The following is a 272,019-nucleotide window of genomic DNA, read 5'->3' on the forward strand; positions in this document are numbered from 1 at the left end:
GTAATTTAAGCTACTGGGTAAAGCCTGGCCATCAGAAGACCCGTGCTCCTTTTCTCTCTTAGCCAGAAGGCCTTTTAGGCGACGGAAGCGGTAGAAGGTCGATTCGGCGGTTTTGGAGTCGTGCTCGTGCGGTGCGGTGTGCACTCTACCGTAGTTTGTCTTGGCCCGGTGTGTCGCGTATGTCAGAGGTGCATCTTGCAGGAGCGGTCAGAGCCTGTGCATCGCTGAGATGTGCTACTATGTATGTATGCGTGCGTGATGCATGCTGCAAGATGCAGTTTGACTCCATCTGATAGATAACAACTGGACTGGCTGTAGGCAAGTCAGGATCCATGCAACTACGAGTATCCTCTACTCGATGCACGCCCCGTCCACCAAGAGATATGGGCGTCAAGCGAGATGCCGAGCCCACTCTATGCACGGCCAGCATGGCAGACTGGGGAGGGGAAAATTTTTCCTTCTCTTGTAAAGGGACTTGGGTAAATCATGAGAAAGGAGGAGATTTTGTTAATATTTTTTTCATTTGCATTTTCACCTTGTTCCCAAGCGGTGGTGACAAGCGGGTTCCGTGCCCTAGCCATCCTCGGCTCTGGAAATGCCCCGGCGACGATGTTGAGCAAGAAGCTTGGCAAGGGATCTACACGCCTTTCGGGTAAAATTGGAATCAACTAGAAGTGCGTATTCAAATAGGCAAGTATAGTATTAGAAATCTTACTAAGGGCTATGATTTGCCTTCGCTTTCGCCGTTGCGTGATAATTTCACATGTTATTTGCAATCCGGCGGTCGGAGCGAGATTTGTCGTCTGTGTTGCGACTCCAAAACAGGATATCAGCCTTGGTTGGTGTGGCTGCGACTGACGTCAGAGAAGCTCTTTGGAATCCTCGAGACTCGACGGGCTGGATGTGCCCGACGGCAGCTACGGAATAAGATTGCATGAGTACGTGCATTCGCTGACCAAGTGGATGGTGCGGCAACAATACAGTAATTACAGCAATTACAGTAATTACAGTAGCAGTAGGTGGCAGCCAAAGTGCCATCCATAGTCGGTATTTCGTACTCCAGACACAGGGTAGCACGTGTAACAGGTAAGGTTAGTAGGGTATGGGTATGAGCCCTCGTATGTAAGAGTACGGGACTGCATCCCGATAACGCTGATAGATAATGCAGCATGCTACGTAGCACAGGGTCCGCCATGCCGGGATGCCAGATTAATGAATCTGACTGTAAATCTGTGTGCCGAGCGGAGGCATTCCAGCCCGAGAGATAATGTACTGTTGCACTCGTAACCAGTAGGATCACGACAGCCTTGCGAACACGATGCGAGTATGTAAGCCGCCCCCGGAATCGCCCAGTGTAATAATAGAATGGATGCTTGTCCGGGCAGGAGGCCGATGTTAGGCTCTCGGGGGGGCGTCTGACTGCGAAGCTCGGTGCTGTCATCGCACAGCCATAGCATGGTATGGCTGGCATGGCTGGCATGGCTGGCATGGCTGGCATGGCGAGATGGGTTCCCCTCCAGAAATAGCAGTGGCCGTTTCGACTTTCCCCGGCATGACTATGACTGCCTGTCTGCCTGCCTCACGTCACGTCAATGATGAGGGGGAAATGGCGGTGCACGAAAAAAACACCATGGACTGACTGACTCATGAGGGGAAACGGCCAGCTGGCGGTTTTCCCCTCGCAGCACGGTGAGCTGTCCAGGCGCCAGCAGCCAGAAATCCAATGTCGTGGACACGCATACAGCAGCCCACTGCCTTAGCAGGCACACGTCCCCCAGCACTACCGGGGACGATGGAGGTGTCGCCCAGGTAGCACTACAGTATCGAGTGCCTTATCATGTATGGGTGCGATCAGAGGACCCCGATCAGGCTGCGACACAGTCCTGACCGCCTGGCTGTCGGCCCAATGGCAGGGCGCAGACGCAGCTGGTGGGCGGGCGGCCACTGCAAAGGGCGGCATGACTGGCGACAAACTGTCGAGCTGGCGACGTTAGCGACCTGCCGGTTGGAGGTGGCGGCAGGATTCGACTCCGTATCGCCGTCATGGTACATGGACGAACTGCCTCTGTGCGTGCTGCGTTTACGAAGTACGAAGTACATACGAGTTGGGACGAGCTGTCTTGGCTGCGAGAGCACGCAGTTGCAGTTGTTGGGCTACCCAGCAGTACGCTTGAGGGGAGTGTCGGCCCGCTACGAGCCCACGCACGTACTCGTACCCCCAAGCGCTGTTCTGGTCGTGGCACTCAGTCAGCGCTTCTTGCCCAACCAGTGCCTGGTGCTTGAGCACGGGTTGTGCTGCCTCCGTTAGTCCACGACGGCCTTTCTCCGCCTGGGGTGATGCCATCCAGTACATAGTATTACTCCGTAATGTTTATTGTGCTCACGGTTATTCTCCGTCGCGGCCCGTTTTCTAATTCATCTCACCTCCCTTGCCCTGATGGTAATCATCGCATCCTCCTTCTGTAACGAGGGCTTGTCTGTCCGTTTTGGGAATCTGCCTCTGGGTTTTGCTTCTTACATCGAGTCTCCTGTCATGGTTGCTTTTCGGTTGGTTGCTTGGCTAAGCGCTACTTGTATTAAGGCCTTCAAATCTTTTTCTGTCTTGCTTTTTTTGCCTGCCGGCACCGTTACGAGATGCCGGTTGTCTGAGCCCACAAGCAGGAGGTGGATTAGCATCAAGAGAGCATACAGTAGTGGCCGGCGGAAGAGCCATCCGCCGACGGTGGCGGCTCAAATGAGCCGCCCTCGCGCCCTCTTTGCGATCTATCAGATAGCTGGCATCCCTTCTCAAGGGACGAAAAGCAAAAAAAAAAAACAAGCTCGCGACCAGAGACACCAGCGATGCTCGATTCCGATTCCCCCGGACTGAGACAGGCCTCGCAGGATGTGGCAGATCCAGCAAAACGGAATGCCGGGGAAGGCCATCCGTCGGCAAAACTGGCGTTGGCTTGTTGTCGCAGACGCTCCAGGGCTCCCTGCTGGCTGACCGACCGGAAAGCTGGGGCGGTGTGCCCCGGTGCCCAACGGCGGGTTTGGCGGCCAGGGAGACACGAAGGCACTTTGCATGGGTGAAGGGAGTATGAATTTTGGAAAAGCTGGGGCCTGAACATGGGGGGAAATTGGCGATACCAGTAGGGCATGAGATGCGCCGGTTGACAGTGACAGCACCAGCACCAGCCAGATGCAACCTACCCAGTTGGTTGGCCGGTACGTACCGCAGCGAGAGCCAGAGAGTTGAGCCTACCGCTAGAGCACGCCCTGGCCGAGCGAGCCCCGAGAGTACGGGTTTCTTTTTGCGAGGGGGCTTTTTGTTGCGACTCAGACTGCGCTCGGCCCTCCTGCTAGCAAGATGAGCACGGCGTTTCCCCGGACCGCCTAATAGCAGCGTGTCATCTCTGGGTGTCTGGGTGTCTGGGTGTCTGTCTGGGCGGTTTGTCGGGCGGATTGGGCGAGACGAGTTCCGTGACGCTGACTGAGGATGAGGATGCGATGGATGCAAGATGATACGGGATCCCTCCGCGCTGATACCTGGGTGACACAAGCGTGTGGTGCTGATACACTACAGCACACGACGCGAGCATCACGGTACGGCCAGCGCAGCACGCATCACAGCACTCAACAGCCGCTCGCACGCAAGGGCCCAATCAGACCGCCCGGCGTGGCGGTCAAAAACCGAGGCGCGACAACACCGCCATTTGCGTGCGACAGTCCAGCTCGTGTGTGCAACGGTACGGGTACGGCTCTCCGTTAGTACGAGTAGGCAATAGGAATAGGGCTGGCAGTTTTCCGAGGCCGTGTCTGTCTGTCTGTCTTCCAGCCCAGCGGCGTGGCGTCGGGGCGTGTCAAATCTCCCCAAAGGCTCAAAGGTTGCAACAGCAGGGGAGGGGGGTGAGCGGAACCGGCTTGCTGCAACCTCTTTGCTTCTGATAACCCCCAGCCCGGCAAAGCAATGACAATGGCTCCCTTGCGCCACGCCCCCCCCTTCAGACGGCGCCCCCATTCCCCCATTCCCCCCCTTCTGCCCCAGCGCCGAGCGGCTCTCCCAGATGATTCACACATGTGCCGCCCGTGATGAGTCCTTATAAGTGCCTCTGCTCCCTCCAGGCTCCAGAGCTCGGTCTGCATTGTCCGCCATCACAAACATCACTTGTTTACCAATACAAACACCATTGCTCTCCATCAACCTACTCTACTGCTCAAGCAAACAACAACACAACACAAGCTTATCTATCTGAATCCTCCATCCACCCTTCGGCATCCACACCACCACACGGTTCCGCCCGAAGCACACACACAAAAGATCAACAAACAGAAGCCGAGCAAACTCCACCAAGCGGTTTTATCAATACATAAAACCCATCTCAACCCCAGATTTCTGGAACAATATCCCATCACATCAACACTCTCACACACACACAAACACATTCACAATGTTCGGTTCATACAGCTCATACAGCTCCATGAGCGCCAAGTCCATCGCCATCGATATCAGCCCCTCCAACCTTCGAACCCGAGATGCCTCATGCGCCTTTCCCTCCTGGCCCAGGCGCGAGTCTCTCTCCGAGTTCGACCGCGAGGAGCGAGCCACCTCTTTCCTCTCCGACGACGACCTTCTCCTGTCTGACCCCTTCGACGATGACAGCCACAGCATCGCCAGCTCCAGCGCCTCGTCCTCTCCCATCATGATGCAGTCGCCTCCCCGCCTGACTGACGCCGAGGTCCTGGAGATGCAGCGAGAGAAGCTTGCTCTGCAGCGCGAGTGCATGCGCCAGATCATGCTTGAGAAGGAGCGCCGCAAGCAGGCCTCCAAGAAGAAGAGCCGCTCTGCCACCAGCTCCAAGAAGAGCCCCAAGTCCAAGCTTGCCTCCATGACTCCCATTTCCGAGTAAACAAGTTACTCTTTGGGTCATGCGCTGGCGCAACAAGGCTCTCTCTTACCTCTTCCGGCTTTTTACGAAAAGCCTCTAATAGACCAACACACACCAATAAAGGTGTATTACACGACGATTACGACTTGTTTTCTTGCTGCTATTACGACCCAGACCCGGCTGTGGTCTAAGCACAGCCACCCACACCACAGCGCTATCAATAGGATTGATTTGCAGCGCTTTCATGGGCAAAATCGGGATGCCGACGGGAGGGCCACGGTCCGACTTATCTGACTCATCCTCCCGCCCCCCACCGAGGCATTGCCCTCTTCCACTTCTTCTTCTTCTACCGCGGCCAGATCGGCTAAACTGGGTCAGCCTACCACGGCTTTTCTTTTCACAAGCCTTTACAATTTGGACCTTCACTTGATACCCGGAGCATTTCATCGCATCCAACCCCCTCTTGGTTAGGGGTCATCGTCACCACGACAAGCCTTGTTTCCTTTATCGTTTTACTACTATTTAATTCTTATGACGGCATTCTTGGAGTTCATTTGTTTTTCGGCTTTTGGGTTTAGCGATCAATCATAGCGGGCATTGGCCATTGGGAATTTTTGGATACCCTCTTCCACAAGGAAGAGCGACAGGCTTGGGAACATATTTAGATACATACTTTTGGCGTTGGGAAGCCCTCCGCTATGACGGACTGGCATGGCATATCATTAGCATAGCAACTGTTTAGATAGCTTCTTTCTTACAAGATACCCCCTTATTACCAATACTAGTTTCTTCCAAACAATACCTGCTTCTCCGCTTGAATCCATTCATTCATTGTATTGCCATGTGTTTTGTCCGCCACAAATGAGCGCCACTGTTTAACTTGGGGTTAGTTGTTGCTTTTTCCGATTGACCGCATTTAGATGCCCATTTCGATGACCGCGGCAATAGAGAGAGCTTGCTGCCACCGCTCAGCCAGCCGCTCCGGCTCAGCTCTGACACGCTTTCTCAGCGCCGCCCTTTGCGCGCACGCCAACGCAGGCTGGACAGAAAGTCGGTGACCGTCTGGCACACACACACACACACACACACCAGACGGTCCTTTCACAGGCGCCACGAGCATGGTGAGGCTTGCGGGCGGAACGGGGGGTTCGCTCACCGACCCAATGCAGTGCGACTCGGTGGCGCTGGGCCCCGGGTTGGCTTTCGCATTTACGTGCCCTATTCGCTGCGCGTTGTTGTTATTGTCACATGGAGAGGGGGGGTGTCTCGGGTCTGATTCGATGCGGCATTGTGATTTGAGGTTTGTTTGCAGCACGGGTTCGCGAATAAAAAAGTATAATAAGACAAGCAACAGGATTTGTCGACTTGGCGGCGCGCGCGTTTTCCCTCGGAGCGTGACTGGGGGGGTTTTACTACTAACTATCTGCGCGCGAGAAGTTTACTTGCGAATTACCTGTTTTTTTCTTTTCCTTTCTTTTTTGTAAGTGCGGAGTAAAATTGATAATTCGATTGTCGCGGGCAGAGCGAAATGTAACGAGCGGCGTTGGTTGGACCGCTACTAGGTATGCTTTTTGGGCGGGCTGAAAAAAGGGCAAACTAGTGGTTTTGATGGTTTTTGCTTGGGTGCTATCTATGCAGGGCGCTGGCTAGAAACCTCAGTTTTCATATCTCATTTATTTGCTTTTGCTTTTTTTGCTTTTTTGGTTTTATTGGGCTTATTGGATATATGATGTGGCAGAAAAAAAAAAGATAGGGAAAATTAGATTAACTGCCCAACATACTTTTCTCTTTTTGTATGTTATGTAGGGCGGCCAGTAAATGAAAAAAAGGGCTGCCTGATGTGTGATAACAAGCACCGGACGTGCAGATGGGTTGCATGTCTAATGTACGATGTACATGTAGGCACGATTTCGCACGATCGATCGGAGGGAGGGGGGGGGAAGGGCAGCGACAAGTGCCCGGCTGTGAATGGACAGCACGGCAAATTGCGTGCGCCGCACTCTTTGCTGTGATTTGCCGCGGGCGTGTTCTCTCAGTGCCTTTGCATTATCTTTTTCTTTCCCTTGCATGCAGTTCTGCTGTAGGAGGCATTAATTCATCCTTGTCGGCATGTTCACCGAGTGCATGAGCCAAGCTGGCATACATACATACATACATACATACATACATAGTATGTGCGTTTGCAGCTGATAATCTAAGAAGTCGGTGTAAAACGGGCCCCGAGTCTACGAACGGTAACTTGCACGACACCAAGAAACGCTTATCTCTCGCGCCCTGCCTTCTCATTGCTGCGCTCTTTATTTCTCCGGCGACCGCGAGAAAATGCGTGATAAGCTGGGTTTATAGTGACCTGGTAGTAAGCCCCCTCGACGCGCTTACTCATTCGTGCAACCAACTTTTCTCACGCCGACTAAGAAAAAGCAGCGCAGCGAACACGAACATCGGGATGTGCCACACCCGTTGATTGGGAGGTACTTGTGGGCTTGCAAAAGCTTGCATAATCCTCCTGCTGGTGGGTGTCTGGGCTGCATATGCAGGGTTGATGAGAATCCTGAGCTCTCGTTTGCAATTTTTTTTCTCCTTCTTTTTCGTGCTTCCGGATTCGAGAGGGGTGTCGCTACTTGGCACAACGCTTTTTTTCTTTTTGCTTCCCTTGCCGGATCTTTCTCTCCTTCTCCCCGAGAGTTGACTTCATTTTACTTCATGTCAACCAGCATTGTCTTGGCCGCCTTCCAAGCATGGTTACGGCCTCACTGTGGGCCAGATAATCCGTCCTTGGTAGGGCCGGCTGACCCCGACATGGTGTCTTCTTCTTTGTTTTCTGTCCTGTCTTTTGATGGCAACGTTGTACCTCTCCATCGGGGAGGAATTTTTGTTAGTTTAGTCTGAGGTGTCCTTTGTTTCCTTTGCTGTGCCACCTTCGCTCTCGGGGAATCCTTCTGTCCACACAGTCACAGCACGTGAAAAAGTCCAATCCGTCAGCAACTTCTTCCTGAGCGTTTTTCGCCCCCTCCCTTCTGTCCCCCCCCCCCCCCGCCCTATCACAAACTGATTCTCTTGGCTGGAGAGGGAGTGTCAAAGAAGAATCCCTGCTTGGGATCTGCTGCGGGTTTGGCCAATGAAGTCGTCGAGATGATGTGCTGCCACCTTATTCGTCGCGGGTATGCCGTCCAATTGCATGCATGCTGCATGCCCATTGGCTATAAATACTGAACCACGTGAACGCTGAGTCAATGGATTTTCGGCGTATCAGTCATGTTCAAAGGCCATCTTCTTTTTTTATCGACGCAAGTTCGAAATCTCATTGCCAATACCATTGCTCATTGCTCATTGCGGCGTCGTAGTCTGTGACGCAGAATGGATTCAAAAACGCCGCGTTAAGCGGAGGGAACAGCCACCCTTCCCCATATCATCTGATGCTTGAGGCGCTTTCGAGGACAGGCCCATCTCCATTCTAATTATACGCCCTGTGTGATGCGCGTGTGAATGGATGTGATCGGAACTCAGCGGCGCCAACCATTTCCTCCTCAATAGGAAGGCCATGCCATCCCCCCAGGTGTCGTGATCTCGACTTCATGTCCTTTGACAGCCTATGCTGCAGATTGGTTGCATCTGTCATCTTGGCGACCTCCTTCAGACAGAGCTGAGACCAGGCTGTAACCTATCGCACGGTGCTTTCTGATATCGCTCCCATGTGGCTGAATACGATCGATACTGCAAACTAGCGCACACAGCTTTATGTCGGGAGGGTGAGTGTGAAATGGGGGATCGTCCTATGCAAGCGCCATGTCAACAAAAGCCTTCACAGGGACAGGCAAAACCGATGTGATTGATCGAGGCTATGTTGATAGACCCGGGCTACCGAGATTGATCACATGTTAGGTAGATTGTTCGAAATCACCTCAAAAATGCCATTCTGACCAATTGATGGTGAGTGTTTACGCCTGTGGCCTGACATTGCAGTGACTGGTTGGCATTTTCTCTCATTAATACCGCAAATCTGGGGGAATCTGGCCACTCATGCTGGTACTCCGGAAGGATGGCTTTGCTTGTTTACGTTTACTTGATGGTATCTGATATGGGTTTGATACCGTAACGTCCTTTGTCTCAAAACATTCATGTGTTTATCCCTGCCATTCCAGCACAAGTGTCCAGATCGATCTAGATCTTCGGTAAGTGGGCGTGATGAAGAAAATTCAACGTATATCAACGTATAACCGAAATGAGAAACGAAATTGTCCATGAGGGCAGATTATCCCTCACTTGTTACTCTCAGAACCAAGCGGGCTAATTTCATGGACCGTCTGAGGAAAAGACATCTCATAGCTTACCACTTGATATCGCTAAAATACGCAATTCATCCATGAAGCATTACACTATGGCTTTGATATAGCCTTTCATCGAGCCAACTCTCACAGTTTGCTAAGCTTAGATTCCCCTTGAAAATGAAAACTGTAGAAATCCTTGGACGCTGTTGTAGGAACATAAGCTTCCACCTGATATCACAAAAGCGATTATACTTCTATCATTGCCGGAAGTTAGGAAGATGGACAGTTGAAAGCAAACTGCTGGACTTGCTCAATAGAACTATATAAAGAGCCACCTTCTCTCTCTTCAATGAACAGATTTGGATATTGATATAGACTTATTGTATACTTTGCTGCCAGTTTTGCTTTAGATAGTAGCATGAGCATCTTTTTCACATCTATTTCAGATGTCCACCAACTATGAGAAATGTCCTTTGAACAGTGTTACTTGTCTTATTCTCATTATTTTATAGCTTTCACAGGTCGTTTCACATCAGCATTTTTGCCGATCCACTACTCTCCTCTTTCACAATCCCTTAACTACATCAAACAATTTCTTCTGCTTCTGAGATGTTGAAAAAAAAAAAAAGGTTGTTTGTAGATGGTGGTAGCTAAACACAAAAATCACCTTGACTAACCTTTTGACTTTACATGTTCAGTTGGGCAGTTGATCTCAGATGTTACAATTGTCGGGACACGACACGTCAATAATTCGTCGAATCATTGCTAAAAGAAGTATGCATTCACAAGGCTTCTTTAGCTACTGAGTACGGGTCTATACAAGCTATCTGAACATGGAGCTCTCAACTCGTAGAGATTAGTTGAGGTGCTACAAGTTTCTCTTGCACAAACACAGATGGAATAATGCCTAGATAGAATTAATACTGCACAAGTAAAATAACCATCACAAGCGTGCTATGACATCATGACAAGAGCCAAGATTTGATTCCGTTCTTGGTGGAAATGTTTCGAGCCACAAGGCCAGGAGGTGAGAGAAGCGAGAGATTCTTCCTCGTGCTTCATCACGACCGAAGCGAAACCGGACATGCCAGTAACCGGCTGGGCAGGAACAAGCTGTCACCTAAGGCATGTGGGATGGCAAGGGTGGCTCGGACTCTTACTTCACGTCATGGATACCATGGCTCTTGATCTCGTTTGCTTCACCGCACTTCAACACTCTCCGCTCTGGTGTGACACGAACGATAACGACTGCCCCTCAGCCTTCGTCCCAACCCTTGTTCAAGAAGACGTCGGGAGACATCTTGGCATCCGAAAGTATTCCGAGATATTGCAGACTGATTTTGATGAATTGGGGTTGGAACAGCAGGGGAAACTAATATTGGCGTATTGTGCATGTATAAAGGGCGTCATTTCATCACGCCGGCATCTTGTGCATTTAAATGATTATCCAGAAGCTTTGGCCGCTTTGTCTTGTCTCGGAGTATAAAACGTGGCCGTGCCATGCTCGACAACCTTTGATGAATGCATCCCGCGAGTGGCGTTCCGGGCTTGATAGTTTTAGATATTGAGTATGACAAAGAGGAAACCAAGTATAGTAAGCCAAGCAAAAGACTGCGTCACAAGGTCACAGTCCGACAGGGTGCGGAAAGAAAAGCGAGACTAGAGTCATATAAGCTGGCGAGTTTGTTGTTGTTGGGCCTCAAGAAATTCCCAATAGAGTAAACTTGGTGTTGGTCGCCCAAGGAACCAGCGTCGCCGGCGCCTATGTCTCAAGTGGCTATCACCACTCCGAGCCAGGATATATTGTCTGCCTAGTAGTGTGATATATACGCCTGTCTTGAATCCTTCGTGCAGTGGCCTCGGATGAGGTGGATAAAGTGGTACAATGGCAGCTCTGTCTACCAGTAGTATTGATTCGGAAGAATGGACTTGCATGTGGAGAGAGGAGCCTGGGATGGATGCCAGCTTGATAAGACTCCAAGACATTCTCAAGCATGTCGCACGTGTGTCAAGTGTTTCGTCACTGTGTACGGGGTAAGGTACAAACAGACGAGCTTTCAATGTCCATCTGGACATGCCATTTCGCTAAGATGATGCTGTAACGGAAGAGTCCACACCAGGGGCTGCTTTGCAAACAAGATATACCTACCCCGTAGATACAAACCAGCTGGATAGATGTGATTGCGGAGCCGATTGCTGGGAAGCTTGTTAGCGCGCCGATTTGAGAGGAGACTAGCAGTTGAAACGGAGTTTGGGCGAAATTGCGATACTTGTACTCTGGGTTTTGGTAGGTTGAAATCTGTCTCACGAATCATCTGATGCTGCTGTGACGGCGGAGTCATGCCACGGACGGCGGCTGGGCCGTGTCTTGTCTTTGTGACGGAAGCACTTGCTTGCACAGCGCTGGCGATTTGATTAATTAAATTGAGCACGCCTAGCGAGACGAGACGAGACGAGACGAGCCCCAGCCCCAGCCCCAGCCCCAGCCCCAGCCGGAGGTCCGTTGGGTTGAGTCGAGTCAAGTCAAGTCCGTTTTGTTCTTCTTTTTGTGTCTGTCTAGCTGTCTGGCTGTCTCGGCGCGATTTTGAACTGAAAGACTCGATGAGTGAGGTCTGCATCCCTGATCCTGGCTGGCGACCTTAGCGGCCGGGACTGAGCGATTAGACCCCTGCAGGCAGGCGTGATCGAGCCGCCGATTGGCCAGGCTGCGGCGCGCACCTGCATTTGGCGCGCCCAATCAGCAGGCGCGACACAGCTCGGCGCTTCGACAGCTCTTGCCATTGAGCGTCTGGGCTCGCCGCCCCACTCTGGACCGCAGCCCCAAATCGCCAAAAGCTCCAGCCATGCATTTGGGCGCCCCCCCTCTGGTTCGAACGTCTCCAAGGCCGAGCGAAGATGCTGATGACTTGTGGCGATGGAATAAGGCAAGGCACTCAATGAAATGGACGGCAGCGACTGCACGAACCATGGCCAGAGCTCAGAAGCGCTCGCTCGTCCTCGCTGCGGCGGGCGCGAACCGGTATCACAGCACAGGCGCAGCTGCAAGGTACCGTGCAGTCACCCAGGCCCAGCACTCGCACAGAGGCCAGATCGCCAGCGTGGAACCACCGATGCAACGGTGAAAGGCGCCGCAAGTCGGGGTAAGAGCCCCGGTTGCTAGGCGTAGTACGAGGACTAATGCGCAGGCATACGATACAGCATCGGCTGGTGCTGTTACTGCTCACTTAACGAGTGCAAATGTTGCTCCGGACAAGACATGGGATACGGAGTCGACGCTGTTCAAGTCCAAAGCCCTTCGACACCTCAATGCCTCTGGAAGCTTTGATAGGCCCATATCCAATGTCTGGCAAGGGTACGCGGGCAGCCTGAGAGGCTAAGCAGGGGCTTTCAACAAGGGATTCTGCTCCAGCAGCGGTACATGGCCCGCTAGCGCGTGTACATCACCTGTCTTCAATTCGTCCGTCTCGAGGATCTGAGCAGTTGACTCTCAGGCGACTAGGAATCGCCATTGCCTCGCCCGCCCTTTTCGCCTCACTGCTTAGCTGGGCCCACCGGGCGCACGCGCGTAGCAGACGCAGAGCCTAACCCATGGCGGCTCGTTGGGACGTAACGGAGAAGAAAAAAAAAGAAGAAACGAAAAAGCTGCCTGACCGATCCAAGCGATGGCAGCGTTGCAGCGACGTTTGCACCTGTGCGCTCTGCTCGGTACACGCGGTCGGTAGCGAGAGAGGGAGGTACCACTTCTGCACATGGTCAATGTGTTGTTTTGCCAGCCGTTGATGCTGCAGATAGCATAGTCGCAACATGGAAGCCCAGGTATCTTGTCGGCATGCGCATGTACCTGGGCTGCGTCGACGCGCATTGGCCGGTCTTTAGCTGCCGGACCGCATCCGCTCCATCCCAAAGACGGCCGTTAGCGACTTTTGCACTCTAATTTTATATGGCAGCCAACCCCATCCATTGACAGGCCTCAACCACGGCCGCATAGGCGCCATGCTCGCCTGGCTCCTCTCCATCGGACCCATCACACCCCAGCCTGCTCTTATTACCTACCTATCCAGCCCTCCTCTCCAACCTGTCCATGTCCATCTAATACTGCTAGCAGCGACCTTTCACCGTGCGTGAGTGACCGCATGTACAGGTATTGCGACGTTTACAAGTAGCCGTCTTGCACTTGGGCCGCTCCGATATTTCTTTTTACCTACTCCTCCTTCTCTCTCGCCATCCCATCCATCTGTTTTGTCTCACAGAGCTAGCCGAGGGCCATCAGAGGGGGATAGACACGGCCTGGACCGACGGAGAGAGACCAGACGGAAGATTCGTAACATCTTTCTTTGTTTCCCATCTGCGTGACCACCATTCCGCATCCAGCCCAAAACCTCTCCTGCACCCGCCTGCATCACCTACTACTCCTAATCCTCCAAACAGGAGCATCCCTTGGGCGGCACGAACAAGCGCCGAGCTAATCAGATCAGCCCCTCCCCTAACGCTGTCCGGCACATCACAGAGAACCGTCATTCTTCTTGCCTACAAGTTTGTTCTTATATGCAAAACCGTGACGCTGCCCTCTTCCGCTAGGCTGCTAGCCTTCTTCTTTCCAACCTCACTTCGTAGCCTCCTACGGCTAAGCCTTGCATCGTCAAACCTCCTCGACGACACATCAGAGCTCACATCTCGCCCGCCATCGACCAATTCGACGCTCCTCCTTCCTGAGCACAATAATCTTCCACCATCCTGTCGACGGCCCAAAGAAAACCAGGCCCCCAGTGAATTGCAGTGCTGAGGCTTGTGTCCGGGAGTGGGCAGTAGTTGGGTTTCATGTGATGATCGATACCTAAAGAACGCCGCAGCTTGCCGCCACTTTGTGGGCTCACTCCAGAGAACGCTCCCAGAGAATCGGACCTTGGCCTGTTGATAGGACTGTGACACCGAAGCTGTCTCACGAGCTTGGAGTGCTTCGCATCTTGTTGGGAGGGAACTGCCTCTGCGCTGGCAGAGGTGTAGGCCGACTAAACGGGCCAATATAATCTCGGGCCTGGCATAATTGGCCATCGTGGAAGCATCAATAGCGAGGCCGCAGCCATGTCTTCCGCATCACATATCCATTCCGCGTCCAACCGGTCCGGCAAATCGTCGACCGCACGAGGCCGTCCAGCGCCGCCGGAATTCGGACAAATGCCGAGCGTCAAGGACCTCAAATACTTTATCCCATCAGCCGCCACGGCATCCATCTACCTCTATGCTCAAGGGCCAACAATAGTATGCTGCCATCATGATACTCTTACCATCGACCGGAGATTCTCACGGCACGTCGACGATATCCAGCTTCTTGCTGTGGACAACCAGAGCGAAATGGGCGCTGGCCGTTTTGTCGTGAGCTATGATGCCGGCCAGACAGCCATTGTCTGGGATCTGATGACGGGCGATGAGATATCCCGCTTTGTTTCGTACGAGACGCTCACAGTTGCCTCGTGGATGCGTAACGGAAATGTTGCATTTGGTGAGAGAAAATCGTGCGATCCCAAGGTGGCTTGAACGGCCTAGCTAACAACTTGGCTCCTAGGCAACACGCAGGGAAACATCATCCTTTTTGAACCGACAACATCCGAGCACATCTCAGCTCGGACGATTGATCAGATTGCAGTGACAGCATTGGCTCCTTCGTCCGACTGCCGGACCTTTGCTATCGGGTAAGTCGTCATCATCATAGGCCGCAATCCACCGTCATATACTGAACCATCCAACCTTAGCTATCAAAACGGATCGCTGTTAGTCGCAACTCTACAGCCTCGATTCACCATCTTACACAACTTGACGACTTCGAGAGGCCCATCACCTATTGTCACCCTTTCCTGGCATGCGTCGTCCTCGAGGCAGAAGTCAGACATGCTGGCTGTACAAACACACGACGGCGATCTGCGGGTCTGGAGTGTGGCCAAGTCGTACAACGCTGAAGACCCCGCCAAAGTGGTCAGAGTGCTCCGGAGGAACGAGAACTTCCTGCCTGGCCCTAATTGGATGGGGTGGTCCAAGAACGGCCGCATCATCCAGTACTCAGACTCGTATGTCCCTCCCAACCGGCCACAACCTAAGCGCGCGGCGGCCTGCTTTCGTTGGCGGTTTTTGTGCTAACCTACTAAACAGGGAAACGTTTTCGTGGGACGTAAGGACCAAGCATGTTACCAAGGACTCTATTCCGACCCTTGAGCATGTAAAAGGCCTGGCCGTCTATGGTCCTGGGGCCAGTCTTTTTACTATTGGGCCAAACAATACTGTGCAGCAGTTTGATCTCAACTCTCCGGCCATCATGGTAGCAAACGTACAACACCCTGCTGGCGTTCTTCCGCCATCTCCTCCCACCTCCGAAGAGACGGGGGGCCGGTCGGTGCACTCTGCAACGACCATCCATACCTCAGAATCCGAGTCGAGCTCTGTCCCTCTTGAGATGGGCATATCCGAGAGCGATGACGACCACCTGTCCCCTTTCCAGCGGCTGGCAAAGCGCAACCCCCCTGAAGTGAGAAACGAAGTATATGACACAGGCAGCCCGGCCTCCAGCCAGAGCGGCATGTCATCTTTGTCAAAGTCCTCGACAGGCTCTCGCACACCCGGTAGACAAGCTGGCTCGCTAAGATCGCGAGGGATGACAGAGGGGACATATATCTCCGCTGGCTCTTCCTTGAAAACGTCAACAGTTGGGCGGCGGGAGGCGGATAATTATTCGATGGGGTACACGCTTCCCAGCACAAGTGGTCCATCTTTGGCCTCATCCAAGTCCAAACATCGGCCATCTCGTTTGAGACACGAGGTGCCAAGGAGCCCCGACGATGCCAAGGTGCAAGACCTGTTCAAATATACTCGCTCACGCCTGAGTGATCTTCCATATAAACATCCGATTCCCACAGGTCAAGCCAACCCTACCAATGACGATTTGCGTCGACAGATGCTCAGCACCATCTTTGGATGGAACAAGGAGGTGGACGACCTAATTCGCGATGAGATGAGCCGCTATCCCGCCGGATCAGCTAACCGCATCTTGCTCGCAAAGTGGTTGGGCGATATCGATCAAGATATTATGGCCGCTGGCTCTCAGAATATGACTTCTCAAGACTGGATGCTGCTGGCCTTGAGCGGAATCGGCGGCCAGGCATCCCAGCACAAACTCGGTCGCGTCTACGTCCAGCGCCTCTTGGAGAACGGCGATGTCCATGTCGCAGTGACGATTATGCTTGGCATGGGCGACTATAACGATGCCATTGAAGTCTACATCTCGCACAAGAGATATATGGAAGCTCTCATCCTCACTTGCGTGGCGTTCCCAAGCGTCTGGGAGCGACAGGCTGCCATCGTGCGTAAATGGGGCGAATGGGCTGTTAAGCACGGCCAGCAACAGCTGGCGATTCGCTGTTTTGCCTGCACCGACCAAGAATCCTCAGAGCCTTGGACCTCGCCATCAGCTGCTCAGCTCAACTTCCAAAACATCACGCCCAGTATCCCTGAGATGTTGAGCCCTCCACTGTCCCCTCCAGGAGTTCAAAGGGGCCCCCAACGCAGTGTCGCCAAAGCATCGGCGCTGAAGCTAATCACGTCGTTTGGAGACCCAAACCAAAAGGCCAAGTTCTACTCGCAGGCTGATGGCGGCCAAACGCCTATTGCGGCCGGAGTAACGCCTATTGCTGAATCGGCTATATCTCCAGGAGGTGCCTTTGATCCTACGACTGCGTTCCTTCGGCCGTCTGGCAATAGTAGGTTCAACACGCCGACATCAGCTCGCCCCGGTCAAGGCTTCAATCGTGGCCGATTGCCCTCGATCGGAGAGGCCACCTTTGATAGAAATACCCTAAAGCCCATTGACAACATCGCAAAGATTGTTGACGCACCCCCGCAACGAGCGAGCCATTCTCGCAAGTCGTCCGCCACTCAGGACAACTTGACGACGGGTCTTGCGATGCAGCGCGCTGCTACAGCCAGCCCGATGATGATGAGAGACCAATACCAGCGGGTCGTCCAAGGGTACTCGGGAGAGCGGCCACCGTCCCCCGATCAGACCATCATGAGCAGATTACAGGAAGTTCACGCAGCGCAGCGAAACGGCTCCCGTGATCGGATTCCCGCACATCTGCATCTGCAATTGCAGACACAGCCGCCTATGGCGGACGCCATGTCCCCTGACCAATCTGCCGCCTCGTCCTCTCGCTATCACTGGCCATCTCGTCGTCGCGGCACTGGCCCAGGTGCCGCATCTGTGGCTGGCTCCATTACATCCACCTCGAGCGCTGGCCGGAGTCACAAATCGAACCCCCGGCATAGAGATGATTATATCCATAGCCTGGAGGCGGCTCAGAGTTACACAAAGAGAGCTGGAAGTAGAACGAGAAGCAATGAAAGGACCAGAGATGTGTCCACCGGTCGCCATGGCAGCCGGGAGCGACGAGCCAAGTCGCGCGATCCTTCGGAAGAGCGTGGTAGAGCTTCTGCCAGAACTTGGACAAAGGCGAAACGATCTCCCACGTCCCCTGTTCCAATGTCACCCGAAGACTTGGCCATTCTTAGTACGCAAAACTTTAGCAATAACGTTGAGCCCCTCACGATACGGAAAGCAAGCGTGGCAAAGGGAAAGACGAGCGGACGAGCGTCTAGCCATGGAAGGAGCCGATCGGCTCCGCGGTCGCCACCATCGCCAGTGCCACTATCGGCGACTGCCCTGCATTATCAGGGGTCAGAGGATGAGGAAGATTTTAGAGCGGCCATGCAGGCCCAAATAGAATTCAGGGCCAAGCATAGCCGGAGCGTTGGCCACAACGTTAATTCTCCCGCCGTAAGTCGCCGTGAACACACAGAAAGCCGACGAAGAGAGGCGACAGAGTCTCGAGAAGCTGTCCCAGCAGTGTTGAGCCATACAGTCCACATTCGAGCCGCATCTACCGAGCACGCCGGTGACTTGAAGAAAATGAAGGATGAGAGACAGCGAAAGAAGGAGCAGGCCGCGCGAGAGCTAGAAGAGCGTCGAAAATCTCTTGCAAAGCGACAGCTGGGTCCTCAAATCCCCCACCCAAGCGAGATATCCCCTCGAAGGCCTCCAATTTTGGTAGAGGCCGAGGACGAGATACTGCCGGATGACCTCCCTCCTCGCTCTGCGACAGAACCTCCGAGGAGCATGTATGCGCGAAACGGACCCCAAATCGGCCTACCTGCTACTCCCAAGGCGATGAGACTCATTCTCCGGTCGGATGATAGCCAGTATGAAGAGCTTCCTCCTCCACCGGTTCCCACAACATTCTCCCAAAAGTATTCCCCGCAGAGCTCACCACAATACTCTCCGCAATACTACATGGAGAAGAAGAAGGTGGTGCAGAGGGAAGAAGAGCAGCAACAGCAGCAGCAACACTATCAACTACCACCGCCGCCACCGCCGCCACCAGCGCCTCAGCAGCAGCAGCAGCAGCAGCAGCAACAGGAGGAGGAGCAGCCGCTGACATTGCTGCCGTCCACTGTTTACCAACTGCCGTCAACAGTTTATCAACCCCCATCCCGACCTATGATTCCGCGAAGCATGTCGGCACCAATCCCCGAGGAACCTGCTCATCAAACTCGTTTCGGGAGAAAGGGGAGTGCCAATGAGGGCAGGGGCCTCGATGACATTGTAGAGACGGAATGGCGCCGACAAGTGAACAACCTGGTGCCACCACCACCACCGCCTCCTCCTTCGGCACCTGCTACTTTCTTGAAGGAGCTGCAGCATCTAGCCGTCCCCCCTCCTCCCCCTCCAGCCCCGCTGCCACATGTACGACACCAGCCGCCGGTTGCTGGATCGTTGGCCTCGGGTATGATTGAGATTGTCATGGATGACGAGGAGGAGGAGGAACCCATGATGGCTGCCCCAAACGACGGCATGGTGCAGATGAATGCTCTTCCCGAGCCACCTGTCAGGGGCCACAATCGCGGCCGCAGTCTGGGAGAGGGCAGCCTTTCTGGCCGCATGACCAAGGCCACCGAACGGCTGCGTTCAGGTAGCCGTAGCCGCAAGGAGGGATCTATCAGCATCAAGTCACCCCCATTCGAGATGTATGGCGACGGCAATTCCTTCAACCAGCTCAGATCGCCCGTGGCTGGCATCCCCCCCCCTGTTCTCTACGATCGAGACGCCGTCCGATCGCCAATCGAGGGTCATGGAAGAAAACTGTCGACTGGCCTGCATGATAGCGGAATGTTTTAACTTCTGACGACGACAACTACGCTCTAGATTTTCTGTTGCGTAGCGTGAGATCTTGCGCATGATGATTTGGCGTTTTTGCCATGCTTTCTTTGCTTCCAGTTTGGTTTTGGTTTTTAATTATTCCCCAAGATGCGAATGTTGTGTTCGTATCATCTTGTGAGTTCAAAATATGGGGCTGAGTGTTTTTGAAGGGGGGTTTCTCTGGAGAAATTTATCTTCTGGCAGAGATATGTCATGACTATGTTTGGTTTCTTTTTTTCAATTCTGCATTTTTTTTTCGGCACCAAAAAAATTATATTCTTTCTGGTGTCTTTATATTGCATACGTGCAATTTTAGAGGAGAGAATTCTTTTTCTTTAAACATGTTTTATTTTGTGATATATGCATTAGGGGGTTATTCTTTTTGGATAGACGGCCTGTGGATTCCGCCTGAATCACATGCACACGCATATGGGCAATGTATATCCTGGATTGGAGATGTTCTTTTTTTTTTTTTTTTTTCATCTTGGCACTTGCCCCTTTTTCGATTCTCTTCTCTTCTTTACGATTGATGACGGACTTGGGCAAAAAACAAACAAGCAAGTGAAGCTGGAAGACGGCGACGTCTCATGGCAGCAGGATTGGGGGAAAACACGCACATGCGGTGCAGACAGAGACCGGAGTGCCGGGCAGACTTAGCTTTTTATACAATGCTGCCTCACGGCAAATTTTGGCTTGAGGTAGCTGATGAAAAATTGATGTCTTCTATCATGCGCCTTTTTTTTTGTCTTTGTGGAGCTTGTGTGCAAATACAAATAGGTGGTGTGAGGCATATGTTGGTATATACATCTTAGTGGCTGGTTGGTTGGTGATGGCTTCACCCCCGCTGTGAATATGGCGGATGATGCAAAAGGGAGGGGTTCAACTGCTGCGATATAACCACATTGCAGCGATTCTTACACCAAGCCATGTATATCAGTCGATACCTGAATGACTTGCGAGTCTTTTGCTATTTTTTGCATCGCGTAGAATAATACCAAGAAAAGAAAAAAAGGACAAAAAAGCAAAAAATAGTGTTGGCATTCTCCGTCTCGCCATTCCATCCCACACCCTCCGCGATCGTAATCCAGCCCGCCACGCGACGGGGGAGAGTCCTCTGCAGAGTGAAACCTCCCTCAAGTGTCATCTCCATTGCTTAGGGCCAAACCGACGGTCGCAAGTTTCCTATGCGAGCGGCTGGCCACCGCGGCGTTCGGGCTGGGCGTCGAACGGAGGGGATCTGACGGGGGTGAGATTGGAAAAGGCGAGTTGAGCGAGAGCCTTCACCGTTTGACCATTACAGCCGGTAACAAGGGTGGTTCTTTTAGTTTATAAAGGGTTGTTGCTGGACGGAAGACGGGGAATAGTTGGGCCGGGGGAGAGCTCCAGGGCTGACTACCTGTTCTACAGTGGGTTGGAGGTGCTGTAGCTGTCCAAGTTATAGCGGCCAAGAGCATGTGCTAGAGACCCGCTAGAGACCCATAGAGTGCTGCTGGCTGTATCTGCATGAGCTTCAACCGTCCTCCAACTCCAAACACGAAACATGGCTTCGACACAGCATTCACAGCCTCTGCCGCCCAATTGATGCGCAGGCTCGCCTCTCGTTAAGTCTCACGGCCCCTCACACTCGGGCCCTTCACCTCGGCTGTCCCGTAGAATGGCCTGCGCCACTTGAATTGCGCAAATCTCCGTCCGCCTTCCCTCTTCATTCCGGCCTGCCAAACAGCTTCACTCCCGAGATAGACGGACGGACGAGACGACCAATCATTCTATACCCTGCTGCTGTGCGAAAGCGAGATACATCCAGCGAGTCTTTTAATCTTCGCCAAAAGAATATATATACATATATATATAAAAGAAGAACAAAAAAAACAATACCATCACAATGCTCACCACGGCCCCTCGCCTGCGCATCCGCCGCCCCTCTCCCACGACGGCAGAGTTCACCGTCACGACGCTGCCGCCAGAAACGCTGCCTCTGCGCCTCCTCTGGCTGCTCCTCCTCTTCCTGCGCATCTCCCTCTCCATCACAATGCTGCTCATCCTCTACGCGCGCTGGGTCCAAGAGCGCAGCAGCGGCTGCTTCGGCGGCCAAGCAGCCCCGTCCTCGTCCTCGTCCTCGTCCTCGCCCGCACCACCGCCGCTCCTCTCGCTGGACCGCATAGTCTTCGCCCTCGACGCCTTCCAGGGCACGCCCACCGGCGCGTTCCTCGCTAGCATTGCGGCTACGGTGTCGCTCCCGCTGCTGCTGCCCGTTGCCGTAGCGGTCTTCTATGCGCTCAACTTGCGTGTGCACAAGCAGGAGAGCTTGCTGGTTCTGCGCGGATTGGGCGTGCAGACGAGCGAGAGCCCGGGGACGTACCTGGCCGGGGCGGCGACGCGGTTCATCCCGACGGAGAAGATTCAGGATATTCTGGTCAACGAGGCGTTCCGCGGCTTTGAAGTCAGGTATTATCTTGTGGTGGTGGTGGAGGGCGAGGAGGATGTCGTGGTTGTGTTTCCGGGCTTGCTGCCCAAGAGGAAGATTGTCGAGACGGTGTGGAGAGGGGTGAGGGAGTGTTTGTACGAGGGGAGGGGGGAGGATAGGGGGTTGGCGAATGACAAGTGAAGTGGGAGTAGAGATGGATATCATAATGTGCTCATGAGATGTGCAGTTCTTGTTAGCATGTTAGCACTTATAGAGAGCAGTCAGCGCCTTGTTTCCAAGAGATATGTATTCCAGAACCAAAAATCTATATACCCCTTTTAATTTTATTTATTTGTTTACTTATTCATTTCATCGTTTGCTTGTATTCACTCATCAGCCATGGTGGTATCGCCCTCCTCCGGCTTATTGGACCTGAACCCCTTTTTCGCTCTCATGTCCTCGGCATCCGCATATCCCTTCCGCTTCGCATACTTGTCGTTCTGCTCGTCTGCAGACTCCAGGAGCTTCATCTTCATGACGCCTGGATACTTGCCGCTCAGCCTTCCACCGTTACCCCCCTCAAAGACCTTTGTGCTGATTGCGCTGCCAGCTGCTGCCGCCTTGACCGTCGTGCTGCCGCCGTTGCCCTGGGACGAGACGTGCTGCAGCAACTGGCCTGCGAGGACTTCGTCCATCTTTCTTTCGCGCCACATCTGCCACGCATCGTCCATGATGCCAAACTGGCCGAACCGCCCGCTCGGCCCATCGTCGCCGACGTACACCCACTGCAGCGCATCGTCCTTGCGGTGAGACGCCGTGGACACGCTCAGATCGGACGGGAAGATGCAGTCCCAGAGCACCAGGGGAACCTCATCGGCCATGACGTAGTTTGGGCGGCGCGGGTTCTTTTCCACGTCGAGCAACTCGCTGACAAGCGACGGCTGCTCAAGGCCCTGGCCGACGAGGAAGAGCACGGCGACCATGTGGCGGATCTGGTGCCAGAGGAAGGCAGATCCGCGGACGTGGAAGTAGTAGACCTTTGGGTATACGCCGCCAGAGGGGGAATCGTCCAGGGCCACATCTTCAGGGGCGAAGCCGGCGGCTTTGAGGTACGGCAGGGCCGAGGCGGCATCCTTGACCTCGACAATGTCTGATTCGAACATGCGGCGCTTGAAGTTTGTGATTTGCTTGGCCGGGTCGATCTTGCAGAGATTGCGGAAGTCGTGCTCGCCCTCGTACCGCTTCGCGGCGTCGCGCATGGCCTCAATGTCCAGCCAGCCGGGCTTCATGATCTTCCTGGTCCTTTGCTTCATCGGGACGCCTTCGATGTGAGACGGCGTCGGGGCGAAGGCGGGCTGAGTGAAGAAGTACCGGTACTGACGCTCCCGACACGAGAAGCGGGCGGAGAAGTCGGGAGGCGGCGACGGACACCAGGCGAGGATGCGGATCTCCTTGGGGAGCAGGCGGTTGAGAACATGAGGATAGGGGATCTCATCGCGGATGTCGTCAAAGGGCTTTGTTTGCACTTCGGGTTTCTTATTTTCCTCCTGCTGTTGGCCCTGATCTGCCCCGGATGCTTCTTGTTCTTGGTTTTCTGATACCTCGTCGTCTTGGGGCTGCTTCTTGGGCAGTGGCCTGTTGCTGCGCACCCTCAAGCCAATGACCTGGCCAAATGCGCTGACGCCGCGATCTGTGCGGCCGCACTTGGAGTACTCGCAGCAGTCAAAGTCGACGAGCTTCTCGTCCTCGGGGAAGATGAGGCACGCCTTGGTGAGGGCGTTCCACAGCTCCTCCTCGATGGACGGCTGGTTGCCCATGGCCTGGAACTCGAAGCCGCCGTAGTTTTTGCCCAGGTACGCCAGCTTCAGGGCAATGTACCGGGTGGAATACTTGGACGGGTCCATCTTCTTCTTGCCCTTTGGCTTCTTGACTGGCTGGGCTGCTCCATCTCCCCCTTGTTGTTGCGGCTGTTTATGTTGCTGTTCCTGCAGAGCGGCCTCTCCCACGCCTTGAGATTCTTGATCCTGCGTTGAGACGGGCACCGAAGATGTGGCCGTCTTCAGCTGATTCTCCAGCTCCTTGACCCGCTGGATGAGGCCGGCTTTGGTCCAGTTATTATATTTCCCGTGGTCCGACATCTTCAACCTCCTCTCACGAACCAGATCCAAATTGTTGACGGTTGATAAACGGCAGTGAAATCCTTCTCTAGCCCTACTAGGCCAGCTCGTTATGGCACCCCCACAAATCTTGCGGCCTAGATTCCCCTGGTGGAAAGGTCGCATGTAATGAGTTTGTGTAGAGTATTTGATATTTCCATAGCCAATTGGATTTTTTGAGTTACTTTGGCGATTTTTTATTTCCTCTGTTAATGGGCTTTGATGGGTTGTTTTTCGAGTTGATGGGTGTGGCTTGATGGCCCTGTGAAGTGTGGCTGGTGAGATAAGTAGTGCCACTCAAGTTGTCAATGCTATTACGAGGGCGGATTCAATCCAATGCCATCTCTCTTCTTCTTCTCATTCTCTCTCCAACCCAATGCGCGAGATCTTCTTCAGGAAGAATGGAGGATGAAGTCGTCAAGCTGCTTCTCGTAGGAGATGAAAAATGCGGCAAAACAACATTTCTCTCGTTAGTAGAGACCGAATCGTGTAGGATAGTATACTGTAGACATCTACTGACCGGCGGGCTTTTATGACAGGAGAGTCAGGGCTGGCGAGGACATCAACCCGATCCCGCTGCTTCGTGACATTGACCAGCCGTATATATTCTCGGTCAATATATCGTCGAAAAGCTTTCGGTTCGAGTTCTACGACACCTCCAGTCCCGAAAACTGGCGCCTGCTGGACCCCGACGTCATTGTCATCTGCTACGACATCAGCCAGCGCTTGAGCCTTATTAACATGAAGAGATATGTCAGTATTTATGTGCTTATTTTCTTTATGTTGCCCTCAATTTCCTATCTATCTGTCTCTCTGCTCTCCTTGATATATACAATTCATAGTAATGGTTATTAGTGGATCAATGAGGTCAAACAATCCTTTTCTCGCATGGATTCCCTGCCGGTGGTAGTGATGGGGCTGAAGAGAGACCTGCGGTCTGAGAATGACCCGAATGGCATCATATACCCACAAGATGCCTATCAAATGGCTCAAGAGATGAGAGCAGATCGTTATGTCGAATGCTCAGCGGTGACGGGAGAGTTGGTGAGGCCTGCATTTGAAGACATCTGCAAGACGGCTGTCAAGACGACCACGGAGAAGGGAGGACAGAGCGAGGGTGGTTGCACAATCATGTGAGCCGTTTCGATTCATGGGTGATTCCCATATGGAATATTAGATGGAGGTGTCCAAGTGTTGTTTTTCGTAGCTCATTCAACCGAAATAAAAGAGAGGTCCATGCCTTTCGTCTGACCTGATGTTTGGTGGCTGTAGCCAAAGAGGCTTTCATGAAACATTTCCAGTCTCCGCGGCGTCGTCTGCGTTGCCGTTCGCATCAGGCCCCGCTGCCTCGAACTGGCCCAAAACTTCCAGAATAATGGTTACCATTTCCTCTTGCTGCTCGTCGCTGAAGCGCTCTCCCATCTCCTCGATGACGGTGTTAAGAGCTGCTACCGAAGCTGGTCGAAGGTTGAGAATCATGACAACCTCTCCCTTGGAGAGCTCATAAGGACTCAGACGTTCAAGCAGCTGAGAGATGGAGTTGGGGGTGTATGTGCTGGGCTTCTGGCTCAATGGATTGGGATGTGACTGCAGATATTGGATGAGCTAAGATAGAACAGTTAGTGATCAAGGCTCTGTGGACTACTCTCATCTTGTCTCAAGTGGCAACCAACCTCCCTGACGACCGTCTCCAGGTTAGGAGGGCCGCGTCGTTTCCTCTGTTTATATCGGTCCTTTTGCTGGGTCAGATGTTGCAGCACTTCATAGTTACTGAGCACAGCAGCCTGAGCCTCGACGACCTTCATGGTGGTGGTATATGCTTGCTTTCCCCGGCTTAGCAGAGCAAGATGAGCGACTGTAGCTGCAATATTCTGGCTAGTGCAAACGTCTTGGATAATATGATGCCCCTTGCGTTGTTAAGCAGGACAAACAAGGCTCTTATTGAGCAGTCGCATCCAAATCGCTGCTACACGCCTCGATCTAAGAAAAGATTGGAGGACGCAAGCATTTTCTCGCGACCATCCGGCGGTCCAATCAGAGCAGCGCCAATTGCCCCTCCGAATAGCTGGTGCAGACCGCCAAAGACAAGGCCGCTAAAAATTTCCTCGCGTGGCTTGTGCTACTGCTAAAGTAACATTACCCTGTACAGTGTCGAGGAGTGTATTCGCACCAAGTAGCATCCAGCATGCAGCCTTTATTATTAGTACCTGCCCACTAGAACCAATATCACATGCAGGCAGCAGAGGTATTTGATGAGAATGAAGATGGGCGTCAGAGAGCATCGTCACCGCATGTTTGGTTGCGCCAAGCGATATTCTACCTAGCATGAAGCTGTATACCAGCAATAGAGGCAGTAAAGAAGATGCTTTCAATGCAAAATTTGCCATTGATGAATGCCGAACTTGCGCCAACGTCAAGTAGTAGGTACTTGCACTAAGCTGCACTAGCCGTGTTGAAACATGGCAGCCCTGCATCCAAGTCTCGAGACCCTGCAAAGATATCCATGGATGGCAAATGCCTCACGAACTGGCCTCGTCAGAGCAAAGTAATAATACGACACGCTCCATGTCGCTTGTGCTAGCTGCTTCTCGTCACTGCCTCTGTGTTGTGAATGGCGGTAACAGGGTATATACATACGTACCTAGTATGGGCTTGTATGGACTGCCACCGCTTGTTTTGTTTGTCGTCGGTTCAAGCACGTCATGTTCCTTGTTGGATTAATCCCCTTGGATCCGGCCAACTGCAAACAAACAGCTCTTGCATCGTAAATTAGGAGCAATTGCGCAATCCCCAGCTCTCGACCCGAACAGCTCACTAGGCTCATCCTTTAGAAATAGTCGTCACCCTCCAGTGAGCGCTATTCATTCGAGTCCGTGGCTCAGCCAGTGGCGCCCACAATGTTCTCGCACATCCAGCGTCTTTGGGGCATCTGATCTCGTCTGCGGAAAACGCCTCGCCCGTTATTGAGCACATACTCCATCCATCACGGGCACATGCATGCAAAAAGTACCAATTACCTACTGTATGTACTTACCTACCTTGAACTGGGCTCCCTCCCTCTCCAAGAGCTGTATGAGTAGGTACTGTACAGTAGTAGGTACTAAGCATTTCTCACAATACAGTGTCCGACACAGTGTCTCATCATCTCCCTCCCCCGCCTAGCACCAAGTGGAGGGGCGGCAGCGGGGGAAGGGGCCCTGTCCAGGTGCAGTTACAGCACGTCTAGCCCTGTACCGGCCTCTGCAGTTGGCCTGAAGGGAACCGCATCTCGCTGAAGCCTGCCCCGACCCCACTCATGCACGTCTCGGCAACAGACGCAGGCCGGTATGCGGTAGGTCAATTTTTTTTTCCCAATGCGCATCAGATTTTTTTTTTTTGAGTTCCGCCTTCCTGCTAGCCGTCGAATCGGCGTCCTGACTCAGAGCCTCTACTCTCCTCCTCCTCTATTTTTTTCTCCTTCTCCTTCTCTCCCTCTTCTATCTCCTTCTCCTTTCATTTGGTCATGATGCTGCTATAGCAACATCTCGCGCTGTTCTGCTGCCGCTTCCGCTGCTTCGAGGCTCTGCCATCGCCGCCTTGGTCTTTGCTCCTTGATTCCGTCGCCTCCCGCATCTCCAGCTTCGGCCGCAATCGGCAAAGATCTCTGGACCACGGCTTTGCATCTGACGTCGGCCTGTAACTCTGCTCCCCACTTGACGGACGGCGGGTCTGGCTGAAAAAAAGAGCATCGCTCAAGCCCTCACGCGACCCCTCCATATCTCTGGAATTGCTCAATTGGAGACCTCGTCTCATCTCCAAGGCTGTTGTCTTAGTTGCTGCTTCTTGACGCCGTCGCCATGGTTCGAAACATTGTTGTCCTGGGAGGCAACTCCCACCCCCAGATGACAGAAAACGTCTGCAACTTCCTTGGCATCCCGGCCTGTGACCGCATTCTGTCAAAGTTCTCTGGTGGCGAGAGTCGCTGCGAGATCAAGGACTCTGTCCGTGGCAAGGATGTCTACATCATCCAGTCCGGCTCTGGCCATGTCAACGACAACCTCATCGACCTCTGCATCATGATCTCGGCGTGCAAAATTGGCTCCGCCAAGCGCGTCACCGCCGTTGTGCCTCTCTTCCCTTACTCAAGACAACCTGACTGGCCCTACAACAAAGCCGGCGCTCCTCTGTCAAAGCCATCCGAGTCTTCTAAGAAGGACTACACCTTCGAGAGTGTTCCTCCCACACCGCGGCCTGGCGGACCGCGAAGCGCCGGCCTCACCAATGGGGTTAATGGCCTCACCGAAAAGCTCTCCAAGAACTCGGAGAATGGCGCTCGAGAAGTTAATGGCGACTCGCTGCCGAAGCGATCAGATACCATCTCCAGCGTTGGCTCTAACGGAGTCTACCCCGATCTCTCACAACGAAGCTTTACGACTCACGATTACGAGAACCAGACCAATATCAAAGGCTTCCAACCCAAGCCTGGTTATAAGCAATGGGTTGCCCAGGCCGGCACCCTTGTTGCTGATCTTCTTACTTGCGCTGGCGCCGATCACATCATCACCATGGACCTTCACGACCCTCAATACCAAGGCTTTTTCGACATTCCCGTCGACAACCTATACGGTAAATTTCTTCTCCAAAACTATATTCAAACCCACATCCCCGATTACAAGGAGGCTGTCATCGTCTCACCCGACGCCGGTGGTGCAAAGCGAGCTACCGCTATTGCGGACAGTCTCAACATGGACTTTGCACTCATTCACAAGGTAATATGACCCCATGATCTTCTTGTTCGAGACTCATGTTTTACCCCCCATAGGAACGTCGCCCCATCAAGTTTACCGACCACCGCAATGCCAGCATGATGCTGGTTGGTGACATTGCCAATCGGGTCTGTATCTTGGTCGACGACCTTGCCGATACGGCCAACACCATCACTCGCGCTGCCAAGCTGCTGAAGCGAGAGGGCGCCACTAGAGTTTACGCCCTCATCACCCACGGCGTCTTCAGTGGAGATTCCATTGCCCGCGTCAATGCCTCCGCCATTGACAAGGTCATTGTGACCAACTCGGTCCCGCAGGAGGAGCATCGTCGTCTGTGCCCGAAATTGGAAGTGCTTGATATTTCGCCAGTCTTTGCTGAGGCCATCCGCCGCGTCCACCACGGCGAGTCTATTAGCGTACTCTTCCAACTTGCCTAAGTTGGGCTGGACGGAGAGAGATGCTAATTTTGTGTTGATGGATCAGCCATGGATCTCGCGATGTTATCATTGCAGCTGATGAGGGAGCAAACGGAAACGGGCTAATCTGCTGGGGCGGTTGAGATTTCTGAGAGTCACTTGGTCTGGGCTGTCTTTTTTTTTTTTTAACCCCTTTTCTTCCTTTTTTCCTCTTCCCTCCTCCACCGCCCCCCCTTGTTTTGTGGGCACACCACAGTGGCTCTTGAACTCGGTTTTAAAAACACATTATTTCACCTTGAGCCTTACTGCCATCTGGGGATATTTATGGGAGGTGTGGCCATTCTCTTGTTTTATACCGCCAAAAAGCGTTCAGCTCTCCATGCATCCACTCGATTGGCCATCCTGAGCGAAACCCCTTGGAACGCCTGATTGGCCTCAGACAATATCTCTGAAAAGATCCAAGTAGAAGAAGCAAGGGGCCTTTATCAGCGGCATGAGCTTTATTTGGTTGTTTCTACAGGGCTACGTAGCTAGGCACGTAGACCCTGTCACCTACCATTCCACTATGGTATTTTCTTCTGTTTTTTTTTTTTTTTTTTTTGCTATACACAACATCGACATTACTGTCATCGAAGGAGCTGATAGAGTGCTGTATGTACCTATAGCTCTCTTCGAAACACCAGGGAGGCTGCTTTTATTTCTTCCCGCGCAACATATTGAGAAAATCATATAGAAAGTAAAATGGCATCGTAGACTTTGGGATTTCCGGGAAAACAAAAAAAAAACCTGTGTGCTTGCGCGCCGCATGTGCTAGTTTCATGTCTCGGCGTCAAGGAGGGAACACATTGTGTAATTATTTTTGCATCAAAGGGCCGTAGGGAGTAAAAAATGCCACTTTGAGAAAAAAGAAACAAGAGCATTTATGAAGAAATAAATTGAACATATTGAAGAAAAAGCCGTCTCAAGTATCCATTCCATTTGTATGTGTCTGTGTATGTGAAGCTGATTTCGACGTGCTTCTATGTGATCTACACTCCAAGTTGGAGGAAATAAGAGGGAGAGACTTGCTTATTCACAGCATCTTTAGCTTCTCCCAAGATGTAGAGCTGGTTTCGGAATGCTTCTATATGATCTACACTCCATGTAGGAGGAAATAAGAGGGATATTTCACAGCATTTTTAGCCTCTCCCGAGAACTTGATTTTGGCCGTAGGATTGATTACTACTCTATACCAAGTACATGCTTACAAAGATTGGCTGAGAACAGGATAAGACAAGAGTTAGAAAAGAAGAAAACAAACGGAAGAAGAAGGGGGGGGGGGGAAAAAAGGGGGGGGGGGGGACGCCGTCTATGCTGTATTCATCTATCTCAGTGCAATCTATGTGTCTTTGCCCCATGATTCATTATTCTCAGTACGTCATGTCCATTCATACAAAGTTACTTCTTTCGCTTCTCCGTCCAATCAATCGTAGTTTAAAGCGAGAGAGCGAATGCAAGACTCTCATTTGCCCCCATTCAAGTTGCCCCAGCTGTCCAGGCTTTCCCAATCGCCGTGAGGTCTTCTGGAATCGCCCAGCCATGTGATCTCGCGGCTCGTTGGTAGGCATCAACAGCCTCGCCGATGCCGTAGTCGCGGATATTGTTCATTCCACCAGCCGGATCTAATCTCGCTGGAGGTTCGCGTTCTTCTAGTCCCAAGCGTATCTGTAAAAGGACCTTTTCCATCGTCATCACTGCCGACCAGCCTGAATTGGTGAGCATCTCGGAACAAATTGCTCCTCCAGCCGTAACATGGCCCCCGCCTCCCCTGGCGTATGGTAGGAATCTTGGCCGTATAACGCGAACAAAGGGAGGGGAGAAGGGAAAATTGGCTCCAAAGCGAAATTCGAGTACGACACTGGTGCAGCCCCTTTTTTTCATGTCTTGTGCCAGAGGAAGCTCAAGTTCGAAACTATGCAGCTCAACAGTCCAGTGAAAGATATTGCTTATCTTCTCAAAGTCAATGTACCATCCAAGGGATGTGAGGTTCTCGCGGAGTTGAATCTCATGCAGCTCTTTGATGGCGCGGTTCAGGCTTTTGAGTGCAGTTGGAGCAGTTGATGCCCAGCTCGGATCCGGGAGCTTTGGGAGAGATCCCAGATCCAGACTTCCAGGCACAAATTCAGTCGTGAGTCGCACAACCGCATCCTCACTGGGCATTTTTTGAGCATATGCTGCAGAGCTGAGTTTATGGCTTCTCTTATCCATAGAGTCCATTGATGAGCTTCGACGCTTAGTTGAGGAGCGCGTTGTATCGTCGTCGGCGTCATCCTCCTCGGAATCTAGAAGGAGTTCGTGATCCGTTTCGCCATGGTCGCTGTCAAACGATATCTCTGGCGGGTTTAATGCTTTAGATGGCTCAAGGCCATCAACTGTATTGCTACTTTGGCCGAGTTGCCGACGGTTCGATGGTAGTGCCGACAGGGGAATATTCACCTTTACGCCACTGGTAGAAGTGAGCGATCTTGAAGGCTGTTGGGGCACGTGTCCCGTGCATGTCTCTCTGGGCTTGGTGGGAAATGGCTGCCGTGTAGCTTCTGGTGTTGGATCTACAGAGACGAATAGATACCTACACTGGATCCATTCGATTTGATTGACTACATAATGAGGCGCTACTTTCACGAACTGATCGCATCGATTAACGACCTCACAGATGCTGATGGCGGCAGAAGGCTTGAGCATAGAATTCTGCCAGCGGACTTCCTATTACACAGAAAAAGTCAGCAAAGTAGTTTATCAAACGAAGATGGGGGGGGGGGGGGGGGGGACTTGTAAGGGGAGCCATAGATGCTTTGCTGATATGACCGCCAAAGTGTAGACATGGACTTACTACCGCGAGTGGATTTTTTCGGCAATAACCCAAACTGACTAGGAAATCATTGCTCATGTACACCCCGTCTCCATAAGCGCGCCCGTTCTGAACTGTATTAAAATCGAGGCCTGTTCGTATGATGCTATGCCAGTTCTGAAGACTGCTACCATGCCAGGCAAAGATGGTAGGGAACTTTGATTGCTCCCCTTTAGACTGGGATACGGCAGTAACCTCTTTCATAAAGAGGTTTTCTCGTTCCGGAGTTCCTTGTAAAAAGCGGAACTGCATCCACTGGGGCGGTAATCCTTTTACTCTGTTGGGATTTGACGGTTCTTTATCCTCAAGCTGCTGTGTTGGTTGGACTAAATTCGGTACTGCATCGGCTTGAAGGATGAGAGATCTATTCGAAGATATGATCCACTGTAGAAGAGTGAGTGAATTCTTGTCAAGGCGACCCCAGGAGGAGAGTCGCTGGTTCGGATGGTTCAAAAGATATTCCCTCATGTCTAAAACAGATGGGATTCCGCGTAGTACCATGGACAGAGCAGCAGAGCGGTTAGTCTCGTTGAGATTATCGATATCGTAAGAATACTGAAATATTATGACCTTTTTCCATTCTCTTTTAGCATTCGAAATCTCCGTAGGCCGTTCATCTTCCCGTAAAGGCAGCACGTCCAGGGGGGTTGTAAAGGTTGTAAGGACGTCAAATTTGTAGAGATTAGCTACAATGTCTGTCACTTTACAATTATGTCTCTCAGAATCTAAATAGGAAAGTTAGAATTGAAATTTTGGATCAGAATAAACATGGATTGTAGAGGACAGTAAAAAGTAGTAGAATTACTCACCTCCTTGGAGTAGTGATGCCACTGGAATGTCATCCGAGCCCCCGACGACTACCATGAGCGAATCGCCCACCCTGATCTTCGGGTTCATCATTCCATAGGCATCTGGACCAAAGCGAATTGTCCTGTCGTAAAAGCAAGCTTCGGCAGCGATACGCACTGCCGCTTTATCTTCAACTCCAGTGTAAATGCACTTCATGCCTAGGCCAACAGGGAAATTCCGTAAGCTCTTAGGGCTGCCAAGAGCTGCAGCAAAGAAGCTAACCAGGATGTCAACGACGTATGGGTTGCTGACAATCTCATGCTCGATGCTTGCGCCTAAGCCAAGGGTCGTAAACTGGTAAGCACACAGAGGACCATAGCAGATATAGGGCTTGAGAGCCTCAAATTCATCTTCTAGCCTTTGGTGACAGACCATACAATACTTTGTACAGCGGGCAAAGCGACGTAGTGCGAGCTGCATAGCGACCATAGCAAGGCTGAAATCCTCGTCCTGATCTAAGGCATAGTCATGGCTTAATGATGGTATCGCGTGTTTGGAAACTGGAGGGTCGGATGTGTCATTGTCTAAAATGTTGGCATCCGCCATGTTTGCATCCGCCGGAGAGCCACCCATGGTGCGCACTTTGAAGCGATTTAGAGCTCCATCCCAAGAGCAACTTTCACCCCGTCTTATCTTTAGTAATGCTAGGAACTCATGATTCATAAGCATGTTGATTGAGTTGGATATGTAAAGAGGCATAAAGCTTCCGCTAGCATCTTTGGCCTTGTCGTCCATTGCGCCAGATGAAGTCGACAATGCGAAACGAGCCGTACTAATAGACGGCTTGGGCGTTGAGCACTTCCCAAAACGAAACTGCGGTTTCCATTTGTTGTCACTTAAAAGCTTCGAAATAGGCGGATAAGGCGACGGAAATCGGCATAAGAGAACGACATAATCGTGAGGTTCAAGGCCCCACGCTTCCAGAGCATGTTCGGGGATACCAAGCTTGCTTGCTCGGAGGGATAGGGAAAAGAACTCGGCTTCTCGAAGAGGCCTCCTAGGGAAAATTCCCACTGAGATACCGGCTGATTGAGCCGTTCGTAAGTCTTTCTTTAGACGGATGGATGAAAGTGAACTCTCGCCAAGTTGGTTCGCAGGTGGCCGAGAGGAGGCTGACTGAAAAGTGTAGTCGTCATCCATGTCATCCTCGTACTCTGATTCTAGCTCTTCCTCATCAAAAGAACCTAACGCATCGTCCGAGTCGGCATCCCATGCATCATTTCCATCCGCTTCAGCGCTGGTCTCTACCTTGATAAAAAGCTTGTCCGCAACGGCCTTTATGACGGTCTGGATATTCTTGTTTGCAAGAGAAGCCGACAAACGTTCAAGGAGGGAGGGGACATCGACAGCCGAATGCTCCGAATCTGTGAAAATCATTACGCTCGAGCCTTTTGGATAGGAGTCGACGTCTGACTAGCTTTAGTATTCGAGCTTCAGGGTGGCAGTCAGGCATATTGACACTTACCAAGGACCAAGACTCGAATATCGAGGGACAATGTGGTATCACTGGAAGACCAGGTAAAGACAACCTCGCCATCAGAGTCTCCTCGTTGAATGTTGGATACTCCATTGATATCTGTTGTTTTAGACGCGGCTATATCTTGGTTGAACTGCTTTAGGCCCATGATCGACGAGCTTCTCAAGGGCTTGACGTCTGACAGCACGCAGCCATCTAGCGATTGATTAGTCGTTGATGCGATATTGCGGCGGAAGCGAGCCTGCGCTGGTGACGCCGATGCAAAGATGGACCAAACGTGGATAGAGAAACGCAGAAATGGAGAAGTGGAGAGGGAGAGGGAGAAGAAGAAATAGAGAAGAAGAGGAAAAGATTGAATGTTCGTCTATATTTGGGTGCAGTAAGTTTTGCAGAGAGTTTGTCGGACTGGCGGCAGGTGGCGGCAGAAAAAAAAAGGCACCTTTTATCTTCCGACGGATGGAGAACAGAGGAGAAAGAAAGGGAGAGAGAGTCGAAGTGAGCGTCAGAGAATCACCAAAGTTGGAGTAGCCAGTCACTGGTCTGAGCCGCTGCGTCTATCCTTACACGGACGATATTATCTGAGCCCAATGAGAGGTGGAAGCTCGACGAGGCGAAACGACGTGCTCTAGGTCAATGAATTAGTACCAGCATCCATACCATGCAGCGAAAAGCAATGGCCACATGCAGTCAATCAAATACTAAGTAGGTAAGGCAGCACCATTCCATTACATGCAAAGACAGCCAGGGCCCCTTGACCTATAAATGTCCTTGTCTGCAGCAGAGCAGATGTGTCCACTGGACAGCCTCGCACATGGGCCTAGATGCTGTCCAACTGCATGCAGAATCCTTGCGTTTGTTTAATCTATCTGGAGGCCGACGAGGAAATGAAAGCTGGTTGCAGAGTCGCAGAGCGGCCGCAGGAGAAATGGGCGAGCCGTAGGTGAGTCACGCACAGACGAGTTGACGGGCGTTTGACCTCGGAACATTAATGCAGAAGCAAAGTATTGCTGGAACGAAGAATCAATGATCCTTACCCCGTTCAACCAACAAGTAAGTTAAGCAAGTTACCTGTGGAGGGGAAGATTAAAAGAGATGGACAGAACCTGGGACTCAGCCTTGGTGGGGTGTCTGGGGCTGTTGCCTGCAATGCGGTCATGATCTCTCCACGGCAGCCTCTGATTCGGAGCTGCTCTGCTACTTGAGAGCTACATAGATAGTACCTACCACCTACCACCTACCATTGGCAGCAGGTGCTGTAAGTGTTGGGCAACGTAGGTGTCTGGTGACAGGGGGTCGGCATTAGCGCATGACTTGTCCAAAATCGACGCTCGCCTTGTCCAACCCGACGATTCTACAGCACAGCATCTTGGGGTTCTAGGCTCGATACGCTTTCTGTGGCTTCGGAACCTGCAACGACCAGTACCTGTTTGTCTCTGTCCATCGGCGACCCGCGATGCTGTCACTGATACTAGAGCGGGAGGTACACCGCAGTACCCCACTGGGCGGTGGGGGCGCAGCGGAATTTATTTTAGTACGTGCCTTATTAACTTTAGGTCCGTAAGTGATACGCGCCACTTTGATTTGATTTCCAGATTCGCGCAAACAACATCGAGGGAAGATCAACCGCAGCTCCAAACAATGGCCGCCACGAGCCATCCATATCCGCAGTAAAGCGGCGATACTATGCCGTCCAAGCAAGACATTCTCGAATTCCTTCCAGCACTGCGCCACCCACGGCCTAGCCACGTTTGCCACAGCTTGCCGGTCTTGCAGCACTGCACCTCTGACTGCATGGGCTAAGTCGAATGCACGGGTCTGATTTGTGCAAGCCACCACCAGTATGCTCAAGCCGTCTATGCTTTGGGGCTGGCCGCTCTCTCGGCTTTCCCCTCGTCGCCTCCCCGCGCTACTGATCTTGCTGTCTCTCTTTGCTCTCCTCCTGATTGGCAGCCTATCATGGGCGGTTCCAGCCTCACCGGGCCTCTCTGCATCTGAGCACAAGATATCTCGTCCTCACGCAAGTGGCGCGCCTCCCAAGGAATTACCCCGTCCATCTCAATCGCCACAGTCACCCTCGCGCCAAAAGAGCCGCGAATACAATGGCTCGTCATGGTTAGCCGACGGGAGATGGCTCTCGACTCCCTATTCTAGCTCTGTTACCCTCGACAATGAGCGGATGCTGCTTCCTCCGCTAAATGCTCGACAGCCCATCTATTGCTATTATGATAGAACCACAAAGAGAACAAAAGATGAAAAGGATGCCGAAAAAGAGCTGCTGCTGACTTGGCGCCGTGCTTGGTGGGCAAAAGGGTTCCGTCCGGTTATCCTCAGTGCTGCCGAGGCCACAAGCAATCCTAGCTACGAACAAGTACAGAAAATGACAGCATCGTCTGAGCTGAGAGACGATCTCATGAGATGGCTTGCCTGGGACACTGTGAATGGGGGTATCTTAGCGGAATTCACAGTCCTCCCGGCCGTTCCTCGACAAGATCCACTGTTACTGCTGCTACAGCAAGGAGAATACGCCAACTTGACAAAATGGGCGGATTTGGATGACGCATTCCTCATTGGACAAAAAAATGATGTTCGATCAGCAATCCAATCCGTTCTACAGAGAGAGGGTATGGACGAAGTGAAACGTGTCACGGCGGCTCTTTCAGATGATACCATCGCAGTGAACAACACAAAAATGCCGCTTGCTTACTACAGCTCCAAGGTCATCGAAAACAAGTACGCCCAAATCATCAGAAAAGGGAGCAAGGCAGAAACCCTCCGCAGTCTAAACAAACTCATCAACTATCATCTTTTGGTTGCCTGGCAGAATAGATTTCCCGAGGGCATCGAAGTTGTCAAGCCACACCCGCAGCATGCCACGGCCATGTTGGCTGGCGCTTTGAAGCTTGCCAAGTCTCTGTCCTCTTGTCCTGCATCGCCAATGCCATCAACATGCCCTCCTAATCTACCCCATTGTTTTCCATGTGTAGCGTCGCCAATGACTGTTTCTACGCCTTCTCGCCTCCGTAATTCACCTCAAATCTATACAATCGGCGTTGTCCCGCATCCATGGTCCTTTGCATTGGTAGATAACCTTCGAGAGTCTATCAACGTCACATGGATCCTGGATTCACCTCGAGACACGTGGCTAAGTGCTGTCACTCTGGCATATCTTGGCTCCGGGGTATCTTCGAATCGCAGGGTGATGCGTTTCAAAGAGCTTGTGGCTGGCGAGGCTGATAGTATCGATTCCCTGTGGCTTTCAGCAGAGGATGAAGTGCCCAGTGACATGGACTGGTACTTTGGATTTACATTGCCTGAAAAGTCTATGGATGATGGGAAATCTCGGAGCCCCGTTCCCGCTGATCGCTTGCCTAAAGAAGACGAGGAGCCAGACAGGGTCAACGGACCTGTTGCTTCGGAAGAAGAAGTTGCTCGTGAGCGAGCTCTGCTTGACAGAGCCAAGCAAGTTGTCATATTGAACAAGTTCGCGACTAACGGGACTAAAACGCGAACCTCGCTCGAGGCCTGGAACATGGCTGATACAGAGGCCTGGCGCTTTACAAGGGCCTTTAACGCACGACGCTTCTTGGAGCGCGCAGAATGGCAAATGGAAGCATTGTCAAAGTCCGGAATCAAAAGCAGTCTCAGTGCTCATAGCCAGTAGTAGGAGCATTGGCTGTGTGAAGGAAACATGTGTTAAGATGTTGAATTTCTTATGCTTAATCTTCTTGTACAAACAACCCTTTTCCTCCCTGTCTGCTTTGCAATACGTGCAATCAGTTTCATGTACCTATATAATTTTTTAAATCATTTTCTAAATATTTGGTGAGCAATCCCAATCTTTTTTTTTTCTCTCTTTTTTTTCCCGTTTTCTCTTCCCCATATATTCGGTAGCCTTTTGGATGTTGAATCCTTATGAGCTACCAGACCTCTTTTTCAATGACGCAATCACCATTGAATACAGAGGCCGCTAGCATCATGCCTTGGCGATAGTATCGCCGCCCATCTCTCCACTCAGTTCTCGTGACGTTATTCCACGGCGCAGCAATCCAAGGCCGCCATTCTCAGCCAAGGAGCCATGGTGCTGAAGCAGCTCCTGCTCGTCCAGAAGCTCGTGGATGTGGTCATTGAGCCAGAGACCATCAAGTAGCTGGGAGGGCATGTCCTTGGCACCAGTGATGATCTTCTTGCAAGTTGGCTTACCGCAAAAGCATTCAAACGGCTGGGCCATGCTCCATTCGGTGGAGGGGTAAAAAAACTGTGACAAGAATGAATTATATCAGCTACATGTTTGCCCAAGACTGGCAAGGGGTTCCACTGACGGTGAGTTCATCTCCAGGCTTAAGACCCTTGGGTCCTGCCACAATCTTCATGTTTCGCATATCAAAATGCTGATGACATTCATTAGCTGCGTAAATTGCCAGGAATATCAGGCCTATTTGGTTGACTTACAAGAGAAGGCTCACACGAGTGATTGATGTAGAGCAAGTCACTGTTGAGGTTCAGATGCTCGTCTTTGCCCATCTGCACGGTAGCATAGGTGGGTTCGTTGGCCAAGGTGCAAGGGGGGAACTCCAATTTGACGAACAGGCCAAAAGGCGGCACCGTCACTTTGGACAAGCTCTTGGTCATGAAGTCGGCACCGCTGACGACGACTTGTTGGACGTCGGGGTGGGAGGGCTGCTTCCAGGATGGCTTGAGGGGGGCCATTTTGAGGGCGTATGGATACAGATGCAATGAGAGCGGACAAGAGCGTTTGATGATGAATTCAGCCAGACGAAATGACTGTTTATAAAGAGAAGTCTGACGTGAGAGAATTTATTGCTTGAGTGATACAAGGCATGAACTACTAAGCTATCAAGCAGCACAGAGTGTGGTAGTCAAACTCAATTTGCGTCACGAATCCCGGGCCATCCAGCTATTTATAAACCACCTTCTCTCCGCCATTTCCAGCCCCAAGCCATCTCCGGCCCTTAGCAACACGTCAGTCAAACACCACCTGCCGCGGGCCGTAGACGGTCGTCTGTTCCCTCTGTCGGATTACCGAGGACATGTCAGCGGGCTCCACGCGGAAGTCCCGCTTGTTTGGCCGCTACATCTTGATAGTTGACAGCCCATTGGATATCTCTACTAGGGCAAATAGCTCGTGACAGGCGGCGGGGTAGGATTTGGACGGGGTTCCGCGATCCATTTGTCCTTTGCTTCCGTGATCGACTAGAGCCTATCAGATGCTAGTCCGTAACCTAAACTGGTAAAGCAAAAGGCGTGTCGAGGTGAAGCTGCCAATGTGTGGCCTGTTCCTTTGGACCGGCTGGCAGCATGTTGGGAGCGGAGATGACGGCATTTGCAGATGCTGGACGTAACGTTTACGTGAAATACAGAGAATGGACGACGAGGTGAGGCTGAAGTACTAAGTTAGCAGGCACTAGCGGGTGTCAGGTTGTCTTGGGGCCCTTGTCAAACCGTTATTTAAGCCCTGTGAGTTCTTTACTGGGCTGTACAGTGAAACCCACAATTGCATTTTCCGTCGTGAAGCAAATTAGCGCATATACCTGTTCTTGACATGTGAAATCTTCCAATGACAGCGCAAGTAATTACTATTTGGATGGGTCGAGATTCGTTATACTCGTATGTTGGGCTCTAGGGTATGTGCGGATCCACCGGCACGAGATGTCTCGACATGTTGTTAAACGACCTCGGTCATTGAGGGAACTGAGGCCTTTATGTGGAATGAACTGTTGTCGTCAATTTTGCTAGTGGAATCTGCCATGCGTAATAGAAGTAGAGTGCTTGATGGCGTAAATATTGACTGGCGAGTCATATTCTTCTAGGTGAAGCTCTCTGAGGTTAACATCTTGAGTAGGTTCTACTAGTGGTCAGAGGCCTTTGTTTAAAGGGACAAAAAATAGAATCATAATAAAACAACAGAGTTCTTGTCCTATGTGTGATGCCTGTACACATAGCTTAGGATGTCGACTTGACGTTGACTTGTCCCTTGAGTGTTTCCTTTGCGTACGGCTTCACATAAAGCTCACAATTCGAATCGTTCCCCTTCTTTTGGACGACTTTTTATCAGCCTCGACAATAGCAGTATAATTATTCGGTAGCCATTCTTCGATCCGATTCTTGGACATGGTTGCATAGCTGGGATGCTAAATGCATGGCAGCCGAAGCTGGCATATTGTTTGAGCCAGCTGTCAGCCAGTTCGCTAAAGAATGCTGCAACTGGCGCACAATCTCGCATCAATAAGGGCTTATATCTTGTAGTACTTAAGTATAAGCACCTATGAATTTATTTTCACTTCTCTTGTTCCTTTTAAATCCTCTACTTCTACCTCCTCCTCCTCCTCCTCCTCCTCCTCTTCCCCTCAACTTTCTTCTCTCTGCATCCTACACCACAACCACCACAACACGCCTATTATTTGCTCAACACCATCACCATGCCACTCCAAGCCCTTACAACATGGAAGCACATGCTACAAGGGCGAAGTAATTACCGCTCTGTCTGTTGACAGGGTATGAAAGGTAGCAGCTTGGTGCATCGTACCATTGGCTTATTTGCATTAAGCTTGATAGACTTGGATGATTTCCTGAGAGCCTGTCGTCTATCAGAAATTAGACCACATGGAAGGTTCGTGCGCAGTATGGCCCATCTGGCCTCCTTGGTTGAACTAGGGTTGATGTCGGATGAGCCGAGTTTTTGAAATAATCCGTCGACTCATCCTCTGCGGCTTTGGCTCATGTCAAGATACACGGTGTCGAGCTGTCCCTAGGTGTACCATTTACTCTAGTTTTGATCATGATCAACCAGTATCTTCCCAAGAATACCTGAGCCATATATCTAGTTCACTGCTAACAAAATATCACGCAATTTTCCAGAGTTATTGAATCATCCAATAATGGATTCAAATACCGTCGTTTCTGCCAGTAATTGACCAGTAATGATCATACAATGGGATTCATGGCGGCGCGTTACATGGGAATAATCATCACAGCAGAGTGAGCTCTCACTGAGCCACTGGCTCTTCTGCTATCCTCCGTATTCTTAGTTTGCTATGCATTCTGAATTCAGGCGCAGTAGGATGTGCTATCGCGAAGTTAACTCTGATCGATGCCAAGCCCATATGCTGTAGCGGCCTTCTGGAGTGTGAATGCCTTCACCTTGGCAATTACTGCTATAGCGAAAGAAGAATAGATGGCGGTATATCTATTCATATCTTCAAAAGGAACCTCTACTTGACTTTCAGCTGCTAACATGCTCATCTAGACGTAACCTCTACCAGAAGAGCATGATATTCCATCTCACTTTACGAAGCTGCTTAATTTGCTCACCCACAGCCGACTAAAGACAATAGAGTCTTGGCACTTGTATCGCTTGTCTGTCAGATTGAACGGATGTTGGCATAGCCATCTGTGTACATCTTTTGGACTATGCAGCCAGTAATCAGTCAGTATCTGTGCTGGCAGTGCTTGGAATCACACTCCCCTAATACCAGCAAAAGAGGTATACCCAGACCAGGCTGAATAGGACTAACACGGAGGCAACGAGCTCACTTCACAAAGCAGAACCAAGTCCGCCAGACTCAATTGTCCTGATCCATAGCAATCAATGTTCATTATCCCTCTGCAGCCCTCTCTACGCACTGAATTCACGCTGTTATTATGTTGTCGGGGGTTACGGGTCCGCCGAGCCGGCACACGTCCGGCAGCCTCTCGACACGCCTCTTCACGAAGTAGGCCGGCTTTGCTTGTAATATGAAACGAACAACCCCGTCTTTCAATCTCTAGAACGCGCAGCACCGCAGCAACGGCGAGATCCACGTCTCTTGGTGTTTTTTTTTTTTCCCTTTGGCGAGCCAATTGGCCACAGAAGCTGCGTTCCTTCTGACTACAAAAGGGCTCCTCGAGTGCACCTTCCACCCACAACTTTTCACCACCGCAACCCATCACTTTCCAACTCTCTACAACCTTCGATCGAAAACCATCGCCCGTATTTGCACACTGAGATCCTCGGTATTCAGTCGAGGCCCCAAGCCTTACTCGATACAATCCTTCTTGATTCGCAAATACTTTCTTGGTGTTCGACATCATCCTCCTCCTTCCTTGCCGGCTCTTGCCTGCTACTGCAACTCCCCTCCTGGAGGGCACTGCTTCAGTATCAAATTGCCGAGAATCGAGCAAGGACCCCAATCGTTTCGTCATTCTGGGAGAAGCAGAGTCTTCTTGCTCTCCCCATCAAAAGCTGACAAGTTTCAGGCGACGACGTCACCTGCATTTCGTTACGAAGCCCGTCCGTCTCTCTCGCGGCTTCCAAGACGAGCCCCCGCTGCTTCCCATTCTGAAGCCCACTGGTAAGTGTCCTCTCCTCTAGCCTCAGACGCGCATGTGCTAACGAATTCTACAGAAGGTACTCACTGCTACCCAAGGTAAGCAGCTCATCGGTGCTCCTTGTGCTCGATTTGCTTCTTCACAGGCTCTTCACTTTTGTCCACCTTCAACCGCACTCTTTCAACCACCAGTCAACCTCAACACCGCCCTATCTGCTTCCTTTTGCGTCTGCTGTCTTCAATAGTTCCCTGTTGGAAGCCTGATCAAGGCTTTGTATGCATACAGACCCCTTGTTGCTCTCCTAGCAGCTGTCTGGTAAGTTTGGTTTCATATCTCTTGGTGTCAAGTTTGAGTTACTCCCACTCCCTCTATTCTTCCAAGATTCCAAGGAGTAGCTGAACATCAACTGCAATCCCCTTCGACCAGTTGCTTGTCCCCCCCCACACCATTTCGAACAATCATTTATCCATCCTGATTATTTTGCTGTGCCGCTTGGTAGCAAAACGGGCAATGATTTAGCCTGCCATCCCATCCCAAATCTCTTCCGTTGATGAGAGTATTTCTTCATACTCAGTTTCTGCAAAATTTCAATATGCTCTGCCCGCCATTGGCCTTCAAATTGTGCTGATAGAAGTCAGATCTCGTCACAATCGCGTTTGTCTCAACGCTCATCCAGACACAACTGCCTTCGTCCAGTGATTTACACTGCTCTTCGACTCTTTTCCCCTCTTCGTTTAGGAAGATACAACCATTGGCATTCATTGCTGCTGCCAACGAGTTCGCAATGGCCGGGAAAATCTACACACCCGGCGAGCTTCTCCGACTCAAGAATACCCCTGTCAACAGAGAGCTTTACAATCAGCTCCAAGAAAAGCTTCGCAAAGACCAAGAGCTAGGTAAGAGTGAACCTCTGTTAGTCTGTTATGTGATTGCTGACAAACTGCTGCAGGCGAGGTCCTTCGCATGCCTGTTGAGAGCTCACTTGCCCGCATCACGGAGGAACCTGCCAACATGGCTGCAGGCTCGGAGAGCACTTCTCCCCGCCGTGTCGATGCGGCTAGACAGTTGGATGGTACTGAATCTGAATGGAGATATCGTGGCCGCAACGATTCGGAAGCTATTGGGGCTCAGCCCATCTCTGCTCCGACTGGCCTAGCTGCCCAAAAGGATGAAGGCTTTCAACGATTCTATCGAGCAGTCGTGTCACCAACTCATGTTCGAGTGACTGCTGGCGGCCGCATCGTCCCCAACACACGTGGTTCTCCATCGCCCACAACTAGGTGGTCCAAGGACAAATCCGCGGTGGAAGCAACTGACAACAACTCTGGCCGCCCGCCAAACCGAGACCTTCAGCAAGGCCAGTTTCTTATGCCGCAACACCACTTCGGATTCTTTCCGCACCACGCCATGATCCCCGGCTTTGCGCCCGGAATGGTACCTGCAATGCCTAGAATGCCCGTAGTACCTGGCATGGCTGCAATTTCTACAATGCCTGCAATTCCGGCAATGCCACCGATGCCTGCGATGCCTGCAATGCCTGCGATGCCTCCGATATCTCCAATGCATGCAATGCCTTCGACGTCAGGAACACCAGGGGCGCCAGGGGCGCCAGCAGGAGCAAGCCCATATCCCATTATGCCGTGGCCAATGGGGTTCGGTATCGGAGGACCAGGGGGAGCACCTCAGCCTTCTCTCATGAGCCACGCCTCAGGTCTTCTGACGATACCGCCAAACTCAGCGACTAATGAAAGGCAGGATGAAATAGGAGCCTCAGAGAATGCAACCCCAACTCGTTCTTCCCCTCCTGAGAATGGCGATGCGACCCGGCCATACGTTCAAAATGGCCAATGGGTGTTTCCACCTGCTGCTCACTTTGCCATGGGAACCCATCCCGCGTTTATAGCCCCTTCAATTATGCCCATGGTTGCTGGCCACAGACTCATTCCCAACCATGTCATGGCTCCTATGGCTCAGAGTAACGTGCAAGTGCCGCATATCCCACCACACGCAATGGCCCTGTCAACTCCTCTTCAATACCCCTCGGTACCAACCCCTACCCCCTCCACTGGACAGCACCAGTCCTCCATCCGAGCAAGCCAGATAACCAAGAAACAGCTTTCAGTTCTTCGTTCATCCCTCAAGTGGGCAGAGGATCAGCTCCAGTACAACAAGCACCAAATTGACGAACGAACAATGGAGCTTCATGCAGAGTCGTTGCGCTATTCCATTGGACACTTCGAGAAGGTTCAAGATGAGCAGGCAGCCAATGAGAAACGGAGCCTCCCAAAAGACCAAGCCAAGGAAGACATGAGTGACTCCGCCTCCGCAGATGAAGGGCGATCAAAGTCTCCAGTGACTAGCAGTGTGAAGCCTGAAAACAGCGCTGAAAGTTTCTCTAGTCTGCCAGATGAGTCCTCCATTGAGCGAGCTGAAAAGGAGATGCCGACTACTCAGCGGAGGGCTTTCACTTCAAGCCATGAGGACACCGCAGTTCAGGTTGCCCCGGCCCCGCAGATTATAGGAGTCTCTGATAATATTGGCGCCAACAAGAGATCGCTTACTTTGCCTGTCACAGCAGCACTGGCTCCTCCATTCCAGCCTCGCGCTGTAGGAGGCCAGGCTACTAGGGATGTGTTACTTGGCTCTGGTCTTCCTGAACCCATGTACGAACAGGATGCTTCTACCAAGCCTTATCTCGTCGGACAACTTCCTCCCGGCATGAGCGTTGAGCATGCTCGGGATACTGATTACGTTTACCCTCGACAGCTTACTGAAGATGAACTCCGAGCTCGTCATATGTATTGGGGTAAAACTCCTCACCATCTTCAGAGTGGGCTTCCCAAGTTTGATGGCAAGAATTTCTATCCTCCTTCGCCACAGAGAAGCCATTGTGCTGAGAATGACTCGGAACTCAATAACCATGGACACGATTCCCTTCATGTTAAGGCGTCCCAGGTTGAAAGTGGTGAGAAGAATGCTGGCATTGAGGTCGACCCCTTTCAAACATCTCGACATGATCCACGTCAATACGGGCGAGGCGGAGTGGGAATTGCCATTGAGTCGGACTCATCTCAGCAATCTGGCATGTCCACCAACGATAGTGATGCCTTTGGTATTCATCATTCTCGCCAAGATACTGGAAAAAAAGGTCATAGGGGAAGTCGTCACCATGTGACTACGACTGATAATCCCAATGCTCGCTCAGAAAGCGACAGCCCCGACGAAAATGACGAGAAGAGTATCGTGTTCAAAGGGCGCAACTCTTTGCGCCAAACTCGGTAGGTTAATCCTTTCATCTATAATGACTTGTAGCTAACGCAAAGTCTTTATAGACCAAGGCCTAGCAGCGGCATATGGCACGATATGATGAAACGCGGTACATCGAGCAGCAACGCAGTTCCAGGGACAGTATCCTCTACAACAGCCCAGGGTGTTCTACCTCACTACAGCGGCCATGCGACTGCGTCTCTCACTCCCACTGCAACCAATATCAACTCTTCTCCTCGGGAGCAAGCAACCAAGTCGGGAAATGCCAACGAAGGTGGATCAGCCAACTCCACTGTAGAGAGACAAATCGAAAACAGGCCTCCAGGAGACGGCAAGCACCATGCTTATCCAGGTGTTCAAGGTTCGAAGAAGCGAACCTCGGTGCTTTGAAACTGAGGCAACACGGGCTATGCTTCTGCAACAAGAGAAGCCCGATCCAAGGTTCAACCGAATCATCTCTTATTGCAGGCACATTTATGGATTGTATGAGTACCCATTACAACTGTTACTTGATTTCGTCATCATTTTCTTTCAACTCTGCTATCACTTTTTTCTGCGACGAAGTATCTGAGAATAGCATCATGTCAACCTCACCATTTGCCCGTGGTGTCAAAGGGCGGCCAATCAGTTCTTTCTAACAGACTCAGGGCGCGTCACTTATTGTTAGAGTTCAATTGTATCATGTAACGCATCTGCAAAATTTTCAGAAAAACAAAAACGACCAAAAAAAAAGAGGGTGTGAGAAGAGGTTGATCATTGTGGGAGTATTTTGTACGGATTGGAATCACTTGCTTCAGCTAGAAATGGCGCTTCCTATAAAGCACGCCGCCGCTGCCTAGCGGAGAGCCCTGTCTTTAGAGGAAAATCACTTTGCTAACCAATGAATATATTGCTTTGCTTTTTTGCTAACTCTTCTGCTCCATTGGTTCAACTGATAATGGTGAAAGAATACAGGCTCTTCGTAGAAGAGTCTTCTGTGCTAGCGAAATTTGACATTGACACCACGTTGGCGCCAAATCAATCGCACGTACAATAGGTAGTGGTTGTTACGTAGATATCCATGGATAGAGCTTGATTGGCAACCAAGAGTCTTTGGGTAGGTGTTATGTTCCTCACCATCAAATTTCCAGCTTCGTTACAGAAAAGGCAAGATGAAAATCTTCGGGCGAGCGGCAGAGTTTCGTGGTATGAATCTCAGTCGGGGTTTGTTCTTCGCCAGTCGTATACCTCGAAAACCATGAATTTTGTTGGTTGACGCGGAGATTATCTAGCGGGGGGTTCACAGACTACGAAGAATAAAGAGATAACCTACCTGCCTGTGCCCGTCTTGTTTAGAACCAAGAGTTGAGGCAGTCTACGAAGGCTGCGCAACGGCAGCCCCTCGACAAATGAATCGAGTATGACAAGTCTCACTGAGACGGCAAAATGGAACAAGAGCCAAAAAGCTTCGGGAAACACCTCCCATGGAGCATTTCACACAACAAGTTGGTGAAACGGCCATTGAGAATTGTAAAATTCTCGATTCATCTACCCTGCTGAGAAAACCGGACCTGCAGGGTCTCGGGTATCGCTAAAACGCCGGAGTATATATGCCCATTCCTTGCCCATCATTGTGCCATGGATGCATCACATGGAAAAACTGTTAAATGAAAAAAAAATTCATCTCCTCATCTCACCCAATTTTTGGTTTGCTTTGAGATTAAGCAGAGACCTTGTTGGGGACACGGAGCTCACGGCCAACCTTGGAGCGGGCCAGGATGCTCTCACGGTCCTTGTCAAGCTTGAGCTTGGTAATGACGACGTTGGAGGGGTGGATGCCCAGAGGGACGCTCTGGCCGCTGGCCTTGTCGCGGGTGACACGCTCGACGTGGATCACGTACTTGAGACGGTAGACGGAGGTGACCTTGCCCTCACGGCCCTTGTTGGAGCCACGGACAATGGTGACCTCGTCGTCCTTGCGGATGGGGATGCTGCGGACCTATTTGCGCAGAAAATGTTAGTATTTTCATGATGAAAAAGCAAGTGAAGAGACTGTTTGAAGGGATTACGAACGTTGTACTTCTCGCGCAGCTCCTTGCTAAGGGGGGCGCTCATGATGACACGGCGCTGGCCAGAGCCGGCCTTGAAGTGAGCGGCACGGCTCTTGCTGCGGGAGGAGGAAACATCTATTCCAACATGTTAACACAAACGTGCTCAATTGGGGGGTATTAAAACCGTTTGAGAAAAAACTCACTCTTGTTAACCTTGACCATCTTGACGGTTGAGATATGGGCGACGAGGAAATCCTGTTGTCTGTTGGGCGTTGAGGGTGATGAGGAGAGAAAGGAGAGGGAAAAAAAAAGTAGACCAGCTTTCAGCACGAGAAAATTGTCGTCGACTGCGCTGTGGGCGAAATTTTGGCGAGCGGTGGGTTACCACGTGACTTTGCTGCCCTACTCTTTGCTTCCGTTTCTGGAAAGAGGGCTGCGAGCTTAATTGATTAGTCATTCCAGCGTCTGCTTTATGATTAGGTAAGCAGTGCTTTTTCATGATCATCACCGAGGAGTAAGTTAAAGACGACTGAGAGATATCAAGGAAGGTGGGGAAATTAGACAAATATGTTGAAGAGCTGAATTCTTATTTTGCACTCCAATATCAGCTTTTGTGAGCGGAATGCGTCTTTTATAGTGTTCAAACTATTTATACAAATCTCCCTTCCACAGGACGAAAGAGCTCCATTGGTCGTAATGTACAGAGGCCATCCAAGAACTCATGGTCGTCTATCTATCATATATCGTACAGAGATTGCAGCACCATTTTTAGGAGCAGTATATAGGCTGCTTAAATCTTCAATGCCGATTATTTTGAAGCAGGAGGCATAAATCTGCCATTGTTATCGTATCTCGCTTCTACTTTCAGTCAGTAATTGATCAGGGAAATAGACGTCAAGCCGTCGTCAATGGTTATAATCTTACTGAAGAATGTATAATTGAGCGTTACGGTCTCAACACCCTTCATGTTGAAATCGTTCAACAGATCAGGGTCCAAGTAAAAGAACACAGGCATGTCCACCGTCTCGCCAGCGTTTAACCTCTGCTCCTCAAAACAGAAGCACTGGATTTTGCTAAAGTATGGCGCGCACTGAGCAGGCGTCACGCTATACGTCGCCACGCCGATAATGTCCTGGTCGCCCAGATTCGTCGCCTTGTAGAATGCCAGAGCGGTCTCTCCGGGGAGCACTCGGACCTCTCGCTGCTGGGGGACAAACTTCCAAGGGAGGATGTCAGACACGGCCGCATTAAACGTGACTTTAATTCGGTTCGCAGAGGTGACGGGGACGAGGCGACTGGAGAGGTCTTGGTTCTCTTCACCGGATGCGCCGTGGGCTCGGACAGGCTGGCCACCCCAACCAGTAGTTTGGCAAATCTGTAGCCTGTTTAGTCCATTGATCAGTGCCTCCATGGAGAGTGTTGCGAACCATCTTGTAGAAAGGCACTGAGCCGTATGCCAGAGCAAGCGTGCCCATGATCACGCTGAGGGTATAGAAGCTGCAGAAAGACATGAGCCCAGTGTTCCACGAATTGCTGCCTAGAAGTCGTCTCCATACGCTATCGTCTTGTTCCTCTGGCTATACTGCTCCCGCACCTTTTCCATAGACGGCGCATAGGTTGCATTCAGCCGCGGCTGGTGTTGTGTCTGCTGCTCTCGTCGAGGCCGTGAGTTTGAGAATTTGCGCCGGAAGTCTGCAAAGTTAGGACGGCCACTCTGCGGCCGTGCATGCTGGCAGAAGAAACAAGCCCATTGCGAGGAAGAACTTGCCGGCCGTGAAGGGCCGTTGCGCGCCAGGCGCAGTGCGTTGTTCATCTTTGCTGCTGTCGCGATATTTGCTCTGCGGAAGGCTGAAGGAAGCAAGCTTCGATTTGGACCTAGCGCCAGCATCTGTAATCCAATGCTCAGTGGCATGACATCTCGAATTGGTGGGGCAGCGGTTCGGGGCGAATTGACTTTGGCTGCCCGTGTCAATTCAAGAGGTACTATGTACCCCACTGCCTCTACCTAGTAGGTATTTATGACAATTTACACAAGGCGAAATATCTACTAGGTGTGGTAAATACGTCCTGATAGATTCTCAGTCATTCAAAGAAGAAATCATAGTCGCCGCGAATTAAGCTCATAAGAATAATATTTAATATCTCTGCCCTGTACTGGCCGTGGCCTTGGTACTTGTACTCTAATTGTCAGTCTTGTATTGCAGCATCCTCCAAATCATGTCGTCATGCATACTCAAGTTGCTCCATACGCTGTGGTAATACTCCCATAACAATAATAAAAGAATAAAAAAGAATAAAACAAAAGCATTTCGAATAACTCCTGAGAATCCTTATGCCAATTTTTTGCGAGGTTGCTTCTTCTGGAAGCCATTGAGAAGCGGCTTCACCACCCGCTGCCTTCCAGACTGCGCCAATCTCTCCAGGACCTGGATGATAAACACCTGAATTGCCAGAATGATAAGCCGGAATAGGTGATCCAACAGACCCAGCCTTGGAACTCTTCCTCTGCTATAGGTGGAGTCTCGGAACTCAAAGGGGAGCTTAGCGCCTAGGTGGTCCTGAGCCACTTGCAATCCACTGGTGAAGCCGTCTTCGTGGAATCCATATCCGGTCCATGCCCCAATATAGCTGATTCCTCTCCTGTTCTGTATATAACGCAGCATCCTTTGAGCACGCACAGATGAGGGAGTATGTAGAGGATGAGTGTAGTAATACTTCCCCTGGATCTTGGATGGGCTGGGGCGATGGATTGGATTCAGAGTGACCAAAACATCGCCAAATGGATTTCTTGGAATGCCTTGCATGATGTTCATGTTGTAAGTTATGCTGACTTTGTCCATATTGGCTTTTTTCGTTGAAGGAGAAGACAGCGTGAGGAAGTTCCAGCTTGACCATGCCCGTTTATTCCGCGGCATCAATGACAGGTCTGAATGCAAAACTGCTTCGTTCTGGGACGTCTGAAAGCAGGACAATATCGAACGCTCCTGTTCTGTGGCGGATGATCCTAGGATGGATAGCGCCTGATCGCCATGAGTTGCAAGGATAACATGGTCGTACGCCTCCGTCTTGCCATTTTCAAGATGTAGCAAAACCCGGCCATTATGGTCGTTGGAGACGTTTCTAACAGGAGTGTTGAGGAACAAGTGATTGGGGGGGAAGCCCTTCATGACAGTATCGATATATGAGCGAGCACCATTCTTTAGCGTCAACCACTGTGGGCGTAAGGCGAGGGTCGATAGCAGGTGATGATTCCATCTAATTCGATTGTCAGCATAAGGGTTGAGGAGATGTGGCAGCATTCTCGACTTACAGGAAGCGGACGAGCATTGTGGCAGGAAACTCTAGCGCGCATTTATCAGGGCTTGTGCTCCAGATAGCAGCCGCCAGAGGAATCAAATAATCGTCCCGGAAGCCATCCGAGTACCCTTCGCGCTGCAGGTACTCTCCAATGGTCAGAGTCCTGTGAACGTGGTTCATCATGTGCTCTCCTCCATAGCGAGGCTCATACTCCTCATCATCTATAAGCAGGTCCAGAGCGAACTGACTGAAGCGAATAATGTCAAAAAGCGTCCTCCACATCCTCGGAGAGAAGACGTTTCTCTTTTGGCAGAATATCGTGCTCAAGTTTGTGCTCGCCCATTCGAACAGACCCTGGTCTCGCGACACGCTCAACGTCATCTCAGTGGGCTCAGTCGGGACTCCGATTCTGCTGAGGAAATTCAAGAAATTCGCTAGCCATGGGATCAGTACTCGGTAGACGACGATCAAGGGTCCCAGGTCGACTCACGGTATGTCGCTGTATTCATGACAATGAATCCGGCGTCAACGGCCGTTGTGTACTTGCCGGCCTTCCATTGCACAGTGTTGGTGTGGCCGCCCAAGCGGTCTGCGGCCTCGTAAAGATAGACATCGTGATAGGTTCTATTCAGAGCCCAAAGCGCAGCAATGCCCGAGCAGCCACTGCCGACAATGGCCACTTTCTTCCTGGCAAACCTGTCAACAGAGTGGTTCATAGGCGCGACGGTATCTTGCTTGGGGGCGACGGATGGTGAAGGGCATGAGAAGGGACTTGGGAGTTGGGAACGGCTTCAGCTGCCCAAAAAATACACGGGAGACGACTTGCACATGTCAGAGGCTCGCCATCAAGCAGCGGCCGGGACAAGGGGGGCAAAGATGCCGGCGCCACCCATGGAACTCTGCATAAGTGTCGCGGCCCTGATTCGATGACAGGCAAGAGATAACATGCAGGAGAATCAAACAACTCACACATGCGGTTCTGCTCGCAGGGGCATAGTCACTTGTACATGCAGCGATCTCTAGCAGGTACCTGCGCCTTATGTATATGTACGTCTGTTGCGTCTGTGCTGATGTGCGGAAAGCAGAAGCAAGGGATCGGATCACCACAGGAACAGCTCGGGGATTTAGCAGGAGAGGGCCTTTGGTTTATGTACTCCTAATTGCTGCCAGGGTCTTGTATGAGTACCTGGCTACCTTGGGCTTGCTTGGGTAGGTGTATTTCAAGGCCCGATGAAAGCGGCTGAGCTAGCGCCACAGGTGGCTGTGACGGGTTGACGGTTTCAATCAACGTCGATTTGCTTTCATCGAGCATTGCGTTGCTACAAAAGGCCTCGCTTCATTCCACGAAATGCCGCGTTCTGCACGGAGCACTCCGTACCTGTACATTGGTAATTGATGCATTAGTTCCTGCATCGAGCGACGTAAGCCAACGGATTCGGCATATCATATCCTGCCAAGGGAAATAAAGACGTGGCTGGTAGAAAAACGGCAGAAAGACGGCAGCTGAAAATAAGCTACTGGGCTTTACGGAGTTGTCTTAGCATGGTTGGCGGTTAACAACACAGCGAGGCAATGCTACGAAAAGGTACTCTGTACGGAGTACCGCTGCGCTGGCCAGGATTTGAGGCGATAACGCAGCCGCCCAGCACCAAACTCGGCCTAGGACTGCATGGCCTGATGCAATTCATGCCTCGACGTGGAGATATCCCAGTGGAGCATGAATTTTTTTTCCATCTCGCCTCCATTATCACATGCTTTGCAGCCGGTGCAAATCATCAGACTAATGCCAGTCGTGTCATCGTCATTGATCCCTCACCGCCTTGCTGGCCGAGTTTTTTTTCGAGCAGTTGGTACGAGTAATGCCTGGTAGCAGTACTTCGCACCTCGTGCTAGAGACGGAGACCCAGGGCTGGGCCATCAGGTGGCATGTCGAGCACTCAACGGGATCGGGAAACGTGGGAAACGAGTCTCCAATTCTTGAAAGCGCCGTGTAGGAAAACCTTCATCAATCTACCCGGCATCTCAACTGTGCGCCATCGACAAGTCTAGACGCTTAGCCTTTATATTCTTCGTAGCCGGGGTGAATCAACTTATTGAGAAAAGAGAAAAAAATTCAAATTCTGCACGCTGTTGAGAGATAATATTGACCAAAACGCACGGACCACTAACAGCTTAGTCACTTGCCATATTTTAGCCGTGGCCTCACGCTGCACGTGTTGTGCTGCCCTGGGCTGCAGAAAATGCAGGTAGTACTTGCCAACAGGCTGAGACAAGGTACCATGTCGTACCCATTATGCAGGTGAAGTACATAGCTGCCCGCAGCAAAACAGTACCCCCTCGCATTGCCCAACCAGCCTGGCAGCCTGTCTTAGCCTTGGATGCGTACGTACGATGACGGCGCTTCAATTCTCAGGCGGCCATTTTCAACATCACCAGAGAAACACAAGTTGAGCGCGCATCGCAAGCCTAGAGACCTTCATCAGGCTCCCTTTTCTGGACACCTACAGCGAGTTGATTTCTTCACAACAGCTTATTGCATCGTATACCTTTTTTTCTCCGCTTTCTCCTGAACCCAACAAGCAAGATGGCGAACCCTCTCGATACGGATGCTGGCTCCGAACTTTTCAGCTCGTATGAAGCGGAGCTCAAGCTCGTACAGGCCGATCTGGCGCAAAAGCTGGACCAGATTCCCGAACTGACTGGCGAACCGCGCAAGGCTGCCGTCAGTCAGGCTGAGCGCGCCTTGGAAGAGGCAGATGAACTGGTACTGTCACCGTTGCATACACATGGAGACAAGTCTAACATTGAATCGTACTCATAGCTTGGCCAAATGCGCCTTGAAAAGCAAAACATCCCGACATCTGCACGAGCCAAAGTCAACCAGCGCTTCCGCAACTACGAAGCCGACATCGATACAAACCGCCGAAAGCTAACGAGCCTCTCCTCTAACCGTGCTGCCCTGTTCGGCTCACGCTACACTGACGAACCATCCGGATCAACGGATATCAACTTGGAACAGCGACAACAGTTGCTGTCAGGAACGGAGAGACTCGACCGAAGCACACAACGACTTCTCAACAGCCAGCGGCTTGCCAACGAGACAGAGGCTATCGGAGCTGAAACGTTGGCCGATTTGCATAGGCAGGGCGAGGTTATTCGCCACACGCACGACACTCTTTTGGACAGCGAAGGTTATGTCGATCGCAGTGTCAAGACCTTGAGGGGGATGGCTCGGAGGTAATGTAATCCAACGCCGGCAGTGTCAAAGCACAGAATATTGATGGTGAACAGCATGGCTACGAACCGAGTGATTACAATTTCCATCATCACTATCCTGGTGCTTTTGATCATTGCTGTGATTTTCAGCAAGTTTCGATGAAAGCAGGGGCCTTGTTTGGAGTTATATCGGCGATTCGGAGTTAATTCAACTGGACTTATTGCGTGCTTCTTTTCTTCTTCTTTCTCTCGCAACATACAGACTCGCACATATAAATCAACCTTGGTACGGACAGCAGGGCGATAATAGCAGCAACTCGATTAGAGAAGGCAACAGTGTTGAAGGCCCTTTTGAAAGCATGCACTGCTAGAGTGCATTGTTTATCGCTATTGTGTTTGCCTTTTACCTTTTCTTTATCTCAGACAAGCAACATAGAGATGTATTCAACAGCCAAGACAAAGAAAGCCAGTAGTACCAAATAGAAGCCTCGGGAATGAAGTGACATTAATCCATAGGTACCCAGTAGGTACAAATTGATGGGTGGTTGGGCAACTGCGTGTGGGGTAATTTAGTGTCAAGCTCGATAGCCGAGTTTATTCCGATATAAACCCGAAGTTGACGCTTGCGCTTACGCGAGGGTTCCTCACGAGAGCTCAGACTTTGTCCAACCGTTTTTATTAGCCTCACAAAACTTTCTTCCTCGCACAAACCACATCAACTCTCCGCATCCTCCACCCTCTCCATCCCCCAACACTCTCTTCCCTTTCTTCTTCTATTCTTAATTTTTCTCTTCTCTATTTCTAGTGCGTAGACGCACTTACCCTCCCTACTTCGAAACCCTCTCGTTACAGCTCGCTACGTGGTCGACGTGGCCTCACGGCCCACCATGTCTGAATTCCTTGGGTATGCGCGAATGGCCTCAACTCACGCTCTGTTTCACTCGGACTGACAAGCGAGACTCTAGATCCCGTATTTCCCTCATCTCCAAGAGCGATATTCGGTGAGAATCTATGCTCCTCGTTCACCAAGACGGTCACTGACCTCTAGTGGAGCTACGTGGGGACTCTGCACGAGATCAATTCGGACGAGTCGACAGTGTCTCTGGAGAATGTCCGCTCATTCGGCACAGAGGGTCGCAGGGGCAGGCCTGAAGAGGAGATAGCGCCATCAGACCAAGTCTACGAATACATCGTTTTCCGCGGAAGCGATGTCAAGGATTTGCGGATTGAAGAGCACCCCGCTATCAAGGAGAATAAGCCTCCTGCCATGCCTGACGACCCTGCCATTGTCGGCGTAAGTGCTATCCATTTTCTTTACCGCCAAGATCTTTATACCCTTTCATGATGAAATATTGCGGATGTAAACTTTTTGTCACGTCGGAAAGCGCAAAACCATGTCGAGATTTCCGTTGCCTTCCTTCTGATTGCAAAGGACCATATTCACTATTTTCTTGAGAATTGTATTTTGAGACCATTGTTCTAACAAAACGATGCAAAGGCCCGAGCTCGTCCTGGAGCACAAGGACCAAACCAGAACGCTCCTGCTGGAGCTCCCCCCGGAGCCCCAGGCTTCCCACAACACCAATATCCTCCCAACCAGTTCTATGGTGGCCCTCCGCCTCCAGGCTCTTGGGGACGAGGTGGACCCGGCCCTATGGCTGGACCAGGTTTTGGCAATGCGCCATTTCCTCCGGGACCTCCACCCCCAGGCTGGTACCCTCCTCCAGGCCAAGGCTTCCCACCTGGACCTGGTGGCCCAGGTCCATGGGGCAACGCACCATTTCCTCCGGGACCCGGTGGTCCCCCGGGCTCCGAAGTTCCCCAAGGCCAGCGTGCACCTGAGCTCCCCTCGACCCAAGAGTCAAAGGTTCCTCCTATTGGACCTGGTGCAGACAAGCCCAAGGGAGCTCCCCCAACAGAGCCCAAAGCCCATGCTCAAGCAGCGAGACAGCCCTCCAACGCGCCAGCTCCTCCAGTCGAGTCCAAGCCGTCCGCGGAAGAAGTTAAGGCAGTTGCTACAACGTTGGCGTCGAATGGAGCCGCAAAGGCAAACGATGCGCCCAAGGCTATCCCTACTGGTCCCAAAGCCAACCGTGTCCAGCCAGTTTTACCCCTCACCGGACCTGCATCTAAGCCTTTCCAGCCTCCCTTTGCGGCGGAGAAAGCATCCCAATCCGTTCCTCAGTCTGCAGCTGCCGGACCAAGCAGTGTACAGGATGCTACTAGTGCAGCCAGGGCAGCTGTGGCGCTGGCGATGGCACAATTGAGCAACACTGGCGGGAATGCTATGGACAATCTGACTAACAAGGTCCAAGAGATGCGCGTCAATGCTAGCAGAGGTGGCAACGTAAACCGTGGCCGTGGACGCGGTGGCCGCCCAACTAAGGTTGAGGTTCCCGATGCGGACTTTGATTTTGCCCAGTCAAACGCAAAGTTCAACAAGGAAGACGTTGTTAAGGAAGCTATTGCTGGTTCACCGTCGGCCGAGGCTCCTGCCGTACCTGTCACCGAAGGCTCAGAGCCCCAGGATGGCACCACTCCCGTGGCATACAACAAGTCAAGGTCGTTTTTCGACAACATTTCCAGTGAAGCAAAGGAGAGAGCCGAAAACAATGGCCAAAAACCTGGCGGACGCGAGTGGCGCGGCGAGGAGCAGCGCAGAAACATTGAGACGTTTGGCCAAGGAAGCGTCGATGGTGGATATCGAAACTACCGTGGACGTGGTCGCGGACGCGGAACCCGAGGAGGCGGTCGCGGCTATAGCCGTGGTGGACGAGGAGGTCCTCGTCCGCAGTATCAGCCAACAGCTGCTGGTCAGTAAGATACATCTGGTATGATAACTGTCATTTCGAATGGATTACGGGCTGCAATCTCAAGAACAATTCCCCATGCAAGTCTCTGAAATGAGACTGATATAACGACAACAACCACCTTTGCGAGCTCGTAGCGCGACTACGAGCTCGTGTTCCATCAATATTCCTCTTAATTTACTTCCACCAATGTACCAAAATCCTTCAATGTTTGCCTCTTCTAAGCTACTCAAGAGCAGCTACGAAGACTTATATTATTCATGTTTGATTTGCTTTCAGCTCAGGATAGGAGCTATGGTTTTCACTGGTCACGGAACTCGACGACGATGCCGGAGTTCGGTTTGCGTTTCAGGGGGGGCACAGGCACTGCATTCCATGAATCATGAGGAGACATGATGAATGAAAAAAAAATCTTTTCCGCTAGGAGTAGGGGGGCGCTTAGGAATAAGCTGGATTCTTTCACTGAACAATGAAGCTGGGGACAAGCATGCGAATATATAATGAACCTGTACCTTCTACATGAAGCACCAGGGGCTGGTTAGGAACAACCAGACAAATGAAGTTTAATGAGTTGGTACCTCGTAGTGGGTGGGCAGCTTTGCGGCTTGCTATCTAGAAAAGAAAGAGGATTGATTCCCCATGTTCAAGTGCCAAAATGAGAAGTATTCAGTAGATCCAGTGATGCAGAGAGGTTGGTACCTATGAGAGTGCAATAAAGTGTATTCGAGTTTACTTCCAACCCACTTCAGCCATTCAGAGCCATCCGTGTGGGGATGAGAATTAAGGTACCAATGACTCAAGATACTTTTTTTTCTAAAGCCTGCTACGATCCATTTTAATCAACAAGGCTCCAACTCCAACAAGCTGGAAATTGTGGCAATGATGGGCGCAACTTGTCAGACCGAAAATTGGAGTTTGTGAAAGGCGCAAAACAGCTGGCCAAACGGAGCAGGTGGGTTCTGCCGCTCAGCCCCGCTAGGTTCAAGGCGGCGTGACGCATATCAAGGCGAACCCTACGGCCAGGTGCCTGCGCAACTAACCTGAACCATTTCAACACCTCTCCTTTGGCCTTTTGTCGAGTGATACGGAAGCCATTGCAGCATTTGGAAAAGTATAAAATTGCTGGAGTCTTTGCTGATTTTTGTATTATACAACCCTCCTTTTTTTTTTTCCCCTTTATATTTTGATATCCCCATCTCCCTACTCTCTTTCCTTCAGATATACCCCATCTCTCTGTTCTCCCTGGGGCACAAATTCAGAGATGTCGACAAGACAGCTTAGGAAGCTACAGAAGCAGAGGGAATTGGAAGCAAAGACTCTCCATGAATCCGAAGGCAGTGATGGCGATGCAGAGGATGACGATATCGCTCCTGTAGTGGCAAAACCTCGGGCGAATTTGTTTGCTGCGCTGGGGGGTGAGGATGAGGATGAGGATGAAGGCGGCGACGATGTCGAGGAGAACCCTGAGCAAGCATCAGCACCAGATGCTCCTGTGGAAGAGCCTGTTGCTGTAGCTTCTAGCCGGAAAAATAAAAAGAAGAAGAAGAAGAGCAAGAAGAAGACGGCTGCTCCGGCCCAGGATGTCGAACAGAGCGAGGACGATGAGATCGACAGAGCCCTCAAGGAACTGAAGATTGAGCAGCGGCCCCAAGCAGGATCTGTCACCAGCAATGCTCCTACATCCCAAGGTCTCTTCAAGATTAATCTTTATAATCTCAAGGCCATAAATGAGATGCGGAACCTGTTCGGCAGAGATACGATTGAATCGGCAAACGCAGAAGAAGAGGAGCAGCGCCGTGGGGCACGCCAGGGAATCATGCCGCAACAGGTGGACTTGGAGACCTTTCTGAGAGGACCACCAAACGCCCGCAAGCTCCCTGAAGTGTCTCGAAGACGTAACATCTTTATCCAAGGAAGGGAGCATTGGCCAATGAGCACCACTGGGGGTTTGTCCTTGAAAGAACTCGGCAAGACTGCTGATGGAATCGAGTATACCTATGCGCATGCCGCGGAATATGATGAAATCCAGGCCTTGTTTTTTGCACAAGTGCAAATGGGAGATCCTATGAGAATGGTGCATCTTCTCAGCCAATTTCGTAAGAATCAGAATGAGCCCTATTTGTTGTTTGAAAACCATGCTCACATATGCGGATAGCATACCACGTCTCAACATTACTGCAAGTAAGCAGTGTAGCAAAGCAAGATCAGAACATGGCACTCGCTGCAGAGCTGTGTGAGCGCGCCTTGTTCAGCTTCGGACGAGTAGCCCCCTCGTCCTTCAAACAGAGTCTCGAACAAGGAATGGCTCGGATGGACTTTAGGAGACCAGAGAACCGTCAGTTTTGGCTGGCAGGGTACCACTACATCAGGAGCCTCATAAGAAAAGGCACTTATAGGACGGCACTGGAGTGGGCCAAGCTTTTCTACTCTCTAGACCGTAGCGATCCTTATGCGATGAGGCACTTGATTCACTTCTTAGCCATCAGGGCGCATGAATCGAAGTGGCTTCTCGATTTCTTACACCATCTAGAGACAGAGGGCGGCCGGGACGACACGGTATATATCCTGCAGAGCCGAGTATTGGCGATGCTGCAGATGGGCGACCACCAGCAGGCAAGGCAGTATCTCATCGAGGGCATGCAGCGAGTGCCCTGGCTATACTGTGCACTATTCCAAAGCCTGAATGTCGATACCCCACCGTCTGTCTGGGGCATCCATTACGAGACGGAGACGACTGAGTTCTGGGTGAAGTTGTACCTATATCAGTCTAAGGACTTGTGGAACAATCCACAGGCAACACAGCTTTTACTGGATGTGGCCAAGAGTATTGACCGGGTAGACGCGAAGTCACTACCAAAAGACGAGCATCCGATTGATTTGGACGTGGCCCGAATGGCCTACATTGACGGGCAGACGTCTCTCCTCTCACTGGTACCGCGGAGCATGCTGGAACAACAACCCAACTACGAATTCGATCCCCTGCCGCCGGCAGAGAAAGATAATATCTTCACGGGAGAAGGATGCAGGCTCCCTTGGCGTGAGCAGCGGCAGACCCCGGCGCGCCTCGGCAACATCATTGCCCAGATGGAAGAGCTTCTTGCGCGCCGGGCCCCTCCACCTCAGGAAGACGAGGATGATATCATGGAGCAGATTCGTGATGGAGCGTTTTTCGGTGCTAACCGCGAGGCTGGAGGCGACGATGACGTGGATGAAGTGCCGGTGAGCAACGAAGATCGAGGAATGGTCGCGGCCCTCATCCAGATGCTGGGCTTCGGAGGCGCCAGGGAGGCTGGTGCAGAGACGAGGGAAAGCGAGGCACCTAGACAAGACGCCGACGTGCACTCCGAGGAAGACGATGGCTCGGGGACTGCGGACCTCCCGGGGGCCTGGCCTGCCGAAGAAGGTCGGCGAGAATAATGGAGGGGGCCATGAGAACCTTGAAGGAACATTGGGTTGTTATCTACATATTGCAGTGAGGCTCGCGATTACTGCCTCTATCACTTTTGTATGTAAGAATAAGCTAGATTGGCAGGGGGTAAATGGCATGTTGGATAACTGCCGAAAGGAATTCGGTGATGTCTTGTGCGTGTCCGTGTCCGTGTCCGCCTCCTTTTGCCAGGGCTGCTCTCAGCCTCACGCAAGTCATACCATACACGTGTCTAGAATGTCACTGCAGAAACCGGGCATGCACTAGCAGTGGTGGTCGCCGTGCGGAGGAGTAATTATAGAACTGCCGCTATCAAGTTAATGCAGGTCTATGTATGTATGTAAGCCGTCTCTGGCACGTCTGGCTACTAAATGCGAAGAAGGCGGAACGTGGCCAGGGGGGCAGACGGTGGGCTTGTAAGCACCTGCAACTGTAACTCGTCCAAGGGCCTGTCATGCGGTGTGGACGAATTGGTCTCGGTGTGTGACAAAAGAATTACAAAGCGCAGGTTTTAGGCAACTACTAAACATTTCATCGGGGAGATTCCTCATCATGAATGGCTTGGGTATGAAGCACTTGAACAGTACGGTATATCGCTACAGGGTACGGAGTAGATATATGCCACAAGATTTGGTGTGCATGTGTGTGTACTTGTAGTGTACTGGCACCTGGGCTAATTTAGACTGCGCTGAAGTGCCATGTTGGTTGACAAGGGGTGGCTGGCCTCAAGAGATAGGGATTAGAGTCTTGAGTCGTTTGCCGGAAGCCATGCGGAACTCGGAAAAATAAAATAGAGGACGGAATTGGGTTCCGCGGGTCAGTCCAATCAAGGGCAGCGATGACAGTAAGCACGGCATGAAGGATGATGGCTGCGATATTTTCGTGTGTTGGCTGTGGCTGGCCTTGCCATAGGGCGAGTTGTTTCCAACGCGGCGGCGCAAACAAAGCCCTTGGGCTGAGTGGCTCGGGAGGGGGATCCACCGTCATCACTTTGAATCCGGAATCTATTTATACATTCCGGCCGAAAAAGGAAGTGCTAGCTCCGGGGAGAGAGAGCAGGAGAGAGAGCGAGAGAATTGGCTGTAGCCGTGCTGTTGCTTCGAAACTTGAAGATGAGGGCTGATGGGAGGAATGGGGAATGGTTGGCCACATACATGCAACAACAACACTAGGTAAGGAGGGTTGAGTCTAGAAGGGGAGAGAGAGAAGAAAAGAACAAAACAGACTTGTGCTTAACAGGCTTGGCAAGTCTCGGGCAATTGCCCTGTTTTCTCACTTTTCTTGTCAATCAGATGCATGCAGCTCCGAAAAGTCGGCAATGGGAATTCATCCCGTGCGGCATGCCATTCAGGCGGACAGGGGACAGGACAGATTAAAAAAAGAAGACTAACCGCACCGGAGCACAAAGCACGCCGGTCTAGCAGCAAGCCAAAACACAATAAAATGATGCATCCCTATCCCCCCCTGGCTTGAAACGTGCCGCGTCCTCGCTCAGCCGTCAACGGGCCATGGCGGGAGGTCGCACGGCTAAACCGCCATCTTGAGGGCTCAAGGCCAAGGCGGGCGGGAAAAGGACAAAATTGAAGGGGGGTGGGTGTGTGTGAACAAGGCCAAACCAAAGGGGGGAACCGTTGCTACGGCAAAGAAGGAGGGGGACGGGACTTTTGGTGTTGGCAGACGGGTTCTTGACTCGCTATTAGAGAGAAATGGCGAGGGCGAAGACCGAGATGGAGAGAGAGAGATAGAGAGAGATAGAGAGGGAGATTTGAGTGAAAGCAGAGATAATTCCGTGGCTGCGTTATGGGCTCCGGTTGCTAGCAGCACGGGCAAATACGCGTACCAGTATCAAAGGGTCATGAATGGCATCCAGAGCACAGTGCGGGCTGTCGTCGGGCATGCACTGTGCAGGTTACTGGATTTTAGTGGCATCGACGATCCCAAGGCTACTGTGCAGGGCCTTGCATACATTTACGGAGCGGCCAATAGCGGCAATAGGAGATGCGATTTCTCCGGCCCCGGAGTTGCAGCTCTCGGCCGGGAGGAGCGAACTACTGCTGAGGATGGGCTAATGGCAGCTAAAGGCAGCACTAAGGGCGATGGAGAAAGGGTTAAAATAATAATGGGAACGTTTTAGAGCAGGAAAGGCTGCTGCTTGCGGGCTAAGGGTCGCAGCGACGCAGGGGGAGACGTCTATTGGTGCCAGAACCGGAGCTTTGGCCCGTGTGTACGGCCGAGTATCGTCGACGTAGCACCGTGCTAAGGGCCCTTGGAGCGGTTTTGACGCTGTGGAGAAGCAAGAGTACGAGCATGGGGCCGTCGAGTCTTTTTTTTTTTCTTTTCGTTCTTTTTTCCTTCTTCCATCATGCCCAGTCTGGCGCAATGCTCCGTCTGCAGGGTGCGGGCACGGCGCGCGTTGCCAATTCGACACTCCACGGCCGCATCGCCGACGATGTCACCTGTGGATGTGGTGTATGGACTTGTGCATGTACGAGTAAACGCACACGCACACGCACATGCACACGCACTCGAAGACGTCAGGGATTGCCGGAGCGCTAGTGCTGGAGTTGACGGCATTGACTTGATCTGGACATTATCACCTATGATGCTCTTGGCCAGTAGAAGCGCTGCTGACGGGAGGATGGACTGGTAATGGATAATTATAGGTACATCTAGAGTTTCAGCTTGTTGCTACCGCTTTGATGCTAGCGGGTGATGCACTAGCAGTGATGGATTTGATGGGATGGGGGAGCAGCACAGAAATGTCCCGTCTTCCTGGAGCCTGTCTTTAGCTTAGCTGCATGTGCATGTACCTTGCCGCTTTTTTGCAAGCACCACCACAGCAGCGATGGAGTTCACCAGACATTAGCCCGCACGGAGCCTGGATCAGAGCCTGAGCCGGAGGCCTGATGGAATTGCATGTTTCAAGACGGCGAGCTACACGACTTTTTGCAACTGCAATTGTTCCTTGATGGTAAAATACCGTCTCTATCAGAGCCCAGCTGAATTGTCCGGTCTGCAGCTTCGACGTCGTTGGACTACAGCCCGTGGCCCGTCACGTGGCGGCCAGCTCCGGGGATCCTGATCCTGATCCTTGGGCCACTCACACACTCACACGCACACACACATACACACACACTTCAGGCTGATGATCGGGTCTTTCCCACGCCAGATCACGTCCGACTCCTTACTGCACCTTAACTTTGTGCCCGGTCAAACTATTCTGCCTTTTCGCGGGCTGGGCCCCCACCTCGACAGCTTGCAGGGTCATGGTTCGGCCGAGCCAAAAGCCTCGCTAAGACCATTCACACTTCCGCAAGCTAGGCTTCAAACTAGTTCCAGCTGCTGGCATGTGCTGGCCAGGAAAAAAAAAAAAATAGAGCAGAGGAAAATTAAAAACAAAATTTAAGCAGGCCACGGAGTACTCCGGCGTCTTGACATGGGCCCCGTCAGGCCAAGCAACGCCGATCACAACCTTTCCCATCGCCGTCCTGTAGTCAGCGAGACTTGCGAGGCCATTCTAGCTTTTGACGGCGCACAGCAGCTCGGAGCTTTCCGCTGCATGGCTTGAGCTGGATTTCCGTCCCTTTTGCCTCTGGTCAGCATCACGCTTGGGAGACGAGGAGCAGAGATAGGGAGAGCCAGAGAGCTTTCCTTGGTGTATGAGAGAGAAGCGGCGTATGAGCGCAGCAGAGGACGACCAAGACAGAGCCTCAAAGAGACAAGTCGCAGACAAAAAGCTACTGGCAAGCGGCGAGAGCGTCAAAAGTAGCCCTCTCTTCAAGCCACTTCCTACAAGCACCCCCCTTCTCCATCTTCCTGGTCGTTTCCTCTGTTCCCTTTCCCACTCCTCCGCCGTCCTCTGCATCTCTTGGCTCCTTGTGTTGCCGTTCCTGTCCGCTATGCTTGGCGTGGGCGTGGTGCCGTTAGATAAGCGACTTGTATGCCTGCCGTCTCCTTGACATCACAAGCACATACTATTTCAAAGTTGACCCTCTCCCCCTTCTCCGATCGGCCGAATCACTCGGCCGCCCAGCCATCTCGCATATCCATCTCTGCCCCATCTTGCCCATCGGATGGCCTCAATGCATACGTATCCTTCCATCACCGAGCCGGGAGTGGCTCAGTCACCAGCCATGGGCGTCGATGCCTCCAACCCCAGTGACGGAGCGAGTCCCTACGACACTTCCTCAATGTCTCAGCAGCCTTCGCCGCGACAGCAGCCGCACCAGCATCTCTTAGGCGCGTCACAGTCACAGTCACAGCTGCAGTCGCAGTCGCAGTCGCTGCAGCAGCAGTTCCAGCAGCCGCAGCAACCACAGCGCAGCGTCAAGCGGCCAAGGCCAGTCAAGTCGTGCACCGAGTGTCGGAAACGCAAGCTTCGATGCGATCGCCTCTGCCCTTGCTCGCAGTGCCAGAAGTCGAACCGCCCCTGCAAGTACGCGCCCGATCAGGACTCGAGCAATCTGTCCGAGGGCTCAGACGCAGAGGCAGCTGAGCCAGGCCGGCCAGCCAAGCGCAACTACTCGCACAGCACTCTACCCGGGCTGGGCAGCACGTACAGCGATGTTGGCACCGCCAGGCCGACGAAATCGGGCGATTCTACCAGTCTGCCGTTGCTCGAGGAGCTGTCCATACGAATGGAGCGCCTGGAGAAGCAGGTACTCGTGCGAAGTCCGAGCAGGGCCGAGCTCGGAGGCAGCAGAATCGTCGCCGCACCGCCAGAGACGATACGGGGACTAACAGTGAAGCGCGGAGCCTTGCGAACACGGTATTTCGGGCAGAATGACCCCCGAGTGCTGTTGAATCTGGTAAGTTGGGATCAGTCAAGTGTCGGAGGGGCAAGTTTTGCTTTCGATTCCCCTTGGTGTGGCCAGCAAGAAGCTGACTCTCAACGCTTTCCCGTTTTTCTAGTTTGACGATGCAAAGGCTTATGTGGCCCACAACTTCCAGCGGGAGCCCTTTATCAGCTTTGAGGCCCTGCATAAGCATTTGCGAGGCGAATTGACAAAGTCGCTGACGCCCATCACCGTCTTTGTGGATTCCATGATGCCGATACACAAGAGAATGACAGACATCTTGCCCAAGAAGGCAGTCTGTGATCGCCTACTGGCTGCCTATCTCGAGACATCAGAGACCCAGTTCAGGATCCTTCACACACCATCATTCGTGGAGCAGTATAATCAATACTGGCAGGGCAACCCGCAGTCTGAGCATTTTCTTCCACAGATGCTAGCAGTCTTGGCGGTAGCGTCTCGGTTCGACACCAAATCAAGGGGATTGCTCCACCAAGAACGCGTAGAGGGCGTGCACATCCCGACTGCGTGCGCACTGGTTCGAATATGGCTGGACAGCCTCAAGGGCAAGCAACTCGTAGAGCTTGCCACGCTGCAAGTCGAGGTGCTGTTGCTGCTGGCCCAGAGGATGATTATTCCACGGGCTCAAGACTCGTGGAACCATCTGGGTTTCGTCGTACGCATGGCAATGTCCATGGGGCTCCATAGAGACCCCTCTGAATTTGAGCCACGGATGACGGTGTTCCAAGGCGAGATTCGAAGAAGGCTGTGGTTCACAGTCCTGGACATGGACTTGTACATGTCCATTGCTGCCAACATGCCCTGTCTCACTCGGGACGGCGACTATTCCTGCCGGCCGCCGCGGAATCTCAACGACACCGACCTCTACCCAGATATGACTGAGCTGCCGCCGTCTCTGCCACTTGACCAAGCAACAGACAGTCAGATTCAGGTATATACAGTCATGACGCTCCCCACGCGGATGAAGGTGGCGCACATGATTAACCGCATCGACACCATCCGCGATTATCAAGAGGTGCTAGATGTGGGCGGAAAGCTGGATCGGTTCCTCGAGGACATCAACTACATATTCCCGCGGCATGCATCCCTCAGCGATGCGCAGAAGAGCAGGCTTTGGAGAAATCGCGTCATTCTCGATATGCATGTGCGGCGGCCTTTGCTGGCCTTGTATCGGCCCTTTGCCATGGCAGCCCCTGAAGCCCCAACGCAAATCTCACGAGCGTACCTGCGGTCTTGCATGGTCATATTGAAATACATAGACGAGGTTGATCCTAATCTGCCGCACTTTCAGGACGTTGCCGAAATGTACGTGCAGATGCTGCGGCGAGACATTGTCCAGGCGTCTTTGAGCGTCTGCTACTTTATCAAGCCGGCCGTTCGCCCTTCTGCTGACAGCATGATGCTCGATCAGCATGGGATACAGTCTTCACCGGCCCCTGCAGATGATTTCCCTGGGTATATCCCGGATGATCTGATGCTGTGGACGCCAGCGCGGTTAATTGCCACCGTGCAGAAGACAATTGATCTCCTAGTTGGGCTTGTTCGCGGCAGCGATATCAAGGACATTCTGTGCATCGCCGTTGTGCTGGAGAGTGTAAGGAAGGCGGATGTTCGAAGCGAAGAAATTACCAATAATCTATTTGGTCTGCTGGATGCTTGCTTGAGGGCAACCAACATGACCGTAGATAAGCTTCGCAGTTTGTCCCTTGGTAGCGCCAGTGAATTCCAGCACGACGCATATTCTCATGGGAGGATGCCGTACGTACAGCATGGCTACAGCATGGGAGGCCTTTCGGACTCCACCACAGAGCTGGGCGGCTGGATAATGTGGGATGGCTGGGATTAATTCCAACTTCTCCAGCCCGTCCTTGTGTGGCTCTGTGCGTCTGTCTATTGTTGTCACTAGTTTTGTTTTCTTTCTGGCCTATCTGTCTGTCTATTTTTATTTTTTTCCTTATTTGTGCTCTAATAATCATGATTATTTCGTCTTCTTCTACGGCTTGAACGAGCGACGAACGTTATGGTCACTGGGTCCCTCCTCATATAGAGGCTACTGGTTGGCGAGTATTGGCTCTGAGTAACATGGTCGGTCACATTCTGGTTGGTTCTCATAGGAAAGAGAGAGAGAGAAGGAGATACCCTACGCGCGCGTGAGTGTTTGGAGCATGGTAAACAGTCTTTTTTCCCCTTCCTTTTCTTCTTTTAGTTGTATATGTACAATAAAGGGAGGGTGGATAATAATGGGCAGAAAACACGGCAACTCGTACCCGCAATGTGGACGACGGGCCCATGATTAATATATTGCTATTACACTGCTATTGCTCTTCTATTATCTAAAAACCAAAAAAGTGAAACTGTTTTTGTAATGTATACAGGCTGTTAGTTGGTCAGCACCGGCGACTTGCCATCCCACTCATCAGACTCTGCTGCTCTGACCATCCACGCTGCCAAGCTCTCCCTGCTGATGACCACATTCCAGCCACATCCTTGCCCATCATCAGGCCATACCTTGACCTCTGCAGCCGGCCCTTCAGTCAGCCTCGCCGGCCTCGCAAAGACAAACGGCACGCCACTGTCGCGGATCAACGTATCCATGTTATTATGGTCCTTGACCGCAATCTTCATCGTGCTGTGGCTCATGACGGCGCGAAAGGGCCAGCTGAGATTCTGCCAGGAGTCGCGGGCGCCAAAGAGCGAGTTTACGATGATCTTGGGGGGGCGGGCGAAGGGCGTTGCGGCAATTGCGGCGAGGAGGACGCTGGTTGTGGTGGCGAGGAGGTCCGGGGGAGAGTCTGGGGAGAGGGGGGAGAAGGGGTTTTCGGAGGTGCGGCGTTGGTTGAGGGTTAGGAGGATGGCGGAGGGGGGTGTTGGTGTTGAGAGGGCGGTTTGGACGTCTTGGGGGGAGGAGGGGGATCCTGTGGTGGGATAATTGGTTAGTTGTGTTTGTTGAGATTCTGGAGGGTGAGGCTTATGTGCGTACCTTTGATGACGGTGAGGTTTGGGTTTGAGGGGAGGGAGGATGGGTTGCGGGTGAGGACGGTGATGGTGTGGCCGCGGGAGAGAGCGTTGTCGAGAGCGAGGCGGCCGTTGCGACCGGTGGCTCCAGAAATGAAGATGTGCATGGTGTATTAATATAGCAGGTATAAAATATTGGTGGTGGTTGTTGATTTGGAGTGGGAGGGTGTAAGCTGTATGTAGTTGAGATGACGGTATCGTGCAGAGCGCGTGTAAGTGAACTCAAGGCCGTATTTAACACAAGCAAAACAGCGAGTTTGATTTTGTCTGTCTGAATCGAAGGAGCACGGTAGTTGTGAGATTCTACAAACATTCAACACGATCTGGAAAAGCCCTTTAAATACTTGTTTCCATGCTTCTGCCATTCGGTCATCTTGGAATCAATCCGTCCACTCGGCCGATATAAGTGATTCGGATCCGTGACACTCGGCCGGCGCAGCGGTGCAATTCTAGTCCACTTTTGCAGCGCCGCAACCCAAAGCACAGACAAGTTAATCGGCCGAGTTCCCTTCTCCTTCTCAGCCATTTGTAATCTCCAAATCCTTCCATCTCACGTGCACAAAAAGCGAGGCTCATTAAAAATCAATCAGCATCTTGGTGTCACAACTTCTTCCTTTGCTGCACCGTAGGTAGCCCACGGGATTTCTCTCGGATTAAGATTGTGGCGGTCCCCGAAGCTACAAGTACCCATGGACAAAAAGCAGGCAGTTTGATCGCTCCACCAACAACTCGAAACGGGTAATACGGGCTCGACGGCCCGCCGTACCTCGGTATCGAGCCCCGGATCCCAAGGCACGATCAACGCTGTCCCCCGCATTCTGCCAACGATGCTTACATTCACGTGCATATAAGCTGCTGCTGCTCCCCCTATATACGCCGGTATAAAAGGCGGTATATGCTGCCTTGGTAGTAGTTCTACGAGGCTCTGATGGGTTGAAAACGAAAAGCAACAATCAGATCAAATACTACAAACAAAACCATGGCGCGCAAGCAAAAGTCGCCCGTCTACGTCCTGGGCGTGGGCATGACCAAGTTCATCAAGCCCCGGGGCAAGGTCGACTACACCGAGCTGGGCTACGAGGCCGGCGTCAAGGCGCTGCTGGACGCGCATATCAATTACGACGACGTCGACCAGGGCATCGCGTGCTACTGCTACGGCGACAGCACCTGCGGCCAGCGTGTCTTTTACCAGTTCGGCCTGACCAAGATCCCCGTCTACAACGTCAACAACAACTGCTCGACGGGCTCGACGGGCCTGGCCATGGGCCGCACGCTCATCGCCAACGGCGCCGCCGACTGCGTCATGGTGGTGGGCTTCGAGAAGATGAACCCGGGCAGCCTGCAGAGCTTCTGGAAGGACCGCGAGAACCCGACGGGCACGTCGGTCAAGATGATGGCCGAGACGAGGGGCGTCACAAACGCTCCGGGGGCGGCGCAGATGTTTGGCAACGCCGGGCGAGAGTACATGGAGAAGTACGGCGCCACGGCCGAGGACTTTGCTGAGATTGCGCGCGTCAACCATGCCCACTCGCCCAACAACCCGTACTCGCAGTTCCAGCAGGTGTACACGCTGGAAGAGGTGCTCAAGTCGCCGACGATCCACGACCCGCTGACCAAGCTGCAGTGCTGCCCGACGTCCGACGGCGGCGCGGCGGCCATCTTGGTGTCGCAGGAGTTCCTGGACCAGCGGCCGCACCTCAAGGCGCAGGCCGTGGAGATTGCCGGGCAGTGCCTGGCGACGGACGGCGCGAGCGTCTTCTCGCGCAGCGCCATTGACCTGATGGGCTACGAGATGACGCAGCACGCGGTCAAGACGGCGACGGGTGAGGCGGGCATCACGCCGCGGGATGTGCAGGTCGTGGAGCTGCACGACTGCTTCAGCGCAAACGAGATGGTGGCCATTGACGCCCTCGGGCTGAGCGACAAGGGCAAGGCGCACGAGCTGGTGCGCAGCGGCGGCATCACGTACGGCGGCAAGTATCTCGTCAACCCGTCGGGCGGGCTCATCTCAAAGGGCCACCCGCTGGGCGCCACGGGCATCGCGCAGTGCGCCGAGCTGGTCTGGCACCTGCGCGGCTGGGCGAACAACCGCGCCGTGGCCAACACGCGGCACTGCCTGCAGCACAACCTGGGCCTGGGCGGCGCCGTGGTGGTGACGGTGTACAGGCGCGCGGACGGGGGCGTTGCGCCGGCGCTGGACTCGGCGGCTGTGGGAGAGGCGAATGGGCTGGGATACAATCCGGCGGTGGAGGCGAGGGGGTTTACGAAGGAGCAGGCGGAGGCGGTGATGAGCAAGGCGGCGAGGAGTGATTGGGCGCTGCAGGATACGCTGCAAAAGGTTGAGTCGCGATTCTAGGTCTTTTGGTGTTGTGGACTTTGATGATGGTAGTATCGATGTCTTTCTCTTGCTTGGAGATGTGTGACTGTATGCTGTGTGATTTGTATGACGAGCATCTTATCTTAGGTATGGGTAATGATTCTGATCCTTTATTGGTATATCCTGAATCAGTAGAGATGGTGATGACCAACACACGTATCTTTCGTTGCGTGTCCGTATAAGAGCTGAAACAGCTTGACGATAGCTTAGCTACGTCAGAGAGGACCAGGCACAAATGACGCAATACCGCAAAACAGCCTCAAAACGAACAATGAAGCACATTCCAACAATCAAAATAAAGGGGCAAACACACAAACAAATCAACGCCCTTCGTAATTCACCTGCGCCCCCCTTCCACCGTCTTCTCCTATTCTCACCAGAAACTGGTCGTCAATCAAAAACCAAGTGAGCAAGTTTCACATCACGCCCCTCCCCACTGCTCCTCCGGCGGGGGCGCTTGTTTCCAACACGGTACCCTATACTACGCGAATCTCCCTCACGTCACCCATCTAAGGCGTCAAGAGCTTAGCATATCAAGTATCTGGTACATGAAATCTGGCCTTCCCCTCCCCCCTTGGGACAGACTGAGTTACAGCACACAGCGTTCTATTTGGTGTGGCGCAATTCCCGCTTCAGTGATGAGCAGCAGCCTTTTTTTATCCGACGATACTTCTTTGTTATATCTTAGAAGAGCAATTATTAATCAGGGTTTTTGTGTCATCTGTCAGCCTTCATAAAGAGAAGCCCGTTTCTTTCTCTTCGCACCTCTTTCCTCTCTGCATCATTCAAACAAACAAACCAAAAAAGCTATTTTCTCTCGTCTTTCGCAATCATTGCAAATCGCTATTTCTCGTCATAAAACAAAGCAAAAATGGCCGACACGCACACCTACGAGTTCAACGTCACCATGACCTGCGGCGGCTGCTCCGGCGCCATCGACCGCGTGCTCAAGAAGCTGGAGGGTATGTAACCACCCTTTCTTTTGTCTCCTCTTGCTCTTATCTGTTCTGTTGTTCTTTTTTTGTTTCTTGGGCTGACGTGGGGATGCGCGCCGCAGGTGTCGAGAGCTACGAGGTTTCCCTCGAGAACCAGAGCGCAAAGGTCGTTACTGCGCTGCCCTACGAGACGGTCCTGAGCAAGATTGCCAAGACGGGCAAGAAGATCAACTCGGCGACGGCCGACGGTATCGAGAAGTCTATTGAGATTCCGGCGACCGCGTAGAGGGAGAGAGAGCCTGGAATATGACAGAGGGGTAGAAAGACAGGAGAGAGAGATAGGCGGGGGAGGGGGTTTTCGCTGCTACTATACGTCGAATATTTGAGCGCTTTGTCTCCTTTTTATTAACGAATGAAATAACGGATCCTTTTTGGGAGTTTGACAGCTTTCGTGTGCTTTGAGAGAGAGAGGCGTGCTTCGCTGCGGTGATGTGCAAGTGCGTTGTGTGGCATGTTTGTCCTTGTGTTTGCTTGTCTTTGTGTCTGCCTTTGCTTTTGCTAGATAACAGGTCTGAATATTGACCGAAGAGAGCAGATGTATCCGGTTGAAAGGCCCAGACGCAAGGAGCATACACATATGGCAGAAGAATATGAAGAAGAAGAGGAACGGGAACAAGAGAAGAAGCAGGAGCAGGAGCAGTATATCCTGTGACAACTCCATGTAAGCCCGGAATCGGAATTCTCATCAATCTTGCTGAGAAGTGGAAATTGATGATTTGTAGATCTACTACATGTAGAGACGACTATTGGCTACTACTGGCTGGGTGCCTGGCGAAGTACTCGTAAAGCATCTCCGTCCATCCAGCGGCACATGGATACGAACCAATAATCTCATCCCCAACGCCCCCCCCAACATCCCGCCAGCTGAAGCATGAAGCTCCTTTACAAGGCACCGCTTCTAGGCCCAGCTCTCGAATCTCCCCCGCATTTCTCAAATCTGCCCTCCGCAGCGCCGGACTCTTGATGGCCGAAAACCTTGACGCTTTTCCCCCCCAGTGCATAAAGCACAGGTCCAGGGTAGTCCAATAATCCGTCGGGCTTGCGCCCCAACCTGCACTATGCACCCCGGATTATTTCTGCTAGGGGAGGGAGATAAAAAAAAAGCTGGGGGAATAAAAGCGAAAAAAACCCCCGTACACAATGGAAATAAAGCTAACAACCAAGAGGGGGATAGTGGCCCGGAAAGCCTCCCGGGAAGTAGCTGGGTTGGCAAGTTGATCCGTTCGAGCGAGGACCTTATCAGGTCCCGCATCCATCGGCGGAACGGGGAGCTGGCATTGACGGGCTTGGAGGCTTTTGCTGGGATGTATTGCTGGGAATGGATTGGAAGGATCTTGGGGGTCTAGGCAGCTGTTCTGATTCAGGTTTTCTGGGGAAGAGGAGTTGTGTTTGTGGAGGAGAGGCATGGGGGTTGGAGGACGGCTTCGGGAGAGTTATACCGAGCTGGCTTGTCATGGGATCTGATCTGAGGCTTGGAGCTGGTGATGGTGAAGCCGGCTTTTGATCTATCTTTAGGACTATAGCTATCTATGATCAGAAGAGTAGTTAGATTCTAGGGAGTTTGCTACTGACTATCCGGCTCTCGCTCAAGAGGTGTCTAAGTCTGTCTGTCTATCTGTTTGTCTGCGAGCATCTTGTTAGCATCACATTGTATCACATCGCCCAAGCTCCAGAAACCGGTCACAAGGACGAAGCATCGAAACTCCCTGCTGCATGGTAAGCAACAAAAAGGACAGACTCTTTCACGTCAGCCGCCATCAATCTCCATCTGCTTCAAACCCCACGCCATCGTGACACTCGGAGATTCGAGGGCCTCGCTTCCTCCTCTTTCCTGCCCATCCCCGGATTTCGCAACGCTACTCTGCATCTAGATGACCCCCCCTCCCTCCTCCGTCTTCGAAACAATCGTGGCGTGGAGCCCACTTTTGCCCGTGAGTGCCGCTCAGCATTCAATCTGCCCGCAACTTGTACGTAACCGGACATCGCATCGGTGGCTGTTCACAGTGGGAGAAGATAATGGCTTGGCGTAAAGTCAAAGCTTTAGTAAAGAATCCATAGCATCCCCCTGTAGAGCATAGCTATCTAGGCATCATTGGGTAGCTTGTCTAACTCTCTATGATGAAGCGGCTTGAGATGCCGGCATGCAGGAAGAAGGGAAAGGACCAACATTTTGGGTTCTATGATCTCTTTGCTGAGGAATTCCGTTGCACCTAGCGCTGCACACCTTTTTTCTTCTTCATTCCTTCTTGTTGCCTGCTCGTTGTACGGGGATCTGCATCGGGTTGAAGCTGTTGTGCAGCATTGAGGTAACTTACATGTGTGTATGCTGTATACTGCTATCCACTTACAGAGTGACCTCGTACAAGTCGTAGATGCAAGTAAACCAACACGGAGAATGCATCGTACTGACTTGTACGCATAGTTATGCAGAGGTATACCAATGCAGTAAAAATATCGATGCTTCGTAAACGACAATCTTTACTCAATAAGATGAAAGAAAGATAGAGGATAAAAGAGGAACCGCAACAGACAGTGTGACGACAAACACGGCCCTTTTCTCTCTCGCAACAAGGATTCGCCCAAAACGAGAAACCGGGCGTGAAGCCGGCCCTTTGCTGCGGGGCGTCCGTCGACATCGCCTCGACGCAATAGATGTACTAGAACAATGCCAAAAGGGCCAACGGGGCAAATCACGGCGAATTGTGCTGTGCGGACATGAGGATGTGGCTTGCTTTTGCTGCGAGGTGGCATGCCGCGTGCATCTGATATGGTTTGATGGGCTGATGCGCCATGGCATGACATTTCGCAGCGCCGGCGGGGCTCCTGCAGCTGCTTCTGCATGGGTGTAGCTGTAGCTCCCCCCCAGGCCCTGGTCGCCTGTTGATTCTCCGACGCCGCGTCAAATCGCCAGCCTCGATTGACTGCCTCGTGTTGCTGCAATCTTTGCACTGGGTTGTTGAGCTTTTGATTGATTGCCACTGTGAAGGAGTCACACCAATCCAATCCAATCATGGCTCGGGTCCGCCCAGCCGAACGCCGAAACGAGATGGATGTTGCCCTATCCCTATCTGCCATGGATGATATCACTGCACTGCCGTATCTGGGAAGCTGAAGCTTCACGCGGGAGAACAAGTATAAAGGCGCCGGTTTGCCTCCTAGACTGAAGTTTCTACAGCTTGTCTCTCCAGACTCTCCTCTCAGCATCACATCTCTTCTTGAAAGCAGTTCAATCTCGACTCAATTCCTATTTCCATCTCCCACCTATTCTCCAAAACACCAAAACATCCATCATGGGCAGCGTCGATATCCCTTCTGAGCAGTGGGCGCAGGTCGTCGAAAAGACCGGTGGACGTACGCTTTTCTCTTCCCAATTCCTTTTCTTGTATCCATTGCTAACAAACATTCTTTTCTCTCCAGCCGTCGCCTACAAGAGGATCCCCGTCCAGAAGCCTGGTCCCGATGAGGTCCTCGTCAACATCAAGTACTCCGGCGTCTGCCACACTGATCTCCACGCCATGATGGGCGACTGGCCCCTCGACACCAAGCTGCCCCTTGTCGGCGGCCACGAGGGTGCCGGTGTCGTCGTTGCCCGCGGCGAGCTTGTCAAGGACATTGAGATTGGCGACTACGCCGGCATCAAGTGGCTCAACGGCTCGTGCCTCAGCTGCTCCTACTGCCAGAACGGTGACGAGCCGCTCTGCCACAAGGCCCTCCTCTCTGGCTACACCGTCGACGGAACCTTCCAGGAGTACGCCATTGCAAAGGCCGCCCACGTCGCCCGCATCCCCAAGGAGTGCGACCTCGAGGCCGTCGCTCCTATCCTGTGCGCCGGTATCACCGTCTACAAGGGCCTCAAGGAGTCCAACACCCGCCCCGGCCAGACCATTGCCGTCGTCGGTGCTGGCGGTGGCCTGGGCAGCATTGCTCTGCAGTACGCAAAGGCCATGGGCCTGCACACCATTGCCATCGACGGCGGTGACGAGAAGCGCGACCTGTGCCTCAAGCTGGGCGCCTCCGCCTTTGTCGACTTCACCAAGACCAAGGACCTGGTAGCCGACGTCCGCGCCGCCACCGGAGACGGCGAGGGCCCCCACGCCGCCCTCCTCGTCGCCGCCCAGGAGAAGCCCTTCCAGCAGGCCACTCAGTACCTCCGCTCCAAGGGCGTCCTCGTGTGCATTGGTCTTCCCGCCGGCGCCCAGCTCAGCGCCCCCGTCTTCGACACCGTCATCCGCATGATCACCATCAAGGGCAGCTACGTCGGCAACCGCGCCGACACCGCCGAGGCCCTCGACTTCTTCAGACGCGGCCTCATTACCGTGCCCTTCAAGACCATTGGCCTGAGCCAGCTCCAGGAGGTCTACACCCTGATGCACGAGGGCAAGATTGCCGGCCGTATCGTTGTCGACCCTACGAAATAAATTGAAAAACACAGGGGACACGATACATCACCCCTCTTTTTTCCATTCAACTACAAGAAATTATGAAAAAAGTAAAACAAAAGTGTTGGGTTTAGATACAACTTTGGGCGAATATAGGCGGGTGGGTTGGTGTGAGCATGACCGGTTGTTTGGGCGGTTGGTTGGGCTGTTTCGATAAACATGGCGGCGGAGCGTTGGGAGATGTAAAGTATTTATGATGAGCTTGTTTTCTTTTGAATTAAATTGATGAGACATGATACGAATATTTGGCCACAGTGACAATTTCATCCTCAATTGTGTGGCTGTTAGAACTGTGAATGGCTGTTAATGCCTAGTAGTGTCTTTGCCAACCCTCTCTCCTAAGGTATTTGCTGCCTACTACTAAGGTACCATTGCTATAAGCTTACAACTTGTCACACTATCTTCATGGTACAATCTCACCAACCTACAAGGGAATATCATACATATGACAGAATGCAAGAAAATCTACACGCAATTCTCATCAACGTAATATATGTGTATGTAATGCATATATTTTCTCAAGTACAAAAAGCATCTTCCTAGTATCTACCCCGCGCCGTCTCCTAATCCGCTTATAACGCCCCCCTCTATGAACCACCAGGACCACCAAGAAGAGCAAATCTTCGCACAATGCTGGGTCCGTATTCTTGGTACTAAGTCAAACGTTAGCCATGATGCCATCAAAACATGCTCGGGCGAGTTATATGTGTGACGTACCTCCGCCTTGGTGTGGCAGTAAGATCGGAACTCGGGAGTCTGACCAAGCAGACTGCCGCCGAACCAGGGGCCGTGTCGCTGTCTCTTGTGTGTAATAACCTGGACGTCTACTCCACCGCTACGAGCTCCACCGCTGCGCTGCTCGCTAGCCTGGATTCTGGCATCCACAAGCAGCTTGATGTCTCGCTGCAATCGCCTTCCAAAGTCCTTGTAGAGGGTGCTTCCACCAGAGAGAACAATGTTCTTGTATAGACCTCGTCGAACGTCAATTGGCGACTGCTGGATGACGCCGTCCACAACCGTGGGCAGCGGGGTCAGGAAATCCGATGTGTAGATCTCGGGGTTGAAGAAGATCTCGGGTGCCAGGAAGCGCTCGTAACCGACATCGACGGTAACCTGGCGGCCACCAGGTTGAGTCACCACGTGCTTGGCAAAGCGGCTGCGGTCGCGGTCGTATCGGGCGAATTCCTTGACAATGTCGGGGCAGACATAGCAGTACTCTTCCTTAATCTCTTGGGCGGTCTTGAGGGACGAATCGGGCTCGCCACGGTCTCGGAGAAGAGATTGGACAAAGTATGTAATGTCTCTTCCGGCAACGGGAATCGACTTGATCGAAGACCCAATGACATATCCTTCGGCCACGGGGATGACGTGGGTGACACCATCACCAGAGTCGATGACGGTACCGGTCAGCGATCGATCTGAGACCTTGGACGAGGTCCACGAGGCAGCGAGAGCAAGAACGGCTTGCACGGCAATGTACATTCCGGCACAGTTGAAAGACTCAAAGAAGATCTCGGCCGTGTTTTCTCGGTTCTCGGGGGGGTTCAGCGGCTACCAGACCGTTAGCAATTCGGCTCCCTGTCTTCCGTTCCAACCGGAGGGGGTGTCGTGCGTGGGGGACGTGAAACGTACAGGCTCAGTGAGAAGGAAGTAGTGATCTTCAGGCTCGACTCGCAGATACTTGAAGATGGAGTTTGACCAAAACCGTTCCATGTGATCCTAAGTGCCCGTTAGACCGTATGCTCCTTGTAATCCGTGGTCCTCAGACACCATACCCAGTTCTCAATCTGACCGTGGCGGATGGGATAGTGGAGGCCATATCCGGGCCCGGCCGCGGCGCTAATGGCCTCATCGCCAATGTAGAAGTCCAAGTCCTCGGTTCCGCGCTTTGCACTCAGGTGCCCGCTGGGACCAGCTCCTCCGGTGAGGAACGAGGGTTTGTTGGCAACGGAAGGACGACCCGATCCTGATCCTCCGCTGCCCCCACCAGCTCCGGCCTTGGTCGCAATGGCGGTAGGGAAGACGAACGAAGGGGAATCATTTCCGGCAAAACCTGGCAGACGAAACGAGCATATGTCAGTCGAGCCCAATTCCGGAGACGGGATGCAAGGGGCGGCGAGATGGTACCTAGCTTGGAGAAGCCCGTGCCGCTGTGAGAGTCTCGAGTTAGCACTTTGAACCAGGCAATCGGTGGAACAGCGTCGTCCAGGGAGAGGAGAGGAGAGAGGGGGGCAAGAGGAACGAGGAGGGCGGCGGATCAATGACTTACTTGTCCATGACAACGGCGGGAGTTTGGTTCGCCATGATTGCAAAAGGTGCTGGCAGCACAGGCAAAAGCTCCCAGACTCGTGACGGTGAGGCGTCGAGATAGTTGCAGTCGGGAGAGCAGAGCAACGGAGCGTCGACAGCTGGACTCTAGGGACAAGTGGGGAGAGATGGGAGAGGCACGTACGTAACGTGCCAGGCCTTAGCTCAGCTAATTCTAGGCACGCTGTCAGTGGGCGAGACCGCTAAACGACAGCAGCTCCAGTTGCTCCAGTTGCTCTGACGAATCTCACGAGCCCCGCCAGCCACCAGGGCGGCCGGGGTTATGTGCTTAAGGGGGGTTCTGTGGGGAGCTTACCAGAGTTGGGCCGACGTCATGCTGCGAATAGCTTCCTCTGCTGGTGCAGCTTTTCGGGACTACAGTGTGTGCTGTGCTTTGCATGGCATTGCGGTTTGGGAGCGTTGGCCACATCACGCGGTCGTAACAGCTGCAGTTTCTGCCTGATTCTCCAGTTACTTGCGTGTTGCATTCTGTATCGGCATCAGTGAATGAATGCTATCTGCAAATTCATGCATGATACGGATTGACACTCAAATATCACGGCGTTGTTTGCTGAGATGCGATTTTGGTCAAGAATAGGTAGACCCGGACCATGAAGCTCTACAGAGAAGCAATACAAGACATCACAGGTACGATAGAAACAACAAACTCAAGCATCTCGTCGACAACAAGGAAGGCGTCGCCTGCAGAAATCTCAACCACATAATGCGCTCCCAAGTCACTGCCTACCACAGTTGCGGCCTGCTGACGGTCTGACCGCTTTGGCTCGATATCGACAGTCTTCTTGAATTCGCCTGCCATATCTAAGGCTTCTCAGGATATTTATAGAAAGCCCCAGCATTTTCACCGTACCAACTTTCTTTGCCTGCCGCTTGCGTGTTCTGTGCAGATTTCTCGGCTGCCTGTTGAAAAGCGACTGCGCTCTGTAGGCTGGCAGAACAAAAGGCGGTGGCTTCGTCTCGTGCTGAGAGCAAAGTCTCTGCACACACCTGGAAGAGACCAAAAAAATCCAACGCCTCCTAGATTTATTTTCTTCTACTCCTTTACTCTCTGTTCCCTCTCAAGGGGATCAATCCAATCGCCCTATCCGCCCTCTCACGCTCCTTTCTCTTGTATATCAATACTGTCTCTCTTGTGCCAAAGCTTTCTGGACAACTCTTCTGTATACTTTCTATACGGGACCTCGCATCCGAAGCATGAGCAGTGGCTGTGACCATGAAGTTTCCCCCATGATGGCCGACAACACATACGGTACTGATGGTGCACTCGATCGCGTTCTCGGTCTCGGTCAGAAACAGCTCAAGTGTGTTCCGGCAATCTTTATTCATGCTGGAGCGGGCTTTCATAGCCACCAAAACGAGCATGTTCACCTTGAGGCCTGCGTGGCGTAAGCCCTCCCCTTTCCACCGCTTCTTGGATTTCATTCCTAGCTTTCCCCTGATTATCTGATTTGCTTTCTAGCATTATATATGCTCCATATGCTAACCATATGCATCATCTGTTAGAGCTTGCGAGATGGGCATGAAGTTCTTAAAGGCTGGCGCCACTGCCACCGAGGCCGTCGAAGTTGCTCTTCGCATCCTCGAGGATAAAGAGATAACGAATGCAGGCTACGGCTCCAATCTATCCATTGATGGCACCGTCGAGTGCGATGCGACAATCGTTGATCATTTAGGACGCAGTGGTGCCTGCGGAGCTGTTCCAAGTCAGTCAATTGTCCCATCTAGCTCAACACAAATGAAGCACAACATGTCCAGCTAACAAGGTTGTTGGTGTTAGATGTTCGAAATCCGATTTCATTGGCAAAGCTCATATTGGACACAAGTAACAAACCCCTGAGCCTCCGCCGAGTCCCTCCAAATGCCCTCGTCGGTGAAGGAGCAAGAAACTTTGCTGAGGAACACGGCATGGCAACTTTTGCCAACGAATATCTCGTTTCGAAGAATTCCAGGGATCGCTTTCTACGATGGCAAGAGGATCTAAAGAAAGCTGATATCGCGTCAAAAGGGGCAAACATTGGCTCTGCTGCTAGCCAGATGAACATGGGCTGCGCTCCGTGCCAGTATGATACTATGGCGGTAACAGATCCTCACAAAATCTTTCCACGAGACCATACCGCAGCAATCCTGGCAGGGACATGGAACGAAGGACAACCAGATTCCCCCTATGTCGGCACACCCAATCCCGATGCAAGTAGCATTTCTGAACCCCCAGCATACCCGACAACATATGCTCGTGCTCTAGCCTCAACGCCAGCGAGCTCACCCAGAACCCCCTTGCGACCAGCGTCAGGAGTGCTGATGCAGACAACATCTACGGCTCTAACAGGCGATATGAGCCCAAGACTTTCACCTAGCCGCTTAAAACGATACCCTAAAAACACCAACCAAGGCAATCGCGGGAACGGTGTGAATGCCAACTCCGCTAGAGATGAGGCTAAACCGACGCAAACTTCCGGAGGAGCGACTTTTGATAGGATGAACCCCTCCAGCAAGGATCTTGATGAACCCCCAAGAGTTTCAGGCGTACCTGACGAGGATCAATATCAACAAGAAGACTCAGCTGTCATAAGTATTCGCGGTCTTAAGCGTCCCCTTAACGTATCACATGAAAACGAGGACTCAAATTCACAGACTGCAAAGCGCCAGTTCCAGTCTGGTAGCCCCGAGGAGGATTCGATTACAGACACTATTGGTGCTATTGCGATTGATGATAGAGGCCACATTGCAGCAGGATCCTCTTCAGGTGGCATTGGAATGAAACATCGAGGCCGCCTAGGACCAGCAGCTCTGGTCGGCATTGGGACGGCCGTTGTGCCGTGCGCTGAAGATGACAACGACAATCTCACGGTTGCGGCCGTAACGAGCGGCACGGGTGAACATATGGCCACCACAATGGCTTCTCAGAGATGCGCTGAACGTCTTTACCATGGAACGCGCCGTGGTCCAGCTGGCATCGACGTTCAAGACGACGATGAAGATGCAATCATGGAATCTTTCATAGCTAAGGACTTTATGGATCACCCAGGAGTGAGAAACTGTCATTCTGCGGGCGCCATTGGTATCATGGCCGTAAAGAAGACCAGGAACGGCTATTATCTATACTTTGCTCATAACACAGACTCCTTTGCCCTGGCTTCCATGGGCGGTTTGGAAAGAGAGCCGCGATGTGTCATGTCACGACTCCCTGACGGTGCTAAGATTGCAAAAGGTGGCCGCAAGGTTCGACTAGAATAATGAGCCAACAAAGGAGGTGAATACTTTGTTTTATTTGGTATGTCAGGGTATAACAGGCTAGCGGGAGGATACCAGGAATAGGTTGGCGACCTTGACACATTGGCGTTTTGCTCTGTTGCTCCTTATCTTCATCTTCTCCATTTCTCCCCTGATAATTGTAACTGGTTCTCTCTTTGTATGATATTCGTATAGTGATTATCCTCCTCTATTCCTATAGATATCTTTTTATTTCCAGAATTCCCATGTCTTTTACCCAAAGCTAATATTGCAAGGCGCCCTTGGCTGACAATCACCTTTACGCCAGCTCAGGCATCGATACACGACCACGGCTGTCTGAAATTCCTCCTTTGCATTATAGCTTAAACCCACAGACAGCCCTTTCTTTATGTAGTCACAAAATATGTCCTGTTCTTCTTCACTTCTCCCCAATGAAAGAACCCCCAACGACCGGATGGATGGCTCATGGTCTCGGTGTCCCTGTGGCACTACCTGTCTCCTCACGTCCGCTACCGTTTGTAATCTTCTTCTTCTTCTTCTTCTTCCGAGGTATGACGGCAGGCTTCGCACCATAATTACCCAGAGCAAGGATAGTACCGCACGTGAGACACTCGGCGTTCTCTGGTGGTTCGCAGAATATGCTGAGACACACGGAGCAGACAAAGCCGGTGTCGACGACCTTCCCATGACAAAAGCAGGCAGTTCGAAAGTCGACAGTATCGTGAGTCGGTGTGATAAGGGACCCGCGGGCCTCGGTGTCAGGAATGAGACCAAACATGAGGTAGGTCAGCAAACCCTGTGGGTTGGAGGCCTTGAGGAAGATGCCATTTGTGTTGAAGCAAGCCTGTTGGAGGAATGTTGAGTCACCGGCGAGAGCAATGGTATCAATGGCTACCTGATTATGGGCAGCGGCGAAGACGGCGTTCATGGTGGGAATGTATTGGGAGGGTTCGGAGTCAGAGACGGAGATGACGACAATTCGGCCCTTGACGGGAGGAGGAGCGGTGGAGTTGACGGGAGCGGCATTGGAGATGGTGGTGTCTGATGAGCTTAGAGACTGCGCGGTCTTGTTGATGCGACAGAGGGCGAGCGTCAGGGCTCCGGAGAGCTGCGTTGTTACCTGGTCGAGGTCTTGCACGGTGGTCTCGGCCATGAGCGTCTGGATGGACGAGAAGACGGAAGACTCGATCTGTGCGAACTGAGGGTACTTGTTGGCCGATGCCGAGGAGGAGTTTGTCTCGGCTGAAACATCCTGCATCTGGACATCTCCCGAATTGTCCTTTGTCGTGGTGGTAGCAGACGGGTTCTGAGGAGCGGGATACAGCCATACGGCGCGGTTCACGTGTGCGGCGATGACGGCGACCTGGTTGGTGTTGCTGAAGGCCAGATGGGCATTGACGAAGACGAGGATGTTGGAGATTGCCTGGGCGAGGGAGAGGGAGGAGTCGAGAGCAGCCCAGGCGCGCGGGTTTGTGTCGAGGACGATGGAGAGGAGGGAGGGAGAATTGTCGGCCGCGGTGACCTCGTAGTGCTCCGAGACGTCGACGGCATCCATGGTGGCGGTGGATGGGCGGGACGTAGGCTAACGGAGACAGCTACGAGGCCTATTTATGAGGAGGAAGAGGAGAGGTGGGAAATTTTCAGCGTTATTTGCTTGGATTGGATGTCGAAATTGGTTCGTTGGCGGAATAATGGTCTTGAAGGAATCGTTGGACCAAGGATAAGGACCTAGATAGAAAGATGGAGATATGCAAGACAGGCCAAGATAAGGATGCGGATATTGTCTCTAGAATCGACAGATAAAAATGGCAATGCGATGGAACAGCCACAGCTCAACAACCAGAGCCAAAAAGGATGTTCATGGCATGTTCAGGTGAGGCTAGAGACTAGCAGCTGCAAGACGCAGCTCCGTCATGGACAAGGCTGACCTGAGACCAAAAAATGGAGAGAGACCGGGATTACACGGCTCTTGGCGAGGCACAACGCCAAGGCACGTGACTGGGCGCCTGCATATTAATCTATGTGCTTCTCGATAAGGCAATCCATTGCATCTTGTGTTATTAACATGTACGGGCATCTTACATGTAGTAGGCGGCTTGCCATGTTTTCTGATTGTGAGCTCTTTAAAGCGTTGAAATAGTGGAAATGGCGGAAGCAGAGGACCGAGATCCAATCGCCAAGCTGGTGAGCTTGCATAGTACATAGTACATGCGATACTGATGATGTAGTGTGGAGATGTGCTAAAGCTTAGGTACCCCAATGGATGGCAGGTAAAATCGGCTACATGCCTGCATATCCCTAAAGAGATCTTCAAGCATCTCAAGAACCCGTCATTTCTAACAATTGTCCCGAATGATGATGATGATGATGATGATGATGATGAGGATCGAGTTATTCATTTTAATGCGTGCGAGCAAGTCGAATTCTGCTGGGAACCAGAAATTGGGCCTGATGTGCCCGTTTGGGCTCGCCAGGGCGATTTCACGGTGTCGCTGCCCAGTACATACTGGATGAAGTGCTGAAGGATGAAATGCTGAAAGATGAAGTGCCAAAAGAGAAAAGTGCCAAAACAGGAACTGCTGAAAGACGTCATGCAAAAAGACGAAGCCCTGAAAGCAAAAGTGACAACAGAAGAGGTGCTGGACGATGAAGAAGCGGCACCTGTACAGTACTATGCAAATTCAAGCCGCTAGGGACCAGACCTCGATTGAATTAGGGCGGATTTGGGTGGACAAGAACTCCCTGTAGCGATACTCGATAATAGGCCAATTGCAGCCATGGAACCCAAATTAACGTGCGCCAGCGTGGTATTTCCGGCGACATCACTGGCTGCATCGCGGGAGAATATTGCGCCAACCAGGTCGCTAACACAAACGGTGACGCCAGGAGGTGGGGTTTACGCATCGACTATCAAAGTGGGACAGAGGCTTCGAGCTTCATTTTTATCAGCTAAACCGCCGTATCTTATCTTTTTCTCCGGGGGGAAGCTGTGGCCTGTGACGTTTCGACAGAGTCAATTCCCAGTCCTCCATTCCTCAGCTTGCTTCTGCCTTATCCAACCCTCCAAAGGCTGTTTATGCAACTGGCCTGTACGAGACACTCCCGACTCCAGGAGCATTGGCACATTGATCGGCGATAAATGCTGCCCCAAGCTTGAGCCTGACCTTGACCCTATTCCAGACACCACCTGAAACAGATCACCTCAGCTCAAAGATGGCGACGGTGGCTCAGACGCTGCAGAGCTCGGGCCCGGCCGCGTCCCTGGAGGACCAGACACTCCTCATCTTTGCGCGGCTGATGGAGGGCGGCCAAGAGGATGAAGAGACGTGTAGAGACCTGGATGAGCTGACCAAGCTGCTCAACGACGATGCCGGTGCCCAGCAGAAGAACAAGGACCACAAGTCCATCTGCGAGCTCATCGACAGTGACTGCGTCGACACGATTCTGTGCTATCTTGATATGCGCCAGCCCGAGGTTGTCCGCGGCCATGCCACCCTGACCACATCGGCCTATCTAAGAGCTGCCAACGAGCAGGGCTCCAAGAAGCTGTCTGATTTTTTCTTTGAGCGGGTCAAGAGAGGCACATATGATGACTACATCGTGGCCTTTTGCGTTGCGGCCGCCATCTTCCCCATCGTTCCGGATCTCTCCGCCGAGCTTTTTCTCAACGAAGGCTTTCTCGTTTCACTGGGCCCTCTGATGAGGAGGAAGTGGAAGAGCCGAAAGGTTGAAACGGCGTGCTTGGAAATGCTCAACGCTTCATGTATGAACTCTGCGTGTCGAGAGGCCATTCAAAAGTACTGCGTCGAGTGGCTCGAGGAGGTGGTTGACCAGGATCTGGATGGAGAAGTTCTCAGTATGAATGCAGACCCCAACGTTCACAGCGAGGGCGGCTCCATCAACATGAGGAAGCATTCCGAGCAGGTCCAGCACTTGGCCGCTGTCATTTTGGCCAAACTCAGGGTGAGAAACTAACCCATCTGTTCTAAATTTTGGCACAACAAAAGCTCGTAATTGTTTATGGCTGACTGACCCAGAATCAAGGTTGTGCCCTCGAACCCATCAGCGAATGACCCGAATCAACCTAGGGTCGAGGCGGCGGTAACGAGCATTGAAGATTTATCCGGCATGTTTACCAAGATGATTATGCGTGACGAGGATCACGGAAGGCAGCATTCTATAGAAGGCCTTGCCTATGCATCCCTACGGCCAAAGGTTAAGGAATCCATCGTTAGCAACCCTGAACTACTCAAGAAACTCGTCACAACACTCAAGGATGCACCACCTCGGTCTCCAATGACATATGGAGCTCTTAGCATCTTTCTCAACCTGACTCGATATCGACCTTCCCTTACTGAAGAGGAGAAGAAGATGTCTCAACTCAAGGCTTATGCAGACGCGGCCGGCAAGTTGGCTCCGCCAGACGCTCTGGATGACGATGAGCACGTCGCCAAGAGATGCAAAGCCGTCTTTGACGCCGGCCTCACACCCGTTCTTGTTACGCACAGTAAGAACGGATCACCAGCATCACTATCTATCATTGTATCCATCATTCACTCATTCGCCATGACACAGGCACTTCGTGCCCCCTTGGCTCAGCGGGGAGCCCTTAATCTGCTACTGGCCGCATGGACGACCCTTCCAGAAACCGAAGCGACTGGCCGTCGCATGGCCGCCCAAGCAATTGCCCGCATCCTCATCAGCACCAATCCTATGCTTGTCTTTGGTGGCAATCGTTCCAACTCAGCCATTGCTACTATCCGACCTCTGGCCTTCATTTTACCGCCTGATCCAGCAGCTGACAGACGAGACTTACTTCCCACGTTTGAGGCGCTCATGGCACTTACCAACTTGGCTTCGATGGAAGACGAAGATGTTCCTCGTTCTATTATTAGTATCGCATGGGGTCAGATTGAGGAGCAGATGTTGTCTTCCAACGACCGCGTCTCTCAAGCGGCTGTTGAGCTGGTGTGTAATCTGATGCAAGCACCGGAGGGCATAGCGCTATATGCGGATGGCAATCCACAAGCCAAGAATCGAATCCATATACTCCTAGCATTGGCAGATGCCGAAGATGCAGGTACGCGCAGTGCAGCAGGTGGTGCTCTGGCTTCCTTGACAGGCTATGAGAGTGTAGCGAAGCTGGTATTACAGAGAGAAGGGGGCATCAAGGTTATCCTAGGCATGTGCACAGATGAGGATGAAGGGCTACGGCATAGAGGTGTAGTTACGCTCTACAACATGGTCGCTGGAGATGTCGAAGTCTGCCAGCTCGCGCGGGAAAAGGTCAAGGAGGCGGATGGAATCGAGGCATTGAAGCAATCTCTTAAGCTGAGTAGGAGGCCGGAGGTTCTGCAGCTTACGGTTGAGACATTGAAGGCGCTTTTAGGACAAGAGTAGCGTGGATAGGGGAGCATCTTTCACATCTCTCGTTGTTCCTTTTTTTTCTTTTTCTTTTTCTCCTACCAATGGAATTATGTATTTCATTTTGTTTTAGAGCCACCATGGTTTGAATCAAGTTGCTTGGCATTGAGCATCCCAGCAGGCTCCGTTGTTTCTCCTTCTCTTATATACATGGACTCATGATTTCCATATATTTACTGGAACAAAATGCATCACATTAGGTTAAATGGAATTGAAGAAGCTGAAGAAAAAAGAAACTTTTTGCCGTGTCATTTCTATAAGTAATGCTAGTTGTCTACCCTGTTCAAAACAGCAACGCCTTCAACATGACCCGTCTGAGGGAAGAAATCAAAGCCTCTCAGGCTCTCAATCTCATATCTCTTGCCCTCCCCTTCACCCCTCACCAAGACGCCCACATCACGCGCCTGTGTGTGAACATTACAGCTGACGTAGACGACCCTCTTGGGCCCGAAGCGGCGCAGCTGGCCGAGGAAGTCTGCGTCGCAGCCCTTGCGCGGGGGGTCGAGGATGACGGTGGTCTCGTCCGGGTTGTAGGTGACGCTCTTGAAGAGCTCGCCGGCGTCGGCGGCGATGAACTTGCAGCGGTCCTCGCCGAGGCCGTTGAGGCTGGCGTTTTGCCGCGCGGAGGCGATGGAGTCGGCGGCGATGTCGATGCCCGTGGAGTGCTGGAAGACGGAGGCGAGGGTGATTGTGAAGAGGCCGGAGCCGGAGTAGGCGTCGATGAGGTACTTGATGTCGGAGGGGGATGATGACGGGGGCAGGACGTGCTGCTTGATGTAGTCTGTGAAGACGGGCAGGATGGAGTTGTTGTTTTGGAAGAAGGAGCCGGCGGGATTTGTGAAGTGGTGGTCTCGGATGTATTCGTGCGTGGTGGACTTGGAGTCGGTCTCGCAGGTCTTGATGTCGATGCCGAATTCGCTGTCGTTGCGGATGGTGAAAGGGGGCAGATTGTCCGCGGAGGGGGCGGCGTCATCGCCGGAAGCGTCGACGGAATGGCGCTGGGTGTTTTCTCGCAGGAGGATCGTTGCGCCTCGCTGATAGTCTCCAAACTCCTTTTGCATCCTCTCCCGCTCGCGCCTCATGCCCAGCCGGACGACGTCGGTGCCGATGGGGCAGTCCTCAATGTCCATGACCTTGCGCTGGCCCTTGCGCATGAAGCCAATGTCGGGACACTTCTCGAACTGGGCCTTGGGGCCCTTGTTTCTCTTGTGCGGGCGGAAGCCCGGCGGGCCGTCGAAGTGAGGCGTCAGCTTGGTGCGGTAGCCGTACTGCAGTGGGCTGCCGATGGTGTCGAGGATGGCGGGGACCAGCTCGGCCGGGAGGTTGGCAAAGTTCTGAAAGGCCTTGTCGACGATCCTGCGCTTGCGGCGGAGCTGCTCGGCGTAGTCGAGCATCTGGAACTGGCAGCCGCCACAAGTGCCAAAGTACTTGCACTGGATGCGGGAGTCGTCGCGCAGCGGGGAGGGCTCGACGATGGAGATGAAGTCGGCGACGGTCTGGTTCTCGCGTCGTAGGTGGCGGAACACCTTGACCTTTGCGACGTCGCCCGGCACGGTAAAGGGAACGACGTAGACCTGGTCTGAGCCGGGCCTCATGGCGAGGCCGTCGCCGGTGGAGGAGAGGTCCAGGACTTCGACTTCGGTCTCGGTGCCTTCAGCGGGCAGGGCTTCTTGTGTCTCGGTGGCTTCGCCGTCGGCGGGGGTATCGGCCTCGGATCTGCGCGATTCTAGGAGCGCCTCGATGTCGTATCTCAGAACCTCCTCTGAAGATCCCTCGGTGATGTTCTTTTCTCTCTTAGTCTTCTTCTGCTTCCAGCTGCGATTGTTGCCGCCGGGATTGGGCCGCTTGGGCCTGTTGCCATTGGCACCATTGCTGCTTGTCTGAGGCGCAGCTGCAGGGGCCGCAGGGGCCGTAGAAGCTTGAGCGGTCGCCATGTATGCCAACGATCGAAGAAAGTGGACAGGTGGTGGTCGTAGCCGGCAAGGCTGGAGGACAAGGCTGGTGATGGTGGGATACGATGAAAAGGGTCGTATCAGGATTCTCATAGACGATGCGGAACTCTGTAGCAATCGGAGAATGGGTTACAGCACAGGACACTCGGATGACCTGGAGCTATAACACTGCCTTTGCTGCGTTTCAATGCGCTCCCGATGGCTTCATCTACTGATTCGAGTTTCCGCAGAAAGTTTGCATCCACGAAGAAAAAAAAAAGTTACAGATATGGAAGGCGTCTCATTGGCTGCCGCTGCGATAAGACATGCGGCATGGCTGATAGGCGGCCACAGGGGACGCCGAGCCTAGAAAGACACTAACTCTGGCCTTTTTGGCGTCACGAGGGCAGAGGCAAGCCATCTCATCGGGAGCGTGGCCTTGGATCCAGCTGACTGGCAGATGCGGAGCCGCGCGATCCACAAGTGGCAGCCAACGGGGTTTTAAGGGGGAAGGGTTTTGTTCGTGCTTCTGGGGCGGGTTGAGGTGATATGGGTTCTGCAGCTGGTAATGAGAGGGCGTTATGGAGGGTATTACGGAATGTATATGAGTGTATATCTGCGATGAGGAGGCTGTGATAAACCCCCATCTACTACTATACCATAGACTAATACTAGGTACAGTACGGAGGATTCACATCGGCCTCTGCAGCGTTGTGTCTGCTGTTTAGTCATCGTGTTGCCTTTACCTCGTTCCGTGTGTTTCCAACTAACGTCAGTCAGTCTGTAAGTGAGTCGTGCCAACCCGCGCTTATTAAGTGGCCCGAATCAAGGCGACAAACAAAATCTGTCACTCACTGGAGATAAGGACGGACGCCCTACCGGCTGATTATGTACATCCCCCGGGGTCTCCTGAATATCATTTGATCCCTGGAATCTCTCGTCCAGCCGGCTATCCATTAATAATACCGCTCTGCCCAGCGCACGCCGACGTCCCGGATCCGACGCCGACCACCCATCCCTCTCTTCTTTTACACCCAAAATGAGTGAGTGACAACCCTGGGTTTCTTCTTTTCTTCTTCTTTTCATCTTATCTCTCTTTCATTTTGCAATTCCGTCTCTAATAAGCCAACAACTTTTCCCTCTTTTTGCAAACTTATACTACACTTACTTGCCCTTTTATCTCTTACAGCCTATTGACGGACGATGTGGATAGAATCACCGGCTGTTCGCGGCCCCCAGCTTCTGGGATCGCTGCTCCTGGCCATCACACTTCCCCATGCCTTCACCGTCCAGGCGGCTGCCATCCAAGAAGTCATCTTTCAAAAAGATGCGCCAGGACATCTCGGTGGCGTCGCCAGCGAGAGCAGAGAATGCAGCGCCATAGGCAGAGATTTGCTGGCGCGAGGGGTATGTCGCGTGCTAAAGGATCAAGATCATCGCCATCAACAAACTGACTATATTTTCCTCGTTTAGGGTAATGCCGTCGACGCATTGGTCGGCACGACGTTCTGTGTCGGCGTCATTGGCATGTATCACTCCGGTATTGGTGGTGGAGGCTTTGCGATGGTCCGCGATGCCAACGGCGAGTATGAAGCCATCGACTTCAGAGAAGCTGCGCCAGCCGCGGCCTTTGAGGACATGTACAAGAACAACGCCAGCGCCAGCGTTCGCGGTGGTCTCGCTGTCGGCGTTCCCAGCGAGGTCAAAGGGCTCGAGTACATGCACACAAAGTACGGCGTCCTCCCCTGGAAGACGGTCATGCAGGGCGCCATTCATGTGGCTCGCAATGGATTCCGAGGTATGTCCGCGCTGAGCGCTTGAACATATTTCTGTGTACATGGACTGATATGAAATTCAGTTTCCAGCGATCTTGTCCGGTATATGGGCAGCACGTTCAAGGCGGACGGAGAGACTTTTCTCACGAAAGACCCCAACTGGGCTACAGACTTTGCCCCTGATGGTACGTCCAGAAACTTGGCTGTTCTTTTTGTAAGATGAGTCAAACGCTAACTAATTTGTCTAGGGGATTTGGTCAAAGAAGGTGCCTGGATGACGCGGAAACGCTACGCAGAGTAAGCCGTAGAATTATTTAAGCTTCGAGTAGAATGCTTACCCTTTTTCTAGTACTCTTGAGAAGGTTTCCGAGCATGGTTCTAGAATATTTTATTCTGGAGAACTAGGTAAGCCTCACGCTTACACATGATTCTCTACAGCTTCTAACCCATCCATCACATATAGCCGAGACGATTGTCGACTATGTCCAGCGTACTGGCGGGACAATGACCCTCGAGGACATGGCAAACTACAAAGTCATCGTCCGCCCCGTCCACAATGTTACTTATCGAGGCCTCACGCTCCATGGTATGGGTTCCCCTTCTGGTGGTGCCGTCAGTCTCCAGATTCTCAAGATCATGGAGCGGTACGACTCGGAAGACTGGTCCGATCAGGATTTGACCCGCCATCGCCTCACCGAAGCCATGCGCTTCGCGTACGCCGCTCGAATCAGCCTCGGCGACCCAGAGTTTGTGGATAGCGACGTGGAGGGCTTTGAGAAGGAGATGCTGGACCCGAAGAACATCGATGCTATTTATGAGAGGATTTGGGACAATCAAACACATCCCATCAAGTACTACAACCCTGAGGATTTCTATGTTCCTGAGAACCATGGTACCTCGCACATTGTGGCTGCCGACAAGTCTGGGATGGCCATTTCCTTGACGACAACCGTCAACCTCCTTTTCGGGGCCCAAATCGTCGAGCCTAAAACCGGCATCATCCTGTAGGATTCCCTTTCTTTTCCCTTTGAGAGCAAATTCCCGCTACTAACACACCATGCTCAGGAACAATGAAATGAACGACTTCTCCATCCCCGGCGTCAGCAATGAATTCGGCTTCGCCCCCTCCGTAGCAAACTACATCCGCCCTGGCAAGCGCCCTCTCTCCTCCATCACCCCCATCATCGCCGCCTTCCCCAACGGCACCCTCTACGCCGCCATCGGTGCCGCAGGCGGCTCCCGCATTATTTCTGCCACAGCCCAGGTCCTATGGCACGTCCTCGACGACCACGATGCCACCCTGGCAGGGGCTCTACAGAGGCCGCGTCTCCACGACCAACTCATGCCAAATACTGTCTTGCTGGAAGAAATGTTTGATGACGAAGTGGCTTTGGGATTGGAGAAGAGAGGCCATAACGTGACGTGGGTTCGATCGGGCTTGAGCTCCGTACAGGCTGTGAGGAGATTCACCGACGGCGTCTTTGAGGCGGCGAGCGAGCCGAGACAGAAGAACAGCGCAGGATACACACTATAGGACGGCATGGAGTTTGTGAAGGGTCAATGAATAGAGTTAGACATTGTAGTGATACCATTAGCATAAGCGCAAACATTTGGTTTTCTTCTTCCTGACTTCGCTCGCCATGCCGCTTTTTATTCTATTCTCCAATCTTACGCTTAGAGCAATACTGTCCCCATAGTCTCCGCAACAAAGCAAGTAAAATCTATAAACGTACCCTCCGCTAACCAGTCTATCAATAAAAGAAAAGGGGGTATCTCCTAGTTCTATATACCTAGCATTCTGCCAATAAACACAAAACGAAACTATTATTCTTTCACTTTCTTCTGCAAAGTGCCACCAGCCGGTCCATCTGCGCCAGCCATTTCTCTTCAAATACTTCCTCGGAGAATCTCTTTGCTGATTTCCTCGCGCGTAGGCGCATTGCCAGGGGATCGGGAAGCGAAAGTGCCGCTTCGTATCCTGCCGCAAACTCGGCTGCAGTTGATCCGTGGAAGCCTAAGATTGTCACGTTAGTTTAATATTCTTCGTGCCTGCTTTCGTCATGCTCTCGGCTTACCTGTTGGCTGACCATCAACTTCAGTGACAATGTCCAGCTTGGGGCCACCACTATCGTGGACCACTGAAATCAGACCGGCGGCCTGATACTCCACAACACCGATTCCAAAGTGCTCGTTCCACATTCCATTAACGCCCACGGAAGCTTTCCTTGACCACTCAAGAATATCTGACCAAGAGGCATTGATATGAAACTGAACACGATCCTTGATGCTGAGCTCATTTGCCATTAGCCGCAGCTTATAGACCCTTTTGGAATCCGAGTCATCTCGCACGCTTCCAATCAGAACCAGGCGTGCCTTTTCTGCAGCTTCCGTCTTTGTCTTGACAAAATCGGCAAAAGACTGGAGGACAAGAGGGTGATTCTTTTCAGGGCGGAACTGCGCAATGTATATGAGAATCGGCTCTCGTTTCTTTTCGCTCTCTGCAGAAACATCGACCTCTTTCTCAAACTCGCTGACGGCCACGGGGGGGTAAACGACAGCAATTGGATTTGCCCGATCCTTTTCCCGACGGTATGGGCCCCACAGGCTCTTCACATGACCCTGGGTCCATGTGGAATTCGTCATGACGACGTCGATGGAAGATCCAACAATGGAGTAGAGCAGAGCAAACAAGTGCCAATATGCCCTCTTCACTGCCCCCTTGGCTCCAGTGCCTCGGCCAGCATTGACTCCCTGGGAGCCCACGGCAGATGTAGGATCTAGAGATTCTAGCATGTCGGTAGATATTGTCGGATAGTGTACATAGGCACCAGTGGGCACGCTCCGGAATAAGAGCTTTGAGAAGCTGAGTGCAAACGCGTAACCCATGGTATCAATAAAGACATCGGGCACCAGCAGGGAGAAGGCGTCCCAGGCTAGGACTATGGAACCCAGAGACTGTCCCAGGAGCGTAAACACTGGCCACTTGGAGGCGAGAACCCAACGCGTCTTGGAGAGGTCGAGGAATTGGACAGTCGGAGCGTGGAGCTGGATATTGAATCGGGTCTACATCACAGTTTAATCAAGCTGCCTCTCCACGTTTGGATCTTGATTAAGATTCTCACCTTGATTCGGTTTAGAACTGCACCTTTAGTCAAAGTGCGATCTCCAGTATACACAAAGCATTTGGCTCTCGGCCATCGATCTTGTGTCGCACGAATGGCAGCCCACAGAACTCGCTCTCCGCCACCTCCAGCATTGCTGACGCGGTGTTAATGAAATGCAATGGGAAGTCATCGAGGGACGACAGCAAGGGAGGGGCCACGGCCGTTTGGAGAGAGATCATACCAGAAGGGGTGAAAGAAGCCAACTACACCGTCCCAATCCTTGGAGTCCTTGAGCTCACCGTTTGCATCCAATGAATCACTGGTTGTGCTGCCTGATTCCGGGCGTTGTTGTAAATATTTCTTGTGTTCCTCGTCCATCAGGCTGACCAGGTGTTTTCGCGTGCCATCTGTTTTGGCCCGCAGTATCCATCCGATGCCGGAGGCGATGAGAGGAAGAATGAAGAGCAGAATCAACGGCGAGGTTGCCACAAAAGTCGCGAAGATGGCCATTGAATAGGAATTCAGCCCAAGAGCAGAAGACGGCTGGCTGCATGTCGCCGCCTCTGCCGAGCACTTGTCCGCCATGGGCAAGACGGGAAACTCGTCCTCTCTTGATACTGGCGATGTCTGGGTTGTATTTTTCTAGTCCAGCCGCTGATTTCCGGTTATTTAAATGCCTGCAATGCCACACGCCCTGACGCGATGGCCGGTAGCATTGCCAGAGACAGAGACAGAGAGAAACGAGAGTGAGAGGTGAAGAAGGGAAGCATGTGGGGGAATCTGCCTGTATGACTTGCTACGTATTGACAGCTTGTCCCAGCGTTAGCTCCAGTTCGGGACCACTGTGAAGCCACCATCAAGCGATTCTGTGGCGCCAGCTCCAGGCAACTGTGGCTTGACCGTTGAATTTCTTCGAGACCCACTCACGGGACTTTATCACGCTCGACCTTGTTCTCATGACGACGCTCTATTTGCTGTATTCATTCAGTCTTGCTGTCCATGTGCTGGATCGAGTCTTATTAATCAATGGTGTTGCAGCCTCCCTCGAGCCGATCTGATTCCCACCAATTAGGGCCGCGTTCACATCTTTATCCGCTTGAAAGCTATGACTGGCCATGGCTTTCTTCACTAGATCAGCCAAGGGCCTTGCGGCTCATGGTAGCAGGACCTCGCCTTCACATCTAATTCAAACACCCTTTCCTGTGATCCGAAGCAGACCCGGTTCTATCCCAGGACGGCGCAGCTTTCATCTGAGCGCCGTAGGAGATGCCGTCCTGTGGACAGCTGACAGTATCACCTTCATCCACCACGCCGGGTTACCCTGGTTCATCTCTATTCCCCTCGTAGCCGTCGGCGTCAACTTTTCGTTTCGACTCCCAATTCAGTACTACACAAGGCGCCTCGTGGTCACCAGAAACAAGTTGACACCGCTTGTCACAGCCTGGAGCTCACGACATGCTGCGACTGTGCCGCAGGGCCAGGGCGAGGAGGGAGCCCGACTTTGGCGGTTGCGGGTGTCTGGCCTGACAGAGAGGTCCCGTGCCCGGATATATAAAAGTTGGGGCGTTCAAAGATGGAAGTCATTCGCCCCCTTTCTGAGCATGGCACCCTTTATCATCGTCTCAGAGGCTCTAAGGCGCCTTTGCGGTGCCCCCACGGGATGGCTCAGCCACTCTTTCGGACTGGTAGATATTCAAGCTGTTTCGTCAGCCGTGGAGATGTCTCGCCGCTATCTTGACGAATCCCTGGTGGATGGTGGCTGTCTCTGGTTTACAGATCTGACTGCCATGGACCCTTACTATGCGCTTCCCATCATCTGTTCGGCACTGCTTGCCCGAACGTCATGGGGGAGGCTGTCAAAGGACCAGCTTCGGGCCTTGCTGACTGTTGGCCCGTCTCAGATGCCACAAACTCCAATTATGAGGGTTCGAACGGCGGTAGGCCGAACGCTTCTCTTAGTTCCCCTCTTCCCCATCCTTTTTGCCGACCTGCCCAGCGCGATCTTCTTGTACTGGGCATCGACGTTTGCCCTCAACGACGTCAACGAGGCCATCCTAGGGAGACTGTTTCCACCAAAGTCACCGACATCTTTAAATTTTACACCAAAGCCACCGACAGTACTGCCCTATCTACGAGGAGTGGTAGCTTCCAAGGAACAGCCAAGTCCGAATAGATGAATAAAATTTTGATTTTCAACGCGCTCAAGGGAAAATTCCAAAACTGCCCAAAGTGATCCGAATCCTACCTATATACATCTTCGAAACGAGGTCAGGATACTGTATAAACCAGCCATAAAGCACGCCTTGAACAAAAGAGAGGAACTACAAAAAGGAAAAAGAGAGGAAACTCCGTGTAGGTAGAAACAAAAATCACTAATTAGCCCGGTATATCGTCTTGCGCAATTCGCATTCAGCCAACAAAAATCGCCAAAAGAACAATGGTTAAAATGATGGCCAAGATGAGCAGCAAGCAACAGCCCTTGTTGCGAGCCGCCTTTTGGTATCGAGCTGCTTGACGAGTCTCTACATCGGCGCCGCGAGTGCTTTCGTGGATATTCTCAACGGTATCGGAGATTGTGATGAGTTGCTGGCCCTGCTCGGTAACAATCTGCGCCACCTGCTTGAATAGCACGTTCAAGTCGCCGACACCCTGCTCGATGTTTCGAATTTCCTCTTCTCGTTCGATGATTAAGGCTTCTTGGAAATCCACCTCGTCCTGTGGGGCTAGTTGCGACAGCTGCTGCTGCTGTTGAAGTTGTAGCTGCTCCTCTCCCCCAGCGCCCGCAATTTCTGATGCCTGCGCCTCGCGGGCTGCAGTGATGGACGCGCGCTCTTTTTCCAAGGCCTTCCTCTGCAAACCCTGGAACTCTTGGAGGGCAGTCTGAAAATCGCTCGAGACCTTTGTCTGTTCGTACTTTTGTTGTTTCTAGCAATATGAGTCAGCTTATCATCACGTCGCATGGCAAGATGCAAGTGCAGACGTACGGTAAGGTCCTCCCATGTCTGCAACTTCTTCACGCCATCGCCAATGTCCTTGCAAATCTCCCGGGACTTCTCCATTGTATTGTGAACCCGCTCCCGCAAGCGAGGGGTATCTTTCTTGGTCCCCAAAACGTTGACATCGTTGGCAAGCTTGCGGTTATTGCTTAGCAGGGACTGCAGTTTGTTCTTCAACTCGTACTGCAGGTCTTGGAACGCAGGGTCGTCGCTGTAGCCGCCGCCGGTCTGGCCGGCCTCGAGGCTGGAGAGTCGGTCGTAGGCCATGGTCGCAGCGGTTCACAGGGCGGAAAAGAAACGAAACGGGAAACGCGAATAGGGGAATATGCCCGTGCTCCTGGTATATAGTGTATAGGCGCCACAGAATGATAGAAACCAACGAGATGCGATGCGATTCTAGCGCTTGCGAGCAACAAAGATGGCCAAGATAAGCCGTTCGGAATGCAAAACGGAGGATGAATGAAACCCGCTGGATGGGACGATGGGGCTCTACGTAACCTCTTGCGACGGCCGAGTTACGACATGCAAGTCACTTGGGCGATGGCGCGCCAATCAGAGGCGACGCTCGCCATTCCACTTTTGCTTATCTCCACGTGACGCGTGCCGATAGAGTCAGGCTTGGCGCGTCTAGCGCAGCTCTGCTCAGCTTCTGGTTGCTTAGCCGGGGATTTTTCTTTTATTTACTCCGTTCATCTCGTGAACCATTCATTTATATCCTATCCCGTCGCCAGCGTCTCTTCTCGACCCGACGTTCCATTTCTCAGAGGGAATGCGCCGCGACCATGGCGGGCACACAGACGCGGCGAGCCCCCTATAAGGACACTCTGCAGCCTGCTTTGCATCGACGCTTCTCTTCAACAGCCAGCCTGTTGTTGGCCGTGTCGTACCTCGAATCGGTTCTGCTAAGCAGCTGGGACTCCTGTGAGAAGCCAATCCCTCTTCCCAGTCTTCTGACGGTCCATCTCTAACTAAGGGCGATATGTAATACTGCAGATTTCTGGTCCTGGTTTCCTCTAGGCCCCGCGGGCTTTCGAACGCTGCTGCTGTTCATATGCGGCCTCACCATTCTCATTCTTCGAATTGCAAGTTACCACGTGGGCATCAAGACGACAGGTTCGGGTCTGCACACCTTTGCATCTTCACTTCTCAGCCCACGAACGTACGAGACAGCCTTCTGGTACGGTGCTTCGAGTTTCCTCTACTGCGCCATCTATCTAGGAACGGCGGATGAGGAAACGAATCTTCAATGGATCACATACTTTAGCGGCGATCGCGCCAGGCTAAACGAGCGACCCGTGTTTTTGGCCTGCTACATGTTCACGTTCGCCCTCATTCAAACCGTTGAGCATTACAGACATGATATCGACCGTCTGGATCTCGGCGCGCTGGAAAGGAAGCCCGTGGTGGAGCAAAAGAACGCTGGTGTCATATCGGGATCCCTTCAAACTATTATGGAGGAACTGCCTATGGCCCTAGCTGAATGCTTCAAGCTGGCTCTCGCAGCTATACCCGCGACTCTTATTCTGTACTTTTTCTTCCTGAGATCGTTTGCCTGGTCGTGGACTTTGACGTTCCTGCGCCCGTTCTACAACCTGCCTAGGACCAACATGCTTCCGTCGTCCTGGCCTTCGGATATCTACCTCTTGGCCCGTTGCATTTTAGCAGGAGTTGGTGTTGGATTTTTGTGGACAGCGGGTAACAGGGCCTTCTCAATTTTCATGGTTAAGAAGCCTTTGAAAAACGGCAATCCCTTGACGTCCGAATCCAAAGACCCCAACGGCAGCCTCCTGAATGGCCTGAAGAGCAAGAAACTCTCCATCAAGGTAAGGATATTGAATGGTTTCGTTAACATTACATGTAACGTCTTAGTTGCTGACGAAAATGAATGATAATAGTCCTTTGCCATGTGGGAATTGGCCCTCACTGCTCAGAACCACCAGTCCCGAAGACAAAGTATTTTCAACGACATTGACCGCCAAGGCGGCCCCATGTGGTCTCAGATATACGCAATCTGCATGGAGACCCTCAAAAGCATTGAGACGCACGTTGATGCCTATGGACAGCCGGCCGCACACATAACTCCTGGAGCCATCCAAATTGAAGAAAAGCATCGCTCATCGGCCCCGTTGAGAGAGGATCCCATTTTCACAAGCCAGTCCAGACAGGCAACCCTTCGGACTGGTGTTGAAAAGGCGCTGGATAAACTGGCACGGAATCCCGGCTCAACGCCCGCTTCAGAGCTTAGCCCCATCGCTCGCAAAACCTGGCAGAATGCTAAAGACCGAGTACTGAGCAAAGAGCAGCAAGAGGCAGTCTCTCCCGACCATTTGATGGACCAAGCCAGACAAGTTGTCACTGGCCTAATATCAATTGGATGGATTGGCGATCTAATCCGACAAAACTTCCGGACGCAATTCGCCGCCGCAGTCCTAGGCGGTCCGTATGCCGAACCAACTTTGCCCGCAAACGCGGCCACTGCACTCTGCCAATTGGCAGTGCACAGCTTGGCAGAGGACTCCTATGGCAATGTTCACAGAGATGTCCCCAGCATAATTCGAACCCTGGCATCAATCATCAAGAAAGTGGAGGCGTTGAAGGCACAATTCCCTTTGCATTGGACCGACGTAAAGGGATTAAAGGAGTGTCCCGAGGTGGACGAGCTGTTGGAGGCATTGAAGACAGGCTTAGAGCAGGTCATCTCCAAGTTTGAGCCTTACACTAGTGATCTGAGGCTTACACCTACGGACTTGCGGATTGCAAAGGAGGCCATTGGCAAACCCGGAGTGCAGACGACCAAGGTGAAGGAGGTGGCACCCAAAGCCAAAGACGCCTCCATCGGGACAAGAAGAAATGAAGACTGGGCACAGAAGAGACCGGCGCGGGTAGAGTTCAAACGGGTAGAATTCAAGCAGCCGGAGATGGAGCAAATTCGATAGCCAAAGCAGGGCTTTGTGAGACGAAGATGAGCTGGAAGAGAAACATGTACTTGTAAGGACTGAGAATCGCTTGAGGGTCATGGATGTCGCATATCGCATGAGACGATACCGGAGTTTGAGGGTTCACTATACCGTAATAAAAAAAACACGAAAATACTTGTAAAACACATGGCTGAAAGAGAAACGAAACGAAATGAAACGAAACAACAATGCGTTAAATAATGCTACTCTTTGTACAGCTGCATAAGAGTACCTAAAGTTCCGTGGTAGGTACTTGACAAGCTCAATCAAGACAGTATTTTGCTGCAGGGACCAACGCAGGGTCTCAGCCACAAGTCTCCCGTCAAAGCTGGACGAGGTACCCACGATTAGCGGAGCAGGTCGCGCGTACCTTGCATTGCGCGCGCTAAATGCCTGGTCACCTAGTAGATGTACATCATCGCCCATCTAGCCCCTACAAGGCAGTACCTATGGCAACCCTGGTCTATCCAAGCTGCAAGCGAGGCGCCTGTAATTACCTGCTGGGGCCCTGCTAGAATAGCTTTACAGCACAGGTCCAGCGCCACACGCAATCTCGTCCTCCTGACCTGGCTGCAGCTCCTCCTGACAAACTCTCGTCTCCCCCATGACATGACATGACGATATCGCTTTTTGGCCTCTCTCAACAGCAGTTACGGCAGCATCCCGGATGAATCTCCATCAGCTATAGCCATGCGACCGCGATTCTTCACCTTATCCGAATCAGAAGGGCGGCGACGAATCAGTTGAGACCAGGGCCTGGGCGCGTGTCGCCATGGCGCATCACAGCCTTTTCTTGCGTATCCTCTACCGGTCCATCTACCTCTTCCTCTACGTGGTGCTTTGCGGCCTGCTTCTTATTACTCCGGGCGACGCCATCCAGCGATCCGTGGAAAACAAGCAGTGGTACAACATCTGGATCATCGCGTCGGGCTACGTCGTCACGGTCTTCATCGTCGCCTTCATCTACATTGTGCGGCTCTACGTTAATCGAACGGTGCTGGCGTCGATCCCGAAGTCATGGGTGCCCGTCGACAAGGGCGATGTCAAGGAGGCGGTTTATAAGATGGTTGGGGCTGGGCTGAGCAAGAGCTCGGCCATTGCGTATGCGGCGCGGCCCAGAGTTGACGAGGAGATGATGGGAGACGATCGGGATGAATACGAGGACGAGGACGAAGCGCGCACGCGGGCACGATTGATGTCGTGGAACGAGCATGCGCTGGACAGAGACGAACCGACGCCCATGCCGCCGCATCGTCCTGTCTGGGGCGTCATCGAGCACTGCGGCTGGGCGTCTCCGAACTCGCCGGACCTTGCCAACCTGCAGTACAACGACGTCATCAACGAATTTCCGAATCTCATAGAGGCGCAAGCGCTCCGACTTGCGCCGCCGGACCCTGCCTCTCAATCCAACCCCCCGATGCTGGACCCCGAAGCTGCAGAATTGCTGCAGAGGCTTCCCAGCATGAGCCTCCGAGACTACTTTGCCCATCTGACTAGTCTCGGCGTTGCCGTCATGGACGAGACGGTGGCCGAATTCCTATCAAAATATGAAGCGGCTCGTTTCTCGACGAAGCCAATCTGCAATGCTGGATTCCGTGAGCTTATGGATCTCTTTGCGGAAATCTTGCGATCGATACAGCCTCTGGACCCGGTGGTCCTAGATCACATATACGAAGACGAAGACGAAGATGAAGAGGAGAGAGAGAGGATGGTTAGAAGAGGAACAATGTCAAGTGACATTGACAACGATGCTCCAGCAGAAACCATTCCATCTACTCCAAGAACTATATCACGGCCCTCCACGGCGAGCACTCAGCGCTCAGTTCGGAGGACAAGACGGCGCACCAATACATATCGCACGGCGCCCAACACGCCCGGCAGCAGGACCATGGATATGACATCACGCAATGTAAGCACCAGTGGGTTCACGCAGATGCGACGCACTTATACTTCCAGCCAACACTCGACAACCGTCAGCCTGCGGTCTAGGTCCTCGGATGGCTCAGGATCCGTCATCCGTCTGGCAGACAGTGGGGATGCAAGCGACTTGCCATATATTCTCTCCCTGACGGAATCGACGGCGACGCGATATTGAAGGCCCAGGCTGGCCAGGGGAAATGTCATGACTGCTACGCGACGATGGGGGTATAACTAAAATAGACTGTAACTTTTATCGAGGAAGGCTCCAGAGCCAAGAGAAGATACCAGAGCATGAAAACAAAAGCATTGAAGCATTGGGTACTTTTGTGATTTTAGACGAGACATCTTTAATATATTTAATCTTACTGGCTCATCGGCCATGGTTTTTTTATCATTTGTTTTCTATTATCCTAAGCCCGAGACACTGTTGCTTCGTATGCATAAATAAATAGATCTAAGAGAGAGGACGAATGATGGTTGACGCTTCTAGAAGCACGCAGCTGCTTTCCCGAAGCAGTAACTAGAAGACCCCACTGAAGCTCCCAGGTGCTTAGAGTGACGCTACTCTAACTTTTTTTTTTTCTGCCAGCAACTTTTGTCTCTTGTTATCCTGACATTTGATAAATCCAACCCATTGCCGTGTCAAATCCAAGCGGGCCCCCAGTAAACGATGCTATCATAACAGCGACAACTACAGCGATTCCCCCTCAAAAGTCAACAAAAACTCATCCATCCCACGACCCTCCACATCTCCAAGCACACTCAAAAACCATGCCGCCAACCTCATCAAAACCGCCTCCCCTCCCGCTCGCCCCCGACCGCGCCGCCATATCAAACAAAATCTCCCTCCTCCTCTCCAACCGCACGTCCCTCCTCAAGACACTCAACCCTGCCTCCTCCTCTTCATCAACTCAATCCTCCACGCCGCCGCCGCGTCGGTACAACGTCAACGCAGACGACATCGAGCAGCTCTTTTCCGGGCCCCGGCCCAACGAAGGCGTGGGCTATGTTCCCGACCGCAAGGCCGCCGCCGGAGACGCGGCCGCGAGGGAGGACAGGATGCTGAGGGGAAGATTATTGGGCAAGGGTCAGAGGAACGGCAAGGGATCTGCTGCGGCGGGGAAGAAGTTCGCGGTTGAGAGCGAGAGTGATGAGGAGCCTGGGAGGAGTGGGCTGGGGAAGAGGAAGAGGCCGAGGAGGGAGCATGTGGTGGAAGATGCGGTGGAGGAGAATGAGGAGGGGAGCGGAGATAAGGGGGGAGAAGAGCTGGGAAAGGATGAGGTTGAAGATATGGACACGGGTGATGGGAAAGGAGATGAAGACGCTGACGCTGTTCTGGTGCAAGAGCAACAAGTGGCAATACCAGATCAAGAAGACAACGACGGGGATGATGCGAAAAGGAATAAAAAGAAAAGGAAGCGCCAGAGGGAGAAAGAGAAGCAGAAGCAGAAGAAACTCGGCAATGCTTCATAACAGTTTTACCATTTTTCTCAGCATCAAAGCACATTTAAAAAAAGAAAAGCGGCCAATGTAGAAAAAAAATTATATCATCCTATAATACTTTTCTTTTCTTAACCACAACATAGCTCATGAGAGATCACACCTATATACTTTATTCCAACGTACTTCTGCAAGAAAGGAAAAAAATCTCTCAATCAATCAATCCCCTTCCCCCTTTGATATTACCGCCAGAACAGCAGCCTTGTCCTCTCCCTTTAGTAGCCCTTCTCTTTGCTGTTCTCTTCGCGAGCCACACTCTCGTCCATCTTCAACCCGACCAAGACCGTCTAGACCATTCCATCCTAGCTTTCATACCTCTCCATCAGTCCCAAAAAAGCCAGTTTCCTCCTCTTACCATGGCAGTCAAAAAAATACTAGTCAAAAATCAGACCCAAAAGAAGTTTTAAAGACACAGCAACTTTTTGTCCGGCGCTTCAACGACGGATGAGGATGGTAACCCCAGACGTAGTAGACATGTTTCCGGCAGGTCATATCCAATCAAGGATCGTATTAAGAGGCTCGATAAAAAAAAATGAGCGACGCTGTCCACATCGTTTCCTGGTGATGCTCCCCCAAAAGGATGTTTGAATCAAGAAGAAAAGGAAAGGCGAGGTGGCCCCACAAGTTGAATGATGTTTGTAGTGTGCCATGGAGATGGTCAAGATCCAGTCCAAGGATGTTATTATACAATCGAAATTGAATGCGAATGTGTTAACTCGAAAACGGCCACCATCTTTGAGCATAGCTAAAAGACGTTGATCGGCCGTGATGCTGCCATGCCTAAGTATCCAATCTGGATTTGCAAAAAAACAAAAACAAAACAAGATGAATAAACCAATAAAAACAACTGAAGAAATCCGAAAACATGTGTGAGGTATTGATATTTCTTTAAAACGCCAGCCTCAGAATGCGACCCCTTGGTCGTAAGCAGCGCCAGAACTCATGCGCCGTGGTCATGATCCATCCTTCCTATCCATCCGAACGTTTACATGCCCGAGGCTCTGGACACCGTATCACTGCCTTCGTTTCCGCTTCCTGTCATCTTCGCCTCGGGGATCTTCGTCTTCGTCTGATCGTTCAGCGGTATCGCTAGGGTTGAGAATATGTGCCATGCTTCCTCTCCTAGTAGGAGGTGCTGATGACTCTTTCAATGCACCAATTGTTTTGCTCTCACGGTTCGATGCCGAGTTCCACGACCAGCTGCCAAAAGTATCCGACCCACCGCCGGCACCGTTCGAAAAGGGGGCATGCGGTGGCGTCGCCGGCCGCGAGTGTGGATGGCTATGAGTAGGTGGAGCCTGTAGGGAGAATGAAGAGAGCGAGTCCCTTATCCTCTGATCCTCTGGCGCAAGTCGGTTGGGAGACTGGGGCCACACGGGCGGTGGCACAGCTCCTGGAGGGAATGGAGGTGCGTTTGGTTGCCATCCGTGCGCGCGAATGTCGGCAGCGGTATGGCGTCTGGCCAGGCTGTTTGGAACCGTCTCCACGTTGGAAAGGGGATGAGGCCCAGGAGGAGGAGCCGGCGCGGCATTGCGCAGAGGTGAAGATCCAGCACCGCCGCTGATAGATCCGTAGGGTCGCCGCGTGCCGATGGACAGGTTGGAGGGAACGGCCGGGCGGTAAGATGGCTGGGTTCGGCCCTGCGGAACGTTCAGAGTGACTCGTCTGGTGTCATCCTGCGGTAGCTGTCTGGGCGAGACGGGAGCGTTGTCGACAGTGCCAAAGAATTGTTGCCGGGCAGAATATACGGGTTCGTGCGGCTCGTCGAGAGAGCGCAGCATTTCTGCTTGCCTCACCATTTCGCCCTGGATTGTCAAGACTTTAAACCATGCGTGTTAGCCTCACACCTGTCTTTTTGCCCGCATTATATCATGTGTAACGTACCATCTCGATGAACAGGATTGTCCGGAGGGACCAGTGACAGTAATCCCTTGGACAATTCCTGGTTGAAGTAGAGCAGCCGACTTAGTGTCTCCATGACTGCTTGGTTCTTAACGTGCATGTAATGGGCGGATTCTTCGCTCCTCTGGAGTCTCGCCGCCGTATCGTATAGTGAGTGCTCCAGGTTGGCCAGTCTAGCCTCAATGCTATCTGGCGGTACCTGGACGGGCTCGACCGGCGTGCCGGGTTGAGAGGTAGACGTCTTGGGGAAGGTGTTCTCTCTGTTGACAAGAGCGTGTCGGCTAGCGCGGCGCTTGATTTCTCGAAGACCAACGAGGTCGCCTCTCTTGAAGTTCCCATTGCCATGCTTGAACTCCCATAGCGTCGTTTCAGGGTTGCCGGTATGGAATACGTCTCGTTCTAGATGGGTGTGAGCTTCTCCGAACTTGGTCTATTCAAGGAACAATGTAAACGGAAGCGGTAGATACCTTTGTGGAACCCGTACATATTGAGCTGGCGAACAAAAGATGATATGTTGGTGTGCTTGAAGTATTGGCTAGGGGGTTGAGGGTGAGCAAGCTGATCAGGGCAGAGGTCGTTTGTTGAGGGGTTGCTTACGATAATACTTTGGAAAAGTCGGCAGAGGGCGACATAACGAAGCTTTCAGCGGATGACGACCATGAAATGAGATGCTGTATACTGGTGTCCTCCAGCATGCTGCTTGCACCGTCAGTAGCTGTCACCTGGTCCGGGGGACACCCGGGGCGAGTTGACGAGGGGAGGGGAGGGTTCAGAGTCCTCACTTGTATAGCTTGTGAATGAAGGCAGTTTGGACGATTTTGGGCTGGTGAACAGCGGCCGCGGCAGCCGGAGGAGGAGCGGGCATGTTGATTGAGCTCGTCACGGCGGTGTGATCTTGTGGCGATGCATTGCCAGGTCGGGCGACGGCCGGCTTGCCATTGGCGCTGGGGTCGGAGTCGGGGCCGTGGGCAGTAGGCGAGTTGTCTTCTGGAGATGTGCCCTCCATCGGATGGTCGACGGGACTAGGTGGAGACATGCTGATGGTAGGTGGCGGGACGGAGACGGAGATGGAAACGGGGACGATTCGGGAGCCGGGCGAGTCTTGAAGTCTATCGATTGCCGGAATGGATTTCTGAGAGGTCTCAGTCCTGTGGGCCATCTGTACTGTCCCCATTGCGGTCAGCCAGCGATGAATGGATTGTCCGGCGTGAATTGGGGGAGAATGAGGGGGGTGGGGGGGAGAGGAAGAAGGCGATGGAGGAGGATTTGTAGCGGCGTCGAGGAGGAGGCGGGATGTGAGGAGAGAAAGCGACGAGCGGGCAGCGGGCGAGGAGGCGCAAAGAAGAGCTCGGAGCTGCGACAACCGGCATTGGCTAGCTCAGGGAAGCTCCGTGGACTAGCTACTCACCTCACCTCATGTCTGCGGGATGCAGCACTCGGGTCGCAAGATGAGGTCGGACTGGCGTGTCGTGTTGTCGCAGTTTGGGTGGAGTCGAAGCAGCAATGGAGATGACAAAAGTTCTCGAGTTTTTCTATTTGTCGTCGCACGCCCACACACAGAGCAGAACAGGCTCGGTCAGGCACAGGCACAGACGTCGAGAGATCAGCCTCGCATTGGAGTGCCAGGCCCTGGGAGCTTCTAGAAGCGGCAGCTGTTGCCAGAGACTGCGGACAACAGCAGCGACGGCGCCGGCGCGAGGGCGCACACGGAGGTAAGCTGTGTGTGTGTATGTAGCTGTATGCACTGCACGATGCTAGTGTACGAGGGCGAGACCACTAAGAAGAGCTCGACGATGCCGCAGCGAAGGCGACTTTTGGGGGCGAGGCGGTGACGCTCGAGGCCCGTCCGGGAATAAGACGTGCTGGAGAGCAGAGGAGAGAAGAACAAGAAGGAAAAAAATCCGATGCGGACGATGATGCACAGCTGCGCCCAGGCGAAACAGGAGCGCAGAGCTCGCGTAGGGTTGAGGTGTCTCAGCGACGACGGTGCAACGAGACGGAGCAGAACCGTTACGGAGGTGGGAATAACTGTGCTGTACATGCAATGACGGGGGGGAGGAGGAGGATGTTGGATCGGTATGCAGTACTTGCGCCGCCTATTAGATAAGTCGTGCTCTTGTACCACCGCAGGCGGCACGGAGCAATGCTACCAAGGAGGCCACTGGCAGGTACCTGGAGGGGTCGCGCAAAGTCGATTGCGGGCTTGGAGGGCTAGTGGGCGACAAGTACCGGGTACAGCGCCTGTCGCTGGAGGCTTTAGGCTTTAGGCCGAGCTGCGACGGGGACGAATGGAGCTGTCGGCAGCTTTTTGCGGCTACGCTTCGCTCTGGAAATATGGAAACGCGGACTTGGGGGTGCGCATGATGGCGATGTTGGTACCTTGGCAGGTACAGATACATTGGGTCAAGATGCGTGTCGACACTCAAGATTCCTCAGGGTACACGCTGAGCAAAGCAAGGCAAAGCAAAGCATAGCAGAGGGCACGGTACGCGTATCAATGACATCAAATGGTCGATATCGATCTGCCATGTAATACAAGGCTTTGCCTATCAAGAGCAGCTCCAGCTTACTCAGTACCGACCTATGCTGATTGATACCGCTCCCGCTGTCAACAACCCACGGCGACTTTTCTCAGCGAGGCCGGGAACCTTTTTCACAGGCCCGAGGTCCGGCCTTTAGGTAATGCGGCGAGCGCCTTGTACGTAATACTGGCATGTACGGAACACTTGCGGAACAGCGTGGAGAAACAAAGAGGAGCAAATTGAAATGCCAATTGACCCAACAGCAATGGCCTTGACTGACAGACGAGGTTCCCCATGATTAATGCCATGATAAATAACCATGCCAATGACCCAGACCATGAGCTTCACCGCAGACCAGGGACCAATGATTTACCTAGGTACGGGTAGAGGTTCGCTCAAGACCCAAGGTATATCCTAGAGGTAACACTGTAAACCATGATGCTACAAGTACAATGAGTGAGTATTCGGACAAAAGGGCCCAAGGCATTGTTCCTCTCCCCAGAAAACCAGAATCGCGGATTCACCACGGAACATGTATCGGTACATGTGGTACTTGTTACTTGTGGCTAATCGCCGCTGGCATCCTTTCCTCCAAACCAAGTTGCATCCATTACCAACTACTAGGTACCTACTTGCTTCTCGTCCTCACCAAGCCTGGGCGGGCAGATACTAGATCCGATCTTACAAGAGAGGTGAGATGGATTCAGCCATAGGTCCGAAGGGAAAGCCCCCCCGCAGCGCACAGACAAGGAGACTTTTATTGGTGGCTTGCTGACAGGCCGTCAAACCATCCATCCACAGGGACATTCTGGCAATGGATGACTTGATGCTATAAATACAACACCAAGTGAATTGTATAGAGTACTTGTATACATAAAAAAGCCATTCTATCATGGAACAGTGAGAAAGAAGAAGAAGTAAAAAAAAAATCGATTATATAACAAATACTCGGATATCATCACCAATGAGCAACTGAAACATGCCCAAGTCCCCCAACTTTCACATGAAATTGATCCAGAAAATGCTCCTTATCTAGCTCCTCCGTGCTAATCTGCCTTTGGTAGCTGCCAGTCTTACGTCGGCGGCGCCAAATCTCATCCCCATCTTTCTTGAGGAGTAAGGAGAGTCCATCCGTCTGTGCGTTTTTTTCCAAAGATTGCTGCTACACGAAGCTAGTAATAATGCCTGTCCCATTCTCCGACCTACAAGTACGAGTACTACTTCCAAGGCAGTCCAGTACTGTACATAGTACTAGGCAGGATCAGATGCAAATTCCATGCCAACACACCCGTGGTTCCGGCCGGTGGCACACGAGCTGGATTAGCCTCAACTGCTAATGTCAACCGATTTCTTCATGCTAACAGCTGCTGGCATAGCGTATAGTATAGTATAGCTTCCAATAACGTTCGTTGCATGTTTGCTGCCGAAAAGCTGCTGCCTGCAAGCCCAATTATTTGTTTGCCCGTCTCCAATGGACCATGGCCACGCTACATGTACTTACATAGTACATGCACTTACTCATGCCTCCTGTAGCAGACCAGCAGACATAGGAGCACCACCTGCTACGTGCGAATTGGCATCTGTCAATTCACCTCCTACGGGGTCGGCCAAGTCTCAATAGGCCGAATTTCAACCCGTGGCACCGCAGGACGAATTGGTTAATTTGCTGGCCGCATATCCCGCCCGTCCGTGCATATGTACGAGTGCGTACGACACTCACCGATCCGCAGGGGGATACTCGTACGGGCCCGGGCAAAAGACGACTTGTGGCCAATACTTTGTTGTAGCGAGATGGCCAGATAGATTGATACTTCTACTTGCCTGTACGAGTATCACCGGTGCATATGCGCCCCTTTTTTTTCGGCCTACTTTTTTTCCCTTCCTTTGTTTTTGCTGTCCTGGTTGCCTGGGGAGGGTGTCATTTACAACCCGAAGAAGCCCTCGGTGTTTCCCACCGCCGTCTCACCAGCCTGCTTGATGCCTCAAGTTCGACGTCGAATTCGAGGCTCTGCAACAAGCTAACCAAGAATGTCACCGTCCCTGCAAGTGTCAGATTCCTCTTTCTGCTTCTCACACGCTTGCACGAAGCACTATTTCGTGCAAGAGACCGAGCTGCTGCGGCGCTAACAGCTGCCGATCTCGGGATGTTGCCAAATTATATTAAATATTGCCGTCAGATCGGCGCGCGGCATGCACCCTGGTAGTCCTTGTTTTGCAGTCTTTTTTTTCGCTTTTAATTCCCTCTTCTTATTTTTCTTTTTTTATTTCTTCATTTCTCTCTCTAGCTACTGTATTTTGCTTTGCCGCCGCCCCTTTCTACCCCTGGCATCAGGTACTCCATTCAAGTACATGCATTCTCCGGCTGCTCCATTTAGGCCAGCCAACCGGAGACACTAACCGAATATTTTGCACCAAGGAGGAAATATCTAGCGAATGGATGCATGAGCGGTTCTTTTTCGAAGAAGGGATCAAATAAAGCAATAAGCAAATTTAATAAAATAAAACCCTGCTATATCTAGCTCGGGTAAATCCCAGGGTAACTGACGCATCTCGGCGTCAACCAACACGAACAGCAGCACATATACGAGTATACGATATTGATATGGATGATGCTTAACAAACCCGTGCAGCTCGCCGCCACTCCTGCTCTAGGCACCGACTTAATCAAAGGCGGGAGGCAACAATTAAGACGGAGCCGAGCGTGAAACGACCTGCATAATCCCGCCAACCTTTTCAAAAAGCCCGAGGCTTTCATTCCCTCTCCTCTCCCCTCCCCCTCGTTGAAAAGCACTGATCACCTCTTGTTCGGCCGTGGTTCTAATTGCAGCAGTATTACCGCGTTTACCCGTGCAAGTGCTCCGTGGAAACATGCACAACAGGGCAAATATACTCTAGATGGATGCTTTGCCGAAATCCCTGCCCCGGTGTCTTTCTGGGCGAGAGCCGGCTACCGAACCAGTACCTAGGAGCACCAATTGTTCGTGTATGTACTTCGTATTTGGGAGCTAATGGGCCATAAGCAGATCCATGGCCGTCCAGACGATCGAACCGGTGTTTATTTCTCCGCAGCCCTGGAATTTGCAATCAACGCCTTTCTCGTACCTACATACATGTAATTACTTGTACACACCTACACATACACACACACATACGAGTACATGCACATACATACACATACATGCCAAGTAGCACCAACATAAAGTCCCCTCCCCACGCGACATTCGAAACAAAAAAACCCATCCTACTTTAGCATGGAACAAAAAAGTTCTTTGTTGCAACCCCCTGGTAACGCCTTCGGGCGAAACTAGCCCTGAACGAAATGGAGAACGTGCAGCAAAATAGCGGGCACTAACGGTCGAAAATCTGCCTGATTCTAGATTTTCCACCATCCCCTTTGCTATTGTTTCCAAAAAAGAACGGCTTTCGAACAAAGGGCGTCTTGTAATTCCGCACCCCGATTTTTGGGCCCTCCCCTCTACCGTTTTTGGACAAACAAAGGGAGAGAGAAAAAAAAAAAATGGAAAAGACCCTTTTACCCGAGGTAAAAGGAAATCAGAGTGCAGTAGATCCTCCGATACTTTGCATCGGAGCAACCGCCCAGAACTTCTTCTAGCTCCCAGCCCATCTTACCATCTTACTGACACGTAGAGGTACATGTATACTTACTTGGCTTGTCTGCAGCCGCGGCCAAAACTCTTAGCTCCCCGAACCTCACGAAACGTTGATGAGGCTTACCTACAGAGCTCTTTGATTTGATTAAGGGAGGGGTTATTCAACACCCTCACCGGCGACGTGGAGTCCAAGTTGTCGTAACAAGGCGTAGAGGAAACATCTTTTACTCACTATTACATAAGTAGCAGGTACACGTTTCCTTGAGTACTACATCCATATATTCCTCTAGTAGACACGGGATGCTTAGATTTCCCACTTGGGGTGCCGAATAGCCACTCACTTTGTTAACACATGTATGCACGTGTATCCCCCGTTTAGCCTTCTCGGTCCTTCTTTTACTCTCAATTTTTTGGAGGGCAACGTATAGTGGAATGCCATTGTCGAGCGTTCCCCGCCTCTGCGGAACGGGACACTTTGATAGTCTGCGATAGTGTACCCTCTAAAACGAGTGAGCGTATTGTTTACTAGACTTGTGTTAGGAGGGGGTCCGTTTCGAACTCCTTTTTGTGAAAATGTCACTGGCGGCTATGGCAATTGAGGTTTCGAGATCGAATAAACCAGGCAATCAGATTCGTGCTTCTTGTTGGGTAAGGAACGAGTAGAAGAGCTCTCTGCTTAACTGAGGACTTATTATACTTGTACCAAACAAGTTGGCTCATAACGTACAGTAGAAAATGAAAGGAGTTGCAGCACTTGTGCTTGCTATTCTACAAATTCCTATTTCAGACGAGCATTTATACAGCTACATGCCCTTGAGAGGAAACTGGACAACTCAACGTACACACCATCGAAAATGTAATTTGACATTGTAAACTCCTTTAATCACCATGATATATATCACGCCATCAACTAGGAGGGTTATCATTCTATTTTAAAACATGTCATCTGAATCTCCAGAGATATCCCAGTCATTCACTCCAATGCCAACCCTACCTATTTTCCCACAACTTATAAGACCCAAAACCACAGCTTTGTAAAATTCCATCAGCCACGCCCGCCTCCCTTCCAAGGATAGCAAGTATAAAATATTCATCGTCACAGCAGAATCTCGACGCTCAGCTCAGAAATCATCCCCACCACTGACCCTGTTCTCTCCAACCTCCCGAATCTTCTCCCCCAAAATCGTCCGCCCATATCGTTCTGCGACTTTGTACGCCGCCTCCATCATCCGTCCAGTGCGGTCCCGCATCAGTTCTACCATTTCTAGCGCACGCATACCCCTATCTTCGCCTTCCCGGCACTCTACCGCTAGGAGCTGCAGAAGCGTCTTGTCAATCTCTAGCTCGATGCGAGACAACAGAGAGCGCTGAGAGTGGCTTCCGCTAGTGGCGTCGACAAGGTCACGGAGCTGGGCTGCCTGCACACCCTTGAGCATGAATAGCTGCTCCAGTTTCTTCGTCTCAGTGCCCTCCTCCTCCTCGTCATCATCTTCGTCCATTGCTTCATCCTCCCCATCTCCTGAATTGTCCTTGCTTTTCTTTGGCTTGGGCTCCTGCAGTGAATGCAATGGAATGGAAAAGTCAAACTCTGAGAGCAGAGGCCGGGGGAAGTATGGATACTGGTCCCCACCCTTGAGGATAATGCAGTGAAATTTGTTTTCTGCCACGGCAATGGGGAAATATGTCTCAGTCTTTCGACCAGAGGCGAGACGAGGCAGAAGCTTGGTATCTAGTAATGGCACCCAAGAGGCCCGTGACGGCTGACGCCAGTGTAGCAGTGTCAGTAATGTACCCGTCGAGTCGTAAATGCAAGGATCCTAATAGCCAACTGTTAGCGCTGCTTCATTCTTTCAAAACAAGTAGACGTGTATTTGGTCAATACTTACACCATTGTCGGAAAAGAAGGCGCTCTTCAAAGTCGTGCCTTCGGGAAGCGCCACCGTATCTTCGTTCTGGCAAATCTCGTCTCTCTTGACATTCTCAATGGTATATAGGAGGCGCGTGTTGCCGTCAGCCAAGACAGGACCGTTGCCTATCGTGAGAACGTAATCTCTCCAGCTCGCACATGTAACCATGGGCGCGCTCTTGGGGCGATAGACCCTGTAGGGTATTCCAAACAATGTGAAAATGCGCACATAGTTGGCACTTGTTACGACAGTAACAAAGGACTCGCTCAGTGACATGGCTGTGACAGCCTCCCCTTTGGGAAGCTGTGTCCGCCAGTCAGACCGCTGCGTCCAGGTTTCATGAGGACGATAGAAAATAGTGGCCGGCTGGTCATCCTTTGGAGGGCACGAGAACAGAGTGCCGTGCTCGTTGAGACACGCCTTGTCATATAGGAAGGTATCGGTGAAGTGAAAATCTCTCTGAAACTCATGGTCGTAAAACTCAACGGTGACGGTATGGTGCCCGTCTTGGTCCACTGTCCAGACGAATCCAATGAGATTCAGGCAGAGGTACTTTCGATTTCCCCTCCACGGCGTTGACCCAGGTTGAAACGCCTCGTGGTATTGAGGGTCAAGGAGATGCCTCCGCTTGTTGGAATAGTCACCGGCACCCACATCATCGCCAACGCGACCTCTCTTCTGGCCAGTTGTATACCCAGCACCGTCATCATCAACGACAAACCCATCATCGTCGCCATCTGCATAGTTTTCGTCCTCCAAATAGGAGTCAAGACTGCCCAAAGAGTCTCGGCGAGGACGTGTGGGAATGTCGCGTTTCTGACCATTGGCCGCGGGAGCTCTTCTGTTGGCGGATATTTCTAGTAGAGGATCGTGGATAAAGGGGGCTGGCTGCACCGGCAGCTTCAGCATCGGAGAGTACTGGTCGGACAGGAAGTCGGGGTATATGTAGACCTCTCCCTCCGTAGTCGTAAAGGAGAGAATGTTCTTGGACGGATGCCACGCCAGGTCAATAACATTGGAATACTCGTAGCGCTGAATGATGTTCTGCGTGCTGGCCTCCCAGATCAAAACCTTTCCGCCCTTGCAGGCCGACGCCAGCATGACGCCGTTTGGCGACCAGGCGAGGGCGGTAATATCTGCCGAATGGCCATTGGTGAAAGAGCGCTGCTTCTCCCAGTCATTCTTGGATATGACTTGGATGTCCCGCGTCGGTGTCGCGACAGCAAATGCCCTGCCATCCGGATGCCAAACAGCCTTGACCGAAGCCTCTGAATCTGCGTCCCCAGCGCCAATCACGCCGTCCACCTTGTGTATCAGCTCAGGCTGCTCTGCCGTCAGAGAGTAGATGTATATAATTCCGTCAACACAGGATATGGCGGCAATCCGACCATTGGGATCCAGGCTGACGTATCGAGCGGCGCGGCCGTGTTCGTTGAGGTGCCGCAACTGCTTGATATCCTGCGTATTCACAACCTTGACGGTCAATTCGTCGCTGCCCACGGCACACCACTGCGAGTCTGCAGAAAGCGCCACATCTCGCACCGGAAGCGATGTTCGCACGAGGAAGCGCTCGAAGTTGGACGTGGCGAGCGAGTACAGGCTGACGGTGCCGTCCTCAGACCCGACGACAAAGAAATCCTGCGCCGCAGCAACGGCAACGTTCTGCTCCTGGCAATCGTCAATGTTTGTCGGTTCGCCGTCCGAGCCTGTCTTGTAGAGCCGGATCGTGTTGTTGGAGCCCACGGTCACCAGCCGGCTTCCGTCCTTGGTGTAGGCGCATCGAGTCGTGCCCTGGGTGTGCGCAGGCCTCGGTCGAGGACGAGGAGCAGCTGTCGAGTCCATTGTTGCAGCCTAGGCTCGTCAGATTGGGTGCATGCGAGAAGCTCTGGTCCAGAGGTTCTGGCTTCGATTCAGGGAGACGCGTCTAAGCGCGTATCAATTAAAGTCTGGGCGGTGTCGCGGCCCCGCGGTTGAATTTTAGCAGCAGCTTGTCAGTTGAGCCCCGCCATTTGCTGCCACTGGATTCAAAAGTTTGGCGGGAGCCTAGCTGGGTAAGCTTGCATGTTCCAAGTTACTATTGATATTCTTGCTGATCGAGCATCACGATATATCCTTTTTGTCTAATTTATTCGGCAGCCTAATTCATCCCTGGAGATCTAATTGCATATATAAACCGGCGTTGAGCCATCCTTTTCTCTTCATCCCATCACCAGCCAAGATATCCATTGCCATCCAAGTTACAAATCACAAATCACAAATCACACACCCCACCGCCATGGAGACCTCAGATCGAGACGCCTTCTTCCAAACCGAGTGAGTTGGCAGCCTTGGAATCTCTTTTGCTTGCTCATACTAATCAGCGTCACAGTGCCTCCAATGCCGAGAGAGATCGCAAGGCTCGCAAAGCTGGCAACAAAAATGGAGATCCAATTGTTATGAAGTCCAAGATTCTGGCTGCTGTCCCGGACCCCTTTTCTCCCTCAACCGCCATCTTCATCGCGGAATCGGCAGGTTTTGTTCGCCGCATAGACATTTCAGTGAGTATCAGCCGTGGCATTTAGTATGTAAGGCATACAAACTCATCACTCAATCATTGCTTCTAGTCGGGTGCAACAAAATCCACCTATCGAGGACCCAAGGCACCTGTGACATGCGTCGCCGTTGGAGGCAGCGGGAACAAGACCGTATTTGCCGGCTCATGGGACAAGGATATCTGGTCTTGGGATGTCGAAACAGCCCAGCTCGGCCGCAAGTTCAGTGGCCATGCGGACTTCATCAAGGCCGTCATTTGCACCAGGATATCCGGCAAGGAGATCCTCATCACCGGCGGTGCAGACAAGAAGATCTTGGTCTGGGACATTGAGTCCGGCAAGCGCCTGCACACGCTTCAAGACCCGGCCACAACCATGCTTGCGGTCCAGCACATTGCCGTTGACCCTGTCCTGAGCACGCCTGATGCCGTGGTCATCGCGAGTGCTAGCAGTGACCCTCACATCCGCCGATGGAAAATTACAGCCACTGGCTTCGAGCAGTTGAGCGAGGCATACCATGACCAGCCCGACACTGAGAAGCTCACCATCGCGGAACATGACACGAGCGTCTACAAGCTGGTGTACGATCTCGAAAGCGAGGAAGGCGATCTCTGGACGGCCAGCGCGGACGGCACCGCAAAATGTCTCGCTCGGGCTCGCAACTTTGCGGCTGACGATGTCTTTACGCACGGGGACTATGTCCGTGCCGTGATTCCTACGGAGAACTGGGTCATCACTGCGGGACGGGACGAGAATGTCAAGGTCTGGGACAGGGCTTCGGGCAAGCTGTACTGCACGTTGGAAGGACACTACGAGGAAGTGACTGATCTGATCTTGCTGCGAAACTCGCGAGGATTGCCTGAAAAGGTCTGCAGTGTCAGCATTGACGGCACCATCCGCACATGGCCTCTGAACAAGGGCGAGTTGGACGAGGTGGTTAAGAAGATTGAAGAATCTAAGAAGCCGGTAGAGCAAGAAGCTGAGCCGGAGGGAGGTAACATGTTGACCGCAGAGGAGGAGGCGGAGTTGGCTGAACTGATGGACGACTGATCGGGCACTCCGTTTAGACAGCCAACAAAATAAGCACCTGGAAGAGTTTATTCTTTACATCTCATTTACTGAAATAATCTTGTTCAGGGGATTGCTGATGGGCGGGCGCTGTTGGTCCAAAGCGTGTTGGCGCAGAGGTCCCTCGTGACGGCTACCTGCTTTTCTACCTTCGATAAATTAGTTGCAAACAGAAATCTGTGGTTACTGACATACATGACACTGCATCTGACATGAAACTCGTCCACGATAGATCATCTTCACCGACACTTCCGTCTCTACGCGCGGGATACCGAGCAAACGCAGACTTGCCTACTTGCATGCAAACTTTGCCATCTTGTCGGACCTGAACGCTCACTTCTTCTCCCCCCCCTTTTTTTTACAAAATCATGTTAGTTATATGAGCAAAAATTTAGCCCCCGAAATGCAGTCATTTATTTTTTGTTTGTCAACAATTACGAAGCTAGCAGTGTAGATGCACAACACATTGTACACGCAACGAACTGGCATGTGCACGGTAGTTCGTTTGCCGTAAAGCCAACCGCTTGATCCAGCTCACAACTTCTCGTGGGATCATACGTAACATTTTGGGGGAAAGAAAAGGCCATGTGTCACATTTGACACAGAGTCGTTCAACACGTACTGGTAGATCAAGTAGAAAGAGAGACATGTCGGGACCATAACGAGATCATAATGAACAACGGGCAGTAATCGCAGCTTGACAGAGATCAAAGCTGAGAATGACTGTAACCAGCTATCCTGGACGAATCGAGTACTACCTACTGCTTCCGGCTACTGGTAAGCTGCCCAACGCTCAGGAGGTGTGATCGATGAGCCAGCTACGTATTCTAAGCACTGAGCTAGCTGAAGTTGGCTCCGAATCTCCGGTAGCACTCCGCCGCTATTTCGTATACGACGCTGTGATTCTATGATTAGAGCTAGCAATCTCGAGGCTAGTGGTGAGATGTAGCTCAAGCTCGATATATACAGACACCTGCAAGATGCATTGGTCTCACCTGCAAGCTCCGTTTGCTAACAAGCGGCTCATATGCCGTACAGAGTTCAAAGTGCTATATCACACATCTCGCCTTATTGTAGCGCATGCATGTACAAGTTGTTGTGACATGCTCGCACCCAACTCACGGCAGCTCTGGAAGCTGTTTACTTATTCGGGTTGGTGCCTTCAGGTCCCGGCGCATAGCATTATTCTGGCTTATTTTACCAGAATGGATAATCTTGTTAGCCGTCGGTCCGGTCTTGAGATCCCTGCACTGTGGAGCTCCGGGGTCCTGGGCATCTCCAAGGTGGCCCGGGTCATCTGCCGTTGGTCGATTAGCTGCAGATCAGACTGAGAAAGAAGCTTCACCTGCGGCCGCGGACTCTCAATTTAGAGTTACAAGAGTGGTAATCAAAGAAAATTACCTGTTAGCCACGGGTTGATGCCGAAATCATGTTCAGGGCTCCCGAGGAAGTGGGGAATCCTCGTGATAATCGCCGCCGCGTGGACATGGTGGCGAATGAAGAACGGTTCATTCTGAAACAACTAGAAGCCTCGCATAATTTTTCTTGGCCAATTCCCCAAAGGATTTAAATATATACAGAGATTATTCAGGCGAGAATGGTACTAAAAGTGCGAGGCGAGTTATTGCGAAGGGGATCAACCAGGTCTTGTCGAGGCAAATCTCCTGGAAGCTGTGTATAATGCACGGACCCCCTTTCGTTCGTAAACGCAGAAAAGAAACCAAGGTTTCTAATTCACGCCGGGTGATACCCGGACGCAAGGACTCTTTAGTGGCGACATGGATGCTCTTATGAGACAATTTTGGGACTTTGTGTATGAGTACAAGGATGCACTCGCAGTGCCTCGTGCCTCATGAATGAGCCTAGAAGCACCAACTACTAGTGCCGTGGACAATTAGCATGTGTCAACTGTAAAGAAACAAGTAAGCTGATGGGTAGAACAGCTATCATAAGCTCTCCTAGCTTGATAACGAGAGGCACATGATAAAGTTAGACGTATACTTCGCATACCGGGGCATACAATCTCCAGCTGGGCTTCGTCATATCTGAGTTGACCGTCACGAGATCAGCACGAAAGACTCACTGCTGGTGGTAAATACAGAATATAGCTTGCGACTGACATGATATAAGCATGCCCTCAAGTATACCGTGGCTCTTGGTTCGAGAGGCTTCTGTAGGGGATCGTCATGCTGGCAAGTGTCCACCGCAAACCACCAAAATCCCTTCTCCTGAAACCTGCATGCGGTGATTACTCTTCACACATGGAAGGTTTCTTCTTCAAATCTCCCAGCTTGTTGGAATTGCGGAGATGAATATTGCGGCGAGAATCCAACGGGAAGAGCATGTCTGTGCAGACAAAGTACTGGTGACAGGAGAGGGTCTGAGATAACGTTTTACGCCTGCTTGTGGCCGTGTACATCAAGGGCAAGCTACCGAACTTTGGCGGTGGCAAGATTCCATTACATGGGTAGAAGCCACAAGCTGTCCTGGGCTTTTTGATATGCTGTACTCGTATACCATTCAGTACCCAACAGACAGGATATGAGATGTTATTCAAGTACCCCACACGTGCGTTTAGTTGGCTGGATCTCATGACTAACACTCAGCAGCGTAACGGTGCGTTAGAATTGGACCACCGAGTACATGCATGTAAGTTTCAGGTAATGTACTCATGGCTGATACCGAACTAGATGCTCTGTCGACATATGTTTCATCGACGCCTTGGGTCACGTTGTCCAGCGTTAACGAGATGCTCGCAAGTTGAAACAAGCCACGTTCTGTAGTCTGGTAGTATTGCTGAGCCCTTCAGGTAACGCAACCGTGGTTGTTTTGAGGCACCTAATCGGGACATACTTGGAGATTTTGCCTTTATTGATGGAATGGAGGCAGCACATGTATGAGAATCAGGGCCGTCATTCATCTGCAGTACATGATCCTTCTGCAATGTTCAAGGAGGCACGCGAATTGCCTGAGTTCGGCATAGTTCTCTGAGTGAATATTTAGCAGGCTGATCCGGAGATTTATATGACCTGTCTATTGCTGACCTGAAGTTTGAGATTCGTCACGGGGCGTATTACCCTCCTAGCCAGATGTAAGGCACGTAGGTGCATGATGAAGGTACGAACAGACTTTTATCCACTTCAAGCCCTTACGGATCTGTCCCAAAGGTCCCCAGAGCATTAATAACAAGTTGCTGCCAGGGGCAGGGGGTGATATCCAACTCCTCCTAAGGCAGGAGAATCAACGATGCTGCGAAGAAAGCTAGACCGCGATCCGGCGTTACGGGGACAGCAGATTTAGAATTCAACACAAGGATGGTGCGAGAAGTGAACACCAGACTGTGAGCAAGATTCGAGTTGCCCGAGCCTTGAGTGGAATGTCCGGTAATTCGTACTCACCGGCACTGACCATTGTTTGGTCGGTGTTGACACTCTGGTTGTTGGATCAAGAGTATGGAGCAAACGGCTGCACTACTTGATCGGGGTAAGCCTGACTGCTTCACATATACATGGAGGGCAACATGTGTGTTCGGATACATCCAGCTGATTCGCAGAAGAGGAGATAATACCACCACCACACATGCCTACACCACCGGAGATTTAGCGGCCAAATGTCGAGTTCGTGATTGGCGCCGTACTTTTTGGCTCCGGGTGGTTGTTCTTTCAAGTACACATGCCCGAAGCGCTGGTAGTAATACCGATGCTGGCGGCTGCGTCTTCAAAGCGTAGCCAATGGAAGTAGGTGGAGTTGTGTGACGGCGATAAAGGTGGTGCGTCATGAATGTCAGGCTGAGGTCAGCTGTGCTCCCCAGCTTCCAATGCCAGCTTCTTAGTGGTAGCTTTGCGCGACACCTCATCAAGCGTGTGTCACGATATTTTCTCTGTTTATGCCGAATGTAAAAGAGGCAAAGCCCCGTACGTTTCCACACACTCGTACATGCGTGCCACATGTAGACGCTGCCTGGCTGCAACACAGCTCCGCGGCATCATCGCAAGTCGTCCTTCGACGATCATGTCTAAGACATGGCTCGTACCTGTCTTTGGTGGCACGCTAGCTTCTCCACTGACGTTTTGTCGATATGGCGTACGGGTACTAAACCTTCTCCAATGGCCGCCCGCGAGAATGTCTTGGAGTGCCGCTGGGCTGTGTGGGGTCCCCGGCATCAGGTTCGCCTGAGTGTGGGCGAGTGGGCTGAAAGCCAAGCGCTTCAATGGGATAGGCTCCGATGAAGGCATGGGGCACCGCGAGAGGCTCGGAGATGAGGTAAACTGGCAGTAGTGTCAAGCCCAACATGCGACGGACGAGCGCGCTTTGCAAGCCGAAGTTATGGATGGACAGATCGGCCAGACGCTTGTGCTGCGGCTGTGACAGCCTGTATAGGGACTTTTTGCCTGTTGTTGGCGCCCAGAAACCTGGTCGGTTGGCCACAGGGGCTCTGTGCAATTGTCCAATTCCCATCTCGCATTGCCGTCCCCCCATGTCAGATGCCCCTGTCAGCCACTTTTGGCGTCTTCCCACTCCAAGCCCAAAGAGCCCAAGCCCCTTGTTTCTGCCACCGAGATCAAGCGAAGTGTTGTCAGATCCCCAAAACGGCGATGTCGATGACTCCTTTTCGTCGCGAAGGAACAGGAGGAAGACTGGCGGATTGGGCAGCTTGGCGTAATAGGGCCGAGGATTGTGATGTGTGTAGGAAGCCTGGCGGCATCAAACACACACACGCATCTCTTTCCCTCTAGAGAGTTGGTCGAATGATTCCTATGTTGTGTCCATTAGTATTCTAACACAACGTCGAGAAGAGACGGAGAAGCAATTCCTGTCAATGTCTCGGTAAATTGGGCGTTTACGGAGCACCACTTGTGCTCATCAACGACTCCATAATAGGAACGAAGAAAATAAAAAGAAAAAAGAAGAGAAAAAGAAAAGAAGAACACACAGACGAAGAGGCGTACGAGTATGAGCTCGCCCAGCAACCCGTGCACTCGCGCACCCGCCGCTCCGCGAGAGCTACTCCCGACGAACTCCAAGGGTTGGCCATTCTGGTGCATAATTTTCTGGCGCATCTGACGCGGCTCTTGTCTTGTGATTGTCTGCCCAGCATGTCACATACGGAGTGCTGTAATATGAATCACAAGTACTACCAACCATTACAGTGCAAAATGAAGCTATAGCCAGCTCTTCCCTGTTTCTCGGTGGGGCGCAGAGCCGAGTCGGTGATCAACTCCCGGCTTGTGCTCTAGTGCACGCGCTTGCAAGTACTTGTACCACTTGCTCTCGCACAACTTCCGCTCTTCTTGTAGCTGGGAACTGCCTGCCTCTGCTGGCATCTGCAAGCGAGCAGGTACTCGGTACTGACGCAGGTACGGGGTGTTAGTACCGTGTTACAGAGCACTAACATGAGGCAGGTGCACGGCATCAGGCAAGTGCACAGGACAGGCAGGACTCAAGCAGAGCTCCATATCTTGTCATATGTACTCCGTACTTCAGGTTGTACTCGGTAGTACGAGAACAGGTGCGGGTATTGGTGCGGGTACAGGTACAGGCATAGGTATAGGTAGGTACCTCCCACCTGCTGGCAGCCGCCCAGAGCTCTGGATGAAGCTCTCTCTCCTCTGATTCGACCTGGACAATTTTTGTGTGCCAGTTCATTGCCTCCTTCAGACTTCCTCCACGATCGCTGCGTTCTTCTCATCTACACTGCTGACGAGTACTTTTACTCTGCTCCTCCTTACACCCTCCTGTCTTCTCTCCTCCTGTCCTCTCCTGTCCTCTCCTCTCTCCTCCTCTATTCTATTCTCGTCTCGTCTCGTCTAGTTTCTTCTCTTCTCTTTCTCCTACCTCCATCCACCCTTCTCTTCCCCGAGGCTTCCCCCATCGTACTCGGTAGTTTTTGCCCACTTCCTTGCTGCTGGTCATCCAGGCCCTGCAAGTCAACCCTTTCTTTCCTACCCCTGCTGACGTCTCCAACTTCCAACTATCACTTGTCATATTCTAGAACTTGCGCTGCCGATAGAAATACGCAGCTATAGCTCCAGACAAGCTCTCGGGTCTTCGCAGCTTCAACTGTCCCGGCGGATCAGAAATCTCGGCTGCGGCATTGCGGTCATGGTTTCTTCGAATACCTACGAGTAAAGGCACACGCAAAAAAAAGTCGACCAAGAAGACGAGCGGAAGCAGCTCACTCTCCCACCGCCATTCTACCTCGTCCCTGTTCTCCATCACTGCCTCCGCCGCGGCCCTGGGGCCCTGCGCGCAGTCAATCAGCTGAGAAATTCTTGCCGGCATCCTTCGGCTCCGCTGACATTTCTGGGTGCCGTTCTCTTCTTGGTCCAACCTGTCTTTACCTTCATCCAGACCACTTCACCATGACGGACACCAAGATGGAGGCTTATGGCAGCATTGTCGCCTTCGAAGGTCATCCTGATATTGTGTCAACTCAGCTCCGATTGCTGCCAACCTCACCTCAAATCCTTATTCTTCCTGCGGTCCAGTGCTACATTGTCAATAATGATTCGGACAAAGCCTTTGAGGCGCGGGCTTACATTCGCAGGGTCCATGACGCCCTCATCACCCGGCATGAAGCTGCACGTACCTTTCTACACGGCGCGACAACATCGAACAAGCGATTGGCATTCCTCAATGGTGGATCACCGAGTGCCCATGCCCTTTGTATCAAAGCGATCATGAAGCACGAGACAGGTGGAGACAGGATTGAGGCAGAGGCGATTTACGCTCAGCTCGCAAAAGATGGCCTGGCTGGTCTCGAGGTTAAAGGCCGAATTCACAGTAAGGCGGGCTCTGATGGCAACGAATCTATTTTCAACGAAGAGCTCCATGATCCCATAACGCGGGCCATGAGAGCTGCTGATGCCTTGGACCGCGAAACTGCCAATCTTCAGCCATCTGACATGCTCGATCTGACAATGACAACTCGGCCACGAAGTCTGAGCTTGCCGCTGTATGGCTACTTAGATGGCTTTGGCGATGCAGCTCCCTTTTTCCTCTTTGGCGCGCACGTTGAAGACGAGATGGATGTGGAAGACGATACCCCTCTAACCCCAGGAGCACCGACATTTGCTGTCGTTGACTACAACCAGCCGTCAAAACGACTGTCGCCAGACTCTGTAGATCTCCCACCGGCATCGCCGAGTCGCGCTGTTAAACCGCAAGTGCAGTCGAGCCTTGGAGTACACCGTGAAGTTGAAATGCTCTCCCCAACATCCCAGACTTTTGCTCGCACAAGCGATACCATCTCCAGCGGAGAATCCACCACGCCCGACATACGCACATCAGTTTCGAGCTCCAAGGGAGCACTGCAAAGAATCAGATCGCTAGATAGAATCTACCCGATTACTGCCAAGTTGAGAGATCTCTGCATTTCAGGAGCTTCGACAGAGATGGGAGCAGAGTCTGGTGTTTTCCCCCGTTCGCACTCTTTCATGGTTGCTGGCGAAGAGAGATCTCCAGCTATTCGGAGGCTGAGTTATATCGATCGACGGACCATTCTATCCAAAGGTCATCAGCCGACACTCAAGGCCGACCAAGTTTCTCTCGATAAAAAATCGAAACAAGGCCAAAATCCTTTCGGTTCGTTCCACCTAGGGACCGACATTGCCACCGCAGTAGAGGTTCCGTTCCAGCCAGTACTACCTTGGGTAGAAAACTTGGTGATCTATTTCAAAGACGAGACACCAGATGTACTGCTCACTTCAGTTATCCTATCATTCAAGGCCAGCAACTATCCCATACTCTCCTCTCCTGCTTCGGTGTCTGTGTACTCCGGACATACTTCTACAGCAACGACTCCTCTTCGCCAGCCAACTGCGCTTGATCAAAGATCTCATGAAAGATCTCATGAAGATGCTGCGATGAGTAGGGAAAATAACGATTATGACTACTTTGCTCACACTCGGCCTCGACAGCCGCCTGTGGGAGAAAGAACCATCCCATCTGTCAACGTTATTCGACCACCAACACCCGCACAGACCCCGCCTCCTTACACGGGTAATCGGGATAAATTTCACGACTTTGAACTTGTTTCTGGGCAAACTGCCGTCGCTATCCAAAACTCACTTCGGTCAGTCCTAAGCATATACTTTCCTCCAGAAGCAGAGGGCTACCGCCAATTCCAATTTTCTCTCCTTCCCGAATTTGACGGTTTATGGAAGCCTGTCTTCCGAGAAACTGAGCCCAGGGGCTCCAAAAGAGAAACAAACCGAAGAGTCAATCACATTCTGGCGATAGGATCCCAAGAAGGCGTGGATAAAGTGTACTCGTCAGGAATCATTAAGCAACTGGAGACGATTGGAACGAAATCAAGCGATCGCCAGGGTCGCAGCGGGCGAGTAGATTTCCGGTAGGTTGCTTGTGCACGATATTATACATCTGATGTAACTTGTGAAACAAGATGCTAATTGGTCCGTAGATACCTACTTGCGAATGCCATGCAAGCATTTACCGCTCTGCCCCTGACAAACCAGACATCTGATAACCCTTTCACCAATTCGTATCTTCTGGCGACGCTGCTTATCCCCCATCTTGAAACATACTTGGCACTCCACTCGGGAATTCGCTATCTTCTGCTCGAGTACCCTCCTGAGCACCTGGCCACCGTACTGGCCTTGCAGAAGTTGATAGGCGTAGACCTTATCAAGGTGGCTCAAATTGTTGACCCTAGCAACAAGGACCGTTTACCTTTTACACAAATCGGGGGGCCTAGCGTCGGGGCCAAAACCAATACCAAAACACCCAATTTGTCACCGCAGTCGTCAAGCTCGGATGTCACAGTCTCCAATGCAAACTTTCTGCTCACGTCTACGGCTACCGCCAAAGACATAGCGAAGTTTGTTTCTGCCGTCTGGAATATCCAGGTCGAAGCTTGCGATTCTGAGTCTTCACCCCATAGGAAGAGTTTACCTACCAAAAAGCCAAAACCAGCACCGCTCGATGTCCTATTCACCAAATTCCCTCGATCATCAGTGTCGACTCGCAGTGGGCCGTCGCCTACCTCAGCTGATGTCTCTTCCAGCCCCGAATCGCTCACGCTGTCCTCTCGGCGTCAGTCGTTTACGGACAATATCAAGACACCCAAGTCAGGGACCATCTATAGTCGAGCCTTCTCCCGGCGGCGACTCTTCCGTAGCGACTCAGCATCCATGACTACTTTTGACCACGGCAGTGATGACAGTGAATTGGATCTAGAAGAGCGGAGGCTCATGCCCATGTTTATGAAAACCGTTGAGCCTAAGGGTAATACCCGGAAAGCTCTCAAATTCCTGGGCTTGGCATAATAACCCGCAATCTGAGTGTTGCGCTTCTCTTTGTCTTTGATTTTTATGCCGCAAAGTTTTTTATTGCCCATGAGAGGTGTGCCAGGCTGAGCGCCAGGCGCTCTTCTTGTTTCAACGAATTATGAACGTATCTACACGCCACTGCTTTTTTCCCATGGTTACCTTTTATCATTTTTTAAAATTTCTGTTTTCTTTTTCCATTTCAATTTGCCGTTCTGTTTCAGCTACTCATTTATTCAAGATGTTACTGTTTTAGATAGAAAGCCGGAGTCATCTGGGTTGCGCTGGAGTGCAACATACAAAATACGGAGATAGACAAGTGTACTGCAAGGTAGTTGGTGGTGGATAATGGGGACGATTCGAGATACAGTTGCAGCTTTTTCTAGCTTTTTCATCTATTGAAATGTTGGTGGGCCTGTCGGATAATTTAAAGACGCTATTGATCAAGTTTTGATAATTATACTCGCTCGTTGTTCTTGTGCATGACGTTCAGTAACCAGCACTCTTTCTATCAAAGTATCTATAGTTTTATGGCGCTGTGCAATCTCTATTATTAGGTATGTCGATGAGATGGAAAGAATTGTTACCCTTGCAAATGCCCCGCAAGATTGCGAATACTTGCTCTGTCGGATATCACATCACATATCGGACAGTCCGTACGGAGTATTTTTGGGCATATAAGCATACTTACCCATCAAAGGCCTGGATACTCCAGTGCCCCCGAAAGACATACCCATCAGCATCAAATTCGTCCCAAATATCCCCAAGATGATGCGGAATACAATACGTTTTTCATCATAGATGCCCTACAAGCCAAGCCAGACATGTATACAATCACCAAGCGAAACTCTCCTCCAAAGCCCACAGCCGTCAATCCAAGTGAACAAAAAAGAAAGAGAGACACACCCCTTACGAGACAAACACTGCAAATAAACTATACTATCCTCCCCCCTGTCCTCCGTATTTTCGTTTATTCTTCTGGCACGAACCCCCTATTAATAACTCGCTTCCCCCCAAGATCCTTGTCACGGCAATTGTACACGGTCATCTCGCAACCTTGCACCTCTTTGAGATATACAAGGCATACGGTTCCTTGCCATTTTGCACATCTTCTTCATCGTAAATTATGAGTAATCCACTTCAGCTTTAATCCTTGCCTTGATAATTCCTAGATGGAACTGCATAAAGCATTCACATATACCACAGAGACGGAGACGGAGACGGAGATGGAGGCGGAAATGGAAATGGACTAGAAGACGGTTCGATACCTAGTAATTACGGATAACGAAAAGAGACATCCTCAAACACACAGTCATGGTACCCTAAGATGCGCAATTCCCCTGTGTATTAATGGTACCCCCCATTCCCGTAAAAAGAAGGGTTGCGAAGACGAAAAAAGGTACCGGAAAGCCTTCCGGGATGAAGCACCACGAAAAGCTGAAAGCGACGAAGATAGTGAACAAATAATACCAACATAATAAAAAAAAAAAACCAAAGCTTGCTGCAAAGGCCATAGTTTCCATAAGCGTCCATTATTCTCCCACATAGATATCTTTGTGGGAGGGAGTCATTATGGGAAAAAAGGAAGGCGTGAAAGTACAGCTAGCGCAACCGTAAGGTCCTCATCTCTCTTGAATTTTGCGCCTTGTTCCCAAAGTGTATCACGTCCTTCCTCCCGTATGACCGTCTTCTCCCTTTCCCGTCCGACCCTAATGTGTCCTAAAAAGCAAGCGAGATTGCCACGTTGTGCGTGCGTGTGTCTGAAGGGGCGAGATCCAACTAGACATGATGTAATCTATGCGCAGAAATGGGGCAAACTGAAACCCTAGAATAATGGAGAAAAAGGTCATAACAAACATTGTTCAGTCGTTTCCCAGAGGACGTCACACTGCTCTAATCATCCTGTCACCAGACTCGGCCACGACAAAGCGAACCACACGAAACCATCAAAGGGGAATACATTTAGCAGCAGCTGCTGCTGGAAGAGTTGCCGACACCCTGGCCCTGGCCAACGTGCACGCTGGGTTTCGTGTTGTTGGCAGTCGTGGTGCCCATGCGCTCCTTGATCTGGCGAGCCATGGTCAGGAAAGCCTGCTCAACGTTGCTGGCGTTCTTGGCGGAAGTCTCGAGGAATGGGATGCCCAGGCTGTCAGCGAATTCCTAGAGAGGGGTCGTCAGCTTCAGCTCTACAGGGGAACCGGGGGGTTGAGAGATGGCAGCCTGGAGCCAGCAGCCGCCTTCTGGTGCAGATGACGGGCTGGCGGCACCAGGCTGCAGTTGAGGCGCTAACTCACCTTGGCAACGGTGTACTCGACAACCTTCTTATCGGACATATCGCTCTTGTTGCCTACGAGCAGCTTGTTGACGCCTTCGGTGGCATACCGGTCAATCTCCTGGAGCCACTGCTTGACGTTGTTGAAGGAGTCCATATCAGTGACATCGTAGACGACGCAGATGCCGTGAGCACCGCGGTAGTAAGACGAGGTGATGGTTCGGAAACGCTCCTGGCCGGCGGTATCCCACTGTAAAAAGACAAAATGAGTCTCAGCCAGTTGCATCGCATCGTCTTGATACGAGGGTTAGATTTGCACCACTTACGATCTGCAACTTCACGGTCTTGCCATCGAGTTCTATCGTTCGGATCTTCTGCGAGGGGGGTTTAGTAACTGGCCGTCTCACAGGAGACGAAGTCAACGTACGAAATCAACACCGATGGTGGAGATGTAAGACTCGGTGTAGGTGTCATCGGCGAATCGCAGCAGCAAGCAAGACTTTCCAACACCGGAATCACCGATGAGGAGGAGCTTGAAGAGGTAGTCGTATCTAGAATGGGGGGGAAAGCGGCGTGTCAGCTCATGGTTTCTCCTCTTGCAACAGGCGCCGTCGTCGTCAATCAAAGCCATCCATCAACTCAGCAAGACCAAGCATCGATGGAGGCGATGGAGGCGAAGCCGCCGACGGACGGAAATTGCTTTTGCAGTGGACTGCAGTGGGCTCTACTCTGCGGAGTCGGTTAGCACCAGATAAGAGCAGCAGTTTCAGGAGATGCTATCGCAATGAAGCGACGGGGGCCGCGTACCACTCGGGGTTCATGATGGCGGTGTTTTGGGCGGTTGTTGGAACAAGGGAAACAGAAGCAGAGGCTTGAAGAGGTGCAAGTTGGTCAAAGTGGCGATCGAAGCGGATGGTTGGCTCGAGGTCAAAGGAGCGTCGGCTGGCCAAGTCTCGAGTACGTCAGGGAAAGATGACCTCGTTGGCTGGGCTTTGGGCTGGGAGGATGGGATGGGCGGTGGGAGCGCCAGTCACGTGCGAGGACCAAGGACCTGTGAACTTGTGACAGTGGCTCATTTGCCTATTATTAGCCGTGGATTGGTGATGGCAGGCGCCGAGCTGCGTTAGTCGCCTCGGGCACGGGGTACCTTGGGTCTTAGGCCTTAGGTCTTGGGTACGGAGGCTGTACCTCGGAGTGCGCAGAAAGCCGCAGTCCATTGATGCTGCAGAGCACGCAGCAACGGGTACAGGTTGAGTACCTGCGCCAATGGGGCTTTGAAGTTGAAGGGGAAATCAAAACCGGCTTTGTTTCTTTGTGCTCCGCAGTCCTCAACAGGTGCTACTTTGGTACTATGGTACTACTACCAAAGTACTACGAGGTACTGCTAAGGCAGGGGGTTGCAGTCCCGCGGCGCCTTATCTTATCTGGGGTACCCGCCACCAGTCCCCATCACGACACAAAGAGCCTCCATTCGCAATGATGAGAGCAAAATTCCTTTGCGCATCACCGGGACAGCACTACTAAGCTTTGTCCGATGGCCCATAATGAGGCTCTCCTCAACAGACCCATCCTCTTCTTTTGTTTTTCGTTTTTATTATTCCCCCCCTCTTCTCCCTGCATCCCCCCTCCTCTGTCGCTCCGTCCCGTGTAAGTCCCGGTACGACGAGTGCGCATCTGCCAATTCCAGGCTACTCCGTATTACTGCGGCACAAAATGCAGTGCACGTTAGACCAGGCGCGCATGTGATTCGAGCTTCTCTCTGCGGTCCTTGATCACCTGAGATTCGGCCATGCCACCAGCCCTCTCGCCGCTTTCCCAATCAGCGACTGGCATCTCGACGAAACATGCGCTGCGAAAATGCCATCGCAATGTGTCTTGATTCCGATTCCAGCAATGTGTTAACAAATCAGTCGACCAATCCCGAATCTACCCGTGCCATGTGCATGCCTACATACCTGCCTGTAGCAGCTATCCAGGTCTTTTTCCAGGCTTCTTTTTGCTCCTCTGGAAGCGTTCCATTCCAGCCTCTCCCAGTCTCCTTGACCCGGAATAGCGGAACGGCCCCGCAATGGTGCTCCCTAAAGCAGCCCACTGTAGCCTTGTAAGAGGAGGCACTACGGAAGCAAGGCGAAAAAAAATGACGGATTTGTCTCCCGGCACTCTCCGTCCAATGCCGTTTGACCTTTTACATCATATCGTAAACCTCTGATTCCAGCACAGCAAACCTGCAAGGACATTTCCTCACGCCCTCTCGCACTCCCCATCCCATGCGGCTCCTCCCCAGGAGCGCCAACCCCAACCAATGGCCGCGCCCCTGCGCAACACTCTGAAGAGCCCAGCAGGCCGCTCATCATCCCGATCTTGGCCCGGCGCTTCAATCCGCCGCATCACCAGCTTCGGCCCAGCCAATGGGCCGGCCCAGGTTGCGGCGCGGCCGTCACCGGAGACCCTTTCAGATCAGCCGCCGCCTGATGATTTACTGTTGAAGAAACCAGTGTCTGCGCCGCGAGAGAGCTTGCCCAAGACATGCTTTGAGAGATCTGGAGCTATGTGGGTGGGAGGCCGTGGAGACCAGCCACCAGATCCAAACAAAGCAAAGCTCGGCAAGAGTAAGTAGAAGCTTGCAATGATTTCATATTTTTCGGGAGAGACAGAAGAAACAAAAGAGAAGAGACACCAAAGAAGAGACACCAAAGAAGAGACACCAAAGAAGAGACACCAAAGAAGGGACATTGAAAGAAATGAAACCTTACTTACACACTTCCAGCTCTACGAATCCTCCAAGAACGCCTCCCAACGCTTCTCCAATCTCCCCTCCCGCAAGACCTCCTCGCCCCAAACATCTCGCTCCAGCTCTTCCCCTCGACGCATCCCCATCTCCCCGTCGTCTCAGGCCGAGTCGCCTACAACGCCGCTCTCTGGACCTCCCCCATCGCCTGGAACCGCGTCCCCATCATCGGCAACGTCAAGCTCGAGATCCTCGCCGAGCGCATGACCTCAGAGCCCCTGACTTTCCTGCCCCGCCGCGCCGGCGCCATCCAGGAGCAGCTCGTCGTTCGCTGGTGCGAGAAGCGCAGGGTCAAGGACAAGGACGACCAGCGCAAGAGCTCCGGCATCTCGCTGCCTTCGTTGCGCCTCGCCCGCGGCGTTGACCCTAATAAGGCCTTTACGGGGCTCTTCATCTTCGACTTTGATGCTGAGGGCAGGATCCTGACGCATACCATTGAGCAGGCTCAAGCGGGTGGCGATTGGGAAAATGGCATGGGCGCCAAGTTCGTGGGACTCACTGATTGGCTCCTAGGAAGCTTGTCACCCCCAGGAGATGCCCCAATACCGATGTTTGAGAGGAAACGACGCTGTAGTTTTTAAAGCGAAGAGAGGGAGAGCGTGTGTTTTGAGAAGCAGAAAAGGGGGGAAAGAAGGGACGCTTTGGCTCCCCGGCGTTGATGGTATCATCTTTATTTGGTCTCGCCACCTACCTGGTTGATCCCGAGGTAAGGTATATGTTGTAACGATAGCTGCCCGCTTAGAAGGCATTTGTATAACTCTGTACATCCTAGCAAGACTCTCTACTACTTTTAGTAATTAGCATCTCCATGAACTAGCAACATCAAATAAGCCCGCCATACAATGAAGCAAACACACTTCCAATCAAGCTGTATCGTGCTCTAGTCATTCAAGGCGTATAGCATAAAACTACCTCTCTTGCACCAGTCAACTCTCGGTTCGGGGGCATTTCACAATATTCTGCCGCCGAACCGCCCTCTGCCGCAGCGCATACAAACAAAATAAAAAAAGAAAAGTGTGGAAAACAAAAAGTATTCCCTGCTGTCGGCTTCTCACCCGCTTCTTCTCGCTTCTTCTCTCTTTTCTCTCTCTTTCCAACAAACAAATGGCAAGCAAATATCTATGCCACCCTAAAAGAAAATGTCTCCCAGGTTCTCACCCTCGAAACCAATCCTGACGAGCTTTTTCAAGCGCGCCTTTTCCTTGGCCTTATCCGCCGCCTTCTTCGCCTCGGCGAGCTTCTTCACCACCTCCACCTCTGCGAGCTCATATCCCGGCGGCGCATCGTCGTCCTTGTCCAGGTCAATCTCCCCCAGGAGCAAGACGTTTTCGCCTCGCACGAGGAAGATGCCGTGCGTGATATCAGCAAAGTAGCCGTAGGGATACTCTGATCCAGGGTTATCGGGTCTGGGAGCGAATATTCTCTCCGTCGTCGATTGGAGAACAATGTTGGCTGTTTCATTATAAAGGCATTAGATGACCGCAACTTTCTTCTTCTTTTCGTTCTGCTCCTTCCGTATCTCTTCAGTTTTGGGAGGAACTACACACCGAACTGGTCCCAGCTTCGTAATACTCCAATCAGCTTTCTTCCGTCACGCAGAACCACCATGAGTTTTTCTACATTACACCCGTTAGCACAAAACGCCGCTAAACCTCACGTCTTCCCAACCCTTCCAAGCCGGCGTTATCTCGAGGGAGGCATACTATCGGTAAGGTCCAAAAGCTGTGCAGCAGTCGTAAACATCTGCGGCGGCAGCTGGGCAAAGGGTTGCGAGGCCGGAGCCCCAGGAGGAGGGGCGTCAGAAATGGCTAGGTTTTCCATCATGATTGCATGGAGCGGCGAGAACAAATGGGCTTTGTGTAATCTGGTTTCGTGTTCCGGCTCAAGGTTCCATGGGCTGTGGTGTCGCGGCGTCCTTTTTGCCTATATCAACATGGCCGCAGGAGATTTTGGGGAGCGACAAGGCTGTAGAGAGCACCGCATTGATAGTCCAGGTGAGGTTGGTTGGCCATCGCCCTACCCGCTGTGGTTGATACGCTGCCGTCTTATCGATAAGTCCATATCACGTGTCAGTGCTGTTCCTCCAGATCTTGTCTGCATACGTCAGAGGATGGAGGCCAAAGTTTTTGAGATGTTCACCCGTACTGTATCCTAGGGCGGGGCGATACCTATGCAGTAAAGTATATTGATTGGACTCAAGGGTCATGCAAGGCACCTACGGAGTGACACAATCCAACTTGATGCATCTCAGAGGATTGGTAGATGTACCGTCTAGCGGATGCCCTCGTCTGGGTGTATTACCGCCACTGTACCTCAAAAGTCTTAGTCTTAATACCTGTAACCCGTGTACAGCGTGCCGTCAAGGATATTACTAAGAGTTACCTACCCGTATCAGCTCATATACTGTACTCAGCTCCTCGTTGGCATTTGCCTTACGTCGAATCATGTGTTGAAAATGTCAAATGCTTGCAACGCCGCTTGCATAAACCCGTCGCTGGCTAAAGCTTCTAAAGCATCGAGATGGGCAGCTCGTTTTGCAGCAGCACGCGATCTCGAACCAAGCTACGCTCGTCTCGGCGTGACGATGACGATTGAGTCATCAGGTACATGTACTTGTCAAAATGAGGGGCGTCTGGGGCCAGAGCTAAGGCAGGTACTTAGCTCCAGCGCACACGACAGCTCCCTCGTCATGTCCATGGCATCAATTCTTCTATGCTCTATCCAGACATCCAGAATGCGCGACTCGCCACCTCTCTGCCGTCTTTGTGTAAACAATTAATTTTGTGTATCCTATTTCAAGAGCATTGAGTCTTGCAATACACCAGAATGTGCCCCGCCCCGTCTTAGAATTTTCTTTCTGCGTGGTAGCTTCTATGATAAAAACCCTGCCGACAACGCCTGAGCCGAATTCAAAAAACTCATCGCACCCCTAGATGGTTAGCGGCTTGTGTGTGTTAAGGAAATGTTGTAGAGTAGCCGCGGCGGCCAAATAGGCCGCCGTGATCCGCCAGCCAGAAAAGCAAACTTCTTCTTCTATCTTCATCGCTCTCTTGCTCTTTGCTGTTGCTATTGCCTTGCTCTTCGGCCGTCTGCTGGCGTTCACGGTTGCATCCGAGCTGTCTGATGCGTGCAAGTTGCTTCCATGGCCTCAAAGCACTTGCCATTCTATGGCACTTCCCCCGGAGATTGTGAGGGGATCATTAATAAGTATACAAGGAGAATCGAAAAGGGTAGGGATGATTCGCAAAGAAGGAGAACAGCTGAAAGCACAAAACCCAAAGGCAGCTTGCTCATGTCCTGTTCATTGACGAGCGATTCAAGGCTTCTTGGAGCTCGGGTCTGTTGACAAGAACCTCAATTGCCTTGGTGTAGGTGAACCACTCGCGCTCTCGTTTGTCCTTTTCCGGCCACTCGTCCAGCTGGTCCAGAACAGTGCCCTGGTAAAAATAGTAGCGGGAGCGGTCTTTGGATGTCTTTGGCGGCCGCTTCTCCTCGAAGTTGCCCAGGTCATAGTCAATGTTGACCGTAATGCCCGCCTCCTCCCACGCCTCCCGCACCGCAGACTCCTGACATGACTCATCCGACTCCCATCCTCCTTTGGGCAAGACCCAGCCCTTCCGCCGGGTAGACTGGATCAGGATGACGTGGTTGCGGTCTGCGCTGAGCGGCACGATGCCGGCGACAAGTCGTTCTCCTTGCGAGTTGTACCCTGCAGGAGGGAGATGGGTCAGTGGGATCCCGGGCTTTGGCGTCGGCGAAGCGAAGCAAAAGCAGACAAACGAGGCGGCTGACAATGCAAGAACGGCAAAGAGGCGCACAGGACAATGAGGGGAACAGAGGAGGGAAGCAAGAGTTTTGGAGAGAAATGGGGTAGAGGGTGCGGGATGGTTTTTGTGTGAAACAAGGTGCAATCTTCACTCGAGAGAGGACTTACGTTGTTTGCTCCGCCCGGTCCGCGACTGCATTGACCGATTGTTGGATCCCTCGCCACTGGAAGCCGAGCCCGACATTTCGGACGCTGTCGTTGCCAACGTGCTGTATCTTTTGTGTGGGTGTGTGTAGAGGTTAAGGAGGATCTTATGATGATGATTGGCCACTCGATTCCAAGTACGGAACAGAATTGGCCGAGGAAAGGAAAAAAAAAAAAAAAAAGAGAGAGAGAGAGAGAGAGAGGCCGGAAACGGGGGGCTTCGCCGGCGGTCGAGAGCGTCGTAAGGCAGAGAGGCAGGGGGAAAAAATCACAGTGACATGTGCTGCATCATCGTCAATTTATGAGAGCAGGAAAATAGAATAGAGGTAAAAAGGTCCTTGTTGTGTCGTCCCCGTTGAGATAATGACAACGACCGGGGGGAGGGAACGAATGCAGGTCTAGGTGTATTTTTTTTCTGCGGCAAGATGGCGTTCTAGACGGGGTCCGAAAGCGATGTATAAGTAACTCGGCGCCGACTCGGGGAACGGCCAGCCCTGGATAGTGCCTTGGGGGAGGGACTTTCAGATGGGACAACAAGTGGCAATGGCTGGCCAATATTGGAATATGGAATTAGTTTATTCGTCCCAAGGCGGAACTACTGGTACGAGTACTGTAAGCGCGGGCTTGGTGCGGTGTGATTTGGACTGTGCAAGCCTGAGCGCTGGTACCTGGTGCTTGCAGTGGAACCAAGGGCTTGCAAGGTTGGGTTGGCTCGAACGAAACGCGGAGATGGGGCCAAACTTTGTCGCGCACGTCGCCTGTGCTGGTTTAATTGTAATTGTTCTAACGGCCCTGGCACTGTGCTGTACGCGTGCTCGTGGGTGCGTGGTGGCCTGGATACGAGTACTGCTACAGTACAAGCATCAAGGTGGTGGCAGGCAGGTTTGGGGGCCGCCAGCAAATTGAGGCTCCAGCAGCTGGATGCCAATACTGTACTGTACTTGTATAGGTACTCGTACAAGTACTTGAATTGTTTGGTAACGCACGCGCGCAAGCTTCAGCCGTGCTGGCCGGGTTCAATATCCGTCAGCGCAATCTGCGGCGGTATCAGGGGCAGCGAGCCGGACACGGCCGCATGAACTAGGCTCAGGCGACGGGGAGGCACACGTGCGTCTAGGTGCGCGGTACGGCGAGAGGCGGCACGGGATTGCGGTCTGTCTGCTGTGTTTGATAGAGTGGCGCCGGAGCAGGGCAGAAAGGGAGTGAATGAGTGACAAGCTGGAGAGCGGGAAAAAGGAGTTGGGAAACTCTCCGGGTGTCTGTGCTGGTGCTTGTCTGGTATATAACAGCAACGGACAAGGACAAGGACAAGGAGAGGCCTTCCCAGCGGCAGCGATGGGGGCAACAGGACTCGGAACAGCCAGAAACCACAGCTTCTAGGCTATCTGTTGCGTGTCTCGTGCCATGGCAATAGATGGGAGGGTCCCGGCCGAGGAGGATCCGCGTTAGCTTTATAGTCAAACTAAGGTGCCATCTATGTTAGTGTCATGAGCGGGATGGAGCTCGACAAGGCCTGCCTGCCCAGTCATGTCGTGCGTCAGGCCGGTGGCGCCGGGACGACGTGAGCAAGGGCAGGTGAGGACTTTGACGATGAGGAACGAAGCCGTTATGATGGAGGCGAAGGCGAGGCGAGGCGATGCGATGCGTGGTGATGTGATGTGATGCGGCAGGGAGGAGAAGGCAGCAAGGCAGATTGTGGGTATTGATGTGCGTTGCTCTGGTCTGCTCTGGTCTGTTCTGGTCTGTTCTGTTATGCTGTACTGTACACCACAACGAGCAACGGACAGACGGACGGCCGGACGGACAGACAGACAGACAGACAGCCCTTCGTGTGTCATTATCGGGTCCCGTTCGTACGGGCGTGTGCGAGTATACGTGGACTCTCGCACGCGTGCCGTCATCAATGATGTACGAGTAGGTATGTACCTCGTACTGTACGCCTACAGCAACAGCAACAGCACGCGCGGGATGAGAGAGACATGGCACGGGCTCCAGGCCGAAATAGGGACCAGGTCCAGTGGGAGTTTGGGGGTTTCATCCCATGATGCCGCTCGCCCTGGAGAGGAACAAGGAGGAAAAAGGTTGGCAGGGCCTGGATATCCCCAAAATAAAAATAAAATAGCACCGCCAAGCCCCCTGTCCCTCCATGCAGGCGACGTGCACCCGATGCCTGGTCCAATGGCGCATGGTCAACAGCGCTCCATATACGACAATGTACGAGCGCATGTGCAAACGACGAGCACTCGCCGGAGCACTACGAGGTACTAGCAGTAGTCTGGAAAGCTGCAGGTAATAGTATACCAGTAGCCCTGCCAGCGAAGAGGTAGAGGCACCACTCAGCTGCCAAGGTGACACATGGGCCGCAGTCATGGTTGAGTTGAGACGCATGAGCGCCGAGACAATGTACGAGTACGGTAGTCGAGGTGAGATTGGAGAGATTTTGTGCTCAGGTGATGCTCTTCTTGCTGCTGGATAAGCTTCCACTAACCGAAAGGTTGGGTACCTGACCTGTACTAGAGCTGAGACGGATTGAGCAATGTCCTCAACTCTCAGTACACCATCTAGATGAGCAGCGGCCTACCAATGCATTAGCAGCACGTTCACGTTAGGTACTTGCAGCAAATATCGGTTAGTCAGGGCGCCCGTGTATCCAATCATTCAACATCGATAGCCCTACCTCATTAGCCCGCATCGAGAAATGGTCGCATGAGGCTTCTGCTCGCTGATATTACCCGGCAAAGCTGTGGGCATGCTGTGTGCATGCTGTGTGCATATCGGCATGTCCAAACAGCATAGAGGTGGGAAATACGGTGAGCAAAAGCCGTTGCCTCACTCCCCCTTGCAGCCAGAAGATGCATCCCAACGGGCTCGCCAGGTCCAACGGGATGCTAGAGCGCCGCCACGCTTCCTAGTCCTTCGGGCAAGGGAGGGCTCTGTTCGGGATCTTGTCCTTCGGGAAGTTGTTGTGAATGCAGAGTTCCTGGCTTCAGGGTGGATATACTACAAGTACCTACTACCTGGTAGCACAAGATATCAATGCGCGCGCGAATCCTTTCTATAACAGGATGCTGGCCGTCATATCAGAAGATTAAACAAGGTTGCTTGGTAGCAGCACAGAATGAATCGCCCAATTGAAAAGCAGTGGTGACTCAACAACTGCTTCCAACCCAATATGCACATGCGGTATTCGGACAGCATCACGTACCTAGAGCTACGCGAGATTTACCGCCTAGCATCGGCCGCAGAATCCGAACCCTGGACACATTTCACTAGGTACTAATTCTATGGATAATCCGGCAACTGGAACATTTCGGAAACGTGACAGTAAAAGACCTCAAGAGATGGTTTGCTCCTCCGGCGTGCTAAACCAGGCCGATGAGCTGTCATTGTCTCCATCCATCCACATGTTACCTGTATCTTCCAGGGTCCAAGCTGCTAGCTAGCACCGCCTAAGAAAGAATACTTTAGTAACAGGTAGTACTCCGTATATGCTCCGCATTCGCGGTACTCGCAAGTTCGTACATGTCGAGGTGACTGAACCCATTGCAGGACGCTGATAAGGAGAGCCCGGTCTTTTGGTGCTTGGCAGGTAGCAGCAAGCTATGCTGTCCGCACAGTTGGGCAACCTACCTACCTACTCCGTACACTGAAACCAAAACCATTGAACCTGTAGCCCTCGTGCTTAGTGAGCTTAGCGAGTCGATGGACCGCTGAATCTGGCGCTGTCAACGCATCCCGTCACCCTGGCAGCCACTAACAGAATCAACTCAACCCCTCACTTCCTCCCCCCTTTGCCCCGCCATGGCGATTCGAGCTTGACCTCATCAACCCATGAGAACCTCTTTTTTACTCCGCCGAGGCGCGCTTGCGATGCTTGAATCATCTCTCCTTCTCTCCATCTCCATTATGAATTCCAGCTGTCGGCAGCAAAGATAGCGGCCCTGCCCAGAGCCCGTCCAACCAAGCATCCGCATTCTCGCCCGTGGCCCTGCTGTCGCCTCAGCACCAGGCCGGACTCCGCCATAAGCCTGCTACTATCGGCATCATGACTGCAGTTAGATCACATACATGCCACCCCACAAGTTAAATCCATCCCGTCGTCTCTCACCCAGCTGAAGAGCCCAGGGCGGAGGTCCTACTTGTTCCGCTTGGACTTTTTGCCGCTGCGACTCCTTCTTGCGCTATAGCCTATACCCGTCCACCTTACCTTACCTTACTTTGGGCCATCTCCGTCTATACTGTATGGAAACGCTCGCTCTCGCTCCATCTTTACGTCTCACGCACCAACTTGCCTGTTCAGGAAAACTCGAGGTGCCAGACCAGCCATGGACCAAGACGGTGGGCAGACCCCTGAAGACGCCTCTATGAGCGAACTTATATCCCCGATCGGTGAGTCAATAAAATCCCTTCGTTTCTGCTCCTCTGCCCTCTTGCTTGACACGTGCGGCATTCAATGCCTGTCGTTGGCTCGGGGCATTTCAATCCCTTTCGGCAAAGTCTCTGCCTTAATGCGAACCCCTGTCCAGCCTTTTTTTCTACCACAACACAACACGGGCACACTCTTATCACGCATTTCCACGTCAAGAAAGCGTGGGATTCGTGCGACTCCAACGGCTTTCGAGCGGCCTAGTGGCTGCCATCTCGAGTTTCTGACTCCCATTTGCGTAATGGCTCCCCCATGCTGTCTATACCCAGCCACCACCTTGCAACCTCTCAACATTGTTCGTTACAACGCTCCTTTCCAATGTTCTCTCTGTTGGCTGCCAGTTCATTGATGCGTGTATGCCGCTACCATGATGTTGCTGCCAATGAAACAAGCTGTTTTGTAGCCATCATGTAACCCCCATTTCAATTTCCAGAAACAGTATCCCCCATCATCCATTTGTATCCCAACTTTACCGTCGTTTAGTCATGATTCATGAATATTAAATGCTTGATCATTTATACAAATACGCTTTCATATATATGAGCGCTCTCAATTTCATACGTGATTTCATATTTTCGATTCACGCTAATAAATTGCACAGGATATTCAAACTCCTCGAAATGCGGCTACTGCGGCACTCGAGGACAGAGTTAGTTTCATCATCCTTCTTGTTCACGTATTTCAAGGCATATTATGAGGGATGAAGAAGCCAAACCCTATTTATGCTAGGCTTCCCGTAGTTGTTGTGCTGCCTTTGGAGAGTGGAAGATGAATTTTGTTTTTCTAATCTCATGCTGACCACTTTCCTCGAGCGTTTAGGCTTTTCGTATTATGCGAGTGCTACAACTCTTAGCCCTCAATTTTATCTCACCTTGCTCGATCGTTGCTGGAGGCGATCAGGAAAGCTCCTATACCGCCCCAATCAGCGAGCATCTTGCTGCCCTCATTACACCATCCGTCTAGATTCGGACCAATTTTATCCAACTAGAAGCCAGCGCCAAACCATTAATCGCTTCAACAAATATGTCCTTGGTGAGAATTACACTAAGCAAGCTGCTCGCCTGTATCCAAGATCACGCGAAGAGACCAAAAAGCGTGATAATGAGTTTTGCCTAACAGAGCGCATTCATGAGGCTGAGCTGAGTCGAGTCAAGACACCACCCGAGCCAGCTCATAAGTGGGTTGTTACCCTTGAAGAGGACACTTTTACCGAAGAAAAGTACCTCGTCTATGATAATTATCAGAGAGTCGTCCACGGAGATGCGCCGGGTGAAAGGACTCGGCACTCCTTTGAACGCTTCCTCTGCAATTCACCTGTGCAGCGTCAGGTCATGGTTGGATCTGATGGACGAAAGCGCCGCCTAGGTTCTTACCATCAATGCTATCGCCTAGACGGTGTCCTAGTGGCTATTGGTGTACTTGATCTGTTGCCACACTGCGTCAGCTCTGTTTATTTCCTTTACCACGAAAGTGTTCATGCATTTGCCCCTGGAAAACTGGGTGCACTTTATGAAATAGCTCTCGCCGTTGAAGAGGGTTACCGATGGTGGTACCCTGGATTCTACATCCACAGTTGCCCCAAAATGAAATATAAGATTGACTACGGCCCTCAGTACATCCTTGACCCGGATACCCTGGACTGGAGGTTTCTTGATAAAACCATTCTGGATATTCTTGGCAGGGACACCTATATCAGTTTCTCCACAGCCTTGGGAGAAGATAATTCTGATACATCCAAGGTACATTCTACAGTTTCCACAGATACTTCCTCTGGCGAAGCTCCCGAGGTGTCAATGTCTTTGGATGAGAGCCCAGAAAGCACGGAGGATGCGAACTCTGACGAAGAGGTCGACGAGGTTTATGACTCGCTGTTCCGATCTAAAATGCCAGGCATCCCATCCGTTGCCTCCATGGAAAGTTTGGATCTGGACCACATTATTCTCAGAATCTTTCCTACAGGACCGCTGTTTGAGACATCGGACCTAGTTGGCTGGAGGCAGAGCAATATCAGAGAGCCATCTGGCATCAGGCACAGCATTGCACAACTGATTGCAGCATTGGGGCCTGATTTGATGGATGACATATGCCTGGATCTAGTGCGCCGGCAAGCTTAGCTGGCTAGCCTTTGATGTTTGATTATTTTTACCCGCCAGGACTATGAGCCCGGTTTGCTATTCAATTGGCTACTACATGTAGGATTAAACTTGGATATCGTGTTTCTGAAAGCCTTGGTGGGTTTTCGACTTGTGAACTGTGGTAGATAGACATTTCTCTTGAATTTTGAAATGTTACAGCGCTTCGGGACTCCAAAGATGAAAGTATCCCATCTACTTCCGTGGTCTATATAAAGTCTGCCCTCTATAAGATTCGTTTCCCTCTAGGTTAAGCTGGGTGAGCTTGGGAGAGCTCCAAGTAGCTGCCCCACCCCCGCATCATATCTTATCTTATCGCTCACCTAGGTGAGCCGATACAACTTTTTGTCAAGTTCAAAAACCTTTCAGCATCAGCCGTCAACAGTCGTCATTCCACGCCGCCTTGGAACAATTGCGCCGTAATACCCTGACTCAGCTATAAAAGCACATGGAAACACGGTGACAATGGCTCAACAAACGCTTTTGTCCCCCGCCGAGCTTGCGTACCTCCACAGTTCCCTCTCCCTCAGCCCGCCCATCCGTCCTGACGGCAGAACATCAAAACAATTCCGACCCTTGACGGCAGAGACCGGTATCCTGCCTGGCACAAACGGTAGCGCGCGCGTCTGCCTGGCGGACGGCACAGAGGCCATCGTAGGCGTCAAGGCGGAGATTGAGAAGACGGTCGACCCGCTGGGCGGAGAGCACTACCAGGAGTACGTCAAGAGCGCGAGCGGCGTGGGCGGCGGCGATGCAGAGGAGGACAGGCGCGAGGCGCGAGGCGAGTGGCTGGAGATGACGGTGGAGATTCCTGGCCTGAGAGATGACGACGCGGGGACGGTGTTTTTGGCTGAGCTGCTGAGGGAGGCGTTGCTTGCGGATGGGGAGTTTGCGAAGAAGTTGTGGATTAACAGACGGTTCCACTGGAGGCTATATCTTGACGTGAGTGGATGGGATTTCTTCTTCTTCTTCTTTTTCTTCTTCTTCTACTTTTGCTACGAGTGTTTGATATTGTCCTGGATTGGGTCTTATCATATGGGAAATGCTAATATGTGAACTTGGGCTGCAGATTCTTTTGATATCACCGCCGCTTTCATACCCCCTGCCACTCCTCTCTCTCACAACACACCTCGCCCTCCTCGCCACAAGACTCCCGCGTCTCAAATCAGAAGGCGACGAAGACCCCATGTTCGACGACGACTGGGAGGCCGCCCCGTTCCTATACCCCCGCGAGGGCGCCGCCACGGGCTCACGGCCGTCCATCACGCTGCTGGTCGTTGCCGTGGGCGACAGCATCCTGTTCGACCCTTCCAAGGAGGAACTCGCGGTGGCTGACTCCGCGCTGGCCGTGTCGCTGTGCGAGGTCAGGACGCGGCGCCAGCAGGGCAGCATGGAGGTGGATTCCGGGCGCGAGCTGCGGCTGGTGTCGATGCGGACGATTGACCCCCCCTCGAGGCTGACGCCGCCTGGGGTGCCCAGCACGGCGAATTTGGCGGCGAGCGGAGCCTTTGATATACCGCAGCAAAAGCAGCAGCAGAAGGCTGAGGAGTATCCCCAAGAAGGCGTCTGGAAGGCACCGTTGGGTGGAACCAAGTTTGCCGTCTTGGATAGCATCATGCAGGCTGTCCTGGAAAAGGGAGGCGTTGCAGATGAAGTCTTGGATGGATTGGAAGGAGTAGACCTGGCGTAAATTGTTGTCAATTCTGGGCTGCATTTATTGTTTGTTTGTTTTTGCTATATACTGGTACATCTACATCATGTCTGGTCTCATTGACATTTGGGAGAATACCTAATGCCTAATGTGCTGGAAAAACATCCTAGTGTTACTTTTAGAAAGGGCATCATCTGGCCCTGCCAATCAATGCACATATAATGATCGTATCATAATGTCTCAAAAGATGCCCAGCCACTTCTTCTTCTGCTCAGTCGGGGCCTCCGCCTCAGGCTGGGGTGGCAGCTCGCGTCCCATGGCAGCAGCCTCGAGGGCCTCCTCCGACTTGGACTCGTCCTTTCCGAAAACCATTTGCACAGGATCCTTGGCCTCAATGCCGTGCATCTTCATAAAGTACCTCCGCTTGGCAACGTCGTCAATGTGTCGGTTCCGGTGCTCGGTTGCCTTGAGGGCCTTGTCCTTCTCGTGCATGAGGATGACGTTTTTCCACTGGGAGAAGAAGTAGGTGGGCTGGTGCCACAGGTCAGATATCGGGGGCACGAGGTCCTTGAATGGAGAGTTGTAGGCGTAGTTCATGAAGAAGGTGTACACGCCCATGGCCAGAAGCGCGCCCTAAGCAGTTAAACAATGTCAGCCCAACATGCACACATCACCAGCAGCAAAAACCATTTCCATTTCCAGCCCGTACCATGGTGATGAAGGTATGCAGCAGCCTGCTGTGCCAGAACCAGTGGCTCCATGTCCCCTCAGGTGCCATCATGCCCGGGTAGTTCCTCTTGTTTTGGGCAGCAATCTCATCCTCGGTAAGGGCAGGACCGTAGTGCTTAGGGATGGAATTCCGCTTGAGCCTCGATCCGTGCGAGGGAGGGTTGAACCTAGCCGGCTTCTCCAGGACGATGGGCTTCTCGGTCGAGATGAAGCGGACGTGGATGTTCTGCGAGAGGGGAATCTGGATGCCTCGCCAGAGCGGCCCCTGCAGCGGCAGCAGGAAGCGCGGGATGACTGCCCTCGTCACCATTGCGAGTGGCTGACGATGCAGGAGATGAAAAATTCTGTTGTATTGATGGTCTTGGTTCAAGAAACAAGAAAAATAAAAGATGAACAACCTCCGGCAAAACCTGCGTCTTCTCTTTTTTTCACCTTGGCCTTGCTATGAAGCTCTTGCTCATCCCACCAAAAAAAACTAGCGGATGTTGAAAAAAATGGGGACCCCCAGGAAAGGTTGGTGGTAGTACTAAGAGAGCCTCCCTTTTGCCGATGTTTCTCCGACCGAGAATGACTTGAATGACATAAGAGCGCGGAAAGAAGGAAAATCCGGTGGAGCCGAGGAAAAAAAAAAAAAGGATGTCAGGCAGGACAAAGGGAAAACAAGGAAACCCACCTCATTGTGGCGCCTTCCCTCCACGCCGCTTTGGCCGCCCGACTTTACCCGGGGAAATCGCCCGACAAGTGAGCGTGACTGTGTAATTGCGGCGCTGTGATTGGCTGCGCACTAGCCACACTTGTGGCTGATCACCGCCGGTTCAGCAGCAGCATGGTGTCATAAACTTTTTTCCTTGAAATTTCTTTGTTTCTTCCTGTTCTCTCTTTTCTCTCCTATACTTCTCTCCTATTCCTATTTTCCATCTTGAGAAATTTTTGTTTTCCAAAGCAGTTAACCGGCTTAGGTTTCTCTTTGGACTTTCATCACATTATTCTTTCTTCCTAACAACTCTTTAATAACCCATACTTCAAAATGGCTGGTGGTAAGTTTTGCTGCCCGCTCACAAAATCCGGTTGCCGAGACGTTTCCGAACAAGACGTGGGGAGAGCCATTGAGGCGGGCCACAACGGTCGACGACTTGGACGGTTGGTGTTTTGGACTCTTTGGTGAAGGATACACTCAAAAGCGGCTTTTTGTGTATTCAGGTCACCAGGGAGAGTGGTGAAGCTGCCTGGCGCAGTGCGTCATTTTCAACGACGGTTGGTTGCGGCCTTGCTCGCCACATGATGATGCCAGTCCAAACACACCTCGGTCCCTAGTTGTCGGCTCAGCGCCATCCCGATTGACTCTTTTTCACGTCCTCGACAACCGGCATATTTTCGATCAGCGAAACCCTGTTGCTAAGACATTTCTTCAGGTGACGTTAAGAAGGGTGCCAACCTCTTCAAGACCCGTTGTGCCCAGTGCCACACCGTCGAGGCCAACGGCGGCCACAAGATCGGACCTGCTCTGCACGGCCTCTTCGGCCGCAAGACCGGTTCCGCCGAGGGCTACGCCTACACCGACGCCAACAAGCAGGCTGGTGTCACCTGGGAGGACAAGACCCTCTTCGCCTACCTTGAGAACCCCAAGAAGTACATCCCTGGCACCAAGATGGCCTTTGGTGGCCTGAAGAAGGAGAAGGATCGCAACGACCTCATTGCGTACGTTTTACACTACCATCACCCTTTTTTTTGTTTCCACCATGTTGAACTAGTGTGCTAATACCTTGTCCAGCTACCTCAAGGAGTCTACCGCTTAAGCGATGAATGAAGAAAAAAGAATTGTAATGACAGAGATATCAATAGACGGGGTGCGGCGATTGTACTACTATAGACAAAGTTAGAATAGTCGAAGCACCATCACTGTGCTTGTACCATTAATATCCAACTCCGCTTTTTTAGCGACCGGACGCTGCTGATCCTTGTTTGCTCGTTATGGCGATATGACTGTGTGAGAGAGTATGGGATGATGAATTTTCTCTTCAGCTTGTGTAGTGGGGAATTCGGGTGAGCATTTTTTGATAAGACAGGGCTACCGGGATTCGGTATTGGCTGACACGATCCCGAGTAGCCTTCTGCCAAGTGTTACATTTGCTACCCTCCGATTGTAATGCCGGTAGGGTATCATTGCATTGATCGGACGATGCGATAAGGGGAAAAAAAGTAATGCGCAGTATAAAGTACACTCTGCGTAACTCAATACGACATCTATATATATGCGCCTGGTATATCTACATTGCTATCCAACATGTCGGCCCCCCTTACTTAACCTCACTACTCCCCCTTTCCCAGCTTCCTATCCAGCTTCCTGTACGAGTCTGGGTTCAGCACGCTACACCGCGTATTCTCCAGCGCATACTCCCAGTCGTCCTGGTCAATCTCCCGGGCCGACTTCTTGCCCAGCATAAACTTCCTCAGCGCGGCCTCGGCCGCCTTGATGTGCAGGCCGCCGAGATCCGCGCCGCTAAAGTCCTTGCACCGAGGGTCCAGGGCGACGGCCGGCAGTCTTGCGAGCTCGGCCTCGGAGGCATTGGCGTGGGCCGTCTTGTAGATGGCGCGGAGAATGTCGACGCGCTCCTCGGGGGTTGGGAGGTCGACGAAGAGTCGCACGCTGAGACGACCCGGGCGGAGCATCGCTGCGTCGATCATGTCTGGTCTGTTGGTTGTGCCCATGACGTAGATGCCTGAGCGATCCTGGGCGCCGTCGAGCTCCGTGAGAAGGGCGTTGACGACTCGAACGCCGGCATCCGTAGAGGCGTTGTCTCGTCGAGGCACGAGCGAGTCGATTTCGTCGAAGAAGAGGATGCAAGGCGTGGAGGAACGGGCTCGCTGGAAAAGTTCACGCACAGCCCGCTCGGACTCACCGACGTACTTGTTGAGCAGCTCGGGGCCGTTGATGAGGATGAAGGAAGCTTGTGCCTCGTTGGCAACGGCTTGGGCGACGAGAGTTTTGCCGCACCCGGGAGGTCCCCAAAGAAGAGCGCCGGCAGGACGTCTAAGACCAAACTCCTGGTAGAGCTCTGGGTTCTTGATGGGTCCAATGATGGACATGTGTAGCTGCTCGCGCACCTTTTCCAAAGCGCCAACTTGATCCCAAGTTACGCTCGGAATCACAGTAAAGCCTTCTCTCCGAAGTGAGGGTGTGAAGCCCTTGATGGCAAGCCGGAAATCGTCGAGTGTCAACGGTTCTGTGGGTATCGTCGTAAATGCGGGTTGTCTTAGATCTAATGAGATGTCTGACACATCCATCTGATCTCTATGGGGAGGCCGAGTAAGAAGCTCCAGCTGCCGCCCATCGGGGTCCTCTGTATTGAGAATTCGCTCCTGCGCCGCTTGCTCCGCCAATGTTGTGACAATGATGATGTCTGCGCCGACGAACCCATGCGTCATCTTTGCTACTTCTCCGAGGTCTAGGCTGTCAGATAGTATCTTCTCTCGGGTTACCACTTTGAGGATGTCGTGTCGAGCATCTTGGTCTGGTACCCTCATTTGAATTGTCCTTTCGAATAGGCCGACTTCGAGCGCAACGGGGTCGACATCGGTCATCCTTGATGTCGTCGCCATAGCTAACACGTTAACTTGTTCTTGCTGCACTCTTTGCATCTGCCGTATGAATTGGTTGAGAATTTTTCGGCCGTGCTCATTGTGGTTGGAGCCTCCCGGCTTAGGCATATGCCAATCAAGATCCTCGATGAGAACAATACTCGGGGCCAGCCCAATGGCCGTATCGAAAGCCTCGGACAGGCTCTTCTCTACGCGTTCAGGATCCTCAAAGCAACCATTGAGAGTTATTATAGGCACCTCAAGATTCGCTGCCACGGTGCGGACGAGTGACCTCTTGCCAGTTCCTGGAGGACCGAACAAGAGCATTCCAGGAACTCTCCTCCAACTATTTCCTTGGTAGAGTTCTGGGCACTTGAGCAGATATCGAGTCTGGCGCAGAAGGTGGCGATGTATCTCGCTGACACCTCCTAGTGGTAATGGCTCTTCTAATTGCTCGACTTTGAAGCGGGTAGACTTGGGCGACTTCTTCTGTGTCGTCTTCTCTTGTCTGTCGGTCTTTGATGTCTCTTTCGCTGTGTCGCCATTGATCGCCGTCTCGGTGCCAGTATCGGGGCCACTCACTGCGCCGTCTCTCTCGTCGCCCTCGGTCTGGATGCGTCGTTTCTTGGCCGCAGGCTGCTCGGATGTGCCCAGTGGTATAGGATCGACTTGCCAGTGTTTAGTCAGCTGGCGATTGAGTAGAAATCGATCATCGTCTGTTTTTTTCAGCTCGGCCTCTTCTATACCCGCTTCTGAGTCTTCCGAGTCATCTAGTTCCTCCTTGCGGAACTGCAATACCCGATCTATCGAGTCTTCGAGGGGCCGCTTCTTTTGCCTGCTGAGGCTGGAATTGGATCGTTTGATGGCATCGTATGCGGCGGTGATGGTTTTGAATGGCTTGCCGTCGTTGGCCTCTTCCAATTTCTTGATTATCTGATAGACATCTCGATCGAGGCCTTGTCTCAGGTTCAGTCGGGACTTGAAATTGGGGGCCATGTTGCCTGTGGCGCCTTGGCCAACATTTGTGATGAAAATGAGTTTTGCTTGATGGTTTGCGCAAAAATAAAAGTTGCCCTGTTAATTCAGCACGGAGTGGGGATGGCATTTTGTATCAGAGCTAACTGTATATGGTTAATCTATCGATTGAGTACCAGTTGTGTACGTGGTATCGTGCCTACTGATGAACACTCATGGAGAGGTATCCAAAAGATAAATTGCGCATATAGATAGAGAAGGAAATGCCTACCTCCAGGCGCAAGGCTGGCCAATGTCGATTGCCATTGCATCACAAACCTGATGCTGATTTCTGGCTGCCCATGGTTTTACTGCATGCACAGAATTTGGCCTAGTACTCGTGTGAATATCGACCAAGTGAGATTCCACATCGGAACCCCTGTTTATCGATAAAGCTTTCAGCGCCACATGATACATCGAGACAATGACGACAAGGGCCTGTCCGCCGATTGTCGTCCCGGGTTGCGTTTCCTCTCCATTCCCCATCTGCGGACTCACGGTCGAGCGACAAAGTAGAACAACGGCAGAGTCCGCAGCGCAAAACCATCATCTCTCACAATGGGTGGCAAACAGAGCAAGATTACCGACCAGGACAAGTACGAGCCCTTGTCCGCTGTCGCGACCGTCATCGCTACCGCAGATCGTCAACTGACAAGAGAGACTCCAGGGCGATTCTGGACATGAAGATCCAGCGCGACAGACTACACCAGTATCAGCGCCGCATCACCGTCCTCACGGATAAGGAGACGGACATCGCCAAGCAGATGATCGCCAAGGGCGATAAGAAGCGGGCGCTGCTGGCGCTGCGGCGAAAGAAGTACCAGGAGTCGCTGTTGATCAAGACGGATGCGCAGCTGGAGCAGCTGGAGAAGCTGACGGCCAGCGTCGAATTTGCGCAGATCCAGAAGGACGTCATATTTGGCTTACAGCAGGGCACAAAAGTGCTGTCTGAGATTCACGCTGAGATGGGAGGCATTGAGCACGTGGAGAAGCTGATGGGAGAGGCTGCGGATGCGATTGCGTACCAAAATGTATTTTTTGCCTTATCTGCTCTTTTATTCTTCTTGTATACTGACTGAGCTTTACAGGAAATCAGCGAAATGCTGGGAACTCGCATGACGGCGCAAGACGAGGAAGAGGTCGAAGACGAACTCGCCGCACTGGAGGCGGAGATGTCCGGCGTGAACCAGAAACTCCCCACGGTGCCGAACGCACAGCTTCCGGTTTCGGAACGGCCAGCAGGACAGGAGGAAGCACAAGAGAACCGGCCAGAGAGACAGGCGATGCTGGCCGCTTGATTGAGTGAATGATTTATTGATTGATTGATATGGGAGTACGGCATGTCGGGATTCCGGATGATTATTAGACATCTATTTCTATCTTTCGTTTTTTTTTGTTGGGTCATGTGCTTGAGTATAGATGGCAGCAACACCATGGCGAGCACGGGAAGGCGTTTTTGTATCTTTTTCTTCTTCTTCTTAACTTCTGCGCATTTATACATTATTCATTACACTTGGTGTTTGGGTTGGCCATTTCAGGTCCCTTCGTCGGAGTACGCTATACCTTAGCTACCATACTTGGATGTCAGCTTCTTCATAATTGACATGGCTCCGCCACGGTACCCCGTCCCAAAGATTGAGTAGTGATTAAGATGGTGATATCTGTCAGATGCAGTTAGCCCTGCTTACCTCTGTCTCTTCACTATATAATCGCATGTCCATAGACGAACTGTTATCTCGACTTACAATTCATAGAGGTTGACACGGTCATCCCACTCCTCCTTTGGCTCTGCTTTGGGGACAAGCCTCTCGTACTCGCTCCAAAAGGAACTCCCATAGCCGCCAAACATCCTCATGATGCCAAGTTCGTATTCCGAGTGGCCATAGACACAGGAAGGGTCGAAGACAACCTCTTCGCGCCCGCCCTTTCCGGCAATCTGGCCCGCCGAATGATTCCCGCTCCAGAGATCTCCGTGGATGACGACGGGCGTGATGGTCATGCGATCATCCCCGATAAGCCTCGGGACGACGCTGCTGGCGACCTTTTCGACCATGTCGACGGCCTCGTCGTCTGGCCCGTGGTTCTCGACGATGCGCCTCACGATGAAGCGTAGTCTGTTTTCGGCGTAGAAGTCGGCCCAGGAGGCGTTCCAGGAATTATCCTGCTCCGTGTCGCCGCAGCACGTCGGCACGGGGAAGCCGAACATGGGCCTGTCGAAGCCATTCGGGGTGGGCGCGGGGGTTGTATGCAGCTTGGCTAGCTTTGCGGCGAGAGAGATGCCGGAGCCTTTTGACGCGGAATAGCCAAGATTGAGGAAATCCGTGGCGAGGAAGTACTTGTTTGCGTGCTGCATGGGGCCATGGCAGTATGATTTGGGGCAGAAGTTGGGGACGGCGTCGTGGATTGCGTTGAGAGAGGCGTGTTCGCCTGTAAGTGAGGAGGAGTGGTTTTTTAGCTTTGAAGATGAGGAAATAGAGAAGGAAAAGGGATGGTGAGGGGGGCTGGACCTTGGAACATAATTTTTGCTCCCTCGCCGGAGCCTGTCTTGACAAAGTAATCGAATGGCTGGCCGTCTTTTGTGGTGGAGAGCTTGAAGGTCGATGAGAAGCCTGACCCGCCGATGGATGAGATTGTGGTGTTGTCTTTGTCTAGGTCTAAGGCGGCTAGGATGGCTGAGTCGATTGCAGGAGACATGGTTAATGCGATTTATATAAAATCAATGGATATAAATTTAGATATATGAGCTCTATATGTGAATCGCAACGGTTTTAGCGATGTATTAATGATATGAGATGTTTTGTAGTATATGTTTGAGGAGCATGAGTGACGTCAAGATGCTCATGTATGGCCCCATGTAAATCACACCTAATGAGAACAGCACAGGCACAAAGTATTCACAATGAGAACATCAAGTCATCTTAAAAAGATAAAATAAGGGATTTGCTTTAAAAACATATGAGACTCTAAATTCCATAAGAGGGGGTATTCCAACAAACAAAAAAAATATCCATCGCTAAGATCCAAAACCCGCTCGTATTATTTATCCTCCCTCCTTGCCTAATCCCCTTCTTGTGTTGATTTTTGTCCGGCTTGGCCGCTGTAAGTGAAAGTGGGGCCGGAGGCCGAACCCGAACTGATCGGGAGAAGCGCCGTTGGTGCTTTTGCCGCCTCTTGTGTATATAAAATTCTTGGGCTTGTATTCGCTCGCTCGATAGAGAGAAAGAAGACGAAGAAATGCTGAAACCGAAATGTATATCTTGTAATTATCCAAGGGATCTCTCAAGATACTTCTTTTTCGACTCGAAGAATATCGGTCATCGTTTCGTTTACTGCTTGTCGGCCTTCTCAACATGAGTGGACGATGCTGAGCTGGTGCGGCCATGGGGGCTGACGGGCCTCGAAGGAGCGGGAGTGCTGGCTTCGGAGCCGTGAGACGACTTTGGGTAGTCGAGCTCTTCGGCGACTTTGTTGTAGCAGTAGTGGCAAGGGCAGGCGACGACGGGGTTGATGGGAGGTCGGGGGGTGCAGTGGCGAGCCCACCAGCTTTGACCTTGAGAAGGCATAGTGATTGTGGATGTGGTTTGAGGTTGTTGAAGAGAGTTGAGTGAACCAAGTGGATGGTTTGTGGTGATTGTTGTGTGAACTGGAAGAGTTGTGTGGTTGTATAAAAGCTCGATGCTTTATGTGGAACGTGTAATAGACAGTTGAGCCAAGTCGATTCAAGTTGAATTCCTTCTCAAGGCGTGCCAAGCAGTAAACACAAGAAGAGGCTTGCTTTGCGAGTGTGGATTTCAGATCGAGTCGACAAACAAGGGAGACCCAGACGAGTTTATATACAAGTTATCCTCGCCCCCCTCATGGGTCTCTCTCATATCAAGAAAGCTGTTCGCCATAATTAAAAAAAAAATTAAATCCCACGCCTCATGCACAAAAATGACTGGCCGCCACATACCCGAGCACTGCCGACAGACCCCTGCAGACACTGCAGAAGCCAGATAGATTGCGGTCTCGGCGCTCCGTCGGTATTTCGCAATCTGCGAGCTGACTGGCCTTTTTCTGCTGTACTCGTTACAAACGGCTACAGTACTAGCATGTGCTTATCAGGGCCTGGTAGACTAAAAATACGCGCCGTCTGGGTGTGAATGGATCAAATTACTGTTAGTATGAGCAGAAGCAGAGCAGAAGGACCCAGAAAGTCTGACCAGATGGGCCATATCGTGCTCGCTATCTGCCGCCTAATACGAGTACATGTACTCCGTACTCCGTACTCTCTCTCAAACTCTCTCTCTTTCATGCAGCGCGCGCTGAGGGCGGTCCACTGCGGCCGCTAGGGCTGAAATGAGCCAATGCTGCCCGGTTGGAAAGAGCCAATGCCCGGTTTGGCGCTTGGCGTAGATCCGCTCTCGTCCGAATCTTTGGTGACTAAGCCTTGCAGACTTACAAATGCCATGCCCAACTATGTATGTATGAAGTAATAGTGCATGCGGAAGAAGCCGTTATTCCAAATCAAAGGACAGGAAGCAAGAGAAAACCATCATTTCTCATCTAATAGAAAGTAATCGAAATGGAATCAACAAAATCAAGATTCAAGAGACAAAACCAACTGCCGCTGTGCATCCTTTCTCAGGCACCATCCACCAATCTCAATCTCGGCATTGTCCACCCAACCACGTTTTCTTATTCCCCTGCCCACTTCTCTTTATGGCCACCCCCCACTGCAACAGGAAAAAAAAATCCAACTTGCCATTCATCCGAACCACACACATCGAGCAATAACCGAACGACTCCCGAACCACCGCCCTCAAACCAAATTGCGGCCCACGCCTCAGCTCCAAAGATGTGGCGTCTGTGCATCCATACATACAGCAGTAAACGGTACTTTGTAGGTAATAATAGATAATAATACTAGTAGATGCTCCTCCTTGCGACAAAACTCCTTGGACATGATCCCACAATCACCCGATTTCTCGACCTCTCTAGTCAATAAATCGAAGCATCTCCCTCCGTCATCTTCCGTAGACATGGGCACTTATAATGGACGGATGCCTACTCCCCAAAACCTAGCAGGACAAAAGAACGGAGCTTTCCAAAACTCGAGTCGTTAAGGTCGTGAAACTCCACTGGATGCTGACATGGCGGCGCCCTTCTCCTTATTCTCGCTCTGGAAACCGAATGTCCTCCCCTAATCGAATCAGATCATTCTCGTCCTATCTTTATCTTCCTGGAAGCGATCCCCAACAAACACGAACCGGGACACAACTTGCGCCACAGCTTGGCAGAATTAAATAAGGCTTTGATTGATTTTTTTCTTTACATCCCCTCCTGGTTTCCTCACCTGCAACGTAAAGAGATACGTCGATACATGCTATAAACAAGCAACAAAATGCCTTGACCGCCGCATCATTCCCGAGCCCCTGCTCATTGGTTGATTTGCTCCCCTGCCACCCAAAAACAGATATTACAAGGAATCCATGCCATCCAGTCTTACGACTCTGTTACCGTCTAGATACCCAGGGTGAACTCAACACCAACGTCAATGTCGCGAGCTATAAGTTTTTAAAAATTGTACATCGTCAGCAGGTGATTCTCTTTTCTTCTCTTTCTTTCTTTCTCTTTCATTGTTCGTCATAGAGTTGCGTCGTAAACTTACCCAGCTTGACAACCTTGGACAGCTGCACAGCCTTCTCGGCGGCGCTCTGCAGGTCATCAATAGAAAAGATCTTCAGACCAGACTCGTTGATGATCTGATGGGCAAGCTCGACGTTGGTGCCCTGCAGACGGGCAATGATGGGGATCTTGAGGTTGAGGGCCTCGACGGTGCGGATCAGACCAGTGGCGATGGCGTCGCAGCGGACGATACCGCCAAAGATGTTGACGAAGATGGCGCTGACCTTGGGGTCGCTGGTGATGAGCTCAAAGGCCTCACGGATGGCGGCGGGGGTGGCACCACCACCGACGTCGAGGAAGTTGGCGGGCTGTCCGCCGTTGAGCTTGATAATGTCCATGGTGGCCATGGCAAGACCGGCACCGTTGACGAGGCAGCCAATGTCACCGTCCAGCTTGATGAAGTTGAGGTTGGACTGAGCAGCACGGACCTCATCAGGGTCCTCCTGAGTGGTGTCGCGCCACTCGAAAACCTCCTGCTGGCGGTAGTCGGCGTTGTCGTCAAAGCCAAACTTGGCGTCCATGCAGAGCACCTGGTGGTCGGACGTCTCGGACAGGGGGTTGATCTCGATTTGGGTGGCGTCCCGCTCGAGGAAGATCTTGTAGAGCTTCTGGATGGTGTCCTTGGCATCCTCAATGCACTGCTCGCTGAAGCCCAGGCCGGTGGCGATGCCGCGAGCAATCTCGTCGGTAACGCCGGTGTTGATGTCGATGTAGGTCGTAGTGATGGCATCGGGCTGCTCCTTGGCAACGGTCTCAATGTCGACACCTCCCTGAGACGACGAGACGATGACGGGAGTCTGGGAAGCACGGTCCATCAGGATAGCAAGGTAGAACTCGCGACGAGCAAACTTGCGCTCGCAAATGTAGACGGCATTGCACAGACGGCCGCCGGCGCCCGTCTGCTTGGTGATGAGCTTGTGACCAATCATCTGCTGGGCAAACATCTCGGCCTCGTGGGGGGAGTAGATGACACGGACACCGCCCTTCAGGCCGTTGTCAAAGGTTCCCTTTCCTCGTCCACCGGCAAGGACCTGGGCCTTGATGACCAGGTCGCCGGTGCCAATCTCCTTGGCCACAGACTTGGCCTCGGCGGCCGTCTTGGCCACGGCGCCCTTGGGAACGCCAACGCCATACTATTGTTGCGGAAAAAACAAAGTGCCGTGTCAGCCGGATGCTGCGCGGGAGTGGCCCCGATATGGGGGGGAAAGCAGAATGAGGTTATTTGGTTACCTTTCTCAGGAGGTCGGCGGACAGGTACTCGTGGATGCTGAGAGCTCGTCGCTGCTGAGCGACGCCGGGCAGTCGTACGGAGGGGGTGGCGTGGAGCTGTAACGAGCAGAAGCCCTGCGTTAGAAGCTGCTTGAAGATGCAACCCCATGGAGGGGCGGGTTTTTATATGTTCAAGGGGGGGTAAAAAGAGAGCAACTTTTGCGCCGTTTGCGTACCTTTGCGGCGCTGAGGGCCGACGCCGCCGCGCGGCTACGGCCAATGCTGAACATTGCGATGAAGGGGCTGGCGACTGCCAAATTGAGTGGAGAGAGACGGTGAGGAGGGAGATGGCGAGAGTCGTCGGCTCGAGGACTCGACGAGGTGTAGTTTTTTTTTTGGGCGGTTGATGCTCAAAGGCGCACAGCTCTCAATGCGGAAACCGATTTCCTGGCTTGTTCGGCCTAAGCTGTGACGGGGGGTACCCGAGTTTCGCCGACTGGTGCGGAAAATCGTTGCGCCGGGGGAGGGACAGCTGCCGAAGAGCCCTGTCAAGCGCTGTCAGCTGCCAGCAAAGTACCGGGATACCTGGGCAGAGTATGTGCAGACGCGTGCCAGCCAAGTACTGGTACCTGGTGCGTAGTTGAGCCAATGGCAGTCCATGTGGGGGCCATGCTGCCAATCTCGAGTGCCGTGTCATGTGGCTGTTCCGCCGCCCTCCGAGCCGAATGAGGCGTAACTCAATCATAGCCAGGATCCGGAACGCTGTTTGGCTGTCTCTTGGCTGTATCTGCACGGGCTTTTTAAACTACGGAGTACTCCGTACCTAACCTACTAAGCATTGCGTGTATTGATACAATACGAACTCGTTTTGGAACCTGCAGGTAATACAGGTATTGACAGTATCAGTATCTTAATATCTTAATTATTCATAAATACCTACTAAGGTAATTGCCGCTAGAGAGTCAGTTGACATGGGCACTGTAGCATCTTCTCTCACCGTATCTCGTCAACCCGTGATGCTTGCTGTGCAGCAGCAAACTACGCAGATAAACCCATGTTGTCATGCAAGGCTCCAGCATCTCATCTCATGCACGGACACCATCACACGCATGCCAGCGTCTAACATCCGGTGCCCCTACACCCAATTTTCTTTCCAAGCCACGGTTTGAAAACCCAACATTTCAACCCCCTACTTAACAACATACTTCTTACTACCTTAGTGCTTGATACATGACAATTTTCTAAATACTCGTACTAATACGTCGTACTTGCATGCACCGTATTATTCACTTAATCAACGTGGCACATCTTTCCCAGCCCCCCCTTACACCGTGCTCGTAAGCCAGCCATTCGCAGTCGAGCCCTCAAAAAATGGCTTGCAGCTGCTAACTCGTACAGTAGCTCCTCCAGTTCGGGCAATTTCGCCCAGCCAGAGCTAAATGATCAGCCTCCCTCCTTTTTTCCCTGTTCCAGCTGCTTTGGTCGTATTTCCCCGTATCACAGCTCGCCATTTAGACCAGGGACTTGCGTTTTCTGCTAGCTCCTGTTTTCTGTTTTCTTATTTTCCTTTTCAGCGCGCCACCATGCGAACAGGGCTGCCCTTTGGAGATGCGGCCCGTCATCCTTACATGCGCCGCCTCGGTCCCTGGCCTATCGCGTGCAAAGCCGTAGATTGATTAACAAGGAATGGAGGCTATCTACCTGAATGCTAATGCTTGAGTTCCATGTACTCGTAAATGTCCCAGTCCGACTCGAGCTTGAAATAAGAAGCAGCTGAGCCCACTTGCACTCGAAATAGCAGCAGTGGCTCTCTTGTTGGCCGCTACTCGGCTGTGTGCGTATTGCTTCGGACTGTTTTTCGGGGTTCTTTGGTCATCGGTATAAGACGCTCCATCCAATAATACTAAGCACAGCTACAAGGCACACAGACGGCCGAAACCTCACATGTCCTGGCCTCCGTCTTCTTGGCCATATTAGCTCATCTCTTTTTGCTCTCTGAATCTTGGGTAGGATCGAAATCGCAGCTTCCGTTGTGTAGTTCCACCCATCTCTCGCCTTATTATAGGTACTCTGCCCCCTTCGTCTCCGTTACACATTCAACCATGTTGCTATTAAGTTTGCAATCCGCGAGCTTCACCATGGTAGCCGGCGTCGGGTTTGCAATTGTCTCCATCCTCACTGTGCTTGTATGGCTCCGGCATCTTGCTTCGGATATCAGAATCAGGAAGGCTGGTGGTGTCCGGGCCCCGATCCTGGCGGGTAACTTGCTGTCTGGTATTTGCCCCCTCATCATTATATGCGTCTTCTCTCCTAATAATCACCAGCGTCCAAGTTGTACTACGAGATCGGCAAGAATCAATACAATAACAGCCTCGTCGATTGGTGCACGGCTCAGCTGGATAGCCTGCCGCCTGGGAAAAGGACATTTGCCGAGTTCAGTTTGACGGGATCCAAGCGAGTCCTCATCACCAGAGATCCGGAGCAGATCAAGGCGGTTCTGGCAGCCAACGTCTCCAGCTTCGGCCATGGACCCATGTGGCACAAGCTATGGCGACCGTTTCTGGGAGACGGCATCTTTGCTGTAGATGGGCAGCTTTGGCAGGACAGCCGCGCCATGATCAGATCCATGTTTCTCAGGGACAGGCTGCGCAATCTTTTCATCTTTGATGCTTGCACCGCCAAGTTGCTATCCAAAATTCCTTCTGCTGGAGCAACCATCGACCTCAAGGACCTCTTCTACCGCTGGTCGATGGACACGACGACAGACTTTCTACTTGGAGAGAATGTGAACAGCTTAGATTTGTAAGTCGTCTTGCCTTCTTCGTTAACATCTAGAATTATGTTGATACCAGCCTCCTTCAGCCCCGACAATGGCGTTTTCAAGGCCATGAATGTTGCACAGCGGATACAAATGTTTATATTTGTCCTCAAGTTAGTATATCCTCCGGCCTTGCGCCAAACATCGTTTACAAAGTGCTAATCAACTGCTGCAAGTCCAATTGCGCCGTTAATTCCAAAAGGTGACTATCATCGAGCCATTAGGAGGATAGAGGAGTTTATTGAGCCGGCCATCACGCGAACCCTAGCCATCCCCCAGGCTCAACTTGAAGAGCTCTCCACATCGGACATGGAATTCTCGTTTTTACATAGTATCGCCCGCTTCACCAGGGATCGTAAAGTAATCCGTGATCAGATCATGTCCGTGCTTCTTGCTGGGAGAGATACGACCGCGGCAACTCTATCGTGGGCAATGTACGAGTTGTCCAACTACCCCAAGCTCTGGGCCAGGCTGCGCAAGGAAGTCCTCAGAGAAATAGGCAGCCATGCAACACCGATGTACGAGGCACTCAAAGACCTAACATATGTCAAAAACATCCTCAACGAGACTCTTCGACTGCATCCAGCCGCCCCCCTCAACATGCGCCAAGTACTCGAAACGACAACCATCCCAGGCCGGCCAGGCGAGCCGGGCATTGTCCTGCTCAAGGGAGACAGTGTAACGATTAACACGCTCGGGATGCATGCGTTTGCAGATTTGTACCCGCCCATCTCCGATAAGTTTGCGGATCCCAGGATATTCAGCCCCGAGAGATGGGAGCATTGGACGCCCAAGCCTTGGACATATGCTCCGTTCTCTGGCGGACCGAGGATATGCGCTGGGCAGAACTTTGCTCTGACAGAAATGGCGTTTTGCTGTGAGTTTGAAGAAGAAAGAGGACAAGACAAATATCCCCCTTTGTGTAGCTGTGCATCAACTGACTGCGTCTCTTTTCTAGTGGTCCGCCTAGCCCAGCAATTTGAAAGCATCGAGTATCGCGGAGATTGGGCAGCTCAAAGGCTGCAGGCAGACATCATCGGAACACCCGCGTTGGGAGTCCACATGGCGTTATACAGGCCCGGTGAGAAGCCAGATTTGCGATTCAAACATCATGTCAATTAGACGATTCATGTGTCATGCAGCAGTAGTATACATTATTAGAGTTCTATACCCGTAGATTAATTCCGCCATGAAGAGCAATCCAATACAATACTAGACAACGCTAAGATGACTCTCTCTCTCTCTCTCCGTACTATACTCCCGCGTATCATTCATTACTCAAAGCCAGACCACACCGTCCCCAGCACCCTCCCCTTATCGTCAAGTCTCACCCCTTCGCCCCTCAACAAGCTCTTCTTCTCCGTAATGGTAATCCCTTCCCCGTCCTTGGGCCAACTACCCTTGAACCCTCCCAGCGCCCCTCCCGTCGCCACCACGCGATGGCACGGCACCTCTGGCGCAAACGGGTTCCTCCGCAGCGCATTTCCCACGGCCCGCGGCGACGTCCCCAGATACGCAGAAAGCAAGCCGTACGTCGTCACTCGGCCGCGCGGGATCTGGCATAGGGCCGTCCACACGCGCTTCTCGAAGGGGGTGCGCTGGCTCTGCGCGATGCGGAGGAGCTGCGGCTCCATGTCTGCTGGGATGTGGGGAGATGATTTGCCGATGGTGGGCGTGATCTGGGTTTTGGGTCTGGGTTTTCGGACTTTGGAGACTGAGGTTTTCATTGTTGTGGTGCTGGTTGTTGATTTGTTGGGTTTTTGGACGGTGGGCGCCATGGGAGGAGTATTGATGGCTTGTGTTGTATAGAAAGAAATGGTTATTATGAGCAAAACTCGTGTGTAGTTGCGTGTAAGTGATTGAGTGTTCTCGGAGTAGCAGAGGTTATGCTAGTATGTGCGTTTGCTTTGGCGTTGTAATATCGGTAAATGAGATTCAAGATGAAATTGATCAGAATTAAGATGATTTTTAAAAGCATATATATACGTGGACGGATGAATTCGGCATTTCTAGTTAATTCTAGCTGTGACGTGCAATAGTTCATTGGCGTCGCGATATCTAAAGCAACACTCGACGCCAGGTCACGTGCCATTGCTTTGGAACCGCGATGACATCAGCGGGTGTTGAAGGGCGCTCAGTACGTGGAATCAAGAAGCGGCGATGAGTCAAATCGTGTTGCGGTAAATATTAAATATAATGTGAAGATCATCATAATAGACTTTAGGCTTCAGCATTGAAAATTCACATTGAAATTATGCAGCAAAAGGCCTGTTCCCAGAGCTTAATAACAAGGCATCATGCCCCTTTCTGAAATGCAAAGAGACCCCAGATTATTCACAGAGTAGTATATTTGACTTGTATATGACCAAGGGCCGTTTGTGCCTCTAACCTAACGCCGGTATCATGTCCCCATAGTGCTATTGCTTCTTTGTTCCGTGCTCGTAACGTGCTTTTATCGGCACCATTATAGTGAAACCATTTCGTGGATTGGGCTGTGGCAAACTTGTCTTGCAGAGACTTGCCTCGCCCTCGTATTCTTTCTCTAATCACCATCGTACAATTCCTTCATATATCGGCCTTGGTGGTATTCTTATGCGTCGCGGCCTTTGTCATAATTCTTTGTAGCTTCCCAAGCTCCTTAGACCATAAATGACTCGCCACAGCCACATTGCTCCTCTGCTACTGGTTAGTTTCTTTGAATTTCGTAGAAATGAGTTGCAAATGCATTGCCATGACGGGATACCACGTACTGATATTGGGGTTCTTGAAAACAAACTTCTGACTCAGTTTATCTTCCGCCCAGTCCATTTCGCTGCCAATGATGCTAAAGAGCGCCTTGCTGTCAATCAAAACCTTGACGCCGTCTTGTTCCACCATTTCATCGAAAGCGCCCGGCTTGTCGACGTATTCCAGCTGGTAGGCCAGTCCACTACAGCCTCGGTTCCGTACACCGACCTTGATGAGCTTTGGGTCGGGCTGGTTGAGCAGTGCGCGCAGCTGCTCCACGGCAGCGGGTGTGAGCTTCATCGCGGCCTTACGCGCACGGAGCTTGGAGCGAGGTCGGGTAGCAGGAGCAGGTTGTGTCTTTTGCGCATCGGCCTCGGCGGTTTTGGGAGACGGAGGAACTGAGGATGTTGTTGGAGAAGGCGTCTGAGCTTGCACCTGCGGCGGAGCTGTGGGCTTGGGTGCTCCTTCGTGCTGCGGCGGCGGCCGTGTCTCGTGGACTCGAGGTAGAGCCTCTGTCTGGGCGAGGGATGGCTTGGAGATGTTGTCGCTTGTGGGAGGTTCGGGGATTTTGGATGGCAAGGGGTAGGAGTGGTAGGCAAAGCCGGCGACTCTGGAGGCGCACAGGTGGCGGAAAGACGAGCGGCTGAGGCGCAGAGCAGCGCGGCCGGTAGAGAAGGAGACGTTCATCATTGTATCATAAAAATGCTGCCCGAACGTGCATGCTGGGGTTTCGTGGGAAGGATTCGGATTGGGATCCGGAGGTTCAAGGTGAAGGTGGGGAGGGTAGATGCGGATGTTTGAAATCAATTTCTCGGCTCAGCTCAGGAACGCTGAGGAACGATTATGACATGATCTTTTTGCCGGTGTGTACCGCCGTACCTGTGCCCGCAGGGTTCGGCCGAGCCAATCGGCGTCCGAGAATTAGTCAGTGCGAGAGGGAGAATGTCGGAATAGCCATTTATGGATTGCCGCTACGTACCTCTGGCGAGGCGACTTCTAGTGCTCCAAAAGGCGCTAGCAAACAGCAGTAGCTTAATATGAGCTACCTTGCCTTAATGAAGCAAGAGATTAATTAACGATCCGACACTTGGAATTGCAGCCAAATTACAGCTGTGTTTGAAGTCACTTTTTGGTATTTCCTTGTTATGTTTTGTTTTATTTAATGTGAATTAGTCATATTATTAAAAAAAAAAACATTTACTCATCCGATTTGTCTGCTGTCATCTTCTGCTTGTCATGATATCGCGATTGTGACCTGGGCTCGCTTTAGAATTCATAGTCGTCGCCATCATTGCCCGCAAGATTCCTGCGTTGTTTCTTTTGCAGCTTCCTGTATGGCCCTGTTATTGTCACCATCTTTATCCCCAAAAAACCTCCATCATGATATCTATCAAACCGTCAGTTGCCGCGCCCCAAGAACACTCAGACATCTGCTCCAAGATGCCTTGCTTGGTCAGGGCCCGTTGTATAGCCTCCTTCACATGCGGGGATCGCGATCCTGTTGTATAGAACCGAAGACTCTAAGTTGGTCACGAGGGGTGAAACCAACGGGTAGTGTGTATGTAGATCTAGGCAGCCCTGCTAATTTCAGCCGCAGCTTGGAGCCGTTGTTGCTAGACGTTATGTTCTTGATGGACTAGCTATATCAAGTTCCAACAACCTGGCAAGTTTGTTTGTTTGAACTGTCGCATTCATTCTGCGTTGCCTTATCAAATCTTTGAGCACTATATCACTAAGCAAATTTGAGGTTACCATGACTGACATTGCTGGACTTGTGTTTGGCGTTGCTGCGCTTTGGCAATCCTGCGTCCAGGCCTACGAAATCATCGACTCCACCCGCCACCATGGCATGGAATTCGAGCTTCTGAATGTCAAGTTCGAGGTGGAGCGCGTCCGCCTGCTCTGCTGGGGCGACGCCCTGGGTCTCGCTGGTGTGCAGACATGGGCATGGAATCCAGGAACATCGCCGAACTCTGGAGATCAGAGTAACATTAACACAACTAGGTTAGACGTCCGGCTCCGTCAAGAGGATGTTCGCAGCACCGTGCTCCGTCTGCTTGGGTGCATCCAGCACGTCTTCGAGAACACAGACCGGTTGCAGGACTACTACGGCCTCCAAGAAGCCGCTCCGCTCGGCCTGACAAGCCAAGGCCAAAGTCAGACGCAGAGCCATGGACAAGAGCAAGAGCCGCTGCCACCGCAGACCCAGCGCATTCTCATTGGCGTGTTCAAGCGACCATACGAGAATCTGCGCCGCATGGCCGGCCACCGGCAGCGGAGCACCGCACTGAATCGCCGGGTGGTATGGGCGGTACGCGACCGTCGCAAGTTCGACATGCTCATAAGCGAGCTGCGCGGGTTCAATGACAGCCTCGAGAGTCTGTTCCCGGACGCGCAGATACGGGCCGCCGCAGCCATGAGGGCCGAGATTGAAGGTGCCGTCGAGATCCGGGGGCTGCGACTGCTGCAGGAGGCGACAGCAGAGGAGCACCAAGATCTCTCCGAGTGTGCGAGCCTACGGCTAGAGTTGCTATCAGTTTCGAGGATTCAGGACGATGTGACTAGCCAAGCGACGACTGAGAATACTTGGGCCAAAGATGGTTGGGAAGATGCTGACGAGGAGATTCCACGGGGTAACCAGCAGGCTGAGGCTGAGGGGCGGACCACGCCGACTGAGGCTACTCAAGAGGAGCCTGAGTTGGATGAAATGACCAAGCGGTTGAGAGAGCTTGATCTGTACAATGCGAAGAAGAGCTTTGGAGCTGTGACTCTCAGCCTTATCGGTCCGCACGGCGGACTGGCGCATGTCTCTGGGCATGTCTACTGGATCGGCGACAAGACCGATCGTACGTTCCCATCTCCATGGCAGGACAGGGACAAAGGCTTCGTGTCGACAACACATGCAGCTTTCGGTGAGATCATTTGTATGGTAGCTCCCTGCTGAGATTCCGCTGACAAGAAGTAGAAATTTACAAGCGGAAGAAGTACATGAAGAAGCCGTCTCGGGATAAGTATTGGTCGCATGATTCGGAGGATTACGCGCTACTTGATCCTGAAAGCCACGTCAAGTTCGAAAACGAAAACCCTGGAACCGTTACGGTGGAAGGCTATGGACTGGAGTGCTGGGACTTTGAAACCACGAAGCCACGCAACAGAGAGCAACTTATTACAGTGAATTACTCCGATTTGCCGGTGTTACCTGCCAGGACGCTGCTACGCAGAATAGACGACCTGCAAAACCACGCAGGGAAATTTGGTTGGAGTCCGGATAAGGAAGAGCTTGACCTTAAAGAGGTGGTTGGGACCCTCGGGTACGTGGCCACTCTTGCGGACCTAGCATGAGATTGTGAAAAGTTGTCATCCCAGATTGAGAAAGTTAACTAAACAGCATGACAGTATCGTCTACTATGATGCAAAATATGCAAAGGACCCAAGCCGATGGATCGGCGACTTGTACAGTCTTCTCAATCGCACCGACGTCTTCGCTGACTTTACAACGTCATCTACTATTGGGGAGCAGTGGGCTGGCACAACAGACGACGGGTGTATCGGAACTTGGAACTTGCTACGGCAGATTATTGTTGGCAGGGAGCTGGCTCTCCGCTTAAAACACCTGGACGAGGGCACGTCGTGGAGCGGCTTCACGGAGCGGGTCCTAGCATCCCTTATCGTCTCCGACTTGTGGCTAAAGCATGTACAGATTGTCCTCACTGATGCAAAACTGCCAGCCGATAGCCCCGAAGGCCCCGAGACAGCGGAACAAAAGGCCCAGGCAGAAGACTACAAGAATCAGGGCAACGAAGCACTAAAGAAAAACGAGTATCAGAAGGCGGTTGACTTGTACACCGAAGCAATCAAGATTGATCTCTCAAATGCGATATACAGGTGCAACAGATCAGCAGCGCTGATTGGGCTAGATATGTTCTTGGAGGCTGAGGAAGATGCCTATGTGGCCACCTTGTTGGACCCCAAGTATGCCAAAGCTTGGTCTCGGCTCGGCATGGCCATATTTAAACAGGGTGATGCCAAACGAGCCAAGAAAGCATATGAACGGGCACTGCAAGTCGCTGGCAAGGACACGACAGCTCAGATGCGCCAAGGACTTGCCAGCGCCGAGGAAATGATCAAAGAGAAGATCAAGGCCATCAACTCGGAGAAAGACATTGCCAAACAGCACAAACTGCGCTCTGCCTTCTTGGACGAGGACTGGGAAATATTCGGCAAGGCGCCCGAGTTCCACTCGCTGGTCCACGAGCAGCAGGTCGAAGGGTTGCTGCTGTTTGCTGAGCGCATGCGCTGGCCCTACATCAACGAGGTGCGCGACTACGCCGAAGACGTCTACAGCAGTCTCCATACCGGTGGTACAGTCGGCATCCACTTACACGACTGGCTGTACGGTCTCGTGCTGCCGGGGAAATGGTTCGCCTTCAAGATCATGACGGCCCTGATCCTCTGCACGCCCAGCATCAGGGACAAAACCGGCATCGCTCCGTACTTTGACTGCGGCTTGGTGCTGCCGACGCGGTCATACTGGCGTCTGAGGACAGTTCTAGGACGTGTTCTTGGCTGCCTGCCCGGCATCATCTCACTTTGTGGCTGGATCGGACCTTGCCCCAAGGTTGAATTCGACCCCCCCGTTGAGAGGCCGGTTCAACCACACCACGTTCGTGTCAAGGCGCGGCGAATCGCCCTGACTGAGCACAGTACTAACCAAGACGACGGCGTGTGGGGAAGATCACTGTACGACCGTCGCAGAGCGACAGACATCCGCCCTGATGAGGAGATGGAGCCGTACATGGCCGAGATGCGCAACCCCAGCAACTGGGTGATCCCGGAGCCCCCTGTGCGGGACGTGGGGACGTGCAAGATCCTATCCATCCAGCTCAAGAAGCTGGCGCCGCAGGTAGGGGCGGCACGAAAGGCAGCAGAGGGCAAGATTCAGGACTCTCAGGCGGAACACGAGGCCGAGTATCGGGCCAGCATCACGTTCAAGATGGACAACAATGAGGAAGCCGTCACCTATAAGCTCTTCACTAATCCGGTCTTCGTGACGCCGCCGCCTTGCAACGAGGGTCCTAGGGGCGCACACGAGGTGCACATGAGGGGGCTGCAGCTGTTCCAGAAGAACATTTGGTCGCTGGACAGGCTCAAGGACCACACCGCCGAGGATACGGACGACGATGAGGTCATGGTCATCAACGCCACCGGGAACGGGGCCGAAGTCTTGGCCCGGGCGTGGTGCTCCGAACGGGGCAAGTGTGCGGTGATTCGCCGGCCGGGCGGGCCGTGCTTTGTGTGTGCGGTTCGGGCTGCTAGTAGGGAGAGTCTCGGAACGCGTGTCTTGATATGGACGGGCTAAGGCTCCCAGAATGCTTATTTGAATAGCTTAAATAGCCAGCCATTAATATAGTCGTAATTGGATTAGATTTGGTTCACTATTCTACTTGCTACATGTATGTATTATGCAGACAGCACCCGTAACCAACCTAACCGATCCGCTAACGTAAATCTAGAACCTAGAGCTTTATCCCCTGGAAACAGCTGACCTATCCTAACTACCTAGGTATAGGACCAGGTTCGTCACATGTCCTTATACTCTAGTTCTCGATGGAGGGGCTGAGATGAAACGAGGGGGCTGAAATGCGGCTGAGGCACCAAAGGATCGTGCATGCGCCCTGATTGTTGGATATGATTTCCCTCTGCGAGGATTATATATCTGTCTACGTCAAGCCACTGGGCCAGGCAGCAAAAGCGAAGTGCGCACTCCAGTAAATGTGCTAGTAGTGTTTGGTTATATTTGCTATTGACAGTCTACCTGTCCTTGATCACGGCCTCCGAGGTGACCCAAACGTGACCCAAACGCACCAAGGGGGAACTTCGACCTCGGACTTGTTGAACCAAATTATCAATTTTACTAAAGACCTCTTTGACACAGCGCATATTACATATGTTCGCAACAAATATGGCCGCGGGCAAGGCTGGCCAGGATATGACCGAGGTTTACATGAATCTCCCTTACATCGTGCCCATTCGCGAACGTGTCGAACGAGTGGAGGCCCGTTTGGACCGGATTGAGACGGCTCTCAACAGGATTCTTGACAAACTTGGACTTGGGGCCCTCGAATCCATCCAACTGGAGCCAACGCCTTCTCCTTCTCCACAGCCGCCAGCTCCCAAGGTGGAAGAACCCCAGCACAAGGAGCAAGACCCTAACAAGCTGGCCCGCTACGAATATGAACCGCTGGATCCATCCAAGAGCGAGATCCGGGTTCTGGCTCTGACGACCACCTCTAATAAAGCGGATCCTATCAGGTGCAGTCTCATCCGCGTCAGCCTCGACAGCGATAAAACCAGCCTGGCGAGAGACCGCTCCCAGGCTTCCACGGCGCTGCAGAGTTTCACTGCGCTCTCATACACCTGGGGAGAGCCCAAGTTCGATGGACGTATCATCCTCGATGGCAGCGTACTCGGTATCACCAAGAATCTCGAGGCCGCGCTCCAGCAGCTGCGCATATCCAACAAGCCAGCGATGCCACCGCACATGGTCGCCCTGCAAGCACGCAACCCGCACATTGCCAAGGCATTCCAGCCTCCTGTGACTTATTGGTGGATCGACGCTGTTTGCATCAACCAGGCTGATGTGGATGAGCGGAACTCCCAAGTATCGCTAATGCGGAGGATTTACAAGCGAGCGAGCAATGTGCGAATCTGGCTGGGCGAGGAGGCTGACGACAGCAACATGGCCATCGACGTGATCAACCAGATTTCGAAGCCTCCAACCCGCGGTCCCGGCGAGGCTCCCACAACATATCCTACCGCTGACGAGCAGACCAAGCTGCGCACTTGGAAGGCTCTGCGGGCCCTCTTCCAGCGTCCTTGGTGGGAACGAGCGTGGATCCGTCAGGAGGTCGCCCTGGCAAGCCATCCTACTGTCCAATGCGGCTCTGAGACTTGCCCTATGCACACATTTGTAGCTGCGTGCATGGCGCTGGCATACATATGCCAATATCTCAACTACGATCCAACCGCGGACAGTGTTGCGCTGAATGCTGAACCAGGCTGGACACTTCCGTGGTATGAGACTGCGCAGACGCTTCACAATATCGCCTCAGATACCAGCAACGGCCGGGATTATGCGCCGCTCGTCCAGTTGCTCTTTCACGCGCGCGCGTCTAAGGCGACTGACCTGCGCGATAAGGTCTTCTCAGTGCTCGGACTTGCTGATCCTGAAGTCTACCAAATCGCCGCCGACTACCGCTTGTCGCTCACTGACGTCTATTTCAAGGCAGCGCGTGCCATAATCACCAACACGAAGCGGCTAGACGTCCTCAGCGCTTGTCAGAATCCAGCAAGGCTGCACGGCCTGCCATCCTGGGTGCCGAATCTGGCCGACGCTTGGCAGGCAAAGCCATTCCCCCTCCAAAAATACACGTCGTACACGGCCAATTTCAACTTTGACAAAGGCGAACGAGTCCTGAGCGCCCGGGGATACTGTAAAGGTACCATCAGGGCCATCCACGCGACCTATGTGCGCCCATGCGACTCGAACGAGCAGTTGCAATCTACCTACCAATCCTGGAAGAAGTTTGTCGAGGACTGCGGTCCGATGTTCGACCACCTCCTCCGGCGTAACGAGTATCTGCGTAAAGGACTCCTTGAGAGATTCAATGACCGCGCTTGGCTGGACTTTCTTTCCATCAAAACCATAAGGAGCCATGATCTCGGATATACGGAAGTGTCTCCCAACGACTGGCAGCTCAAACAGCCAGATCCAGACCCTCACTTGTCTATGGCAACTCTGAACATCCGCCAGGTGAAAGGGCTGCTGGTTTCCGACTCTGTCGACGAGAGCACCTCTCATGCATTCTTCAGGATTCACTGCGCCTTGCGTGAATTTGGTCTAGGCCGTCGGCTTGGCCTCTCCTCCGAGGGAGCCGTCTTGCTTCTTCCGCAAGGGGCGCAGGAGGGGGATTCCATAGTCGTCTTGGAGGGTGCGACGTTTCCATATATCCTTCGCAAGCAGGATGATGGCCATGTAGTTGTAGGGGAAGCTAGTAAGTGGAATCGCTCTGCTGGAACTGGTATTGATGCTCGTTTGTTCGAGGCAGTTGCTGACATTACCATGCAGACATACACCACGATAATAACCATTCTACAAATGAATATTTTGATCTCATTTGACCAAACCTAGGGACCAAATTATTCCGATGGTCGTAACGCGAGGAAAGAGCAACAAATGAAGGCAATGGGAGAGTTAACATGCGTTTGTGACCAAAAATGAGTGGCTCCATAAGAACCTTAAAAATAACCTTAATATTACAACTGAGTCGACTTTCAGGGATAAAATTAGTGCTCAAAGCTACTTCTTATATATTCTCTCTGCCAACATCAATCGATTGGCCTAGGCTTATTACCTTGGGAACCTCCAGCTACCATATACCTATAATAGGGAACAGGACGTCACAGTTATAAAAGGTAATAAGGGGTAATTCAGGCTGTGTCTGATATTTTCTCTCTCAGCTTGTACTTTACTCGAGCCCTTCTGGGAAACTGGGCTGCCTCCTTTCATCCAACTTGCTTGCTATATGACGGCCGCCTTGGCTATACTTTAGGTGTAAAGCTCACGAAGATGACGTGGCACTTGAAGGAGCGCTGCTGGGCAAAGTGCCGTTTGGAGGAGCGCCGCTGGGAAAAGTGCCGTTTGGGGGAGCACCACCCGGACCGCCGCCGGCGCCGGCATTCGGGTTCGCCTCGCCACCAGTTTGATAATACGTCGCCGCAGCGGTGACCTCCTTACTGAGTGTCGTGTTGATGCCGAAACTGATCCAGCCAAGCAGTCCATCCTGCACGTCGGTCCCCAGAAGCACGTATTCCATGAACGGGTCGCTTGTCTCTGCCTCCTGAGCGGCGATGCTATCTTCTGCATTTGTCGTCAACGTCTGCGTGTTGGTCGCGTATACCGTTGTGGCCTCCACCTGGTTGATGAGGTCTTGGTCGAAGAAGATTTGTCCGACGTGGGCGGCATTTGTATCGAGCAGTGTTCCGTTGGTTTCAGCCGTCGCGTTGAGATGCACCATGACGTGGATGTGCGTGGTTCGACCCGTATAGTGACCTGGGAAGAGCGTATCGAACTGCACGGTACCATCGCAATCGGTCTCCTGGACGCCGCGGAGGAAGGTGGCATTGAGATTTGATGTGTCCACGGCGCTATTGCCATTCCCAGACGCAGAGACTCCCGAATAGACACCCGTCGAGTTGCAGTCTGGCCAAAGACAGATGAGATGTTATTTCTAGGTCACTTTCGGCTTCTGCGACTGGGGGACGAGAAAACATACGCCATATTTCAAGAAACGCGCCAGTTACAGGCTCGCAAGTCTCTGTATCCAGGACCTGGATATCCAGGATGAGGCCGACACCAAGTTGGTCTTCTGTCACATTCTTTCTGATATACTCGCCGGAAACGTCTGGTATTGTGTCAGTCGGCTTCGTTTTCTGCAGTAAGCTATCAGTCTGAACTGACAGTAAGGACCCTCGGTTACCTCCGGGCTGAGCACACACGAGTTATTCGAAGCGAAGATGGTGCTTTCCGGCGTCTCTGAAGTATAGTACTCCGCAGAGTGATGGGACTCATTGAGAAGGTTATCCAGGGTGCGGCCTGTTTATTTATTAGTCCCGGAATAAGCTGACGGGGGCGAGGAGCAAACGCTGAACCACATACCCATTAGACTCCCACCTTTCGCATGCTGGGCTGCTAAGTCTCTTCTGCGCTTCGTGGACCGAGCCGTAATACCGCGAGCATTCAATTTGGCCGCACAGTGATTAAGATCCTTGCGCGTGAGCCTCTTGAGCACGGCCGAGCGCTCAGCTACTTCGGCTCGAATATCATGGCCGGGGTGAGCTGAGACTAGGAGGACGCCGAACATTGCGCCTGAGAAGATTGCTGAGAAACGCATGGTCGCAGATAGCCTGGTCAAGGTGGGAAAATATAGACACGCAATATGACTAGTCGAGATGTGATTTTTTTAATACTGAGGAGAGTCGAGGTCGTGAAGATTAATCGGTATGCTACTCGTTCTCTAGACTCATGCCCAAGGTGTTTGTACCTGGCATATATATGATTTTTCTCTTGTGGGCACTCCATTCTATTAATTGTAACCGAGTCCTATATGCAACGACGTCGTCGTTATCCTCCCCTGTATAGGGATCCGGAAACTTGTGATAGATTTAGAGAGTGTACCAACACTACACCTAGGGAACACTGATGCTGCGTCAGTTCGTCCGGGATGTGGGCGGGTGGCTCCGGGAGGAGTCCCACCACATCGGGGGGGACTGGGGCCTGGCCATTGCGCAGGCCAATGAATTGCTTCTAGCCCCTGAAACAAGCAAACGTAGTGCCAGTTTGGGATTAACTGCCGGTAGGAACTGAACGGCCTTCGAAATAAAACAAACCGAGGCGGTAATGTCCAAGGCTGGGCATTGGGGTACTACCTCCCAGCCACTATTACTCGTAACACAACGCGCGGCCGTTACGTGATGCCGCTACGCGAAGAAGCTAGTCATGAATGTCCTGGACTTTAATACTATATCGCGAGAAAACTTATCGAAATAGGCCAAAGCCCCTAGTTTGCGTGCTCTCGAATAGAATGGTACACATGTGACAACGAGTTCTTGCCGAGGAACGCAAAATATACAGACATTCGAATAAACAGGAGTCAACCACGCCCTGGTCGTCTTGGAGTAACTTGTACATTGTAGGGAGGTAAAGGAGTTGTTTATCGTAATTATGATGCAGGTGATAAGGCATACCGCATCGCATACCGCATCGCATCTGAGGGCTGGCGGACTGCCTTCCGTTGGCGGGCTCAACGTCTGGTTCTACAACCCTTCTTTGTACTGTATCAAAGATCTCAACCATTTGCGGCATCCGGCGCTCCATATCGTCGTATACACACCGCCATGGCCTTCGGACCCTAAGAAGATTGCGTCTTGTGATCTCCCGGTCGAGGTTTTGGCCAAGGATCTTGTGAATCTCCTCCAATTCAAATCCCAGCTAGAAGAACAGTGAAGAGAGTCTGAACAGAATTGCCACATCTGCTTCTTTGCGTGGTTTTGCAGGCAATTCATTTTTCTTCTGTAGCTCCTTGCCAGTCTCCCTTGGAGACTTCAAAGGGTTCGCTTCCTCTCCATGCAGGCCGGGCGATGTTATAGTTCTATATTACAACCTAAATGTTCAACTACCTGCCATCTTGAGATCATATCTCGGTCTACCGTAACGGCCTTTATGCAAACTCTAAGCATTAGAAAGTCACGATGTAAGATTTAGCAGCAAAATAGCTTCCCTATCCCTGAATATACGTGCAACATATTTTGTTGTTCGTTAGTCTTGCAACAATGACCTTTATAGGCTGCCGTAGTGGTGGTTGCTTTATTGGGCTTGGTTGTTTCCAGGGCGCTTGAGCTAGCTAACGCAACAGTAATATCTAGACCAGCATCTCCCAATGACTCTACGGAGTACACACTATAAAATTGCGCTAAAATATACCTATTAGATACCTAAACTTAGAGTGGAAAGAGTAGGTAGAGTGTACAAGTCTCTAAGATTCGATTTTCAAGTCCCCAAAAACCCCGCCAAGACTCAACTCATTGCCGGGTAGGAGGCAACGAGACGACCAATTCCATCAGGTACAGTCAATGAGCAAACAAATCACCCTGAATTGGATCTAGCTCAAGGATGTTTAAGAAAAAATGACGATAGGTGTTGCTATTAGCCTAAGAACTTTGATATAGAACCGGTGAGCAACTGTGGAAATTGCCCGCTACAGCCAAATGCTACTAGGGCGCCAAAAGGGGCATTTTCCGACAACATGCATCTGCAAGAGGCTGGCTGAAAAAGAAGAAAACAACAAAAAGCACAAGAAAAGAGGCCCTGTGTTGAGCCTGGAAAAAATAAGCTGCATATAGTCTAATCTCCACCTCGATCTCATCTAGCTATGATCGGCGCGGCCATGTCAGCCACGTCATTTGGAGCTGCATTGGTAATTGCATGGATACGAAGGTAGCCATCACGATGCGATCAATGAATAGCAAGATCCACAACTGTTCAGGCACCTAAACACCGAGATGGCCGCGGAGAGCATGAGTTTATCCTTTTTAAACTGCGGATACGACGCTGCTATGCACCCACCCCTGTAGCTAGCTTTGCCCAGGTGCATTTCAGCTTTGTAGTTCCCAATAGCAATGCCGGCCAGCGGTGCTTATTGTTGTCTCTGCCTGCGACTCAGCTGGTTTATTGCATGGCAGCTTTGCCCGTTTTTATTGCAAGACATTGGACGGGTGGGAAGAGCGGTGGGAAGAGCGGGCAAATGAGGTTTTCGATTTGAGATCACGACTACATAGCCTGCAGTTAGGTGTACTGCGACCGCCATTAATAATGCTAGGATGGGAGTATAAATACCTGTAGGTACAGATGTAGTAATGAACAGCAGAACAACTAATACCGTCTCTGTCCTCATCTTCGACCCTTCAATCCATCAGCATATCCGGCCTCTCAACTAACCACTTCCACAACTATCATGACTGTCCACAAGACACTTGTCCAAGCCCTCATGGCTTCTGCAGCAATGGCCAGTGTTGCCAATGGTCATGCTGTTGCCATCCCTGCCGGCCAGCTGGATGCTCGCACCTATCCAACTCCCACGTGTGATCCAAGCCATACAGTAACACAGACAGAGACCGAGACAGTCACCTCGTGGAAGGCCCTGTTGACGATTACTCTGGGCGGAGGCACCAAGACGGAGACCTGCACCGTCACCGACACGGAGACAATCACCCAGACAGAAACAGAAACCTCCACCTCTATCTCTACCACCACTGTCACTCCGACAGTTACGCCCCCAAGCTGTCCGACACAGTGTCCGGCGCCTCCATCGTGCAACAACCTTGGGTTTGACTGGGCGTACTACAACAACTCGGCACGCAATACCGACACAACCTACTCTACCTTCCATCCAGACTCTTACAAGAAGACGACTCCCATCTATGTCGGCACCACTTCGTATGTTGGCGGTCTCTATGGCCAGGGCTCTCAGACAACCGGTCCTATCTACGACTCCAGCCGAAACTTCAACCTCGACTTCTTTGCCCTGAACCATCACGCCTACATCTACGCGTGCGAGGCCGGCACATATAGCATCTCCATCCCGTATTCCAACGACGCCGTGTATCTGTGGACCGGTGCAAAGGCCTACTCTGGCTGGACGGATAACAACGCAGATGCTGCAGCATTATACAACCAACCCGATCACATTGCTGGCCGCGCCAACTTTAACCTCGACATTCCGGCCAATTCGTATGTTCCGATCCGCTTCTTCTATGGCCAGGCGCAGTACGGCGGAGGCTTCAACTTCAACATCACGACGCCGAGCGGTCAAGTCATTGTCAGCAACCAGGAGACATTCAGCCCGTACGTGGTGCGCTATTCGTGTGACGGAACCACGGCGCCTGCATTTGCGGCGTTTGGAAAAGAGACGTGATTAGCCAGCCGTTGCCACGCCTCCAAGCGAGCCACGTGTATCTAAGCTATAGGGTAATACGGAGTATATATGCATGTACATCCAGGCATGTACTCGTATAGGCATACATTGGTATATATAGTAAGAATGCAAAACTATTTCTAATGGACCTTTTCCCCCGTGAGATGAGATTTTGGTTCCCTGCCCGAGATCAGATCCAGATCTCGAGTGGGCTTCAATCAGCTGTTTTTGCCCGATACAGCAAAACTACAGTGGGCTGCCCCTTATTCAGTGGAGCGTACTACGTCGCATCCAGCAACATCTTCCTCTAGAACCGCCTAGCGCAGCGCGTCGACAGGCACCGGTCCCCTCTTTCTCGGATCGGGCCGCACTTAATACTACTACGAATACTTGAATCAACACGAGCATCAACGCTGGTCCAAGCATCAGCATCAGCATCAGCATCAGCATCGGCATCGGCATCGGCATCGTCGTCATCGTCATCATCATCGTTGTCAAACGAACCCTTGCGGATCTCGCGTCTCCACTACGGCCCGGCAGTGATGGATTTCGATTTCGACGAAGTTGTACGCATATACGCGGCCCTGCGTGCTCAGGCCAAATCTCCTCAACCTCCCGACCCCAATAAGGAAGTACGCATCTGTTGCCTTGAGGGATGGTGCAGAGCTTGTGGGGAGGACCTTAGCGGTGGAGAGATGTGTGTCTTTGGTAATAATTAGCATTAGCCGCCCTCTCGGCCATGTCTGCTGATGGAGTTTGTTGCTAACAGGCAGAATCCAGTCTCCGAAGTGGCCCCAGGCCGTATCACAGTCAGGGGTCCGTCGGATTACCCGACCGATGATATGATGCCAAGCACGAGGGGCAACATGCGTCGTCTCTCCAACTGGGATCCCTTTGGCCTGGATGACGAGCCTAACCAAGAGAGTGCCACGCTACATTCCGAGTGCTACAGGATATTTCGACGCAACTGCCCAGATGCCGATGCGTTGCGCCGGCTGTTGCTTGCGGCCATATGGAGGAGTCCCTGGAAGTGGGCGCCCAAGTTCGGATTAAACACCAATACTGATGCTGCTAGTTTGGCACAGTTGGCTGCGACAGCATGCCATCTACCGCAGTTGGTATCGATGCCGACGGAGCTCAAGCGCATGGTGGGCCAGGAGCTGTTGACACAGCCGTCCGTCCTTATTCGCTATCATTCTACCATGTCGCTGGCCGCTGATTCGAGCCGTCGACCTTATGATGAACAAGCCTCGATGTCCATTAGCAAGGCTGCTTCGTGGGAGCGAGGCCAAGGCCCGTCGGGCGAGATAGAAGACCTCCCGCCTATCATTCGGATCACCATTGACTGCCAGGGAGTCAAGCGCATCGAGAGATTTGCGCAAAGACCCGAATGGGATTTCCGACAATCAGACACTGAATTATACATTATGGAGAGCCAAGAAGCTCTGGCGAACGTTCAGGTGCAGTTTCAGGTAACAAACCAACGCGTCTCAATCGATTCGTGCCTGGCACCCGTCATACTAACAACCCAATGATAGTCGGGATTGGCGCGCTTGAACTACCTTGGAGATGGTGAAGCAACATGTCTCCTTCCCTGGGATACCCCCACCCCTCCAGCTCAAGAGGATCTGCTAGCAGTGAGGGGCAGGTCGGCTAATAGTAGTAAGGTTGTGCGATTCTCAACCATTGATGTGTCAAAGATTACTGGAATTACCTTCTTTTTGAACTATAAGATTCGTTTCTTGTTGGCACAGGCAAATAGACCCAATTTTTGGATACATGCACACACACCCAAAGCACCTTCTGCCATATCAACGTTTGAATACCTCTACCACACAAACAGGTCAGGGATTATGTACTATGTGCCATTTCCATCTAGCGATCGATTGACCTTTTTCGGGGTTAGAAATGTACGATTTCCGGCATATTTTCAGGTCTTGGTACGGGTTTCTTTCTTGTCTCAGCATCTTCAAGATTGTCTGTCCTAACTCTATACAGCTTCGCTTCGAGAAAGCTGGCGATTACGTTGTTGGCTTCGAGTCTCCCCAATTTCCTGATTGCGACGATACGGTGTGGCCGGCAGATGACCAACTGCAGTTTATTTGCGGTCAAACATTGTCAGGCAAAACCGTGACACTGGACGCATACCCTAAGCGGGGGAACGGCACGGTAAACCCCCCTTTCGCGCATCCCATCCGGAACATCCAGGACGCTGCACAGTCCGCCTTCATGAGTATGGCGCCGCTGGAGCATGTTGTGGGGATACGGCTCTTTGCGGAAGTGGACTCTATCATCTCCCAGGGCCTTTTGCTCGAGTACGAGAATGGTGCGCAAAGATCTCTTGGAGAGTGCCGAGTTGGGATTGACACGGAGCGCGCCTATGCAAATCCCGTCGGCTTTTGCATTGGACGGCAGCCAGGCGATCACTGTTGGATGATGGAAGTCAGAGTTGATGGCCAAACGGAGCACAAGCACGGAGAAGGTGTTTGGACGTGCCACGAAATGCGCGGCAATCTCATATGTGTTATAATGCGTGAACATAGTGAGCTATATACTGATGATGCAGACCCGGGGTGGAACCACCCGTTGGCTGTATAAATGAAGATGGAACATGAGATATGACACGGCGTTGGATGATGGAGGGATATTATAACAGAATGACTAGACATCTCTACCATAGGTATGCAGTTTTACTGCTAGGATACTTGTTGCCCTATTGCTACTTATTCTTTGACTTGCGGCAACTTGCAAATTCTGTATGTAATAGCCTAGCACCACGACTCCCATCAACAAGGGCACTCTGACCAGGTGACTGACAACCCAGCACTGACATTGATCACAAACTCTCCCCCTTTTCGTCAAGAATAGCTGGTGACTCGTGTTTTCCATATCTCTCTGCCAAACCCTAAGTCTAGAGTACGATACCAAACTCGTCCACAACTGACGTCGTTGCCTCCCTCACTCTTCTTAGCATCCAATTACATCCTCAACACCAACAAGCAACATAAAAGGCATTTTGGCCGAGTGATTGACAATTCAGCAAATTCTCTCCTTCTTTCCTTCTTCTTCTTCTTCTTCTTCTTCTTCTTCTTTTTTTTTTTTTTTCTTTTTGTTCAAGAATAACCGGTAACTCGTCTTTCTCATGTTGCCACACTGAACCCTAAATCTACCAAGGTACCTGGAGAGCACAGTACTAAACTCATCTACAACCTCATTGCCCTACCCTGCATCTTCTTAGCATCTATTTACACCCTCAACACCAACAATCAGCAAGAAAAGGCACTTTGGCCGAGTGGTCTAAGGCGCCGTGTTCAGGAGCAATCCAGAATTCGCGGTCTAGTAATAGGCGAGGGTTCGAATCCCTCAGGTGTCATTCTTTTTGCCTTTTCCCCCCAACTTTGGAGTTGTGGTCCCCCCTTTTGCCTAACAGAGGACATGTCGCGACGATGGAGCAGATTTTTTTTTACTCTCTCTTTTTTTGGTATGGGTTTTCTTTTGGGTCTTGGAATTCTCGCGCTTACTTGTGCTTATCCCCGGCCGGTGGAGATTCGCGGTGAACAAGTACGAGTATATGTGGCTGTTTAGTTATCACATTGCGGACATTGGATTAATTTTGTCCACTTTCAAGTAACATCTTGGAATAATAATACTAGGTACGTACACTCTTACGAAGGGAGGCAAAAAAAAAATGAGACGAAAGGGGCGATTTTGCACCTTCCCGCAAGAATGACCCCCATCTTGAATAATCCGATGGGGTCCCTAAAGAAGAAAAAGTAAGAGAAAAAAAAAATCCACCATGTTTCCACAAATATCACTACGCCCAAAATCGCGGACCGGGCGTTGCCGCGCCTATGGTTTCGGCAGCTCGCCGGCAATTTTCCACCTTGGCTGACGCACAATTTTTTATTTTTTATTTTTCTTCTCTGGCGCGGATTTTCGGACATTTTTTCTTGGCGGTTCTAGTTTGGTGCTTCGGAAATAAAAATGGATTTCAGCGTTAGCGTGCTTCTGGCCTGCTGTGTCTCTCCAGTTCATGTTCTCGTAGTATTACTACTACTCGCATGTGTTACTCCGTACTCCGTAGTCTAGTTGACACGGCTTTTCTTCCCCTTAACTCGTCTCAAGACACGATCGAGAAAAGCCGTCGGATGAATTTAGTGGACCCCCAGCCGTGGAATGGCGCGGCGCTATTTTATACAACAACGTTAACAAGAAGAAAAAAATTATGCATGGAAGCATTCGAGAAAGGCTAGCAGAATGGCGCCGAGCTAGGAGAAACACTTCAGCTAAGGACTGGAGTTTCCACTCGAGCAAGAGTCAGGTCATTCATACAAGCTCTTATCAGTGGGTATGGAATGCAATGCTTGGAGGTTTCTGGATTTTGAATATTTTCTTTGTAAAAAGTCATTATAATACATTAAACGTGATATCTACATCTACTCCATTACACTATTGTACAAACTCTCCTCTCCGGTATTAGTTAGCTTCCTCGGCTTCAACCTCCTTGGTTGGAGGAATGACGGGTGCCTCGCGGTCAAGCTCGAATGACGCGTCTTCAATCTTGTCGTAGTGGTGGAAGAGGAAGAAGAAGACAAAGGCAGTGACGATACTGGCTCCGGAAACACCAGTGTACATCCAGATGAACTCGGGGTCCTTGGACACGGAGACCAGGGCCTCTGAGATGGCAGAGCCAAAAGCGTTGGTGAAGAGGTACAAGCTCTGGACAAACGACTTCATGCTGGGGGGAGCCTTGGTGTAGGCGTACTCGAGACCGGTGACGGAAATGAAAATTTCGGCCAGACCGACGAACACGTAGGCAGGTGCCTGAACGGCAATGTGGACGTTGTTGGGGAGAACCTTGCCATCAACGTTGGCAGCGTCACACTCGAGAGGGCTCTTGTAGCAAGGGCCGGAGCTGTAAATAAGGTGCTGGACAATGGCTGCATAGCCCAGGCAGAGAGAGATCCAGACGAAGCCCAGGGTAATTCGGGCAATGGGTCGGATCTTGATACCAGCCTTGCGGAGGGCGGGGTACACGAGCATTTCCAGCATGGGAGTGAAGATGAGAATGGAAATGGAATCAAAGTTCTGCATGAAATCGTTGGGCATGCCGTGACCGTTCATCTGGCCGGCCTGGGTAACGAAGTTGGTGGAGAATTGACCATAGCCAACCCAGAAGATGGGGTAAAAGACAAAGACCTTGCAGGCACGGATAGCACGCTTGAGCTCCTCGACGAAGTGGTCGTTCCAAACAACGGGCTTAGTCTTGCCGTGGGCAGCGCGCCATGTAGGCTTGGCGGCATCCATGTTGCGGCCGGCAATCATCATGCCAAGGGCCTTGAAGGCATCGGTGATGATGGAGCCCTGCGGGGGGTGGATAATGTACGACTTGCGGCGGATGACGAGGATGAAAATGCCCACGTTGAACATGAGGAAGCACATGAGGAAGGCAGTCCAGAAGCCGCAGTACTTCTCCATGAAGGGGGTGGCGATGAGGGACAGAGAACCCAGGTTGATACACCAGTAGAAGATCATGTAGATGCGCTGGTAGGTGATGGCAGGGTCAATGATGATTCGCTCGCCGCTCTTCTCTGTTCGGATAGCCATGGTTCGGCGCTGGTACTGGTCGGCAATCAGGGGGGCGATGTTGGACTTGATACCACCGGTACCAAAACCAATAATGATAATGGCAACAATGTAGCCAGGCAGACCGGCTCCGTGTGCATGAGCCACGGGCAGAGATGTCGTCCAAAGGATGACGAGACCAACCCAGTAGACGCCACAGAAGAGCATGATGGCCTTGTACTTGCCCAGGTACTGATCGGAAATGATGGCACCGAGAATGGGGGTGACTGTACAAGAGAGTCACGAGTTAGCAAACGCTGCTCCTCGATATAGCTGACGAGGTTCATAATGACATACCATAGCAGAACCATTGGAAGAACAAGTTCAGACCAGTAGCGGCTTGGCCACCCATACCCAGTCCAGGAGAGTCGGTGGTGTCATTCTTGCCGTTGCTGATGTAGTTCTGGAAAAGACCCGAGGCACCATAGTAGGTGAAGCGCTCCATAAGCTCGACAACGGCGATGAGGAAGGCAGAAGCAGGCAGGTTCTCGCCAATACGGCGCAGTGTCCGCTTCTCGAACTCGTTGGGCTCCTCACCATCAGGGGTGTTACCCTCCTCAGCACTCTCTGGTGAGGAGCTGAAGTCCTTCTTCTCATCAGGGTCAGAGGCAATGAAGCCTCCGGTAAGATCGCGAGTCTCACCATGGGGAACACGCTCGTTGAACTCCTCGTGGAGCCTAATAGGACAAGATATGTAAGCATATGGCTAAACAGAGAGAAGACGGAGAAGGAGAAGCCATCTCCAATTCCTCTGTTGAAACGTACTCAGCAACGGTATCCTCGTGATTGTTGGCCATGATTGCAATCTGAATACTGTCTACACCTCTACTGTTACAAACCCAAGGCAGGTCCCTTCAAGAAACGACAAGACCAGCCAGGAAGTGAGCAAGGGAAGAACAAGAGAAGGGAAAGACAGGTAAACCGCGCAGATGGTGGGATGCCACGATTTAAAGGATTCGGGGTACGCCAGACAGTCCAGTCTCCAGTCTCCAGTCTCCAGATACAACGTTGTCCGCCACCCAGTCCAGTCTCGCTGTCTCGGACGGGGACGAGAGAGCTGCCCCCAGAACTTTTGGCCCTAGCCACACCGCGGTCGTCTCGCTTCTTGCTTCTTCCCCACGGGCCAGTCCATGGAGTTCCAGCAGCCTGTATCCCACGCGGCGAGTTCGCTGTCTTTGGCACGATCCGAGGGCATCAGTCGTCATAGCAAGAGGCAGACGGAGCTGCGATTCGTGCATTGAGATGCGGTCCCTCGCCCTCAGACCCATCGACGGCAAGACCTGGTTGAGCTAGGCCACAAGCAGCCTCCGGGTGGCCAGGGGGCCCCTTGCTCTGGGGCTCTTTTTTTTTCTTGTCTCGCTCTCGCGCTCTGAGTTTCCCTCAGATCCAGTCGACGCCCTAAAGGCCCGAAACGAGCATGAGGGCCATGGGAAGCCGCCATGGAAAGCCGCCAAGAACTGCCTCCAAGCCACCGGCATGTGGTGTGCCGATTAGGAGCATTTGCGGGTCGGCACATGGCCTTTGCTAGCAGCTGTTTGGGTTGGAAATTGGCCGGAGATACAGACAATCGCTCGGTGGCTTGCCAAGGGGCATGGCTTTGCCTCTCAACCTCTCGCGCCGTAGGGCCTGATGCACCGAGGCTTGCAGATACTTGCACTCGTAGTGGCCAGGGCAATCGCCTAGCGCCTCCGCCGGGCCACTGTCTGGGGCGAATCAGCGCTGGGATGGGGCGACCGAGATGCGCGTTTTTGGAAGAGCGCAGCCACTGGCTTCCACTGGCCTAGGAGCTGCCGGAGCGGAAAAAAAGAACCTTGAAGCATGCACAAAACTCAATCCCCAATAAGCGTATCGCAGTGCCGAGTTTGCAGCATCAGATTTTTCGCTTTAGCCGTGGCATGATTCGTGTTCTGTTTTGCTTTGCCAGGGCTCTCACGTGTTGCGTGTGCTTTACCTGCCGTAGACGGGAAGTCAAACGTCGGATGGACTGGTACTTTGGAGCCGGCAGGTTGCATTCGGCATTGGCAGGTACTAACTACTACTGCCAGTGCTAGCAGTGCCGGTACGAGCCTTGCGCCGAAGAGAAGGCGCTACTGTACAGAACGGAATCAGAAACACGGAAAACGGAAAATAGAAGGCGCACTATGCCCTTCGCGGCCGCCTCAGCAGCCGTCTAGCAAGGAAGCAGACGGGGATTAAATTAAATTAACCTGATCAGTTCAGTTCAGTTCAGTTCAGCTCAGTTTAGGCGATGCGCATCCTCATCATTAACATAAATGGCTCGAAATGAGGCTCAACTTCAGACACGTCCCAAATGTCCGAACTTCAGCTCAGGCGGCAAGGCATTGAGCGCGATGCGCCTTGACGCGCAGACCGCCAAAGCCCCGAGTCATTCAGCTGGCGACGTCTCGGGCGGCGATGGGCCGAACATGTATGCGGTACCGCACGCCCCGTAGGCATTTAGCACGCGCCGCAGGTACCGGGTACGTATGACATGCCGTGCTAGCAGGCTGACTGCCAGCTCAGCCCTCTCGTCTACTCCGGCTCGTATGTCACAATCTTTTAGCCTTCCTCACCATCCAGCCGCACCACCGCTGTTAATAACTCAGGCGCCTAATTCTGTCCTGCTTGGTGGCGCGGGCATGAGCATTTACCAACTACGGATTGCCTAGCGTCAGGTACAAGTGCCATTGCCATTATGCAGAAAGCAAAAAACTGCATGTGAAGAATCTGCTAATTTGCCAACTAGGTTGGCTTTTTTTGCGGGAGTAGTTCTTCTGGAACGGTGGCGAATGGACTACCTACCGACATGTATTTTGCCTTTTGCCAGCGGGTGATGCGGCTGTTTACTACCTAGTAGGTAGTTGTCGTCCCGACATCTACGAGTACTCCAAATCGCTTCGTATTCAGCCTATCTGCGGCATCAATGGCACCACCTCGCAAGTTGTCATCGACGGTTAATCGGCGCTCTCGGGCAAGGGGCTGCGGAGAGGCTTGGGGAACTTTTTGAATGACTCCTCCATCTGTGCGCACGCTTCGTCACGGAATCCACACGCGTCTGCGATGGTGCGGAGGATGGAATTAAGGGTTCTGGGGTTGAATCGTATTATGTACAAGAAACCTCGAGAGAGAAACGCTTGGTGGTGAGCTGAAGCTGTATTGGTCAGTTGTGGCAACCCATGTGGGGTGATTACTATGCCTCCAGTTGTTTACAACTGCTACCCTGCGATTGGCGAAAAGTACGTACGAATACTTGTGCTTTGTACAGTAGCAGAACATTGTGACTCGGAAAATAGGAGCATTGGTTAGGGAGTTGAGCATAGGAAGAGAGCTGGAAACGTGGCAAAGGGGAGATGGCACCAATGCTTGCACTCACTAATGTAGGCACAGATATTTCGGAGATATCCTTCTCCTAGGATTAGACTAGCGCTCTGGTCTGAACCCTTCGCGACTCTAAACTCTCCGACGCAAACTTGTTTCGTACTGTACAAGTATCTAGGTGGAACAGGCAAGTAGTCTAGAGGCTGGGGAGACGGGGAAAAGGGGGTCGTGATGGGTACGAGTCTCATACTCGGTGCCACTTGGCTGCTAGCTTATCAACAATTCCTCGATTTTATTACAAGTAGTATTGCCTCATCATAATAATTCGGATATAACCAGACGATATGACTTGCTAATTGCTCAAGCTCTGAAGAAAGCCGCCAGCGAGTCTCGAGGATGTAACGAAACATCAAAGGCAATTTTGGCCGCCGGTAGAAAAATTTTCACTACCACCACTAGATCTGTTGCCTACAAAATATCTGGACAGCTTCTATGCATTGAATCCAGCTCAAACAGACGCTATGCCCTAATAATCGGCATCTTAATGCTGGAATGGCGCTTAAGAAAGAGCTGCGAATTCTGCTACAACCAACACATTTACTAAGGCGTGCTAGGAACTTGTCCAAGGAGAGTCTCTCCTAAGGTAATATTACGAGTACGTGTCAACCAACTGACAAAGAATGTTAAAAGATGGCGACTTGTTGGATGTTATCGCTCGAAACAAATACCGGCTAGTTTTGCTGCTATGGCTACCAAAACGAACGGGGGGAGACACCAGACAGACTACGACCACAACTGCTCTGAATGAGAGGCTGATGGTAATGAGAGGACCTTGCCTAGGTAATCGAGCTGATGGTTACGAATTGCTTTAGTGGGGGGCTGAAATGAATTTTGGGGGGAGCGGACAAAGTTCAAGGCAGATTCGGACCCCCTTTCCATTTGTCTACCAAGGCATCTTCGACTGAAGTTCTCAAGCTTAGTGCCTTTCTCTTAGTTCTTGGCCGTTCATCTATCAGTAGAGTGTCTTTGCTTCGCTGCTCCGCCCTCTTCCTTTCAGTATGGGATCATACACTCTGAGACTCTAGCTCAAGGATCTATGGGGGCTTTTCACAAGTTTGTATCACATTTTCAGCACCAGTGTTTTCGACGAGATAGCCTTTGGCATGATCTAATCTCAAACAACAAAAGATGAGAAGTGACGCTGAGAAAGATGATAATGCTGAAGCTACTAATTAGGAGAAAGATGCCGGGGATAGAGACGAGAAGAACCCAGAGTCGACGAAGCGAGATGGAAAGACGACGATGGCGCTGAGAGTGGTAAAAGGAATGCTGAAAAGCAACAGACCGAAAATCTTTCTGGTATTACTCAACCATTGATAAAGAAGAGCCTTGTTGCGAAAGATGATGCCGTCCGGGAGATTCGCCGCCGTCTCTATTTCACAAATGTCTCGTTATATTATACAAAGCCCGACATGGAGTTGCTAAATGTTTGCCATGCGCGATTCTCTCCAGAAACATGCATCGCTGGGGTGAGTTTGCCACCATGATTCCTGAGACAATCGTTACGTTGGGCATAGTTCTTGAGTCTTTGGACAATTCACGTGTAGTAAATGCTGCCTGAAACTTGGGGGTTTGGTCGTATATGTTTAATCACGGGTCTCTTATGAAGAAGCCCAACGTCCTGTATAGCCATCCTATCACTATCATACAGACAGTCAGTTGCTGATGATAGTGCAAATCCCTTAAGTGAACTGAAAATGCTGTGAATGTGCGTCAGGCTCAAGTGCTGTAGTGGCTGCATGCAAAGTAACACTTTGTCTCAAGCTTTCGTTAAGGAGCGCACCGAGATGCACGACATGCAGTAGCCGCGTAGCTACACTAAAGGGAGGAACCCAAAGCCTCAGGAGGGCTTAAAAATGCTGTGAAGGAATCATCCAGGAACAACGACCTTGGATTGGCCCAAAAATACTGTGAAGAACCGCTGCCTACCGATCTTATTAGATAAACTATGGGTGCAGTTCGAAACTATCCGCAGCTGATGCAACTGAGAAATGGTGAACTCATCAGAGTATACAAAAATTTGGACCCCTTCCTATCTGTGCGATGGTAGCTAAATGCCTATCCAGACAAGGCGCACGTTATAGTTAAGTGAACGCGAAAGGAGTAAGGATACTTGTCGAGCCACGTCTACGCTGTGAGAAACGGCATTAATTACCCTCCCAAATCTCTTCTGACGAAATGCACCGCAGGATGTTGTAGGGAATACAACTCAACAGCTGAAGAAAGTATCAGCGGCTGATAGGATCTACATAACCTCATTAGGTCCGTCACAAATTAGCCTAATGCGTAATCTCACGGCTACGCAAACGAAGGATGATCAAGTCCTCGGGTGAGTTTAAAATTGCTGTGAAGGAGGTCACCTTGCAGACACACCTGTCGTTGTCAAAACGTACTAAAATAGCCAAAAAAAAAAACTACAGCCACGTGGAGGGGATTGAGATGAAAGCCTCACACACGTGAGTTTAAAACTGCTGTGAAAGAATGCGAGGCACTTGCATTAGCACAATTGCGTTAAACGAGGAGAAGTCTCAGGCGTCGCGTGGGCTTAAAATTGCTGTGAAGGGGCCCCAACGGGTCCGCTTCTCGCGCTCTCATTGGTCAGCCACAGCATAGTACATAATCACACAGCCGCGGGAATGAAACAAGGCCATGGCCTTTGGGGAGCCTAAAATTGCTGTGAAATACACCCACGCTGCCTCCTATTCAGCTGCACATGCACCACATAATATCTGCCACGGTCAAGGGACACATCGAATGACATAAATCCACAGCTACGTAGAGGAGGGGGGAGACCAAGGCCTCGGGTGGGCTTAAAAATGCTGTGAAGGACACTTTGAACTACACAGGGGATCCTTGATATTATCCGACTGTCAGAGGACAGCCAGTTGTGACGTCAAATCCAGCTTGCTGTACTCTCGAATATGCTCACGCCGCGGTGTTGAACCGTATCTACCCATCTAACCTCCCATCAGTCTTCATCTTCCAATCTCATAAAGCTGATTAATGATTACTTACCAAAACGAATAAATGGCATTTATTTTCGTACAACTGTTGCAAGGATACTGGCCAAGTGAAGGTCATGTACATACCTACCTATGAAAGCAAAGGGGGATACTTATCAACCAAATCCTCCGCCATAGTACGCAGCAACTTCACAACTAGACAGAGATGATGGGGGATACTTGTTGAGCGCGAAGTAGTTATATGCAATAATGCAAAATGTGATCTTTTAACAGCTGAGAGGGTTGATTGTAAACCCGCTCGTGAAATCTATAATGTTGTGAAGCCCTTGAGTGGACTTAAAAATGCTGTGAAGAAGGTATAAGACCGGGACATATAGCCTACCTACCGTTGCAGGATGCGCTAAGCACACAACCAATGCGAGTAAGAGGGCCGGCTTAATGAAGAAGAAGACTATTACTAAAGTCGGAGATAAAATGCCAACCATGTTGAGTTCTGCCCATCTAATCTCCCATTGGTTCTCGAAATACTCCCCAGCATCTTACGCCAAAGATATGATGAACTTGTCAGATTTCCATCCATAGTTGGCTAAGGATACACGCTGAGTAAATATTATGTGTTACAGGTAACATGAATGGAAAACGGGAACTTGTCAAGCCATATCCAGTGCACAATCCCACCTCATACTTCCATTCGAACCAGGTAGCCAAATCTACTCCAGAACGCACCACGCCTACAATGCAGTATATGGATGAGAAGTAGTAGGTTGAGGGTGACGAGGATGATATGGACAAGACTGTAGAGCATAGGGCGTGTTGTTATGATTCCTCTGGCAAAAGCCTCGACTTGAACAGATAATTCGTGACTTCAGCTGTATTAACCTGCATGTAAATAATTGAGCTTGTTGACAAACTCTCACTTTAGTGTGCAATTTTCTTTTTAATATCATATAATCATGCATTTAACTATTCTTGGGTATCATTATTTCTACGACCTTTTTGATTGAACGTGCATTCTCCTTTGCTGCAACGTCCATGACAAAAACCTAGCTGGGGCCCTTATATTGTTGAAATAGAGCTCGCCAGCCTCGCCCACACGCAGCTTTATGAACTGCGTCGTCCATAGGGCTCATAGGGAAATACTGCTGAGATACCAGCAGCAAGAATGAAGAGACTTGCGCAGATGTACAAAGGCGCTGATGTCTGAGTGTTTGCAAAAGTCGCCACAATAGCCGAGACAATACCCATGATGCGATTAAAGGCCACGGCAACACCGTTACCGGTGCCACGGTGGGCACTGGGCAGCACTTCCGGAGTGTAGGCATACAGAGTACCGTAGTAGATGTTCAGGAAACATGCGATCAGGCAGGTGAAGGCAGTATCTTGGGCTGCGGTTTTGACGGCGGTGTAGGCAAAGAAGAAAGCCATGGTAATCAAAGCACCAATAGACATGGTGTATTTGCGGCCAAGCAGCTTTGTGTTACACATGTATCCTGCAATAATCGGACCGGGAATACCGCAGATGTTGGTAAGGCAGTAGTTGCGCCACTGTTCGAACACGGTTCGCTCAAAGACTCTACCGTGGTTGGCAAGGTACGTACTGCGATACTGGTCAGCAAGAAGCCTCGTGGCACAAAAGACTTATGGGGGACATACGGAAGGAACACGTAGAAGAGCGGGTAAATAAGGCCGATCAAAGCCCACGAGAGCCAAACCAGGATGGTGGATATGGTCATCTTCTTGTTAATGAAGAGTCCACGGAAATGAATGCGGGTTTCCGAGAGAGAGAATAAGCTCTTGCTATGGGCCGATTGAATCTGTCCACAGGCCTCGAGCTTCTCAAGGGTCAGTGAGCATGGGCGGTTGTACTTGGTGGCCAAGAACTGGAACGTCTCCACCACCTTGGCATCCTCACCAAGACCGAGGAGGTACTTGGGGGTCTCACGGAGTCTAACAACGGTGATTCGGAGGACGGACATGACGAACACCAGAGCACCACCGGTGAAAAGCATATATCGCCAGCCCCAGTTGTTGGCCTTGGTGCAAGTCTCAACATCGACACAGTTCCATTTCTCAGGAACCATGAAACCCCAAGCAATGAATCCTGTGACAGCCTGTCCCAAACCCCACCATGCAGCAAGGAAAGTCAAGAGCCACTGCTTGTTGCTTGGGAGATACTCGAGGAAGACGGTTGTGTCCAGGATGAGATTGCCGCCTCCTCCAAAGCCGAGAAGGGCGATAAAGAATGCGAGAGCCGGCCAGTTGGGCATAGCACCGGCGATAATGCAGCTTGCAGAGCAGATGAAGAGGGTAATGTTAAAAGCCCACTTGCGACCAATGACATCGGCGCTGAAACCCCAAAAAACAGCACCCGTAAGCATACCAACGTACACGGCGATGGTGAGCGCATTGGCGTAGCCGTGCTGGCCGAATTCGCGGAAGGCTGACGGAGCAACAATGGATTGGAAAAGGAGGATCAAGGAATCGACAGCGTAGCTACGAGGCACCGCCAGTCAGTTAGCACACCCACCCATTTTTCGTCGAATAATACATGAGACCAGTGGAGGGGAAGATATGACGGCAGGGTAAATTATGAGGTCATGGCGCAGAGCCAACTTACCCGAATCCATTGAGGAAGAAGAGCTTCCAGTGGTAGCCTGTCCAGCCAATTTCATCAATTGCCTTTGGTCCAGTGTTAGTGCTGAAGCATTTCAGGGACGAGATTTGGAGCCTGGGAGTAGACAGGTGTTCCCGCCGTTCACTGTCAAAGGGACCGTGGCCTGGATCATAGTAAAGGCTCTAGCGTCACTCACGTTGTTCACAAGGTGCATCTTCATGTTCAGCGCGGGATCGAGATCTTGCAGGGAGAGGATATCTTCGCCGCTGCGCAGCGACGACCCGTCGGCGTTCCTGAGATCGCCAAACATCGGTTCGTTGTTACCACTCTCGACATTCTTTTCCATTGAGCTGGTGTCAATGGCTGACTTTTCCGGGTTTTCAATGGTAGCCATGGCTGCGGATAATCTAGGCGCAACTGAGGAAACCAGACTCGCAGAAGCACAGGGGAGCTTCGTTGTTTAGGCCAGGTATTTCAATTGAGCCAAGCTTCACAGAGGAGCCTGTTGTACTCCGTAGTACTCGAGGAATTGGATGCAGCGTCACACGCAAAGCCAATTGAGCTTGTTTTCGGCTTGCTCCGCCCGAAACAGACTTTGCTGGTGAGGAAAATGGAGGAGGCGAAGCTTTGTAGGTAATTGTCGATTCCGGTACCTGGGCGTGGTCTGGACCTCAAAAAGAGGGCTTATCAGGCCAGCGGAGGAAGACAAAGCAAAAAGGAAGCAACAAGAGGGGAAACAGCTGTGGTTACTAGAGAAACCACAACAGAAAAAAATTATGGGCTGTCCTGCCAAGTACAGTAGGACCAACCCGGTGACAATGGCGAGAATGGAGAGGAGAAATGGAAAAAAAGTGCGGGCGAGGATGTGTTAAATGGACAGCGAAACCACCACGCGACGTAACCATCAAAGGCACACGACCAAGACTAAGGGACCATGACATGCAAGGGCCCTATGTGGTAACAGACCACGCGAAGATCCCATCTCCAAGCTGGACTTTTGCATGTGTTGCTCATGCTTGTGATTGAGAGGCCATCTGGCGCTCTAGTGCGCAGTAGCCTTCCAAGAAGACGGCTCTATCGCCGTGTCGATCCAATCAGCGCTGCCGGCTCCGTGAGAGGCCCCGTCCGGTGGAGCTGCAGCCAGCCCGGGGCTCTGGAGCTTTGCAGGTTGGGGGTTTTTGCTTTTGCACGCAGCGGATTGAGTGAGACTCAGTGTGGGGGGCCCGTCCGGTAGCGTCTCGCTGGTGGTGCAGGAAAGCGTCTCCCCGTGCTCTCAACGAATGGCGCTGATAGGTGCGAGCGGCGTCGACATCGTGAGCGTTTAACGGGCTTGCTTGGACGGGCAAGGCGTGGTGGAGATGCTGGCTCGGCCAGACTCAGCAGCGAGAAGTGCTGAGCGTCGTTTCGGTGCAGTCGCGGGCATCGTGGCATCGCGGCCACGATTCGTTGGCTGCTTCAATCGACACATTTGAGGGTTGCGAGATATAATTGACGGGCGATAGGCCAGGTCTGGCTTGTTTGCGGAGAGTCACGGTCCAGGTCCAGGTCCAGATTCCCGATCCAGGGTTGTTGGTTTTTTCCTTTTCTCTTTTTTTCCCTCCTTCCGTCTTCTTCCCTGCTCTATCTCTTTCCACGTTTCCTGGTTCATTCGCAACGCATGCGGGAGGCGCTATCCATCGACTTTACAACGGCAACTGCCGCAAAGGGAACCATGTACAGCGCAAGTGCTAATGTACGAGTACATTACAGTACCCCGTACCCCGTACGCCTGGGAGGAAGTACTTCGGACTTGGTATAGACAACTTCTCCATACCTCCGGGGTCATCTGCTTGGGCATGACTTATTCATTCATCCTCCAGTTGCAAGCATGGGCTTGATTGGCTAGGCTGTAAACCGATAGCTGAGCGACAGTACGCCGACATGATTCGAGCACTTCATTTTACCCGAAGGAAAATGGATGCTGCAGTGCTAATGCGGAGAAGATTGTCAACATGACACACATAATGGCTGCACAGATGCGTGCGTCAATTACCGAATGCATGCATCATCACCTCAGCCTTTGCAAAAGGGCATGACGCCGGATTCTGACATCTCAGCCTGTTGGTCTAGCCTTTTCAAAGTGGCTTGCACTGAATTAATATGTCCATGTTACGGGAGGGGTGTCGTCATTCACATTCCCCTCTGTGGTTGTGCTTGTGCATGTGCTTGTATCTCTTCCCCATGTGGAGGAAGATACCATAGGTAGCCTGACCTCTTGGCATTTGAAGTGCTACTAATCCATGCCACGATAAGTGCTGTAATCACTAATATGGAGTACATGTATCTTGCACGCAGCTCTACCTTGTACGAGGTGCCCTGCAGTACACCGAAACTGACTCTCTTGGCCATTCCCAAAAAGAACTTTTTTTTTTTCCTTCTTCTTTTATCCGAAGCCTTGGAATGGATTTACAGTGCGGCTTGGACTAGAGAACGCCTCCGACTAGCTATTGTGAGGTAGCAGAGAAAATCTCCCGCCCCACCTGCAGCCAACATAGCCCAAACTCGCCCTCTCATTGGCTCAACTTCCGCCCTTTGAACCATGACGAGGGCTTGCCTGTTAAATCTTGGCGCTCGTCATCGGGGGCAAACCACAATAGCAGTTAGGCTCCCCTCATATTCTACGGAGTACTAGGTAGTTTGCAAGGCTTCAAAAATCGTATCAGTTATCTACTGCCTTACCATTTTCTCCCCAACAAATTTTTGCCCACAGTTATTGACCGGCTAGCGTCGGGCTCACCGCCTTTATTTCAATCTGGAGAAACGTTAGTGTGCTTTCTAGCACGCATTGTTATAATTATCATGTGATTCTGCCGTCGAATCAAAGGCGGAGAAGATAATTGAGGTAGTCTCGTGCATGAGATTTTACGACTTCATGTCTGTTTTCACGGCATCAATCCCGGGTAAGCTCATAATCATCGACTAGTTAGACCAGGGTCATTCTTTTTATACGAGCCTACTCGTATACGGAGTACGGAATCTTAGGTAGATTCCGTCATTGCCTCATTGAGTTCTTCTTGGTCTTCTTATCTTGTGACCTTTTCTTTTTTGACGATTTTTTTTTTTTTTTTAATCATGTTCTGATTCTGAATGTTTTGCGATACTACGTTTTTGTAGGATCGTATCTAAGATGGTGCCCTCGTTGGACGCTATCAGCCATCGGCTGACTAAGACGCATTGATTTGATGCACGGGTTTTTCAGGCATCAAGGTTACATCTAATCGTCATTTGCACCAACTGCCATCAAATAGCCTCATAACATTTCGATTGGGTAGTTCTAACCTGAGTCAATTGTCTATTTCGCAATGCTATCCCGGGTTTCATCATCTTTGTGTCAGAAATGTCTCCAAGCTTCGGCTCGTTTTGGCCCGCCGGGGGCACGTCGATATACTTCACCGGCAAACCACTTGACAGGCGATGAGTCAAAAGCAGACCAAGAAACCATATCTGGGTCAACTAGCGATGGAAATCCACAAGGGTCTGAGCCCGGGGCAATGACGCGGAGACTACAAGAGGCAACTGAGGAGGCATTATTCTCTGGCGGCTCAGCCGGCAGACGTGCTGTGCAGGATGCTGGATTCTCGGACGAGTTGAAAGAGAAGCTGCTGAGCAAGATTGCGGATGCAAACTTTCGACAAGAGTATTCCAGCGTATTTGCAGGCAAGGATCTCACATCTGCGGCTGGTGAAGGTACCAGGCACATTGCCACCTCGGCACCATGGACCGGAGAGGAATCTACCGCCGATGCAGTGTTGAGGATGCAGGATGACGCCAAGAAGCCCCTGAAACCAGAATTAAGAGGCAAGTTCCAGCCGCCTGTTGTTGATCCCCGAATCAAGCGGGCTCCGGTGGTGCCTCCTCGCCAGAGGGCGGTAAATGCTCGAGATAGAGCATCCCTCTACGCCGGCATGGGAATGAAGGAAGACAAAGGCTTGAGTGATAAAGAACGGGAAGAAATGAAAAAGGAGTTTCGGGCAAGATTTGAGCCAGTTGCACGAGTAATGCCGTCGACCCCATCGGGTCTTGCCGCACTGGCTAATGATCACATTGAAAATGCCATTGCCAGGGGCCAGTTCAAGAACATTACGCGTGGCAAAGGCGTAGAGATTGACCTTACCCGAAGCAATCCGTTTGTTGATACTACGGAGTATTTAATGAATAGGATCATTCAGCGTCAAGACATCGTGCCTCCTTGGATCGAGAAGCAGCAGGAGCTCTCAAAGGCTGCAGACTCCCTTCGTTCCAGGTTGAGGGCCGATTGGAAGCGTCACGCTTCGAGAATGATTGCTTCTAGGGGGGGTTCTCTGGAAGAGCAGATGGCCAGAGCCGATCAATATGCCATGGCAGAAAGGCTGCACAATCCTCGGCAATCAGCACGGAAAGCAGTCAGCACAACTGAACAAGAATCTGGAGAGACCAGCGAACCGGATATCGTCCCCGTCTCAAGGCCATTCCGCGACCCAGATTGGGAAAGAGCAGAGCATGCCTACTTGAAGCTGTCAATAGATCAACTCAACAGCATCACGAGAAGTTACAACCTCATGGCACCGGAGCTTGCCAAGAAGCCGTATTACAATTTGCAGCGAGAACTAGATGCCTGCTTCGCGGACGTCGCGCCTCTGATTTCCAAAGAGATCAAAGATAGGGCTACGCGACCCCGTGTTACGTCGAAACTTACATCCAAGCCCGCGGGAGACGGAATAATGAGTAGCTTTGTGACTAAAGATACTGTAAAGATTTATGACACGAGGGCAGAACCGTATGGGTTCAAGGAGTGGTGGAACGATGTATGGAAGAAGGAGTAGGGCTTAGATGGGATATCGTTTGAGAGGGGTTGATGCTCTCAATTGATGTTTGGTCTACTGTCGCGAGTTTAAGGTATTTGACTTGAACTTGAACATGCCTTGTTTATAGACGATACTCGGCTATAAATCTCAACTCTAACAAATGTTTGGCTTGTATTATTCTAGCTATCGTAAAAGCGCAGCACTAGCGAACACTAGCATAAAGAAAACACTCCAAACGACATCATGCTTTATGTTTAGAGTCTCATAGCTTTCACAAAGATGCACGCTTGATGATATCCCCATTTGAGGAAGATTTATCTATTCAACCTTGAAAACTGCCTTGCCCCCCTTCCTTTACTCTGCACATACGGGAAGGCTGTTTCACAGCACTTTTAAGCCCTCCCAATTTAGATAAATTTATTTTAGGATAACGGCAATGTGAATGTAGATTAAAGCAGCAATATGTCAAGTATCCTTGGAGTGCCCCTCAATGGCGAATGACCAAACCTTCAGCATTCTTTACGAATGCATATACTATGTGCTCCCCCAATTTTCTACCTAGCAGTTTTGCAATATCCCAATCTCGTAATGTCGAGGTTTTGCATGTTTCTGCACCGCGTTGGTTGGCTTGGCAGCATGCACAATGGCGTGGAACGGTGACACCTTGGGCAGAACTTGTGAAACATCTCCCTTCACAGCATTTTTAAGTCCTCCCGACCTTCATCTTCCCCCCATCTATTGGCTGTACTCGCACGTTGCATGGGTCATTTTATTACGCCATATGTATGAGGTCTTTGCGCTCCTTCCTCCATTGGTTGCTTTTGGGACCGGCACTCACTTCACCGGCATTTCACAGCAATTTTAAACCCTCCCAAGGGCTTCGGATTCTCTCCTCATAGAATCATGCGCCTCCTCACCGAACATGTTAACATATTTCGTTACAATATTATGCTATCATGCAATTTCCGCGTTAAATCAAACAGGAAGAAAGTGACAGCCAAGTAAACGCCCACCCACAATACTCTCCATGTATTTCTGCGTCACGAACATCAATATACAGAAAGTGCCCTCGTGTAGACTTCGATGCCGTTTCCTATGGCAAGTGAGATTTCAATTATTCAATACAAAACTTGTTTATGCTGCGTAACGTTTATGGCCTTTGTAATATATTGCTGGCGAAACTTAATCATGAAAACAAATAGGGAAAACAATTCACGAATCCCGCCGGCCTTCTGTCCTAATCCAATATTTTCGTACCAATTTGCAGGTACAATTTTATAATACACTCTCGCTCTGCCACCAACCTTGGTATTTTTATACGCCTTGATCCTTTTTTTTTTTTTGATAACTAAACCTCCCAGTCTCTATATCTTAAGAGATCGCTTATGCCCACGACTCCAGGTTCTGGACGACACATCCAGCCTGGCCCTCTTGTCTACGAACCAGCTTACCGATGGTGTAAACACGCTCGTCACCACTACGGAGAGCCGCTACAACAGCATCAACCTGGCTTGCCTCGACAGCCACCACCATGCCGATACCCGAGTTGAATGTTCGGCACATTTCGGTAGGAGCCACGTTGCCGGCCGTCTTGAGCCACTGGAAGACAGGGGGCATTTCCCAAGTACCGAAAGCAATCTCTGCCGACAGAGTATCGGGGAGCATACGGGGCACATTCTCGAGCAATCCACCTCCGGTGATGTGTGCGAGACCCTTAATGCTGCCGAGCACGGGCAGCAGGCTCTTGACGTAGATCTTTGTAGGGGTCAGGAGGGACTCTCCAACAGTCTTGGAGGTATCCCAAGGGGCAGTAGCGGAGTAATCCAAGCCAGCAGCCTGCACAATCCTTCGCACAAGAGAGAAGCCGTTGGAGTGAACGCCATTGGATCCAAGACCCAAGAGGATATCGCCCTCAGCCATGGCATCTTTTCGGGGGAGCATACCCCCGCTAGTAACGGCGCCCACGGCACAGCCAGCGGCGTCGTAGTCCTCGTCCTTGTACATGCCTGGCATTTCGGCAGTCTCGCCACCAACCAGAGCACAGCCAGCCTGGATACAGCCAGCAGCGACACCCTCCACAAAGTCAGCAGCGGAAGCAAGATCCAGCTTGCTGCAGCCGTAGTAGTCGAGGAACATCAGGGGAGTAGCTCCCTGGACAACCAAGTCGTTGACGTTCATGGCAACCAAGTCAATGCCCACAGTGTCGTGCTTCTTCATGGCTTGAGCAATCATCAGCTTGGTGCCGACACCGTCAATGGCACCGACCAAGATGGGCGCATTGGGGTATCCGCACTGAGAGAGATCGACCTCGCCGCCGAAGCCGCCAATCTCGGCACTGGCACCGGCTCTCTTTGTGCTGGCAACAGCCTTCTTAATCTTCTCCACGAAGTCGTTACCGGCTTGGATGTCAACACCAGCCTGAGCGTAGGTCATGGAGGCCTTGCTTGCATCTCTGAAAGCACGGTGAGCAATGTCCTTGCGGAAGAACTTGCCCTCGAAATCAATGACGTTAGCGGCCAAAGCGGCGTATGAAGCATCAACAGCAGCTCTGAGCGACTCGCCAACGGAGTTGATGGCGATCACGCGACCACCAGACGTCTTGAGCTGCTGTCCATCAAGCTTTGTGCCGGCGTGGAAAATTGTGCTTCCTGCAGGAGGTGCTTGAACGGTCATCGGGGTGCCCTTAGCATAAGAACCAGGGTAGCCGCCAGCAGCAAGGACAACTGTAGCACTGAACTTCTTCTCGATTGACAGATGGCAGTTGTCCAAGTAGCCACCCGTGCAGGCCAGCATGATCTCGGCCAAATCAGTATCGGCGGAGAGCAGAGGCAGCACTGTCTGAGTCTCGGGGTCGCCAAATCGCACATTGTACTCGAGAACCTTCGGACCGGCGGGGGTAATCATAAGACCCGTAAACAACACACCGCGGAAAGGCTGCTTCTCCTGTCGCATACCAGAGATGGTAGGCAACAAGATGTCTCTGTCGACTTGCTGAACGAGCTCGGCGGTAGCAATGTTTGTGGGGGCGTAGCAGCCCATGCCACCAGTGTTTGGTCCCTGGTCGCCATCGAATATCCGCTTGTGGTCCTGAGCCAGGGGCAGAGATCGGATAGAGTAGCCATCGCAGAAGGTGAGGACACTGAGTTCGTCGCCCTGCAGAAATTCTTCAATGACAACCTCGTCTCCGGCGTCACCAAAAGCCTTGTCCACCATGATCTCCTTGAGCGCATCCTTGGCCTCCTGCTTGGTCTGAGGGATAATCACACCCTTTCCAGCAGCCAGACCCGTAGCCTTGATGACGACATCGTGGCTAATGGTATCAAGATATGCAACAGCCTTGTTATAATCGGAAAAGTTCTCGTAGGCGGCGGTGGGGATGTTGTATTTCTTCATAAAGTCCTTGGAGTAAGTCTTGCTGCCTTCCAGGCGAGCAGCCTCCTTGGAAGGGCCGAAGCAAGGAATACCGGCATTGCGAAAGAAACCCTCGACGCCGTCAACAAGGGGAGCCTCAGGTCCAGGGACGGCCAAGTTGACGCCATTGGACTGGGCGAATTGGACGAGGGCAGGGAAGTCCTCTGCAGAAACAGAAGAGACGTTGGTGACCTTGGGGCAAGTCGCAGTGCCACCATTGCCAGGGACCGCAAAGATAGCCTCAACTCGAGGAGACTGGCTCAGCTTCCAAGCCAAGGCATGCTCGCGGCCACCATTGCCGATGAGGAGGATTCGAAGGTCGGCCATTTTGGAAGTGACAAACTGAAGCGGAGTCTCCAAGATATCCAGATCCACGTCTCTCCTTTGCAAGTAAAGATGAGAACAAAGGTCTGTCCAGCACTTGGAGGGGCCAATGTCAGAGGTCACTCGAGAAAAAAACTTCGAGCTCGAATGTCTGCTTTTTTTCCCTCTAATTTCTTCCCTGCCTATTAAAAGCAGCCAATGGGGCTGTAGATCATGTTGAGCAGCTCAGTTTTTCTTCGACTTGGTTGGTGGGGTGGAGGCGGGGCACTGAGTGATTGACCCGATAGCGCTACGATAACGGATTATCGGCGCACACTGGTACCCATACGCGTGTCTCGCAGGGCCGCTCGGCAGTGTGACGGTACTGGTACATGATTGCTTGCTCCCTGCTAGCTTATCAGTAAGAGATTTTTTTTTTTTTCGCGGGGTCCTGCCAACTGCAAACTGCCCCTCTATGGCCGATCGGATGGAATCAGTCATTCTCAAGAGTCAAGGCTCCACAGCAAGCATCGAGCCAATTGAGTGATTGATCAAAGAAGCTGCTGCAACCTGAGCTTCATACCCGGGAGTGGCTATCTGGATTTGTGCGGTTCTCCCTCCACTTCTGATATCTCAAAATACAACCTCGCTCTACTCTGCATCTCCACTGATTCGCCATTCACACACAGTGATCAAGATGGCTTCAGACCCAAAACCAAGTGGTGTCATGCTGTGGGTTGGCTGATTTACGGGTATATTGAACAGCACTTGATCAACTTCCTCAGTGTCGTTGCAGCCCGTGCTGTATAAGAGATTGACTATGGCATGTCCTGATATACTTCAGCGAGCCTAGCCTATCCGATGGAGCCACTGGATGCTGTCATACGGATTCGCCTTTGTCAGTGACTTGGAGAGGCTCGGGGAGGTTATCAAGCGCGTCAACAGGACCTCTAGGGACCGTGACATGATTACCAAGGAGCTTGGCTTTGACTGCCTGATCTGGAACTCAATGGCCAGTGTGTCTGATCGTGATTTCGTCTCAGAGACACTTCAGTGGGGTGCTATATTTATGCAGCACATCTTCTGCTGGCCCAGGACCTGATCATCTACGGCTGAGTTCGGCTTCGCCCGTCTTTCGGATGCTTACTCTACCGGCAGCTCCCTGATGCCGCAAACATCGACAGTCTCAAGCTATTGCGAGACAAGAGTGGCCGTGCTTTTGGTCACATGGCTGGCTTGATACACAAAAGGCCCTCCCCAGCACCTACAAGAAGGATCTGCAAGAGGTCTCTGACAGCATTCATATTGCCAACGGCGTGCTTGCCACCCTGAAAGTGGATGGCGCGATGATGAAGGCTGCTTTAGACCCCTTTATGTTAGCCACAGGCGCTGCCGATTACCTGGTTCGCAAGGGGGTTCCTTTCCGAGAGACGCACCACATCTCTGGTCAATGTGTTGCCAAGTCGGAGGAGACTGGCATCCCTATGAATGAACTGTCGTTTGAGCAGCTCAAGGCCATCGACAGCCGCTTCGAAGAGGGCATTACCGAGACATTTGTCTATGAGACGAGCGTGGAGAGGAGGTCAGCCAAGGGCGATACCAGCAAGTCTTTGGTGCTGGAACAAATCTAGGTCATCACGGTAGCACTAAGCGGAACCCGGGTTTGAAAATGAAAAAAAAAAAAAAACCTGAATGAATGCGTGAAATAGGAAAAACTGTGATAAAAAATGTCGCGAGTTGGATCATCGGATGTGAGAGTGAAGCTGTGCCAAGTTCATGGCTGTTTGGCTACCTCTGAACGGCCTGATGATTCCCACCTTGCTATCAATAAGTGCAGAACAAAACTGGTGTTGTCATACTGAGCCAACTGCTGGTCATCTGCGGGTTGGAATGCATATCCCACAAGGCTGGCGACTGCATGCACGCCCCTCTCCAGCCGGCAACTCTCCTCCAGACCTACATGAGGCAGCTGACCCGAATCAGCAGCACGCGGCGACCACGGGAAGCTACTGCAAGGCATCCTTCAGCCTGAAGCGAAACCTGGCCAATGAGCCCATGAGACCCAGTTTTGCCGTTTTCTCACCACCCAAACCCTCGAGATTTGGCAGAGCTATTGATCTTCCGCTGTGCTGCGGGCGAGTTCAGCTACCCCACACCCCAGCCTTCTCATTGATGATGGCTCAGTTTGGTCATAAGAATGGCCATTTCAGAGGGGGCGGTGCCTTTGTCGAGTGCCGAATTCCAGAATCCATCACATCTTTTCTGCAACCCCCTGCGTCTCATCTCACTCCATTTTCGCATGCGACTTGCGTTTCCAAATCGGACGGAACCATCTTGAGTTGCTGACCACGGATTCTGCTCCTATTGGCCACCCCTCCCTTTTCCGCTTCATGGATCAGGCACGCAGTTTCATCGGGGATTCTATTTAAATGTTTGTTCAAGGTAGATTGCTGGGATACTTTTCGTGTCTTGGCTTTTCTTGTCTCTTGTCCTTCTTGTCATCCTCGAATCTTGTGCCGCCTTCTTTTTTCCCCACCATCTGACAACTCCCGCGCGCTGTGCACGAGGCCCTCGATTTGTGTACCTGCTGACACAGGCTGAGCTGTCTCAAACGTCTGAATATAGTAATACTTGCTCTTGGCTGCCGAGAGATTTCGAAAGCCTATTTCATCATCAGTCATCTCCCGTTTAATCGGTATTTGTAAATAGTATTGTTTTCCCACCTTGCTCAGACTTTCAACATGGACAACCAAGACTTGGACTTTATCCCTTCCGAGGTCGCCAACGAGATGCAGCTGCGAACCAGAAGACACCAGAATTTTGACAAGATCGAAAAGCAACTCATCAATCCCAAAACATCGACCCCGTACCAGTTCTCTGTCAGCAATGTCCTCAATGAGATAAGCACATGGAACCCCTTCGCCAAAGCCATCGTCAAGGGCGATGTCGTCTGGCTCTTCGACAACACCGCCTTCAAGGCCGCCGAGCATGAGCCGTGGCAGGCCGAATTCATCATGGCCGTGTTTGAGGCCGAGCCCAAGTGCACAGTCGCCGACATCGTCGCGGGCATTGCGAGTGCCGTCGGCCTGGCTGACGATGCTGAGGAGCGCAAAACTATTGAGGAGAGGCTGCTGCCGTTTTTGTGGGACATTCAGGCGGCGAGGACGACGACGGTATCGCAGGGGGATTTGGAGCTGAAGCTGGGTCCGAGTGGGTTTAATGGTATTTCGACAAATGTTCTGAAGTTGCTGCATGACAGCAAGGCGTCGTTTACAAGCAAGAAAACCACGTTGAATATCGAAGGAGTTGAGGGTGTCTTGAGCATGGAGACTCATTTTGCAGCTCCTGAAGGCTGGGGGATCATATCTGGTATGGCCTCGCCGCTCTAATCTCTGTCGACTCATGCGCAAAAACAAAAAACTAACTTGGAAATTGCTAGACATTGATGACACAATAAAAATCACAACAACCAGTGATCCCATCGGCATCCTCAAAGAAACATTCATCAACCCCCCATCTCCCGTCCCAGGAATGCCCGAGCTCTATGCAGGCATCAAGTCATTTCTCCCTCACAACACTCCGTGGTTCTACCTTTCTGCGTCTCCCTACAACTTGTATCCTTTCCTCAAGGGATTCCGGGACACGTACTACCCGCCGGGAACCTTTATCCTGCGTGATTCCAGCTGGAAGACTGTGTCCGGGCTTCTGTCTTCACTGACCATGGGCACGGAGGAGTACAAAGTAGACCGCATGAAGAAGATCAATTCGTGGCTGCCCAAGAGGAAGCTCATTGTTTTCGGAGATTCTACGCAGTCGGATCCCGAGGCATACGGCGAGATGTAAGAACAAAAGCCTGTACCCTCATACTTGAAGTAAGCTAACGCTGTCTGCTACCAAGTTACCGAAAGTTCCCCGGCTGGATCAGAATGATTTTCATCCGCAAGGATACCGACTCAGCTGCCTTTGGACTCGCGGAGAAGAATGAGCCGCAGAGATTCGAAAAGGCATTTACGGGTATCCCCAGAGACGCCTGGCACGTCTTTGAGAATCCCGACGAGTGTTTGGATCTGGTGAAGAATGCGGTCAAGAGAAATTCATAAAGTTGAAGTAGCTTTCTTTCTTACTTCTCCTTGTCTTTCCTTTTCACTTCTATTTTCCTTGCTCTTGAGTGGCGCTTGGAGTGAAATGTCTTTGGATATGCTTTTATGATTTCGGAGGATACTATTGTTATTCAAGGATGCCGCAAGATGTAGACATGCAAATACATGTTATTCGTTGTATTCAATTGAGTAGTCGACATATCCATTTACGCAATAACACCCAGTGACTGTTGCCTTTCTCCTCGTGCTTTTACCGTCATCGCTTATCCAGGTCTAACAGAGAATTTCCGGGTATGGTCAATCCAGGCACATATACAACCCATTATGTTCGTCTCCTCTGCGTAGCGACATTAAAAATACCTAAAAACGCCTTTCGCCCACCCATATGCTGTAATCATGCCCACCAAACTGTTATATCCTCGGGTTTTCCAGAGGCCGCTCCGCCGAAGCAGTCCCCAGCAACTACCCAAAAAGGTATGCAACTCTAGTCTTAGTCGCGAAATAATAAAGCCTCTATGAAGCGAATAAGTACTGCCGAATCTGATCAGAAGTCTGCTTCGCCAGCTCCTCCCTGGCGCGTTCTCCAAAAGTAAATTCATCATAGAATAAGTGGTCGTTTGGAACCTCGCACTCTTGGCTGGGTTGAGATGTGCTTACGCCAGTAACGGCTCGAGCATTTGAGATGCAAGGTGTCCAGACATCCAAAAATCGCATCACATCATTCGCAGGTCTGCTGCCTCGGCCTTTGCTATCTCTGAGGCCGGATCGCTGCATTTCTTCTTCCATCATGGCATCCAGGACACTCTTCGCCAGGGTTGTCTGAAAGCCCAATCGTCGTGGGTAAGGTGCGTAAATGAAATCATCATTGGCAGCTTCTCCGGTGTTATTTTTCTCCTGGGGCTGAAGTGATTCTGGGAGATATCGGAGCAAGGACGACATTGTTGGAATTGACGAGGCCGTGTCAATTCCCTCCTCTTCGATCCCCTCAGGCTTGGAGTCGCCCTTCCTTCTCCAAAACTCCATTTGTCTAGACACTTGATCGTTCCACCTTTGATTGAGGTGCGCAGCGTTACGCAGCTGGACGCCCCTCGAGTGCGGGTGAGAAGGAAGGGGGCGGTTCTGCCAGCCTGGAGCGAGAGTAATGTCAAAGAGTTGCGGGATAACGACGCGGAAGCTCTCCATTTTGCGCTCGTCGGGCTTGTTCGCGGGATCGGGGTGTGTGAGAGCCTTGATTTCTTCCTTGGTGAAATTCGACCAGAAATCAGAAAAGGCAGGAGACTTTGGGTTCAACGATTTCCGATAGAGCAATTCGACCTGAGTAAAGATATCGGCGACTGAAGCGTCGATGAGCCTCTCTCCTGTCTCCCGCGGTAGCGAGGCCATGTTCCAAGTCTCCCAGGTGCCAAATGTGAAAACCCATAGCGTCTCCCGAGGCGGTATCTTGGGAGACATGGTAAGAAACCTTTGGACCTGCGCCCCCAAATCGGGGGTCTTTGTTGGCACCGGGTACTGCTCTGGGATGTAGAAGTTGTCGAGTGCAGGCTTTTCCGTGATATTTGCCTGCTCATTAAACATTTCTAAGGCTCGTATCTCCGTGCCGTAGATGCTGTTGGAGGTTAGGCCTGGCTGCGACTCGATCGGAGGGACAAAGGAAAGAACCGAGTGGCATTTAAGCTGATAGAGTAGGACATTAGCATCGTTGGACGTATATATGTATGTACTACTAGGTAGTACGTGTAAGTATATGTATATCAGTTCTCTCCTTACCTGTTTGCAGAGGTGTTCTGGCCAAGATGTATATGTATGCTTGGCATCAGGCGCACTCCCCATCAAGTCCTGCGATCCAAAGACAACAATGCGGAGGTCACCGCCAGAAGTAGCCGATTCAGGCGCGGACCAGTTGAGGATGTGCTGATAACGGTCATCGAGCTGTAACGGAACGAAGTAGAAGAGCATGAGCAGAACAAAGGCAGTGGCGGTGATCTGCAAGATGGATCGCGGACCGCCCCGCCACATGCGATGCGAACAGACGACTAGAAATGCCTTTGCCCGGAGACTCCATTCTGACGACCCATCGCTTGGGAGCTGGTCTTTGGTGAAGACCGTCATGCTGCCACAAGCTCGCGTGGCGAAGGCTAGGGTTCAGGAAGCAGAATGTTCGAACGAGTAGTAAAGAACACGTCGGCTTTAGTGAAAAAACATGAGATGAGATTGATATACTCGTAATGAAAAGAGGCGCTGGTTCCAGGCCCGGGCGTGTATTAAAGCAGATTCGATGTATGGGGATGAGGCGGCGTGAGACCCAGGGGGGATCCGCATGGACCTGTCCAGAAGCGCTAAGCAGACCCCTAAAAGTGATCACCAGGGGCCGGAACGAAGAAGAGCTACAGGTATTGAGGATATATAAGCGGCGATGGATAGTGCGAGGGGAGGGAGAGTGGGAGCGTGTGTCAAGAGTGAGTGAGGATGAGGGTATCGTGTCGAGGGTGGTCAGGCAAACGGCTGAGACCAATGGTGCTATAATAACGGATAGATCGCCGACCCTTAGGCCAAGTACGGAGCACGCGCACGCGAGCAGAGGGCACAGTAAGAAGCATTAGGTACAGTAGGACCAGACGACGGCAGTTGATGCTAGCAGCGCCTAAATGATTATATCCTTGCCACTGAATCCTGACACAACGCCGCGCGAACCAGGTGGTACGTATGCCTGTACGTAAGTCGCCAATGATGCAACTGGAGTCCAGGTACCGGATACAGGTGGGCATCGACTCCTGATGGGGAGAACCAGCAGCAACGAAACTCTGCTGAAGGTATCTGTAACCACTCCTACGCGTATTAAATGCGGGATACAAGTACATAGATCTCATTCCTTGCATAGTTACATGTCCATTGATGCCCGAGTGCTATACCGGCTTTTTTTTTTTTTCTTTTTTTCTCTTTTCTTATTATACCCAGCAGCCGGAATGGCTGAAACGGAGCTTCGTTGCCGCATTGCCGTGGTGGGTTATTGGCGATGCCACAAAGCCGCTTTCGGTGGAGTGGAGACCCAGAAACTGCTCCAAGTACTGACTTGTGCGTTTTTGGTGCAGATGCTACTAGATGTAATCCAGCAGGTCGTCGAAATCGCCTGGTTAAAGAGAAAGCCCGGGCCGATGTCGATGTGGGAAGCTATTGTACTTACCATGTATTAGTCCCCAGAGGATGAAGCGAGCAGTGAAACACAGGCTGTTCGGCTGATAGAATCCGGAGTAACAAACAAGAGACAAATATGGACTTTGAGCCTTGGCCTACGTAAGAGGTTGTTTGAGAGAGTGAGAATGGACGGCGGGAAAATGAAATGAATGCTGTCGTCTTTAATGATGAGGCCGCCTAGTTGGCTTGGACACCCCATCTGGAAAAGGGGCACGCGACAGAACCTCCCATTTGGACAACCCCTTGGATTGCAGAGTACGCGTACTGTACTCCGTACTACAGTATTCATTTACAGGCCATCATCAGATGCTGCTACTACCTGGTAAGGCGTGGAGAAGCACTACATAGGCAAAAGGGTAATAAACAACTTAGCGGCGGTTGAAATAATTCTACTACGTACCTATGTATTACTACCTAGGTAGTATTTCGGGCTGTGGAGGACGGATACCGGCATCTATCGATAATGACCACAGGTTGTAGTCTACTGTAAGACTGCAGGACTGTAAGAGTGCATAGCGTGATTCTCGCAGCCCCTAAGCTCTCATACCCTCGACACCAGTTTCCGGCTAGGTACCCATCCAAACGAGTTGGGAAACAGCTGCAACTGGAAGAGGGGGGTGAAGCGCACACTAGAGAATGCCACCATCGTTAGCAGTCGATGGGCGTCGATCAAACAGCCGCGCCTTGAGCGATGTGGCTTTTCTGCCAAAGCGCTATCGAACCATGGCTCACCCCAGGACTAACAAAGCTGGCTATTATTTTCATGATGATGCTGTGGCTTTGAAAACGTCACTCTCCAGAGAATTATAGAGCAGAGAGCACTCTCTCATGGCTTCCAAGGCTTTGATACAACTAGAACTCACATAGCGCAAATCTATAATTATGACCTGTCATGGAGGACTGGGAGAAGAGAGGGAGACGCAGATAGACTTCCGCTTGCCTTACTGCTGACACATTTAAGCCGCCACAAAGCAGCCCATTTATACTCTGCAAGTCCCAGCGATGTGCTCAGATTTCTCCGAGACCCAGATTTCGTTCCAGCTTTCCCTTCGGCAGTGCCTGCCGGTGAGGCGGTGCCGGTCAGCTACACCAAAGTTGCTCCGGCCCCGAGCCTTCACTCCGTACCTACTTGGTAGATATGGAACATGCTGTGCTTGTAAAGAAAAACCCCGTCTCGCCCCCTTACATGCGCATCCAAGGGAGATTTATTTTCATTTCCTTTTCTCAATAGCGCCTCGTGTGTGTCTGGTAGTTTGAGGGAGGGTAATTAGCTGATGATCACATTCCAGTGAGTCAGAATGCCAAGCAAAGGCGTCGCAACGATGTCCTCAATAGCCACGAGTAGTAGAGGGTACAAGCTACGAGGGTGAGTCCTATCTGTAGTATCTTAGGTAAATACCTCCAGTGCTAAGAAAACCAAGCCCATCACTAAAAGCAATGATGAAGCGGAGCACAACTGTTCCTAGGGCTCGCCAGTAAGCGCAAGCCCTGTTGGAAGCCCGCAGCCTGGGCTGTCGACATTGGATCCAACAATAATCTAGGACTTGGTAGGGCTATCTCGGTCCTATTTGGGAGCCATTGTTTTTTTTTTTCTTCAGCAGGCGATGGATTGCCACGCATCGGCAATCCCCTCCCTTGCATGGCCTTGCAGCTCTCAATCAATGCGATTCAAATTCTTGTCAAAACACCAGCAACCGCTGCTGACATCATCTTCCATGAATTTCGGGTCCCCCGTAATTTCATGGCCACGGCGCACGTGGCGGGACTGGCATTTGCCAACTCGCAGCTGACGCGTTGACAGCTAAAGGGCTAAAGGATGCCTTTTTTTAGGATTAAATCAACCTTGAAGACTTTTGCTAGGACCTGCTGTATCTGTACCTTGCATCTGTCGACATCGCTGCGAGGGGGCTTTAATCCGGCGGTACTCAATACTTGGCATCCATGCCTCCATGCCTCCATACCTCCATTGTTATTAGCGGCTTCCCCTGCTTACCCGTTCTGCCTGGATTTTGTATTTATGGGACTGCCCGTCGATCGCGCCTAGAACGTCACACACACACAGACACCAGCTTCTTCGCCCTTCTGGACCACGGCTGTTTGCGCCGCAGCTTTGGTGGAGAGCATCCATCGAGCAGTTGATTCCGACCTGGTGCCAGGCAGCAGAGAGCCAAACCTCGGAGACGCACAGCTTCGGCCATCGTGACAGGCGCTCGCAGCTGCAGCTCCATCGCCATTTAACCGCCCGTCAGAGGCTGTCCTGGACCCCTCCTAGATCAACATCGAATCGACAATGAATCCGCGAGCTATGATCGCGCCCGCATTGCGATCCATCTTCCGCGTCTAGGCCTCGGACGTCTTGTGCAACATTCGACACTCCGTACGACATGCTCTCCCACCTGCGATTCCACCGGCGGGGGCCCTCAAATCCGACCTCGCCGGCTCCGGACCAATCCTCACCGTCGTCTCTCAATAGCCATCAGCAGTCTCCCTTGAACCCTGAATCGGCATCTCCTCTCGATGCGCAGCTGTCTTCTTCTGCTTCCACCTCCATGCCGCCTACCTTGCCGCCGATAACCCGCGTGACGTCAACCGAACTTAATTTAGAACCTCTTGGGGAGAAGCGGGATGTCGAGAAACAACCGCAGACTGCCAGCCGCCCTCCGCAGGCCCAGCGGCCGGCATACAGCACCGGCTCCGGGTTTATCGGCGGTGTTGCGCTGCGGAACTATCAGCGGAATGTGGAAGCGCAGCAAGTTGACGGCCATGCTCAAGTTTCCCACCCGACGCCCATGTCGAACAATGCCGATCTATCATCCAGGCCAGCGCCACAGGCATCCAGTAGTTCAAAGAGCAGTCTACCCTACTCCTCATCATCTAACCAGCGGCTCTCTGCTTCTCGACTGGCTGGCGAATCTCTGTCCTCGAGTACTGTATTGAATATTGAGCCTCAGAAGGGGAAGAAGGGGCTGCCGTTTCTCAAGAACCCCATGTCAACGTTACTGTTGAGAAGGAGGAACAACCAAAATCTACCGAATGCTTTGCCTCTTCCCCTAGACAGTCGTCTAGACGAGCCTACATATGACCCGCGTATCAAAGGCACTAGGGTTCATGACTTTAGTGCGCCGAGACGCCGGACAAATGCTCCTGCTACTGATACTGTCGCTATCCGCTCTGCATCCTTGGCCAATATCGCCCTGGAATCGGGCGTTGGTCCTCATGACGGGGCGGAGGCCCGAGGCCCAGTGGTGTTGGATGGGCAGCTGCAACGCCGCATGCTGAGCAGTGCGTCGGATCCTGCTCGCCCAGAATCCGGAAGCACAAATTCGCACACAATCGCTCAATCGTCCAGTGTATCTTCTGTTAGAACGGGATCCTCCACTGCTGAGCAAGCCTTTCCGCTGGACGACCATGTCGTTGCTGGACTAACCATGAAGAGCAATGACCCAGCTCTTCAAGCAACCCCCTCAATAGCTTCTCAGGCCACCACTCAAGAGATGGATAATCTAGCCAAGAATACTGGCTCTATACGAACTACCCGATCAAGAAACGTTTCCCTCTCATCCATACCGAGACACATGAAGAGCACCTCTTCGCGATTTAGCTTTGACATGGTTGGAGCCGCCAAGCAGGAGAAGATCCTAGAAGAAAGGCACCGACAGCGGGAGTTGGATAAGAAGGCTGCACAGGGCGAGCCAAGGGACTCCCGCTTTGACGACTTCGATGAAGATGCCTTTGATTATGACGCCATGATGGACGATGATGGATTGGAAGAAAAAATTCCTGGAATTAATGCCGATTATGAGGATGAGGAAGAACCGTATCTCGATGACCAATACTACGAACAGGAGGCCCAGTATATCGAGGATGAAATAGACCCAGATGACGACCAAGAAAACTTTGCCGGCTTCACGTTCCAGCGGTCTAATCCGACCTCGTCTCTAGCGACTCCACAGAGCGGAGGCATGATGCCAACCCCCAGAGACGCCGAAGGCGAGGTCATAGGCTGCGCTATGACAAAAGACACACCGGGGCTCTCGAATCTTTCCTTATCGCCTGAGTCGGGCTCAGTCCCAGATCAGGGGTCCGATACTGTGGTGTCTGGTCTGGGGATTCATGGGGTTGATGCTGTTTCGGCCTCTTTCCAAACATTGAATTTGGAGGCAGCCTCCGTCCCGGTCCCTATTGGTATGCCACCGCCACCGGGCACGCATCGCGGGATCAGTGATGACGACATCTATTTTGATGAAGGCATGGCTAGCTTCGGTGGTGTATTCGCCGAGGATCTTGCCGGATCGCCTGTGGATGACGGGGTGCCTTTTGACGAATCAATATTCGACAATGATGATACAGATCAATACGGTCGACCTCTGCCAGGAGCTTTTGCACTGGCAAAGTCGGCGCGGGAGAAAAATGGCCAAGAATGCCCGAAGGAAGAGATGGAGCAGCAAGAGTCTGAAATGACCTCGCAGCAACTTTCAGAGCAACTAGTAGTTGCTCAGTCGGCGATGCAGGCCACTGCGAGCCTCAGCACAGAGCACCCAAACGAGAATGATGTTGCTGAAGTTTCAAGTGACTTACCTCCGTTATCTGAGACCACTATTGTTGCTCCTCAGCCGACAGCCTACAACGCAAATCCTATTGCCGCCTATCAGGCGGCTCTGGCTGCAGCTGCCCAGAAAGCAGCGGAATCTGGCCATTTCGAACGTGCAGCAGCGCAGTCTCCCACCGACATAGATACTAATGGCCAAGTGTCTACGAACTTTGACGAGTCAGATGCGCTCCGTGACTACGAGTACGACGACTACGGCTATTCTTACGATGATATGGATGACTTTGAGATGGACGATGATGCCATCATCGCGGAGGCCAATGCTAGCGCTCTAGCTAACGATTCCGACGGGTGGTATGGGCAAGAGTTTGGCTTTTATGCCGCTCCAATCAATAATCATGGCTCGAATGCCAACCTTGAGGACAACGGATATGTCGCTGGTGGGTTTTTTGGCCCTAAAGGCGCAAGCAATATAAATCGCAGCATAAGCGGGCGTGTGGTCTCTCGAGAGCCGAACCTGACCCCCATCACCGAGCGATCTGAATATTCCAACAGAAATTCTCTCATGAGCCTCGGAATGCCACCTATCAGCGGCACTCCCATTCTTCAGAGCCCCGGACTGGCTCAGCTGGCTATGATGGCGGATCGAGGTGACGACCAGATGAATCTCACAGCACTCCTCCGGCTGCGGTCCAAAGCATGGGGAGGCTCGCAAGCTAGCTTGGCTTCCAGTAAAGATGGTTCCCCAAGGTCAGAAAGAGGGGACGCTCCAGGTTCACCAAGAGGACCTGGCTTTCCAGCCGGGTTTCCTCCCTCCACCGCCGGTCATACACGAAAGAATTCAGTCTTCTCCATTGTGAGTCGCGATTCGGATGGTAGTGTTCCTGCCAGCCCTACCCTTACAATGCCCACGTCAGCCCTTGCCCACAGCTCGTCAGTTGGGCCCGATTTCATGAATCGAGACGCAGACATGGCTTCAGCCTGGGGGGCGATCTCAACATCCCCGATCCAAATGGGACCGAATATCTTACAAGAAGGTATTTCCCCGCTCAGCGATCCCCATTATCCTTCTGCCTTCACAGTAGCCAATGCACAACAGCATGCTATGGGTAGCAGTCAAGACGCCTCAATCGCAGAGAAAGGCCATCAGCGGCAGAAGGGATCGACCGATAGTATATCTTATATGATGGAAGAAGAGAGCGGGGAGACGCGGTGGGTCATGGAACGCCGGCGAACAGGGGAATTTGGGCAAGTAGAGATTTTGGAACGGGAGGTAGTAGAGGGGGGACGTATATAGGAACATGTCGATTCGGCGGCCGGACTGAGCAAACATAAACTCGACTCGCATGACGATTACGGGAACGACATCGATGAAAACGATTGGTCACAGGGCCTAGATGGATGAGAACGGCGCGGCAAACTTGAATGGATAAAACTGTACGATACGAGGGATTTTGAAGCGATTCTACACGCGACGTCCTCCAAGAGGAATCTTCTCTGAGTACTTGGATGTATATAAAAGGGTATTTTTTTTTCGGGTCGGGTCCGTTTTGGATTGCGGAGGATAATGGTGTTTAGGGGTGTCTGCGGCGGCTTGTTCCTGCAAAAGGCCAAAGAACGTGATAGACATCTAGTGCTTTTGAACTGCTGCTCAGTAACTTTCTGGGGCGACTGCATGAGGCGCCCCTTTTCTCATAGGATACCCCCTCCTATTTGGCTACGGAGTGGTGAGGGTAGAATTTCGTAGCTTTGGAATACATGTTTTTTTTTTTTTTTGGCTTCTTCTAATTGGCGAGGATAAGTGATTATAGTAAAGCGATTCCTGGTACTTTATTTAATTCACGGCAGCGTGTTGATTTCGATAGCAGTTACGGAGTACAGAGAATATCTATGGATCGTTAATAGAGGGATTAAATGGTTGACACTAAAACCAGAGAAGGCATTGACACCTAGGCAGTCAGGATAGTAGATACTAGAGGAGTATATCGACAAAGGAGCCGTGTATTTGCTCAAGTAAAAGTAAATAAGGGACCTTTTCTCTGCGTCTTATTACGACACTTCGCCGGGATGCTGGGTAGTCAAATTAGGGTGCTGAGTAGCTTTCCCCTAAATAAATGACAGAGCTTCGCTGGAAAGTTGAAAATGCTGGCTCCTTATTACGAGAGAGTATCACAAAACCTAGCATCTAAAGCGGGCATTCACAAAGCCACTAACAAGCTGGAAGGGAAAGCTATCTATTACAGCAACATGTTACTAAGAAACGTGGATAAGATTTTGGTGAACTTGCACATGTACTCTTGTCAGTGTTCCGGTTCCCGGTCCCGGTCCGGCCGGGTTGAACATCTCCAGAGCGGCCCCAGAAAATATGTGGTAATAGTGTCTCGCGTATGGGCCGATCTAGGAAGCAAGATGCCTAAATATACAGACCGTTACTAGCATATAGGAGAGCGTAAGCTTTATTGAACCTCTCATGTTGATTATAAATTCCATCTCTATAAGAGAGTGTTTCCAAAAGATAAGGCCCAGTGGCTTTCGGACAAACGCAACGGCTGTAGTGGGAAAAGCCTACGGAGAATACATACAACTTGAAGTTAACGCCGTTACATGCATGTCACTGTCCTGTCTGCACATGTGTTCTCAACGCAGAAATGGAGGTCGAAATGCCAGGGGGGCTGTGCCGTGCCATGCAGTATAGATTGCGCCATATCTGGACCGACCCCGGGGGGACGATCGGCTCTCGGTGATTCGTCTGCTCTTCTGTGCGAATAAAATGATGCAAGGCGATACTTACCATGCAACAGAGAACCACATCGGGCAATTGGCAGTCATGTCTTACTGTGTAAGATATGTCATTGAGGTATTAGTAAATGCCGTAGCTAGTGAAGCCGCCGGTGACGCCGTCAAAACCGATTCCTCAGCGCTCTGGACCGGCAGTGGCAGAGCTGGACGCCACGGAATCTGGGGATGGCTTCTGGCTAATTGCACGAGTCTTGAGAGTATGAGTGATGGGCGCTATATACCAAAAGTGGGAACACGTTCCGTAATGGCTACAGATTGATGGCCTGTTTAGGTAGCCCGCAGCGAGAAGAGCCATATCGACGCGACAAGCACATGTAATTTCTGTAGCAACATGCCCCCTTGCCTGGCAACCTGGGCCGGAATGCCCACTCACACTTGACGTAGCACGCATTGTAAGCGCGAACATGGGATGGGAAGCGGCTCGGAGGCACATGAAAGAGAGAGAAACAAACCGCGGGGTTCCAAGGCATGGCCAGGGCTGACAGTTTCGCGATGTGTGGAGGTGGAGCAGCGTGGTTGGACGCATATGCATGCAGGACGACGGACTGGGAATGGCCAGTGAGACTGTAAGAGAGAAACGAAGTACAAGTATGAGGATATCTTGGCAGAGCTGAAGGAGAATATCTCGCCGAATAATTTTCTTCTTCTTCTTTTTGGAAATGGACTCGGGTTTGGACAAAAGAGTGGTTGTGGTCGAGTGAGTATGTCTTTTGACAACAGAATACTTGATTCTGGCGAGCCGATGGCGTTGGATCGACGATGTCGTGGATGGAGCTTGCAACTGGTGATTTCGCGGAAGCTAGTCGAGTCGACGATGCGTGAAGCCGCCCCTGCTCCGATTCTCTCCGTTAGACCCTCCCGCATGCCCGTATTTGAAGCGTTGAGCGAGTGGGGCATCAAGCATGTCGGTTTGGCGGCTTTTTCGAAAAGAGCTGAGATGTTGGCCCTTGTCCCTCTTCTCCGTACTCCGGGGTCATCATGTAATACATACAAGCATAAGCATCGAACTGGGCAATATTTCGGGCTTGCGCCTCCGGCCCCACGCAAAGCACCTTCGGCCGCTGTTCCCCGCAGATCAGGAGATGCGTGGCACGATGATTGCTCGGGGGCTTGCGAGCGCGATAAGACCAGAGCTTGGTGTGGGTGGTTCTTGTGGTGATGAGACGCCTGGTGGACTCTCCGAGATCCCGAATTCGGACAAAGGCTGCCCCCCCGGTTCTCGGCCCAGCGCTACAGCAGCTGCAGGCGCTGTGTTTTAGGTGGTTTTAGTTGGTCTTAGGTGCTTCGGGTGCCCAAAGGCGCGCTAAGTTGCCGTTCTGGCAGCCTAAACATGTGGTCCTTGGGCGGGACTTCCCAAACGAGCTGCGAGGTGGTAAATGGCATTACGCACCATTTTTAATTTTTTTTTGTGCTTTATCGCCCATCGCCCTCCGGACCTCCGGCGTGTTTTATTAATTCGCGAACCTCCACTCTTCGCGCCTCGATTTCGACATCCTTCTCCTCCATCCACTTGCTTTCTAATTGATCTTGCAGCTTCTTATATACCCAATAGCCCCCGCTGCTCCTGACTTGGGACTCAATTCACGTCCAAACCTCAGCCCTTCTCCAGTAGTCTAATCTAATATCACGACAACCCCGCCATCAACTTTCCAACCCTCTTCCACCAACCCCCTCTTTCAAATCAAACATGTTCGCCACCAGAGCTCTTCGACAGGCCGCTGTCCACGCGGAGCGGACGCCTCTGATCCGATTCCTTGGACCCAGAGTCACTCCTGGTAAGCACAATCGCTCTCATCCTCCCATCTGCCACACTGGTGATGAGGGACATTACGTGCTAACGTGGCATTTTTCCCCTCAGCTTCAATCGACCACACTCCTCAGCCTCACCCCGCATCTCCTTCAGGAAAGCTTCCCGAAGGTTTCACCGCATACTACGGCAGCGGCGATGCTGCTGCCCGACACAACTCTTTCGGCGCCTACCGTGACCACGCCCAGCAGCACGGCCCCCTCCAGAGGACCATCAGCGCTGAAGCCGGCATTGGTGGCTCCTCTGGCTACCAGCTCGGCTCTATCAACCCTCCCAAGGGTGTTGCCTTTGATGTCTCCGAGCTCCCTACCCGCTTCCACCGCCAGCCCATCGACCTGTCCGAGATCGAAGCTATCGAGTCTGGTGGCGCAGCTTTTGCTTAATGAATGACGGTGGAAGATGGTGGACGAGAAAGATGGAATCCCAAACTGGATGATGGGATTGAGAGGGGAAAAATAACCTTGTTTAACGGCGGTTTCTACAACAAAACGGCGTACCTCGGCACTGACACTCGATCAGAAGCGAGGTGTTGTGTACGATGATGATATTGTATAATTGGGGGGTGCTGTTGAGAAGGGCCAAGGAGAAGCCCATTACTGAATAGGTCGTCAAAGACTGGGCCGAGACGACGAACGATGCAGGCTGCTTCGCGCATAGGGACTAATCGGTCAGACAGATGTGGACTACACTTTTGTGGCTGGCTATTTTTCAGCTTATTGATTCGAGGAGGTCCTACAACTTGATGACGAAGGATACCCCGCCGAACAGAGACGATGCTAATCGTGCTGGGTCTCTTCGCGTCTTGCGGGACTTCTGGCCAAGGTTTTCGGCTATCTCTTATATCCCTCAACAACGCTGTTGTTGGCCGAGTTGCTGCAGTAGAGAGGTGGATTAGTGCCACAAGGCGCAAACATTTAGCATTACACAAAAACCCCTTTGAGAAAAGTTTAAAAAGTCGATACAAAAAAAAAATACCAAATATCATTTCAATCAATTACATCAGATATCCAAGTGCCTTTGAACTGTAGCTCACTGAATGAATGGCTGTCTACCTGTATCTGCGGCGTCTGTAGAAGCTAGGGACGACTAAAGTGAAACATGCCAGCGCTGCTTGGTGCCTAATTTTATTTAGTATATTAATGAGAAGCCATGCTCGCTAGCAGAATGGAATTCTTTGCTGCGTAGGGCGTGGAGTCTGCATGTATTCTATATCTCGGCTGAGCAATATGGTAATACAAAATGTCCTTGAAGTCCAATTAAAGAGCATGATTGGCTGGGGGGCTGTATATAAAGTATACAGTGAAATGCTCAACTTGAATACTGTATATCAGTACACTTCTCACGTGTGACCATACAGTGTGTAATTTCAACTCCCATTATCTATTATCGCTGCCCCACTAGCCAGGGTCGCGATAATGACATCCACGTCGTCTCTTTATCGCTGCTCATGACAGGAGCTCAAAGCTCCCCGTTTTGCCAACTTCGCATCCCATGGAGGCGTCACCACTGACACGCCAGCCTCAACCAGAGGTCTTCGTCCCCAAGATCATCGAGCTTTACTCAGCCCTTTTCAAGGTTTGCCCACAACTGCCTACATTTCCCTTGGTTGCGAGACTATCCAGCTAAATCAGCTACCAAGGTATTCACTTCCGGCTGTAGCTCTTCCCTCTCATTGGCATGCGCCCGAGCTGATCGACGACGACATATTAGGAGGAAGACGATGGCGACAAGTCGGAGGGCTTCTGGAGGGAGTTCTTCCTGTTGCGACCCGATCGCCCGACGCTGAGGAAGATCCTAAACGACATCCATCCGGCCGATTTACTGCTCTTGGAGGGGCGGACGAGAGAGCTCTTTGGCCAAGCTATCGCGGCAGTTAAGAATGGCAAAGGCTCGGCCCCTCTATATGCTCTTGATGTGCGCACTGCTACGGAAATGAATTGAGCCCCTGATTCTTGGGCATTTTTCATGGCTGACATCCTATCTAGACCTTGAGCGTCTTTCTCGCCTGTGTATTGACCAAGAAGCACTCGCACCCGAGCTCCGACATTATAACCATACTGGCCGGTCTGGATCACGTTGATACTGTGTTTACAGATTTCGTGAGCACGCTTGATGGAATCATACGCAATGGGACAAACTGTGTGTACACCTGTCAATATCTGCTAGATGCTGTACCAGTAAGCTGACGGATGGAACGATGGAAGTGGATCTGAGTCACAAGGCTATTGAGGTGCTACTAGCCGTCTCAGCCGGCGCATACCAGACGACGCTTCTCACGTACATGATACAGAGGGACCTCTTCCCCTCCATTATGAAGGTAAGCTGCAGCGGCAAGACCAAAAAGATGGGGGCCGACGGCTGGATGCTCACCAAGCATTGATTTCTGTGATAGTTTATTCAAAGTTCAGAGCAGCCTGAGCAAGGCTTGGAACCATTTACCCTGTTAGGGATACTCGCCAACTATAACAAGTTTGAGTTCCAAAATCCATATCAGCTACGCTTGAACGATTTCGTCAACGACGCCGTCATCCAGAAAGTCGTCCGCTGCATTGGAGATGCATGTCATACACTGCGATCGGATTACATCGACATTCAAGATGACCTTCCGGAAGGTTGGACGTTGAGTAGTACTCTGAGCATGTTTGGACTTGGGGCCATTACGCCCGGACCAAAGCCGGAGAAGAAGCCTGTTTATGACGCTGCAACAGCAAAGCAGCTGTTTACAAAATTGTAAGTGACTGCCAAGCTCCATTGAAGCAGTGTCGACGTATAATAGACTGACAGACTTTAGGCCTGGACAAAATGCCGCCATTTTGCTAGCAACATATGACTTTTCCCACGCGAATAAGCTGTTTTGCTTTCATCTCGTAACCCTGCCCGGCGAGAAGGGAAAAGAGCGTCCGATGGCCAACTATCTGTCACTCACATCCTATCTTCTGCAGCACTCTCACTTGTCGTCTCGAGCAACGTATTATGCACATCTTAATTTGATGGTGTTCCGTCTGCTGATCGAGGACCCGGCCATTTGCAAAAAGATTTGTAGCGACGAGTCCAAGACGTCGGTACGGCTCTGTCGACAACGGCAGCCGTTCTTGCCCCTTGTCAAGGGAGAGCGTGTCCTTGCCGCGTGCGTTCTCGATACTATGTTGGACGGCATCAATCACAACCTGAAGCGGCGGCTGGACGTCAGCCTCTACGTCCTCTGCTTGGGCATCATGCTACGGATCATCTCCTATCTTTCACGGTCTCGAACGAGGTTGGATTATCACTGGTCCGAGTTCTTCCGGTCATTGCTATCGCTCATCCGATTCCTCAACACGTATGCTTCGGATCTGAAAGATTTACAGCACATTGACACAATCCTCGACCATGTCGTGAATCTGGTGGCACTGTCGCTGTCTGCAGGCGAGGCCTTTTTGCCAACCCCGGCCGCATACGACGACCTCTTTTACAAAGTATTTGAGTCAGGCGAGGTGCTTGCATCCTTCAAGGAGAGCTACCGGCTAGGAAACCGCAACAGCAACTCCATTGACACGCTGATCAACGTCAGCGCTCACTATAAACAGATGCTCACCGAGAGGGGCAGCTCGGAGAAGAAGCTGCCGAGCAACCTGACGACGCACCAAGTCGCCGAGGTGATTAAGCAGGGCTACGAGACGCTCAGCATTCAGGCGAAGGAGGGACTGGACGGGTGGGAGAGATATCGGGAGGCGGACGAGAAGATTTTGCTCAAGAAGTTGGCGAGGACGGCGGTGGGGGATGTGATGGGTATGGTGGAGCGGCAAAATTACTAACGTATTTAATATACTGGGAGTATCTGATTTTCTTTGCTTCTTTTACTTCTTCTTCTTTTCTTTCTGCTGCTATTTTGCAATTTGTGTTATTGTTTTAATCGGAGCAGTGATTTTGGATTTATTTATTGTTTGATGGGATTGTTGACCAGCGTATGGAGATATGGTGAAAAGGAAAGTTTGTAAATAGAGCGAGCAGCTTATAAGATTCTATCAAGGTTGCATAACTACAACGGGATCAAAATCCCTTACGCGTATTGGCGCCATTTCCGGCTCTTCTCAGAAGTCATATCAAAAGCAACGAGGAATCTTATAAGTCCCCCCCCCTTCACCATCGGCGTCTTGTGGATAGCGTACAGCAATTTATAAATATCGTGAGTCATCCAAATCAAAAAGTTCGAGCCAAGCTTCTCTTTCATCTCCCATCTCCATCAGCTGATACCCACATCACGCCGCATATCGACGGGCGAAAAAAAGGGCATGTAAGCTCGCGCGCCCCCTTTTCTACGTTTTGACCACGGCTAGTATCCATTACTCAAACAAACAAACAAGTCAACCCCCCTTGTACAGACGAAAGAAGATACAAATCTCACCGTAACAACCAAATCAAAGCATTCGCATGTGCTCCCTTTCCCCCCCCGGCCCGATCCAGAATATTCCGATCCCGGCAAATCATCATCATCATCCCCGCATATAATCGCCTCGGAGCAAAACAACGTTATGATAACGTACAAAAACTAGGAACTATGCCGCGCCTTCTGTAAGCATGATCTCCGTATTTCGGTATCCGCAACTACCTAAGTTGTCGTTTTTGGGCGCCCGCTAAGCCCCATCCAGTTATTGTACTGTAGCCTCCCGATGGAGCTAGTTGGGCTCGGGAAGAAAAATAACGTGGATATTTGCTTTCGTGGTGGACTTCCTCTTCCGTTGGAGGGTCCTCTTTGATGGAATTTGTATCAAAGCCATAAAGATCATTCTGTTACATATCTTTTTTTAAAATTTTCTCCATTTATAAGAATAAAAGAGAAAAGTTTTTTTTTGCATCTTTTTCCTTCTCAACTACCGTACACATCTACATCCCCAACTGTCCTCCGCATCTCATCTCTCTTTCGCCTCGCATCTCTCAGCCGGCGCTTAACATCTCGGCTCGATTTCCAGTCCTCTCCACCACCGGGGCCCCAGTCATGGTCCGCCACAGGGCGCAGTCCGGGAGCCGGGCCATGTCAAAAAAAAAATATTATAAACCCAAACAAGCAAAAAAGCTGAAGCACAGCTCCCAGGGCGCGCGGATGACAAGCAAACGACATGTGCGATCCAGTCTTTTTTTTCTTCTCCGCTTTCTTCTTCCCCCCAGCACCATGTTCCGATAAAAACATGGGAGGTGCCCACACACCGCTGGTGTCGTCACCTTTTGACGAGCTGAGTGATTGCTCTGTGATTTCTCTGGGACGGGTGCAGCTTTCTTTCTTCTTGCAACCTCCTTTTGGTTTTTATTTTCCCCTCTTTTTTATTTTCTCGTTTATTTTATTTAATAATTTTTTTTGTTCATTATTCTTTTCGTCTGCGAGATCGAAACAGGAGGGGGGAAAGAACCATGCATAGGTCAGATCCGATTTTTGCGCGACGCCCTTTCTGGCAACTCGACGACGATATAGGGAACTTGCCATACCTTAGTATCGGCAATTCGACTTCGATACAACAGCATTACCATGTCGGCGTCTCAAGCCCTCATACAACGCCTTCCGCATTCATGATATATTCTACGAACAACCGTCGAAACTTGCCTCGTCGAAACTTGCCTCGTTGAAACTCGCATCGTCCAAGTCACTGACAAATATCCAACAACTGCGTCTTTGTCCAACCTGGCAACTCTCTTCGACATATATATACTTCGGGCCTCACAACCAAACAAAGACGTCACGCATATTTGGAAGGCAATGCAGCATATTGTATGAACAGGTATTTATTCGTTCAATTCCCGTCCCCTTTGGAGCCTTACTTCATGCCCCCGTGGTATCTTGTATAATAGAAAGAGAAGCTAATGTTTACAGGAAAAATCGTGCCACGACATCAAGGGTATGGTCGTATGCGCAGCATTACATGATCATCATCTGGGCTCACTCAGTCGCCCACTCCAGCTCTACATGCCGCATGCTTCATACCGTCTAACGGAGAAACAACATGTATGCATTAATAAAAAAAAATCAAAGGAATAAAAAGAGACCACTCGCTAGCAGCGTTGTTGCTTAGAACACGAGGTTGAGAACACGTCTCCAAGCAGGCAGAGCAGCGACCGCCTCACGCTCGCGGCGGATCTGGTCCCAGTCGAACTCACGGAGGCCGGTGTCGACATCAATGTTCTTGGTTCGCAGGAAAGGCTCACGCTTCCAGAGATAGCCGACGATCCAGAAGCCCAGGACGACGGGAGCGGCGAGGAACTGCTTGAAGAAGCCCTCCGCAGTACCCATGCCAGGCTGACCGGGGCCAGCAATAATGGCAGTGTAGAACTGGAAGCAAACAAGTCAGCAAAACGATTCTGGGAGAAGGGGGAATAAAGTTGGATGGGGATCATTCTTACCTGGGCCATGAGGACAATGACGCAGAGGAAAAGGCCGAGCCAAGAGCCATAGACACCACCGACGGCCTTGAAGGGGATCTCATCCAGGCTGTGTCCGTGGTACTTCCAGGCGGCGCGGAATCGAATGTGAGCCACGCAGACGGAGCCCCAAGTGAAGAGAGCGGCCAGACCGGAGATGGCGAGAAGCCAGTCAAAGACAACGGGACCGGTGGCGTCCAAGCTGACGTAGGCGATGAAGCCGAAGAGGATCAGCGCAATGACGGAAGGCAGAGGACGGCCGGACTTGTCAATGTAGGTGAAGAGCTTGGGAGCATAGCCCTGCTGAGCAAGAGCAGTCAAGGTTCGGGATCCACCATAGACACCAGACACACCGATGGACAGGACGGAAACGAGAATGACGAGGTTCATGAAGTGGTCGAAGCCCTTGAGACCAGCATACTTGCCGACAAGCACAAAGGGAGAGGCCTTGGAGTCGGAGTAAGCGGCAGAGGAGAGCAGAGAAGGATCATCGCTGTCGATCAGGACGCCGACAAAGAAGAGACCAAGGATGTAAAAGACGGTGATACGCCAGAAGACCTGCTTGATAGCACCGGGCATGTTCTTGGTGGGGTTGTCAGACTCAGCAGCGGCGAGACCAACCAACTCAGTACCAGAGAAGGAGAAGGCGGCAGTGACGAAGACGGAGCAGAAACCCTTGAAACCGTTCTTGAACGCGCCAGGGTTGTACCAGTAACGGGCACCCCAGTACTCGTTGTAACGACCATCGCTGGGGCCACCACCGCAGACAAGGACAAGAGCAATGATCATGAAGATGACAGTTGCCGCAAGCTTGAAGCAGGATGCCCAGAACTCCTCTTCGGCGTAACCCAGAGCACCAAACAGGTTGATGATGATGATGGCGACGAGGAAGATGGTGATCCAAACAGCAGTCGAGATTTCGGAATTCCAATAAGTGATGGTAATACCACAGACAGTCAACTCGAGCGGAAGAACGGCAGCCCACTGAAGAACATAGTTCCAGCCCATGGCGAAACCCCAGGCAGGGTCGATGAAACGAGCCGAGTATGTGTAGAAAGAACCAGAGACGGGGTACAGGATGGAAAGTTCACCGAGAGCATAGACTATTGACCATGTTTGTCAGCGCTACAGAACCATCGAGACACGGACAGTTTCTCAAGGCAACAACTTACCGACGTTGAACATCATGATACCGATGATGAGGAAATCAATGAAGAGAGAACCAGGGCCCTATAATTTTCAATCGCGTCAGCAAAACTGAAATTGTCAAAAGTCGAGAGAGGAGCGAGTGAGAAGCAACTTACACCTCTGCTGAGGGCACCTCCAGAGCCGACGAAGAAACCAGCACCGATGGAACCACCAATGGCAATCATGTGCAGATGGCGAGCCTTCATGGGACGCTCAAGCTCCACCATGCCGGGGCCATAGTGCTTCTTCTTGAAGGAGTCGGCATTGAGACCGTTGCGGGTGAACCAGTTGGGGTCGCGCTCAAGACCCTCCTTGGGGATGACGACGGTGCTGGTCTGATAGTCGACAACATTGTCCCCCTTCTCAGGGGGAGTAACGACGCCGGTCTCCTTTGACATGATGGATGTGTCTCTCTGTGTCTGTGTCTGTGTCTAAGCGTGAGACGTTACACGTGAGGATGAAGAAAGAAAGAAGAGAGAAGAGAGGCAGATGCGAGGGGACAATCGGCCTAATAAATGAAGACGGTCGACCCTTTAGAAACAGGGATACCGATTGAGAGGGCGGTGTCGACTGGGAGGGCTGGCAAGGACAATTTATGCATGGAAGCATTCGCAGGAACCAAAAGGCCCCAAAGGACGTTGCACTGGAGGCTGTCTGGGGTGGAGGGGCGATTTTGGGAGGCTTGCCTTGGTGTGAGGCTAATGGAGTTCGAGACTTTTAGCTTCGCAGCTCTTTTTTTCGCGGGTACCGGGGGGTGTGAGGCGAGAGAAGTGGGAATTGGATCAGATGGGAGTGGGAGAAGTGGAAGAGTGGAAGAGGAGGGGGGGCGAAGGATGCGGAAGACGAGAGCCAAGTTTTGAACCGAGGCGGGAGAAGTACCTTGGCTTGCAAATCAGATGCAAATGATTTGAGTCTTTTTGGTTTTTGCCTCCTGGAGGGGGGAAGAAGGTGGTGGTGGTGGGAGGCACAGCGGCAGAGCACAGCACATGCAAGCCAAGAACAGAGGAAAACAAAAAGTCCTTGAGCGGTGTTGAGTCCCTGATTGATCAGGCGTCGATGGGATTGAGTTGTGTGTGCAGGTGAGGATTGGAGGCGGGAGGTACATGCTGTACGTGCAGGCTACGTACAGGTGCTGGCTCCAGCGCTCTCTCTCTCTCTTCTCTCTCAGCAGCAACATACCTAGTACCTCCATCTTCAGCTCCTTCACTCTCCGACCTAGCATCAACACAACCCGACACGACACTGCTCCGTACCCGACATTTGGCCACTCAATCCCTGCCCACTTCTCTCTCTACCTGCTACAAGCACGCACATGCATCTGCATACTGGTAACCCACCTTGGTCTGGTACAATTCGAGGCGATTGATCCAAGCTTTGGTGACACTGTCCCAGGTACGAGCGCTACACCATCCAGTATGGCGCATATCTCCAAAACGCTCCAAATCCCCGGCCGCCAACGCTTCTGCTTTGGTCGACTCTGCTCCGGTCCCGTCCCCACAATGGCGATAACCCATCCCATTACGCGCGTGCTGGATCCTGGTCCTGGTCGAGGGAGGGCCCCTCACCCCCTTGCTTCCCCAATCCCAATCATGGCCGCATTGAGCATCTGGTGGTGCAGATCTTGGCGGCCCTTTGGTTTTGCCCGAAGCAACTGGCCACTTGCTGTACCGTAGACTACTGTACAGTACAGTGTAGTAGCTTGTGCTTGTGCTTGTGCTGCTCGTATTTCATACTGTACTGCGCTGTGCTTGCTTGCCTACTGCAGGCTCGCACAGACACAGACACAGACAGAATGCAGGGCAGGGGCTTGATTTGATGGTCTAGAGAGAGAGAGAAAGACGAGACGAGACGAGACGACACCACCCATGCTATGCTTGCTTCCGGTGAGCAATATTGCCTTGCCTGCTGTTGCCTGTGCATCCTTGAGGCCATGGATGTTTATCATCGTCCCCGCATCGCTGTATCACTGCTGGCAGCCATTCTGATTATCAAATCGTTTCGCTGCCGCTATCAGTGGATGCCGCGTGATGCCTCCAGCGAACCAGATAGTGGCCCACTGCCCCTACGGGGAAGTTGGGGGTTGCTGGTTGCTTGGTGTTTTAGTGGGCATTGCTTGCGGCCTCCAGGGGACCAGACAGGCCAATGCGTGGAGATGCTAGCGCAACGGGGCAGGTGGCGCAAGCGATTCTCCAAGCAGCCCGCCCATTGGCTGGTGCGACCTGGTACCTCGTACAGTACCTGCAAAGGGCACGGTGCAGTTGCAGCGAAACGGCTGGTGATGCACCGACAATACGGACGGCTGGCCGACGCTGCTGGCATCGCATCGCATCGACCTGCACGTCCAGCCTCATGGCGAGCAAGGCCACGGTAGCGCTGATCACTGCTGCCCGCGGTCTAGATCCCTCGCGGAGGTATCGCCGGTACTGGTGCTGGGCTGCTGGATGAATGGAGTATACACCAGTCGGAATACATGGACGCATCGAGGTGGCATCAGCCGGCCCTTCGCTGCCTTGGAGGGATCTCGCTCCTCTCCCTAGCTAGGCCAGCAGAACAGGGAGCCTTGGTACTCGTGTCAGCACCATCACACCGCTGGCACTTGGGGTACCTGTCCAGTTGTCTTGGTGCGGGCACTTGGAGCGTGCCGTCGAACAAGGGGCTCCTAGTACCTGCCCGCCTCGCCTCGCCCGGCCAGCAGTTTGACATCCCCAGCTGCTAGCGAAGATCTACTGTACTTGCAGGCTTCTGCTCACTCAAGCGATCAATATTGCATCATCAACTTTGTCCTCGTCGTCGTGTTCGCCGTGTTATCATAAGGTACTGTAAGTATTATTTGCTACGTATCTACAGAGGACTTTGGAAACTCCATGAACCCGTTTCGTAGTGTCGACTGCTGCCAGAGATGCCTCAAGATTGCCTGACTAGCAATCTCCCCCACGACAAACCCTTACTCGTGTCAGGCTGGCAAAGATGGGATTCAGCTCGTTCGGTCATCCAAAGCACTCCGTCGCACTCACAAACGCTCGCAATCTGCCCAGACATCACCAGACTCGACTCCGTAATGGTTCCATTTCTCTCTTGCTTGGCTGCCATCTTGCTACACTCCCTCCCGCACCTGTTATCCCTTTCTGGGCACGCCACATGGTCCAAGTTTGCCTCGATCATGCCGATAGCCTTCCCACGAACGACGAGACAATGTTTGATCCACAACCCTATCAGCTCGTCGACGGCTGAGCCGACATGGTCCAAGCTGTCTCGTCTCACGGCGTCTCCTCATGCCCAACACACCGGCCACACACCGGTTGGCATCATTCCGAGAGCTCTCCAACTAATACGACTATGCGCCTCGTTGTCTAATAGAGCCAAGAACAGATATCCCCCGCCACTAGGCCTCCACCACGATGATAGCACGGCAGCTTGTGGTTGGGTGGCTGCATCCCCGTGCAGCCGGTTTATCTTTCCAAGCCTAGCACTAATGGCATTTACGCTTCACCCATTGGATCTGGTGCCTCCCGGTGGCGACGTGCGTCTTCCATGAAGCATTCTAGCAAGCTTCTGCCCTGCTGACCTGCCCTTCCTGGCCCAAAGCTGTCGTCTTGGCCCGAAGCGCCGGCGGGTCGCATCTACTGCACCCATCACTTTCTGGTATCATCGCCGACTGTCCAATTTCACAAGCCGCGGGGCGAACACGAGTCGTGAGCCAACAGATGGCCATTGCTGGGAGGACAAGAAAAGGCGGACATTTTAACTCGCAGTCCATCTACCCCAAACACAGCAAGCGCCGCTTTTGTCTATCAGAAAGAGACAGCACAAAAAGAAACAGCCTATGTAGTAGTAGCTGATCTCCAGGCATTACAAAATGCTTCTTGTAAGCAACCGAATACGCTGGTCCAAGCGTCTCTAGGGGTCGTTGTCATCCATTGTACTGCTACTGCTACTGCTACCATACTGCTTGTTGGACTCCATAACTCTGCAGCAATCGGACACACCTTGATACCCTGCTCAAGGTTCTGAAAATGTCACCGCGCGTAGGTTCCCTTGCGTTCCAGGCACACGATTCCGCACAGACGGTGTAGAGCCACTCCAACGGCTGGTTGCATGATCAACACCAAGCGCCAGAGACGCGAAGCCAGCCACGACGCTACCATCGGGGACCTCGTCAGCCTCAACAGGGCTATTGGGAATACAGTGACCGTTTCGCCCCCCGTGACAAGATGAGAAAAGTCTAGCACAACCGCTAATGCCACCCAGGGCTGTATCCAGGCTTGCCAGGTCTCCAGAATCCCAGATACAGCACAGAGCGCAAGTCGTCCTCCTCGTAGTAACTCTCGCTAGTGGCATGATGAGCCCGGCTAGCCCACCAAGTATTTGCCAACTGGGCTATCTGACTAGTGAGGTAGGTTGTGATAACATCTTTGTTGTCTCTTAGCCCGTCCAGCTGAATTACACTCGTCTGCTATTGCTATTTCTCTTGACAAGCGCATCTAAGATGGGCAACGCCTGAACCTTGAATGCTTTAGCGTACACCCTGACTAGCCCGTGGCGCTATGCTTGTGCTTGATTGTGCCTCGTTCGGCTAATCTCTCCCCCTCCTTGGTGATAGCCGAGGGCAATTGCTCATCCTAGAGGCCAGAAACCTGCCCGCCACAAGCCCGGATGTCAAGACTAGAATGCGACATTTTTTCTAGAAGACGATTACCAGCCCGATGGCGCTATAAGCATGACTTTTCTAGTGCCACCACTCGTCAGCTCGTACTTTGTACTGTGAACGTGGCTGCGAACCCAGCGGCACTGATTGGCCGGAGGGCTTTTGCTGCCCGTCGTGATGGCTTCCAAACCCTCCGTACCGGATTTGGAGCGGATGAACTAGTTTGCCCTTGCTGCCACCAAGTATTAGCGCCGCTTTTTGTCTCCTCACCAGATGTCAATCTAACTGTGCGTTTGCCCATTTAGATAGCAGACACGAAACCCGGCGTTGCACACGGACCACGAACAGCTCATAGAGTCACTAGCAGCAGTACGGGGTATCGTTAGCACCAAGGAAAAGAGTCACAGTTTGATGATAAGCACATGCCAGGTGGAGAGAAGAGAATCTCGGCACCGCAGCAGCCTCGACGCACGTGGACTCTATCCATTTGCGATGGCCACGACTCGTCCATCGCCCACGGCTCCCCGATCTTGCCTCGCAACTCAACGGCCTCGCCATGCATAACCAACGTCCCCGATGCAACACCAGACACCACGCGATTTGGCTACTGGCTGTTGGCGCAGATCGCATGTACGGTGCCGACTTAACCTACTGGCCTAGTCAGCAACCGCCCGCAGGAACAGCCCTTATTTGGTGCCAAGGTGGCTGCAGCAGTGCCTTGCTACCAGGCTAGCCCATCTCTGCCGCGCTCTCCCAAGGCCTCTTGTCACCCCGCAAAGCACCAAATTCTCCGGTACGGCAAGGCGGCGCGGAGGGCGCATCTTAAAATGGCCCGTATGTACTTGTAAACGGCGAGTGAGACGGCTTCTTTGTTCTAGAATCGCTGGAAGCGCTAGATTGGCACATCCATTGACTATGGCACACAGGGTTCCTCGAGACTTAGACAGACAGCTTCTGGATAGCTGTTTGATACTATGGCACCAGCAAGGATCACCAACACGAGACGACTACTGGATACAATCTTACTCTTACTACCTATTACTTCACACTATTCGCGTGGTTTTTCTGGAGACGGCACCGCGGAATACCACCTCGACTCTGCTGTTACGTACGATGGAGTACCTGTACGACCAATGCCACCTTAGCAGCATCCGAATCTCCAGCTAGCTCCCAGCAATGGCCCTTGCAATCTCATGCCACCTCCTACACACTATTGGGGGATGTCGGGTGCCAATGTAATGCCTGCTTCACCTGCTGCTCCGGCCATGGTTAGCCACATATGGCTAGGCCACGCTGCTGGTGCAGTAGATGGGCGAATGACGCTGTCCCCAGGGATCGGCGACGCCGTTTCTCCCACTAGGATGCGATTTGGCATGCATGGAATACCGATAACTAGGACGAAAAAAGACGGAGCTGATAAGCACCTGTTGTGTGTCTTCAGCTAGCAGCAGTAAACAGCATGGAACGATTTCATGTTGGCATCTGACGCGGAGCCGCCGCGCCTTGTCTCAGCTCGATAAGGCTAGGCCAAGCCAAAGCCATGTCTAAAAACAAGATGATGGCTATCGTCCAATAGGCAAGAAACCGGGAAAGGCAGACGCCGGCCGCGATTCATCACATCGCTCCCGTGTTGAGAAATGCGAATACCTACTTGTCACTCCATATCTCCAGACATGGTTCGTCGTGGTGGATCTTCCGTTTTGGGGGGAATCGCCGCGACGAGACCGAAGATTGGGCAAGGGCAGCAATGACACGTTGATTGTTGGTCATCTCTTTACCAAGAATAAACCATGGCGCGAGTCAGTGTCAAATAACGTTCGTTAATCTTCCCATGCTGCGGCTCCGCTTTCACGTTCAAGCTTTGAGGGCCCTAAGGGTCTAGAGTGGGAAGGCTGAAGGGACATGGCGCGTTTGGTGCATCCGGAAGTGGACTTATCAACTCCGTATGGATCACTTCACTGCGAATAGCTCCACCGGCATCCATCGCTTTGACAGCTTGAGAGGAGAAAACCCCTCAAGAGATTCAAGACTGATCAAACCCCTCTGCTCCGTAGATAGCGGCGAGTTTCGAGCTGTCAGGCTCTTGACACCCGCCTTTTGATCGTGAATTGCGTAATGGGCATCGGGGTTGACAATGGGATTTCGCCAAGAGGCGGGATGTGCACGACCGTTGGCGACAATCTTACCCTTCTCTGTAACCCAAATGCCAAGTACGAGCATAATGAAACCGTATCCATACCGAATGGACCACCTTGATTCAAGCTTAATTCACAACGTTTTTGCTGACCATTCGACAGCGCGAGTTTACAACTACCAGGGCTCAGCAGCTTTTGCTTTCGCCCAGCTGAACTCTCTCCAACCCGGTCTCGAACACATCTTTCGATAGCGTCCTCTCCCCTCCTCGAACTAAGCCTCGAAGCCCAGCATTGAGAGATCCAGTGAATGCGGAGATAATTCGTCAAGATTGGCAAACTCGTGATGGAATCACTCGCCTTCTATGGGCTCACCCTCCTACCCCTCCCCCGTGGTGGAGTTTCAATTACGTACAAAATGCGGCCTCCCTTCAACCTTCAACGAAGGCGAGATCCTTGAATCTGGGCATCTCCAGTTTTTGCCCCATCGACTAGATACTCCAAGATGAGAAGCAGATGAAAGGTCCGTGATGATGGCGACAGAATCCGGGGCCCCAGGTTTTCGGTGGATGAAGCTGTGGCGAGCCCATCGTGGGCCCCGAGCCTATGTGGAAACTGGGAACGGGATCATCACCACCAAGGTGTGAACTTTGTTTTCTCATCCGGATTCTTGTTTTTTTGGGTGCTTTGGAGAAGGCTTGAACTCAATTAACGAGAGGCCATCAGGTCTTTGGAGATTTGGGGAATGTACTTCTGGTCGCATTCTAGGCTCGGCAATTCGCGGCTGAAGAACAACCTACATGATGTACCTTGTTGCTTAGCACGGGCATCCGTGCAGACGCGCAATCTGCTACCGTCGCGCCATCATTTGTCTCTGCATACGAGTATAATACGTTGTATCCTCTGATTGGATTACCGGTAAGGCTTGTTCATTATTCCGACCCCCAGCCATTGATGCAGCGGTTGCGTGTTCGATTGGACGTTTTTCCCCTGTTTTTGTTCAGGTGCCGTGGCGTCTCGCCACTGACTCGAAGAGAACAAGCCATTTTTTGCCGCTGACATTGCCCGTGCTACGGTGGCTTCAAGCCACGACTGGGGATAGGGAAAGAGCGGCCGCTTGTGGAATGCGACGAGTAATTTCACTTGATGCATGCGGCCTCCCGAGATGTCCGGTGAGAGACCAAAAGTTGTTGAATGAATCGTTGAGTTGGTCATAGCCACCAACGCAGGCACCATGCGAAACGGTCTGGACGTTTTCAGCTGGGAGAGTTGCGCTAGGTTTAGCGGTTGTAAAAAACGTAACGAAGTTGATTACCTACTTGTACTTTCACGGAAACTGTAGACCAACTAAAAACCAGGAGATTTTGTTCCAAACCTTCTAGCTCGTTATTTGACTTTTTTTTTACCCCGGAGTCTAGGGGATGGCGCTGCGCTTGGAAGAGCCGGAAGTGATGTTCTAAATTCGCGAGATTGCCTATTGAGGGAATATCTGCGTGAGGGTGGCTTCAGCCGCAACGGCTTTCATGTTTACGAGGAGGGGGGTTGAAGGCGTTTCGCTTCCCATCGGGGCAAGTCTCTGTTTTGAGATTGGGTTCCGCGCTGGGCGGTGGCGAAAGGAAAGGATTCCGCGTATTGATCGCCCATTTTGATTTGAGATGGATTTGAGTTGAATGCCGTCTTGCTCGTGTGTGGAGTTGTCTTATCGCTGAAAGTTGCCGAGTGTTTGGCTTGTATGTTTGGCGTAAGCGGTAGATTGAAGAGGCGAGACTGTGGAAGAGATAATTGCCTAGTACCTAGTAGTTATTGTAAACCTGCAATTGGACAGATGTTTTGAGACAGATGTCTACCCTGGAAGAGAACGTTGAAGTTATTGAGATTAAGATCAATGAATCTAATAGGTCTAGTAGATGTAGTAGATGTAATAAATCTATCTAGATATTCGTCAGCATTTTGTTTGAAAATATATTTCCCAAGTCTGTCGAGCCATCGGGTTGAATATTATCAATTAAGTTGTTGTTATTCTCCCACACAGTCCTTTCATATTTCTCTCGAATACCACTTTCCTGCAGGATCATCGAAACTTGATAATGGAACTTGAGAAAGTCGGGGTCCGGCATCAAGACTTCCGGGTCCCATTGTTTCATGATGATGGATTTCGGTAAATCTCGGGTTACGATACTCAGCTCTTCGATAGCATGGACACGATATTCGTGCTCCTGAGTTCCAGCAAAAGTTAGTGGCGTACTCAAGAAAATGCACATAATAGCAACAAATACGATATTCGTAGGCTCGAGGGCAAGACGGTGTGAAATAAATTGTTCATGGGCATCCATCCATAAGGTCATTGCATTTTCGGGCGCATTGATGTTTTCAGCGCTGATTTTCTCTGCCACAAAGGGGAAGTATCGGTAAATTGACCGCCAAATCTGAGCTTTAGTCTCGGCCTGTATGTATTAGTAATATGACAAAACATATAGGCACACGAGAAACAATTGAGCTTACCTCCTGTGCAGACTTGGGATTGAAAATCCTAAGAGCAAAGGGAATTATATGCCCACATTCCGTATTGCAAGTATACCGATTTCTACGACGCTCTGGTGGCAGCTTCTTATAAGAATCATATTCCATGTGACCAGTGATAACGCAGCCATGGTCGTCTCTTTTTAAACATTCTCCTTTGAGAGCAGTTTGGTGGCTTCTCAACGTCAGTTGGTTTTCCTCCGCGATTAGACCTGGGATCACGATGGGAGATGGTGTAAGAGACTTGGGTTGTTTGCCACCGGCTATCAGCACTATATTATATGTCAGTATAGAGTGGAATCGATACATTTGCGCTTCGTTGTGCCCTTACTTACTAGTCTTTAATATCGAATCGACGAGGAAATTGCGGAGTTGCCGCAACTCACTCTTTCCGCTAAACTGCCTGATTTCTTGCATCAAGATCGTCCGGGCCTCTTGGCACAGGTATTTGATGAATGCTCGGAACACCTCGGGGGTATCATCCTTTTCTCGTGTAGGAGTACTTGAATAGTCATTTAAAATCTTTTCCACATCGGACTGTAGGTCCCTCAACTGCAGAGGGCCAATATTGGGAGTTGACAAGAATTGGTTGGACGAGCTTGAGCTTGGGTATTGGGTCAAGATGTGTTTGGCCAATGGATCTTCAAAGTCTCTGTAGAACATGTAGGTAGATCTAGTATATGTAGGTAGATCCAGTATATGTAGGTAGATCTAGTATATGTAGGTAGATCTAGTATATGTAGGTAGATCTAGTAGGTGTAGATAGATCTAGTAGATTTAGATAGATCTAGTAGATGTAGGTAGATCTAGTAGGTGTGGTAGATCCGATAGGCGTAGGTATATGTTGCAGAGTAGATTCATTCGGTAGGATTGCCTTATCGTAGCACTAGTTCTGAATAAGAAGACATCCAACCAACTATCACAACATCCAACCCTAGATGACTATTTCTAGGATTAGAGTTACACGTATCGCAATTCACCAGAATAAATGATTGGCAGTTATTTGAGCTACGACGATAAGGTAAGTGTTTAGGGCTGAAGCAAGTCCCACTTATCACCAGAGTTTATTCCTTACCGAGCAGCTTTTCAATACATTTGGTCAAATATCAACGATGCACCCTACACAGTCCTTGCAAGCGCCCTTTTCTCTCACATAATATTTCTTCCGGTCTTGTATATCTTTATCGATTTGTCTTTACTAGATCTACTTATATCTACTAGGTCTACCTATGAGCCTCGATTCTAAATATAACTCATTTATGTTGTAGCATCGTCATGGAGGGTTGTTGAGTGCCTCCGCATTCTGGTTGAATATGCTTTGTCGAGGAGGGTACCTGATTTGTCCTTGGGCGGGGAAACCGCTTCATCATGAATCGCCCAAGCCTAAACGATTCTCTAGACGAGAATCTAATGCAAACAAACTGGCACATTCCTAAAAAAAAGTAATATTGTAAAATAAATCTTACGTTCATGTATCACAAAGATCCAGGTTCGCTGTCTAAATAGAACTATGTATTCGGTACTTGTCCTTCCATGACGTGATTTGTCTTATTAAACGCGCCTCTCCACATCTCCAGCGTTTTCACATCGTCATCACCAATATATTCCATACTGGCGACATATCTCTAGCAATGTCCAATACATTATAAACTCTTCTCTTACCCAAACGTGCGACCGCAGATGCCTTGCAATCAGATCACCCCTAACAACCAAGTCTGACTGAGCCACACCACCGAAATTTCCATCTTGGTGTCCTTCTTTTTGGAGCATATCAACCGAGATGCCGTAGGTGGTGAAGAATAGCCGCATCCTTCCAACGGATTCGGGGTCATCCCATCGGTGAGGCACTAAGCTCTCATATAAGATTGCCTTCAGCCTGCCGGAAAACTGTACAACATCTCTCTGATAGGCTGCATCTACCTGGCTGTAATTTGCAAAGCCGATTCTTCTGGCGTATAAGCTCGTATCTCCGGAGGGAATGACAGGTAGCAACGGTAATTGTGATTCTGGCAATATTGGCGGAATTAGGCCACCGCCCAACTGGTTTACTCGCTGCTGCAATGCTGAATGGTCATTTCGCAAAGTTGATACATGGGCATTGAGTGTTTGCACATTCAATCTCAGCTCACGAATAGTTTCTTCCAGTCTCGCCACCTGCGTCGGTCAGTTAGCAGTTTCACAAGTTAAAAAATACATGTCATTTACTCGCCTGTAGAGTGTTTGCAACACGGGTTCCACCGGCCCCAAGATCACCCCTGAGGTTTGGATCATTATCAATAGTCATTGTTGCAAAGATTAGTATTAGGAAGAGAGGGTAGGTATGTAGTCGTGTTGGTATGCTAAAAATTCATCATGGAATAGCAATGCTAAGATTTAAAGTAGGCAGGTACCTATGATGACGGTACATACCTTGGCAAAGTCACTGGGGAGACAGAAATGATGTAACGTGAAGGTTTACATACCCAATCATTCTGTTGCACGTTGCCGCTATTACCCCTCATATGCATCCCGCCACGATACCCAACATTGAAGGTAGGCCTCCCGCTTGTACTATGATGGTATTTTACATTTGGGCAGCAATGCCGTCTCACCTTTACAGCCACAGTCGTCTTGCAATAGCCCAATTGACAGACGGCCTTGCTATCGGGGAGACGATAGGTGGGATTATTATAGTGATAGGGGGTCAATGACTCTTAGCACGGATGCAAGGGATCTAGAGCCGAGCCTTCCCCAACAACCTTTCACAAATGATAGAAACTCACGAGTTCTTAAAACAATACCGCGGAATTGCCGGCACACAACAGACCAGAGCTGCCAGAGAACAGTCATAGAGCCGAATTGCTAGGTGGTCATAATGCTAAAGATCGAAGAGCCATCCCGGAGGTGGTGAGAGCCTTTATGAACTGCCTTGATAATCTTTAAATAGCTAAGCTGATAATGAAACGATGAAATATGACATGGTATATCTAGCGCTTTGATGTTGCGAATCTCCCATGATATGACGGAATAGCCGTCAATATACTTTGCAAAGCCATCCAAATTCCTCAAAAATCCCGGAAAGACGGCAGTATGTCTTCAATGCTCTTCCACTGTTCTGCCATTGCTTGGAAGGCTCTCTCCTCAGAGGTCATTTTTTCTCCCCGCCATTTGCAGAGGACTGCCATTGCTTCTTTACCACTTATTGGATTGTGTGCCGCTGCATTGAATATTTCCTTTGTAATAACGGTCTGGCCTCTTTGGCTGTTACAGAGAAGTGTCATCACTTCTTTGCCATTCGTCCAATTCTGTGCCGCAGCCTTGAAAGCCTCCTCTTTAATTGGCATACTTTCTCCATGTTGGCCAAGAAATAAGGCTATAACTTCTTCATCGTATTTCGCAAGGAGTAATAGCCCAGCCTTCTCTGTCATAGCGAGCCGATTTCTGGGTTGGCTGAGAGCCTGAATAATTACTTGCCTGCCAAAACCTTCCTTGCTGAACTTTCTAATAATTCGTAGAATAGCTTTCTTTGTCATATTTATCTGGCCTTGGTAATGATTAAGGAGCAGCATAACCACTTCTGAATCGAATTGGACAACGATTTTTGACAGAGCACAACCAGTGATCTTCCCCTTATGTCGTTCAATGAGTGCGGTGGTGATCACTTCTTTGTCAACTAATTTGGACATTATGTCCCCTGTAATAGTTATGTGGTCTCCATATCGGTCTAGAAGTAAAACCACCACCTCTTGATTGCATTGTGGAATTATTCTTAACACCATCTCCTCTGGTATTTGACCTCCATACCGATCGAGGAGCAAAACTGCCATATCCTTATCGAACTGTGTAATCATTATTGATGCAATCTGCTCTGTAATAGCGATTTGGTCTCCATACCAGTGGAAAAGTAAAAGAGCCACTTCCTTATCAAATCGTGTGATAATTTCTAACACCATCTCCTCTGGTATTTGACCTCTATACCGGTCGAGGAACAAAAATATCGTATCCTTATCGAATTGTGTACATATTGTTGATGCCATCTGCTCTGTAATAGCGATTTGGTCTCTATACCGGTGGAAAAGCAAAAGAGCCACTTCTTTATCAAATCGTATGATAATTTGTAACATTATCTTCTCTGTAATATCGATCTGGTGTCCACATCGGTTGAGGAACAAAACAACTACCTCCTTATCGAATCGTGTAATAAATACCAACACGATCTTCTCTGTAATATTGATATAGCCCCCATATCTGTTTAAGAGCAATATAACTACTCTTTTATCGAATCGTGTGACGATTTCTAACACAATCTCTGTTGTAAATTTGATCTGGTCTCCACATCGGCCTAGGAGTAAAATGACTACCTCCTTATTAAATCGTGTAATAATTTCCAACACGGTATTCTCTGTAAAAGTCATAGAGTCTGCAAATCGGTCAAGGAGTAATATCATCACTTCTTGACCGTCATGAGGTGTTGCTGCCAGAGCGATGACCTCGTCTGCTGTGATATCTATATTGACCCCTGGCGCCTCGATGAGGAGTTTAGCGACAGTAATATGATGATTCATGATGGCCAATGATAATGGCGTCTGGCCGTACGTATTGACAGTGTTGGGGTCTACCAGTCCCCTGTCAAGTAGGAGCTTCACTATATCCTCACGACCCTTCTCTGCAGCGGACAGAAGTAATGGAGTGCTTATGTCCTCCTCAGTGTTTATGTTGGTTTTCTTCTTGAACATAAGCTTAATTATTTGCTCGTGTCCATTGCAAATGGCGTAAGAGAGCGGCGTCCCACCAATGCCATCCTTTGTATCAACGCGGGCCCCTGCCTTGAGTAATAGCTTAGCGGCAGCAACATGGCTATTAAGAATGGCATGAGATAGTGGTGTTAGACCATCTCTGTCAACTGAATCAACTCGGGCCCCCACCCTAGATAGCAGCCTGAAACCTCTCCAGCGACTAATTAAAAGCTTTACAGCACCGTGAAAGCCATTTCCTGCGGCCCAAGACAGTGCTGACCGCCCATATGTGTCGTCTTGTAAATTCAATTCGGCATTGTCCAGTTTATATAGGCACTTCATCACTTCCGTAAGCCCAAAATAAGATGCAGTCATAAGGGGAGTGAAATCGCCTGGAAAGTCGGTGTTTGTGCCGCTCCAGTAAATCCTAAGCCAAGATAGACAGCTGCTTGAGGTTGTATCGCAGAGCCGTAATATTGATATAGAGAATGGACTATTTTTGACATCAATCCGCGACTCACGGAGGTGAGTGGTCCAATGTTTGGCAGAGTAGTCGAGAAATGTATGCTTGGCATTTGGGGAGAAAGACTCAGCCTCGAATTCAACAAAGAGTAGATGCCTTATGCAAATCTCTGCGAGAATGCCATGAGATTCTTGCGGCCGCAGCGAGTGTTTCCATTCAAGATCTAAATTAGTACGTTTAATAGCATTCGTTTGATCATCCTGTACAAGAAATTCCTTCGCAGTTTGATGGAGCAGGTAGATCTTTGAATCGACGACCACAACGAAGAGGCCGCAAAGATCTCGCACATTCTCCTGGAATCGCTCTTCTGATTTCAATTTAAAGTTGTTGTACGAACGGTGGTTGTTTCTCAGCGCTAAAGCGAAGTTCATCTCCTTCAAAGTTAAGGGTCGCGATGCTGCCACCACGATGTGCAGCAGTTTCTTAGCTTCCTTCAGATCGCGACTTCGAGATAGTATCCTCTCGTAAGCCTCTTCAACTGATCTGGGGAGGTGAGAAGTCGCCCCAAATATTCCAACTTCATCAAGATTGGGATCATCCTGAATTAAATCCAGAGTGAGATGTACCCATAGATAGGTTCGGTTAGGGATGCGCATCAGCTCTCGAAGCAAAAGGTCCCGCTCACTATTGGTAAGTTTGAGCCTTTTTTTGACTAATTGAACTTTAGATTGAATAAAAATATCAATCTCTTGAGAAATCTTTGCCATCTCAATATCATTCTCTCCGCTCAGATGAATAACAGCCAATTGTGGGATATCTGGGCGCTTGAAACCATGGCGAATGGAAATGTAAGGCCGACTTGTTAAGAGAAACTTTAGATTCGAGTCTTTCGAGTTTTTCTTGTGGCGATAGAGTGCGTATAAGGCTTCGGCGAGCTGAGATCTTCCAGATTCTTCGCATTCGTCAACTGCATCTAGTATGCACACGATTTCACCAGCATTGTTATCTTTGACAGCGCTGAGAAGGGTACTCCAGAGTTTGCTGAACGAGCCCGTGATATCTTCCATATAAATTTCAAATTGCTCAAGAATAGCCTCAGTCAGTAGAGTACGATTCTGCTTAAAAAGCTGATGTAAAATACAGCAAAGAGCACTAACGACACTCCTCTGGTCTTCAAAGTCGTCTTTAAAGAAGAAGTAACATGTCGTTCTGGATGCCGTACTTGGTAGTACAGAATCTATCAAGTGCTTTGCTAGGACGGATTTTCCGCAGCCGGGATCTGCAGACACCCAAAGTGTTGTTGACTCTTTGTTCTCTTGCCACTCTCTGAATAGCCTATGGGCGACGAACCACTCGCAGGTTCCTTCGGTGCGTATTGGATTTCGATCTTTTCGATCTTCGTATTGTGATTTGTATAGCTTTCTCAAAATATCCAGTTCTTTCGCCTTTCGAATCGGATCCCTATGGGCCTCCACTTCTCTGCCAAGGCCATGTTGAGGATACAAGGCAGATCTGTGAGGGCTTTGCTCTTCTGAAGAAGCTGTGATGTTATGTAAGTACATGTATATATTTCAAATAGCGACTTAATTAAAAGAAGCCGGAGTTCCGTACCTATGCGCCATTCTTCCAAGAACGCCTTAGTAACAGCGGTTGCAGTTGCAGCTGCGTAAGGCTGCCACTTCTTGCTCTTGTGACTATCTGCATAGTCGCAAATGCCCTTTATAACCAAGGTACCAGGGAGGTTTTCCAAGACACCAGCGCCCTCCATTTCGAATGCGATGACCCCATCTCGAGCTGCAATATCATCTCGGTCTTTGCCAGATTTCATCACTGTATCTCCGGACGCAAAAAGCCCAAAGTGAACGGCTGGTTTCCATTCTGCAGACGCAGCTAGCGGTTGTGTTGACCTTCTGCGAAATACTACTCCCTGTTGGTCGCATTCGAGTTGCTCGCAGCTGAGCCCCAACGCCGTATCGCATACATCGCCTCTCCCATTGCTACCGAAGCATATTGTACACTCTGAACTTTGGTGCTTATGCTGGTAGGTCGGGTTAAATAATATGTCCTCGCTCGGCCCTGGATACGTCACCTCGGCGCTGAATTTCTGTTGTAAATCGTGAAGATGTCCAGACACCTTGCCTTGTAGCCAATGATCTGCCCGTAGCTTGGCTATGGTAGCCCGGATCTCTGGATTAGGCCTTGGTAGATTGTCTTGAGGGCTGTGCTTTCGAACGAATCTATTATTAGGAAATTGCCTTCCGAAGTCGTATTGAATAATCCCTTCGCTCACAACAACATCTCCGAGAAAAATTTCGGTATGATGCTCCCCCAGAGATGCACCACCGCAAATACCAACCACCAGAGCCAGATTGATCTTCTGAAAACTAGCTCGTAATCCAACTGCTGCTGACGCGGCAGCGACCTTTCCCATATTGGGCATATGAGCCAAAACAACATTGTGGTGCCCAATGAGACCGAATAAATATACATTTGAATCGCCAGCGGCCTTGCCATACCACCTGCCATCCCATTTCCTATCAAATAACGCGCTGACTATGTTCGCCTCAAGGGGCAGGGCGCATATAATGGCGATTTTGAAATCGTCTCGATCACCTGGTGGGGAAGGGCTCCGATGAGAATTGGGCTCGATCATGGGCGTAAGTGAAGCATTAGGAGGCATCCAACCGCCCAGAACGTTGGCTTCATGAGAACCGAGGGTATTGTCGTGTCTATCCATGGCGTTTCAGACAGCGATATGGCCAGATTGACTCTGTAGATGACAATATGCATGGGATTTCGAAGATGATGAGCTGTGCCCAAGCGAATGCAAGGCTGCAAGGTCACGGGATTTGGGGATTCGCGAATGGGAGGTGAGCATCCGATTTCATCATCAAACGATTTCGACGGCAGCATCTTTGCGTCCAAAAACCTCAAGACATCAGTCTATTCACTTTTTAATCCAGTATTATTAGCATTTTATTGTGGTCGTGCTACCCACAAGTACTAATCATGTGCCAGCCCCTTCTGAGTGTCGTGCAGAAAATCTTGAACTGATTCATACCACCACAAATCTTCCTTCTTCCACCTCCTACCACCCGGGAAAATCATCTCCCAAAGATTGCGCACACATGGAATGAGCGACTTGTAGTATTTGGTGCAGTAGAATTCCAAAGTCCGATCAAAGGAATCACTGTCAATGACACCCAGTTCATTTCTAGCTAGCTCTTCGGGGTTCTGCCCATAGTTCCACTGCTCAAGTTTGTCGATAATTCTATATGCTCGGAAGCGGTGGTTACGCCAGGTGGGGGGCATATAGGCGTGTTAACAACACAGGAGGCTATCTTTCGTTGAGATGGAGTACGATCGGCGATGACAGCGACAATAGCGACGACAACGACGACACGGGATGTGCGAAGCCTTTGAAGCGCGGAAAAGCTCAAGCGTCGGTTCTTGTAGATCTTCCACGATATTAGTAGACCATAACACATTTGTGGAGATACAGTTCGTTACCCTCTTTATCTAGGTAGCCTCTCTGCCGCCCTCGAGTTGCTAGGAATATCCTCATCCTCACAGACAGAGGCGAAACACCTCTAAAATCCATCCAAACCATTGCCAATGAGATTTGCCTTCATCACAGTTAAGCGATGGTCATCCATGCTGTTGAATTGTTGTTTGCAATACCTCCATCTCGTAATAGAAAAATAGGTTGGGAGGAGGAACCGTCGTCGCTTATTACATGTAGGTAAGGAAGAATAGCCGCATCTTTTAAACAGATTCGGGGCTACCCCACCGGTGAGGCAGCATCCTAGTATATAAAAGCGCCTTTAACCTACCAGAAAACTACATTATATCTATCTAATACGCTGCGTCTACCTAGCTGTAATTTACAATGCGATTCTTCTGGCGGATGAAGTCGTATCGCCGGAGGGAACGACAGATAGCAACGATAACTGTGACTCTAGTGTAGGTGGGCAAGGATGAGCGTTGAAGTGGCCTTGGTGTCGAATTAGGCGGCTGATGGAATTGTTGACATACTGTAAAGAAGCTATATATGGGTTTTTAGCGTATGGTATGGTCTATCTGTAATATTAAGGCAGCCTATTGATACAGGTAGGTAAACATGATGTAAGACTTTACGATTTAGTATACCGGAGTGTGGTTAGTGTGTATATACATGTATGTAAATACTTCGTGCTATAATTAACCTGTAATGACTCTTTCACAGATAAGGGCAGCTCTGGCACGGACAACAAGGTATTACACAACCCATTATCCCCGTCTTCTTACCCGTGATGACGAGTTATCCCCTATTCTATTATCCACACCGCTAGCATCGACGCGGAAACCAAAGTCTACGACTCCCACTAGCCGGCTCACTGCCCGCGCCAGTCCCTCCAGATCATTGCACACGAGAGTGCTGCACACTTGCATTACGACAAATTCTGCATAAGAGTGGAGCTTCGGATTATGGGAGTCCAAAACCCTCAATTTACTGGCAACAGTCGTATCTGGCTCTCGTTTCTCTCCCACATCTTCTGAGGTTCCTGGGCGTAAGTCGATGGTAGTCAGTTCAGGGTGCACATGTCCACCCCAAGAATCCCGAAAATGCGGCACATCATCGTCATCAGATTCAGTGTCCAGTACCAATCGTCGCATCATGTCATAAGGCCTAGGAAGCGGCAGTGTGGGTGGCAAACTTCGCCCTGAAAACATCGAGCCCGACAACAAAGTCAAAGTCGACATGATGGTATGATGAACCGGTTCTACTCCCGGCAACGCCTCTGCAAGAGCTCGCCTCCAGCGCATATCTTGTGTGTTTGCTTCGGAGTAGGAAGCACCACTTATTCCGTCTCCAGCATCCCCTCTGTCGAGTATTCGTGGCGGGTGTGTTATGGCGTAGCTCATAAGTGTCAGATATGTCAAGATGTGCGAGCAATGCATCATCATCTCTCTATACGTCTCAATAGGGAAACGACCACCCATGTTTAGTTCCCACCGCTGCCACTCAATATGTGATCTCATAGAGGACATGAGATGCACTGCTTTACCGAATATCTTACGCCGAGCATTCCAAAGGAAGTAGGCTGGCGATGCCTTCGAGTTGATGTTTCCTCCCGTATCCTCCGCCTGGGATCTTATAGTGGAAGTTATGACGCTGAAGTAGCTGGCAAGAAGATGTATTGTCGCGGACAAGTCCTGTCGAAGTTGGGTTCGATCGGCTAATGGACAAGGGAAAATCGTCCAGAAAAATGCAATCACACAACCTGCAGCAACAACAGCGAGCCGATATGGCGCGAGGAGGTATATGCTATGAGATTTGAATTAAGTAAAAGCGATCTTAAAGTGAAAATAGGGAGCAGGTAAGGCTTACGGGTAATACGGCTGTCCCGTGCTAGTAGCAACAGCTTTTCCAATTTGTCGGACTTGTAGCTCGTAGCCAATGATAATGATTTGGGTGATAATGGTAATCATGACAGCTGAAATGAATCGTGGAAATTTGATAAAGTAGTATTCAACGAAGATGAACAACCACAAGAAGACAATAACGCCGGGTGTTTTCTGGTCGACGATATACCAGATGGCGATTGAGAAAATCATTGCTAAACACGTACCGCCTATTCGACAGAGGAAACCAAATATTGACTGACCAGTGGCTGCCAACGGTAAGCAAGCTATCGATGTCAATATTTAGAGACATACTTATCGTCATTCCTAGGGCAATGGTGAAAATCGCCCAAGACAGTCTCTGATCTTGGTAGAATTTCTGAGTTTTCTCCAAGAATGCCAAGATACCAACGGTCATAGCAGCACAAGCGACTCGAAACCCAAAAACCGACTCCTTAGATCCTAAGCCAGCCGACATCTTTCGAAGTTCGTTGCCTAGATATTGCCAGACGCTAGTTGGAGGAAGATGCTCCGGGTCCTTCTTTGGGTCATAGCCATCTGCGTAGTAGATATAGCCCGCCTCCATGATATCCGAACTCTGCTTTACGCTTGGGTCTTGGTTTTTGAAGACACTGACCAGCCACTTCCACAACTGGGATTCGGAAGGGAGGATTATGCACTTATGGCTCATCGTACCATCTTCGACTTTCTTGTCAGCAAAGTTGACCAGATCTCGGATAGCCTCCCCGGCGGCAAGCATTAGTTGCTCCATGTACAATAACACGTAGAGAGGAGCCTGGTTACTCTGTCCTGCCTTCAGGGAATGCAGTTCGCTAGATTTTGCTTCATCCGGCATCAGCGGCCGCTCCCTGACCCAAGCTTGAGCGATATTGCCTTTTTGCAAGCTAAATTTCCGGATTTTCTCATCCAATAGGCTACCGAACCCTTCCTCGCCGGGGTTTACCTGGTCACCATTGGCCTCCACATCGACAACGTCTGGCCTGTTTTTCGCTGGCTGCTTGGAGTCTCTAGTTCTGGGGAAAACCTCCAAGCAGATGGCGGCATGCTCAAGTCCTTGATCAGCTATTTCGGCGAGTATCTGGAATGGTGAGTGCATTTGCTCCATGGCGTCGTACCACACTTGCTTCTCCCAATTGTTTTCTGCTGCTGCTTCACCTTTTCCACTGAGCCCTCCATGATGGACAACTCGCCGGAGGATATCCATGACAGAGCCTATCGCTACTCTATCCCATGTCAGCTATTTATTGATATAAAAATATAGAGTAAGAGACTAACATTGGTATCATGACGTTTTGGATCAATGTAAATGCCTGGCTTAGATCCTTTGCATCGAGTTTTCCCCAGGCTATGTCTCTTTTCGCAAAAGTCATGTCTCCATGCATCTTGGCAGTCGAAACTTTTATCGCACCTAGAGTCTCTTCCAATTCTTTGGCCGCTTTTGCTTCTTTGGTAATGCATTTTGCATTCCCTCTCCTCACTTTTGCCCTCTTCTTTTCCTTTGGGCTCAATTTTTCCTGCGACGCATCTCGCTCCTTGCCATTTATGGTTTCAAAGGCAGACATACCATTCTTGGCTAGACTTGCAAGATATTTCTCTTGTAGTTCAATATCTTTTCTCAGTAGTCCAATGAGGCCCTTGAGCTCTCCCATTACTACCATACGACTGGTGATGGGGAATACGAAGAGCGATACCCCTGTCGCTAGCCCCATGCCAAATAACATTGCAAGAAGCAACTCTTTGACAAAGGCCTCTGCCTCCGCAGTCGTGACTATTGTAGGACCGGCGGTCGCGCTGGTATTGACCAAGATGCTATAGATGACCACAGGCAGGTTGAAGCTAGGTAACTTTGCGCGCATGAAGTTTGCGAGCCAGATATTCACAAACAGCCATATTGCGCAGACTGCTGACTGAGATGAGTTATAAGGTGGTGGGTTCATAGCAATATCCTGGGGAGAAGTGGTAGAGGTATGATTGCGCGCTTGAATGGAGGACCAAATGATGAGCAGAGAGACGGCTGAACCAACGCATATAAGAAAGAGGCTGAGAATGAGATTCTGAATAAATCTGCCGCGCGGTAAGATTGCAACGGCAAGCACAGAAATAATTGGGATTAAATAGCCCTGTGTTGTGAAGTAGGAAGATATCGCCGCTGATTGGTACATGGCTATGCCGATTATGGGAGGGATTGAACCTCTATAATAGGCAGAGTGAATGAGTACAGGAAGTCCGTCAAGAGGCAAAACAAGTTAGAGTTCTTACTTGAACATAACGATTAAGATAGGTATGTCTATCCCAACCTTGCCTATGAAGCGCTTCCATGTGGCGTGTTTTGGGTTCTCACATTGCTCTACATTGTCAGTTTCCTGTTCTTCCGAAGATCGGTTTGGCACTCCACTTTGCTCCATTTCGAAACTCGCCATGGTTGAGGTATTCGTGAGTTGATTGTGCACATGATCATTTTGTTCTTGCGACAATTATTCAATATGAATCAAAGGAATGGTGATGATGAGCGGGTGCAAGCAGATTTATAAACGCTAGAGCACCATGTAACAAAATCAAGCGTAGCGGGACACAAGGTGTAAACCAATAGTTTAGCTTCGGCCGATGCTGTCATTCCACAAGCTCGAGTGGTGAGGCGCCTCCGTGGAGGCAACGTAGCTCGAGAGGGGCGTTGTTCAGCCGCATCTAGATCCCAATGGATTTTTTTCGTATTCGAATAGTAATTAAAGATATGCGTGCCAATGTAGTAGGCTCACCGGTTCAAACGTTGGGAGCTGCGACGTTTATTGTACTCTCCATACATTCCAGGCTGTTGCCTTTGTTCTCGATATTCTATACGACGCTAAACCTCGCCTCATGCCCAGGTATCTATACCCTCATCCAGATAATCGCCCGTGCGGTGGCCTGGATGACAGGCGTGACGACGCTGGTGATTCTGACCTTTATCATCAATCAATGGTCAGACAAAGCTGGTCTCGTCGGAGGTGAGTCTTGTTTGGCGGCGTCACTATCGCCATATCCTCATCGTTGTTACTGCAACTATAGCTGACTCAACAACATCGATTGGTCCGCCATACTTTCGCAAGTAAAAGTGAACGAAAATGATGTCTCCTTTGTTGCTCTATTATATACGCACTAGATCTAGAATACAGAATCGTCATCGCCACCCGTGACTGGCGCCCACACTGTTTGCTCCAGCTTCATCATTGACTTCGATTCTTCCAACAGCTTCTGGAATTCTGTCGCTGCTCTCACGGCTTCCTCAATGTGTTCATATGTCAGCTTATCTTTTTTTGCACCTGGTTCTTGGAATGCAAGACCCTCTGCAACATTCAGAACATTTCTAATTTGCCGGCCATTCAATTCGTATTTACTCAATTCGTCCTGGACCTTCTTGAGTCCTTCCAGTCCAATAAGCTTGTCTCTACCATTCAGTGTAAGTAATTGAGTCCAGACTTTTGCCCGAGTGTCGGACGACATGCTGCTAAAGCTGATGCCGATTTGAATGCGAGACTGAAACGCGGTGTCCATAGTGCTAACTCTATTCGTAGTGAGAAACAATATTCCTTGGTAATACTCTAGCTCTCTGAGAAAGACTGTAAGTAGGCGATAGAAGTTAGCCACGGCAGCGTTGCTATATACGTATAAAGCGAGGGTTATGACTCAACTAGAAACAATGCCGTTTCTTCGCACATCTTCAAATGATCGAGCTTCGAGCACCACGTCGGCTTCATCCAAGAGGAGAACCGCGTTCCAGTCTATGGCTCGTTGGAACTCAGATTTTAGCCGTTCTTGGAGTTGCGTCTCGTCCCATACCATCTCCCCAATGCTCATTGCAACAAGAGGTTTTTGTACAGCCTCGGCAATCGACTCGGCGGTCAACGTCTTGCCAACCTAGCATAAAACATCAGTGTTGCTCAGCCCGCATTTTGGGAAAGAAGAACGAACACCTGGTGGCCCATGAAGGAGAATAACAAGGCCTTGTCCCTTGCCAGCAATAAGGTCTCCTGTATTATGGCGAAGATCCCGATCGGAGTGATGACGAACAAGGCCCTCAAGCATATTTTTTTTCCTTTTGTCCATGACGAGATGATTCATCACATCCTTGTTCCAATTGACCTCTTGTAGATTATTAACACTAACAAGATATTTGTTCTTATTTCTCAAGTCATAGCAACCTATAACGGCTGGGCAAAGCATTAACTCCTCATCATTTAATTCCGGGAATTGATGGAGTCCGTCCCGTTTGTATGCTACTGCGGGCTCGGCGTTATTAGGGTTGTTAGATCTAAGCAAAGCTCCGATTCCTTCTGAAGCTTTCGACTTATTGTCAATTACTACCCTGCCTTCCATCTGATTCTGGTCAGCTTTCAATGTCCTGCACAGAATCTACATGTATTATTCTGGATAAATCGATCGCAATAACATACCCGAACTTTTTCACCGTTGAAGTTGCCACGGTCTTTACTGAATGCGAGCCCAGAATGTTGTCGGCAGGTTGGTGGTATATTGATGAACTCCCACCACTTCTTGCCCCTCTCCGCAAGATATTGCTCGCTATCTTGTCCTTCTATTTGGCCTTGGCGGTCAATCGGATAAACAGGGAGCGATTTAATAGGCCGCCAACCAGAGAATTCGGTGCAAGTAAACGTCATGTATGTCTTAGAGAGATGGCCCTCAACTGCATCCCAATTCAGGCACCAGGTTTCGAAGTTTGCTTTCTTGTCGTATTCATCGCCACGAACCCAATTGCTGGTGTAGGTAACTGCTATCAATTTGAAAAGCCACAGTTGGCCTATTTCATCCTCTCGTAGGACAAGATCGTCTTTCAGAAAAATAGAATCTATCTTATCAAAGCTCACCAATTCGTTTGTGAGTCCATTCATGATATGCCCCTCATGTTCCTCGCGAGTCATAGGACCTATCCTCTTGACGTTCCTATCGATGGAACTATGTCCAAACGCTGGAAAAGGCATTTCCTAACAGTCAATCTTCACGAGATGGGGCCGATTTAAGCGATTATAGGTTATTCTGGTAAAGCCCTGGCCTTAGTTATTTTGCGACTTCCGTGACATGTACAGAGGTAGTAGCTGGGACGTATTCCGTAGCTTTACGCCTAGGTATAACAGGCCATGCGCCAGCCTTTTATAGTTTGGGCCTGAAGAGGAGGCCATAAACCTATGGTTGGGCATCATTAAAGAGGGGCCGTGTCTGATATATGCGCCAATCCCGTCAATCCTGTACATGCATGTTGGAGGAAGCGAGAGCTGCCCCGCGATCATAAGCTTGTTTGCCCAGGTACTTGTCCTCTTCTCTCACTCTCTCTTATTTTTTTTTCTTCTCTTTTATCTGTTTCTTTTCCATTGTTCGGCCCTAAGATAATAGTTTTACAAGTATTCCATTTTCTGACATTTGCTACATAGCAGTATTAAATGACCACTTCTTGGAGTAAATGGTATGAGTCTGGGTCAGGAGACTATGAGTGAGTAATATATCCTATTGACATGTTAGCTCTCTACTGATCTCTGCGCTCAGCTTTATCAACACTGCCCTGGAAAAGTGTAAGAAAATTAATGAGCAGTTAAATGCACAGCCTTGGTGGGACAGCGACAGGCAGCCAGGATTGGTAGCGACAAAGATAGTTGAGAGTGCACCGATACAGCTGAAGAAGGCAAGACTGTATGAAGCGGCATGGGTGCAGAGCCGCATCATAAAAGAGAGTGAGCGGATCTTGCATAAGAAAAAATCCAAGCCGGAGCTGCTATCGAAAATTGCCGATTCAGCTTATGCACTGATCGATGTTGCAAAGCAGATTAAGCCAATCGTTGATATATTTATTCCACAGAGCCCTGAATATTCCATTCCATATGCCTGCCTCTGGATTATTTTCAAAGTATGTGATTACAACAGCAATGCGAACAGTAGCGATTACTAACACATGAAAGGGTATCTCGGATAGGAAAGAAAAAATTGACTCAGTACATAACCTTATTACATCTCTATCTGAAGATATTCCAATTCTGGAAGTTTACAAGGATATGGTCCCAACGAGAAACATGAAACAAGCGCTTACTGAGTTCTACATACACACTTTGGATTTACTTTGGAGGCTTTCAATGTACTATTGTAACAACTTCTTCGGTAAGCTGACCACGGAAATACTGAACGCAGCGTATATAAATTTTCATGTTCTAATATCGACACAGTACAGCTATCTGACGCCATGCTGCCACGTACAAAATATAAGTTCCCTACGTACATTGGGAATATTACGAAAGCATCAGCTAGGATAAAGACGTTGTGTGAAGTAGGGCATATGGCAGAGCAGAAAGATATCAAAAAGACTATCGACGTTCTACATAATGGTAGGTATTCCTCCCTCGAGATGCTGCAGAGCTTAACTGACAATTTTTGTATAGAAATTTATTCGATGAGCCAGGAAATGCAAAAAATAAGCATCGGTAAGTTACTGCTCCTAAATTCATCACAGAACCTTAAATTTGGCTGAGAATTGTAACATTCATCTTGGCTAAGCGCAATCTCGTCATTACATCTCAAAAATCCTTGACTGCTGGGATTATGATGTTGATGACGTCGAAGATGAATTTCGTAAATGGCAATCATTGCGTTTCTTTACTGATATGCGTGACCACTGGGGTTATAACGGGATTCTCCCGCGCCTCGCCGAATGGCGTAAGCTCTGCGATAACTCTGAGAATTCTATCCTTTGGGTGTCGACTGAGAATAATGAACGGCAATTCTGGATAACCGAGTTCTCTATCAATCTCATCGATATATGCCGCACGCAGGGCCAGCTGATAACATTTGCCATGTGCGACCGCCCAAAAGGCGTGAAATGGACGCCACAGCAGGTCTTGAAGCAGCTTATTTCGCAGCTTCTAATTTCTAGACCAAGCTTAACCATTTCTGCGCCACATATTGTTAATACCAAGAAGTTTTGCAAAGCGAAGAGCTTTGATGCTATTTTGAAACTACTACATTCAATTATGGCTCTAGTTGGATCGGTGGTTATTGTCATCGACCACCTCGACAAGTGTGTTCCCGATCTAGCTGCCTCACGGGTCAATGTTGCCAATGCGCTTTCCCTGCTAGTTAAAATGCACCCGCAAAGTCGAATCATTGTTACCACTGGCCAGGTGGTGCCGCCATCGACGTTACCTGGCCGCCCTATCAGTTTTGCAATAGTGAACACGAAACGACGTCCGCGAATATTGGAGTACAAAAGAACATCGACCGTCCAGCGCCAACATTCGGGGGCACCATATACAGGAATGTATCCTATGACCGAAAAAGATTTTCTAAAACATTATGGATAACCAATTCTCGCAAGACTTTGGTTTACACTTCTCTTTTTGCTTTCACATAACTACTGTTGATACAATAATACACTGAGAGATTTAAAAAAAAAAAAAAAAAAAGATTTTAAGCTTAGTTCAATAGGTTTATGTTGGCAGAGAGGCTAGGAAGTATCTTTGAGCAGTGGTAGCCACAAGGGCGTAAGTAGAATAGAAGGTGTACCTTATATTCACTCTTGATACTCATGTTGCTAATGACTATGTGGCTATCTGAACTACCTTAATGAGTGTAATGAAGCGAACTTACATATCCAGCCCTCCTTTTGTTCTCATTTAACTTGTACTAAAGAGATTGATCAATTCCCCAAGGAATACAACGTCTCTCGTAAAGGTTGGACGAAGCCTAACCTCTTTATAGATCCCTCTCGGCCCAGAATTGGTCATTTTCTCAGTCGGCTCGGCTTCATACTCTGACAAAAAGATCTGTACCTCACTGTAGATCTATTCATTGGTAAATTTCATCAGACACAGATGATCTGATTCGCGGCTGGCAACACCAATAGTGATCTGTGACCCTTGCACTGCCGTTGCCCTATTTCGGTAATCTGGAGGTAACAAAAGCAGACGCTCCTCGCCGTTGACAACCCACATACCATCAAGACTTATACCATAGTCATGGTAGATAGGTTCTCGTGATGGGAGCTTGCTAAGTGGTTGAGAACTACCAAGGCTCAAGTCCATAACTCCAAGGTTAGTGTGAATACGAGAGTTGCTCAGTGGGTCAAAGGACAAAGGAAAGGCTGTCAATCGGCGGAGCAGCATCAAGTGTTACCAGACAGGCACCTGTAGCCACGTCCCAGATTGTGATCATACTCGGGACATTCTCGAAAGAAAAGTATGATATTCCTCGAGACCTTGAGCAAAACGCCAGTGGCTGGTTATCTGATGACAAAGCGCAGATTTCCACTTGCCAGAAAATGTTACCAGTAGAATCATGCATCACCGCACCAAGTAGCTTGCCATCTGGGGAGAAGCATAACAGGTTGACATTGCGTGTGTTGCAAATATGAAGGTACTCCTTTATTAAGGATCATGGAGTTACGCACGCATCGCCAAGAATGTGCAAATTTTGGTATCTCATATTTCAAGCCGACTGCCGGCCAATTTTCGACTTCATTCCGCGTTTCTTGTTCTTTTCCTGCGAAGGATCAATCTGACACTCTCGTGTTGCCTTAGACCGGGTCTTACTAGCTGCTTGGTCAGCTGCTGTATGCTAGTGTTAGTCAATGAAACGCTGAGACCCCATAAGGCTGCTGCAGGGTACCGTGTCTGGAGCTCCCCTGTCCAATCCATCCACATTCTCGGTGTTCTAAAAACAGTTGCTTCTTTATAACCGCCCAAATGCAGCACCGTTGTTCTTAGTCAGTTCAGGCACATAGACAATCTAGGAAGGTCATAGTTCATTGACCCTCGCAGAGCGTAAGCCTTGTTGTTCTTGACTAACTTCCTTTAGTAATAAGGTCGTTACATACATGTAGTCTAGACGAGTGCGAACAGCACCTGTTCGCCCTAGGTTAATTACCGAGGTAGTTATTGAGAACAACACTACTTCTTGTGGATGCCACAATATGCTACTCAGAATTATCAATTATCTCTTCTTATTCTTCTCTTGTTATAGGAGCAGCGTTGACTATTGCACTAAGTATAAAATTAAGCATAGCGAAACCCTTATAGAACTTTATATTATATAGGCTGAGTACCTTAAAGATAGTAGTATCCAATTACATGCACTGCACTATGCTGCCATACCTACAGGGCCCTTGTCTCCTATAGTGGGCCGTAAGCGCTACCAAAAAGTCAGCTTATGAATGAGTGCCGTTCTAGATACGAATGTTATAGCTTCAAATGGGTTAAGCTCTCGAACTGGGAATTTTAAGCGAATTGAGATGTAATACTCCGTCGTGAGGTATGTGAGGTATGCTAAAGCTATAATTTTTTTTTTCCATCAATAAACGTATTAGTATAGCGATAATCATTTCTATAAAGAGTGTCAAGCCCCTTCTAGTTCTACGATGATCTAGGACTTCAGTTCATTAACCCAACCAATCTTCCAACACTAAGAGTCCCCGGTTTACACAAATAAAGGCATAATGCTTTTTCTCGCTCTTCTCGCACCTCTCCTCCAGCTCGCAGCTGCTGCTCCTACTTTGGATGTGGCAGAGGGAAGCAGCAATGAGCTCCTTAAGCGTGGTGATGGCTCGGGCATACACCTTGTGAACTGTGACGGCTTTGGAGGCGAGGGTACCATTGTGCCCCCAAGCTCCCATGTTGTTGTAAGTTTATACCCATGATCGCCTAGCTTTTGTTAAGGGCTTTGAAATAATTAATCATATTTTTGTGTTAGTATTGCGCAAACGATAGCAACTGCAACTTCTCGCCCTCTGGTGATAATATCTGCACTATGGGAGTAAACTTTTGGTTTACATGGGAGGGACATGCTCAAGCCTGCACATTCTCTACTGGCGCCAAGTTTTCTTGGTTTATTGACAGCAACGCACAGTCGCAAGCAAACTTTGCGCATGTTGGGTAAGTCTTGCAAAGCTCTCTAGTGCAGTTACGTTTTTAGACTAATATAATATAGCGATGGTGGTAACCAGTTCCGGGCCTATGCGGGTTATAAGGACGATAAGCACACGATGTTTTTCAGGGGAAGTGGCCAGTGCCATTCTATTTACTACTTTATCTAATAGATAGTGGAATTGCTTTGATAGATAAATCGAATTTCTTAATCCTGGGCTACCATATTACAAGTGCCAACAGTTAACAGTTTGGAGGAGTGCTGGTATGGTGTATAAATACTTTTATTACAAAACCCATCCTTCTATTTTTTACAAGGGCTGCCCCCAGCCCTACCGAATCAAGTATATTGTATACACGTATTGTATATAACCCACTCTGTTACATAGTACGTAGTATTTTTACAAGGGTTGCCCGTCAGCCTTATTGAGCTAGGTGCAAATATAGCATTGTATATAAAATATATAAATGCGTAGATCAACATTATTATTATTATTTTTACGTATATGTAACAGCATTACCTCTTATAGTTCCTTGTATGATATACCAGTGACTGTCAGACATCCTCAATTACTAGAATAGTACCTGTAGTCTGTTATTCATATATACATGCCTAGGCATAACCTAAATTACTGAAGCACGGCAGAGTAGACCTATGCCAGGGGTTTGCAGCAGCGAGAATAATATAAATTGAATGGAGTTAGTTAACCTTCACATACGACCATAGCTAGATGAGAATTCGGGGTCCCCTCTGCTCCCCCATACATGTAGACAAGCCACTAACCGGCAGATTAGTAGTTGAGTGGCTGACCATCAGCGAACACCGGCTGTTGTATGTTGTTTACCTTTTTTTTTTCTGCTTCTTCTTTTGGTACTATCTTGGTATCTCTAGTAATTCAATCGAGAATCTGCCTGGAGGGAGGAGCAACACAGCTGTATACTGGGTTTCTTATCGTGGACGTGGGAGTTAAGTAATAAAAGGCAGATTATCAGTTAGGTAAGTGATCACTGCCGAATATTAGCTGTTATATGTCTCTTGACTTTCTTTCAGCAGTACAAGGTTCAGGAGATATCTCGTGTGAGCTAAGATATTATTGGGAATGTTGGTGGCTGTCCGGAACAGTCCTTGCGGAGCGAAAGGAGTGACGAATTTGAAGAAGTAAAACACAAATTATAAAACTGGGACAGAGGATAAGCGATATAATAGCAGCAATGGTAACCAACAGCGAACGGATATGTTCATACTTTGTATAACTGCTATAAAACACAATTTGTCGGCAGTACAACATTACAAAAACGCAATACCGGTAACATCGCCAGAATGGCCAGTCAACATAGACTCCTGGAGACCAGTCGCCACATCGTACAGCTTCAATGTGTGATCAGTCAAGCCGGCCAGAATACTCCTGCCATCCGGTGAGAAGGCTACACTCTTGATTCTGTCAGGATTGCAAACAAGCACATGCTCTTCCATGGCGCTTTCCGCATCCCACACACGCACAGTACAATCATCGGACCCGGTTGCAATCTTGCTTCCGTCTGGCGAAAAGGCAACGCTGGTGATGGCGCCAGAATGGCCCGAAAGTATATGCTTCGACTGACCAGTTGTAGCATCCCATATTTCTACGGCGCCATCAGCAGCTCCGGATGCCATTTGGCGACCGTCCAAGGAGAGGGCGAGGCTGGCGATGCTGTTGGAGCGACTGGAAAGGAGTTCTTGTGTTCCGGACGCTATATCCGACACCCAAATCCCGTTGCTCCTAGTTCCAGATATAATTGTCTTACCATCGAAAGAGAAGACAACGCTAGTAACTGCATGTTGAATGGTTCGGGCCTGATAGCCGTAGTAGCCAGCGGCAGCGCCGGCAGAAGAGTGCGAGAGTGCACGCTCCTGGGTGCCCGTTGCCAGATCCCACACCAGGACGGTACCATCCTCGGACCCAGAAGCAAGCTTCGTTCCATCGGAGGAGAAGGCAACACTTCTGATGGTATTGGAATGGCCGGTAAGCATGCGCATTTGCCGGCCTGTTGTCGCGTCCCATAGCCGCACGATTCGATCACTTGAACCGGAAGCAATTATCCTCCGGTCAGGCGAGACCGCAACACTAGTAACGGCGTCGGAATGACCGATGAGCACATACTCCTCCTTGCCACTTATGGCGTCCCACACCCGTAGTGAATGATCACTAGATGCTGATATAATCTTTCCCGTCCTGCTCTCGATATCGTACGCTTATGATAAAACTTAGTTGGCGGCTACTTCCCGAGCCAGAGGTATGTAGACTTACAGGACTCAAGGAGCTTCTGTATTGTGCTCAAATCCTGTTCGCTTGCCCCTATAATAACCGACATGAGTTTTGTTTTTGCTAGGCCGTCTTTTCCTTGTGGCAAAGCCCCAAATGCGGCATGATACGCGTCCTGAGCTCGTCTGAAGTCATCTGCAGCCTTGTCAATCCCATTTCCCACACTGGGGTCGGAAGCTGTCTCGCGAGAGCGTATAGGCATCATCTTTTTTAAGCTGCGCAGAAATACAACAAGTGAAGCTTTAACGATGTCATAGGATTAGAGGGAGGATATCCCATAGATTGGTTCGATAACAAAAATAAAGCCGTGCAGAGAAAGCTGCATCGGGCATTCATACACGTATTATCAATAACACTACGAAGGTCTGGTCGTGGTGAAGAGAGTCTCCCCCTCACAGCCCCGGGAATATGAGATGGATATCGCCTAACGAAAATGGTCCGCTGTAACAGGCTAATTGGGTGTAGTCCCAAGCTGTGCCGAGGTGCGACCGAAAACACTTCCAAGGTTGGCTGATGAGAATTCGAACGACTTTCGCCAGCAAAAGAGGACCTCAGACTCTTTTAATCTTCGATCCGTCCATATCCAGGTCTCTCTGACCATAGGGAGAAGTGCGTCAACCACCGAACTGATTTGCTGTTCTATGGCCTCCCGTAAAATCTCTAGAATAAAACTTACTAACCCAAACGCATCGTCATACCTTATCTCTCTGATAGCTTCCCGGCACTCTGCCAATCTGTTCTTGACTATCTCGGTAGTTACGTAGCTCATGCTGGCTTCAATAAACACTCTCCATTGTTTCATACATGCCTTAGCAACCTTTTTAATCAGATTTTGTCTCTGGTTCAAGATTGCTCCCCTTAACATTTCAATGCCAGCTTCAGCGTGTGCTTTGACTGGACCTGCCTCAAATGATGTCGGGGTAGAGCCATCTGCTCTTTATGTAGCCATAGATTGGATAGGATGACCTTCACTATAAGCAGTACAACAAAAGGTGTCACTTACGATGTTTTTCTCTCGCTACCCACTAGATTTGGATGCGTTCTACAAAGTGTCAAATACTGACAATTCCTCACATTGTCAGGGGCACTATGCCATGACAGGATCTCACGGGTCGCTCTAGTAGTCCCTATTATAACTTTCGATGCTATTTCTCCATAGACCACGGCTGGGATAGCTTCTTTGCTGGGGGCATGGGAAACCATCCAAAGGTTGCTACGATAGACATGAGACCAGCCGGATGACGCCAATCAGATCACGATCCGGCTGTTGGTGGTCAGTACCTAGACTAAAGACGTCCCATTGCATGTACTAGCACTCGTAACTTACTAATAAACGGGGATCACCAGCTAGTACCCTATATTGGCTACCCAGTATCCTAGCGACAACTATCTGGTACCCGGTTCTTGAAGCATTGCTCTGCTATTTGATACTATCGCTACCGTGTCTCCGTTCTTTCTCACCAGCTAAACGGGAGGACCCCCCCCCCCCCCCATTTGTCAACCAACTTGGGCGTTTTATTTTCACGTTATTTCTTTCAGATTTTTACTCAAATGGGAACTAATTTATTTCACTCGGCGTTATGTTTCTTTTCTCTTTCTCTATTTTATGCGTAGAGACACCTTCTCTACCTTGACACTCAAGTATATATGTACCATGTTCCTCCGCAGAATCAAGAGACTCTGACGACTGCCGCAGCAGAGGTAACTAATGCACCTTCCAATACATGAAAATTTACGTTACGTCGTCGCCGTCTCTTTCTCCTTCTTCTTCTTTTCTGGGACTCAAAATTCTGGTTGCAACAGGGACGCTTCACAAGGTGTAGGTAGAGTCGGTTCCCATGACTACTAGGTACATTACATTGTTGCGTTGCTGGGTTAGACGCATCAAAGAATAGAACGACCCATACACCTTTAGCAAAAAAGACAGGTGCTTTCCGTTGCAGCTCGTTTACCTTGGAGAATGTCATGAATACGTTAAGCGAGGGAAAGGCCAACCAAGTTGATGTAGTCTATATATTCCTCGATGTGCCAATTTGTTTTCATTTCTTTTCCCTCTCTCTTAGTATAGGGATCACGCTCGTTATTGTGTATCATTACTACTTATAATTACTATCATAATTTTCAATATGTCCATTCCCGAGTGGATATCTGCTTTCTCCGACGCCATCTCCGCCCTCATCACCACCCTCACGTTCCTCGGCCTCGAGAGCCCGGTCCGACGACGGGCCTCAGATGCCGCCCCGCCAACGAACGGGAACGAGTTGGAGGAGTTGAGGTGGGAGGTGGCGCGGCTGGAGAGGGAGAATGCCCAGCTTCGGGCACGGGTAAGGGCTGGTGGTGGTGGTGGATCGGGGGTATCGGGTACACCCGTTCCCAACTTCTCACGGCCCCTCCCATAATTTCATTCTTTTTTTTTCATTCTTTCTTTTGTAGATAGCGTTTTTTTTTTTTTTGTAGCGTTTTAGCAGCGTTTTTTTTTTTTTTTTTGTAGCGTAGCAATACACACTCCTTGGTTTTTTTTCCCTTCCCCTTTGGGGGTCGGGTTTTTTTTTTTCGTCACTTACATTTCCTCATTACATGTACATTTATCCTGTGATATTATTATGACGCTTTATTTCAAAAGGTGTCTCAGATCAAGAACGGGTCAGCATTTTGCCGCTCTCCTCACTGTCATTACCGATGATTTCATTTTTTTTCTCTCTTACTTTGACTTCTTTTATAAATTGCAGTCTTCTTCTTCGGCCTTTTCTCTTTCTTTTTATTGGCGGATTTTTTGGGGGGAGGGGGCAAAGGAGGGATTATTTGCATACAGCATCCCGTACTGCAAATTCGGCAGATATTTTTATTACTCCAACTTTTCAGAAATAAAGAACTAGAATAATGAGACTATCCTTCTGTATCCTCGCTCCGTTTGCTCGGACTCTTCGAAATAAAGGCCTATATAGATACAGAACAACTATCCTTCAAACTGCCTATAAAATTTCACCATTGTGTTCCTGTCGGCCATATAGCTCTCGAATACTTCCAGGCCGGTGAGAGATATTTGTAGTCTCACGCACTATCGCCTCCCAATCCGGATCATATACCGTTCCTTCGGGTCCCAAGTCTTGCCACGCGCATACAATAGCTCGCTCTGGTGAGGCTTGTACGGAGAAATCTGTTCCACAAGAACGGCAGGAGTCAGAAACTCGAGTGTTTGGTGGTCCTAAGAAAGCCAAATATAAAATCGTATCCAAAGCTATCGTCGCATCATTCCATAAGGAGAAGTTACCCCAGGCATATAGGTGAGGACATATTTCTATGAATTTTATGGACTGTCGTGATATAGTAGTCCTAACCCCTAGATAAGTCCGGACGGTAAGAAGTAAATATCTTCCATCTACAACCTTAGGGTAAAATGAGCGCTGAGCTAGGATGCCTTCAACTACGCTGATAGTGCCAGGCCTTTGACTTGCGGCGTGATATGGTGCAAGAAGTCTTTGAAGGTGTTTTCGATGCGCCCTTTTTTGGCTCTGCAACCGAGCGTATTTAAGCGTGAGTTCGACGTGCCTATGTGATGGAGAATATTCATGATTTGCCAAGCTTTTAGATTCGCTATGTTGCTCAGAAAACCAATGCTTTCCATCTCCACACTTTGGTAAATAAAATGCCCGAGATGATGGCGTATCCCAGCTGTAAGCCTGATGAAGTTTGCAGCATTTGGCACAAACCCATCGATCAGGCAGAGACCTGGCGAGATGAGTGAGATAGAGCAGCCTATACTCTAGTGTGTCCAGGATCTCTCCCCTCCCAGCAAGGAAATATTTATAAACGATTGCGCGTAGGGGCCGACAGGTCCGGTAGACGAGTAGTTGACTGTAAGGAGGAAGAAACTTAAATATTTCCAGAAGTAGTTCGACTGGCAGCTGAAGGATATGGCTGTGAGTATGAGGTTGGGTCTCGGATGTGCGCCATACGAGGCGGGTAAAGAAGTTAGTAATATTCATGGCGAAATCTCCGTTTCTTTCTTTATTTCTCTTACTCTTAGGCGTGAATATTTATGGGTGGAAAAATCAGGGTGGAAAAACTCAGGATCTGATCGGGGCTCATATGCTATTTATAATATCTGGTGTGGGCTGGCTTGCCCATGAGGCGTTTTAACACTAGATTTCCTTGTATACGTAGCTGAAAACCTTCTCTAATATTCCAGCTTGTCGTTTGAATACACTTTCATACTCGAAGGAGCGATTAGATGGGATTAAAAGCAAAATATGCGGTGAGATAGAGTTCTAGGTAGCAAAAATAGTTTTTACTCACAGTATTGGAGAGAGGGTAGATACATGTATAAAAGCGCCTAGGGCGTTGATAAGCTTTCATAAACTCCATATACTGGTCTGTATAATGGAGGCCATTTTACTAGAGCGGGACATACGAGGATATAAAACTGGGCAGTTCACGATGCATAATCAACTTCCTTCAAGGTAGATGGGGGAATTTCTTACTGCTTGGCTGTAACGATCTGTCATGCCGTTAAGTCAAACAAGGCAAAGGTTAGACGAATAATCACAATTGTAACGATAACTGTGACGAAACCAGCTGTTTATAAGAAACCGATCGCTGTTGCGATTGACTGGATCCTAACATTGGCGCTTTAAAGAAAAGTCTTTGGCGATTTCACTTTTGAAGACAAAGCGAAGCCACTAAAGCCAGTAGACTTACTGAGATAGAGGCTTGCTATGGAAAAGTAAACACAAAAGCTAGATCCGAATCTCAGTTGACGAGTCTACTATCTCAGAAGCTAGATGAACCAATGATATGTCGCCGTGCACCGTTTGCCAATTGGAAACCCTAGGCGAAAGCACCACTGCCGGCATGTATCTATATTTTCGCTGCAGTTATGTTAGGGACCCGGAAGATGAACGCCACCATATGGCAAGCCAATGAATATGCAAATAGATATTCCTACATCTGTCTAAACGAAGAGGGCTGGTTTAAGTGCTGCCATGAGATATCTTCATGCAATTCGATGCTGAAGAGGACCAGGCGCGACACCTTACGATCCTCTCTGTTTCTTGCAGAAGTGTAATGTAATAATAATAATAATAATAATAAAAATGTGGACTCAAAGTTTCTTCCAAATTTAGGAACACTAATCCTCATTGCCTTTGGCCAGATATGAGGACCGAAATATCCAAAGCCCAAAATGAGATTTTGATAAAATTCATGAGCAGCTGATGACTCAAATTGAACCAACAAAACACCTGTCATACCTTTCTTCAAACCATTGCTACGTTTCGGATTTTGCACTACTACAACACGAAGTTCAGCTCATCTCTCATCGTTTGATCTCTCGCGCGTTCACAGCCTAATAGCTGCGCCCACACCTGCATGTAAGGGTGAGGTTGATGCAGAGGGAAACCTCATTAAGCGTTGCAATATTCCCTGGACCAGGAATTACGGCGAATATGAGGAGAAGCGCGACTTGGAAGAGCGTGCTTGCAAGAGTGAAGTTGCATTAAAAATGGCATTCGTCATCTCCTCGCATTAAATCTTACAATAGTATCACCCAATGTTGGATCAACCCGTCGGGCGATGAAAACAAGGGTCTTGGATCTTGCATTTTTACAAGAGACGATAAGTAGTCTAATGCATTTCTGATACGCAGGAGCCGGGCGGGGGACGCAAATCTAGACTGGCGGATCTCAGCTTCTGATGGTGAAGTGACAGGCCGAACAAGGCTTGTGAAGACTCGTCACACGCCATTGATATGTCACTACTTCATGATTCAAGTTTATTGTCACAATTACAAGGTACTCCCTGAGTCAGTTATATCTAAAGTGTCACACTAAGAGATGTTTCGTGAGGTGGTAACCGGTCCTCTTTCCCTTTGTACGAGACTCCGATATCGTCCAAGACATGGGTACAGTATATAGTGCCCACACGAAACCATTACCTCGGTCGCTGTCGTAATGCCTCTTGGACACGTAATAATGCTCTCCCTGTACAAGGGACTCCCCGGGTCGGTAGGGAGCAAGCAGAGACGTTTGCCGTTCAGAGCATGGACTTCAATGGTGAATAAGACCACTCCATAGGCTAAGCTGTCTGTCTCAACGAGATAGATCCTGTGCCCCCTCACTTACACGCCCTTCGGACCAGATTCATGAGTATCCACTACGTACTTGGCAGTAGCATAATGCAAGCATAATATAGAGAGTGCACAAAAATCACGAGCCCAGCACGTCCCAGAGTTACGGACAGAGGACGGGTCAATGTCGTACAGCAACCTAAAAAGTCTCCGGGTCCATTGACTGGTATTCACAGAGATAGGCAAGGGGCTCATCTTCAACATGACATGTGACAGCTTGGGAATTAGCAAGGTTTGACTGCCGGGAAGAGAGAGGGCTGGGATTGAAACAGAGGTTTCCCCTCAGCTGAGTCGAACTCCGTGCGAGCCTGCGGATCATGGAGTACTGCGGTCTCGGACAAAAAGTTCGGCTTGTATTTCACAGCATGACGCACAGACCGTGGCTGAGAACCGGTGAGGCGATTGCAGCACGTATGGGGACCTATAGTAATGGCATGAGTGAGTCAGCGGAAGCGTTATGCGCTCAACATGTCCCAGCCTGCAGAGTACCGTCTCAACAAACCGAGGAAGAGATGTTTTTGGCGAGGGTAGGACTTTGTTGTGTAGCCACGCCGTACTGTACTCAACCGGTAAATGACACTACCCTGTCAGTATCATGCAGACACCACACAAGTGCCGTTAGAATAGATGACCCGCTCACATGTGAATCCGTCAGATGCCGCATTTGACTAGGTATGTAGCCATCAACGATGTAACAGCTACGGAGTACATGCCCTTGGTACATCGGAGGAATAGCATCTTGCGTCCGTCCCCATCATACTTGTAATAAACTCGTACGAGGATGTCACCATTAGTTCGCCGTGTTGGTGGCCATAGCTTAGGCCTACTGTGACATAGAATTGCTTTTCGTAGGAACTTTGTCAATTTCCAAGACTCGAACAGGGAAACCGTCCAACAGCTCGACATGTAGTGGGACGATCAGCTGAGGTCGACCTCAACAGCACCGCAATTCTCACCATTGTTGGCGCTAACAGGTGTCTTCCGACGTGCATCTGTCATCGTTCTCGGTGTGTGTGTATCCGGTTTCACTAAAACGCCCACTTGTCTGTCAAGAGAGAAAAAAAAACTTGTCCGGAAGTCTGGACCCCAGTTCCGTCGATCGGAAAGGAGCCGGCTGGTTGTAGCCAATATACGAGTTGACGCAACCCACACACACACTTCCATTGGCTTTCGCGCAGGAGAAGAGGAAGTGGAAGAGACGGTGACTAGGTTAATAATTTGCAGCCGCATTTAGTGGTAGGATTCACTTCATTCTTGGTCAAGCGCAGGGTGAAAGCCACAAACTCGTATCCAAGCATCGGCATGGGTTATCTGTATTATTGATCTCTCAGCTTCTGACAAGCCGTCGATGCGGCTGATGAGATTTGGGCAAGATGTCAGTCCGACAGACACTGAGAATTTGCAGTTAAGTTTCAATAGGCGAGGTCAACCCGGCCCTAGCTTGGATGTTAGTCCAATACCCCCTTGTCTGATAAGACTTGTGAAGAAGCTGGGTTGCAAGCCAAAAAGATTTGGCGGGCCAAGAGGCCTCATCTCATGGGCATCTCATGAGGGATCCGATCTCATATGATGACATCCCCCCACCATCGAACACAAAATGTCCCATCCTGCGGCACATCTGCCCGCTATTTTCCGCCTGGGTCCAGAGTGCGTTTGATAGCCCTCAGTCATGTCTGTAAATATTCCTCCTCCGGGAAGAATTCATTCCCGAATTGACTCAGACTCGTCTCGTGCGGCGCTGCGGTACGGCACACGAACAGGGCTACAACGCCCAGACCCCAAACTTCGACAGCACTAAACAGCGCCACCTGAAAACGCCCAAGCTTGTCGCATGGGGTTCCTAAAGACGGGACGCAATCCGTATGGGCCGTCTTGTATAGTGTGTGGCCAGCGTTGCTTCAGGGGGCAGATTGAAGTCGCCTGTCCCGGACCAGATCCAGGGATTACGCACATGTACTGTGGGAGTTAGCAGCGCGATGTCAGAAATAGTGTCGTTCCGGTAGGTTGGGCAAATGACACATCAGAACATTGCCCATGTATGTGTAGCATTCTCATAACGGGTGCAAAAAAGAAGGAAAGAAAATGAGAGAATTATACCCAACTTGGAATGTCCGCCTCATTTGAAGCGTCACTGAAATCATCCAGCCGTAGGGGTAGTGCGCTTTCCACGGCCCAATATTGAGTTTGTCTGGGATACGCGCCCGAAATCGACATAGGTAGTGGAGCTGTCTCCAACGACTACGAGTAACCCCCAATCCTCCTTTGCAGGTTTCTGTTCAGCTCAGTCATTTTATCTCTGCGACGCCCGATATCTTCTCGTAGTTATCATCTAGTAGGTGTTAGTACAAGCCATAGTTGCTCAGCTGCGTTTATTACGTGTGTCTGGAGGGAGCTAAGTAGGTCCACATTCAGGCAAGACAGTGCTGATCTAGCGTATGAAATAGTATTGAATTCTTGATCTTGACTACCCGGTACGACGAGTGTGTTTTGGATTGGACTGGATTGGATTGGATTGGATTGACTGCGCCCCAGCTGAGGAAGCAATCTGTTCTTAAAGTTTAGATGAGTTTGTAAACTTGCCTTGAAAATCCACTATATCTGTTGTTTGATTCGAAATGTCCCATGGTTGATATCTGGTGGTCTGAGGGTATTAGTATTATCAAAGCTTCTGACATCTCGTGGGGGTTTTTGGGAGTTGTAAATCAGCCTATTATTGAAGTTTAGTCTACCACTTCTCAACGCCGGTCTCATGGCGCAACAGTTTCCCGATATTGCTAAGATATCAACAATGACCCACCTATAATTAACATGGCATTGACATTGTGCTGGTAAGGGTTTCTGTCCTCAATGCCGTGAGTGAAGCTGAATCAAGAGCTGTGCGGCGATGCGGGTTCGTTATACCCGATGCCGCTCGCACGCGCTACACCAGAGAGGCGATAGTAACACCAGGGTCTGTACGAAGTAGCGTTCTCACCTGGTATGCTCCGCATCAAGGGGGCCGGCTGCAGCAGCGGGCCTGGCTTTCCGTAGATCTGGGACGGGAGTTAATTGACATTCACATACTGCTGCTACTACTACGACGAGCAGGTGCCGATGGTCTGTGCCGTATTTCACGAGGATATTGTCCATGGGAGCAGCTAGGTAGGTGTTTGTGTGCACCAGTCAGCATTTACCAAGGTCTGGAGTCAGATTTCCCTACCGCGTAACGCACATTGCGGGCAATGCGGAGCGTCAAGTGCAGGTATCTGATGTTGGCGATTTGAGGAGAAGCAATGGTATATCCTACCTGGCCTCGGTCACGCCGTCAACTTAATGAATTCCAAGGTCTGAGAAATGAGATGAAAAATACAGCAGGCACTAAACCATTGCCGACAGCACGAGAAGAGAGGAAATCAACACACCTTGGTAATTACTGTAACATTCTTCGTATCGTACAGGTACTGTAGAGGCATTCGACCTCCACACTGAATGCTTCCACGAGTCCTGCACGTGGATTAGGTCAGGGACACCACAGCCAAGATATGAGACGTTAGTGCCTCTGGTTTGACCCTGAAGCCGTTCGCTTCTGAATAGCCATGGGCCTGCCCCGCCCAGAAGCAGGGTATGTGAAATTTAGGCAGGGCCGACTATGGCTCTGGACAGCCGCAATGGGTTAAGGTGAACCCAAAGCCGGAAATAGGTATGATGGGGAAAACAGAACAGGAAATGAGAAGAATCTAAGCGGGCGGGGCGGCGTTTTGGCCGTCGGACTAGCCCACCAAGTGAGGCGTGTGTCATGAGCTTTCGCCTAGCCCATATGTACGAGTACTCGTTTGTGGGAGAGCTGAGGCGATGTCGTCACATCTAGGGAGAGGAAGGATCTGCCATGGAATGATGAATGATACATGACAAATGTCATATCAGATTTGCCCTGGTACGGTAGTATGCAGTATAGTAGTACCTTCAAAAGGACCTCTGCAAAGCATGCCGATAATACCGACATCTAGACTCTTGTTCGAGGGGAAAGTCCAGTCCGGGTGGCATTAGGGGTCGTTAATCTTAGTGGACGTCTAGCATCCCGGGATATCGGGATGAGCTTCTCCCCGTTGTTGGTGAATAGAGATCTCCATGTTTGGTGTAGTACGGTATGCGTGACATAGCAAAAGGCCGCTACGCTGGCGAATGAACCTAGAATACTGGGGATGGCACAGCTTGGTCAGAAAAAGCACTGCGATGAATCATAAATCAGACATTTGGGCTGACATGATGATCAGGTGCCTTGAAATCCGCTTACTCGTACTTTCAGATGCTCGATTTGCCCTTTGGACTTTCAATATCCAATGTAATAGTAGTACCCCTTCTCACACACGGAAGAGATAAGGACAAGCAAATCATATTGTATGCGGCTCAGTTGTCCCAAAGCATGTGTGTGGCTGGGGGTGAACCACATGAACGGGATGTCCTTGTATGCACAAGGCTGGTTCATGTTAGTTGAAACAGCCACCCGAATAAATATGTCACTTTCTTTTTTTCTTCTCCCAAATCCAAAAAGAGAGAAGCCCGTCTCTTGATTAGCTTGCTGGACTCCCCACAGCTTGTTCTATTATATCCCCACCACAATTGACGTTTGCCCGAACGGTGGTGGCTGACATGGACGAAGGAGATGGATGCATCTCCATGTTGTACTAGCAGTACTACGAACTCGTAATATCATCATTGATGGATATTTTTGACAGGAAAAAGTGATATATATCAAATGCCACTAGCGGTGATGGGTATGTAAGTGATTTGAAATACGATACGAAGCCGCACTCGTTTCTTCGAGGCGAAGAGTACAGTGTACCGGAACCACGGCTTCTCGAATGGCGGCCTCTTCAGTTACTGTGCGCAAAACTAATGAGACAGAGGCGCAGTAAAAGGGAGGGAATATTGTCGTCAAGGGGCCGCTTCCAAAGCTGTCCAAGCAATTCCAGGAGGTTTTCAATGGCGTCCGGTTTTCAGACTTTTGACCAATACCTCCCTGCAGCATCAAAGTGATAGCAATGGCCGGGTCGTCTTGGGTGTGTCGTGGCGCAGTACGGAGTACTACTTGTACAAGTAAGCTTCTCTGTTGGTGGTCATCAGGGTCGATGAAGGTGCCCTAGAGGCGCGCGGAGCACTTTTAGGGAGGATACACGTCAGACCAACTCCAACTCCAACATCATCTGAGCGTTCATCTGGCATCGACGAATTGCGGAGAGCAGAGCAAGGCAACAGAGCGAACTGCCTTCCATGACGCGGAGGCGCCGTATTACGGCAATCAGTTGGCCAATTTGGGTCTCAGTTTGGCCTGACCGTTGCACCCGTCGCCTCGGGACACAATGACATCTAGTTGCTGGTGCTACGGAGCACTCGAGAGCATGGGCCGCAGCCGGGGCCACTTTGTGATGCCGGAGGAGACGTCTGCATAACCCCTGCGTCCATCCCTGCTCATGTCCTTGGCAGTCCACTAGAAGCCCCTGCGGATTGTCCTCTTAGCGTAGGCGCTTGGCAGTTCCCCTTGCCCCGGAGCCATCCAGCTAGGCCTTCCTGTCACTTTATCACCCTGGCGAGGGACTTGAGCATTTGGTGATGAAGGCAGTATCAGACATGTACTGTGCTGGTATCTAGGGGCGTGGATACGAGTTGACAGCACACGCCTTTGAAGGTGATGGGATTGACCAAGGGGCGAGTGATTGGTGGCAAGGCGGAACAAGAACACCTGGGTGGGTAGAACAAGTCCCAGTGGTTGCTCGAACAGCTTTTCCAGGACGGTTGGCGCCAGATGCGGTCCAATTCAATAACAGCAGCCTCCCCAGACAAGAGACGCTTGTCTGACCCTTTTCTCTCTCGATTCGCGCCTGCGCCTGGCCTTGGACATCCTCGACGCTGCCCAGTTGCAAAGCACCCACAAGTATTGGACGAATATCTGTGATACTGTAGTGGGCGACGAAGAAAGCGGCCAATCGAACCAGCCAGCTAGCCGCCGGCACCTCGACAACAGACACGCGCCAATCAACAGCCAGCGATACCTTGACGAAGTGCGAAGTCGGACAGCCAGACAAAGTGCACGATAATTTCGAGACTCCAGCACGAGGCATCTAGAGTGGAAAGAAGAAAAAAAAAAAAGGGCTGAACCCGCCGCAGCGTCTTGGGCTCATTTTCCACCCTCTCAGGCCATCCCCCCCCTTCTCGCCTGGAGCAAAGAACGCTGCCAGCCCCCCAAAAGCAAAAGGCCAGGGAGCACCTGAGCCAGCCAAGACACCCTGTTCGCGCGCTCCCGACTCGGATCGCCGCCTTGCATGTCGAGCGCATTCCGATTCCACCACCACTGATCTGGCCGTCAGCACCGAATTCTGCTCTGCAACGAACCGCTCGACTCGGCTGACGCATGCCCATTGCGGCGTCAATCGCATTGAATCTCCTGTAAGTCCGCTAGCTCTAGCTCAGCCCTGCCGCTATTTTGCATCCCCAGCCCGCCTCCAAGCATCAGCACGGGATAATTGCTGCGTAAGGCGGGCGACAAGATCGCAGAGTGGCCCTTGAGCTGCTGCCCGCCTCCGCCATTCCCGTCGCCTTCGTGTGTTGTCACGGAAGCTGCCGGGCGAATTGTTGTTCATTCCTCGGCTCCGCTTCCCGCCTCTCACGGCCTCCTTTCATTCCAGACTCGGCCCCAGCACTGTTTCCTACGCAACAGAGTCAACGATCGCCGAGGCATGGTGCGATTTTGCTGATGACTCAGGGCAGTCTACCAGATACCAGATACCAGATACGATACCAAGCAGAACTCTAGATTTGGGGAGCAGCAGGAGCAGCCCTAAGCACTTGCTCACCTCTCTTCTCCTTTCTCCATTCTCCCGTGACATACCTACTAGGTAGATACAGTACAGGCCATCGCAGTTTTGGATTTCGCCACGACAACATCCCGATTACTCCAACAAGCAACCAAGCATCATCCCTTTGTCTTCCACACCAAGATCTTCCCCCCTTTTAATACGCCAGAGCACGATTTGTGGGGGACGACCGGGAACACCATCTGTTTGCCGCCGCTGCACCACCCCGTCACGCGACAGAGACGACTTCCACCGCCTAAGCCATTGGATATTCATTGTGATTATTCCGAAATCGACGCCAGCCCAATCGCATCTGATATTGCTTGCTGGATCTGGACTGAAAAGACTTGCCATCCGATGACCTGAACAACTACTAGTGTCCTTGGCCTTCCTAATGCTGAGCGACAATCGAATGCGAGCGAGCCTCCAGGTCGCTCCCCTGGAGCTCACCAAATCTCGGCCTGAAGAGACCCGCGATGGCTCTTCTTCACACGACCAGACGCCCAAAGGCGAATCAAACTTGGACATTTCACATCTTGGCTCGCAAATGACTCCACCTGTTACTCCCTATGGCTCTCAGGAGGATCTATCCTCTCGGCCAGAGTCCCATATGCCGCCTGTCTTCCACAACTTCCTCCGCGCGTTTTATCCCTTTGAGCCAACTATCGCAATGACCGATTCTAGCGTAACCCTGCCACTGGACGAGGGAGACGTTGTCCTGGTACACTCAATCCACACCAACGGCTGGGCAGATGGAACACTGCTGGCGTCAGGCGCAAGAGGATGGCTTCCAACCAACTACTGCGAAGCGTACGAGCCTGAGGAAATGCGGAATCTCTTAAAAGCGTTGCTAAATTTTTGGGATCTACTACGGATTACGACCATTGACGAGGGACACATGTTCCAGAGTCAAGATTTTATGAAGGGTCTGATCGGTGGAGTACGATATCTGCTGGTAAGTAGTCTTACTGTTACTGTTCCCCCCCTTTGGCGATGGCGTACAATTAATATTTTCCGTGTAGGAACGTACTCAGTGCCTAAATCGAGAGTCCACTCTCGTCGAGCGATGCGAACCTCTACGGAGATGTCGCAAGTCGCTTCTCTCAGAACTTTCCTCGCTCGTGAAAACAGCGAAGCGACTCCAAGAACTTCAACGGGTGGCATTGGATTTCCCCGAAGAGATTAACGATGTCGTAGATCAAATGATATTGAAGGCGTTCAAAATCGTCACCAAGGGAGTGCGATTTCTCGATGTTATGGACGAAGATAAGCGAGCTCACGCTTTATTAACGACGACTCTGGCTCCAGTGATTGAGGAAACGTGTGTTCCACCAACGCCTCCCGCCGAAAGGGCCGTGTTTAGCGAGCGGACACAAACGGCTACGGATGACCGTGCTTCTGCCACTGCAACTGTTGGAGATGCTGCCTCTCTTGCATCCACAGAGACAAGCAGCCTCTCTCGACCGGCCCAAAGTAGCCGCTGGAGCAAGCGGCTATCGTCCCTAAGCGCCCAGGTTGGCACTAATTCCCGTCGACACTCTCAAGTTAGCATGAACCGCTTGTCCGCGAATATGGCCCATCGGCTATCGCTGGCTGGACCATCACCACTTTCCCGCCCTCATCATTTAGTGTCTGAGCGTCTCAGCAAAAGCCATGATACTTTCCTCTCCCACCTTGGCTCATTTATCGGACGCCTGCACTTGCAATCTCAGTCGCGGCCTGAGCTTGCAACTTCTATCAAGCTGTCTGCCATCTCTGGAGGAGAACTCCTGGCCGTTGTCGATGCGGTTTCTACGCAAAGCAGCTCCATGATTGGCGCATTGGTATCGTCAAGGGAATCCTTGCTTGAGCGTATCCATGAGCTTGTGTTTGCTGCTCAAGATACTCTGGCGAATGCGGAAACAGAGGGAGCAGATATCATAATGCCACAGGATAACAACATTATGCTAATGTCGGCGACAAGCTGCGTGCGAGCAGCCGGTGAATGCGTTGCCTTGACGAAGGGCGTGATCGAGAGGACAGGAGACTTTGAACTCGAGTCTGATGGTAATGCTCTGCAATTAGACTTGAGTGTTCTCGATGCCACGGCAACACGGTCGAGGACACCATCAGTGGCGGAGAAGTCAGAGGTAGCCAGCGTTACCGGGTCCGCTCATACCACGAGTGACTCGATGAGCTCTTCCGCCAGGCGGCCAAGTGTAGCAGCACTTGACAAGCCGCTACCTCGAGTCCCTGAAAGCCAGCCCGACGAAGAGTCCACCCCACAGAATCAATCTCCCAAGACGTCTCGGCCCTCGTCAGCAACGGAAGAAGGTGTATCTAGTCCGGCCTCTTCTGCCACATCCGTTGGGAGAACACTCCCGCATCTACCAAAGCTTACTACTACTCCTATGCCCAAGGATCATCAGACCACAATCGACGGCAGCTCTGCCCGGGAGCAGGACCCCCATTCCTCCTTTGATAGCATGGCTGGTTCTAGTGCTGGGAGCAGCACAACATACATGAGCAGAGACTCAGAAGTTAGTCTCGTGTCTCAGACTTCAACACGCGCCACTACCCCCGATCATACAATGGTTCCCCGGAGCCAGCCATCTATATCTGAACTGAGCACTACGGGAAGCTCCACCCACTCCATCCACACCGAGGAAACTGAGGATGTTGAATCAAAGCTATTAATGAAGACGTATGCACATGAGCTAATTTTCAATAAAGAAGGCCAAGTTACAGGCGGTACGCTGCCGGCATTGGTCGAACGGTTGACCACACATGAGGCCACCCCTGATGCTACATTCGTCTCAACTTTCTTTCTGACTTTCAGGCTCTTTTGCAGCCCTATCCAGCTGACGGAGGCGCTTATCGATCGATTCGAATACGCGGAGGAATCACCGCAAACCTCAGGCCCCGTCCGTCTGCGAGTATATAATGCTTTCAAGGGCTGGCTTGAGTCTCATTGGCGTGATAACGCTGACCGCGAAGCACTGGCAATCATTATTCCCTTCGCAGAGGATCGCCTCAATGCCGTTTTGCCATCTGCTGGCTCCCGGCTCCTGGAACTGGCGAATCGTGTGTCGGGCGAAGGCGCGCTGGTGCCCCGGCTTGTCTCTTCTATGGGCAAGACAAACACAGCCATCGGCCAATATGTGCCCGCAGATCTTCCTCTTCCCTCCCCCATCATTTCCAAGAGTCAGCAAAACTTGCTGCAGTCCTTCAAGGCTGGGGGCACCTTGCCAACAATATTGGACTTTGATCCACAAGAGCTCGCTCGTCAATTGACCATTATGCAGATGAACATTTTCCGCTCCATCTTACCCGAAGAGCTTCTGGCCTCTCAGTGGATGAAGAAGGGCGGAGTGAATGCTCCCAACGTCAAGGCCATGTCATCCTTATCTACCGACCTATCAAACATGGTTTCTGAAACAATCCTTCAACATACAGAACTCAAGAAGCGTGCGGCTGTCATCAAGCAGTGGATTAAAATTGCACAGCAATTGCTAGAGCTCCACAATTACGATGGCCTGATTTCCATCATCTGCATCCTCAATGGCAGCACCATTACTCGCTTGCGCAAAACTTGGGATACGATATCACAGAAGCGGAAAGACAGCCTCCGTCATTTACAGGACATTGTAGAGCCGTCGCAGAATAACAAAATTCTCCGCACCAAGCTGCATGATCACGTTCCTCCCTGCCTGCCTTTTCTAGGCATGTACCTGACCGACTTGACTTTTGTTGATGCTGGCAACGCGTCGACGAAGCAAGTAGCTGAGGAAGACGGTGCAGAGGGCCTGACGGTTGTTAACTTTGACAAACACACGCGGACAGCCAAGATCATCGGCGAGCTTCAGCGGTTTCAGATGCCTTACCGTTTGGCAGACCTACCTGATATGCAGGAATGGCTATCGGCGCAATTTCAGCTCATCCGCGAGGGAGACCAAGGGAATGTTCAAATAGCATATTATCGAAAAAGCCTTTTGCTGGAGCCTCGCGAATCATCATCAGTGAAGCGAGACTCCGAACCACCGGCTGCAGCCGCGACACCGGCAGCTCCTTCTGCTCGAACGGATCTTTTTGGTTGGATGACGCGCAGCGGGCAGAGCTCGACGCCATCATAACTCTGTCTTGTCCTCACTCCCCTCCCTTCCCCTGAATCCTGATTGACTATCGGGGGATGACATTTTCCAAGCTCTACATACCCCCCGCGCACTTATATATCGCTACTTACATTTGATTTCGATACCCTATCGTTTTTTTTTTTTTTTTTTTTTTTTTTTTTGGTTATGTTCTGTTTAATCCTTGAAATGCAAATACTCGACCTTTGGGTTTTGTTTAGCATTGCAACTCCTATCTATCTGAGCGACTATATTTCCGTTTTGGCGAAAGCGAGCAAACGAAAAGGGCCCTTATAACGGTATTAAGGGCTTCGCCTTAGACAATGTCCTCTGAGGATATGACCGTCTCCGTTTACCTCGCAAACGGGGCTTATTGAATACGAGAGAGTTGCGGAGATATGTTATTTCGCTCTTAATGCCTCGTTATATGATATAATTTCTTGTTTTTCTTCTATTCGGTCGTTGGGACGGGGTGGTGGTAACGGAGTTTGTGACTACTTTTCGTTTTATATCGGGTGGCACGGGCGTTGGAACACAAAAGGGCCTAATTTTTGGAGCAACTCCGATTGATTGAGATGATACATGATCTGTCCTTTTTTTGCGAATTATTGGGAAGAAGTGCGGGACGCGAACATGCTAAAGCGGTCAAGGGATGGCGTCACGAAAGGATGAGGCGGGCTGTGGGCATGAAAGGTTTTGCGTACATGGAGTTAGAATCTGTATCGGATGGCAAATTAAACCAAAGGTAGAGAAGAGAAACGAAATTTGAATTCATGTTAGTAAACAGACAAGAGGAGAGATGAAAGAACCCGCGTTGAAGATTACTAGCCACTGCAGTACTAGCCAAGACCTTGGTAGTATCATCTCGGCCGCTTAAGCATATGTCACGAGGGAAAGAGGCGGCGCTGAGATG

General features: G+C 51.0%; 82 protein-coding genes across 82 annotated transcripts; 42 read left to right on the forward strand and 40 right to left on the reverse strand.

The window, feature by feature from the left end:
* Positions 1–1,644: 1,644 nt before the first annotated feature.
* Positions 1,645–2,353, reverse strand: TRIVIDRAFT_69508 (uncharacterized protein; the record flags this gene model as incomplete). Its single annotated transcript, XM_014105315.1, has 3 exons — positions 1,645–1,815; positions 1,975–2,065; positions 2,103–2,353. 3 exons carry the CDS (start codon positions 2,351–2,353, stop codon positions 1,645–1,647), a joined length of 513 nt encoding a protein of 170 aa, XP_013960790.1.
* Positions 2,354–4,137: 1,784 nt separating this feature from the next.
* TRIVIDRAFT_208078 (uncharacterized protein) lies at positions 4,138–4,889 on the forward strand (the record flags this gene model as incomplete). The annotated part of the gene is made up of 1 exon (XM_014105316.1): positions 4,138–4,889. The coding sequence occupies one exon, from the start codon at positions 4,431–4,433 to the stop codon at positions 4,887–4,889; it is 459 nt and encodes a 152-aa protein (XP_013960791.1).
* Positions 4,890–14,311: 9,422 nt separating this feature from the next.
* On the forward strand, positions 14,312–19,352 carry TRIVIDRAFT_50286 (uncharacterized protein; the record flags this gene model as incomplete). Its single annotated transcript, XM_014105317.1, has 6 exons — positions 14,312–14,395; positions 14,531–14,636; positions 14,700–14,826; positions 14,962–15,198; positions 15,281–18,482; positions 18,600–19,352. The coding sequence occupies 6 exons, from the start codon at positions 14,312–14,314 to the stop codon at positions 19,350–19,352; spliced, it is 4,509 nt and encodes a 1,502-aa protein (XP_013960792.1).
* A 2,317-nt stretch (positions 19,353–21,669) lies between these two features.
* TRIVIDRAFT_9245 (putative GPI-15 component of glycosylphosphatidylinositol-N-acetylglucosaminyl transferase complex) lies at positions 21,670–21,945 on the forward strand (the record flags this gene model as incomplete). Its single annotated transcript, XM_014104637.1, has 1 exon — positions 21,670–21,945. A coding segment is annotated over one exon (276 nt), but the record flags the coding sequence as incomplete, so codon positions are not given.
* A 266-nt stretch (positions 21,946–22,211) lies between these two features.
* On the reverse strand, positions 22,212–23,711 carry TRIVIDRAFT_134370 (uncharacterized protein; the record flags this gene model as incomplete). The annotated part of the gene is made up of 2 exons (XM_014105318.1): positions 22,212–23,327; positions 23,442–23,711. Coding segments are annotated over 2 exons (1,386 nt in total), but the record flags the coding sequence as incomplete, so codon positions are not given.
* Positions 23,712–24,334: 623 nt separating this feature from the next.
* TRIVIDRAFT_188860 (uncharacterized protein) lies at positions 24,335–25,070 on the forward strand (the record flags this gene model as incomplete). Its single annotated transcript, XM_014105319.1, has 3 exons — positions 24,335–24,402; positions 24,473–24,686; positions 24,789–25,070. 3 exons carry the CDS (start codon positions 24,335–24,337, stop codon positions 25,068–25,070), a joined length of 564 nt encoding a protein of 187 aa, XP_013960794.1.
* Positions 25,071–25,217: 147 nt separating this feature from the next.
* Positions 25,218–25,738, reverse strand: TRIVIDRAFT_50041 (uncharacterized protein; the record flags this gene model as incomplete). Its single annotated transcript, XM_014105320.1, has 2 exons — positions 25,218–25,538; positions 25,607–25,738. The coding sequence occupies 2 exons, from the start codon at positions 25,736–25,738 to the stop codon at positions 25,218–25,220; spliced, it is 453 nt and encodes a 150-aa protein (XP_013960795.1).
* A 2,031-nt stretch (positions 25,739–27,769) lies between these two features.
* TRIVIDRAFT_50283 (uncharacterized protein) lies at positions 27,770–29,115 on the forward strand (the record flags this gene model as incomplete). Its single annotated transcript, XM_014105321.1, has 2 exons — positions 27,770–28,681; positions 28,735–29,115. The coding sequence occupies 2 exons, from the start codon at positions 27,770–27,772 to the stop codon at positions 29,113–29,115; spliced, it is 1,293 nt and encodes a 430-aa protein (XP_013960796.1).
* A 1,524-nt stretch (positions 29,116–30,639) lies between these two features.
* TRIVIDRAFT_122720 (uncharacterized protein) lies at positions 30,640–34,455 on the reverse strand (the record flags this gene model as incomplete). Its single annotated transcript, XM_014105322.1, has 5 exons — positions 30,640–31,836; positions 31,967–32,258; positions 32,487–32,706; positions 32,791–34,243; positions 34,303–34,455. Coding segments are annotated over 5 exons (3,315 nt in total), but the record flags the coding sequence as incomplete, so codon positions are not given.
* An 875-nt stretch (positions 34,456–35,330) lies between these two features.
* On the forward strand, positions 35,331–37,968 carry TRIVIDRAFT_188864 (uncharacterized protein; the record flags this gene model as incomplete). The annotated part of the gene is made up of 4 exons (XM_014105323.1): positions 35,331–35,357; positions 35,558–35,562; positions 35,861–35,864; positions 36,376–37,968. 4 exons carry the CDS (start codon positions 35,331–35,333, stop codon positions 37,966–37,968), a joined length of 1,629 nt encoding a protein of 542 aa, XP_013960798.1.
* A 29-nt stretch (positions 37,969–37,997) lies between these two features.
* On the reverse strand, positions 37,998–39,014 carry TRIVIDRAFT_77874 (uncharacterized protein; the record flags this gene model as incomplete). Its single annotated transcript, XM_014105324.1, has 3 exons — positions 37,998–38,562; positions 38,627–38,695; positions 38,757–39,014. The coding sequence occupies 3 exons, from the start codon at positions 39,012–39,014 to the stop codon at positions 38,281–38,283; spliced, it is 609 nt and encodes a 202-aa protein (XP_013960799.1).
* Positions 39,015–43,416: 4,402 nt separating this feature from the next.
* TRIVIDRAFT_69519 (uncharacterized protein) lies at positions 43,417–46,289 on the forward strand (the record flags this gene model as incomplete). The annotated part of the gene is made up of 3 exons (XM_014105325.1): positions 43,417–43,528; positions 43,582–45,910; positions 45,965–46,289. 3 exons carry the CDS (start codon positions 43,417–43,419, stop codon positions 46,287–46,289), a joined length of 2,766 nt encoding a protein of 921 aa, XP_013960800.1.
* Positions 46,290–47,598: 1,309 nt separating this feature from the next.
* On the reverse strand, positions 47,599–48,062 carry TRIVIDRAFT_50176 (uncharacterized protein; the record flags this gene model as incomplete). Its single annotated transcript, XM_014105326.1, has 2 exons — positions 47,599–47,877; positions 47,952–48,062. Coding segments are annotated over 2 exons (390 nt in total), but the record flags the coding sequence as incomplete, so codon positions are not given.
* A 675-nt stretch (positions 48,063–48,737) lies between these two features.
* Positions 48,738–49,742, reverse strand: TRIVIDRAFT_50046 (uncharacterized protein; the record flags this gene model as incomplete). Its single annotated transcript, XM_014105327.1, has 4 exons — positions 48,738–48,787; positions 48,854–49,304; positions 49,357–49,426; positions 49,486–49,742. 4 exons carry the CDS (start codon positions 49,740–49,742, stop codon positions 48,738–48,740), a joined length of 828 nt encoding a protein of 275 aa, XP_013960802.1.
* A 517-nt stretch (positions 49,743–50,259) lies between these two features.
* Positions 50,260–52,221, reverse strand: TRIVIDRAFT_188868 (uncharacterized protein; the record flags this gene model as incomplete). The annotated part of the gene is made up of 4 exons (XM_014105328.1): positions 50,260–51,184; positions 51,240–51,660; positions 51,717–51,922; positions 52,196–52,221. 4 exons carry the CDS (start codon positions 52,219–52,221, stop codon positions 50,260–50,262), a joined length of 1,578 nt encoding a protein of 525 aa, XP_013960803.1.
* Positions 52,222–53,672: 1,451 nt separating this feature from the next.
* Positions 53,673–57,891, forward strand: TRIVIDRAFT_90536 (uncharacterized protein; the record flags this gene model as incomplete). Its single annotated transcript, XM_014105329.1, has 5 exons — positions 53,673–53,990; positions 54,048–54,463; positions 55,408–55,443; positions 55,496–55,736; positions 55,941–57,891. The coding sequence occupies 5 exons, from the start codon at positions 53,811–53,813 to the stop codon at positions 57,261–57,263; spliced, it is 2,196 nt and encodes a 731-aa protein (XP_013960804.1).
* Positions 57,892–58,513: 622 nt separating this feature from the next.
* TRIVIDRAFT_11779 (uncharacterized protein) lies at positions 58,514–60,288 on the forward strand (the record flags this gene model as incomplete). The annotated part of the gene is made up of 2 exons (XM_014104638.1): positions 58,514–59,348; positions 59,408–60,288. Coding segments are annotated over 2 exons (1,716 nt in total), but the record flags the coding sequence as incomplete, so codon positions are not given.
* Positions 60,289–64,578: 4,290 nt separating this feature from the next.
* Positions 64,579–67,339, forward strand: TRIVIDRAFT_188871 (uncharacterized protein; the record flags this gene model as incomplete). Its single annotated transcript, XM_014105330.1, has 3 exons — positions 64,579–64,617; positions 64,981–65,487; positions 65,591–67,339. The coding sequence occupies 3 exons, from the start codon at positions 64,579–64,581 to the stop codon at positions 67,337–67,339; spliced, it is 2,295 nt and encodes a 764-aa protein (XP_013960805.1).
* Positions 67,340–67,872: 533 nt separating this feature from the next.
* TRIVIDRAFT_69527 (uncharacterized protein) lies at positions 67,873–68,615 on the reverse strand (the record flags this gene model as incomplete). Its single annotated transcript, XM_014105331.1, has 2 exons — positions 67,873–68,408; positions 68,474–68,615. The coding sequence occupies 2 exons, from the start codon at positions 68,613–68,615 to the stop codon at positions 67,873–67,875; spliced, it is 678 nt and encodes a 225-aa protein (XP_013960806.1).
* Positions 68,616–69,487: 872 nt separating this feature from the next.
* TRIVIDRAFT_50177 (uncharacterized protein) lies at positions 69,488–70,864 on the forward strand (the record flags this gene model as incomplete). Its single annotated transcript, XM_014105332.1, has 1 exon — positions 69,488–70,864. The coding sequence occupies one exon, from the start codon at positions 69,488–69,490 to the stop codon at positions 70,862–70,864; it is 1,377 nt and encodes a 458-aa protein (XP_013960807.1).
* Positions 70,865–71,680: 816 nt separating this feature from the next.
* TRIVIDRAFT_93024 (uncharacterized protein) lies at positions 71,681–72,264 on the forward strand (the record flags this gene model as incomplete). The annotated part of the gene is made up of 2 exons (XM_014105333.1): positions 71,681–71,847; positions 71,943–72,264. 2 exons carry the CDS (start codon positions 71,757–71,759, stop codon positions 72,104–72,106), a joined length of 255 nt encoding a protein of 84 aa, XP_013960808.1.
* A 2,800-nt stretch (positions 72,265–75,064) lies between these two features.
* On the forward strand, positions 75,065–76,584 carry TRIVIDRAFT_215323 (uncharacterized protein; the record flags this gene model as incomplete). Its single annotated transcript, XM_014105334.1, has 2 exons — positions 75,065–75,231; positions 75,298–76,584. 2 exons carry the CDS (start codon positions 75,171–75,173, stop codon positions 76,296–76,298), a joined length of 1,062 nt encoding a protein of 353 aa, XP_013960809.1.
* A 322-nt stretch (positions 76,585–76,906) lies between these two features.
* TRIVIDRAFT_50106 (uncharacterized protein) lies at positions 76,907–78,623 on the reverse strand (the record flags this gene model as incomplete). The annotated part of the gene is made up of 6 exons (XM_014105335.1): positions 76,907–76,972; positions 77,037–77,870; positions 77,952–78,038; positions 78,095–78,372; positions 78,447–78,469; positions 78,589–78,623. 6 exons carry the CDS (start codon positions 78,621–78,623, stop codon positions 76,907–76,909), a joined length of 1,323 nt encoding a protein of 440 aa, XP_013960810.1.
* Positions 78,624–79,877: 1,254 nt separating this feature from the next.
* On the forward strand, positions 79,878–81,881 carry TRIVIDRAFT_50162 (uncharacterized protein; the record flags this gene model as incomplete). The annotated part of the gene is made up of 4 exons (XM_014105336.1): positions 79,878–80,032; positions 80,151–80,350; positions 80,425–80,932; positions 81,218–81,881. 4 exons carry the CDS (start codon positions 79,878–79,880, stop codon positions 81,879–81,881), a joined length of 1,527 nt encoding a protein of 508 aa, XP_013960811.1.
* Positions 81,882–82,341: 460 nt separating this feature from the next.
* On the reverse strand, positions 82,342–83,433 carry TRIVIDRAFT_69532 (uncharacterized protein; the record flags this gene model as incomplete). Its single annotated transcript, XM_014105337.1, has 1 exon — positions 82,342–83,433. The coding sequence occupies one exon, from the start codon at positions 83,431–83,433 to the stop codon at positions 82,342–82,344; it is 1,092 nt and encodes a 363-aa protein (XP_013960812.1).
* A 1,658-nt stretch (positions 83,434–85,091) lies between these two features.
* On the forward strand, positions 85,092–87,278 carry TRIVIDRAFT_69533 (uncharacterized protein; the record flags this gene model as incomplete). The annotated part of the gene is made up of 2 exons (XM_014105338.1): positions 85,092–85,841; positions 85,923–87,278. The coding sequence occupies 2 exons, from the start codon at positions 85,092–85,094 to the stop codon at positions 87,276–87,278; spliced, it is 2,106 nt and encodes a 701-aa protein (XP_013960813.1).
* A 290-nt stretch (positions 87,279–87,568) lies between these two features.
* TRIVIDRAFT_50237 (uncharacterized protein) lies at positions 87,569–89,236 on the reverse strand (the record flags this gene model as incomplete). Its single annotated transcript, XM_014105339.1, has 1 exon — positions 87,569–89,236. One exon carries the CDS (start codon positions 89,234–89,236, stop codon positions 87,569–87,571), a length of 1,668 nt encoding a protein of 555 aa, XP_013960814.1.
* Positions 89,237–90,436: 1,200 nt separating this feature from the next.
* Positions 90,437–92,542, forward strand: TRIVIDRAFT_50329 (uncharacterized protein; the record flags this gene model as incomplete). Its single annotated transcript, XM_014105340.1, has 7 exons — positions 90,437–90,640; positions 90,707–91,031; positions 91,092–91,193; positions 91,257–91,305; positions 91,358–91,413; positions 91,472–92,012; positions 92,074–92,542. The coding sequence occupies 7 exons, from the start codon at positions 90,437–90,439 to the stop codon at positions 92,540–92,542; spliced, it is 1,746 nt and encodes a 581-aa protein (XP_013960815.1).
* A 65-nt stretch (positions 92,543–92,607) lies between these two features.
* Positions 92,608–94,646, reverse strand: TRIVIDRAFT_90550 (glycosyltransferase family 4 protein; the record flags this gene model as incomplete). The annotated part of the gene is made up of 4 exons (XM_014105341.1): positions 92,608–93,022; positions 93,084–94,071; positions 94,131–94,266; positions 94,354–94,646. The coding sequence occupies 4 exons, from the start codon at positions 94,620–94,622 to the stop codon at positions 92,841–92,843; spliced, it is 1,575 nt and encodes a 524-aa protein (XP_013960816.1).
* A 698-nt stretch (positions 94,647–95,344) lies between these two features.
* TRIVIDRAFT_129824 (uncharacterized protein) lies at positions 95,345–96,156 on the forward strand (the record flags this gene model as incomplete). Its single annotated transcript, XM_014105342.1, has 2 exons — positions 95,345–96,006; positions 96,054–96,156. Coding segments are annotated over 2 exons (765 nt in total), but the record flags the coding sequence as incomplete, so codon positions are not given.
* Positions 96,157–96,521: 365 nt separating this feature from the next.
* On the reverse strand, positions 96,522–97,375 carry TRIVIDRAFT_59118 (uncharacterized protein; the record flags this gene model as incomplete). Its single annotated transcript, XM_014105343.1, has 2 exons — positions 96,522–97,010; positions 97,097–97,375. The coding sequence occupies 2 exons, from the start codon at positions 97,373–97,375 to the stop codon at positions 96,522–96,524; spliced, it is 768 nt and encodes a 255-aa protein (XP_013960818.1).
* Positions 97,376–97,890: 515 nt separating this feature from the next.
* TRIVIDRAFT_59119 (uncharacterized protein) lies at positions 97,891–100,044 on the forward strand (the record flags this gene model as incomplete). The annotated part of the gene is made up of 3 exons (XM_014105344.1): positions 97,891–98,029; positions 98,102–98,931; positions 99,004–100,044. The coding sequence occupies 3 exons, from the start codon at positions 97,891–97,893 to the stop codon at positions 100,042–100,044; spliced, it is 2,010 nt and encodes a 669-aa protein (XP_013960819.1).
* A 793-nt stretch (positions 100,045–100,837) lies between these two features.
* Positions 100,838–102,160, forward strand: TRIVIDRAFT_50061 (uncharacterized protein; the record flags this gene model as incomplete). The annotated part of the gene is made up of 2 exons (XM_014105345.1): positions 100,838–101,793; positions 101,986–102,160. 2 exons carry the CDS (start codon positions 100,838–100,840, stop codon positions 102,158–102,160), a joined length of 1,131 nt encoding a protein of 376 aa, XP_013960820.1.
* Positions 102,161–102,756: 596 nt separating this feature from the next.
* Positions 102,757–103,458, forward strand: TRIVIDRAFT_59121 (uncharacterized protein; the record flags this gene model as incomplete). The annotated part of the gene is made up of 1 exon (XM_014105346.1): positions 102,757–103,458. One exon carries the CDS (start codon positions 102,757–102,759, stop codon positions 103,456–103,458), a length of 702 nt encoding a protein of 233 aa, XP_013960821.1.
* A 1,040-nt stretch (positions 103,459–104,498) lies between these two features.
* TRIVIDRAFT_125026 (uncharacterized protein) lies at positions 104,499–106,561 on the reverse strand (the record flags this gene model as incomplete). Its single annotated transcript, XM_014105347.2, has 5 exons — positions 104,499–105,304; positions 105,370–105,786; positions 105,855–105,922; positions 105,985–106,083; positions 106,170–106,561. The coding sequence occupies 5 exons, from the start codon at positions 106,559–106,561 to the stop codon at positions 104,499–104,501; spliced, it is 1,782 nt and encodes a 593-aa protein (XP_013960822.1).
* Positions 106,562–112,641: 6,080 nt separating this feature from the next.
* TRIVIDRAFT_50150 (uncharacterized protein) lies at positions 112,642–115,269 on the reverse strand (the record flags this gene model as incomplete). Its single annotated transcript, XM_014105348.1, has 2 exons — positions 112,642–113,337; positions 113,407–115,269. 2 exons carry the CDS (start codon positions 115,267–115,269, stop codon positions 112,642–112,644), a joined length of 2,559 nt encoding a protein of 852 aa, XP_013960823.1.
* A 398-nt stretch (positions 115,270–115,667) lies between these two features.
* On the forward strand, positions 115,668–117,215 carry TRIVIDRAFT_81288 (uncharacterized protein; the record flags this gene model as incomplete). The annotated part of the gene is made up of 3 exons (XM_014105349.1): positions 115,668–115,740; positions 115,796–115,964; positions 116,031–117,215. 3 exons carry the CDS (start codon positions 115,703–115,705, stop codon positions 117,006–117,008), a joined length of 1,185 nt encoding a protein of 394 aa, XP_013960824.1.
* A 3,903-nt stretch (positions 117,216–121,118) lies between these two features.
* Positions 121,119–122,061, reverse strand: TRIVIDRAFT_197996 (uncharacterized protein; the record flags this gene model as incomplete). The annotated part of the gene is made up of 2 exons (XM_014105350.1): positions 121,119–121,721; positions 121,960–122,061. The coding sequence occupies 2 exons, from the start codon at positions 122,059–122,061 to the stop codon at positions 121,119–121,121; spliced, it is 705 nt and encodes a 234-aa protein (XP_013960825.1).
* A 1,327-nt stretch (positions 122,062–123,388) lies between these two features.
* Positions 123,389–126,313, forward strand: TRIVIDRAFT_69546 (uncharacterized protein; the record flags this gene model as incomplete). The annotated part of the gene is made up of 2 exons (XM_014105351.1): positions 123,389–125,379; positions 125,449–126,313. 2 exons carry the CDS (start codon positions 123,389–123,391, stop codon positions 126,311–126,313), a joined length of 2,856 nt encoding a protein of 951 aa, XP_013960826.1.
* Positions 126,314–127,642: 1,329 nt separating this feature from the next.
* On the reverse strand, positions 127,643–129,533 carry ypt1 (secretion-related small GTPase YPT1; the record flags this gene model as incomplete). Its single annotated transcript, XM_014105437.1, has 5 exons — positions 127,643–128,473; positions 128,608–128,835; positions 128,912–128,959; positions 129,013–129,136; positions 129,396–129,533. The coding sequence occupies 5 exons, from the start codon at positions 129,404–129,406 to the stop codon at positions 128,276–128,278; spliced, it is 609 nt and encodes a 202-aa protein (XP_013960912.1).
* A 1,627-nt stretch (positions 129,534–131,160) lies between these two features.
* Positions 131,161–131,894, forward strand: TRIVIDRAFT_137840 (uncharacterized protein; the record flags this gene model as incomplete). The annotated part of the gene is made up of 2 exons (XM_014105352.1): positions 131,161–131,194; positions 131,353–131,894. Coding segments are annotated over 2 exons (576 nt in total), but the record flags the coding sequence as incomplete, so codon positions are not given.
* Positions 131,895–132,502: 608 nt separating this feature from the next.
* On the reverse strand, positions 132,503–133,194 carry TRIVIDRAFT_50053 (uncharacterized protein; the record flags this gene model as incomplete). The annotated part of the gene is made up of 3 exons (XM_014105353.1): positions 132,503–132,825; positions 132,921–132,989; positions 133,077–133,194. 3 exons carry the CDS (start codon positions 133,192–133,194, stop codon positions 132,503–132,505), a joined length of 510 nt encoding a protein of 169 aa, XP_013960828.1.
* A 1,469-nt stretch (positions 133,195–134,663) lies between these two features.
* TRIVIDRAFT_49985 (uncharacterized protein) lies at positions 134,664–135,383 on the reverse strand (the record flags this gene model as incomplete). Its single annotated transcript, XM_014105354.1, has 2 exons — positions 134,664–135,082; positions 135,308–135,383. 2 exons carry the CDS (start codon positions 135,381–135,383, stop codon positions 134,664–134,666), a joined length of 495 nt encoding a protein of 164 aa, XP_013960829.1.
* A 5,177-nt stretch (positions 135,384–140,560) lies between these two features.
* TRIVIDRAFT_50325 (uncharacterized protein) lies at positions 140,561–141,883 on the forward strand (the record flags this gene model as incomplete). Its single annotated transcript, XM_014105355.1, has 1 exon — positions 140,561–141,883. One exon carries the CDS (start codon positions 140,561–140,563, stop codon positions 141,881–141,883), a length of 1,323 nt encoding a protein of 440 aa, XP_013960830.1.
* A 483-nt stretch (positions 141,884–142,366) lies between these two features.
* On the forward strand, positions 142,367–143,591 carry TRIVIDRAFT_50180 (uncharacterized protein; the record flags this gene model as incomplete). The annotated part of the gene is made up of 3 exons (XM_014105356.1): positions 142,367–142,617; positions 142,669–142,843; positions 142,971–143,591. 3 exons carry the CDS (start codon positions 142,367–142,369, stop codon positions 143,589–143,591), a joined length of 1,047 nt encoding a protein of 348 aa, XP_013960831.1.
* Positions 143,592–143,792: 201 nt separating this feature from the next.
* Positions 143,793–144,591, reverse strand: TRIVIDRAFT_69553 (uncharacterized protein; the record flags this gene model as incomplete). Its single annotated transcript, XM_014105357.1, has 2 exons — positions 143,793–144,185; positions 144,262–144,591. 2 exons carry the CDS (start codon positions 144,589–144,591, stop codon positions 143,793–143,795), a joined length of 723 nt encoding a protein of 240 aa, XP_013960832.1.
* A 599-nt stretch (positions 144,592–145,190) lies between these two features.
* On the forward strand, positions 145,191–146,226 carry TRIVIDRAFT_111852 (uncharacterized protein; the record flags this gene model as incomplete). Its single annotated transcript, XM_014105358.1, has 3 exons — positions 145,191–145,318; positions 145,694–145,979; positions 146,053–146,226. The coding sequence occupies 3 exons, from the start codon at positions 145,309–145,311 to the stop codon at positions 146,075–146,077; spliced, it is 321 nt and encodes a 106-aa protein (XP_013960833.1).
* A 365-nt stretch (positions 146,227–146,591) lies between these two features.
* TRIVIDRAFT_59132 (uncharacterized protein) lies at positions 146,592–148,856 on the reverse strand (the record flags this gene model as incomplete). Its single annotated transcript, XM_014105359.1, has 1 exon — positions 146,592–148,856. The coding sequence occupies one exon, from the start codon at positions 148,854–148,856 to the stop codon at positions 146,592–146,594; it is 2,265 nt and encodes a 754-aa protein (XP_013960834.1).
* A 576-nt stretch (positions 148,857–149,432) lies between these two features.
* TRIVIDRAFT_50278 (uncharacterized protein) lies at positions 149,433–150,172 on the forward strand (the record flags this gene model as incomplete). Its single annotated transcript, XM_014105360.1, has 3 exons — positions 149,433–149,470; positions 149,542–149,905; positions 149,963–150,172. 3 exons carry the CDS (start codon positions 149,433–149,435, stop codon positions 150,170–150,172), a joined length of 612 nt encoding a protein of 203 aa, XP_013960835.1.
* A 266-nt stretch (positions 150,173–150,438) lies between these two features.
* On the reverse strand, positions 150,439–151,568 carry TRIVIDRAFT_50212 (uncharacterized protein; the record flags this gene model as incomplete). The annotated part of the gene is made up of 3 exons (XM_014105361.1): positions 150,439–150,535; positions 150,620–151,301; positions 151,382–151,568. The coding sequence occupies 3 exons, from the start codon at positions 151,566–151,568 to the stop codon at positions 150,439–150,441; spliced, it is 966 nt and encodes a 321-aa protein (XP_013960836.1).
* Positions 151,569–151,788: 220 nt separating this feature from the next.
* On the reverse strand, positions 151,789–152,648 carry TRIVIDRAFT_215329 (uncharacterized protein; the record flags this gene model as incomplete). The annotated part of the gene is made up of 1 exon (XM_014105362.1): positions 151,789–152,648. A coding segment is annotated over one exon (429 nt), but the record flags the coding sequence as incomplete, so codon positions are not given.
* Positions 152,649–154,148: 1,500 nt separating this feature from the next.
* TRIVIDRAFT_77905 (uncharacterized protein) lies at positions 154,149–156,161 on the reverse strand (the record flags this gene model as incomplete). The annotated part of the gene is made up of 4 exons (XM_014105363.1): positions 154,149–154,420; positions 154,525–155,674; positions 155,772–155,867; positions 155,987–156,161. The coding sequence occupies 4 exons, from the start codon at positions 156,038–156,040 to the stop codon at positions 154,377–154,379; spliced, it is 1,344 nt and encodes a 447-aa protein (XP_013960838.1).
* Positions 156,162–157,888: 1,727 nt separating this feature from the next.
* TRIVIDRAFT_218787 (uncharacterized protein) lies at positions 157,889–159,690 on the forward strand (the record flags this gene model as incomplete). The annotated part of the gene is made up of 5 exons (XM_014105364.1): positions 157,889–158,024; positions 158,075–158,552; positions 158,613–158,681; positions 158,745–159,445; positions 159,527–159,690. 5 exons carry the CDS (start codon positions 157,889–157,891, stop codon positions 159,688–159,690), a joined length of 1,548 nt encoding a protein of 515 aa, XP_013960839.1.
* Positions 159,691–159,842: 152 nt separating this feature from the next.
* TRIVIDRAFT_50154 (uncharacterized protein) lies at positions 159,843–160,202 on the reverse strand (the record flags this gene model as incomplete). The annotated part of the gene is made up of 1 exon (XM_014105365.1): positions 159,843–160,202. One exon carries the CDS (start codon positions 160,200–160,202, stop codon positions 159,843–159,845), a length of 360 nt encoding a protein of 119 aa, XP_013960840.1.
* A 1,004-nt stretch (positions 160,203–161,206) lies between these two features.
* On the reverse strand, positions 161,207–161,934 carry TRIVIDRAFT_120437 (uncharacterized protein; the record flags this gene model as incomplete). Its single annotated transcript, XM_014105366.2, has 2 exons — positions 161,207–161,244; positions 161,319–161,934. Coding segments are annotated over 2 exons (654 nt in total), but the record flags the coding sequence as incomplete, so codon positions are not given.
* Positions 161,935–163,048: 1,114 nt separating this feature from the next.
* On the forward strand, positions 163,049–166,654 carry TRIVIDRAFT_188908 (uncharacterized protein; the record flags this gene model as incomplete). The annotated part of the gene is made up of 3 exons (XM_014105367.1): positions 163,049–164,207; positions 164,261–164,606; positions 164,692–166,654. The coding sequence occupies 3 exons, from the start codon at positions 163,049–163,051 to the stop codon at positions 166,652–166,654; spliced, it is 3,468 nt and encodes a 1,155-aa protein (XP_013960842.1).
* An 870-nt stretch (positions 166,655–167,524) lies between these two features.
* On the forward strand, positions 167,525–168,205 carry TRIVIDRAFT_138433 (uncharacterized protein; the record flags this gene model as incomplete). The annotated part of the gene is made up of 1 exon (XM_014105368.1): positions 167,525–168,205. A coding segment is annotated over one exon (681 nt), but the record flags the coding sequence as incomplete, so codon positions are not given.
* A 1,729-nt stretch (positions 168,206–169,934) lies between these two features.
* TRIVIDRAFT_117962 (uncharacterized protein) lies at positions 169,935–171,203 on the reverse strand (the record flags this gene model as incomplete). Its single annotated transcript, XM_014105369.1, has 4 exons — positions 169,935–170,557; positions 170,631–170,759; positions 170,816–170,950; positions 171,014–171,203. Coding segments are annotated over 4 exons (1,077 nt in total), but the record flags the coding sequence as incomplete, so codon positions are not given.
* A 2,712-nt stretch (positions 171,204–173,915) lies between these two features.
* Positions 173,916–174,827, forward strand: TRIVIDRAFT_59139 (uncharacterized protein; the record flags this gene model as incomplete). The annotated part of the gene is made up of 3 exons (XM_014105370.1): positions 173,916–173,992; positions 174,025–174,101; positions 174,133–174,827. 3 exons carry the CDS (start codon positions 173,916–173,918, stop codon positions 174,825–174,827), a joined length of 849 nt encoding a protein of 282 aa, XP_013960845.1.
* Positions 174,828–175,369: 542 nt separating this feature from the next.
* Positions 175,370–177,425, forward strand: TRIVIDRAFT_218794 (uncharacterized protein; the record flags this gene model as incomplete). The annotated part of the gene is made up of 4 exons (XM_014105371.1): positions 175,370–175,535; positions 175,608–176,299; positions 176,366–176,767; positions 176,826–177,425. The coding sequence occupies 4 exons, from the start codon at positions 175,370–175,372 to the stop codon at positions 177,423–177,425; spliced, it is 1,860 nt and encodes a 619-aa protein (XP_013960846.1).
* Positions 177,426–179,303: 1,878 nt separating this feature from the next.
* On the reverse strand, positions 179,304–181,249 carry TRIVIDRAFT_50243 (uncharacterized protein; the record flags this gene model as incomplete). Its single annotated transcript, XM_014105372.1, has 3 exons — positions 179,304–180,679; positions 180,750–181,129; positions 181,218–181,249. 3 exons carry the CDS (start codon positions 181,247–181,249, stop codon positions 179,304–179,306), a joined length of 1,788 nt encoding a protein of 595 aa, XP_013960847.1.
* A 6,645-nt stretch (positions 181,250–187,894) lies between these two features.
* TRIVIDRAFT_198016 (uncharacterized protein) lies at positions 187,895–189,801 on the reverse strand (the record flags this gene model as incomplete). Its single annotated transcript, XM_014105373.1, has 4 exons — positions 187,895–188,390; positions 188,447–189,286; positions 189,411–189,472; positions 189,604–189,801. 4 exons carry the CDS (start codon positions 189,799–189,801, stop codon positions 187,895–187,897), a joined length of 1,596 nt encoding a protein of 531 aa, XP_013960848.1.
* A 2,893-nt stretch (positions 189,802–192,694) lies between these two features.
* On the forward strand, positions 192,695–194,403 carry TRIVIDRAFT_215332 (uncharacterized protein; the record flags this gene model as incomplete). The annotated part of the gene is made up of 1 exon (XM_014105374.1): positions 192,695–194,403. One exon carries the CDS (start codon positions 192,749–192,751, stop codon positions 194,246–194,248), a length of 1,500 nt encoding a protein of 499 aa, XP_013960849.1.
* A 979-nt stretch (positions 194,404–195,382) lies between these two features.
* Positions 195,383–197,968, reverse strand: TRIVIDRAFT_77915 (uncharacterized protein; the record flags this gene model as incomplete). Its single annotated transcript, XM_014105375.1, has 1 exon — positions 195,383–197,968. The coding sequence occupies one exon, from the start codon at positions 197,966–197,968 to the stop codon at positions 195,614–195,616; it is 2,355 nt and encodes a 784-aa protein (XP_013960850.1).
* An 850-nt stretch (positions 197,969–198,818) lies between these two features.
* On the forward strand, positions 198,819–199,575 carry TRIVIDRAFT_218799 (uncharacterized protein; the record flags this gene model as incomplete). The annotated part of the gene is made up of 2 exons (XM_014105376.1): positions 198,819–199,002; positions 199,136–199,575. The coding sequence occupies 2 exons, from the start codon at positions 198,819–198,821 to the stop codon at positions 199,573–199,575; spliced, it is 624 nt and encodes a 207-aa protein (XP_013960851.1).
* Positions 199,576–200,685: 1,110 nt separating this feature from the next.
* On the forward strand, positions 200,686–202,266 carry TRIVIDRAFT_90574 (uncharacterized protein; the record flags this gene model as incomplete). The annotated part of the gene is made up of 3 exons (XM_014105377.1): positions 200,686–201,313; positions 201,384–201,783; positions 201,843–202,266. The coding sequence occupies 3 exons, from the start codon at positions 200,686–200,688 to the stop codon at positions 202,042–202,044; spliced, it is 1,230 nt and encodes a 409-aa protein (XP_013960852.1).
* Positions 202,267–202,557: 291 nt separating this feature from the next.
* Positions 202,558–204,153, reverse strand: TRIVIDRAFT_69570 (uncharacterized protein; the record flags this gene model as incomplete). Its single annotated transcript, XM_014105378.1, has 2 exons — positions 202,558–203,718; positions 203,812–204,153. 2 exons carry the CDS (start codon positions 204,151–204,153, stop codon positions 202,558–202,560), a joined length of 1,503 nt encoding a protein of 500 aa, XP_013960853.1.
* A 536-nt stretch (positions 204,154–204,689) lies between these two features.
* On the forward strand, positions 204,690–205,562 carry TRIVIDRAFT_69571 (uncharacterized protein; the record flags this gene model as incomplete). The annotated part of the gene is made up of 6 exons (XM_014105379.1): positions 204,690–204,741; positions 204,789–204,854; positions 205,000–205,116; positions 205,155–205,204; positions 205,236–205,335; positions 205,519–205,562. 6 exons carry the CDS (start codon positions 204,690–204,692, stop codon positions 205,560–205,562), a joined length of 429 nt encoding a protein of 142 aa, XP_013960854.1.
* A 2,058-nt stretch (positions 205,563–207,620) lies between these two features.
* TRIVIDRAFT_50031 (uncharacterized protein) lies at positions 207,621–211,082 on the forward strand (the record flags this gene model as incomplete). Its single annotated transcript, XM_014105380.1, has 1 exon — positions 207,621–211,082. One exon carries the CDS (start codon positions 207,621–207,623, stop codon positions 211,080–211,082), a length of 3,462 nt encoding a protein of 1,153 aa, XP_013960855.1.
* Positions 211,083–214,264: 3,182 nt separating this feature from the next.
* Positions 214,265–215,383, forward strand: TRIVIDRAFT_77920 (uncharacterized protein; the record flags this gene model as incomplete). Its single annotated transcript, XM_014105381.1, has 2 exons — positions 214,265–214,359; positions 214,443–215,383. 2 exons carry the CDS (start codon positions 214,272–214,274, stop codon positions 214,772–214,774), a joined length of 420 nt encoding a protein of 139 aa, XP_013960856.1.
* Positions 215,384–215,870: 487 nt separating this feature from the next.
* Positions 215,871–218,185, forward strand: TRIVIDRAFT_141525 (uncharacterized protein; the record flags this gene model as incomplete). The annotated part of the gene is made up of 6 exons (XM_014105382.1): positions 215,871–215,966; positions 216,102–216,305; positions 216,413–216,532; positions 216,574–216,708; positions 216,784–217,121; positions 217,183–218,185. Coding segments are annotated over 6 exons (1,896 nt in total), but the record flags the coding sequence as incomplete, so codon positions are not given.
* A 1,946-nt stretch (positions 218,186–220,131) lies between these two features.
* On the reverse strand, positions 220,132–222,693 carry TRIVIDRAFT_215334 (uncharacterized protein; the record flags this gene model as incomplete). Its single annotated transcript, XM_014105383.1, has 5 exons — positions 220,132–220,689; positions 220,761–221,881; positions 221,951–222,008; positions 222,083–222,391; positions 222,653–222,693. The coding sequence occupies 4 exons, from the start codon at positions 222,362–222,364 to the stop codon at positions 220,429–220,431; spliced, it is 1,722 nt and encodes a 573-aa protein (XP_013960858.1).
* Positions 222,694–230,674: 7,981 nt separating this feature from the next.
* Positions 230,675–233,547, reverse strand: TRIVIDRAFT_218806 (uncharacterized protein; the record flags this gene model as incomplete). The annotated part of the gene is made up of 6 exons (XM_014105384.1): positions 230,675–230,959; positions 231,020–231,187; positions 231,246–231,535; positions 231,599–231,915; positions 233,393–233,417; positions 233,469–233,547. The coding sequence occupies 6 exons, from the start codon at positions 233,545–233,547 to the stop codon at positions 230,675–230,677; spliced, it is 1,164 nt and encodes a 387-aa protein (XP_013960859.1).
* Positions 233,548–235,768: 2,221 nt separating this feature from the next.
* Positions 235,769–238,003, reverse strand: TRIVIDRAFT_141703 (uncharacterized protein; the record flags this gene model as incomplete). The annotated part of the gene is made up of 1 exon (XM_014105385.1): positions 235,769–238,003. A coding segment is annotated over one exon (2,235 nt), but the record flags the coding sequence as incomplete, so codon positions are not given.
* Positions 238,004–238,059: 56 nt separating this feature from the next.
* TRIVIDRAFT_136177 (uncharacterized protein) lies at positions 238,060–239,058 on the reverse strand (the record flags this gene model as incomplete). Its single annotated transcript, XM_014105386.1, has 1 exon — positions 238,060–239,058. A coding segment is annotated over one exon (999 nt), but the record flags the coding sequence as incomplete, so codon positions are not given.
* Positions 239,059–240,710: 1,652 nt separating this feature from the next.
* Positions 240,711–244,252, reverse strand: TRIVIDRAFT_50219 (uncharacterized protein; the record flags this gene model as incomplete). The annotated part of the gene is made up of 5 exons (XM_014105387.1): positions 240,711–241,596; positions 241,813–242,095; positions 242,142–243,070; positions 243,123–244,040; positions 244,107–244,252. 5 exons carry the CDS (start codon positions 244,250–244,252, stop codon positions 240,711–240,713), a joined length of 3,162 nt encoding a protein of 1,053 aa, XP_013960862.1.
* Positions 244,253–245,081: 829 nt separating this feature from the next.
* Positions 245,082–246,068, reverse strand: TRIVIDRAFT_4009 (uncharacterized protein; the record flags this gene model as incomplete). The annotated part of the gene is made up of 3 exons (XM_014104632.1): positions 245,082–245,443; positions 245,516–245,741; positions 245,796–246,068. Coding segments are annotated over 3 exons (861 nt in total), but the record flags the coding sequence as incomplete, so codon positions are not given.
* A 1,211-nt stretch (positions 246,069–247,279) lies between these two features.
* Positions 247,280–249,184, forward strand: TRIVIDRAFT_69581 (uncharacterized protein; the record flags this gene model as incomplete). The annotated part of the gene is made up of 6 exons (XM_014105388.1): positions 247,280–247,329; positions 247,359–247,740; positions 247,793–247,988; positions 248,054–248,212; positions 248,267–248,308; positions 248,382–249,184. The coding sequence occupies 6 exons, from the start codon at positions 247,280–247,282 to the stop codon at positions 249,182–249,184; spliced, it is 1,632 nt and encodes a 543-aa protein (XP_013960863.1).
* Positions 249,185–251,313: 2,129 nt separating this feature from the next.
* Positions 251,314–251,910, forward strand: TRIVIDRAFT_69582 (uncharacterized protein; the record flags this gene model as incomplete). The annotated part of the gene is made up of 3 exons (XM_014105389.1): positions 251,314–251,496; positions 251,568–251,749; positions 251,805–251,910. 3 exons carry the CDS (start codon positions 251,314–251,316, stop codon positions 251,908–251,910), a joined length of 471 nt encoding a protein of 156 aa, XP_013960864.1.
* A 1,118-nt stretch (positions 251,911–253,028) lies between these two features.
* Positions 253,029–253,946, reverse strand: TRIVIDRAFT_142993 (uncharacterized protein; the record flags this gene model as incomplete). The annotated part of the gene is made up of 2 exons (XM_014105390.1): positions 253,029–253,172; positions 253,236–253,946. Coding segments are annotated over 2 exons (855 nt in total), but the record flags the coding sequence as incomplete, so codon positions are not given.
* A 3,069-nt stretch (positions 253,947–257,015) lies between these two features.
* TRIVIDRAFT_50070 (uncharacterized protein) lies at positions 257,016–258,029 on the reverse strand (the record flags this gene model as incomplete). Its single annotated transcript, XM_014105391.1, has 1 exon — positions 257,016–258,029. One exon carries the CDS (start codon positions 258,027–258,029, stop codon positions 257,016–257,018), a length of 1,014 nt encoding a protein of 337 aa, XP_013960866.1.
* A 9,362-nt stretch (positions 258,030–267,391) lies between these two features.
* Positions 267,392–271,109, forward strand: TRIVIDRAFT_50211 (uncharacterized protein; the record flags this gene model as incomplete). Its single annotated transcript, XM_014105392.1, has 2 exons — positions 267,392–267,967; positions 268,020–271,109. 2 exons carry the CDS (start codon positions 267,392–267,394, stop codon positions 271,107–271,109), a joined length of 3,666 nt encoding a protein of 1,221 aa, XP_013960867.1.
* Between the last annotated feature and the right edge of the window lie 910 nt (positions 271,110–272,019).

Source organism: Trichoderma virens (genome assembly GCF_000170995.1).
Source record: "Trichoderma virens Gv29-8 chromosome Unknown TRIVIscaffold_2, whole genome shotgun sequence".
NCBI classification, from domain to species: Eukaryota; Fungi; Ascomycota; class Sordariomycetes; order Hypocreales; family Hypocreaceae; genus Trichoderma; species Trichoderma virens.